The 257,960-nt window shown below is 41.3% G+C and overlaps 19 protein-coding genes and 1 long non-coding RNA gene across 36 annotated transcripts in view; 9 read left to right on the top strand and 11 right to left on the bottom strand.

Moving 5' to 3' along the window:
- Window positions 1-12,019, bottom strand: part of csgalnact1a (chondroitin sulfate N-acetylgalactosaminyltransferase 1a) — a 25,295-nt gene extending 13,276 nt beyond the window's left edge. Inside the window, exons 1-4 of one of the 2 annotated variants that reach the window (XM_076088068.1) lie at window positions 11,879-11,988; window positions 8,134-8,826; window positions 2,089-3,381; window positions 1-18 (exon numbers count right to left, since the gene is read on the bottom strand). The exon at window positions 1-18 is cut by the window's left edge and continues 199 nt beyond it. In XM_076088068.1, coding sequence (XP_075944183.1) covers window positions 1-18; window positions 2,089-2,905 — 835 coding nt within the window. In that variant the 5' untranslated portion in view covers window positions 2,906-3,381; window positions 8,134-8,826; window positions 11,879-11,988. Of the gene's footprint in view, window positions 19-2,088; window positions 3,382-8,133; window positions 8,827-11,878 lie in introns of both variants that reach the window. The other variant, XM_076088062.1, reaches the window with a different exon arrangement.
- Window positions 12,020-14,771: 2,752 nt separating this feature from the next.
- nxnl2 (nucleoredoxin like 2) lies at window positions 14,772-16,604 on the bottom strand. The gene is made up of 2 exons (XM_076088096.1): window positions 16,024-16,604; window positions 14,772-15,383 (listed from the first exon to the last, which is right to left on the bottom strand). Exons 1-2 carry the CDS (start codon window positions 16,323-16,325, stop codon window positions 15,215-15,217), a joined length of 471 nt encoding a protein of 156 aa, XP_075944211.1. The 5' UTR covers window positions 16,326-16,604; the 3' UTR covers window positions 14,772-15,214.
- Window positions 16,605-17,430: 826 nt separating this feature from the next.
- On the top strand, window positions 17,431-19,027 carry gng10 (guanine nucleotide binding protein (G protein), gamma 10). Its single transcript, XM_076088107.1, has 3 exons — window positions 17,431-17,599; window positions 18,692-18,819; window positions 18,909-19,027. Exons 1-2 carry the CDS (start codon window positions 17,519-17,521, stop codon window positions 18,815-18,817), a joined length of 207 nt encoding a protein of 68 aa, XP_075944222.1. The 5' UTR covers window positions 17,431-17,518; the 3' UTR covers window positions 18,818-18,819; window positions 18,909-19,027.
- Window positions 19,028-21,336: 2,309 nt separating this feature from the next.
- Window positions 21,337-25,797, top strand: btc (betacellulin, epidermal growth factor family member). The gene is made up of 5 exons (XM_076102299.1): window positions 21,337-21,376; window positions 22,181-22,288; window positions 24,101-24,221; window positions 24,398-24,544; window positions 25,650-25,797. The coding sequence occupies exons 1-5, from the start codon at window positions 21,337-21,339 to the stop codon at window positions 25,795-25,797; spliced, it is 564 nt and encodes a 187-aa protein (XP_075958414.1).
- A 3,678-nt stretch (window positions 25,798-29,475) lies between these two features.
- Window positions 29,476-30,696, top strand: rxfp3 (relaxin family peptide receptor 3). The gene has a single exon (XM_076102184.1). The coding sequence runs from the start codon at window positions 29,476-29,478 to the stop codon at window positions 30,694-30,696; it is 1,221 nt and encodes a 406-aa protein (XP_075958299.1).
- Window positions 30,697-34,602: 3,906 nt separating this feature from the next.
- On the bottom strand, window positions 34,603-47,267 carry slc45a2 (solute carrier family 45 member 2). The gene is made up of 7 exons (XM_076102067.1): window positions 46,805-47,267; window positions 44,669-44,845; window positions 40,422-40,789; window positions 38,587-38,730; window positions 37,262-37,385; window positions 36,400-36,605; window positions 34,603-34,824 (listed from the first exon to the last, which is right to left on the bottom strand). Exons 1-7 carry the CDS (start codon window positions 47,265-47,267, stop codon window positions 34,603-34,605), a joined length of 1,704 nt encoding a protein of 567 aa, XP_075958182.1.
- Window positions 47,268-52,551: 5,284 nt separating this feature from the next.
- amacr (alpha-methylacyl-CoA racemase) lies at window positions 52,552-58,250 on the bottom strand. Its single transcript, XM_076101940.1, has 6 exons — window positions 58,024-58,250; window positions 56,951-57,207; window positions 56,659-56,802; window positions 55,813-55,973; window positions 53,846-54,032; window positions 52,552-53,450 (listed from the first exon to the last, which is right to left on the bottom strand). Exons 2-6 carry the CDS (start codon window positions 57,195-57,197, stop codon window positions 53,041-53,043), a joined length of 1,149 nt encoding a protein of 382 aa, XP_075958055.1. The 5' UTR covers window positions 57,198-57,207; window positions 58,024-58,250; the 3' UTR covers window positions 52,552-53,040.
- Window positions 58,251-71,489: 13,239 nt separating this feature from the next.
- On the top strand, window positions 71,490-89,427 carry LOC142946595 (lysosome membrane protein 2-like). 2 transcript variants are annotated; one of them, XM_076088022.1, is made up of 13 exons: window positions 71,490-72,015; window positions 77,116-77,273; window positions 78,580-78,727; window positions 78,925-79,116; window positions 79,289-79,380; window positions 79,977-80,096; window positions 83,521-83,699; window positions 85,615-85,733; window positions 85,970-86,043; window positions 86,151-86,202; window positions 86,497-86,649; window positions 86,783-86,824; window positions 87,173-89,427. In XM_076088022.1, exons 1-13 carry the CDS (start codon window positions 71,893-71,895, stop codon window positions 87,281-87,283), a joined length of 1,563 nt encoding a protein of 520 aa, XP_075944137.1. In that variant the 5' UTR covers window positions 71,490-71,892; the 3' UTR covers window positions 87,284-89,427. The 2 variants fall into 2 exon arrangements, with proteins under 2 accessions (XP_075944137.1, XP_075944147.1); XM_076088032.1 differs by lacking the exon at window positions 86,783-86,824 and having other exon boundaries at window positions 71,496-72,015.
- On the top strand, window positions 72,027-76,766 carry LOC142946607 (uncharacterized). The gene is made up of 2 exons (XR_012953095.1): window positions 72,027-75,170; window positions 76,439-76,766. It is a non-coding gene; the product is annotated as an uncharacterized LOC142946607 (long non-coding RNA).
- A 565-nt stretch (window positions 89,428-89,992) lies between the features above and the next one.
- On the top strand, window positions 89,993-97,270 carry nup54 (nucleoporin 54). 3 transcript variants are annotated; one of them, XM_076087985.1, is made up of 15 exons: window positions 89,993-90,133; window positions 90,436-90,546; window positions 91,210-91,293; window positions 91,443-91,607; window positions 91,993-92,079; window positions 92,677-92,835; window positions 93,237-93,457; window positions 93,560-93,747; window positions 93,864-94,060; window positions 94,167-94,221; window positions 94,543-94,636; window positions 95,194-95,301; window positions 95,485-95,604; window positions 95,960-96,070; window positions 96,663-97,270. In XM_076087985.1, the coding sequence occupies exons 1-15, from the start codon at window positions 90,091-90,093 to the stop codon at window positions 96,789-96,791; spliced, it is 1,872 nt and encodes a 623-aa protein (XP_075944100.1). In that variant the 5' UTR covers window positions 89,993-90,090; the 3' UTR covers window positions 96,792-97,270. The 3 variants fall into 3 exon arrangements, with proteins under 3 accessions (XP_075944100.1, XP_075944084.1, XP_075944091.1); XM_076087969.1 differs by lacking the exon at window positions 91,443-91,607; XM_076087976.1 differs by lacking the exons at window positions 89,993-90,133; window positions 90,436-90,546; window positions 91,210-91,293; window positions 91,443-91,607; window positions 91,993-92,079 and adding an exon at window positions 92,086-92,235.
- A 1,453-nt stretch (window positions 97,271-98,723) lies between these two features.
- ppef2b (protein phosphatase with EF-hand domain 2b) lies at window positions 98,724-104,416 on the bottom strand. The gene is made up of 18 exons (XM_076088008.1): window positions 104,365-104,416; window positions 104,243-104,260; window positions 104,120-104,128; window positions 103,878-104,005; window positions 103,099-103,153; window positions 102,793-102,968; window positions 102,558-102,672; window positions 102,379-102,425; window positions 102,142-102,308; window positions 101,914-101,950; window positions 101,319-101,468; window positions 100,866-101,213; window positions 100,559-100,744; window positions 100,212-100,354; window positions 99,916-100,022; window positions 99,669-99,832; window positions 99,475-99,562; window positions 98,724-98,908 (listed from the first exon to the last, which is right to left on the bottom strand). Exons 1-18 carry the CDS (start codon window positions 104,414-104,416, stop codon window positions 98,724-98,726), a joined length of 2,175 nt encoding a protein of 724 aa, XP_075944123.1.
- Window positions 104,417-109,132: 4,716 nt separating this feature from the next.
- gsdf (gonadal somatic cell derived factor) lies at window positions 109,133-112,704 on the top strand. Its single transcript, XM_076087995.1, has 5 exons — window positions 109,133-109,409; window positions 109,983-110,140; window positions 110,261-110,353; window positions 110,435-110,565; window positions 111,215-112,704. Exons 1-5 carry the CDS (start codon window positions 109,288-109,290, stop codon window positions 111,356-111,358), a joined length of 648 nt encoding a protein of 215 aa, XP_075944110.1. The 5' UTR covers window positions 109,133-109,287; the 3' UTR covers window positions 111,359-112,704.
- A 6,451-nt stretch (window positions 112,705-119,155) lies between these two features.
- On the top strand, window positions 119,156-134,905 carry aff1 (AF4/FMR2 family, member 1). The gene is made up of 19 exons (XM_076090096.1): window positions 119,156-119,172; window positions 122,076-122,217; window positions 122,311-123,090; window positions 125,241-125,282; window positions 125,822-125,908; window positions 126,482-126,515; window positions 127,787-127,844; window positions 128,411-128,555; window positions 128,701-129,735; window positions 129,816-129,904; window positions 130,057-130,285; window positions 130,433-130,524; window positions 130,733-130,796; window positions 130,874-131,010; window positions 131,227-131,298; window positions 131,686-131,779; window positions 131,919-131,956; window positions 132,053-132,291; window positions 132,451-134,905. The coding sequence occupies exons 1-19, from the start codon at window positions 119,156-119,158 to the stop codon at window positions 132,573-132,575; spliced, it is 3,519 nt and encodes a 1,172-aa protein (XP_075946211.1). The 3' UTR covers window positions 132,576-134,905.
- Window positions 134,904-149,437, bottom strand: LOC142946559 (uncharacterized). Its single transcript, XM_076087955.1, has 48 exons — window positions 149,310-149,437; window positions 149,064-149,203; window positions 148,721-148,944; window positions 148,524-148,633; window positions 148,317-148,435; window positions 148,048-148,183; window positions 147,443-147,525; window positions 147,211-147,330; window positions 147,010-147,111; window positions 146,766-146,924; window positions 146,551-146,633; window positions 146,215-146,365; window positions 146,081-146,125; window positions 145,814-145,981; window positions 144,818-144,937; window positions 144,598-144,708; window positions 144,467-144,499; window positions 144,219-144,353; window positions 143,941-144,087; window positions 143,675-143,809; window positions 143,396-143,553; window positions 143,125-143,269; window positions 142,935-142,989; window positions 142,721-142,787; window positions 142,490-142,623; window positions 142,357-142,400; window positions 142,038-142,211; window positions 141,682-141,836; window positions 141,437-141,550; window positions 141,205-141,320; window positions 140,535-140,689; window positions 140,238-140,443; window positions 139,955-140,132; window positions 139,652-139,876; window positions 139,187-139,356; window positions 139,033-139,103; window positions 138,834-138,934; window positions 138,617-138,736; window positions 137,867-138,004; window positions 137,623-137,777; window positions 137,367-137,466; window positions 136,979-137,214; window positions 136,472-136,655; window positions 136,138-136,386; window positions 135,860-136,042; window positions 135,685-135,744; window positions 135,343-135,488; window positions 134,904-135,250 (listed from the first exon to the last, which is right to left on the bottom strand). The coding sequence occupies exons 1-48, from the start codon at window positions 149,435-149,437 to the stop codon at window positions 135,206-135,208; spliced, it is 6,333 nt and encodes a 2,110-aa protein (XP_075944070.1). The 3' UTR covers window positions 134,904-135,205.
- Window positions 149,438-150,735: 1,298 nt separating this feature from the next.
- Window positions 150,736-160,419, bottom strand: klhl8 (kelch-like family member 8). Of its 2 annotated transcripts, XM_076087940.1 has the most exons (13): window positions 160,367-160,419; window positions 158,193-158,412; window positions 157,822-157,883; window positions 157,400-157,565; window positions 156,957-157,277; window positions 156,516-156,702; window positions 156,058-156,201; window positions 155,763-155,874; window positions 155,491-155,659; window positions 155,239-155,398; window positions 154,509-154,710; window positions 154,233-154,378; window positions 150,736-150,976 (listed from the first exon to the last, which is right to left on the bottom strand). In XM_076087940.1, the coding sequence occupies exons 2-12, from the start codon at window positions 158,388-158,390 to the stop codon at window positions 154,255-154,257; spliced, it is 1,845 nt and encodes a 614-aa protein (XP_075944055.1). In that variant the 5' UTR covers window positions 158,391-158,412; window positions 160,367-160,419; the 3' UTR covers window positions 150,736-150,976; window positions 154,233-154,254. The 2 variants fall into 2 exon arrangements, with proteins under 2 accessions (XP_075944055.1, XP_075944046.1); XM_076087931.1 differs by lacking the exon at window positions 150,736-150,976 and having other exon boundaries at window positions 152,455-154,378.
- A 1,063-nt stretch (window positions 160,420-161,482) lies between these two features.
- Window positions 161,483-167,110, bottom strand: sdad1 (SDA1 domain containing 1). Its single transcript, XM_076087907.1, has 22 exons — window positions 166,890-167,110; window positions 166,698-166,802; window positions 166,413-166,511; window positions 166,198-166,308; window positions 165,505-165,576; window positions 165,303-165,403; window positions 165,157-165,214; window positions 164,990-165,064; window positions 164,777-164,878; window positions 164,617-164,686; window positions 164,414-164,517; window positions 164,161-164,218; window positions 164,019-164,077; window positions 163,860-163,936; window positions 163,605-163,702; window positions 163,416-163,492; window positions 163,182-163,311; window positions 162,955-163,046; window positions 162,620-162,810; window positions 162,411-162,495; window positions 161,770-161,931; window positions 161,483-161,674 (listed from the first exon to the last, which is right to left on the bottom strand). Exons 1-22 carry the CDS (start codon window positions 166,977-166,979, stop codon window positions 161,627-161,629), a joined length of 2,064 nt encoding a protein of 687 aa, XP_075944022.1. The 5' UTR covers window positions 166,980-167,110; the 3' UTR covers window positions 161,483-161,626.
- An 841-nt stretch (window positions 167,111-167,951) lies between these two features.
- Window positions 167,952-173,475, bottom strand: LOC142946545 (uncharacterized). Its single transcript, XM_076087920.1, has 3 exons — window positions 173,358-173,475; window positions 170,013-172,593; window positions 167,952-169,261 (listed from the first exon to the last, which is right to left on the bottom strand). The coding sequence occupies exons 1-2, from the start codon at window positions 173,473-173,475 to the stop codon at window positions 171,656-171,658; spliced, it is 1,056 nt and encodes a 351-aa protein (XP_075944035.1). The 3' UTR covers window positions 167,952-169,261; window positions 170,013-171,655.
- ptpn13 (protein tyrosine phosphatase non-receptor type 13) lies at window positions 173,087-212,136 on the bottom strand. Of its 4 annotated transcripts, none has more exons than XM_076087870.1 (49): window positions 211,754-212,136; window positions 207,404-207,523; window positions 204,724-204,890; window positions 203,655-203,720; window positions 202,056-202,241; window positions 201,701-201,788; window positions 198,458-199,084; window positions 193,621-193,713; window positions 193,231-193,330; window positions 191,924-192,140; window positions 191,160-191,234; window positions 190,865-191,036; window positions 190,301-190,451; window positions 190,044-190,182; window positions 188,888-189,040; window positions 188,356-188,538; window positions 188,100-188,262; window positions 186,810-187,242; window positions 186,016-186,122; window positions 185,114-185,164; window positions 184,429-184,518; window positions 184,225-184,332; window positions 183,969-184,100; window positions 183,356-183,849; window positions 182,811-182,942; window positions 181,814-181,907; window positions 181,625-181,710; window positions 181,182-181,350; window positions 180,698-180,912; window positions 180,481-180,579; window positions 179,999-180,381; window positions 179,752-179,911; window positions 179,511-179,666; window positions 179,142-179,313; window positions 178,809-179,019; window positions 178,602-178,687; window positions 178,450-178,511; window positions 178,086-178,241; window positions 177,684-177,849; window positions 177,439-177,528; window positions 177,184-177,290; window positions 177,032-177,087; window positions 176,851-176,948; window positions 176,485-176,633; window positions 176,295-176,385; window positions 175,861-176,198; window positions 175,569-175,784; window positions 175,403-175,465; window positions 173,087-175,297 (listed from the first exon to the last, which is right to left on the bottom strand). In XM_076087870.1, the coding sequence occupies exons 2-49, from the start codon at window positions 207,516-207,518 to the stop codon at window positions 175,220-175,222; spliced, it is 7,743 nt and encodes a 2,580-aa protein (XP_075943985.1). In that variant the 5' UTR covers window positions 207,519-207,523; window positions 211,754-212,136; the 3' UTR covers window positions 173,087-175,219. The 4 variants fall into 4 exon arrangements, with proteins under 4 accessions (XP_075943985.1, XP_075944000.1, XP_075943994.1 ...); XM_076087885.1 differs by having other exon boundaries at window positions 174,217-175,297; window positions 182,826-182,942; XM_076087879.1 differs by having other exon boundaries at window positions 174,217-175,297; window positions 190,865-191,033.
- Window positions 212,137-227,194: 15,058 nt separating this feature from the next.
- Window positions 227,195-244,454, top strand: mapk10 (mitogen-activated protein kinase 10). 9 transcript variants are annotated; one of them, XM_076087773.1, is made up of 13 exons: window positions 227,195-227,260; window positions 228,304-228,473; window positions 232,884-233,013; window positions 233,501-233,559; window positions 234,018-234,156; window positions 234,745-234,910; window positions 235,728-235,799; window positions 238,632-238,814; window positions 240,867-240,991; window positions 241,818-241,844; window positions 242,698-242,761; window positions 242,856-242,933; window positions 244,260-244,454. In XM_076087773.1, exons 1-13 carry the CDS (start codon window positions 227,195-227,197, stop codon window positions 244,400-244,402), a joined length of 1,422 nt encoding a protein of 473 aa, XP_075943888.1. In that variant the 3' UTR covers window positions 244,403-244,454. The 9 variants fall into 9 exon arrangements, with proteins under 9 accessions (XP_075943888.1, XP_075943906.1, XP_075943897.1 ...); XM_076087791.1 differs by lacking the exons at window positions 235,728-235,799; window positions 241,818-241,844 and adding an exon at window positions 237,573-237,644; XM_076087782.1 differs by lacking the exon at window positions 241,818-241,844.
- Window positions 244,455-249,227: 4,773 nt separating this feature from the next.
- Window positions 249,228-257,960, bottom strand: part of arhgap24 (Rho GTPase activating protein 24) — a 10,802-nt gene continuing 2,069 nt past the window's right edge. Inside the window, exons 2-7 of the mRNA XM_076087858.1 lie at window positions 256,466-256,673; window positions 254,014-254,146; window positions 252,945-253,018; window positions 252,725-252,846; window positions 251,446-252,631; window positions 249,228-251,278 (exon numbers count right to left, since the gene is read on the bottom strand). Of these exons, the coding sequence (XP_075943973.1) occupies window positions 251,014-251,278; window positions 251,446-252,631; window positions 252,725-252,846; window positions 252,945-253,018; window positions 254,014-254,146; window positions 256,466-256,673 (1,988 nt within the window). The 3' untranslated portion in view covers window positions 249,228-251,013. The remainder of the gene's footprint in view (window positions 251,279-251,445; window positions 252,632-252,724; window positions 252,847-252,944; window positions 253,019-254,013; window positions 254,147-256,465; window positions 256,674-257,960) is intronic.

The raw sequence follows: 257,960 nt of genomic DNA, 5'->3' as shown, positions 1-257,960 counted from the left end.
TCTCTGTGCGTGTGATACCTGATGGGTGAGAGACAGCGACACAAAACTTAAATAACATAAACATTAGTGCCAGTGACCGTTTTCAGTATATTCAGTGTATAAGCCTGTTTAAAAGAAAAAACATTATTCTATTTAGCGTGGTATCAATCTTCTCATCTAAATCCTGGCAACAATATTCAGAACTATTCCTTTAAATCTTGCAGCTGTAAACAAACAACTACTATAAATTGAACTTCTAGTAACTTTGAGAAAAAAAATACCATGTATAATAACATTAGCCTACATACCAAAATTAACTTTCAACGATATCACAACAGTGTCAACAGTGACTTGATCTTTGTTGCACATAGTGAGTTTTAAAGTCAGATTTTAGTTTCTGTGCCTGAAGTTTCTCTGACTCTTTCTTTATCGCAGTGATTTGGTTTTTCTTGTTTTTCCCAGGGTGCAGCTTTTATTTAAATCCCTTGAGAATTTCTGTGTTTATGCCATGGATCATGTTGTTCCCTGCTATTTTTTAACAGCTAATCTTAAAAGTAAGCATTCTTTAAGGGAACATCATTTTTAGCATGCCACAGGAGCCACTGTCCAAACTCTGCTGTTGTTTGGCAAAGAGCCATAACTGCACATACGTAACACACACACACACACACACACACACACACACACACACACACACACACACACACACACACACACACACACACACACACACACACACACACACACACACACACACACACACACACACACACACACACACACACACACACACACACACACACAGGGGGAGAGGGGCTATTCCGGTCATCCAGACCGATTTTGTTGTTGCAGGCCTTAAGTCAGCTTGTTCCTCCAGAGAGAAGTTGTTTTTTCAATTACTCTGCCATTAAAAGCATTATTACTTGAAAATGGACCTACTGAGGTCTGTGGGGTAAATAAGAAAAGTGAAATGAAAGGGAGACGTGAGACCTGAGAGAAAAGAGGAAGAAAACACAATACTGGAAGAGCTGGGATGACAGGAAAAGAGCAGACAGAAATAAAAAAAAAAAAAGTGAAAGCAAGTCAGAAAAAGAAGAAGTGAACAGAAAGATGTCTGTGGGCAACGACAGCAACTTTAATTAAAGCCTTCCTGTTAAATTAGCTAACTTCCTGTGATGAGACACGATAAGCAGTCATTTAGTAAATAGGCTGAGCAATTTAGACTAAATGCCTTCACTTCCTGTCTCTGTCCTTCCGTCTAACTGCACTTATTCTGTCCCTTTCTAAGGATAGAACTCAGTGGCTGGCAAGTTCATTTTGCATACCTCCTCTATTTGTGTTCAGTTTCAGCTCACTAGCTTGCCAATGCAGCCTTGAAGGCTCCCTGAAGATGCCTTTGTCAGTGCGGCCATCTAGACCACCTCGGGTTGGATAAATTCGCTGCTTGTTCAAGATCTGCGTAAAATCAATGTCGGAGTCCATTAAGGAGCATTAAGAGCAAAGAATAGGAGCAGGACCTAGCTATTTCATTAGAAGCTAGCTGCACCCTCCTGCTGTTCTGTGGAGGAATTGCGGAGGCTGTTTACAAATGTATCCACATCTATAAAAATCACTGTCACATAAACACACTTACATTAAGGACCACACACCAGCTGCATACAGTGACTTATGGCTCATTTCCTACAAGCCAGGTGCCCCTATTGATCACTTTAACCCCCCCCCCCACCACCACCACTCACACACTGAAGGTGGTGTCCTCAAAAAGAGCAGACACACACACACACGCACACACACTAAAATGCCCTGTTTGAAGAGATGCTCCACTTTGAATGAGGAGCATCTGAGTTAATTTCCTGAGGTTGGGATCAGAGCTGAGCAGAACAAATAAGGAGGATATCCTGGCTGTACTTGTACACAAACACACACATATTTCTGATCTTCCAGGGATTCATGTACGGAAGAAATAAAAGATCAAAGCAACCCAAGGTTGAAGAAGAAAGTTGAGTGTAGTGTTTGGATGTAGAAATGTGTTCAGGACGTTTATATAGGACTAATTTGTTTTAGAGGTCCATAAACATAACTTCCTGGAGACATCTGATGTGTTCTCACCTTCTACGAAGTCAGATGGTGTGTACACTTTGCTTGTTTGAGTGTTTTGTTCTGCGCTCCTGCTGTCTTGCTGGGATGACGGCGTGTTGAGGCTGTGCAGGGCCGTCTCCAGCACCTCCCCCAGGGCCTCTCTCTTGTCCTTCCTCACAGGCTTCTCCTCGGGGTGACGCGTCAGCCCCATCTCCAGCTGGTACACCCTCTGCAGGGTGAAACTCTCAAAGGGCACCACTGCGTACTCGCTGGGCAATCGAGTTCCAGCGGTCACTTCGGCCTTCGACAGCTGGCTCCGCAGGAAATCCTGGAGGTCTGCCTGCTGGCTCCTGGCTCCCTGAGAATCCCCGAGACCACCTCCCTGTGACCCAGCCCCAGCTTCCTGTCCCCCCGCTGGGCCCCCCGTGGCTCTCTTCAGGCTCTCCTGCACTCCTTTCAGCTGCTGGCTACGCTCCTGCAAAGCCTCCTTCAGCTGAGCTATCTGCTTCTTCAAGGAGGAGATGTGGAGGTGGTGCTGCTCCTCACGCTCTTGGAGGAGAACCTGATAAGATTGAACACCGGGGGGTCCACCGCTCTGAGCAGCCCCAGCTCGGGCTCCTCCTGTCCCAACGGCTCCCGCTCCAATCCCTGGCCCCGTGCCCCCCAGGCTGGGGTGGTTGGGTCCGGCACGGGGGAGAGCGTGGCTCAGCAGGGGGTCGTCAGAGTGCGGTGGACTGCAGGTCATCACATAGAGGAGCGACAGGGAGCAGCAGAGGAGCACCAGCACGCCTCCAACACGGCAGACCCAGGCTAGCAGGCCACGCCGCAACATCGCTGCATGTAGCATCAAAACTCACTCCTCTGTGTTAAACATACACACAAAGACATATCATGTAACCTCACACACTCCAGCCACGAAGATAAGAGTCCATTTGTGATTATGTTCCATCACCCAGTGACAAGGCCAGCTACTTATCAGTATGAGGTCATTTCATCTGAATTAGGTCATTGCCTCTCCACTGCCTGAGATCGTAACTTGTTTTGACATTGGCAAAGTCAGCGTATGAGAAAAAGCACTTTCTCCCTTTCCGTCGGTCCAATTAGCTCCATGGTCAGCTGGAAGACTCACATTGTTACATCATCTATCACTCACATGTGACTCATATGTGACTCATCTTTTTCGCTGACTCCCTAAGTCAGTCCATAACGTCCTCTTCGCGTCGGCCCCCAGATGAAGCGGCTATGACAGATGGAGCAAAAATGCTACGTTTCATGAGAAAGAAAATCCTCTGCGGTGAGCCGTGGTTTCCTCATGTCGTTTCCCTGGCAGAGAAAACAGAAAGAGAGAGAGGTTTGTCATTCTTTACATCTTGATCTCCAACAAACTCCATCACATCAACATTACTTGTGTCATTTAAAAGTCAGAAACACGCTGACATGTAACTTTAGGATGGCAAAAAAAAAGGGTTTAACTGCCTTCGCCAAATTAAGCATTCCTTCAGGACTGCAGCTCCTGGAAAACAATGTTGTCACCGATGTTTGAGAATATGAGGCAGCAGAGTGCAAGGGTGTGGGCTTAGAAGTGAACAGATGAGTGTTTGTTATTGTGAGTGTGTGTTCAGTGGATACAGAGGAAAGTAACTGGGACACATCTGTCTATCTATATATACCTACATACAGTATACAGCGGGTGACTTTATTATGCCACACAGCCAACTATTTATTAATTTATTTAACTTTTCATTCAACACAGCATCTCTTGAGATACATTATCTCTTCTTAAATGACACCCTTGCGTACTTAAAACCATTACACTCATCATGAAGCATGTTTGTGTGGTGTTTGAATGACTGCTAAGGCTACATCAGTGGTTCAGAAAGCGAATAAGTATTTCCAAAAAAGTCAAACTATTACTTTAAATATAAGACTACAGCCGGTTGCATGTTAGCATAGCTTATCATAAAGACTGGAAACAGGGGTGATCAGCGAGCCCGTCTCTGTCCGAAGATAAGAAAATACGCATTCACATCAAAATCTCACTATGACAAGTTTTGTTGCCTTTGGACAGAGCCGTGCTAGCTGCTTACCCCTGTTTTCAGTCTTTATGCTAAGCTAAGCAAACCATTGAGTGGCTCTATTTAGTGTGGAGACGAGTGGAATCAATCTCTTCATCTAACCCTCAGAAACCAAAAAATAATTCCCAAATGTTCTATTATTCCTTTAAGGGAATAAGAAAAAATAAATAAATAATATAATATTTCTGATTCACAGCATCATGTTTTTCTTTCTTTTGCTTTTGTCTTGCGAAATACTTCAGGCCTCTCTTCAGGCCTCTAAAAATCCTTGATCCCAGATGTAAAAAGAGTTGATGTTGCTTCATTTTAAGGGGTCCCAAGCCAAAGATCATTAACAAACCATAAATATAAGAAGGTAGACGCTGTCTTACACACCAGACCAGTACAGAAAAGGGGAGTTTCATTAAGTGTATTTGGATGTGTGAATGTGAGTCTGCATATACTGAGTATATTTTTGTGGGAAGGTGTTTCAGTGTTTGCGTTATAGTACATATCTGTAAATGTATCTGTGTGTATCAGAATGGCTCTCTCTTCACTCCCCACACAGTCAGCTCTTTGACAGGGCTGCCTGAAGCCGAGCCTAATGAAAGGATTAGTATGTGGAAGGAGTGAATACTGGACTGTGCTCTAACAGACGGCTGAATCAGGGAGGCAGGGCGTCTCTCCAGCAGGACCTTGGAAATGGACTTTGGAAATGTTTGAGCAGAGGGTGCTCGGGGGAAAAGTGGGTGAGCGAAAGCTGGAGAGCAAAATATGGCTACTGTGTGATGGAGGATCATCCTTTCAATTACAGGAAATTCTTTGTGATGTCATTATATGAGTCCTTAAATATGGCATCACATTAATGGTGTGGTGGCAGTTTAAACACTTTCTTTGGTTGGTTCACAAGCAGCTCGTTAGTTTTGTTTCCAAAATGGGAACATTAGAATAATTACATCACTTCTCCATCGATGACTTTGACTTTCCTGGTTTTATGACTTACTGTAACAAGCTACACTTTGGAACTGATGCCATGAACCACAAGCCATTCAAACTAATTAAAGCGTGCATTCAATTCTGACAATGTGAAGGTCATATTATCTTTTATTGGGCAACAAATGCACTACTTTGCATTTTTGACTAAAGTAAGCCTCAGTTAGGGGCAGGGCAACATGCTCATCTTCAAACAATTGCCAGTGAATATCACTTATAGCTATTCATTCTAAAACAACTAATGATAAAAGTAATTTAACACATTTTGTTAAAATCTCTTTTATGCCAAGACGTCTCTCACAACGAAAAATATAAATTTTACAATAAGCTATTCATATTATCAATTTATTTGTTGGTTATTTTCCGAAACGCCAAAAATTCACCCAAGGATTCAAAGAAAACATTTACATACAATAAAGAAATTTAGCAAATCCTCATATTTAAGAAATTAGAACAGGTGAATGCTTTGCTTCCTAAATGAATTAAAGCTACAGCCAATAGGTGATTATCTTAGCTTAGCATAAAGACTGGAAACCGAGGGGAAACAGCCAGCCTGGCTCTAGCTAAAGCTAAAACAAATCCACCAACCACCACCTAACGCTCACGAGTTAACACCTTATATGTGAGTTGTTCAGTGCATACAAAAACTGAGGCATAAAAACTGCTTCCAGTCTTTATGCTAAGCTAAGCTAACTGTCTGCTGGTTGTAGCTTCATATTTAGCGTACTGATATGCAAGAAAACGAATAAGGATATTCACCAAAATAACGAATAATTCCTTTAAATGATTAATGTTCTATTAAATATGCTGAAGTCACATCATGATACTGAAACAACAAAGATGCATATCTGCATTTGACAGCATTATATGTATTCCCTTGTGTTGTTGCTGAAACATTGCGTTACTTAATAGAAACAAACGCCAAATGCATCACAAACACAAAAGAAGTACAGATCCTCTGTGGCGAAGCAGTCACCCCCGTCGTAAAGGTACCAGAGAAAGATTCATCACTGAAAAAGCGGCTGGTGTGACTGAGATTCATGAGCAGAGAGTCACAGTCAAACCACTGAGTCTCACCGGGAATGAATGAGTGGATTCAGTGCGGGTTATTTGACTCCCCGTGGGGATCGGCATGGCAGCAGCATGGGAACACTGGCAGCTGAATAATCATGTTTGATTTCATTGGCGGTGCGCTGTCGAAACAGTCATTTCCTGCTTTGTGTTACCGTACTAGTGCTCATGCTTATCTTCTAAGTATTTACTGGAAGAACACGTGTTTATTATGTGATATTTCATGTACACATTGTGTAAAACTATTATACCATAAATGATTAAGAAATCCACAAAGAAATACGACGAGTCTTCTTATTACTGTGAAGCAGTTTTCCACTTTAGTCACAGTTTATCTGAACATTACATCATTTGAATGTGTAACTTTGCGGTTTGCACTTTAACACAGCATCCTGCCTGACTTCCCCCAACAATATATTATTACAATTTTACAGAATATTCTCAGGAGCAAATATCAACAGAAACAGAACTTGGAGCCAACTTGACATAAAAATCGAACAGTTCCCGTTATTTGAAGCTGTGACTTCCCTCTCGAACTTTGCACCACACGGTTTTCTGGTGTTTGTTTCAACCTAACTGTTTATGGTACATCCTCTATAAAAGATAAGAACTCTATTTACCAGAATCCTCTTTGCATAACAGAACTAATGAATCTACATGGCAACATAAATGCTGCCAGACTTGTTTACCAACAGACAAACAAGGCAGAGGATACATTCCCTCCACTTCCTGAGAGGACACAACTGATAAATGTGTTTGCCCTCCCCTATCACATATTTCATTATCTCAGCTGGAAATAGGAACAGAGATGCGGGGACGAGAGTGGAAGAGGGTCGGAGACAGAGAGATGAAACAAACGATCAGGCTGTCATAAAGAAAACGAGAGAGGCGAAAGAGAATGATTTAGTGTTTGGTGGCCGGAGATGTTTCCAAAACAGAGCTCTGCAGCACTTCCTCCCCTCCTGCTGCAAACTTCCAGTCCATGGGGCATTTGTGTGTGCATCAATTAGAGTGTCTCTATGTGTTATGTCCTTATCTGTTCCATTTGCAGAAGGAAATATTAACTCCTAACAACTGTTATATGTGCTTATCTTTGTGAAGATAAGGAGAAAGAGGCTGTGAGAAAAGAGGAACTGCAGAAGTTTGCAGTCGGAAAACAGAAAGACTTCTTCACACTTCAGTCACACTAGAGCAGCAGAAATCCCACTCAGGTGACAGATTATCAGTGTGTGTTTGTGCTCCTCTCTGTACTAGTCTACACGGGTGGACCTTTAAATGTCGGAGGCATTCGAGAAGCAACCTTGTGACCCTCTCATCATGACAAATGTAGCATCTCAGGCCTGCCGTTGGATTTAAAGAGCCCATTCTCTCTGTGCTCTGCTGCTATTCAATATATTCAGATATAAAGAATAATGTATGCACTCAGTCCAGTGTTCAGTAGATGTTCGTTTCAGAGGCAGACACACTTTGCAGATGCATTAATTGAGAGGATGCGAGTGTGTAAAAGTGTGTGTGTGTCTGTGCGTATGTGTCTATGAGTGTGACAGAGAAATTGCAGGAAAAAGAGAAAACAGACCACGAGACCACAAAGCGGCTATATCTGCTTTAAAGGATCTTATCAGTGTGTTTCCATATTGCAAAGTTGCTGACCTCATCCTCAAGACGTTTAAAAAAAAATATTGTCTTCCATTTTATCCCCATTCATTTCTGCAGGGGTATGACAATCTATTAGCAGACTCATGAAACTTTCTTTATTTGACTAATCCAATTACAGTGAACATCCACTCTGCATTAGCGTTTGCCAAAGTTAAATAATCTTTGCAAGGTTAATCAGTTTAAAGGGGCACTCCGTTGATTTGGTGTCACACTTGAGAGGGAAAAATACAAATAAGAATGCGGGATTAATAGTTGTGCATAGATCTAGCCAAGCCATTTCCACTGCAAACATCCTGCTCACCTGCTCGACCTCTGCACAGCTGACGGCTGTCACCAAATCCACCGAACCACCATCAGAGAACTAGCAGCGATGAAGGCCGACTGTCGCTCCACAGTCCCCCTTGTCTTGGCTAGCTAACGGCCCGACTACTGCATCACGTACGTTTTGCGCCTGCCTGAGAGGAAATAACTCTACCAGCAGGTGGCGGTCATATATTTTTCATTTAAAAAAGGGGTTACCGGAACATCTAGTACTGCTGATTTACAAGCCGTTGTTATGATACATGAAACAAAGCCGACCATTTTCACTTTTAAAAACGATAAATCTGCATTTTCTTTAAACTCACAGCGTCTCATCAAACACTCAAACATGCACACTTGTTTATATGAGAGTGCATGGATGCATTAAACAGCATCCTCTCCTCCCATACACATCCACTCTCTCTGAGTCTCTTCTCTTGTCACAAACAACCTGATAAACCACAGCACCGTGCATGTTGAAACTCCGCTCCATGCTGCCCGTCTCATGTCTCTCTACCCTGTCTCCTTACAGCCTCTGCTGGGTTGTGTGTTCGTTACAGGTCAAGGATGTTGAAGCGCGTATGTGTACGTTGGTCTCGGTGAATGTCGGGGGCTCCTTCTCAGACGGCTCTGTCTGAACCTGCCCTGCAGCTATCTCACTGTAAAAATGAGGAATGTCCTCGAGGGAAGAAAACTAGGAGAGGAGAGGAGAGGAGACGAGCGATTAATTAAGATACATACAAAAAAACAGGCTGGTGAGAGATATGCCCACAGACGACTTGGGGTAATTATTAAGTGGGTAGATCAGATACTTGGTGTGAGAGGAGAAAATGAAGTCAGTATAAAGTGAGCTTGTGGGAGGAGAACGAAGGAGAGAGGAGCGGAGAAAGGTTTCTTTGATGTGTCCTGTCCCCTCAGGTGATTCTCCCTATACCATTCATTAGGGGCCGCTTTCCCCGGAACCTTCCTGTCGACGTGCCATCTGGAGGGCCCTTAAAAGAATACCCACATTACACTCCTCTACTTCACTACAAGAGCCCTGTGTTAACATCCACTGCCCTCCTCCTCCTCCTCCTCCTCCTCCTCCTCCTCCTCCTCATCCCTTCTCCCTTTCTCTGCGTTGGTCCTTTAAGTGCTCCCATTTCTTCACGGTTACGTTAGATGGTATCAGATGAAACTTTAATGGGCCTCATGGGGAAAATGGGTCATTGCAACAGCAGCGAATGTAGATAGATAGATATATAGATAGAAAGATAGAAGACAGATACTACTTTCTGACATTTAATAGACAATTTATCAATAGTGAATATAATCTTTAGTGCTATTGCACATGTTCATTAACGTTAGATAAAGAGGATGGGGTTTGCCAGTCACCAACCAAATCACATTTAATTTCTGGTAGCAGTTAGAGAAAAGAGATGGATTTTAATATAAAAGTTATATGATAGTTGTTTATGTTCTGTGTTAGGGTGAAAATAATGAAAATATAATACTATATATCATGCGTTTAATCGCAGATGTATTGTGTATATGTTGGCCGATGAATACCAAGAAGAAGAGGATAGCGGAGCGGAGTATTCTCTTATCGAGAATATGAAAATGTGCTTTGTAAGCATTTCAAGACAGAAGTAGCATCTGTCAGTCATAAACAGTTACTCTGAATTGTATCCAAAATGAACACAAACATGAATTTTAGTGCCTGCAGGAGTCAAAAGAACAGATTGATCTCCTCCATAACACAATAACAGCCACAACCCCGCTCTCCAATGTGCTATATACGTCTGTGCCGAGGGTGGAAATTGTTGGGCACTCCCTCGTTCAGCAAAACACAATGAAAGACCACAATGCATTTCTGATAGGGGACAGCTCATCTCCGCGTAATTATGGTGCAATATAATAAATCTTAGTTTGTATAGTAAGACACTCCCTGTGCCACAAGCTTCACAGTTGCTGACACTGATTTTACAAGTGGAAATGTATAAAGAGCTGATAATAGAGATGGAGCAAACAAATTGAATCCATTGTGTTTACAAAATCGCTTCTGTTTTTCTCTGCCATTCACCTGCAACACACCATCGTAATTGCAATATTCTCGCCACTGGTGCAACATTATCCGACGGAAGTGTTTGGCAAATGAGTGGTGAAAGACGTTAACAAGTGCGAGCCGAGTTCAGCGAGGGCCAGAGCTCATTACTTCCCCCTTCTCCCTGGACAGTTAACCGCCACACAGACATTACTACCACGCTGAACTCAGGCAATTTCTCAACTGTGTTATGCTCTGAGCAGTTAAACAGGTTTTTTGTTTACGGGAATACTTGTGACTGAACCAGCTCCACCTCTGCTGTTAATAGTGTATACTGGCTTACGTGAGTGAAACTGACAGTCCGCTCCTGGAGGCAATAAACCCTTCGGTGTCGTTCATAAGCTCTCCATTCAATTTAATCGAATTTCATCAACCGGGATAATCTAACTGAGCAAGGGCAACTGTAATATCATCAGAGGTAATTTGTTCAATACGCTGCAGGGACGTTACATCAGCACCGTTAAAATGTCCAGCAGGATCCCTGTTATCTGATCTGTGAAACATGAGAGTACATGCAGTCTGCGCGGCAACACACACACACACACACACACACACACACACACACACACACACACTCCCAGACCCCCATAGACATGCACTAAACACACACACACACACACATGTAGGACACACATGTGTATCGAGCATCTAATAAAAGGGGGCAACTTCATCTTCCAGGCACAGGACGCACATAGATGTCATTGAGTATTACATTAATTTCCCAGTTGATCACTAATACAGGGTAAAGCATTATACAGTAATTTACCCTGATCATAACAGCATGTGTGCACTCCCCAGTCTTTCTCCTCTCTGCTTGCTAACAAACCTCAAATCCCACATAATCTCCAGTTTCATTCTTCCAATATGAGCAAAACAACTCTGCCAGCTTGCAAACCAAATATTTCAGGGTGCTAGGTGCCTGTTAGTGAATGTACTAAGCAGGATTAGAACCATTTTCCTGATAAAACCCCCAGCTAGTGTGCATGTGTTTGTGTGTGTGTGTTTGTGTGAGTGTGTGTGTGTGTGTGTGTCCGTGTGATGCAGAAAAGAAGCCTGCACTTTCACTGAGTGCATGTAATTTTATTATCTGGGTCTACCCACCAGAAATTATTGTGGGCGTTTTTTTTGTTTTTTGTTAATTCCTCCATGCGATTTTGCTTTGAAGTGACCTAAAACATGACTCACAGATGGATAACCTGGCTGGTAATCATATTTGCATATAAGGACGGTTTCATTTATATTAAATATGTCAGAACAACGTGTATAGGCTATCCACTCAATGGATGAATAAAACCTCTCTCAGTGAAAACAAGCATGCAACTGAAACACACTAAAAAAGTAAATTATAGGCCTATTCACATTTAGACAATTTGTTTGCTTTCATAGTCAAAGCGTGTGTATTTAGTGCATTATGGAAAACATACTTGATTTAATTTGGCTATGATTGATAACTGTTTTTTCATGATTAGTCATAAAAAGTAGCTGGATATGTGCTATAAATACAGCACACATAAAGTTAACATTGAGCAGGGTGAGCATGATGACTACAAACTAATCACACGCGAACTATTACGATGTTGTGATAATTATTATTATTTTATTTCCTCATGACTATCAGCGTTGCTTCATAGTGTTAACGTGCACTCTCACCCGGTCAACTTACCTCTTGTTCCAGCAGCCGTTGCTTCAGTTCATCCTGCGCGGAGGTTTTTGTCTTTGTCCCGGTGCGGTGGTCCCGTCAGGTCCTGCAGTCCTCCACCGGTCTACAGCCGACACATGCGGAGTGCGGGAGCGGGTGTGAGCGCTTGTACCGCCGAGTGTCGTGAAGCCCGCAGGAGAGAAGCAGACGATCACCGGAACATGAGTACTGCCTTCAAAATAAAATAAATCTACTGATACAATTCTGAAACACAGTTATTAAGTTAAGAGGCATACGCATCATCTTCAGTTGATGTCATTTATGTAAATTATTAATTGGCACAAAAATATAGCTTTTTAATTTTTGACAATATCCAATAATTGACAAAAAAAATGTATTGCATTTATCAAGAGTTATGGAAATTAGCCTAATAAGCCTGGAGGGTACCATGCGTTCCATTATGTGAGTGCATGACTTTCCACAGCTAATTTCAGATACAACTGGACTGATCAGTCTGATATTTTTAGTGCACTTTTATGATCGTGTGCTCAAGGACCTCTCGTGGTTGTGTGAACCACAATTTTGGAAAAACCTGTTTTATAGACCGACTATTTATTACTTTTAACCAGGGCCGAAAGCGATCAGCAACTGCTTCAAGCTGGGACATTTGATGAAAGGGAAAAAGTGCGAAAATTATAAAGTTTTATTACACCAAGTAAGGAAATAGTTCATGTTTAGTATGTGAAGTGGCTATTTGAACACATGTGTAACTTGTTTGTTGCCAATACTTAATTCACAGACGTAGAAATGTACAATACTGTGTTGTCCTAGAGATATTGGTTAGGGTTCAATTAGACCACAGATAAATCCAACTCCCTATCTTATGCTATACATATTTGGGATTTGGGAGGGATGGTGCTGCATAAAAAGTTGCCTGCTGTATTTATCCATGTTTTTCAACAGAACGAAATGTGGCATTTAGTGGATTTGAAACATGAAATCAGATCAAAATCGTGTTTAAAAGCAATTCTAATGAAGTAATAATAAAATAGGAAGAGTCATAAAGCTATTAAAAAACAATGTTAAGTATGTTATTTGAACTGTGATCTAGTGTTAGTCTTGTGATGAACTTGGACAGTTTAGATAAACCAGTCATCAATTGATCAACAAATATACATCTTATTTTGAAGGTTTACAGCGGAAGTTGTGTATGTTAACGTGGTGAACTTGATGGTAGCGCTCTCTCGGTGAAGGGTCCGCTGGTCCAACCAGCTCTCCTCCTCCCTCCGCCCCGCTCTCACATAAAGACAGCCTTGTTAGTTGATTCAAGACGCCGTTACAGCGGCAGGAAACACTGCTGCCTTTCATTTCTAAAGACAACAAGAAGTCCGACTGACTCCAATTCATGTGAAGTCGACAAAAAGATCCATCCTAATCTAAACTGAGAGGTTCTCTGTCAAAAGACAGGAAGCATAAAAAACAACACATTTCTTTGTTATTGTAGTCTCATACTAATATATCATCTAATTAAATTACATTATTACATCACACGGTGGCGGAGGAAGTAGTTACTTAGTTATTTTACGTATTAGGTAAAAGTTGCAATAGCTTAGCACAGTCAAAATACTCTATTAGAAGTAAAAGAACAACATTTGTATTCAAATACACTAAAAGTACCAAAAGGCCCATTTCAGAATAAGTAGGCCTATCATATTATTGGATTATAAGTGAAACATGAATGTGTTCATCACTTTAATGTTGAATTCCCCCTACAGGGACCAATAACGTCTTATCTTAATATAATTCATCTGTTGTTTACATTTTGTATTATCAATTTGAATCTGCACAGAAGTATAAAGTAGCATTAAATGGATATACTTAAGTAATACTTGAATAATAACTTGTGGCTGATGAGGGCAAACGGTCCTCAACACAGGTTAAATAGTGAAAAGTCTATTTATTCTCATATGTGACACAGCAGCAACCCCACATGGTCGACTATGGAACTGCAACGTCCACAAAAGTGCACCAGAGAAGTAACGACGCTAATTAGATCAATAGAGTTAAGTCGGTTATAGGTCGTCGTTAGCAAATTTGAGGCTTAATTTCCCACCAGCTCTCCTTCACTGTGAAGAGTTGCATCATTTCATTCAGGGATGGACTGTGAGGAAGTCCTCTGGGAGCTGTGATTGAGGGCGAGGCGTAAAACACACCTGAACCGACCCGAGGAGAAGCACTGTCTCCAGGCGAGGTGAATGCTGAACGAAGCCTCGGGGCGTCTACCCGGTGCAGCGCGCTGTTCTCTGAAGACTCGCAGCATTTGATATTACAAAGCAGACCTTTGCACGCTCATCATAATGGCATCATGCCTGTTGGATGTTTCATATACAAAGTGATAACAGCCTTGTCAGCGAGCACAAGAGAGGGGGGGGGGGGGGGGAGGGGGCAATTAGGACAGAGGATGTGGATGTGTCAGCGTGTTGGAAACAACGTCCCGCAGGCTTTCTGCTTCTTAACGAGGCAACTGGGAATCATTCGGTTTGTTCCTAAAACACGGGACGAACACAGATGTTAGAAGAGACGTGTGAGATAAAACAAATGACAAAAAATCTTATATATATATATATATATATATTTAGTAATAATAACCATCTAAACAACTCATATAAAATAAAACATACAAAAATACACAGGCAGCTCAAAGTAGAACTACAAGTCAAACCTTAAATGTACAAAAGCATGTTAAGATATTAATAAAGCAAGGTTTGCCCGCATGTTTCGTGAGTGCACAAGCTTATAAAGAACGTAGGAATAGATTTCTGAAGGAACTACAGTAGCTGGCTTGTATTATTCAAAGTAAACGCACAATTTCCATAAAGCAAATCTTTTTTCTTTTACATATGAACCATAGTGGATATGCCTGAGGTATGTCTTTAATGCATAGGATGTTTAAAGAAGGGTTTCCAACCTTTTTGAACCCTTAAAACTAATCCATATCTACTCGTAAACAACTCATTAAAGCAGGATTCATGAGCAATCCAACCACAGTTAGATTTTTCCTTCTCACATCGTTTCATTCAAAGGATTTTAAGAGTGCTTAAGAAGTCAATTATATTCAGTCTTTGATGGAAAAAAAGCAGAAAAATAGTGTTAAATCTGAATAAATAAACACATTTTGTGTAACAGAAATGTAATTTCCTCTTTCATATCTCTTAAATCATCTTCTGACCCTTCTTCTCCACATTGGGAACCACTGAGCCAACATGGGAATATCATATTTTGGTTTTTGTTCAGCTCTCTATCGTGGCTCCAGTAGCCCGTCGTGAAAAGAAGGTCTGACGTGTTCCTCGTCTCTGCTTTCTAACCCTTAAAGTTCTGGAAGATTTCTGCAGCGTCCAGCCAGGACCTGAAGCTGGCCAGGCCCCGGTCCCTGATCTGTTTGCGGCCCTTGTCTGTGATCACGTCGCCGTTCTCCTTCACGATCACCAGTTTGGGCACCGCTGTGATCGTGTAGCGCTGCTTCAACTCACTGAGGGAGAGACAAAGAAAATACTTTATTACAAACAAACACCTGGGACAACTGCAAACATCTCCTGCTTTGTGGACAAAATCATCTTGAGCGTCACACAAGAGTAAATAATACACAATAACATATCGCTGACAGGCCATTGTTGCCATCATAATGAGTACTTTTGTGTACTTTTAGCTGGTAACACGTTCACTAAGTAGGACTTTCATTGTGGTATTTCTACTTTTACTAAAGTAAATGATTCCTCAACCACTAAAAATGTGTAAATAACACCATATGAAAACAAAAACAGACGACATAGACTAAATGGAACACGGCACTTGAGACAAACAATATAAAATGAATAAAAATACTGTTTTTTTTTAGGTTCCATTGGTCTGGTTAAACAGACCAGTTAGTCTGTCCTGCTGTTGACCCTAATCCCTGACAGGGTGACCCTTGTAAGCATTTTAGATAAGCTGCAGCAGACTAATGAGCTGTTTAGGCAACACAGTGAAATCCTCAGAACAACATAAAGACAAACAAAGCAAAAGCAAGTGCAGCAAAGTGTGGTTTTTGACGTAAAACAAGAGAAGAGTCACGGGAACCATTCACGAACTTCAACTTTTGCGTTAACTTTGCGTCAGATTGTGAAACTCACTGCTTGTACTCGTCAGTCCAGGGCAGAGCCAGCCAGTCTCCGTGCATGTCGTGATAGTATTCAACCATGTCGTCGGTCGACTTGTCGGAGGAGACGAAAACAATCTCAAACTGAGCCGGAGGGTCGCTCTCTTCCACCAGTTCCGTGTAGAAATCGCACAGGATGGGTGTGAAGTCCCGACACGGCGGACACCATCCTGCAGAAAAGTAGATCCCCACCACTTTATTCCTCAGCGCCTCGTCGGGATCCACGAACTCCCCGTCTTTATTCACCAGTGTCCGCCCGGTGAATACCTCCACCATGTCTGCGACAGCCTCAGACACGCGTTAAATCAAAGAGTGTGACAGCTCTCTGTGTCGCTGTAGCTCATTCTTTCCTCGTTTCAACACCTCGGACGTTGGCTCTCCTACTTTCCTGTAATGCTTACCTTTAGGCACACGCTACTTACAGCCAATCCTGTTGTTAAATCACCTGCGGACCAATGAGGACACAAGCGGACCGTGTTGTAGTTCATTAGCCATGTGGGTCTCAGTAGGGGGGGAAGCTGCATTCAAACGCAGCTCGTATGCTAGTAATTTACAGTTCAGCTGCAGCACGACGTCTCGCAGCGCTTTCAGGCAGCCCAGACAAGCGCATGCGCAGAGCCAATGAACATACCTACTGCTGGAGGGACGTCAACCAAGATTTCACGTGATATCATCTGGAAGTGTTGCATGTTTTGGCTTTTTAAAAGCTGTATTACAAACACAAACTTTGTTTAAATATGTTACTAAGAACAAATGAAAGCATTTCCCGTTCTCATTGTCTCTGGTTAACGTTTAATCTTTATTTGAAACAATAAAAGCAACTTTTAAAAATGTATTTCAAACACATATCGGAGTCTTGATTGTGTTCCCAGCTAATAGTAACAGACAGGAAGGTTGTAGGATGTAACCTGAACCTCATTGCTGACTAGTGTGCTTGTAAGATTGCCATGTTTCATGTTTTGAGTTAGTATATTACCTATTCAATATTGAATAGGTTGTAATGTTTGAATAACCTAACTCCTAATGTGTAACTTAGACTATTTGTAAACATAGGTTAAAGCTCAATAACTTGACATGTACAACCTACAGTAAAGATATTGTTTATCAGGCTGAAGCTCAATCCTTTTGTTATTTTTGTTTAATTAAATTCTTGAAATTATTATCATTCTTAAACTGTATATTTCTTCAATGGGAAAACAGCAATGTAGAGCAAGTACACTACTATATACACTACAAGATGAATATGCCTAAATACTTAAAGTGTATCTGGATTTGGAGGCCATGTTTACTTCCACCTTTCCTTGTTTCTATACTGAAGTGGACTGAGGTCATTTGGAAAGAAACCCAGCCAGCCTTTCTCCTCCAGCGTTTCGCTGCCCATTAGTGCAGTCAGCTCCTGTGTTGAAAGACTGAAGGGGACTTTTTTTTCTTCAGGAATTCTTCTCTCCCGAAAAACAATTTCCTCCAACATGACCTCTAATTCCAATTTATCCAACATGCGACGGCTGGTCGAGCAACTGAAGCTCGAGGCCAGTGTGGAGAGAATCAAGGTAAAGATGGGAAAAGATTATAAATCTAAAGAACGGGAGGGTTAAAGGTTTAATGAGCTTTTCTTCATTTGTTTGACTTTGTTTTGTTTATGTGCTTGTATTAGATTCAACACATTACAGTCGCATTTTTTTGCTTTTGTTTTATAAAATGTATTCATTTATCAGCCACCAACTTGTCTTGTGACAGCACGGTCGTCCAACACTGTCTTAAACTATTTGTTTTTGTACTCTTATTCATTCCACACATGCACCTCATACTATGTTACCAATGAAACATTTCAAAATACACTTTCCATACACTTTGATACATTAGAATTGTGACAAATGTCAGATTAAGCTTTAGAAAACCATAAAATAACATCTTACAGAGCCTAAATATTTGTACGATGATGATGTCAAAACGTGTGTTTTGTATAAAGTAATTGTAAATAATCTTATTTTACTTATGTCGTCTGTATTGTAATGTGATGTTATGTTGCTCTCACTGTTGCTATGATTTCTTTGTTTTATTAATTGCTTACTTCACATGTTCTACAGACACTTGCTTTACTCCTTTTAGCTTTTATGTTCTGTTCAGCTGCCTTTTACACGTTTGTTTTATTGTTGTTTTAAATGATAATTCAACAACTGGCCAAATGTACAACATATGGAAAGCTTTTATAAGGGATTTTAAAGCCTTAATTAATAAATGTATTAATGGTTAATGAATAACTTACGAATGCTTTATAGATGATTTACAATCCTATGAAAACTTTTGTGGTTGGGGGGAAATCCTCCTCAAGCATCAATCGTGCTTTGTCTTTTCAGCTTCATTGGGGAGACCCCTCGTTAGTATACTATCGTTAATAAAAGGTTTTGTGTTTATCACGTTCTAATAAGCCTACAGCAAATTAACTACACAGCTAGTTAGAAATACAAAGCAAGTTTGATGCTGCAGCATCAAAACATTAGGAAACATGTTCTTAGCATAAAGCATTAGTAAATTATTCATTAGCCATTAAAAAAGCCATTAATTAACTATCAATCCTTTATACAGAAATATATCAGTAAGTGGTACCATATAAATCTATTTGTCCCTGATTGTTTCCCCAGGTGTCCCAGGCGGCTGCAGAGCTGCAGCAGTACTGTCTGCAGAACGCAGGCAAAGACGCTCTGCTGGTGGGAGTCCCCACAGGCAGCAACCCCTTCAGAGAGCCACGCTCCTGTGCTGTAGTGTGAAGGTCAGTTTACAGGATTTGTAGGTAACATATTTTTGGAATATGTCGGAATTTGAAATGGGGAATAAAAAGATTTGCACTTTTTTTTGCAGAGGAAGAGGATGTGGACACAACTGTGGCGTCTCACTCACAGAGGAAAAATAATTCCATTTTGTTTGTAACCATTTTTATTCATGTTTCATTTTAAGAAAATTATAGATAAGCTTTTACAAATTGTTTTTAAAATAAATGTCTTGTTTTGCTATAGCAATACAATTTGCTTTTTTTTTTACACATTAAATGGCATTACAGAAACTGCATCTTAGTCTTTATTTAGATAACTTTTGGGAGCTAATGCTGCACGAGTGTGTTCTACCTTTCATACAGTGGACAGTGGCAGAGTCTAAAAGCAATTATCTATGGATTTTACAAAGCGGATGTTTATAGCCGGGCTTTAAATCACGCCTTGGAATCTCTCGGTGGTGTAGCTTCCTGATGTTCAGTCTAAGTTAGGAGCACAGCGAGAGAGAGGAAACTGCGTCTTCCTGTTCAAAACTGCAAAGGCACTCAGCGGAGAGTCACACTTCACTTCACTCTGAAGGTCCAAATTTGAGAGAATTTGGACCTTATTTACAAGCTCAAGGCCATGATTATATATAAGACACGAATCACTAGAGTGTGGGAATAGGATATTATGAATCACGTTTTATTTATAGATATTTAGTCTTAATGTCTGTTAATATTCTTCATTTGCATATATTCTGTATAAAATTCAACATATATTTGTAGATGTTGACAATTGCCAAACACAAACATTTTCCATGAGCCTAAAAGAGGTCGAGCCAGTCATGAGACAGCTCTCTACTTTGTCATTTCCTTTTCCTCTCGGTACTCTTCTCGGACGAGTCTCAATAGTTTTCCTTAATGCCTCCTTTCCTAACAACCTTTGTTTAAACGTAGCCTACACACCACACTGACTGCATCACATGTTCCTGCTTTTTAAAAGTTCTCGCATGAGGATGAGCAGAAACAGAACAGGATGCAGAAAATTAACATTATCTGAGAAACCAGAGAGCAATCTTGAGCTTCACTTTTGCACATCAATTTTGTAAATTTGAACCCTGAATAACATGCAAAATGTTTGAAAGACAAAAGCGTTCCATACCTTCGCTGCACTAGATTCTGTTCTGGAGCTTTAAATACATGTTTAAAACTGCATTTTAACACATCAATTGATTCCTTCATAGAAAACTTGTTTTTCACTGCCTATCCTGTTGTTTCTCATGTTTTCTATTCCCCTAAATGAGTGACCTTTTTCTCATATCCACATTAAAATCATCGGAACGCCATGAGAGAGACTGGTTTAATCATAAACTTAGAAACCATAACTTAACACTGAGTACAATTTACTGTTCAAACTAGTTATTTAACTATTAAAGGAAAGTGTCAACTTATGCCATCTGCTGGTCACGCTTCATTTCTCCCAAAACAGCCCCAGCCAGTGGTGGAAGAAGTATTCAGATACTTTACTTCACTAAAAGAAGCAATACAATAATGTAGAAAACCCAATTACAAGTACTTTAACTATTACAAGTTAAAGAATCTTTATCACTGATTTATTGGGAGATCATTTCAAGTATTTTTATGCTATATTATATTAATGCCTAATATATAAGCTAATCATATGTTTTGTTTGTAAAAATCCAAATTTGTAAAAGTAATTAATAACTACAGCTGTAAAAAAAGCAGCGGAGTAAAAAGTACAATACTTCCTTCTGCAATGTAGTGAAGTATAAAGTAAAAGGGAATGGAAATACTCAAGTAAAGTACAAGTATTAGTTGTAACCATTTGAACTTTCACATTAAACTGTCTATCAGTTGACTCATACCCTGCAGGAATCAGTCTAGATCAAGAAGTCCAGATTTTGGACCAGCAAACTTTGAAAACAGTTCATATGCATGTGCACGTTCCCCCAGAAGACAGCACAATGGAAAATATAAATGGACCCTGAACTGCTCTGCTGTTAAACAGGCTGTTGTTCATTGTCAATGAGCTTTCCTGCCTCCCGCTTCATTCTTAAGAAAAGGAAAGCCATGGTATAAAGGTGCAGTTGTCCTTTGAAGAGGAAATAACCTGCATAGCTTCAATGGAGTCATATTCTCCTTTAAAGGTGTGGGCGGGGAGCAGAGTTGGGTTTCAGTGCCACCCCTTTTTTTGAATCCATTCCCACACATACACACACACACACACACACACACACACACACACACACGGTAGTGCAGTCCACTCACAGTCCAGACAGATACTTTGGGCTGTGTGTGTGCTCTGGTTATAGCCTCAAGCTTTCCTGGATGACTATGAGCCTAACTGCCATCAATGAAGGACCACAATACGAAACAGCACTGGGGAACTTCCACCGCTTGTCCACACCTTTTTCAAAGGTCATCGACCTCTGAGGAAGGATTAATCCAGCTTCATCTCTATTTGTCAATGACACTGAACTTTCATGTTCCGCACGAGCGCTTTTATCAAGTGAGGAGATGGCGAAGGTGTACAGACTCTATGCAGTGATAGTAACAGGTAAGATCGACTGTTCTTTCATCATGTTCACTTTCTCTACTTGTTGGTTGTAAACACAGGACTGGCAGACTGCCATTTACATATAATTGTTATTTTTAACGTGTGCCTCTAGTGATAATGTTCTTCTCAAGGGACATACGGCATTGTATGAGTTTTGATCTTATCTTGATCTTATTTTGACCTTTTCATCATCCATGTGTCTTCAAAGTAATGCAGCTTTAAATACAGTGCTCTTCCCATGAGCTATATTTGTACAGTAGACTTCAGTGTTGGTTAATGATTGAATGAATACACCAGCAATAATTTGCCTGTGATTAGTAGTCATTGCCAAAACAGTCGTCCCCAACGTGGAATTAAATATGACATTACAATATCCTCATATATGTATAGAGCTACCGAGTCTGTGGTAGACTTTATGTCTGCTCGAAGAGTGGCCAGGCCAGTTTATATGCTTTTTGTTTAGAGCAGTGAAAGTGTGTGCGTGTGTGAGAGAGTACGTGTGTGTGCGTGTCTGTGTGTGTGTCTGTGTGAGAGAGAGAGACAAAAGTGGGCGTGAACGAGAGAAATCTCCAACCCTAAAAGGCTGTCATCGTGACTCAGTAGCTATTCTTTAATAACTCTGATTGTGATCATGGGTTTCTCCCCGTCATCTCTTCTGTAAATCCTATTATTTATGTGCAATGTGATCACAAATTGGTTAAAATTTGTTTGCACAATTGTGCATGTGCATGTATTTGTTTGTTGTGATTGTGTAGCCTATGTGTGTGTGTGTGATCAGCTTTTTGTTTGTGTTTCTGGCTGCAGCTCTGGCCTTATGCAAATACTCCCTGGCAGAATGGAATGCCACCGACGAGTCTGCCAATCGAACTGAGTCCCTCTGTCATCATCATGGCAACGGAGACAATTGCACAGGTAGATATAGACAGGTGGAGAGGGGGAGGGGAGCAGGGCCGTGTCATAAATGATTGCTTTGAGGTTTTAAGGTGGATGTTTCATTGCAAGATGGGCAAAGCACAGATACACAAACACGCATTGAAACACTTAAAAGGGGGAAAAAGAAGAGTAGAGGAATAATTAAACTGTCTGTTAGCAAATTCTCCTCTGCAGAGGCACTGACTCTAAGTATTCATTCCAATTTCAACAAATTGGTCTTGTAATTCAGTTTTTTTGTCTTTGTTTGCCTTTTGGTAAAAACAATAAAATGTTTGTTACAAGTGAACAAATGATTTAGGAGCTGCTTCATCAAAACAACAATAATATAAAAAGGTTAGTTCAACATCTTGAGACATGTGCTTCCTTGCTTTCTTTAAGATTGATACCACTCGCATGTCTGTATGCTAAGTATGAACAGCGGGTTAACTTCACAATAAGACAACTCATCCCTCAATCCTCTTCGAAAGCCACAGCTTGTTATTTTTTGGAGTAGTATAGTTTTTGTAGAGATGAAACAAATTAAATATAACTGTCACGATCAGGCTTTGCCTTGTGTGTTCTGTGTCTTTGTTTAGCTTCAGCCTAACTCCCTTCACCTGCCGCTAATCAAGCACTCTACCTGTCAGCCACTCCCTCAGCACCAGTCCAACTCCCTTCACCTGTCCCTGATCAGTAATCAAGCTCTCCCTCATCAGCACTACTCTCCTCACCTGTTCAAGTCACCTTATAAACCCCTGTCTCTCAGTCACTCACTGCCAGGTCATTGTTTGTGTTGTACCCGCCTGTTTGTCTTGTCCTGCTCCCGGTTTCCCACGTCTGCCTGCCCTGCCTCGTCCTGCTGGATTTGCCCCCTCGTCTCTTGTCTCGTCGTTGGATTCCCTGTGTGTGTTCGTATTTCATTAAAACCCTTTATCTCACTGCATCTGGCTGTCTGCGCTTGAGTCCTCACCATGCCCTGTGACAATAATGTGTTAGTTTGTTATTTTAGGTGCTGGTGGACATTTTTATTTTTTAGGCTAGCTGTTCTCCCATTAAGAAAAGCTAAACTAACCAAGTTCTGCTGGCTTTAGCTTCATATTTAGCGAACGTCTCACCAAAACGCAAATAAACAAGTATTCCAAACTATTCCTGTGAACTTTGTAACTGGATATTTTCCTTTTCAACAATGAGGCCATGGCAGCAAGCCTCGTCTCCTGTTTCAGCAAACAACTGGAGCGCTCTCATTGATGAGAGCCCGAACAGCAGTATTCGTTTACAAGCTCGCAAAGATAGCGGCAGCTTGTAGCATAAGAAGAACTATGTGTAATGTCGGGGTCAGAAGTTCAGCATTATGGCCTATACTAGTAGCTGTGTTAGGGTGTGTTTTATGGAGCAAGTTAGAGAGGAGAGATAGACAGAGAGAATGGATATTGATGTGTAACTGTATCCCACCTCAGCATGTGTTTCACTTAGTGAGGAACTGTAATAATTGAGACACATGGTTAATGAGAATTTGACGACACTAGGCCTTTCCCGGCAATGATTCACCAGGACTTCTCTCAGGATCGTATTGCAAACGGTCTATTTATACCATCAAGCCATGCCAGAAGTGAGGGTGTGAAAAGAAGCAAGCTGACAGAACGCGACACACCTACAGAAATAGTTTGACATTTAAGCTTAACTATTCCTTTCACAAGTCATACTTTTTTAGTTGATTAGTTTATATGCAGATGATGGAATGTTGTTAGACTGAATTGTCTGAACACAATCATTCTGAAACTAATTGTAAATGTTGTGATTTCATTTCTCCAGCTGGCACAATAGATACAGAGCAGTGGACCGGCCACTTTTCAAAATGTCCCGAGGAGCTAACAACCTACTGCATCCACGGGGAGTGTCGTTACGTTGAAGAACAGAAGGCACCGTCATGCAGGTGAGAGACGTCTGCTGGAGATAATGGCGATCAAGAAAAGTGTAACTGTAACGGGAAAGAGAAATTGAAAGTCACTAGAGTTATAACAGAACAGATGAAAGAGGCAGTAGCGTTGTTTTATTGTCTGTTACATAAAATAAATTAAAGTATTTTTTTCCCCCCTTTATTTGTGTCAGGTGTCAGCAGGGTTACATTGGCTCAAGGTGTGAATATCTGGACCTAGACTGGCGGATAGGAGAGAAACGACAAATCATAATTGCCGGCATCATCGCAGGGCTCGTTTTCCTCATTCTCGTCATTGTATTCATCGCCTTTTGTTCACAGTAAGCTTTTGTGCTTTTGCGACAGAAAAAAAAAGTGATTTACTAATGTACACAATGTACTAAAAGGAATAGTTTGACATTTTTGGGAAATGTGCTTATTCGCTGTCTTGATGAGAGTTAGATGAGAAATATTAATACCGCACTCCTTCCTGTCAAAGATGTAGCCAGAGCCAGGAGGCGGTTATCTTAGCTTAGCATAAAGACTGGAAACGGAGGTAAACAGTTTGCCTGGCTATGTCCAAAGTTAATAAAAATCTACATACCAGCACCTCTAAAAACATAAAAACACAAGCCTCTCCTTAGTTTTTGTTTCTGAACAAAAAAAAAGCAATTTTTGGGCAAATGGGTCTAAATACTACAATAACGTTGAGCCTCGGCAAGTGTCGCCACTTAGAAGAGGCTAGTCAGAGGCTCGAATCAGCACGGTATCAAATTCAAAACGCCTTTCTTTGTTGAATTTGTGAACGAGACTATAGGTGTCATAGTTGGCAAATTCATCAAAAATTCACCCAGAATCCAAAAGTTAATTGATATAAACTGATTGTAAAATTGGTTTTCTTAATAACATAATCTTTGGCTTTCGTCCTTCGTTAGCAGCACACATCACATAATGTTAAGCTAGGTGACTGGATGTTTGTTGCCAAAATGCACATCGGAATTTGTAGTTAACCTTTCCCTCAAGATTTCAGGCTTCGACTTTTTATCAAAGAACAGATATTTGTTAGTCTTTTGTCAAATTATTATTCAATCAGGTTTTTATATTTTGGTTTTGTATGTTTTTATGTATTAAAAAAACTAGATGTAACATTCTAATTAGTGAGCTTTCGAGGTGCTAGCAGGTGAATTTTCTTACCTTTGAACAGAGCCGGGCTAGCTGTTTCCCCCTATTTTCAGTCTTAATGCTAAGCTAAGCTAACCAGCTGCTGGCTCCAGCTTTATATTTAGTGCACAGATATGAGAGTGGTATCAATCTTCTCATCTAACTCTCGGCAAGAAAGTGAATAAGCATATTTTCCAGTGTCTTTGACCTGTTCATTTAAAACAGAAGCATGATTATTGAACAGCTTTTGCCATTACTGCTGCGTATAAATGAGGTCTCTGTCAGTCGCAGGTGCAGATTGTGTTGGCGGAGGGGAAGACGGAGGGAAGAACCAAGGAACGGGACAGAGAAGCTCCCCATGATGGACACCGGCACGACACACACGACCTTAACAGCAGACTCCGCAGAGCCACCACATACCAACACTGTATGAGAAGTGTGCGCGACCACAAGTCTGGGAATTGTTTAGACAATGAGGGATTTTGTCCTTCATGTGACAGCTGCTGCCTTTTGTCTCACAGTGACAGCAGCGTGCCATAGGAGGTCCCTCCTATGTGCAGGACAGGACTGAATTCTGCACAATGGAGAAGGGACATTTGTGGATAAAGGCTGTGTTAGATCCAGCTGGAGAACAGGAGTCTGCACCCTCCTCTTAAATGGCAGCCATGTCTGGATATTTGATGAAGCTTCAGAACAAAAGAAGACAATAAACACAAGTTGGAGGCGAGTGTTGAGCTGGATGTTTTCTTCCCGATGCTGTGCAGCAACAGCCGCTTGTAGCTGCTGACTGCATAGCGTTCAATCAGTTGTTGCTATGTCGAAAAAAGCTGTGGCACCAGCTGGCAGCCGGCAATAACAGGTGATCAGATTATTCGTTTGCGTGGGAGACACTTCGACTGAAAAAAGAGAGGAATGGGACTGTGTAAGGACACTCCACTGTCGCATACATAGATCATTTAATGTATAGAAATGTGCAATATTACAAGTCCCAGCAGCTACAGAATACTGTTTCAGTATGCTGTATCTATGTGTGATGTTGTTTCTACTTAGTTTAACGCTAGTAAACTGGTAAACTATTGATCTACATCACAAACATCATTATTTATTCCTCTATCCACAACGCCTCCATGTGAACCCACACAGAATATTGTTACTCATCAACATTAGCAATGCAAGCAGAGCCTTCCGTGTACTACAAGGTTGCAGTTCTGGACTCCCGGGTTGGAAGAGGACAAGGAGAACTTGTGCTGGAGGCTTTTTTGAACTGTATATTTGGAGCCGAGCAGCCTCCGAGCTACAGCGGCAGAACAGCCGAGCCTGTGTGTGGAGGCTCAACTGAGGTGAAAGTGCTCCACTGTATGAGACACTTTCCAAACTGTCAGCCTTTCACAGGGTTGTTTTAACCGTGAATATGTACAGTATGTGTATCAATTGCATCTAAATGTAGAAGGAAGAGGGCAGAGTCAGTGAAGTCTGCTCCCGCTATCTATATGCCACCTATCAATAAATATGTTGACTGTATATGTGCGGGCCATTTAAATAATTTGTCCGGAAAAAGATCAACATAAAATAGTTAAACTCTAGTGCAATGAGACCCACATTACATAGTGTTTCTAACTCAAGGCTACGTGGCAATTTCTAAGAAACGTTACTCAGTCTGCAGACTGTTTTCATCTCATCACAGGCCCATGAGCTCAAGTTCAGAAGACCACCACAGACTCATACTTCGTCACACATAAACGTATCCATGAACTACTGACAACCTTGTTCTAGTGTCAAATTTTAAACTGCAGTATTTGCAAAGTTATAATTTAAACAAATGAGCAAGACATGCTGAGATTAAGTAACGATTAGGCTCCCTCTCACGTGATCATACTTTGGTTACAGTTGTTGTGTTGCTATGGTGCTGTACAACCAGCTAGTGTCGGAGGAGCCAACACATTCCAGTGTGAGGGTGTGAACATTATGCAGTATCGTCCTGTTACTTATTGTGACTGATTCCCTGTTGGTACAAGGGAATTATCTTCTATCTGACTTTGTCCTTGGTTCTAACACTCTTTCAAATGTATCTTATTCAATACGGGAAGATGTGAATGCATGAGACAATGGTTTCAGTGTTGGGTTAGCTGCATTTATATTTCCCGAGTCTCTTTCAAAAACCTCATTAAGTATTGTTTTGGTCGCTGCTGGAATTGAATCCTGGCTCTGTGTTTGTTTAGTGCTTCAACCTTATTTAATTTTACAGAAGCTAAGACCTGACTGATGTGTGCTTGGCTTCTGCGATAGTGAATTGCTTTGCCTCAAAATGCCTGAAAGAGTCAGCTCATTTCAAAATATTTGCCAAGGCAACAACGACACGAAGTATGAGGAGAATGGATTAAAATGCACCGAATACACTGAAAACACCTCGAAGAAGTTATATATCCTTTTTCTCACAACTGGGAAACAAAAGCCTACAGCTTTGTACTGAAGGACATCTATTCTCTGCTCTGTTTACAATACAGGTGTCAGGATCTTTGACCTAATTCCAGGTGGCCTGTGTGCCGGCTGTCTTCAAAAGAGTGACAGCTGAGGAATGCCGGAGTTTCTATACGAGGGGTGTGTCTGAAGGCTGATAAGAAAAACAGATACCAGCCAGACTGATGTAGATTTGGAGCTGAGACATAGTAAAAAAAAAAAATCTTTCATAAACTCACTGTGTGTGTATGGGCGCTGTATCAAATCAATACGTGAATATGTGTGCAGTTTTTGTAGTTTGCATGAGTAACACTGGAGGTCAGCAGAACACCTATCACAACTTTTAAAATGCTGAACACAGACAAAAACGTAACATAACACAATTATTATGAGTTATTTCTAATGTATGCTTAATACTATAAAATATTTTATTTTTTAATCCATTTATCTAACAACTATAGGTTCTAAATACTTTACTGATTAAAGGTTTCAGAAACCTAAAATGAGCACATCATTTATGACACAGTAAATCTGAGTTACTTAATTAAACTTTATTAATTCCATCTCAACCAGATATGACATTAAAACATCTGCTATTTTAATTGCATGCCAGGACTATAATTTACCATTATAAGTGCCAGAAGTAGCATGAAAATCGTCCTTATCAGATTCATGTGAACCAAATAAATGTTCTATTAAAGGGACATTTTAGTCATAGAGATGTCAAAGAGGTGCAAATATAATTTGAAAGGGAAAGTTAGATTACATCATAACGTTCAGATTTTCTGTCGTCCATCTTTACTCTCACACCAAACGAGGCGCGAATGATTCGCGCCGCGTTTGGTGTGAATGCACCATTAGGCTATTTGGCGTGGTGAGTTTGCTCCAAGCTATTTTAGCTTTTAATCTGATAAATAAACAATATAAACTCTCATGTCAATAAAGGAAATATTTTTAAACAGAAAAATTTAAACGTAAACCTTCTGAATTCAAGTTTCTCTTTTACACCACAAGACAGGCTTAAGTGCTTTGTTAACTTATGATAAAACAGACTTCAGTCTAACTAAATAGACACAAAATAAAACTCACCAAATATGTCTTCATGAGTATTTTTACTGTTCTTTTAGTCAGCAGCTCTGATTTGTTGAGAATAAATCCTTAGTTCACAGAGTAAGATGTGTTTTTTGTGTTAGTCAAACCTGTGAAACGTCTCTCTAAATACAGTAATTAGCTCTCCAACACATCCCAAAACTGGAAGAAATGGGGACTTTAACACAGAGTGTATGTCAAAATGGTCAAAGAAATGTTTTTCTCCTTGGTTACAATCTTGCTTGAGCGAGCAGAGATATTCTTTGCGGAGTGATGTGAAAACGCTCAATAATAATATGCGTGCGCAATGCCTGCACTGTCTACATGGCGCTCCTGCTTCACCCAGTCGCTTTCTCAAGGGTGGAGAGCTGATACGCGCATGAGAAAAATTGGTGAGCATTACTGATGAAAATCGTTGTCACCTGTCAGGGATACACAGCAGTTATTTTATTTCGATTCACAGAAAACCTGCACCTTTTTTCACCTTATTTGTATTAATAACCTGAAATCCACGAGGATTCGGAGGCATGCCTTTAGGAAACATCCTCGGGGATTAAAGTTAAAAATGTCAGGAGACACTAACTACGAAACCTCAGCAGGGATAGTCTATGCCGCAAACACCAATCTCAGTTGCATTTTCAACACGACCAACAGCTCAGACAGTGACTTCTTCCACCTGTCAGACTTCAACAAGACAGATTTGGTGGGAGATGGCGCCGCTGTTGTGAGGATTATAATCTCTGTCATTTACTCGCTGGTGTGCGCGCTGGGTTTGGTTGGAAACGTACTGGTTCTGTACCTGATGAAGTCCAAACATGTGTGGAAAAAATCCTCCATCAACCTTTTCGTAACTTGTTTGGCGCTGACGGACTTCCAGTTCGTGCTGACTCTGCCGTTCTGGGCGGTGGAAAACGTGCTGGACTTTACGTGGCTTTTCGGCAAGGCGATGTGCAAGATAGTCTCCTATGTGACGGCTATGAACATGTACGCCAGCGTGTTTTTCCTCACCGCTATGAGCGTGACGAGGTACTGGTCGCTCGCCTCTGCGCTCAAGGGCAGGCGGCGGCGGCCACACTGCTGCCCTGCGCGGTGCATCACCGTTTTCATCTGGATCGTCGCTGTCTCCGTCGCGCTGCCGCACGCGGTTTTCTCCACGACCGTGAGCGTTTCCAGTGAGGACTTGTGCCTTGTCAAATTCCCGGAAACCAACGGAAACGCGCAGTTTTGGCTGGGACTGTATCACTCTCAGAAAGTGCTGCTGGGTTTCGTGTTGCCGCTGGGCATCATCTCAGCCTGCTACCTGCTCCTTTTGCGCTCCATCACCTCCAAAAACATCAACAGCTCGAGCGCCAAGCGACGCGCGAAGGTCACCAAGTCTGTAACCATAGTGGTCTTATCCTTTTTCCTCTGCTGGCTGCCCAACCAGGCGCTGACAGCCTGGGGCATCCTCATTAAACTCAACGTGGTTCACTTCAGTTATGAATACTACACCACGCAGGTGTACGTGTTCCCCGTGTCCGTGTGCCTGGCGCACTCCAACAGCTGCCTGAACCCGATTCTGTACTGCCTGATGAGGCGGGAGTTCAGAAAAGCGCTGAAAAAACTTTTCTGGCAGATGACTTCGCCGACAATAAGGCCGATCACGGCCACCACAAAGCCAGCGATGGATGATCAAGGGCCAGTCCTGGTCCCCGTCAGCGCGCCCGAGGAGCCCGCTGTTGTGTTCTATCCTCCGGGGGCTGTTATGTACAATGACCGGCGAGATCTGCCTCAAAACAGCACGTAGGCCTGTAACTTAAAGTGCCACATCGACAATTATTTTTTTCGTCTTTGATTGTTATTTATGTGTTTATTGCTGCTCCAGGAAAGCCGGAGTTCAAGTTGGATCTGCGTCTAAAAAAGGCGAGAAAAGATCAGCAAATGTCATATATGACCACATCTCAGTTGTTCACATGCATTTTTTTCTGTTATTCACAATCAGAGAGACATTTATTTTGAGCTAAGAAGACAAACAGTATTTTGAATGTGCCAAGTCAGTCCAAAAATGTAAAAAATAAATAAATAATAACGTGCAAGTAAAGTGTATCTACAATATGTGAGACAGTTGCTGTCCCTTGTATTTGTTCAACACTCTTGTGGTTGTCAATGAGGATGAACAATGTCTGCACACAATGATGCACAGGTTTTAAATGTGGTGCAAAGGGAGAGCACTGGTATCTGATGAATTGGTGTGGAGAGAAAAAGTTGGACTGATGCATATAAATAGGGTATGAGTCATACATTTATATCAACATCTCTGCGTCTTGAGAGGTATAATATGTGGTCTCATTGCTGTGTCACGGGGTATGGTGGGGGACTCAAATGCAGACCAGACCAGAGTGAAGCAGGTATTTAATGAAATGTGAAAACAGAACAGAAAACGTGCAGGAACATAACAGGGAATCCACGGACGAGACAAGAGACGAGGGGGGAAATCCAGCAGGGAAAACCGGGAACAGGACCAGCCAAACGGGCGGGTATACATGAAAATGATCTGGCAGTGAGTGCGTGTGTGATTTATTTAGGATAAATAAACCAGAACAACTTCAGCATCAACTTATTATTTTTCCACTTCTTTTAAAGTAAGGACAGTCAGATATGGATGCCTGGTTGATTTGACCTTTACAGTCAGATATTACATGCACAGTTTGCTTCTGAAAGTTCAGTCATCCTGGATAGATGGAAGTTATTTTAATTGGGGCCCAGATTTAATAGAAAGGGCGGGATTCAATTAAGGTCTGGATTCAGTACAGTCTTATTTAAATAAATAATCGAATGAAACTAAGTTGGTTGGTTTCCCGCAACCATTTCTCCTGCTGCTGACTATGGTTTGTGTATGTGTGTGTGTGTGTGTGTGTGTGTGTGTGTGTGTGTGTGTGTGTGGGTGTATGTGTGTGTGCATATATCTGACAGCGATAAGACTGCAGGAGTCTGGCAAACCCACACATTACAATCAACATCCTGAGACAATTACCAAACTATTTTTCAATTAAGCAGCTAAGCAAAGGGTATCATTGCGTGTTCATACGCCCATGCAAATCTAGTGTAATTATAAGTATAATTGTCAAGTTGCATTGGTACATCAGAATGATTAAATCACGATCCCACACACGCAAATCAGTTTACTCTCACACAGTAAGCATTTCATCTGTTTGTAAAATCCCCTTTGAGGGGAAGAAAATTACATGAATCAAATATAATTTATATAATAATATCTAATATCTCAATTGATCTCCCAGGGAGCTGGAGAGCCTTTGATGTGTTTTGGATGTGTAGGAAAGTGTTTTTGTTGTGCACCACAAATTTTTTTTTCAATCAATTGTCTTTGATTACTTTCTTGAAAATTCTTTCTCCCTCATTGAAAAACGAGTGGCTCAGGAGATAGAGCAGGTTGTCTGTTCGATCCCCGGCCCCTCCTGTCCACATGTGGATGTCCTTGAGCAAGACAATGAACCCCAAGTTGCTCCCAATGGGCAGGCAAGCGACCTTGCATGGCAGTTCCACCATTAATGGTGTATGAATGAGAGGAAAATTGTTAAGCTTTTTAGTTTTGTCCAGTAAGGTAGAAACGCGCTTCATAAATACAGTCCATTTTCCATTTGAAAATAGATTTGAAAGTGCCTGAGACACAGCCATAACACCTAAAACCTGTGAAATGTTGGCAGAAATAATAATGGTGGCGTCAGATGCAGCACCTTTCTTCTGTCGATGTCGATGTATTATAATAAGTGGATAACAAGACAAGAAGAAGTATGAAAAGCTTCGACAACTGAGCCTCTTTACAAAGCCTGGGGGGTAGAAACAGAAATAATAAGGGAGGGAGAACTTGTTTTTAACCATGGTATATGGTAAATGGACTGTATTACAGCACTTTTCTAGGCTTCCTACCACTCAAAGCACTTTTACACAACATGTCACCCATACACACCCATTCATACACTAATGGCAGTGCTGCAAGGTGCCACCTGCCCATCAGGACTGTCAAAATGTCATACCCATTCATACACCGCAGGCACAGCCTACGGGAGCAATTTTGTGTCTTGCCCAAGGACACATCGGTATGGACTAGCGGAGCCAATGATCGAATTGCCGATCGTCTGATTGAAGGACGACCCACTCTACCAGACTGTGACTGTGCCACAGACGCCCCCAATTTGTCGCCCCCGAACCTAAAATCCAGTGAAAAAAGTGAAATAGCCGACAAACTAGCCAGACATGTTTTCAGACGTATAAAAGTGCTCTGCTTTGAATAATAATGGGTTTCTGATATGTTTTCCCTCGCAAAAAAAGTTTGACTACCTTGTTAGAAATCTTTAAAAAAATAAATCTCTTTCTACTTTATTGAAAAAGGAATATGCATAATATTATTATATACAATATGTTTCAATGCCAGTGTTGGAAGTACCCAGGTCCTTGATTTAAAGATGCTCAATATGGAATTTAGAGCAAGCAGCCTCCGGTAATGAAAAATGAAGCCAACACGCAATTGCCAAAAACTGCAGTTCTTCAAATGGGGACTTGAGGCTGGCTCCAAAAGTGAGTCACAACCCACAGACCTCCATGATAAAATGCTTAACTTTGAAACAAAAATAAACATGTCAACATCCCGGTGCAAAAAAATAGTTTGGTCTCTGCAGTTCGTTACAACTGTCAACGTATCCTCATTCAACGGTTTGTAGGATATCTTACAAAAAGTAACTCCTCATTTGTGCGTTTTCCTACGAAAGCCAGCTACTGCTCATTATTATTATTAGTCACGTTACTACTATTACCAATACTATTACTGCTTTTATTATCATTGTTCTACTATCACTGCTGCTGTTATTTTTAATAGTCGCAATTTTCCCGTCATTATTCTGCTTAATACTCTCATTATATGAATGATTTATGTCATAAGCATTGAATTGTGTTGTTCATTCTGTACACATTGCCCTGTGCCGATGTGAGGGTCCCAAGACAGAGGATGTCTTATGTGTACAGATTGTAAAGCCCTCTGTGGCAAATTTGGGATTTGTTTGAAATTTTGGGCTATACAAAATAAATTCAATTGAATCAGTCTTTTCAACATAAACGTCCGTCTTCACAGAATACAACTTATGCTCAGGCAACAACACTACTCAGTTAGGTTTAGGAAAAGATCGTCGTTTGCATTAACATAACTACGGAAGGGCTGTTACTGAAAACAGCTACGTGAGAAATTTTCAACTTTGACTTCCATTTCACATAAGGAACGGGAATATCCGGTGGGTTAGGGGTAGAAAAAAAGTCAAGGAAGGCATTAATCTTCTCATCTAACTCTCAGCAAGACAGCAAATAAGCGTGTGTTGTTTCTGTTTTTAGGTTTACTTTGTAACATCTGCCTCTTGGGACTACAGATGAAAAATAGCCTCTTGGCTAACTCTGGCACATTTACAGCAATGTTTTTATGAATGTGCACTGTCCCTTATCAAATAAACCAACAAATAAATATTAACTATCTGGCCTCCTGTGCCACAACATACTGGAAAAACACCCATTTCTGTGCCACCTCAAGGTGAAAACTGTCCCATTAGTCAAATTAATGGAATCACAAGAATCAAAGACATGTTGACGATATAATATAGAATCTGTATTTATTAAAACAATACCATTAAATACTTTTACATAAGCAGAATTAGTCCACATTTCTGATATAGAGGGCGATGAAGATGCAGCCGAACAGGGACACGGTCGAGGCCGAAAGCACCACCACGATTACACTTCCTGCCATGTTGACCAGAGCTCCTAGACCCGCACCGACAATGATCTGAGCCAGTTGGACCATGCAGGTGAGGGCGGCACAGTCCACCCCGGAGCCTCGCTGACTTACAATGCTTCCTCGCAGCTTCAGCTGTTCCTGAGGGAGGAGGAGGAGGGGGGGGGGAGAGGGCAATATTTGATGTCATTTCTGTATTAACAAAAATGCTCAGTGCAGAAAGCAATCAATGGGTAAAAAAGAATTAGCCCCGGGAAATACCAAGACCATCTCATATATGAGACCATCTCATATATATGATTTTTAGTATCTGTATTTTTTATGATGAATAAAGCTCTCCTCGGGCACCTCAGCCAAATGCTATTAAATTTCATCACCAGCTCCCCTGGTTCAACTTAATGAGGTATTGACTGAGCATGCCGGGACACATCAAAACAAACATAAATCGGTTTTTTTCTTCAAGCAATTGATTTTTTAATAAAAGCTACAGGGAAGATGTTGTATGTTATGATTTATTTTTATGAGTCTGTACTTGTTTGGATGTTAGTTGTCAGATATGATGTTCTGAATGGGAATAATTTGTAAACTCGTTCATTAAGCAGAATCAAAAGTTATGTTTTGTTTAATTATAGAGTCCGCTTTTATTGTTTATTGATACTAAGAGCATTTTCCTGGTGTAATAAAGTAACTTGAATTAAAGTGGCACTAAACCAATTTTACACCTGACGGTCATTCACAACTACTCAACTGAATAATGTCTTTTGCATGAGCTTTCAGAGTAATCTCAGTTTTGACTTGAGGTTCAACTGGAAGTGAGAATATTATCCTTTCTGTCTGGCCAACTTTATGGAATTAAAATACTAATAAATACATGCCACTCAGTAATTTCAATACATATCAAACCTAAAAATACTAAATGGGGGTTTCACACCCAAATAAGTTAGGATGCTAATTCGTTTTCAATGACTAACAATTATTTTCTGTTATCGATTAATCTGCAGATGGTTTTCTCGATTACTTATTTTGTCTATAAAATTGTGAAAAATGTCTGTTGACACTCATTCCTGGTGAACAGTTAAAAGAACTCAACTGCAAACTGAAGAAGGCTGAGCCGAAGGAAAAACATTCTGACATTCAAAACTGAATAAAAGGAACATCAACCATTGTCTGTGTCCCCAAAAAGAACAAAAGCCCTCTGCCTCCTCTCGCCCTGACTCATTGAAACAGACCAAACAGATCTACAGATGACGCCATTAACCTAAACCTCCACAGTGCCCAATCCCATCAGGACCAGAGTTACATATGTGAGAAAGCTGTTCATTATATTTCAGCATTCGACACCATTGTGCCATCTACGTTCATCATCAAGCTCAGAAACAGAGATCTCACAGAGAGATGGGACTCAATACCGCCCTCTGTGATTGGACCCTGAGCTTTCTGACAGACCGACCCCAGGCTGTGTGGATGAGCACCAGCAGGTCATCCACCCTGACTCTCGACACTTGAGCCCCTCAGGGCTGCTTGCTCATGTAATTGTAGTGCATCTGAAAAGTAAAGAACTTGAACTCAATCCTAACTGATTTGGGTGTGTGAAGCATTAAATGGCACACCCCCCCCCAGCTCTCTGTTTTTGTCTTTTGGTTGAGCACAATGTTTATTTTCCTCTACTCAAATGCATCTCAACCCTGAAAAACATTCCTTCTGTCAGCTTAGTACCTCTTCTTCCCGCTGGTACTCCGCTATCAGGTTGAATGGGATGGTGTAGAGCGTGCTGGACATGACTCCGAATACGGTGCAGAGGATGAGCGTGGCGATGGTGTTGGGGAAGAGGCCAATCAGGCTGGTGCCCATGCCGAATACAAAGTAGCCCACAAAGTATAATCCCTTCAGGCCGATGTACGGGAGGAGGAAACGCTGCACGTCTGAAAACACACAAACGTCATCAATGAGGAAAGTAGTTTTACTTGAGAATCACAGCAAACCCACATGAAGTTTGGACTAGGTGACAACTGCTTTGTCTTTTATGCCTCTTAAAGATGTTGATAAAAACATTATGAAACCCTCCACAGTGTGCATTAGATTTGCTAAAGTTGACTGGACATTTCATAGGACGGGCTACCTTTCGTTTCAGAGCTGCAATGTTAAGAGAAAACAACAAACACGTGAAATAAATTTCTCAGCACCCTGACTAAATAGAGCCAATTTCACACTCAGAGGCGCAGTGATGCCAGTGCTTTGTTATTTGGCTGAACTTTGCTTTGCATGAAGCACATTATTTCCCTCCCTTTCACACTTAATTGCTAATTTACAAGACTACTGCTACTACAGCACACCTACTTTGTGGATTTGAATGAAACATCAGCTGGGGAAACATGTGTGTTTCCTTTGTGCAACACACTACAGCCTGTAATCCCAAACAGAATATGAGGCGGTAATTACTCACTACTACCTGCTTCCCTGCACAACCTTGTTGAGTTGCTATTGCTATTCATGACATGGTCACACTAATGAATGCTGGCTGCTGTGAAATAAACACACACACACACACGCACACACACATAAGCTTTCAGGTACTTACAGGAGTAGAGAGCAGAGGACACAGCATTAATACACAGTCCCCAGCAGCCTACTTCTACACCTCTCTCATATGTGGCGTAGGCCGTGGAGTTATGGTCTGCATAAGGATTTCCATTGTACACAATCTGCAATACAAATAGAGAAATAATTTGACAATGAGCGTGTTAAAATGCAGTCGAAGCACACAGCTTCACTGATATAGATATCAAAATGTTGGCCACCCTCGTTCATTCGGGCTTTCATCTTTTCTTTCCTTTCAACAGTCAACAGGAAGCCACTGACTCCACATTTCTCATCCCGGATGATGAAGCCTGCAGTTTTAGATTACATGCTGGTGTATCGGGTGTTAATGAACCACGGCGGTGCGGCCTGGTGTGAGACGCATCCTTTGATCAGCCTACACGCGGTGAAACTGTGAAGAATTCATCTTTATTCCGCATGTCAACCCGGATGTTACACACAACAAGAGGCTACTCACCCTCCTTCACCCTCCGTCTGCCCCCCCTACACAAACAGGGATTAATGGAGCTTCAACGTAAAAACATATTGCAGCTTGTTTTTTTTCAACTCTGTTGTTAGTCTAACTTTGTCAGCTTGCCTCGTTTGACAGTGACTAATTGATGGATTGTTACTTTGATTAACGGTTTAGTCTATAAAATGTCAGAAATGAGTGGGAAAATCTGCAATTAAGGTGACGTCTTCAAATTGCAGATCCTGACAGTTTGAAAAAAACAAAACATATTCAGTATACAGTGATATAAAACAGATTAAAGAGAATGGAAGCTTTGAGAAGCTGGAGGCAGAGAATAATTGGCATTTCCGCCTTATATATGACTTAAATGATTAACGAATTAACAATACTGACATGTAACTTCATCTTACATAAGGCTTTGCTAGAAAAAAATGTTTTTTTAAAGTGTACAAATTATACTCGAGAGGAATAGTTTTACATTTTGAGAAAAAACACTTTGATGCTTATATGCTGCGAGTTTCATCACAAGACTGATATTACTCTCATTTGTAGGATGAATATGACGCTGTGGCCAAGTGATGCTAAGCTTTGCAAGCCTGAGAAATACTGTGCAAAAATCCTCAAAATCACAGCCCAAGGTAACATTTTGATTTGTCTTATTTTGTGGAGCCAACAGTTAAAAACCCAACAATATTCACTTCATATAAAATAGAAAAAAAGCATAAACTCCTCACATTTGAGAAGCTGGAACAAGCAAATATTTAGCATTTCTGTCAGAAAAATGACTCAAACAATGAATCGACAATAAGCCACACCTGAAAGGTGAACACATGTGTGGTATTCAAAATCATTACCTGTCCCATGAAGTCTGTGAAGAAGAGCATGTTGCAGAGGAAAGCCGTCCATCCCAGCAGGTGACTGACACACAGGTAGCGGTAGTGGTTTGGCATGTTCATGATAGTCTTCATCATCGACCTGAATGTCATCCTCTTCTGGGCCTGCACATACACACAAACGCCACAGACATCAGCTCCAACAGCAACAACACTGACAGGATTGGAACACAGATTTTCCTCTCGTAGCACTCATTACTCTCCCGGTATGTTATTAGTGGTACTTAAAGGGGTCAGCTCAAAAGCTTCAACAATGAAAACTGACGTCTGCTCCGTGAAGACTCTCATTAGAATGAATGAAGGGATTCAACATATAGATCACAAAGTGAGCACTTTGACTGTGCTCAAAGGCTGGAGACGATGAGACGAGATGATGAAAGACGAAAGGGCAGATGACAAAGTCAATACTATCAGTGTGAAGAGTACTTCAGAGGCATTAAATGAAGCATGATCTGATATGACATCGCAATCTTTCACATTTAAAACCATTCACAGCTAATCACTGTATAACCTCACTAATGTGCTTCATCAAACAAAAGGAAGACAAACACAATTAGAGCTAAGACACTATCAAGGCAAAAGCATGACATGTTAGAGAATATTAATCAAACATCTTTACGAGACTACTAAAGTTGGTTTTAAGAAGAAGGTGCTACAAATGATTCTGCTAGATCCTTCTTCTTTTCATTAAGACGCATCAAACAGAAGTCAACTCAGCTGGTAGGGTTTGACTAATTGATTGATGTTCAAAAAAGTTCCAAAAATAATTCATCAATACTCAATGCATAATGTAGGAAATTGTTTAAATTGGACATTTTATGTTGCACGGGACGTATTTACCAAACTGCATATCATCTCCACGAGGTTGTTTGAATATTTGCCCTGCAGATCATGATCATGGTCCTGTTAACCATTTGATCCTGATCCCCCTCGACAATATCGATTTATGAATATTCTTGTCAAGGATTGGCTGAGTGGTGGCGTGAGAACACACAGAGGCCTCAGTACGTTTTGTTTGTAGTTGAAACCAGACAAACAAGCAGGTCAGTCGCAGTTAACATCCATGTCTGTCCAAAATGTCATCACTTAATTATTTTATGTTATTAGACATCTGTGTGAAATCGTCATGATTAGCATATAATATCTTGAGTTATGACATTATACCTTGACCTTTGACCACCAAAATCAAATCACTTCTATCTTGATTTCAGGTGGACGTTTGTGCCAAATTTGAAGAAATTCCCTTCCGGCGTTCCTGAGATATAAGAATGGACCGTACGTACATACGGACAGACGGACGGACAACCCAGAAACATAATCGCTCCAGACACAGCTGCCTAAAAATGAAAAATCGAAACAAAAATAAATTAAAAAAATAAAAACTCAAAAAAACCTTGCTTTTAAACAGGAAGCTCCTCCTAACTACAAACGAAGCTAACTAAGAAACTCACTTCTATGTTAAACCAGGCATTCATCTTTATTGTCCTAACATAGAAATGTTAACAATATAAGCTGTATAGAGTGCTTTGAAAAGAATATCGTCGGTGAAGGCTCGGTACCATATGTGCTCATATCTAATAATATTGGCAACTGCACTTTCTTGTTAACAAAACATTTCACCACCACTTAGCTTTTTGATAGAAGTTGCATTAAGACTACATTACGAGTCCTTTTTCTCTAAACTGCTATATTAAAGTCTCCCTTTGACCATGAGCATGGATAAATTCAATTTGTATTCCAAATCATCTTACCACGTGTATCTACACGAGCATCCTCGGAGACTGTAGATCACATACCTCCTTGTTTGGCTGCTTGGCACTGGAGGTCACTGAGTTGGCCTCTCCGAGAGCAGAGAAGGACCGAGGCCTGAGGTCTGGGACGGACGCAGGGACTGGAGGTGAGACGGGCTCTTTAGCCAGCCCTCCGTAACCATTGCTGTGGGAGCCCAGTAGGCGGAGGGCACTGGAAGGTGAAGGGTCAGAGGCAAACAGGTCCTTGCCCAGAGGCTGCTCTGGAATACTGAAGAGGTGCACAGTGAGGAAGATGCCCCATGTGAATGCTGAGAAGAAGAAGATGACTTGGTACTCGGAGCCCAGCACCTGACCCAACACAGAGTGGCCCCAGTCCATAGCTCCAACCAGGTAGCCGAACGCACCGCCCAGACCTGGAATACACAGCGGCAAAGGTTAAAACACTGGAGGCAGAGTTTACTAAGGAATAAATAATGCACACCCTCAGATTTTGCAAGAACTCTTCCTTTCCAGCATAATTAAGTCTCTTTCAGAGAGTGAGTTTTTAGAGCTTTTTGTTGAAGACCAGCAGCCTGCTGAGGCTGCAAACGAGAGCGGTGAAATACTGTAGAAATGTGTATTATTAGAAAAGTCACCTGTCTTAACACTGTATGCTGACAAGAATCTATGTGATTATGTGTGCAGCAAAAATATTAGTGTTGAGCACCTCTTTAAAATGACACGGGTACTTAACCTGCTTGAATTATTTCAGTGTGTCTCTTACTTTTAGGTTTGATGATACAGTAGCTTAGGTTGTGCGTGCATAAAAACGAAAAGAAAATTGGTATCAGCTATTATGAGTCCTTCTCTGACTTTCAGCTTTGACTTTTGTCGTAGCTGTTGTTGAAATAGTACTATGCATTGAGAAAGGTAACACTTATATACTCAGATATCATATGTACAGTATATATACTGGACATACAGCACTGGAAAAACTGTAAAACAAAAGAATAAAGATAGTGTCAACCTTTCATTTTCACTGGTACACACACACACACACAAATGGAAAAATAAGTATCAAAAAGGAAAAGTGAACAAATGACATTGTGTATTGTCACACTGCTGCACAGTTAATGTAATTGCTGCACAATTAGGAAATGATCCCAGCTGACATGGAGGACATATCCACATTGAATAATGAACACCACATTTGTATGAAGGAGAAGATTGTCATAAATGATTACTGCAGAAAGACAAGGCTACAAACTGTAGACAATATGATTCAAATTCAATGTCCAGGCAGTGGATCGAGTGAATATCATTTTAGCATGTTTGCCACTAAGATGAAGGCTCACCAACTGCAGACGGCGTGTGCTCCGGTGTGGTGTTAAATATCATATCTCTCTCTGTGCCTTTCATGAACAACACAGCCTTCTCTCTTTACTAAAAATACGACATATAAATGATGAGAGCTTCAAGAAAGTTGAGCAGCAGAATGGACGGAAAACCCTCACTGAATCTGCACCACTTTATAGGTCAGTTGCCTGTACAGTATATGAGTGAACAGCCTGTTGGTTAGTATGCAACATGGATGATCTAAAAATATGAGTATGAAATTGTATAGCAGGAGCAGTTTTGTTGACAGATGCCTCTCTTAAATCATATGCTTACACAATTATATACACGCACACATGATTTGAGTCAATGACTTAAAAATAATGGTTAAATAACAAAGAATGTAGGTCTCCTGAGATCGAGGCTATTTCTCTGCATCATAAAAACTGGCAGGCAAAGTAATAACCACCTCGGTCACGCTTCATTTATGCCTAAAAGACTGGAACATTGTTGTTTGTGTGCTGCATCGATCACTCTTCTCTCATTCAAGATCCTTCTCCCTTTTCTTTCTCTGTCATCAACGTCACCTCAAGTCTGTATATTTCTGCCACTGCAGTAACTCGCATTGCAGCACAGTGCAGCAGAGCAAACAGAGACATGACAGGGGCTCAACTGTGGACGGTTTCAAAGATATACACAGAGAGAGTGAAAACGAGAGGGGACGAGATTTAATATGAGCAAGGCGCAATTTGATGTAAATAGGCTATGAGGTATAAATTAAACTGACGCGGGTTCACATGACACACGAGCAAATCGCTTTGCAGGGCATTGTGGGATTCCAGGCCACAATACAAAAACGAAAGGGCAGGTTGCTTATTTAGACTTGGTTTGCAAATGTGCAACTTACTACTGACTAGATTAGAAAGTCAGAGGATCACCAAAGTCACTGGTTTCATCCTCTGAGCACAAAGAATGTCTACACCAAATGTCAAGGCGATCCATTTGATAGTTGTTAATAGGTTTCAGTCTGAAGTGGTGAACCCATCGATCTGCCAACCGAACCGACAGACCAACATTGTCATTCACGGGCCCACACGGCTAGTGTGGCTAAAAATGAATTATGTGTTCATGTGTCCAGGTTTGTATACCTGTTGCTGTAGTAAATAAGCAAGCAAGTAAGTAAGTAAGGTACATGACTCACAGAGAAACACACAACAGCTCTCTCCCTCCTCAAACCTCACATACCAGAGGTGGCAGGGGCGTCTAAAGAGTCATGTGCCTGGCTTCTGTCTCTCTCAGCCCAGACCCATGACTGCAGCACATGACTAGCTCAGGGCTGGATTACTGCCTGACTAGCATGCTCACACCACCCGGTGCCTGCTGACAGTTGAACGCACCACTGACGCTGAAAACATCCTCTTGCCTTGCAGGGTATGAAGAATATTTTCTTGAACCTGTATGTTTTTTAGACTCGTTTGGAACATATTTCATAAGGTTATGGTGGTTTACAGAAGGGGTTTGAAAGTGAAATCATACCTAAATATGGCGTATCTTATTTACTACATACGTTAATAAAGCAAGCAATCTTCAGCTGTGTAACCCTAAGATACGCATTGTTAATAAATCACCCAAAATAAAGAGACAGCTATTGATTCGCTGTCCACGGGTCCTGCCAAACTCTCTGTGTGTGTTTATCCAGGATGTGATAAATGCAACTGCAGCCTTGTTTACCCTTCAGAGAACAAATAAATGGTATGCAAATTAAGTAAATCTCCAACTCCAGATGAGGAGTCAAAACAAATTGATGCTTTGGCTGACAACAGCCTACGTCCATTATACCGGCTGAGAACATCACATTTCTTTTCATAATACAACCCTGAACTTTGCAGAAATGTGCTCTGTAGTACAAGTGGTGAATCTGTTCATCCATTAAGCAAAATATTGTTGACTTGAAGGTGAAAAGCAGATGAAAACATGTCAGCATGTCTGTATCAAAGTGGCTGATGAACACACAATTCAAAGTTTAGGAAAGGTGGCAAACATCCATCTGAGATGTCACGCTCGGTTCTGAAACTCATCTTCCAAAACTCACATTACACAGAGAAAAGGGAGTTCTGCTTTAAATAGTGAGCCAAAGTTACACTGTAATTCCCTGAGAGACTTATTATAAAAGGAAGCATTTGGTTGCTTTTGGTAACACAGAGAGGGATTTTCCACATGGGGACATTGTACTGGTGAGATTTCAATGACGAATTAGTGAAACAATGAGCAAAATGTATCAAAACTACCAAAAACTTGCACAGAGGTGAGACCGGTGAGAGTGAAGCAAAACAGTAAATTTGTGGGCTGTAAAACCAACAAAATGAGCTAAAACACTCTAAAATGAACTCAGTAACAGGACTAATTATTTATATTTCTTGAACACACATTATTGGACACTCAAATAAAATGGCCACTGTGCCAGCCAGGAAACAGTCTGGCACATAACCCCCACGTGAAACAACAACTTGCCATTTTACACTTTGTAGAGATTAAACAAACAAGATACAACATCTTCATTAGTGAACTTCTGAGATGCTGGTGGATTTATTTACCTGTTTCCCCTCGTTTCCAGTCTTTATGCTAAGCTAAGCTGTCTCGATAACGAGCGTGGTATCAATGCCCTCATCTAACTCTGGGCAAGAAAGTCTTATTACACTTATGAAAAAACAAACATCCAAAGTCTTACTGAACATGCAGACCACTCTCAGACAGCGACATCGTTCATTGAAATGTTCATATCTCCTTCAGTATAGTGCCATCATGACTAACTCACATTCATGCCCATTCATTCAAAGCAAGTCCATCAAGATGCAAGTTGGAAACAGCCAAAGCGAGAAAAGATTTATGACAGAAATAAGCATAAAATTAAAAAAATGCATATTGAAGCAAGTGCGACAACAGTGTGTGTGTTTTCTGTGCTTGTCTGTGTTACACACCTGTGAGTAGAGCATGGTAGTGCAGACCTCTTTCCTTGTCTTGATGTGAACACACATCAAACAGGTAGGCCTTGATGGGCCCGTCGATGAAGTCTGCAGCGAAGTCAAACAGCACGACTCCGAACATCACCACCACTATGGCCCATATACTCCTCAATGACCTGTCGCTGACTAGTGCTGCAAAACAGAACAAAATAGTCACACATCGGGCACTGCAGTTAATGATGGAGCTGTCAAATTTGCATGTTTATTCTAGCAAGTATAGAGGATAAAGTTACAGGAGAAATAATTCAGCACACAGCACAATGAAAGGCACTTAGAGTTGGCAGAAAAAAGTGATATCTGACAATTTCACTTAGAAACCTGGCTATTATATCATGAAGGCCAGGGTTATTTTGTTCTCTTACAAAAGGAACAATGAGGCTAAAAATATATCATGCATACTTTCAACATAATGGAGTTGATTATTTTGTGATTTAAGGAAGAGATAATGAGTGTGTTTAGAACAAAAACAATATAAAAGTCTGTTAATAGATGTATACCATGGACAGCAATTTCATGGAGTTCATCAACAGATCATTACACTGAACTGACCTTTCTGTATGATACAAAAAGAGAAATTCGGCGAGGGCAGTTACAACAATGCAAATACGTATGTCACACGATTCCCGTGGCATTCACCACAACTCTGAGAAACATGGAAAGATAATCAGCTTATCCGGCACGCGTTGGATGAAAGACATACTTTACAGTCCGTGTGATGATTATAGCAAAGCCCGGAACGTTTTTAATAGAAACTCAATCAACAATCAGAGCATTCAACAAAGAAAGAAATTATTTCAAACAAGCTGATTTAGATTTTCTTTTGACCTGAGCCTCAGATTTGAAATAAGGATCCTCGACTCCGAGTTTAAATACACATTGTGTTGCTATTTCACCTGTTTAATTCCGCTGTTTCAGTATAACAGAGATCTCTCAAACTGGTGAACCAAACACTCCCTCAAACTTTACATGGTCACTATTTTTACAGTGTTTTGGATATTTCCTAAAATGTGGAGCAAATGTTTTGTAGCCTACAATTCATTGTCCTGTCCGATGAATACTCTCATCAACATCCAATCAAAAGGAATAATTGAGGTATTGAGGATGATTTATTTCAAGAACAATACAGCGGCACTGTGACTCTCAGCAGTGAATCTGTTCATGTGGCTGCAAAGGTCACGGATTCTTTTGGGAAGAGAACTTCTCGTGATGCTGCCTGCCGGATTCTCAGAAAAGAGGGTCGAGTTGTTTAAATGTTATCAGTTGTTTCCTACTTCAAAGCTAAATGTGCAGTGTGATTTTCCTCATCATCCGGCGATCAGCTCAGTCACACATTTTACTTCAGTCACAAGTTTAAAGTGTGAGCAGTCAATTCAGGCCCTTCTAGCTCAAACACATAAAATCAGGGGAGGTGAACCTATAGGTACTGAGCTGCCGGAATAAAAGTGGAATCTCATTCTTCATTTGCTCATCCTCAAGTTGTGCAAGGCACGGTTTGCCACAGTTACAAATTCTGTATAGAATCCACTATACCAATGGTAGTTTAGCTAGAGATTGACCCATATGCATGTGTTAAGGTCCTGCGACTAGACTGTTGGCCTAAAATATTTGAAACTGTGCAGGGTGCCCCCCCCTCTCACCACAGAAAAAAAAGTGTGACCATAAGAGACATCTGAGGACATTATGCCCACCAGTTAAATCTCTATTTTTTTCTTGATGGACGTGTCTCTTTTTAGAGAGAACATACTGCCAATTTGAAGCCTGAGCCGGTAAAATTCTAAGTGATAGTAAAAGTTATAACCATGTAACCAGTGTGAGGATAATCTAATTAGATCATAACACCTCATGTGTTTGCCTTGCATTCGTTGAGGTTTACAAGATAAATCAATTATTCTTCCAAGCAGAAGCAGAATAGAAGGAGATCAAGGCGATGTCAGAGTTCAACAGTATGCTCTACACTATTTCATGTTTCTTTGATGGTAAGAACTGGTTATTAATTCTCTTTTATTTCCTCTGAATCAAAGGCGTAGTCGGCACTCAAAGCATGAACTCACTTTCTGATATGACAAGAGTAAAACTACATCTCTTTCTCACCTGAGATGACAGCATCTCCGTTGAGGAACAGGGTGATTCCCAGCAGCATGAGGATGCCCAGGGCCAGGATGTAAGGTCTCCGCCTGCCCCACGACGAACGGCAGTAGTCGCTGGCCGAGCCGATGATGGGCTGCAGCAGAAAGCCCAGGATGGGGCTGATCAGCCACACCAAGCTATACAGGCTGCGGGGCAGGCCCACGCTCAGGAGTACAGGTGTAACGAATGCTGCCTCCACAGCGTAGCAGAATTCCCTTCCAAACATGACCATTGCATGGAGGATGAGGCGGCCTCGCGAGCGCCTGGGGGGCTCCACGGCTCCGAACACGGTGCTATCCCCACTGTCCATGTAGTTCTCTTTGGAGCCAGTGTAGTCTGTTGGGTACAGAGAAGTGCTGATGTGTTTGCCAGGCTCCGGGAGCCAAGGCTGGGGCCTCACAGACTGGTCCTCCGATAAAAGGGTCATGGTTGAGAGAAGGGAAGGAAGGTAGAAGGAGAAAGGGAGAATGATAAGAGGAGATTTCGGGGGAAAAGAGACAAAGAGTATGGTAGTGTCTCTCTCAGTCCGCCAGGTGATGGATAAATGGCCAAATGCCCAGTCCTTGCACTGGAGCTCAGCTTGAGCTAATCCTCCTCTCTACTGCATAGCTGACCAATGAGTCCAAGAGCCACACAGCTTTACTTTACATGTGAAGGTCTGCCTCCTGGTCCGAGCACAGCAGAGTGGCACTCATTGAACAACACGGGGAGAAGGGAGGAGAGAAAGAAGTGGGTGTATTTAGGGGATTACTAAATGTTTCAAGTACTGTAAAGACCCAGGGCAATTCATGTGAGTTTGTGTGAGGAATTGCATGTGAGCGTGTGTGTGTGTGTGTGTGTGTGGGTGTGTGTGTGTGTGTGTGTGTGGTAAAGAGGGTCCTTTATTCCGTTGTTTCAACAGTCACTAATGATCAGCCAGTGGTATTTATTTCTTGGCTACTCTTCTTTCAGTAGGGAGGCATTTGCCACCGGATCTAATTAATTAATTGATACATTTGAAAGCTTATTTAAAAAGTGATTTCCTGTATGTACAGTTTAACGCCAATGAAAAAAGATGATTAAAAATATGTTTAAAAAATAATTACTTAGGCCTACGGCAAAGGGAAAATTTGATGCGCTTTTTGTCGTTTTATTTAATGTCTTTGGATAACGCAGGTCTCTTCTGCTTTGGCATTTGCAGTTTCTGTTTCATCCACAATTAAATTAGAATCCAATTATTATTTTTTTTTTTTTAAAGCCATGCGAGTGGTGCGACTAAAAGGCTAAAAATGGACGGCCGGTCTGTCAATCCACCACTTTGGTCCACACTGACTAATCTCATCATCTATTGGATGGATTACCTAATGCTAATGAATTAAATTGAATTAAATTCTTTTGGAATCAGAGATGTGAGATCATACAAAGAAACAACTTGAAGCTGTAAAATATTCTTTCTTTGACTAACTATAAGAAATAGTTAAAGAGTTAAGTCCACAATATTCATTCATATTTAATTGTACAGCAGGTTCAATATCTCAAAGTCGATGTGCTATTCTGTGACTAACTTTCTGCTCTCAAGCTGAGCTGAAGCCATAAGGGTGACATGATGCTTTGACCTTAACTCAGAATTCAGGAAGACATTTTTGACATTCACTCTTCACCGTGAATTTCATCCTCGTCCAAACTGCTCGTTATCAAAGACGGATCCCTTGGGAGATCAGGTTACGGTCAGGTGTTAAATACCTTTCTTTCCAGTGTGGTGACCTATTTGTCTTGCAGTGGTCTGGTCCCACTCTGCTGAATGATCATTTTTCTGCACCAGTATACTTATTAAAACCACTGCATTAATCTTGTACAAATCAGTCCTCAGCAGTGTGACAGGACAGGCTGGAGTGAGGTGCCACTGGTCCAACTTGCAAAGTCTGATTGGCTGTCAACCATCATATGAGCTATAGAGGAATAACCACAATGCACAGACGTAGCGAAGGCAGACACAGAAAACACTCAAATAGGAAATGTACTTACAGTACATACTCCAGTGGTGTAGTAGGTACATTAACTAAATTGCTGTTATTCTACAATTGTGAGGTACATTTGATTACATTTGAGGTACTTCACTTTGATTTCATGCTTTATATTTCTACTACACTGCATTTCTATAGGAAATATTGTACTTTTTACTTCAATATATTTAAATGGTATATATGGTATATAAATTGGTGGAAAGACAAAGAGGTAGGACAAATATGGTCGATCTCATTAGAGATGCGCTCACATCTCCCAACCAAAGCTATAATGCCAGTAATTCAATTATAATCACAACACTATACTTGGCAACTAGAAACGTAATCGCTGGTTTATAGATTTACATGCCGACCAACGCCTCAACTGATATATACTTGCCAGCAATCATAGAAACTGATGAAAGCTGAGCCATTTCCCCTTGTTAATCAGCTAGTTTAAGTAAAATCACCAGCAAAATATAGAATATTACCAGCTTTAAGTAACATTTATATTCGTTTTACAGCACGGTATTGTGTTTTTTTGCACATAGAAAGAAAGAAAAGCAGCACCCTGGCATTTAGGTGAACAATTAATCGTTTCAATACTACAGACAACATACAGTAAATGCTGTAGAACCGCAACACTATTGCACAAATCTCCCGCGGACATATTCATGTGAAAATGTGTGTCTTTGACACAGCTGAGGAAGGATTCCTACCTGCCAGGAGAGGCATGTGATCTACAGGAACAGGCAATGGATGAGCCACTAATTGAAGAGTGTTTTAGGTTCTCTGCAGACTCTGCAGATCACACACCATCTCTCTCTCCATGGGGTTGGATTGTGAGGCTGCATTATCATGCCTTAATGAAGTGTTGTTTTGGAGAAAATAAACTAGCAACCTAAAAGCAACAATTAGACATTTTGGGGAAAAAAAGGCTTATTTACTTTCTTGCTGAGAGTTGGATGAGAATATCGACATCCCTCTCATATGAGAGTGGTATCACACTTCTCATCTACCTCTTGACAAGAAAGCGAATAAGTGTATTTCCTAAAATGTCAAACTTTAAAAGATGTCTCATTAAAGCTTTGGTAAAGTTTAGTCTGTTTAGCTTTGTTGTGCCTAAGAAGTCAAACTGAAGCACTGAAAGGCACATCGCTTAAACAGTGAATTACCTCCATAATTAGGGTGCATGGTCTAAAATAATAGTATGTTGAAAGCTCTTCAATATTAGAAAGCAGACGATCCAATTCTCCACTAACATGTCAGCTTATAAAGCAGCAGCTGCTTCTTGAAATTGTTAAAGGTTATCTCCACATCGGTGCTACAGGAGATCAATGCCTGAAAGACATCTTGACATTCTCCCTGTTAAATTAGGAAGTAGTTCAAGTAGTCCACTCATTCATCCTTCACATAATTTGTACCAGCTACAGTATTTCAAAAACCTCAGAAATGCACTCTAATAACCAACATGTCTTTTTGAAGCCACCACTACTCATTTTGAAATCTGGCTTCAGAGCTGAGCTCAATACCAAAACAACTAAAGATCAAAATTCACTTTAATGGGTTCAAAGTGTAATAATTGCTGTTTTTATCCAAACACAGAATAGCTTACAATACACATTATATGAAATAATACAACACAACTATACAGTATATGGTACATTAGAACAATATGATTACCGAGTTTCACTTAGTGAAGCGGTCCATACAAATGACACTGACCTTTCCACTCCAATATTAACATCCATATCAATTATTTTATAGCCACATCGCTTTGGTGCACATATCTCAACCACTATTAGATTTAATTTTGTATTCATGGTCCCTGGAGGGTGAATCGACTTTGGTGATCACATGACTTTTCCTCTTGCGCCACCATGAGGTTAATATTTGTGTTTTTGACGTGAAAAGTCATCTATTAGATTTACTGCTGTGAGACTTTATGGTCCCCTCAGGAGGGATTTTAATAACTTCGATGATCTCTAAACTTCTCATTTTGCTTCACCATTAGGTCAAATATTATTTGGTTCAATATATCTACTTGTGACTAATTGAAAAACGAGTGACACTCAGCTTCAGCTGTACTTTCAAGTAAGTTCAAATTAGCAAATGTTAGCATGCTAACACGCTAAACTAAGATGGTGAATGGGGTAAACGTCACACCTGCTCAACATTAGCATGCTGTCACTGTAAGAATGTTAGCATGCTGTCGATAGCATTTAGCTCAAAGCCGAGGTGCAGCCTCACAAAGCTGCTAGCATGGCTGCAGACTCTTGTTAACCTCAGTCCTGGAGAGGCTGTTAGAAGGTTTCCTGAGATTTTGTTTTGAAATGTTTTGAGTAACCATACCTCCAATATTTTTTAATAATATATACCTGTCATTGATGAGGCAGAGTTCCAATGGTTGGGGAAGAACTCTCTTTAAAATCGGTCTCTAAAAATGCACTGTGGAAAAGAGAAAAAGGAAAAATGTGAATTGCACTGTAATTAGAAAACTGGCTTGCCTAGATAACCATACATCTATCCTCCCCCAGAACCACTTGTACTGATGAAAGAGTACCATGAAATCACAAGGGCTACCACAGCACTTTAAGCTTATCAAGAGATGCTCCATGAGATCCCCAAGGACGACTACTGAAACTGGAGAGAGAAAGATGAGAGTAAAAGGAGAAGGTCATCTTTCAAGCAAATATGTACTGGTTTAAAATAACTGTTGGTGCAGTGCAGGCAGTGGTACATGTGCTAGATGATGTCCGGGCTGGGGGGGGATCAACCGGAGTTGATGCTTTTCTTCATATATAATAAAAAACTGAGTATCTTTCTGTTTCGGCTTGACGGTCTGATATGACAAGGCATTTGAGGTCTTTGGAAAATTATAACATGTATTTGACTATTTTAGTGAAATTTTGAAGACAAAATTATTAATTGATTAATTAAGAAAATGAATGTCAGATAATAAAAAAACAACCCGTTTGCTGCAGCCCTGGAGTACAGAGTTGTCTTTTACACTGAAATAAGAATAAAACATTGGGAAAGAAATGTAATGAAACTAAAGTGCCTTGTTAACACAGATTATGCAATCTAAGGATCCATTATCTAAATGATTCTCTATGCAGTAATTGTGTAATTTCCATAATGATTTTCAAAAGCATCACTTTGTACTCAAGTTCAACAATTACAATAATATGTGGTTACACTTTGCAGCTTAAGATCTTCAACTATTTTGATGTTTCCTCCGTGTGTTTGCAGAACAACTCTGCAAAATTCAGCTTACATATACAGTATATCAAACGGTGTTTGAAGCCAGCACTAATCTCACGCTATTTGCTTACAGACAGTTGCCCCGTGTTTGGCCTGGCACAGTGAGAGTCAGATGTTTGGAGTCATACCACAGAAATTCCTCACATACCTGTAGGTTTTATACTACAACATATGTGATATACATTCATAAAGTCAGAGTTGGAACTGTGTTAGATGGAGGGAAAAGCCGGTTAGCTTAGCTAAGCAAAAAGAACAGCCGTCATTTTCATATATCTTTTTTGAATTTATATATAATAATACTAATGTTTCATATACAGTATATCAGTAAGGTTTAGAGGTGCTGGTAGGCACTTTAATCTTGGGGCAGATGAGCCAGGCTAGCTTTTTCCTCCTGGTACCAGTCGTTTGCTAAGCTAAGCTCTTACTGGCACTAGTTTCATATTTAACAGACAGTAAAACATTGAGTCATCTCTCCTTCGCATCACATGCTCATAGTGGGACAACACTCACATTTCATGCATTTTATTGTGATTATTTTACAAAATTGTTATACAGCAGGTTTAGATTTACATGTACTTCCTGTGGCGATGGCTAATTTAGTATTTCAATTATCTTAACTTAAGTAAAGGTGTTCTGGAGATGTTGATTGACTTTGCACCCACCAGAAAAACATTTATAATAATAATATAGACATAGTATGTGCAATCACATATAAGCTTCAACATTGTCATTTACCTAACTTCCTGTGAATCGGGCAAACCAGCATTAAAATTACAATTTTCTTTTTAAATTTGCTGTGCGGTGGATCTAATTTATGCCGATATGAAGAGTGGTTCATATGTATTTAGGAAAGTATTTAAGAAACTTTAAAGTGTTAAATTTGAGACCTTAATTCGGTGTGGTCTAATTGTGTTTTTTATCCAAATCAATCACTGATATCAATCTCTAAAGTCTCTACAACTTTGCTTTGGCAGGATTACACTCTACGACCCCTGCTGTTAGCATCTGGTCTATGTCTGCTGATGTAAACCCATACTCATTTAGGACATCAACTGTGTGTTCTCCAATAACAGGGTCGGAGGCAAGGCAAGGCTCTGCAGGAGTCCGAGAGAGAACCGGGGCCGGCCGGGGGCTTTCCTCCCCGCTGGCGTCCTTCATGAAGGAAGCTCTTTCCTGGTTATGTGGGTGTGAGCTCACCTCGTCGAAAGACAACACAGGTGTAACACAGGCATCAGTCCCATCAAAAATCCTTGACCACTCTGCTTGACTTTTTGAAGCAAAACTCTCTATGAAGATCAGTCTCAGCTCTGGCCAATCAGTGAAGCTCATCTGAGGAGGTAACACTCCAGCATCCAACTCTAAACCTAGAGTGGGGAAACATACTTTTATAACCCAACAGAGAAACGTGTGTCAACAGCTAAATGATTGTTGTTCACCTTAAAGGTGACCGGTTCTTTTTCACCAATCATGATTGTTCTCCTAGAGCCACATCAGCAGAGAACTGCTATTGTTTCACATTAGTTTCTTTGACACATTTCTCTGATTTCACAGATCTGCTGCTTTCACACTTCTAGAGATTGGTGTTGTGAGGATAAGAGTGTTTCATTTAATTTCACACTGAGCCCTTCCCATGCCTTAGTTTCCCTTGAGGTTTAGCTGTTGTTCATGGCATGGCACATGTGTGATACTAGTGACCAATGCCATAGGGGCTCCTTTCATCTACAAAAATGCCTCCAATCTGGATTTGCTTACTACGAACCCTTAAGTAGCTGTGTGTAGAACTGCGGTTCTATGGCTCCCACAGCCATGTACTTTCCGTCTGCGGTCTTGTAGGTATCGTAGAAGGGCGCTCCGCTGTCCAACATGTTTTGTCCTCGAGGACGGTCCCACATACCGATGCTACGAGATTTCCATGCAAATGAACCTACATATGCGGCTCCTTCTACCTGAGGATGGTGAGGTACAGGAAGAGAAAACATAAGGTCAAAAGGGTCTACATCTCTTATCTCCAGTCATATGTACATTTTACAGAGACAGATACATGAATACAAAGCACCATGCCTTTGCTTAAAACAAGAGCTTACATGTTTCTGTTTAAGTAATTCATTGGCAAACTACCACCTGTATACAAGTTAGTATATATATATATACACACACACACACACACCTTTTTCATAGTGCAGCAGAAGCTGACTTAAGAAGATATCAGCAGCATATCTCTCCAGTATGCAGCCCCATTTCTCAAGAAGAAAATGCACAAAGCAGGTGAAATGCCATGCTACTGCAATTACTTGTCAAAACACTGCATAAAGGGTGAATATACTGACATTCACTGTATAAACCACCTGCTCCCTATTCTCGAAATCTGCATGTGGGTATAAGCTATTACTGCTGCTGAATGAATAACAAGAAAGCTATTCATCTCTAACTGAAATTGTTGAGATGGAATCAGTCACCTTCAAAAGTGACATGCTATGTGCTGATTGCAATCAATGCAGTCACAGCATGAATGAAGTGCTGCTTCTCAAAAGTAATTTTATAAGAGCAAACAATAACAGCATAATCAACAAAGGGGATTCACATACTTGAAGTAGTAACACAATGTCCACACACACACTTTTCTTTAACAGCTCAACTATCTTCTTCCAAATTGCTAAAAACAGCAGCCTGCTGCGGCTGAAAGCAACGCGATGAGAGTGGTGCGATTGTGCCAAAAGCGGTAAGTTGTCGGGCAGCTAAAGGGGAGCTATAGATAAGTTTTACTTTATGAAAGTAACACACAGCATCTCCTCAGTCCTACACGGTAGCAGTCAAACACTTCACTTCCATAAGCTAAAACATTTTTGCATCAAATAAAACAACAATCAAATACACTTTAGTGTGTTATACGCATCAAGCTGCATATTTTAGACTGTTCACGAGGATTTATGGAGTTGCAATATTCAAAACATTTTACAAATCCACCTCCTTAAGGAGTTCATTAGAGCTTGGTAACCTTCCTGCTTCATTACAGCCAGTGGATAAAAGGCACAGCAGGGTTCAGACACTTTGATGTGCTTTTCAAACAACTTCACTAAGGGCTGTCCCATTGATCACTTATCCCAATAAAAGTTAAACATGACACAAAAGTTTGCCACAATGTGGTGCATTCTGGTAGTGTACTGCACAGTAATACAGAATACCTCGGATAACTTTCCTGAGTTGTAAAGTCTTTCCTCCGATAAGCATCAACTGCTACCCGTTGTTTGACAAGTCTTCAACCTAGACTGCCTGGTTTGTATTAAATGTTCTCGGTTTTTGCTGGAGGCCTGTCGTCAATCTGACCGTCTACCTCCAACTGTGTCTGACTGCAGTTTGTGCAAAGCGTCTCTATTGTTATTGCTTGCGCTCGTTCTTTGCTGACAATAGAGAAAAATTATCAAACGTCTACCATATTTACTTATATTTCAGAAAATGAATGAATGTCAACAACACGTTCTGCAGAGCATTACATTTACATTACAGTCATTCAGCAGACGCTTTTATCCAAAGCGACTTACAATTCAGATTCATACACCGTAGACGCAGCTATGGGAGCAATTTTGGGGTTAAGTGTCTTGCTCAAGAACACATTGACATGCGACTAGCGGAGTCGGAGCCTCTGATTGAAGGACGGCCGGCCCTGCTCTCCACTTAGCCACAGTCGCCCCGAGCAGATGCGTTAACTACATCTGACTACATGCTTACCATGCTGGCGTCAATGACCTGTCCTTTCCCGGACTTTGTCCTCTCGAGCAGAGCGAGGGCGATCCCCAGAGCACAGCTAAGACCACCTCCTGCAAAGTCTGCTATCAGATTCAACGGAGCGTAGGGCTTCTCTCCACTCCGACCCAGCCGGGATAAAAGTCCTGTGACAGAAATGAGGAGACTAAAGCTTCACACAAAATGTGTTGCACAAGTGCACCTACCTCATATGCTAAGTATCTATTGGGTAGTACATGTATATATGTATGTATGTATGTATGTATGTATGAGTCATTTATATCAGTTTATCAACAGGTGGTATTTATTTGTTGTCTATGATTTCTTGCTGTGGACCTCCCATTGCATTGGAATAGTTATTTTTCCTTTCATATTTCCAAAGTCATACTAAGTGTTATCTAAAGCACACCTGGTTGGCAAATGAAATAATGGGAAAGAATACTATGTGAATAAGGTCTGTTGAGTTCGTCACGTGTCTGACATGATCTCGATGTCTATGTTTCGATGTCACCAACCATGCTGTACTGAAAGCAACTAGCACCGACCTTGGTTGTGTTGTCTTTCGTGTTTGTTTTAATTGATGGATTGAAACGGTTGACGTCACGCACACAGTCACAGCACTAAAGTAATTACAGACTGAAACTCCAAGTTTGCTCACTTCCAAGGTCATGAAAAGATAGAGACAGTGCAAAGAGATACACAATCGCCATCCTCAGAAAAAGATTATCTTCCTCTGACGGCTTTAAGAACACGCCAGTCCATCTGCAATATAAGGTGTAGAAACATCCAATTTAAAAGCATTAACAGTTGTGTGTACGTGTGTGTTATGACCTGAGAGGGCGATGTAGTTGATGTCATGGCCTGCTGCGGTGGCGTAAGATCCGCTCTGTCCGTACCCCGTCAACCGAGCGTAGATCAGCTGAGGATTCTCCTTTAACAGCTCCTGCGGACCGAGGCCCAGCTTCTCCATCACACCTGGTCGGAAACAAACCCCCCCAAAAAAGTGTTGTCTGTGTCTGCTCATGTCGTTTCTCATTCAGTGTGAACATTGTGGTGACGTCCTGGCTATAACACGCTTGAGGCCCCCCCTTTAAGGGTTGCATTTCAATAGTTGTGGTCTGACCTTTACGGTAGGGCTCAAGAACGACATCAGACTGGACACAGAGCTTCCTGAGCAAGGTTACACCCTCTGGCGTCTTCAGGTTGATGGCCACGGATCGTTTCCCCCGCCCTTGTGTATCTAAAGACATGCCGGTCTTGGTCCGGTCCACGCGGATCACCTTGGCTCCGAAGTCTGCCAGGATCATGCCGCAGAACGGTGCTGGAGCCAGGCCCGCCAGCTCAATAACTCTCACTCCAGCCAGAGCCATGATGAAAGGACTACAAGGAAGAGTATAAGTGAAAATCAATGCAACACTAACAGCAGAGGGAGTGAGGGGTGCTCACGTCGCATTCTGTGATCTCATTAGGAATTGCACAACTTACTGGTATTACTAATGTCAAGCAAATCTTTTACAAATCACATTGTGGCTGCAATAAAAAAAGGTGACGTCTTAATATCATCATTTAACATCTCAGCGTAAACTGAATGTGGATTAAGACATTTGAATACTGCAAACTAGATGTTTCCTAGACTAACTGATTAGTCGAAAATGAAAATAATGAATAACTGCAGCCGTACAGCAAACTGGTTAATAAGGACTGTGGATCACTTGGGCTTATTTTTCATTTTCTTTGGGAAGTTTAGACCAGTCTGCTCTAATACAGAAAACAAATGGTAACAAACTAGACAGGCCCCTGAGAGGTGTAATAAATCCACAGTACTTCCTGATTCATTCCTACATGCTGTCAATGACATTTAGACTTTAGACATTTAGACTTTAGACTCTGAAAGTCAAAGTACAAATGATCCGACATTTTCAAGGTAAATGCAGCCATACAGCAAGACCACCTGCAGTGCATTGTTTACTTATTTACCTATTTCCTTATTTAGAGTAAAATAAAACATTTCTATAAATAAGTGCAAGCCAAGTTTGTACCAAAAATTTACAGTAAAATACTTTGTGCAAACCGTTTTAACACCGGATTAATATCACTTTGCAAAAGTAGCTGCAGTATTTGTTAATCCGCATCACTATACAAATGTAACATTAGATCAAAATCACAAAATGTAACTTCTGCAGAAGTTCAGCCTACCTTTGCTTCCAAGTCGGTCACAGGTCACACAGCTGAACGCACCGCCGTGATGGTAAGTGTTGGAGATACCCAACAGCAGATCACCATGTGTGATACGGCTAATAATGATTAATCAGCAGCTTCAGAGTCCTACTTTTGTTGAGTTACAGTTCCACCGGGCAGTAGGGTTCGGCTGCCGGTGTGCGCTGGTTTTATATCTAAGCGAGCCCTGTTTACAAACTGCTTCCCTTTCCTGGTGACGTCGGCGCGTGGCTCAGCACTCAGCGCCACGATCGCAAGATTTCTGGGAAATGAAGTTGTTTTATTTCACTTGGATATAATTGTAACACTTTTAGCAGGAATTCTTATGTTTAAAACAAACAGATATATTGCATGAGCAGGCCCTTGTAGCTCCGTGAGGATGTGCTTCGATCATTGTAAAGTAAACCACATAAAGTACAAATTTACAAATCCATGCGCCCCCACACCCCCCCGCGGCCACCTCCTTATTAAAGCTGCAAATCTAGATCAGGGACAGACAGATAATCCATTATGCATATTAGCCAAACAGCTTGTGGGTTGCAGTGGCATATCTCAATTAGAAGTGTCTTCCAGCTGTGAGCTAGTCAGAGAGCCCACGCACACACACACACACACAATTTTATGTGATCAGAAATTATCTTCACTTAAGCTCCAAATGGCCTGTGACCAAAACCCTGTCGCCTCTCTCTCTCTCTCACACTCGGTATTTTCTAACTGTACAACATTTTAAATTAAATTTACAACATCATAAACAAGAAGTGGATACAATCATCAATTATTAAATGGAGGTAACACTGTCTTCATAGATGTTCAGTTACTTTGTTTTGAAAATGAAAGGAACTTTATTTCACTGATCAGCAACTAAACTGATTTTTTACAAGCAAATTCGTATTTCTAAATGGGAAATTTATTTGCCAGTAAAATGAAATGGATCAAGAAGAAGGGTTTCCATTTTACATGTACATGACAACATTTAAAATGTATAATTTAGAAAAAAACATTGTGAAAAAAAAGCAAAACAGGTTCAGTACAATGTGGATAAGACCTATTCTAAATGACTTTCCTCCAAAGTATTCTGACCGTTGCTCCACCAGGAAGCAAATCCTGCTGGAAAGGAGTGTGGATGGATGGAATTATTTCAATGTATTTCCTTTGAGTGCATCAGCAGATGCAAAAGAAATGAGCTTGACACTCGGAGGGCAACTGCCTCTTGAAATGCTGTTACTGCTGCAGAAATAACAGACAATTACCTCCAAGAAGCCCGTGGGTGTTACGGAAAAATTACATTCCTTTTTCTTCAAGAGTCGCTTTAGTGCAATTAAACGCTGTTTTCAATTAAATGGCTGCTCACTAACGTTGTTTCAAATCATGTGTTCAGGCTTGCTTTGATGCAGTTTGACTCATTCATTCATCTGTGAGAAAAGTATGTGTTTATGATTAATCATTTTAATTGCCATTGCATGACATTTCTCTTTTGTGTTAATCAAGCCACCTTTGTCAGTTCTCACATCAGACACATAACCTTTAACACTTATCTTGTGCTACATAAGTAAAGTTTGATTGAATGGTTGATTGATCTTTTCACTGGCTGCTGCACTCATGGTGTCAGTGTTGTTGTGATATATAGTAACTGCAGATGTCTCTGCTCATCAAATGCATTAAAAAAATATGAATGTGTCTTTTCCATGCACTGGTGAACTGATGATGAGAACAACTGATACGTTTCATATTGAAGTGCATATATCAGATAAAACTTTCATTTATTTTCTGCTATTATTGAAAAAAAGTGGGCTGAAGAAAAATGAATAAATACCACAACTGCTCTGCAAATACGTGCACAAAGAGGAAGCTTCTGAAAGTCACTTACCCACATTCAGCAACTATATCCTGCAGATAAATGATCTCTCAGGAGTCATCAGACCGTGCAAAACCTCTCACTCAAGTAATGCCGTCTGTATCATAACTAAGACCTAACTCGAACTAAGCTTCAACTGAGCACAACAAGACCACATCTGGATATTTATCATCATCTTTGATTCCCTTTCAGATGCCATCTTGTAAATTTATACCCATTTCCCCTTTTTAATGTTGCAAATATAGGAGGCTGATGATACACATAGGATACAACTTTGTCTTCGGAGGTGCCGTGCTATGGTTACGCAGAGAGAGCTCAATGATCCGCACAGTTCCTGGACAGTCAATATGTTGTTTTTGCTCTTGAATCATCTTAAATCAAGGGAAACAAGTAAAATTGGAACACTTGAAGTTGATATTGCATTGTCTTGCAATGCAATTATGCTGATGCTGCTGGGGAGGGACATAATCTCTTGTGATAAATCTGTCCTTGTGGGACTTGTTACGAAACCATTCCTCCTATGTAGTCTACAATGAAAGTCTACAGTGAAAGCAGTCTACAGTGAAAGCATTGTATTCTACAATGCTTTCACCTTAAACCTTAAACTTTAATAGTAAACTAGGGCTGAAAAATGATTTGCATCCACCTTCCACAAAATAGTAGAAGTGATTAATTATAGAAGATGAAACAAAAGTAATGTATCCACTGCTAGGGGCCAGAAGTGCCTTATCAACAAGCCAAAGCATGCAATTGTCCCACGGCCACAGAACCCAAGGGATCCTGAAAGCTCTGGGTATTGCATGCTGACTGGTTTATGCTAATTCGATTTAAATTTGTTTGGTTATATACACCACTAAAGCACAGCATCAACCGGCATTAGCCCCTGTTTTATTACCTGACCTGGAGACCCTGTTTTGAAGGGGGTCAGAATCTAGTTTTTAAGACCTTTATTATTTAATTTCTTTGCTTATATGTTGCATATTTCAAAATGACCACACAGCACATCAGGGCCCAAGCAGTATCCCATACAAACTGTACATATTGCAGTCAAGTAGGTGAGTGTGAGGCCGCAGGGAAAGGACCAAAATGCAGACAGTGCAGAGAAAAACAGATCATTGGTTTATTAAAAAAGTGAAGATACAAAAACTGGGTAGCAAGTCAAGGCATGATGTACTGAGGATCCAATACATGGAACGAGTTCAAATCCATGGAACTGGAGTAAGTGTAAAGTGTATGGGGATGGCGATGGGGGCCAAGGTTGCCTGGGGAACTGGACAGGCAACTTTGGACTGAGCCAAATAGGATGGACTTTGTAACAGTGAGATGGGGGGGGGGGGGGGGACAGCGGCAGCTCCGTTTCGCCCAAAGGACTTACTCAGAGATTAATCCAGCCGTACTAAGGAAGTTGCAATTCTTGGAAACGTTGAGATGAGAGAGCAAGCAGGGTCTCTCCAGTTATCTTTTTTCATTTGTTACACAACTACTTCTGTCACTTTTGATATGTACAACCAAGTGCACCATTACGAGTACCTTCCAGGAGTCTGAAAATGTGCTCCGTCATCCCTGTATTAAACAATTATCTTATCTCGCCACTATGGCAGTCTGCTTTTCATCCCTTCTTCAAATGTGGTTGTTCATAACAGCTGTTGAGAGCTGTCAAATTAACACCAGGTGTAGCTCAGTGTGTTGAGGCACATGAGAGAATAATTAACTAATCTGACGTCTTTATATTTTTTATTAAAAAGGAATTCATTAATTAATAGAGGAAAAAGAAATCCACATTTCTGAAAATGATATTGTCATATTGAATGAATTAAAAGTTAATTTGCCACACAGTTGGGTGCACGTAACAGGATTATGTCACTATTAGAGAGTTCATGGTGAAAGCAGCCTTGGATTTGAAAAACTGACTGGCAGATAGTCTAGTGAGAAGCAGCAATGACTAATAGCTACATATGTTTCTCCTGCACAAGTGGAGGTTGGGCCCCCTGACATCAGCTCACAAACAGCTCTGACACAATACATTTTCTCTGACAGCTCCAGTGACAGCAGCAGAAGCAGCACAGGCTAACAGGTTAGAGGCTTGCAAAATCAGAGTGAATGTAGCTAGAAAACACCCTTGTCAACCACCATCAGAGGCTGGAGGTTAGGTTCAGCTAATTAGATAGGTGGTGGACTAGAGCAGGGGTTCTTAACCTTTTTGACCTCGGGGCCCAACTTTTCAAGTACAAAGTGTCCCGGGGCCCATTCAAATATTAACACTATTAGTTTAACAAATTGATCTCACTCTTGGTTTGATTTGTAGTCAATAACTATATTGTTACCTGTTCAACTCCACCCCTATTTTGGAGCAAAACCGCCTAAAATGACATATCCAAATTAAAATGGCTGTAGCTTCTGAACCACTGTGACTATATGCATCAAAAGTGTCAGAAAACCTGTAGGTCATATAGAAACAGAGCAGTGGGCCTTTGGAGTCAGTAAAAATTGAAGATTTTTGTCTGCATAAAATAAAAAAGTATCTTTCAGTATAAATAACTGCCTGTGGCTGTATCTGTACAGGTAAATGACAGTATAGGGCTGTAACTACACTATCAGTGAACAACTGCCTCAAATTTGAAGAAGATTGGACAAAGTATGACCATTCTACAGTGTTTCTTCCATGAAGAGATCCAGGCGGAGCTCTAAAAGGATATTTGGAGACCCAAATGGACACATGGTAACCAAATGATATTCTGACACACTAAAGGTGTTTCTCCCTTTATATTTTGATATTATATTATTTTCCTTTTATTTTTAGCCTTTGCAAATTGCAAAAACTACATATATATGGTCGAAGGCGTGGTATGTAAGTAGCGGACTTACCGTGCGTAATGGCTGCGACTGAGCGCACGATCGATCATGAGGGTAGCTTAGTTACGCAAGGTTATACGTTGGTTGACGGCTTATAGAAGAGGAAGATTAAGGTTTGTACTTTAAGTACTAGCGTTTTCTGAAGCTACTAGCTCCATGGTAACATCCACTAGCACATTGTTGGGTCTGTAATGTGTCTTTTTACGTCGAAATGCTGCAAGATCCGACTTGCAGCGGTTATGGCGACTTTGGACAGTGTGTGTTTGGGCTCCTTTTGTGAAAAATACATAAGAAATGAAAGAAAATCGATGATTTCTTTGCAAAGATGAGGGTTTTGGGCATGCTGGGATACGAAACACGGCCATGTTTTGTGACGTAGATTGCGCAAGCAAGCCGTAGGAACGGAACGGAAGGGGAGGGGATCGAGGACGCCGGCGTCCTCGCGGAGTTGAACAGGCAAAACCCTTGTCAAATAAATGAGATGATACAATGTGATGATCACAAAGACATTTATTTATCATGTGTATGTAAACCTGCATACACAACAAGAAGCCCAACAGGCTTTCCCACGAGCGTTGGATGTTTCGTCGCTAGGTGTCGCTTTATTTTTGAAGGCTTCAGTGCTTCGTTTGATAGCATTAGCCCACATTCCACACACTGACAGTGTTAAGAAAGTCAGGATTGTACTTGCGCACACATTTAGACTTTTGGGGGGGGGGGGGGGGTATGGCACCACTGTCGTCTTCATTTTTTCTACCACTACAGTGGTTAAATCGTGTAATGTTTATGATTCATTAAATTATGTAACACTGCTGCCCTCTAGTGGTTAAATCGTGTAATGTTTATGATTCATTAAATGATTTAACACTGCTGCCCTCTAGTGGTTAAATCGTGTAATGTTTATGATTCATTAAATGATTTAACACTGCTGCCCTCTAGTGGTTAAATCGTGTAATGTTTATGACTCATTAAATGATTTAACACTGCTGCCCTCTAGTGGTTAAATCGTGTAATGTTTATGATTCATTAAATGATTTAACACTGCTGCCCTCTAGTGGTTAAATCGTGTAATGTTTATGATTCATTAAATGATTTAACACTGCTGCCCTCTAGTGGTTAAATCGTGTAATGTTTATGACTCATTAAATGATTTAACACTGCTGCCCTCTAGTGGTTAAATCGTGTAATGTTTATGATTCATTAAATGATTTAACACTGCTGCCCTCTAGTGGTTAAATCGTGTAATGTTTATGACTCATTAAATGATTTAACACTGCTGCCCTCTAGTGGTTAAATCGTGTACTGTTCATGATTCATTAAATGATTTAACACTGCTGCCCTCTAGTGGTTAAATCGTGTAATGTTTATTACTCATTAAATGATTTAACACTGCTGCCCTCTAGTGGTTAAATCGTGTAATGTTCATGATTCATTAAATGATTTAACACTGCTGCCCTCTAGTGGTTAAATCGTGTAATGTTTATGACTCATTAAATTATTTAACACTGCTGCCCTCTAGTGGTTAAATCGTGTAATGTTTATGACTCATTAAATGATTTAACACTGCTGCCCTCTAGTGGTTATATCGTGTAATGTTCATGATTCATTAAATGATTTAACACTGCTGCCCTCTAGTGGTTAAATCGTGTAATGTTCATGATTCATTAAATGATTTAACACTGCTGCCCTCTAGTGGTTAAATCGTGTAATGAGCCTCTGCCAGCTGTTAGCAGACTGTACCCAGCATGCAGTTCCGCGGTGAAATTTTATAAATGTACAATTATTAGTGTTACAAATTGTTTATGTGTCACAGACTGTTGTGTGCTGTTGTGTTTTTCTCTGTTAAAGAGCATTAGTTGTGGGTTGTTAATTGTTGTGTTATAAAGTTATGACCATGACTAGGGTTCCCTCTCAATACATATAAGACAACTAGCGCTGACCGCTGTGCATTAGCAGCAAAGAATACATTTAGCTGCCTGTTAAAAGCAGACAGCAGTTGTTTTGGCTATGCACCGGTATAATGGTGTGTGAAGAATTCATATCATACGGGAAATTAAAACTGGTATACTGCCCAGCCCTAGTCTTTATTATAGTTTGGACAATTTTGTACCAATATTTGACGGGCTGGATTAAAAAGCCCAACGGCCGTAGTTTGCCCGTCCGCAGAGCTCGAGTCTACAGTCGTGCAATGTCTACAGTGACTGTAGACATTTACGCGTCCTCATTGGTCAGTTTGACTGTGGACTACCAATTGGATCGGAGGAACCGACTGCAGACCACCAATTACAAGTGGACCTGCAAATCTTGACTACGTCACGTTAGAGTTGCGAATCTACCCACAGCGTTGACCTTGCAGTAATTCTGGTAAGACTGAAATATTTTTGTCTTTATAATTATTTTTACAAAACACTGTTTATACTGCACAATTGTTTTTTGGTCGTTTGGAAAAAAACGGACATAGTGCTAAGACTTCCTTCAACAGGTTAGGTGACTTCGCTGCTAGTTCACGGTTAGCAGCTCTCAATAACATCTCTTTGAAATTGTATTACTGTCAATATCTATTTTATCTTGTGTTATCTTGTCTTATTTTCAATATAATTGAAACAAGAAAACATAGATCCAATCCAATTCACATTATCCACATAAAGGCTTAAAATGTGCAAGAGAAACATTTCAAAGAAAAACCCACACACTTCAAATGTAGCTCATGTTACACGTTATTATAATATGTGGAATTGCAAAATATGAGGACATGAATGCCATTTAGAATACATTTGTAACGGGTGGTATGCGGTTTCCAAATGTCCTGACTGTTGCGGCAGAAAAGTTCCCATTTGTCACACTGCCAAATAGGACACTTTATCTTTAGCAGTTACCTGCTTGGATATGTGTTGAAATCAAATCTTGATGGCCTTGGCAAGAAGCCCAGGATGTATTCCAAAAAGTCTACTGTATTACATGAATCTGTCTCAATACCTGTAAAAAAAAAACACCCGAAAACAAAGGTGGCCAGATTTCCAACACGATATCACATATTTTGTGATGACATTTATTTAAATCTCAAGAATAAATTAGACATTTTGCAGATATATTCAGAGAATTTGAATGTAATTGTTACTGCAGAACCACATTTCTGGAAAAACATCATTATATTAAACTGAAGATGCATCACCATGGTAAACGTGGTTTAAATGGTACGAAATCGCTCTTGTTGCATTACGATGCAGGCAGTGAGACCTCAGGAAAATTGGCATTAAAGCTGTATTAAACTAAAATGTATATTTTGCCAATACCTGTTCATTACAAATAATATCAGTATGGTTCAGTAACATTATCATCAAGTCACAGCACAATATATTAAACATATAATCACCAAAGATTTGATATGATAAGTTAGTGGTAATTTATTGTTGTATACAGAAAGTCAAACTGTCAAGCCGTACCATACACAGAGCATTGTTATTAATGTTGTTGTTGCTCTGATTGCTATTTTTAGTAGTTATATTATTTAGAAGATGACAAGGGCGATACACTTTAGCTATTGTTTGGGGCAAACACAAAACAATTGGTCATCGATAAATAAAGAACAGTACCGGGAACATTTTTAATTGGAAATACAGACAGTGCGTAACAATGCAGCCAGATGTTTCCAATAACCTCTCGGGCCAAGTAGAGACAAAGGTCATCTGACACAACTCAGTCAATGAATATGGTGCAAAAAATAACCAAAAACTTATCCAGGTGTAACTTAATTCTGATGAACACAAGAGTAAAAGAAAATAATTATTAATATGTTTCCCCAATTTTTTTTTTACAAAACTGAATCTCCTTTAAGGGGTCACACAGTAGGCACTGGTGGGTGTGGTGTTCTGTTGTCCCCTTCAAATGTTTCCACTCCTATATCCTCAAACTGCGTGCAAAAACTTTCGGAAGTGAGATAGCATGCCGGGGCCAAGGACATGATACATCCTGTACAGTGGGCGATCAGTAGTGTCAAAGTTGAACTGAGGAGATGTGAGGAACAATGACATTTTAAGGAATAAGGCACAACTGCATATGACTTAGAGTTACATTATGAGGGCAAACAGCCCTGTGATGTTCATTGGGATTATTTTGCCCATTCAATCGATGCTGTTGTTCTCACTTCATAAACACTTCACGAAGGTCACATTTTAATACATCACTCTACTTGTCAGATTCTTGGACAGTACCTCGGAAATTACACCGGAGCAGTTCGTGTAACAGCGGTAAACAATGTTGAAATAAACTTTGAGAAGTCACCGCTCGCGGATACCACCTCTTTACAACACGATTCCTTCACGTTTTTACATCTTCCTTGGGAAATCGTTTCCCTGTCCTGTTCTGGGCTGATAATGATAGGAATTGGATGGATTTTTCCTGGAAGAGGCGTGAGACCACCTAGTCCACTTTGAAGACCGTGAAAGACTGATTTAAGATGTTTTGACTGTCACGCTGCAGACGTTCTCCCACAGTCGAAACAAAAGAAGGAGAACTCATAACGATGTGTGAAAGGGAGCAAATTCAGACAGCATCAGACCTCAAAAGTCAAGACTCAGCTTTAATCCTGTCATCAGTTGGACCATCAGTTGCATTCTGAAATGTCTCAACAAAGGCTAAAAATGTGTAAAGACAAATTTAGCTGCAAGTTGAAAACTGCGAGCGGTGTAGACTTTTGACAAGTGTTGAACCCCTAATGAAAATAAATCAATGAGCCATACATTGTCAACACAACAGTCGATGAATGTAACAAAGGGTAATAAAGTAACGAGTTACAATGAGAGAGAAATGGCTGCTTGCATATGATCAGTAACTTGATATTCAGTTGTAGACTGGATACATGCTAAGTGTACTCCTAAATTCTGGATACATCTTATCTAGGGGTGTTGTAACTAGCAGCATGTTACAAACATCTTTTCCTCCCCCATGAGTGAACCATCCGTCCCTCAACAGTGGCGCCCTGATCCTCAACTGTCCTGTGGGCTTAAATTAACAGGTTCAGCCCCGGAGAGAATCATCCCAAGTGTCTGTGAGTACTCAACTAAACCTGAAGTGAGACACAATAACAAGCCAGAGATCACACAAAAACGTTTGGGCACTTTGCATTATGGAAAACTGAAGCAAGATCCTTGTGTTTTTGAAAAGGTCAAAACACTTGTTGTATATAGGACAAGCCAACTTCACCTTTCTTCAGGGATCATAAAAGCCACAAGCCGAAACGCTTTGGTCAGACTTTCTCCATGCATCTTGAAAGTGGGTGAAATTGTGCTGGAAATTTTCACTCTGCTTCTACATTAAACCAGGGTTTTCAAACGTCAATAGGGCAAAAGCTACCGTGCAGGGGTTGATTATTTCACACTTCGTGTGCAGCAACTGGGCCGGAATATTTCTTCATGGTTTGCTACTGAACATATACCCGAGTGACCCTGAGTGAGGAAAATAGGGGCGGAGGAGTTCAAGGATATTAGAGAGATGTCAACTCACTCAGTGCCCTCTACCGTAAATCATTTCGATAAACTCCTAACTTGAGAGCCTATGAAGTGAGGTTAGTGTAGGAAAAAGGCAGCCAGAAGCCTATAGCAGGTGGATGCAAGTCCACAATTGAGAAAATAAATATTTAGCAGAACAACTAATGGGGTTCAGTGAGATTTTTTACTGTTGAATTATGTTTTTTTATTTTACATTTTTACATGCTTCAGCACATACGGCAAACAGATGACACACCATGCCTAATCAATAATCTGGGTAATTCTTTGCAGATTGTTTGTTTCTCTTAACCCTGTAGTGCTGCATTGCATTGATTTTCACAAATGCTTTTGAACTTGAGAGTTATTGGGATGCACATAACAGAAAAATACTGTTCCCTTGCATTATTTTCAAGTTAAAGTTCATTATCATGTTTCAACATGTAAGACATGGTGAACATTATCTCACTGTAATCAGACACCTTAATTCAAACAAAACTATTTATTTAACTCATTTCCGATGACTTCTGTCTGAGGTAAAACTGTATATATACATTATCTCTGTCATTGTTTCCTCAAACAATAGCAATTCAAAGGAGCAACATTCTATTGGAATTGAGTGCACTGATTTCATTTTCCTGTTATGTTTAACAAGAGCTTGATGTTGGGGGGGGGGGGGGGGTAGTGTGACACAATGGATATATTTCTTACAGCCTATTTATAGAACATGTGGACAGTAGATGAAAAGAGCTCTTGATTTGCTTCTTCAATAGGGTTGTTCTTTGAAGTTATAGTATTCTATGTCTGTGTTTACATTTGCACCTGTTTACTAGCTGCATTGTTTGCATTCTCTCACCTACTGTGGCTGTAAGACTAAACACCGCAAGGAAGTAGTACTAATACAGCTTATACAAAGGCATGTGCCCTTCAAGGCTGTATAAAGTGAATGGGTAAATGCTTCAAGGTGCCCTCAATTGGTCTTTTGGAACTGCTCAGGGGTAAAACAAACTAGGGTTGGCAGCCCTCAGGTTACTGTTACTGTATGACTGTGGGACAGGGTGTGCTCAGCAAATGTGTCTCCCAGATCAATAGAGGCCACATCAAACACCGCCTTTGTGTGGAGTCTTCAGTGCAACAGTACTGTCCATTTTCTCGATCTACAAAGATTTGCAATATATGCAAAGAAAGGCCATGAGTATAACAATGCTTTTGTTGTCGTGTGATCACTTATTGTAGTGATTCTTACAAGTACGGAATCAGATATTAATGGTCATTAAAGAATTAGTTCACATTCTTTCAATACTCTTTCTTTTAAACAGCTTTAGTCACTGTAATCATTCTGAATCTGCAGACCCTCTAAGCTTTATGACGTCTTATAGCAGCTGTTTAGCTGTGCGGCCCCCACCTTTTTCGCTCACTCTGACCACTCTCATAGCGTCGTTTTTGGCAGCAGCAGGCAGCTGCACTAAGGAGTTGGTAGAGACCAAAAACTGAGCTAAAAGAGAGTAAACATTGGACTTACATTCATCAAGTGGCCGCAAACTGTTTGCTAACAAGGTCATCATATCAACTTAAAAAGTATTGTCGTGTCCTCACGCTTTTATTCTGTACACCAGCAAATGCAGACGTTCCAAAGTGTTCTGACGAGTCATCAGTGTGAGCCTGTTATAGAGGCATGACTGTGGTCACAGTCTCGTGGTTCATAGTTTGAACTTTGAGTCCAGTGATGTGATAACTTCCTCTTCAAACTTAAAGCAACTAATCAAACCGTTGATGTTAGTGGAAGCCAAACTCACATTTAGGGACAGGATGACGGCACTTTCTATTATTAGTTTTGTGAACTCTTGACACATGACAAGAACAGGATTGCTTTATTTGACTGATTTAGTCTAGGTGTAATAAACTGGCAACTGAGTACATATTGTATTGTTTGTGAATTTATACCTTCTATTTCTTATATGTTTTAGTTTTTTTTTTGTATCATGTGTTCATGTTTAAAGTGTGTGTTTTGTTTTGCCTGGCTGCAAGAAAAAAAACATCATTGAGGACAACAAAGTTAAAGTTAAAGACGAACGCTGTCCAAGACGTGAATAACAGAATAAACAGAATACTATAATTCTAAAACATGTCAGAATGAGTGTTTTATTCCCTGTAAAAATGTAAAAACATACTTTCATCCTCAGAACTTTATGAAGCACGTGATTATCTCATGCTTGCATGTATTTTTTTTCTTGCTTTAAATGCATTGCTGTGAAAAAAGTAAGAATCTATAGAAATTGATAGAAAACATTGTAATTTAATTAAAAAACGTTTTCTGTTTTTTTCTGGGACCCCAGTTTGCAAACTCTAGAAGATTAAAGTTCATGACCTTGTTTGTATTCACGCCTTATTTTTGGTGCAGACCACTAACAGTCATTAGTTTACAGATTAATGAGATCACACCAGAGAACAGGCTTACAATTTAACTGCATTTATTGTCATTTATAATGTGCAAACTTTGAATAGAATTTAGCAGCAGACTAAACTTTAGGGTGTAATCTGCTGGTGTTTTTTTCTTTTTTATAACATCAGGTATTACAGATATGTCACGGTTGCTCATTGGAGTTCAGTGTATCTTGTCATGACTGGCATTTTTGAAACTGGTCAGTGATGGGCTGTTAGCACCCACCACTGTGTTGAAAGACTTTTACTGGGAAGATTTTAAGATTTTACCACTGTCTGACCGGCTGTAGTGGTGCGAACACCCAGAAGTGTTGAGTTTGTATCAAGTGGGGCTTTGCAGCATCGATTTCCGTCCGCAGCTCCTAACGATATCACTGAGTACGAGAGAGCGTGGGCAATGTGTTTACAGTATGGTTTAGGGGACACACCTGTAATGACTAGACTTACATCTGAAATTATTACTAGGTTAACTGTGAAAGTCTACATATGAGTAGTACAACTGTAAAACTGCTGCGTTATTTGGGTAGTTCTATGCCTACTTCATACTCAACTCTCATTTACAATATAGTATAACTGTAGTATTATAGTAACATAACGGTGTTTGGGCTCTGCACTAACAGAGTATTAAAGTTTGGAGCGCAAACCGCAAACACACGCCTCAAATAGTTTGTATTTGGTTCCGACGCTGCTGCCTGCTGCAGGCGGGGGCGCGTCTACGGCGCATGCACCCACGCGCGCACTCATCTCCACGGCTTGGCCACAAACGGCGACGACCAATCAGCGTTCTCCTCGCTCGGAGGGAGTGAGATCCTCTACAGTCCGCTACAAATACTGCGTGGCACAGTTTTAAAATTTTTATTGAGTGCGCCTTTTGGGTCGTCACTTTAGGCTGATTCAGATTACCTCGTGCTTGTCAAAGTGAGCCGCTTCATTATTAACTGCAAGTAAACAGACTTCCCCTCAGCTTTTTGTAACTTGGAAACTCGCGAGGACAATCGCAACATCTTCACAACCGTTACTTTGTTGCTCGTCGAGTATAACTCGAAAGCAGCGGGGAAAGTCACGGTTCGAGCTCTTGTATCCCAGCCTGTGCAGTCAAGGAAATCTTTCTATGAGTTGTGCATGAAAACTTGCGCAACGTAGCGGAAATCAACGTCTCCATCCACCCTAAAGAGTCACACGCAGCCTTCTGTGTGTTTGCTTGCACCTGCCAACATGACACGAAGATCCTGTGCGATTTATGCGGTCGGGATCATCTGCGCTTCCCTGCTGGCCGTTGGGGTTGGCTTATTTGTGGGTCAAGTTTTCCGCACGTTAATGCACAACCGCCTCAAAAAGGTAAACAAAAAAATACTTTCATCCTCAGAACTTTATGAAGCACGTGATTATTATCTCATGATTGCATGTATTTTTTTTTCTTGCTTTAAATGCATTGCTGTGAAAAAAGTAAGAGTCTATAGAAATTGATAGAAAACATTGTAATTTAATTAAAAACCGTTTTCTGTTTGCAAACTCGAGAAGATTAAAGTTCATGACCTTGTTTGTATTCACCCCTTATTTTTGGTGCAGACCACTAACAGTCATTAGTTTACAGATTAATGAGATCACACCAGAGAACAGGCTTACAATTTAACTGCATTTATTGTCATTTAAAATGTGCAAACTTTGACTATAATTTAGCAGCAGACTAAACGTTAGGGTGTAATCTGCTGGTGTTTTTTCTTTTTTATAACATCAGATATTACAGATATGCCACGGTTGCTCTTATCATTGGAGTTCAGTGCATGTTGTCATGACTGGCATTTTTGAAACTGGTCAGTGATGGGCTGTTTGTTGCCTCCCAGAAGGACTGGCTCTAATGAGCAGCTCAAACTCCTTGAGGCGGAGGAGGATGGGTTACTATGGGTTCAGTAGCCTCCGCAATGCAATCAGCACTTTATCTGCCCGACAGTTAGATTGTTAAGTTGCTTTTCCATTAGCACCCACCACTGTGTTGAAAGACTTTTACTGGGAAGATTTTCCCAGCAGATGTCCCACTCCTGTGTGCTTCTGCCTTCAATACTTGACATAATGACATGAGGTGGTTCAAAGGCAAATTCCACAGCTAAGAATAAGTAAGGGCTGAGTCGGTATGGCTTGTTCGTGTTATTGGTTGGTATTTATGTCACAAGAAAAAGCTGAGTCTGCTGCTGATAGCAAAATTAGCACATGTTAGAATTCAATCACGCTGGTTTGTGCACATAACACACTGGAGTAACCTCACTCAGGGAGATTCCTAGCATTCTTTTTTTACTTGAATTGAACTGCAGCTCTGTGGAACATCAGTGGCTGATGATAAAAAGTGTTTGGTACTTGTGTAGTCAAGATTGTTTACAGATGCTGAGGATAATGGAAAGGAAGAGTGTGAAGACATTGAAGGGAAGTTTTCTCAGTTCCTCAGGAGGAAGGGCGGTGGATGCGTCTTTATCGTGACCTTAACAACTGACGGGAAATGGATATTTAAACTCAAGTAAACTTCGGTATTCTCGTGCCCTTCACACTCAGCTCCACTCTGCAGTTTGAAGAGTTCTTAGCTGTTTTATCTTTAATCCCAGAGGTTGAGAAGTCAATGGACCACAAATACAAACACTGTTGTTATCTGTTGTAGTTCTGTTTGGTTGCATCAGTTGCAGGCTTTAAACTTTTCAGCTCATTTTTGTCGTACACACTTGGTTGGTGTACTGCCAGGGACCCAACGATGTGCAGTGTTGAATTTGGTGCAATTTGGCACATGTGACACATTCGATATTAATAAACTTTGAATAAACAAGCAAACAGCGCTCTGTTCAGCAGCAGGGCGGGGCTTCAGGTCTGAGTGGACTGAGTCAAGCATCTCATCTGCAGCGGGCCTTTTTCAGACCGCGGCTCATTAACTGCAGTTCACTTCTGCTACTGGATGGATATATAGCCTGCTAACGCTACATGTATGCTGGGGAAAGTTAACAACCAGACTTTTCTTCCCAGGAAGGAGCGGATAGCTTACAGGAACAGCGCCACTTAATTATTGTAAGTTTAGGTTCAAAGATTGTTAGTGAAATGTGTTAGTTCAAAGCATTCCCAGAAGGTTAACTTTACTTATACAACAGTGTAGACGTGAAGCCCACATTCATTGTTATCAGATGGCACACCTTAATCCTTATCTTCAGATTAAACCCGCTTCTCCATAACAGGTATCAAATGGCTTTTATCAGAGAGGCTTAGTGTTGACTTTTAGAGGTCATGGTACATAAACGTGAGGCTGTCTAACGCTGGGAGTCGGTCCTAATGCTGGAAACTGTAACATTTAAACTACATGACATTTTCCTTTACTTTAATAGAGGTTTCTAGGAAAAACGGCTGCAGGAAGTGGAGAAAAGACTCTAAATACTCAACAACAGGGAGTTAATCATCGGCTACAGATAAGATTGTGCAGGGATCATGTTTATTTTGTTCACGGATGTGCTCACATTTTTTCAACGGATAAATTAATGTCATAATTCAAGATGTTTATGCATCAAATTTAATTTCCTGTACTGTACAGTACTGTTGAAGCCAACAATAAAAGAATAAAACTAGACTTTGGTTGGAGTAATTGATAAAACAGACAATCACTGACCGTGAAGTCCTATTTAATAACAATCTTTACATGTTCAATATTTACTTTAAGGCTTGTCAGTTACTGATAAAATATACCATTTGCTCAAAGTCTTTAGTCTTATGGCAGTCTGGTGGGGCTCTACACGTGTTTATGCCAACTTAATATCTCTTAATGTAGTAGATTTGGTAGATTTATGAAGATGCTTTGATCCTGGGAAAACCCAAGTGCAATCTGCTGCCTCAGCACAAACACTGAATTAAAGCAAAGCTTTTCTTACCTAGTCTGGTGCCAATACTTGTCCAGAGTAGGTTTTAAGTTTGTGTGTAAGGATCTATTTCCCAACTTATAATACATGCTGGCTTTTGGCCCAGACTGACAACAGTTGACATCACAAAGCCACAGTAAACCGAACCATACATTTAGGAGTGCAATTTGTGGCCATTGCTGCAGAGGTCCTGGAATGGAATTCAAACTAGATAGCGTTGAACCTTTGAAGATGAGCACTGCAAAAGTGTTGGTCTTATTAGCCGTCTTATTCATTGTTACATTAGAGAATCAGGATACATTACCCAAGCATTGATTTGTAGTCTAAAGAGTATCAAACACTTGAACAGGCAGACATGTGAAAGATATACGTGTGGGTGTAACATACACTTAGTTATCTACTAGCTAGGCAGTTTGATTTATTTCAGCTGTATCAAGTTACCCCCTTACCCCAGTTGCACCAGTGTGAAGGATCTCATTCCACGCCCTCCCAGCAGCAGACTCTGTTTGTGTGCTAAGCCTTCTTTCACACTGCGAGGTTTATTGGGAAACCGACCGGGTTGGCAGCCCATTGGAGTCAAGCGGGGTCAGCGTGCAATGACCTGCTGATGAGGTAATGGTGAAAAATGACTCAACCCTGAATAGGACTTTGGTAATTTTACATAGACTAGACTAGACATAGCACCCAGCGGCCCCTTGCTGGTAGTCTGCTGGGTTTCCTTCAAAGTTTTAACTTTGACACAAACGTTTTTAACAATACAGATTATTTTTATGTATTCAATCGACCTCTGGAAGGTGAAATGTTCCACACAACATACAGATGATTTGGAGCTTCACCAACTGTCATTGATGTGTAATTTCTGTGATTTGTGGTAGACCACGGTATTGGTCAACGGAAATTTTGACATGACTGCAAAACAAAGGTCATCGAAAGCATTTGTAATCATGCTCGAGGGATAGTGTTTGCAAAATTCATGAAGGTCATGGCCAGCGGTTGTTAAGATACCCGACTCTGGACCAAAGCCCCACAAACGTTACAAATAACAACACTAAAGTCTAAAGCTATGCTAGCTGCTCTGCGAGTCTGTACTTACCGGGACAAACTGGAATTTTGACCAAATGATTTTGCTAGGTGAAAAGGGATGGGATCACCAAAGTCATTGTCCTCCAATTTAAAACTGAAAGGGCCTTGCTGTAGTGTGACCTTGATGGGTTGAGCAACAGCAGGGCTGGACTACAGTTCAGCTGGTAGAGCTTTGTTAGGTGGCGTGAGACAAACCCATTTAGAGTATGCAAACCTTGCTCACCACGGCTGGATGATTTAATGATTAGCTTCTCGCTGTGCCCAGTGTTAGTCATGTCTATGTACTTGCCTGCCTTGACATCAAAGCGCCAGCTGTATGTGTATTTGTGTCTTCACCTGCTGCATGTGTTTTCGAAGAGGGAGTGGTATAAGAGTCACGGGTAGTACTGAGAGTAGTACTGAGATAAGAGGCTTTCGCTGTTCCTGTTTTCCATACTGTATTTCGTGGAGCATGCTAGGAGGGTTACCATATTGATTGTCTGAAGCATGAAAGGACGACATAGAAAGACCTCGATCCCCTTCCTCAATCCAAGGTGACAGCTTTATTGTACTTGGCTACTCAGCTAAACTTTTGTCTCTGAACAAGTAGATGGGACCCCAAAGGAGAAGGGGGGGGGGCTCTGCTCCCCTGAAATAATGGGACTCGTTGGTGTGCTTTTGGGTACTGCTTTTAACTGTAACACAAAGCTGGCGTAATTAGGCCAAAGTGAGATTTCCTCTTGATGCGTTGTCAAAAGAAATACTAATCCCCTCGTCTCATTTCGTTCTTCTCTCACTCCCCGTGTTTTCCTCAAAAGATTCCTTACAGTGAAGCAGGTTATCCTCGTCCTCAGGCAACGATGTCTGCTGTGAGAAACACTCTGACGTACTGGGAAAAGAAACAGGAGAGTAAATAGTGTGTTCATGTCCTGCACCTCCAAGGCCACATAGGGCCCAGGCCTGAGGAATGCAGCTCAGATCATTAAGGTCGCAACAAGCGGGCATCCAGCTCTCCGCATCACATGACATGTCAGCGGCTCTCCCCGAGTGCCCGTCGTCATTGGCAACAGCTGACAATGGAGCCGAGGCAGGGTCTCCCTTAATTCCATTCATGTGTGTTGTTGCCTGACGCTCAGACAGCAAGCTCCCCCCCCCCCCCCCCCCCAATCCCCCGAACCATCCCCACGAACCCCCAAGGATGTTTTCGTTCTCTGGGTTGTTTTTACTACGGACAGAAATGGTACAGGAAAGTCCGAATACAAAACATGTGTTTGCTTCTGCAAAAAAAAATGTTTCCTCGTCCTGCATCAAAAGCATCATCAGTTGAAAAGCCACATGCAAATAACAACACTTCTGCTTTCAAAGAAAACTCATTGTCCAGCAGTAACATGTTCTATATTATAGTCGGTGTATAAGCTTTATTTTGAGACAGAAAATGTGTCTGAATTAATTATGTTCATACTCAAACTGAGATACATGCTTTTTGTCTCAACAGGAGATCGTTTTGGTTGAGGGCAGCCGTGTGTTTGCGTCATGGAAAAGCCCTCCCCCTCCAGTCTACATGGAGTATTTCTTCTTCAATGTGACCAATGTGGATGCATTCCTTGAAGGGTCCAAGCCAGAGGTCAAGCAGATTGGACCCTACACATACAGGTAGGCTGCCAGAACACATCAGTGCACCGGCTGCCACAGAGAAAGTCAAACCTGTCTCACATAAAACTTCAAAATATGACATATATCGACAAATGTGTTGTCATTGTTGTGTGTCTAACACCGGCCACCACACCACGCTCTGTTGTCAAATTTAACACTTCAAAGTTTCTCTAAGTGTTGAGTTACTTTTCAAAATCCACTTGAACCACTCTTCACATTAGCAATAATTACATCCACCGCACAGCACTTATTCAAAAAGAAAAAAAAACTTTTAAAAGTGGGTCACCTGTTACTTCTGTTATTTCCTTCTTCCAAAACACCAGGAGCGTATGCAAGGAGAGAGTCAATCAAAGAACATTATGACTAGTGTGTTCGCTGCATGCCAAATTAATAAAAGCACAAAAGGCCAAACTGCCAGCCTCCATATTACCGGTTGCTGATGAGCTATGTAGCATTTCAAAGGCTATTGTTTTTGGCACAGCACTCACTCCACATAAAATATGAATGGTCATGTGAAATCTTAGCACAGCCGCTGCAGAATGACTAACACTTAATATATTTTCTCCAATATATCTAGACCAAGACCACACATATAACATCTACTTAAACCAGACTGTGCTGCTGTTTATATTTATTGAGTTTATTGGCTTTGTGGGTTCATGTTTTCTGCCGTCTCCAAATTTGGACTTCATCAGCAGACTAGGCTTCTGCTGGTTCTGTCGAAATGTGCCTGTTATTTGCTCAACACTTATGTAAACTGAAAAAGGGACATCAGCTTCTCTGCTTCCTTTTTTATTTTTTTTGTCTGATACGGCACTCTTATTTTTATTGCATATTAAACGTAAAAAATAAATCCAGACCGGTTCATTTCATGGGCTGTCACCCTGTCACTATATCACCATAAAGATCAGACACTGGTATATTTACAGTACGTTGTTTCATGACCTGCCCAGTCCGTCATGTGAGTCCTGATAAGAAACTTTGGTGTAGATTTTGAATCACTTATTTGCATTACTAATGCAATCCTTAAATAAATACCAAGGTTCACCAAGGTTCACCAAAAAATGGCCACAGTGAAGATAATCTCCCCCTGCCATCTACGCTAATTCATATTTGACTTTCGAGGTTACCTAATTTCAAACGGATGTTGCGTTAAAAAGAAGAAGTTGTGTGATGAAATTCACATGTACTGCAATGCCTTTTTTAGTTCTTAACTGGTCTGAGATGCTAATTTGTGAACAATTCTGGAAAGCTTCATGAAAATATCAAACGCCTGATAATCTTGTATTTTGTTGTTATTGCACAGGGAGTACAGGTATAAGGACAATGTGAGCATGGGGGAAAATGACAAGATGGTGTCTGCATACAACTACAAGAGTTTTGTGTTCCTGAGAGAGAAGTCTGTGGGTGACCCAGCTGTGGATGTCATCAACACTGTCAACATCCCAGCTTGGGTGAGTCATGAACCAAAGGTCTTAGACAAGACAATTAAAGTGGGGGGAAAGTTGAGTGTGTGTTCTCTAACTGACTCCTGCACTTTGTTTATTGTTTCCTCACTCCCACCTCAATGCCGACCACCACCCTCTACCTCATCCTGCTTTCTTTGCCGTCTCTTTTCCACTCTGCCCCACTCGTCATGTCCTGTCTCTAGGCTGTAATGAACAAGTTGAAAGGGAGTTTCTGGAAGGCCCCCATGATGGCCGTCATGATGAACACCATCGGGGCCGGTCTCTTTGCCACTCACACTGTGGATGAATGGCTGTGGGGCTACGTAGATCCCCTGCTCGCCCGCATAGCTACCACCAATCCTGAAGTGGAGCCAGTCTTTGGGCTCATGTACAAGGCATGTACAGCTCTACAAATAATAAAAGCTGATGAACCTCAGCTAGATTTTGGAAGATCTATTAATTCGTTTTTGATTTATTACATTTTCATGAAATCCAGCCACTGTGAAAATTAGTATTTTCTTAAAACATGAACACATTTGTTTGACTTAAATCTTTGGATCTATTTAGAAAAATGGAAGTCACTCCGGGGAATTTGTCTACCACACTGGGAAGGAGAACTACATGGATTATGGCCGTGTCAAAACATGGAAAGGCGAAAGGTAGCCCTGTTGCAGACTCCCACAAACACACACTCCCCCTCTGTCTTCATCCACTGTAATGAAACCTCTTTTGGCAAACTTTGTATGTAAAAGGTTTGTCAAATCTACAGATTTTTGCCAATAATGTGGGAGTGTTTGTCTGGGCTGTTTCCCATATCACAGAGCACAGGACAGGCTATCGCGGTACTCTGAATGCTTTGATGACCTTTTTAGTGACCTTTCTTATCCCATTTTGTTGCCTCAGTCTGCAATCTGTAATTACGCTCCTTACTCCTGGGAAACCACTCTTTCCAACAGTGATTTTCAGATAAAAACATGTTTGTACTGTTATTAAGATGGAGATGATAATGGTGTTGACAATGAAAGTAGGCTTTTTGAAAACAGCATATCCACCCCAGAATATTAAAAATATTGTTTTTATGTTTAAAATCTGGAGTAGAACTTTGCAGGCAGGCAGCACACATGTCTATGTTAGCTCAGTGCTGAAAGAGATACCCCCTGTATATACATTATGCCCTTTTTAATTGCATAAATGTTCCCTGGATGCAATTTTGAAAATGAAATGCGCATGTTTGTGACAATATGTTGTTTTGCAGCCAGGTGACCTTCTGGAATTCTAACCAAAGCAACAGCATCAATGGATCAGATGGAAGTGCTTTCCATCCCCTGCTAAACAAGAAGGAACGCATATACATATTTACTCCAGACCTCTGCAGGTACAGTGCAGCATCACAGTTTCAGAAAGTTACAAAAATGAGCGGACACAGCCCCCCCACCCTAATCTGATGTTAGAAAGGCATTGGGGAAAGTCAATTCAGAAGCTATTTGACCATCCAACAAGCTAACCTTGCTGGACTATTGCGATGTCATTCATTTATACAAGAGCAAAGAACAGCACTGAAGACTATTCGCGATGGAAAATATGTTTTCGCTGCTCGCTCGACTGGCTTCAGTTAGTTTGATGACAGATGGTTCATCCACACACCAGCAAAGTATTTTTTGAAAGATCCTTCCCTTTTCCAATGACTGCTTCTCAGATGTTTCTGGTGTAGCAAACCATGCTGCTGGTCATGTAACCGACAATCAGCTTCCGAATAAGCATATTGGCAGCTTAAAGGAGCAGTGTGTAGGATTTGTGGCATCTAGCGGCGATGTTGCAGAAAAACACAAACTGAAAACTGCTCCGCTCACCTCTCGATTTCCAAGCATGTGGTAGAACTACGGTGGCCTTGAGGTAACGAAGAAACGCAAACGGCCCTCTCAAGAGGCAGTGTTTGATTTGTCCGTTCTAAGCTAGTGTAGAAACATGACAAGGAAGTGCCACTTGAAGTTGGCTCCAAAAGTGAGTCAATCAATTAAAATGGCCAACTTTTCAGCAGAAATAAATATGTTTACAGCCTGGTACAAAAAAAATGTTCATATAACTCACCCGTTTGAATTATATTATAGCTTAAAGTTGTACATAAATAAGGTGGGTGCCGCCTCGCTAGCTGTCCGCTCTGCTGCGTCGCCCTGGCCAGCCTAAGCTCCAGCGACGATCCAACTCTTTGCCCAGGAGTTAGGGTGTGTCGTCACTGCCAAGATGGCGGTACCTATAGGCGACGTCCATATTTTATATAGTCTAGGTCGGAGCAAGACGCAGGCTTTCATATCTGGTATGGAAAAATGTTCTCTGGCCTTGGATCCCATGGATTGCTGACATAACATCCTCTTACATCACTTACCAACAGCACCATAGGTACCAGCTGTTTAGTCACTTTAGGCTTTACTGCCTATGCTTGTGTCCTTTTTGAAAGACTATGGCAGTTTTCAGGAAACACTTTGTGGAAAGGCTTAAACATAGAGGAATGTTGGTCGGGAGTGTAATGGGTTTGCAAGTTGGGTGAGTGAGGAAGGGGAAGGAAAATCGTGGGAGTGAGGATGAAAAATCCTTAAAGCATTTTATGGTTGTTGACAAGTATTAAATTTGTGCTATTCTCAGCATTGGGAAATAACATTTGTTTCTGTTCTTGACCAGCTGGAACAAACAAGATTAGTTTTGATTTCCATGTAAAATGTGCTTTGTGCATCTTTCCAATTTTTCATCTTACTTCTCAGAAATGTCTGCAAGACATGTTCACTACTAATTCTTCTAAAGAACACATTTCAGAATCAGGATGCTATTGAAAGCTTGACGAATATTAAAATGCGAATTGCCTCTCAAGGTGACTAACCGATGAGAAGTTCTTTGAAGTTCTTAATTTCGCAAATGCTACGCCTTAATGCCTTCTCCACTGATGGAACTGTGCCACATATCTTGGTCACAAGAACTTTTAATTCAGAAAATAACTTTGAACTAAAAAAAACATGTCGCTTTAGTCATCCTCCCCTTTTGTTGAGTGTGGAAATAATCCGTCACATGGCTGTACCTTTGACTCTGATTGGATGTGTGTCAAAAAAAAACCTCTCCCTAATGTTTTGACTTTCACCTACTTACTCATTGCCTGGTAGCTTCATCGCGGCTCTCTGCACTATTGTGACTAAAGGGAAGGCTCCCTTCCTGTTTGCTATGCATTTCATTTGACTATAATTTGAAGAGGAAATGTTCCATTACGTGATATGTGGTAATCTTAGACACAGAAGGTTTGGCTCAAGTGTTAAACTGTAGGCGTAGATCAACACCACTTTGTCTGAAAACATGTGTTTAGTTAAATGACATCTGGGACTGATTTGAAGGATAAAAGAAGAACTAGAATTCCCATCTGTGGCCTGACGGGGTAGTGACCTTTTGGTCCAGTAACTGACAGCTTAGCCACAAAAAACTCAGGATTTTCATGAATTTCTAACAGGTGTCATTGTTCAAATACCAACTTGCCTTTTGCAATACGTTAATCTTTCCTCCAACTGTGGTCCTTCATTTAAAATTCTAATATTCACAAAACCAAAAAGAAGTAAAATAAAACAAAAGACACATTTTCAACCCCACGTAGCACCCTGGATATGCAAAAAATATCTAATACAATTTAAAATGATGACACAGGTTAGAAAAGTTAACATAAGTGAATGAGTTAATATAACTTTAAAAAAATGTTAGATTGAGTGAAAGTTGTAACATGCAGATTTCATCATTATTATTATACAAATTGTACATTTTTACTAAGTACAATCCCCCATCACTTTCCTTTCCATTCCCTTTCAACATTTTACGCCTATAATACATTCTCACGTCATCTCATCACATTTTGGCCCCCACACATTCAAGGGATTTAGATATAAAAGACCCCATATCTTAGCTACGTTTGTCTGAAATTAATCCACGCTGTAACAGCCTCTCATGCCCAGCAGTACAAGGCAGAGGCTTTCACAGTCCCGCTCTAGTGAGGAAACACGTAAGGCTTTTTACTTGGCTTCTCTCAGAAAGGTCAAGGGAAAGGTCTATCCAGTATTGTTGCACGATTGGTGGGCTGAGTAGCGAAGGGCCGCATCCTCCCGGCCAGTTGGCAGACAATGTATAGACTGCTTTGTTCACGCTGAGAATCGTCGGGATTCCCTTGAAAGAACAGAACTGCAGATACATAGAACAATGATGAACATGCTCAAAGTAACGCAATTCTCTTAGCAGCTGTAAAAACACAACAAACATTCAAATATAAGGAAAAATGTACGATTTGTCCACTCCTGGTTCAAAAAGAAGGTTAACGGCAGACAGGATTTCAGCAAAATGGTAAAGTCAATATACTGTATATCATTCAGCTTCCTTCTTGATATTGAAAATTATTTTAAAATTATTATTATTAAGAAGAGAGGATAATTACTTAGAATATTTATTTTGATTTATATATTCTGTGCAGCAAACACACTTTTGAATGGACTAATGGAATACTGTAATATTCCCTTTATATTCCTATAACATGAAAAGTGTTTCTTACAGTTGCACTTTTGAAAGAGTTTGATAGCAGTTTTGATTTTTTTCCAAGTGAGAATGCTAATATTCAGGCTGTAAACTCTTGTTGAAACAAATTGTGCACAAGTGGTACAGCAAAAATAGTGATGTTAAAAGTCTGATCAATAAAATGACAAGATGTTGGTAAACAGACATGAAAAGAAAGAACAGAGATTCTATTTCACAAAATCCTGCAATGTCCTTGCTTTACTCTGCAGGTCGATCCACATGGAGTTTGAGAAGGATGTCGAGGTGAAAGGAATCCCAGCGTACCGCTTCACACCACCACGCTCCGTTTTTGCCAGCAAAGAGGAGAACCCAGCCAACGAGGGTTTCTGCGTCACCCCAAAGGAGTGCCTGGGAACTGGCCTTCTTAAAGTCAGTCCCTGTCGCAAAGGTAAACGTCAGCTTGTGCAGCACATTTTCTCACCCACACTTTGCACTTTCACATGCCTCTCCTTTCAAAGCGCTACTTTCTGCGCCTCTATTCTCTTCCCTCCTGTTACACTCTGACATGGGCCTTTATAGTAAACACATACCCTTATTTTGAAAGGTAAGATCTTTGCTTTTTTGTCGCCCTGTTCTTTATGCTTTCTTCCCAGTCCACTTCCTTTTTTTAGTCAGTCGAGTCCTCCTTTTATTTTCCTTCCTTCTATCACCAGCATTAATACCCTCTAAGTGACCCATGTGACACAGCCCTCTCAACACCTCAGGCGCCATCTGACCATGACTGGCCCAGTAGCTGAAGGGTTGGTAAGCCCTGTCACCTGATGCTGGCCTTAAATATGAGTTGGTTTAGTGCCTCAGTGCCTGTGTTCACAGACTTAAATATGATCATTCCCTGTGATAGAACAATAAGAGTGTTTTAACATGGTTTGTACATTCAATAGCAGATTGATTGGATACAGTATGTATGTATACACGCAGTTGAACAAGAAAAAACAGGGCTGCCGTTCACATCAATGTTAAGCATGCACGATAAAAAAAAAATCGAGGGCACTTTGAGGTCATGGTACAAATTTAGCGCAGCCAGCAGCAGGTATTTAAGAGAGTGCGCAGGGGGTTGAATGAACACAGTGCGTAAGTGGCACTCATAAGTACACCAATACAAATATGTGTGTGTGTGGGCTACAATGACCTTGTGTGTTGTCACGGGAACAGCCTCTCAGGTGACTCCGGGTGTCTGATGTTTTTGCCAAACACAAGGACAGGAAAACTCTCACCCCTGCCCCACTTCAGCAGCACCTCTAACTGTGCAACCTTTTGACTTTGTTGTTGCTTTCCCGAGACACACACAGAACGACGTTGCACAGGTGGAACCTAACCAAAGGCCTGCACGACCGCACATTTCCTTATTTATGACCAAGGCCATATTGTATGAACGCGGGGTCTCCGGTTTACAATGTGAGGAAGGAACTCAGCAAGAGTAACATGAGTCTTGATCTGGATTTTAGATGCCGTCCTTAATTTGTTCTACAAGCGGGTCTTGTTCCATTTGCGTATCTATTGTTTGTTTTCTTTGGAAGATTGACCCTGAGTAACATGCTGCATGCTCCACGACCGAGGTCAGATCATATCGCATCACCTTCTCTTGAGGACTCTTCCCAGATGTTTATGATGCTTTGATTAGATCGTACATCAAACAGCAGGAAATGTGATATTTGATGAGAATGTTGTTGTTTACTATGCTGCTTCTTTGATCGTCCTCTCAACCTTTGTGTCAGGAATCATGAGAGGCTTTTATGTTACACCATCGTGTGGTTGTAAAAGACACATTATTTTTGAACAATAAGAGCACGTAATATGAACTACATACTTGTTTTACAGGTTTCCTTTATCAAATGTTCTCATCTGACATTAGATGTCCTTGCTGTACAAAAAAAAAAATATATAAAAATATATAACTCCTGTAAGATACACTGTTTTTATGTTGTATGGTCATTTTAATGTAGCCTGTGTGTTATGTGATGCTGTGTATGTTGACATAAAAATACTATCATTAATGAATTGGCCAACTTAATGAGTAAAAGCTTGTTATGGTGACATGTGGCAGCTCAAGACCCCGTTGTCATAATTATGTTTAAAGTCTCATTAAACCCTTATTAGAGATGGGGCAACATTGTCACAGAAGATGAGGCACACACTTTGTCATTATTGACATTTTCCACTTAATAAAGCGGCGAAAGGAGAACTAAAGGAGACTCATTTGTTTTAGAGTAGAGAGATATACATCTTTGATTGTTGCTTCGCTCAGCTTAATCTAGTCTTCCTTTTATTGTTTCTCACCTGAGTCCTCTGCTCTCCTCACGTAGGTGCTCCGGTGGTCGCCTCCTTTCCTCATTTTTACCTGGCAGACAACAAATACGTGGCGGCCATTGAGGGGATGTCCCCGAAAAGACAGCATCACCAAACGTTCCTGGACCTTAACCCGGTAAGCACCCAGGCCACAGCTCGTCAGCCTCCAATCCAGAATTGAAATATGTTGGAGCAAAACAGTTCGTTGAACTATGAAAGGAATGCCGTGCTCCATTTAGATGTACTGCTACACCACCTAGTGGCATATATGTAGTAGTACAGCAGAAGAACAACACCCCCGTACTACTCCTACTTGTCTGTTCTGGTGATATAATGCTTTACTTTACATTATTAACACTATATTTTGTGCAGACCACCGGAGTGATTGTACGTGCAAACAAGAGAGCACAGATAAACATCTTGCTCAGCAGACTCTCTGGATTCGCGTAAGCATCTGCATCCAAACACAAGCGACTATTCTATAGTACTGATGTATGTGTGTCTGTGCCGTATATATAATGGCTTCCCACTCTTCTCTTTTTGTTCACAACAGGAAAACTAGAACCCTGAATGAGACAGTCTTTCCCGTCATGTTCATCAATGAGGTAAGAAACAGTGAAGAAGTGCTGACACTTCCATTATGAGTCAGTGGATCATCATTAAGTTGTAATGTTATAAACAATGTAATTTATGTTTTTCCCGTGTTTCTTGATTCCAAAATGAATATGTAGCAAATTTAAAAAAAACAACTTTGTTTTATGTAAACATTTTAAAACAACACGAATCAGGGCTAAACCACGAGAAAGTATAAAATACTAGATGCTAAACCAGTCACTAGTAATACATAAATAAAGTTCCCTCTCCATAATGTATCTTTGATGTTGTCTTCTAATACGCAGAGTGTGGTGATTGATGATGTTTCTGCGGCGAGAGTACACAAGCTGCTGCTGATTGCCACGCTAGTGTCCCACTTCCCGCTCATTATTGTGGGACTGGGTGCCATCATGCTCCTAGTCTTAATCATCCTTCTTTTCCGAGCCCGCACACAGAAGGTATGACCACTCTTCTTACCTGGTTGTATTCTAACAGCTTACAATTTGCTTGCTTTGTCCCAATAAGTAATTGTCCCAATAAGTAATTGTGTTAATTTGTGTGCATTGTTTATCAATGTGTGTCTCTGTGCAGAACGAAGTTAAGCGCACTGTGTTTACCAAGCCTCTCTATGCTGTAAGTCTTTATGGTCATTCTGTTGCTTTGTTTGATATTCCATGTTGTGTTTGCTTTGTTCAATCTTGTGTCTTACTATATTAGTGCTTATTGTCCATAATGCATCTTTAATCTCATATGTTAGATGACTTTCAGCCCTCCTGAAATATATATCTGGCGCTGTACAGTAAACATATTGTTTGGTTTTAACACATTAACATAATTTAGTAATACTAAATGTCTATTTAAGTAATGTACAAATGACACTAGTAAATGTGAGATGACACGTTCAAGAACACCAAACCTTTCAAAGTAAGATGAGATGACTTTTTAAATATGTTTTCCTTTTTATCCTCAATCTCCCACTAGACCTCCAACGAAGAAGACACTTCTTACTCTCCAGTTAGTGACAAGGAAAAGGAAGATCCTCAAAATGGGACCTATATCTCTTTGACACCGAAAGGTGACCCACAGGCTTGAGGAGGGGGGGGGGGGCAGGTTAGAGGGGGGCTTTTTACATCGACAAGCCTCAGAACTTCAAATAGGGATTTAGGTTTTCAGGAGAGGGATGGGAAATAATCAATATCTCGTTTATGAATGGAAATCTTTAGGGGTGTGAGGTTTAGGAATTGAGGAGGGGAACATGTTTTTAATCAGTTTAGACTGTTTGGATTAATTTAGATTAATTTTAGCCATGGCCAACAACCTGAAGTCCAGTACAGTACACGCTGTATTCCCAGAAAATGATGACATTTGTTTGAAAATACTGTGTGTCAAGGGCTACGTTTTTCTGTTTGGTGAAGTCAGTTGCTGAAAGCTGTGGTCCTCTAATAAGCAGAGATGGAGACGTCACTTTGTGGTGGTCTTCAACAAACAAAGCACACCTTTTAAACCTCGGGTGTGGAATAAATTTGATTTTAGTGCTGTGGCCTCGCCTCATTCTCTCATACCAGGGTAATGAAGTCCATTAACTGTGAGTTTTTTATATATTATACGCCACTCTCAGGGGGCCTCTGCTTAAATACTATCAAACACTATTAAAGGAAGAGGAGCGAAGCCAAACATACGGCAAGCCTTCTCTTCGTGAAGACATTTAAATCAATTCAGTATTATTATGTGTCATTTGCATTTCATCCTAAACTAAATGTTATCAAAACATTTTCTTGGCTTGTTCTTGTATTCTACTCGTGCACTGTTTTTAGAGGGACATCTGTGGACGTCATTAGCACCGCACCATAGAAGCGGTCAAGAGTGTATTTTTGTATATATACAGTGCAAGGTGTGTTGAACTGTTTACATTCCTCTCAGTGTATGATGGGAATGAATATCAGACAAAACACTGAATATTTTAGATATTTAATTTTTTGTAAAATAAGAAGTCCTTCTCATTTGTTGTAAATGATGATGTAGAAAGGTTTGAATGCAAAGTTAGAGCTTCACACTTGTGTTCTCGTGCCATAATGAGCGACACCTTCATGAGCCTTTTAAAGCCGAGTATGACGGGATTTTGTGGTTGAAAAGATAATTCATACAGTACTGAATTTGTATGTTGACAGTATTTTTCCCTGTATAACTGCTTACATTAACTAACCACCCTTTTAAAATGCTTATTATCATTTCAAAATGTGCTTTTTTGATGCTATCGTTGAAGGCCTTAATAACATTGTTGGTGCTGAATATGAAAACCAACAAACCTTTTTTTTTCCCAATGTTTGTAAAAGACTTCATGTGTGGTGTTCAGCCATTGCAACGAACAACTCACGGAGGTTTAGTATGAAGAATTAGTAGAAGAAGAAGTCGTTGTGCCTTCAAAATAATCAATGTTACTGGAATTGTTTTGTCTTTTATAGTTTTCCCATATTTTGTGAAAATGACGCCTTGTCACACCAACACGTGCATATCATTATCTTCTAAATACCAAACAAAACTGAGCATGAAACTGCTAGACGTTTTCATAGTTTTGTCTTGCCGGTAGGGTCAAACTTTCTCACTCAAGGCTGGTGGAATTATCGGATTTCAGGTGCCATTTAATGTAATATTGTGAATGCTGCAGAATTACTTCATTTGAACTATGTTGAGCCCAGCTTTTATTACTGCTCTTATTCCTAGTTGTAACATTTTAAGGATGAATGAGTTACATGCACTGAAATAATCAGCAATAAATCGATCAGACAATAGCGGAGAAGCTGTAACAAGTGTAATTTCGAGATTTCTGCTTCCTCATTTGATTTTATTATTTGTGTTTGATTGACTTTAATGAGTCATGTACAATAAGAAAACCTAATGAAAATAGAAGAAATTCACGTAGAGTGCATAATGTAGTTTCATCGTAAATGGGTGAATGAATGGATAAAGATGCAAACAAAATTACAGTATTACACAATACTAGAATTGTGGTCAAAAAAGATGAATTATTGTGTTGCGTTGGTAAAACCAAAACACAGAAAGCACCATTTGGACTTTACACTGGGTTACTTTGTGCCGTGCTTTGATAACAGATTGTACTTTCTGAAATTATCGTTACTGCTATAACCACTTATTCTTTTAATTGTCAATTGTTTTGAAACACTGACTGTTACTACTGTTTTTACTGTGTACACAAAAATAAAAGTAGTTTCAGTAAATGTGTCTTTACTCCTTTTTGACAGTGTTTGGTTTGAAAAAAAGAAGACTGAGTCTGGATGTGTGGATTTGTAATGTTTGAGGAAAGATTACACAGATGTCTCCAGTATTGCCATAAACTTACATTGTGTTTTTCCATACAAATAAAGCATTGGGGCTGTGTGGTTAGGCTCTGTTCTTGGTTTTAGAGTAAAGTTTAAATCGTATTGGCATTTGTGAGCTGGCATTGTTTAAAACAGGATAAAATTCAAAAAGATTGGAAAAACACTATCGAAAACTCCAGCAAAGCCCTAAATCAGGTTTTTGCAAATATTACAGAAATATGAAGAACAATTGGGTCCAGAGCACTTAAAGATATCTATTATTTTCCTGTTGCTTTTAACACTCATAAATTGCCTTTTTCATTAATAAATATTTAATAAATAATATATTATTAATATTATGGTGCTATTTAGCTTCCACCCTAACATGACCCACCATTGTAGCTGCTTTTACAACTTTTTGCATGAGCTCCTCTCAGTATTTTGTCTGACCTCCGCATAAGTAGCGATCTCTCCTGCAGACTCCAGGTGGCGGTAATGTGCCGTTATGTTCGATGACAACTGCCGAGCCCCACAAAGAAGACGAAGAAGAAGAATAACTGCCTGCACCTGAAAACAGTCAACATGGCGTTCAGTTTTGGCGGCGCCACGAGTAACCCAGCGGCAAGTAAGGACATTTTAATTTAGTTTTGGAGTATTTTAATGAGACTAGAAATATGCTGCTTATATATTGTGACACTAGCGTTACTGTACGTGTATCTTGTAGCTAACGCTGTAGCCTTTGGCTAACGTTAGCTGTTGTGGCTAACGAATAACGTGAACGGCACTCCTCAAAGTTAGCTAACTTATCTTTACAGTCCTTATTGACAATCATGATCTTGCAGCTTGTTAAAAATCCATTGTAGCTGTACGTTGACGTTGCTGTCAGGACACCCAACACTCACAAGCACTCTCTATGTTCATGTGAAGGCACGTCCGGGTTTTCTTTCGGTTCATTTGGTGCCAAACCCACAGCATCAACAGCAGCGTTTGGCTTTGGCCCCGCAGCCACCACCACCACCGCAGCACCCGGATTCGGCAGTAAGTCCAGAGACGTGATCCTCACTAAAAGGGGGACTCGTCACCTTTGACCCTCAGTGATCACAGCTGCTCCACTGTGTTGTTGGTCAGTGTTATAGCAACAACTCTTGTTTGCTCCGTTTGGGACTGGTTGGGGTTTGGGCTAAGTTTAGGCTCAAGTTAAGATCAAAATACACTCAAATTGATGGGGGAGCAAGCATTGCATACTATATTAATACAGGATCTACAGCAGTAATGATGTACGGGTAGTAATATGTGTACAGTTATTTTGCACAGTGTTGGCATCATCATGGTCATCATATAATGGGTTACAGCAGTGGAGTAGCAATGGAATACATTTATATTTGTCTACATAATTGGGCATCACTGTAAAGCTTAACCAACCTGTTTTTGTACTAAAACAATTGCATATTGATGTAAGCCAAATATTGTTAAAATCAGATGTGTGTAAGCTTTATGAAACCATTGTGTTGTGTTTTTATAGGACATTTGTACATAGTTTGTGCAAACTAGAGTAGGTTCTGTTGTTGACTTTTTTCAATTCATTAAAAAAAAGGTTTTGCAGATAATTTGTGACTATTTTTAGGTATCCTTTGTTGTTGTATCCAAATCTAGGTGCCAGTTTAACTGCCCGTCTATTTTGTGTCTGCTTTTTCGTTGTAGCTCTCGCAGCCCCTGGTTTTGGGGCCGCCACCGCTGCTGCTGCCGCACCAGCCACAGGATTTAGTTTTGGCTCCACCAACACTGGTAAGATATTTTATGGTCAAAACAGTCTTGTCTCTCTTACGGTACATTTTTTTTTACAAGTAATAAGCCCAAACAAGACCTGACCATTTGTCATTTAACTCCTCCGTGTCATTCTCTCCTTCTCGCTGCCTGCCTCCGATTGGCTGCAGGATTTGGGGGGCTGGGAGCTGGAAACACCACGGCTGGTGGGTTTAGTTTTGGGGGGTTTGGTTTAAATGCCAACCCAGCAGCAGTCAGCTTTAATGTGGGGTGCTTTGGTACAGCAACCACCATTGGCACTGTTTTCAATTTTGGTAATAGCCTGGCTAGCACAGGTAGATGACCTTTGTGATTGATTAATCAGTACAGTCTGTGTCTGTAAACACACATTTTCATCCATTTTCACATCTATGTGGTGCAGTGATGTTTCGTCTGACATGTTGCTTTTTCTCATTAAGTGTCATTGTTGTTCCATTTGCATGAGGAGACAAAATGTTGAATTATACACTCATCTCATTTGATTCCTGTAGAAATGTACATTTTCACCTTCTCTGTTGAGAGCGATGCTAGATGGAAATAAAATTCAGTGTTTCTTTTTATTACCGTAAAAGCTCGGTCATGATCTTTGTCTTTTGCAATTAGTCAGTGATTTCATTCTGTATTTCTTTCCTTTCTTTCACCTCCTTTATTTCATTTGGCATGATTTGCTTTATTTTTCAGGCACGTTTGGAGGCTTTGGGGCGACTACAACAACCGCCGCTGCACCAGGGTCCACGTTTAGCTTTGCTGCTCCCGCTAACACCGCAGGTCAGCAGCGTTGCTCTTATCCAGAATGATGAACTTTCCTTCTTTTTGGGCCATTTGTGTGTATGTGCAGGACATAAAATATGCATGCACACATTCGGGTTTTTTTAAAAGAGGACGTCCAGCAGTCTCGCCCAACTGAGGCAACAGTCATCAATGGTGGGTTTTATCAGCTGTACTTGCATTATTATAATTTAAAAAAAGTTTCATCATTTTGGTAAATTACAAAACAAATATCTTGATTCTTCTGTGATGCAAGTGCTTTTTTTTTTTTACGAACGTGTAAATACCATAAACACCGTTTAATGTGTCGATGCACCGCTGTTTGTTGCATTAAAAATTAAACTATAAACTTGGGTTGAGTCCTGCAGGAAGCCTGATGTAGATCAAGGTTAATCATTTAGTATCATAATGTTGACTAGGTAAACTGATATTAGTTTGTTTGGTTTCAGTTTTCTAAACGTTTTACTAAAGCTGTGCTGTTACACTGCCCACAAATAGCTGCCATTAGGTTGCACAGTCACTCTACACTTTACTTGGCATTCAGTAGCATTCATGTACATATTTTCTCCCTGTGTTGGCACAATCTTCTGTTTTTAGGAGGCCTGTTTGGTAGCACGCAGAACAAAGGTTTTGGGTTCTCCTCTGGGCTTGGCGCTGGGACCGCTGCTGGGGCAACAGGATTTGGAACTGGATTAGGAACATCTGGCCTCAGTGGGTTTGGAGGCTTTAATATCCAGCAAAATCAGCAGCAGCCAGGTAAGAGACCCCGTATTTCCAAATAACAGTTTTAGTGTTTCCATGTGAAGATTAGAAAATGATGTCCCAAACAAGGCAGAACATTAAAGCTGATATTTGTAATTTGTTTTTAAACCTCCACAACTACTCTATCGACTGTGCTGTACACCTCTTATCGCTGCAGAGGGCGACAACAAGCAGAACGTTTTCAGCTTTAACATCATCATCATCAGTCCAATAGTGTGCAGCTGAAGCAGAAATATAAGACCGTGCAGTTAGAGTGTATTACATTGGAAACATTGTTAATGACTTTCCTCATATTATGAAAGAACAGCCATTAGGTCCGTAGTTTTCCCTCAGAAACGTGGACATAAAGAGAAAGACAGTCTGACGTGTCGTCTTCCTCTCCTCACACCTTCTAGGAAGCTTGTTCGGCCAGCAGGCCCAGCAGCAGGCTCAGCCCAGCCAGCTTTACCAGCAGGTCACTGCTCTGTCAGCTCCCACCTTGTTAGGCGATGAGCGGGACTCTATTTTAGCCAGATGGAACCAGTTGCAGGCTTACTGGGGCACTGGGAAGGGCTACTACAGCAACAACCACCAACCTGTTGACTTCACCCAGGAGAACCCATTCTGCAGGTTCAAGGTAACGGTGGATAGTTCATTAGAGTGCTTAGATGTGCTTGTTGGGTTCCTTTTTTGAATTTGAATATCAAATGGTAATCCTTTGTGTTTTTTTGTTTCCTAGGCGGTGGGCTACAGCTGCGTCCCAGTGAGTAAGGACGAGGATGGTTTCGTGGTCTTGCTTTTTAATAGAAAGGAAGCCGATGTGCGAGCTCAGCAGCAGCAACTGGTGGAGACCCTCCACAAGGTCCTGGGAAGCAACCAGACTCTCACCGTCAACGTGGACGGTGTCAAAGCCCTGCCCAATGACCAGTGAGTCAGTCAGGACCGCTACACCCATGACTCCCCAATTACTTTCAGACACTAGAATAGGTATTAAATTGATTACAAACGAATGTGGGGACTCGTTCCCGTCTTCTGTCTCTCAGGACCGAGGTGGTCATTTACGTGGTGGAGCGTTCTCCTAATGGCACCTCCAAGCGGATCCCCGCCACCACACTGTTCAGTTATCTGGAGCAGGCCAACATCAAGGTCCAGCTCACGCAGATCGGAGTGGCCATGTCTGTCGCACGCACGGAGCTGTCGCCAGCTCAGCTCAAACAGCTGCTGCAAAACGCACCTGCAGGTAAACGAGCGCCTGCATGCATGTTTGTTTCATCCGCTCGCTGAACTCCACAGATGGTTTTGGTGTGTGATTTCTACTTCTGAGAGTGTTGTCTCTTCTCACTCAGGAGTGGACCCCATCATTTGGGAGCAGGCTAAGGTGGACAACCCGGACCCGGAGAAGTAAGTTGGTTCAGAAAACATCTGTCAGACTTTCCATAAAGGGTGGTCTAGGAATAATGTGGGGGGGAGATCAGTTAAAGAGACTTGTAGATCCTTGAGATTCTCCAGCCGTAGCCATGTTTCATAAGTGGAACATGATATATGTAGTGTTTAAGTTAAGTGTAACACCCTTTACCACATGACTCATAAAGATGGCTCTGCTGGGTTCCTGATCAATGCCCATTATGCCACAGCTTTTATTGGCTTTTTGTTGCCCACAACAAAAATCTACATTTTAACTTAATTTGTTAGAGTCATTAAAGTGTTTTACTTTTCCTCCAGGTTAATACCAGTGCCCATGGTGGGTTTTAAGGAGCTTCTTCGCAGGCTCCAAATCCAGGAGCAGATGACCAAACAGCACCAGACCAGAGTGGATGTAAGTGAAAACAGTCCTGGTTCTCTAAACGACATGGGCACCGTGCCTTCTGATTATCAACGAAGGAATTTTGAAACGGATTTTGTGGCGTCAAGGACGGAGTACACAGATGTCCTATTCATGCTAGCCGCCAACAGGTTGTTTACAGCTGAAATTACTATTACAAATACAGCTGCGAGTGTCGATGTCAGGATTTAGGGATGTTTTTCAAATCAATTTGGTTTGTATATGAGACATATGTGTAGTTTACTCTTCAAATGTGCAGTCTAAGCATTTTCCTCTGTGGTTTATATTTGAGGATATTAATACCCTTCTAAGTTGGGTCTATCAAAAGCATTTGGCTAATATTACCATAAAATGCAACACCAAAAGTTTGTGAAATGATACATCAATTGTTTTATCTGATGTTGTTGAGCAAAACTTTTCAAGGAAGGGCAACAGGCCAGGGATTATTTTCAGCTTGATAGCTCTAAAAATATAACTTGAAATCAGAGGAGAAATAATATGTTTCCCTCCCTCCTCTTCTCACTCGCGTACACACACTTGTTGATTTGCAGATTATATCCGGTGACATCAGTGAACTCCAGAAGAACCAGGCGACCACAGTGGCCAAGATAGCCCAGTACAAGAGGAAGCTGATGGATCTCTCCCACAGGGTGCTGCAGGTAGCTGTCTTTGTTCGGTGATATTGTGTTGTGGGTGGAAGTGGCCTGCGATGAACACCATCGCCACATTTCGTAGAGGTTTGAATGAATGCCCTGGCACCGTCTGCGTCTTTTCCTGCTTTATCGTTTATGCCCCAGTGTTTCTCACATTTATCTCCTCCTACGTCCCTGTTTTCCTGCCAGGTGCTAATCAAACAGGAAATTCAGAGGAAAAGTGGCTATGCTATCCAAGTGGATGAGGAGCACCTCAGGGTGCAGCTGGACACCATTCACTCTGAACTCAATGCACCCACACAGTTCAAGGCAAGTGTGTCTAAATTGTAGCAGTCATGAATACAATGACTGCTCATTCTTTCATTCATATATCTTAATAGACTTGACATCAGGGTTACAAGGACTTTTTAAATTCCTTGTTGTGTTTCTCTCAGACCAGTTGGTAGTTTACTAATGGGTTTTTCAGTATTTATGGTATTATAGTTATTACTTAGGCTATTACCTATCTGGTGACATTGCACTCTTTGTTAAGTTAACAACCTGGTTTTTTTAAATTATCTGAATTTCTGACTCGATAACGTGAGCTGCCTAGAGATTACCGCCCCCAACCACCAGCTGAGACAAAGTTTCTATTTTACGGTATTTGTATCGTCTTTTCTTCCAGGGTCGTCTGAATGAATTAATGTCCCAAATCCGGATGCAGAATCACTTTGGAGCTGTAAGATCTGAAGAGCGCTACAGTGTTGATGCAGACATCCTCAGGGAAATCAAACAAGTGAGTCGGCACATTCACACAATGCCCTCTTATTGTAACATCTGTGTAACTCTTGTGCCAGACCTCTGAATGCAAACCAGTCATTCCCACAGACGGACATTCTGTTAGGGTCGCCAAATTATTTTTACAGAATTTCTTCCATTGTCTTTAATATCAGCAGTACACCTTTGAGCCACTCGAGGGAGACTATGAATGTTTGTATTGTTCTGATAAGTGTAGCCAACTTAAAACATTGAATCTGATATGAAAGTCTATCCTACATTCTGTTGGTTTTACTGATGAGAGGACAAAAAATGGTTTGAATGCATTTATGCGCTCCCATTTATGAACATGTTTATATGTTTACAATAACACATGGTTTACCTATTCAAGACGATATGAAGTGATGTGTAAATGCAAAAAATTGCTCTTCTCCCAATTCATAGATAACGCCTGTTGTAAATTAGTTCGCAATGGTTTTGACATTTTTAGAAAGTGTGGCTCCCAGAAAAGAAGTTTGGGAATGACCGCTCGAGACCACGACAAGTCTGTGAAAACATTTGTAAAGATTTTGTGCAATAACTGAAACACTCTCCTTATCTGCCGCTTTCAGCACTTGAAACAGCAGCAGGACGGTTTAAGTCATTTGATCAGCGTCATCAAAGATGACTTGGAAGACATCAAACTCATAGAGCACGGGCTGAGTGACAGTGGACACATGAGAGGAGGCCTCCTGAGCTGAGTCCACCCCACCAACACACACACACACACACACATGTTATGCTCTGACTCACAATTATCAATCCTCTGAAAAGTGAGCTGCCCATCACCTTCTCCTTTATGTCATGGTGTTGGATTCATCTTGAAGTAGTCTTTGCCTTTAGGTTTGATCGAAGGAGGGTGTCTGAATTTCTCTTGGTCACCATTCTGCCATTTCGATCAGGACCTTTGCCCCACTACCAACAAAATAAAGACTGCTTAATCTGTGCTTTCCGGACTGACACAAAGAGCTTAATGGAAAGACTCAACATCGTCTAATAATAGCTGGCTTCCCCTCTGTTAAAGCAGATTATGGAAATGAGACTATGATTGTGGCTGGCATGTAAGCAAACCATAGGGTTGAGTGTGTGCTGTGTTTGAATACATTGTAAATACATCTTTGTATTTCTTTTTTTATGCTGTTGTCAGAATGTTAATAAATTTCATTTAAATTGAAAACAAGTTGACTATATTACTTTCCTTGCAATCATACTGTAACAGTAGTCGCATTTTTTTTTTTTTTTTTCTGTCTGAACAATGCAACTTTTGTTGCCCGTCTATCTCCATTGTTTTGGTACTCTCACTCACGTCACCGGTGTTTACCTTCAGACGAGCCTTTTCCAACATCTCATCAAAGTAGGGCTTGAGTTGATAGGATTCATGTCCTGGATTCGGACTGATTGGCAGTCGAACGGATTAAGCAGCTTCCAAAAAGATTATGTCCCCTCGTGCAGTAGAGTCACCGATATCCCAAAGGTCTGAATTACTCAAAGTTTTTCAGAGCACAGGTAAAAGAAAAGGACGCTGCCAGGCAAAACGTAGGCAGATGAAATTATGTTGTATTCAAAGAAGCAAATACTGATGTAGACCACAAAATTAAAAATATCTCCAGTAATGGTAAAATACCTTATCATACCTCTTTACTTATTTTTCTATGGGAGCATTCTACAGTGCTGAGAAGCAGAAATCACTAATGGTTGAAAAAATGCTGAAAACTTTTCAGAATTAGTAGCTTTTGCTTGAACTTTTTTTTTTTTTTTGCTAGTGTTTTTAAACTCCTACATACACTTTGATGCAGGAGTTTTGGCTTTTACAGACTATTGAACGCACCACCATCCCTAATATTTTGACGACATTTCGTTGCATCACTACAATGACAATAAAAACCTCTTTATCTCTTATCTTTACTTCATTTTTTTTTTTTTTTTAGATGGTGCTGCATTTTCATTGATCAAATTCAGCCAAGCTCCATGATCTCTAGAATCTACAGAATCCCCGTGGATCAGTATATCCAAGTCCATAGTCCTGTCTTCACTCGCAGCATTTCGTACTAACTCTAGAGGTTTCTTTGTCTCAGTATAACACACTTTTCACTCTCTCTCCTAATGGCTAATGTAGCCTCAAGTGGAGCTGAGGTCTGGTTAGCTCTCTTTCTAACTCCACACCTCCAGATTTCTTTAATTTTCTAACTATTCTCCAGCCCCAACCAACACTGACTCAAGTTCCTTCTGGAGCTACAAAAGGTTTCATACAACTTACTTCTCCCCAAGATCTGTAAAACAGACGTTCATGTGTAAAACCAGCGGGGTTCCTTTAACTTCTTTAGGCCAAATATTGTCAACAATGCACTCAACATGAAAGGCAAAGACAACTTCATATGTGTTTGTTTGTTTATGCATACAGGTTGATCATTAAGTTATACATAGAAATCCTTAAGAAACATCATCTTAAATAAAGTTACATTTTAAAAGGTTAATGTAAGAGGTAGAAGAGATCTAGCTTGATCTGCACAGGTCAAATGGATGAGATACTACTCAACTCTTTTTCCCCACAGACATGTATTCAGGTGAACAAGTCTAGCCCAAACTGCTGTGGGTGTTCTCTATGCAGCAGGTACAGCTCTTAGTCCAGGCTCTCAGGTATGTGCAGAGATGTCCACCAGCCGGAAAGCCTCCATGAACTCGTTGATGTCGATGCTCCCGTCCTTGTTGAAGTCGATGCTCTGGGCCAGGTCTGCGATGGCCTCGTCGCTGATCTCTGTCTTAAGATGAGAGCTCAGCAGTTTCCAGGTCTGACGGAACTCCTCGAAAGAGATCAAACCTAGAAAGAAGCGGAGGAGGGAGGATGTTGTACACTTCCTAAATTTGTAGCATAGAAAATCTGTATTGTCTGCGTGCCATGCAGTTTGTTGAGTCACTTTCAGGTGAAAGATGTTTTTATTGCAGAATATGTTTTAACATTTACCATAACAACAAATGGGTGTATTACATATATTCCCACTTTTGTTGTAGATATTTGAGAGAAGCGTCTCAGGCTTTCCAACGGAAAGTGACAAGTCTACAGCCATGCTAGAGGCTCCCTGAGGCTGTGGTGATTTAAGTTTACGTCAATATGCTCACATGTTTACCACGTTCGCCTTTTTAGTTTGACATGTTCATGTCAATCCGTTGAGTAGATGTGGAAAGAATTCACTGACTAAACTTTGGCCCGCTGGTCAAGGGATGACCAGAGTCAGTAGGGTTTCATCCTCTGGGGAACACGAATGTCTGCACAAAATGTCATTGCAACCCATTATAGTTGAGATGTTTCAGTCAACAGCATGACTAAACAGGAGAGGAAATACATTGATGTAGTGTCTGGAATCCAGGTGAAAGCTTCCTACTGACCTGAGTTATCTGTGTCTATGATTCGGAAGATGGTTTCCAGGTTGGCGTGGTTTTTGTACATAGTCTCCAGGATGCTGTCATCTGAGATCTGAAAGGGACAAATCAATCAAGATTTTGTGACTCGTGTGTGTGTGTCAGAGATGGAAAAACAGGGTGAGAAAATGGACATTAGACACTGGTCTTACAAGGCTGACCTCCAGTTTGGGCTCAGTGATGGAGAGCTCCCTTATCCACAGCTGGTAGTCCACCATGCCACACTGGGTGCTGCTGACAAGCTGAGGGCGCAACACCCTCCAGGGCAGACCCAGATTTAGTACTCTCTCTGTGGCGCTGGCCCAGTGCCTTAGAGAGATCATCCCTGAGACACAGACAGAAATATACAGTCTGATACACTGACACAATACGCTTTTTGTTATAACATTCATCACTGCTGCTCAGTACCTTTGTTGTTAGGATCAAACTCCTGGAAGGCACTAATGAGATCGGACTTGTGTACAAACAGTTGTTCCCTCAGAGCTCGCAGAGCTGATCTCTCTGTCCACCCGACACTGACGAAGAACAGGTAGAGAAAAGTATTTTTTACTTCTGCTCTATAAATCTTTGAATCACTGGGAAATGTACTGATCATAATTTGTCTGTTTAACCACATTCTGCCATGTAAATCTGTTTAAATGTTATTGGGATGTTCGTTTTGTGTTTTGTGTTATTTTAAATTCTGTGCAGGCTCGTATTTGTACCTTTGTCTCAGGGTGAGCTCTCTGCATGTCCTGCTGGCCTGATACTGAATGAAGTGGGGAACCAGATCGGGTCCCATTCTGATGTAGGCTCCTCTGTTGCTGCCCACCTCGTAGTAGTTAGACGCTGAGAATATAGTCAGCACCTGAATGCAACAAGTTTGCTCAGACTCATTGATTACTAATTGCTGTCTGATTAAATCCTTAAATGAAACACCTACTTCTGTTCAGTCATTTTGCAAATTGTTTGCTCTATTTCTTTCCTGTTTTTCATCTCCTGTCATAAGCTAAAGGTGTCCAGAGTCCGTATTCCAACTTAAACTCTACGTCATGTGCAACTTTGTGCTCACCCTGCGGTTATGGCAGAACTCATAGCCGTCCTGTTTGCACTCATGTGAGCGGATGAGGAGTTGGAGGTTGTGTCTTCCCAGCACTTCCTCAGTGACGTCTGGCCCCCAGTAGCAGCCTCCGCCTCGCACCTCATTGGGAATGCAGCCATTTTGGGGCATCGGGTCACTCCACAACACATCCACTATCTGGGTGGCCCAATCAATCACAGTGAAATAGTTAGCGAAGTCAGGAAACATGAAAACGTGTGCATTATGGGGCATTTCTGCATGTACATACTCAATGTTCAACATCCTTCCTGTCACCTACTTGTGTCCACTCGTCCACATCTGTCTCTGTTGTTTCTCCAGACTCCGGGTCTACGTCAGACTTCTTCGGTTCTCCGTAGGACTGGTCGAACCCAGCCAGCCTGCGCCTCTTTTTCAGCTCCTCTTCCACCGACCAGTTGAGTTGACTGCTCACGGGCACGTTGTGGAGCGAACGGCGTGGGAGTTCGTGCCTGTGAGCCATCGCAGAGCCGTGGTAAGTCAGAGAACACACCCGACGCCGGCCTTCCACTGGTCCACCGGCCTCCCCGTTCCTGTTGTTCATTGTCTGAGTCTTACTCACATTGACTGCTTGATGGGTCGCCTTAGGAGGCCTGAGAGCCGACACATACTGAGCACATAAGATAAAATACACTTAATATGATGATCATGATGATATTTCTGGATTTGCAGGCCCAAATACACAGATTTTATTGATGCTGAATGCCTCTCTTACTTTGTGTCTGTCCATTCTGGCTATCACGTTGAGGTCTGTTGTTTCAGAGATCCCACCATGCACAATCAGCACCTTGTTATCAATCACTGTGGCCAGAGGCAGCCAGCTGAAAATCTTCTGGAGGAGCTTTAGGATTGTCTTGCCATGCACCTGCAGACCAAGTCAAGTTTATGGTGACTATACAGTTGGCTTGTTTTATCCATTTGGGCAATTTTCAGCCATGACACGGTCGGTCCAGACTAAAATATCTCAACAACTATTGGATGGACTGCCATGGGAATTGTAGAGACATTCATGTTCCCCAGATGATGAATCCTACTGACTCTGGTGATCCCCTAACTTTTTTAGTACCACCATGAGGTTCACATCAGTGATTTTTGACTTGCCTACCCTGCCTATGGCACTCAGACTAAAGCCCATTTGTATTTCCTTTTTTAAGTAATATTTTAAATGCAGAACTTGTAATGGAGTATTTTATATATTGAGCTACTTTTTCTTAAGTAAAGGATTGGAATACTTCTTCCATCACTGAGTTAAAATTTGGCTGAGAGCACTATATTAATTAGGTTAAAGCAAAATACACAAGAGAACCCACCCTATATTTTCCCAAAACTTCTTTAGTGAAACCATATCTGGAAAAAACACACACAAGGAACAAATAGATTAGTGTACACATCAGCTGTAGGTTAAATATAAGCGGAATACCAGTTGCATAAAGCCATATACAGTATGAGCATATTGTGATTAACTGCAAAAACATAAATACTAAGGAAACAGGTAGCACAAGCCACTAATTTGAGTTTAAGAAGACTGACTAGCTTACCTCAGGTTAACAATGTGGTCCTCGTGGTTTCCTCTGTTTAGATGGACATCATTGGGATAGACCAGCAGGAACCCAAACAGGATGAGCAGGATTTCAATGGAGTTTTTACCGCGATCCACAAAGTCTCCATTGAAGACATACGGCTTCTCGGAGGACGGCAAACCATTCTGGACGGAAGAAGTTGTTAAATAAAATGAACATACCTGTCTGACAATATGATTTTCATGTTTTGAATACCTTATAGAATATTAACAGCAGGTCCTCAAGGTGCCCATGTAAATCTCCTGTGAAAAAGGATACATAATGTATTAATATTGTGTGCGAGTGCTCCCTGAATGTTTCAAAGGCAATAAAGAAGAACGTGAGACGAAAAAATCGGAGCAAAATGCGTCCAGGAAAGGCCTGCTGTTGCGTACCACATATGGTTATCTGCTTGGTGTGGCAGGAAGAGATGTAGTTGATGTTTGGAAGAATTTTTAGAAGTCTCCAAGTTTCTCCAAGAAGCTGCAGAACATATCGAGCATGAAGCTGCTACTGGGGAAAAAAACAAGTATGAATCCACTGACCGCTGAGGAAAAAGGACATCATTAGGTACTTCTGTTTGCTTTTGAGTATCTGCCTTAAGTGAACTTTATGTGCCTGTGTACTTACTTGTTTGTGCTTGAAGGCCTCCACCAGCTTTGACACCCCACAGAAGGTCAGGGGGAAGATCAGATGGGGGCCGATGTAGCTATCGCTTACTTCAATGCTCTTGTAGCAAAAATATCTCTCCCACTCTGTGTCTCGACAGATTTCATTTTTACGAAAGATGTGCGATATTAGGTTTCCTATGTTGGAGGAAGAGATGGAAAGTGTGGGACGTGGATCAGTGTGGTAAAAGAAAGTACGTTTTTTCAGCAGAGAGTAGGCCGGTTGAGCTCAGCTTAGCTCACTGTCAGTAGTAAGAGTCGGTCTTACTTTCACTGCTGGCTGGGGTGAAGTGGTCCATCAAGAAGCCAAAAAAATTGTAGAGCTGCAGGAAGGATAAATAGAATTTGAAAATGAGTAAAGTGTCAAAGAAAAGATGAATGACTGTGAATATGCCAGTAGCTCTCTGCTTTGATGTTCACTATAATTTTCTGAAGTTTTAGGAAGTCATTTTCTCATAAGCTTTAAACACAAAGTACAGCTGAGGGTGATTAGAATGTGATTAGTTTTGCTGATATTTGGTCATAAACCAAAGTATTGGACAAACGGAAATTTTTACCCAATGATGGTGCTGGATGAGAAGTTAAGGGAACACCAAATGTATTCATCCTCTGGGTACCATGAATGTCTGTTTCAAACATCACAGCATCCATATCGTAGTGAATGAGAGATTTTTATGAAATCCAAAAATATCAACCGAGTGTATGTGTATATATAGATATATATATATAGATATATAGGAAAAGTCACAGGATTGCCATTGTGATTAAGATTCATACCATAGAGACCATGAATATCTGAAACAAATTTCATGGCAATCCATCTGGTACCTATATTTCACTCTGAACCAAAAATGTCAGCCTCATGGTAGCGCTAGAGGGAAAATCAGGGGATTACCAAAGTCAGTAGGCTTCATCCTCTGGGGACCGTGAATATCTGTTCTAAACTTCATGGCAATACCTCCAACAGTTGTTGAGATATTTCTCACTGACCGACAGACTGACATTGCCAATCGTTGTGTCCCTGTATTCAAAACTGTGCAAGCTCACCTTGATCTGGTCTTGCTCTCCTGCATATTCAATAGACTGAAAGATATTCCACGTGCACCTGCGTCTCATCTCCAGCCGGGCAACATACTGACGGTACCAGCGCTGGATCAACAGAGCTGCTCTGATTGCTTAAGGTTAAGAGAGGAGAAGGAGGCACTTGGCCATAACCATGATGAGGTAACCTTTCTCTTTTACTACCAATACATTCATTCACTATGTCAGAGCTGGACTGGATGACTCACCGGTGGCAGCTTCACCGAGTGCATAGAAATTAAGGAGAGAAAGTTAGCAAACGCTGCTAATTGAGACTTTTTGAACAGATACCGTGAAGTATAAAGACGTGTTGGAATAAAACAAATATTTACCCGGAACTGAGATGGCCACTAAAAATTGAAAAAGAGCAATGACACTGACATTAAATGAATGCAGTACGAAGGAACATCTCGTTGAAAAACATGAACAAGAATGATTCAGATGAAGGCCACACCTCTGTCACATTTCTTCAGCTGTAGTTCAGATTTTCCCATAACACATCCCATGACCCTTTGCTTGTTTTCACTGTCAAGACAGAAATACTTTCATGAGTGAGTCTGAGATATCTGACCTTGTGTTTGACAACCTGGGAATAATGCAATAAAATACCAGTATAACACATTTTCTATTATTTCAAATATTTATATATTTATACATTTTTGTTAAAATATCAACAGCATAAACAAATTAAATAATTTGGAGAAATAATTCTCATTACCTATAATTACTGGATGTTTTACAACACAATTGCGAACATATGGATAGAATACCCACTTCAGCATTTAATGTCTAAAGGGCCTATTAAAAGTAGGTGTTAGCAAACCTATTGAAAAACAAAACAATCAACAGCCAAACAAAAATAAAGAACTGGATATGCCCAAAGGAACCTTACCTGGCCTTGTTCCCTTTATTTCATCACTTCCCCTCACTTCTTCTGCGCCTTTAAGGAAAACGTGTACTTTCTTTCTACAAACTGGCCAGCCACGCTGTTACAATTTGGAGAAAAAGCAGAAATGAAGCATGCGTTATAACTTCGACTTTTCCATTTCCCGGGCACAGCAGCACAGGTCCCCGTGGCTGTAATGCTGTAATTGGATGTCGCCTCTGTACAGCTACACACTCTCATCCATCACAAACATACACTGAACAAAGGCTTGTGAGCATCAGAGCCAAGTGAGTAGGACAAGCCCAGTGATCACTTAAACAAAACAAGATGCAAGCGGATTAGGATTAAACCTTACTACGGCTGGCATCTACGCTGAATAGACGGATGAAGGCTCTGATAAAGGGCAGCATCGGTTTTGAAAGGAGGTTGTGTTGGCCTCGGCTCAAGACCTGTGTCATCGTTGTGACTCATATGACAACAATATCGTCATTATTATTTCCATTAACGGTTAATTGACCACTGGCTAGTCTGGACCTGTCTATTCTCTGTAAACAAAGACGTATTTCTTAATCAACTAACATGATAACTAAGAAATTATATTATTACAGAAATACAGATAGGGGACATATATATGGAAACATCATAAGCCATCTACTGCATGAACATTTCATCCTAGTTTTGGAAGATTGGGATCTTCTGATAATGTATAAATTGATTTTCACCAACACCCACATATTTGTGTTGCTTCACAGCAACAATTTGCCATATGGGTATAAAACACCAAGACAAATCTGATATTTGCAGAACAAGTATTAGGTGAAGCCAAACAGTATATGCATTAAAAAGGTTGTACACAGAACATAAATATTGTTATGTAATAACTCAGGATTTTTGCAGCCGATGGCAGCTGTGGACGCAGGCGTTATGTTTTCCGGTTTCGGGTTGTAGCTGCACAGCTACGCAGCGAGCTAAATACATTTCCAACTAAGGTGGAAGAATGCGAATTGCCTTTGGAGATTTTACTGGAAACTTTGAAAACAGTATTGGACAACAAATTAAACATTAGCTATTACAAATCAGAAAATTATTACACTCCAGAGTTAGGCCGAAGCTGTTGTAAAATGAACCTTGGATTGCATTACAATGTTTCAGTATGTCTTCTATTTATGTGCAGTCATACATTTTGAAATATATCTCTATCGTAATATTTCCCACAAGTGAATTTCTGTTTTTCTTCTCTGTCTCGCTACATTAAATCCTGCTACATTTAAAAAATAGAAAAGGTCTTTTGTGTGTTGAAACATCTTTCAGGAATTTCCTTTGAGTTGTATGCTTGTGGAACATCTGCATCTTGCATCCTCCACAGTCCTTCGTCTGTTTATAAAAGGCTCCTTGTGATTCCGGCCAGGAGCAGCTGTCAATGGTGTGATTCCCAGCGGCACAACAACAAGGAAGCGGCGGTGGGAGACGTCTGATACTCAAGGACTCTGCTCATTCATGCATGGTTATAGGATGTTAAGAGCTGCAGTATCCCACAGTGACCTCAGGTGCGCGTGTGTGTGTGTGTGTGTGTGTGTGTGTGTGTATGTGTGTGTGTGTGTGTGTGTGTGTGTGTGTGTGTGTGTGTGAGTGAGTGTGTGTACATACATACATATTTAGTGCAAGTAAAGATATAAGAGAAATATAAAAATAACGTTCATAACATTTAAGAAAAAAAAGGGGTTGTGGTGAAAAGTTTGTATTCTACATGCACTGAAGATACAAGTGCACATAAGCAAATAGATTTCTTTGTGAAATTACAGTTCTGTAGGTAACCACCTTCATATACAGTATACTCAAACACAACTATCTACCTGTGTATATTCTCACATACACCCATAGATAATGTACACACCATTTTTATCTGAGGTCAATGTCCAACTTCTCTCAGTGTTTAAAACTATTTATGTGTTTTTCAATAGTTTTTGGACAACAATGGAGGTCTTTGGTACAGAGGAAAAGGAAATACCAGCTAATGCTTGTTAGCAGAATTATTTAATTCTTGGTTTTGGTCTTTTGCTGGGATTTGTTTGGCTAGATGGGTATTTGTTTGTGCATGTTTTAACAACAGTACTGACATTCTGCTGCCTCATGGTTTGCCATGTATGAACATTTTCCAGCACTGAGAAGTTGAGACCTGAGAATAATTTAAGACCTGAGATCTTCACTGTGTTGTTGAGGCCTGTAGAACATATTTGTGTTATGATGCCCTGATAGATTGTTACCAAGTAGTGCTTTAGGGTTAAGAAGATTTCCATGAAGACAGAAGAGGTCATAACAAGTCATATCTGACACCGTTTCCACTTTATTTCTCTCCATTAAAGTTATCCCTTCGAACAAATAATGCAACACTATCAGTTCTTGATAGGTATTGGCCGATTAATCGTTGTGCAAACTATCGTTATAATATTATATTTAAAATCCACTGGTGGTCGACCCCTAGTATTCATATCCTTTAAGTAAAAGTAGCAAAACCCCACGGTGAAATTACTCCATTACAAGTAAAAGTCCTGCATTCAAACTAACTACAAAAGTATCATCAACAAAATGCACTTTAAGTATCAAAGGTAAAAGTACTCAAACAGAAAACTGACTGATATTTTGTCATATACTATACAAGCAGCATGCAAGTATCTCAGCATTGTACTTAAATACAGGACTTGAGTAAGTTACTTAGTTTCTTACCACCACTGTGAGCTGAGAAGGAAATATCACGTACAGTACACTTGCATGCAGTTTTCTGTAGATCTGCATCTCAGATATATGCAAAAGAAAACATTGCCACGTCTGGTACCAGCTTTTACCAAGACTTCCTGTGGCACTGATGATGAATTATGATTTGATATAACCTGCAGCAGATAAACTGTTCATTTTGGTCTACATGGGAAAGTTTGCTGTGACCCAGTTTAGGCCTCAGCGAGGAGTCGGACTCTGAGAAGAGGACAGCTACCATTCCTTGCATGCCTCTGAATCGCTGGCTCACAAAATTGTCAATGCTGCCAAGCAACCCTGGCCTCTCGGATATCAGCAGCACCTGCAGCACCCATTATTGCTTTGTGTTACATTTCTTTCCCTCCAGACCAGATCCCATCCTTGAATGACAACTGCAGGGGAATGATATTGTTATTATGTTTATCAGCGGAGATCTCTGCCTTTCATGCCCAGCCAGTCGTCTCTGGAACTATTGTTATAAATATTGTTTCAGGTGCTTTGGTAGCTCGTGCCCTCTCTGAATGTGGGTTCGGTACTAAAAGCAACAGCCTGCCAGTGGATCACTCATTACAAACTACTGCTGTGCAACCAAATATTGTTCTATTAAGTGTCCAAAAATAAAAAATAAATGAATGAATCTGGAATGAATCTGGGGACCATGTAGTATTTTTATTTGATGGAAGAGTGTGACACACAAGCTATTTAGCTCAATATAAACTTTATTATTAAGGTCCATTAAAGAGCTGGAACAAGCTGATGCAGAATGTACACACAGTTTTCACTTTATTAGGTACACGTGTACTGACCAATGCAATAGAAAACATCAGTTCCAATCATAAAGTTGACTTTTATGATGCTTACAATATTCAGCTTTTGTTGACACCGCCATAAAAGTGTTAATTAAATTATGTTTTTAGCATTGAGTTCATAATTAGCACTATATTCTGTGTTTTTTCTGAATATTTTATTCTGCCCCACCTCATGTGTGTAAAAAGAGAGGACAAAAAATAGAAACACCTCTTAATATATAAAGTATTAGCTCAGTAATAAACATAATTCAATCTGCCAACAACAATGTTGACAAAACTGAACATTATGAGCTTCGTAACGATATGTTATGGCAGGGCTGTTGAATTTCATTGGAGTGTATCGATGTACCTAATAAAGTGGTAACTAAGCGGATATGATACTGGTAGTGTGATATAATATCATTTGAACAACCGTTGAGCTACTTGAGTGACATCATGAGGGGGATTTGTATCATAGAAAGGAAGGGATTCTGTAAACATGTTGATAAGTTTGGTTGGGTGAAATTAAAGCACACGTATGATTCATCTGTTGATCTCATGTTAGGTGAGTCCTGAGTTTCACCACTGTTGCAACTAATCACTTGAAACTGAAAAGATATGCATGACATGTGGAAATGTGATATGCCTATGTACCTATGTCTATTCGTCTCTCCTTCTGTCTCTCTCTCTCTCTTGGATCATCCTCCTTGCACTCTTTCACACACAACCGTGGACAAGACAACAATGTTAAATATCCCAAGGTCAAGCTGGGGTACAAGAAGATAAAAACCCAGGTTCCCAGGCCTTGACAAACAATAGCTAGAGCATCCCTGTCTGGTCACTCCTATCTCCCCCTCCAACCAGAAGCACAGAACCAACCACAGCCTTAGACCGACGCAAGTCTGGCTCCGAAAGCAGTTGATCTATAGATTGACCGTCCAGCTCATGCACTATGTCCTTTACGTTTGTTTTCACGACGATGCTTCTGGGCTCTTCAGTGGTGATTGCATTTGTCTTGCAGCCATCCAAGGAAGAACCTGCAGCCGCTGCTAACTCTCCTGTTTCCCATCACAGGTCAGTATCAAACTTTGTTTACCAATCTTCTTTTGTTAGCAGTGACGTGTCTTTGTATGCAGGGAATATCTGAAAACCGTTTTCCTCAAAAGTGTGCAAAGAATTATAAAAAATGGCAGAGAGATTATTATATTTTAAGATATCCTCAGCATCGGATCACATATCACGAGATGTATTCCTGCTTAGGCCTTTTTTAACATGAATTACAGGGATATTTTAGATTCTTGGTAGGATTCAAAGTCACTGTGGCCATTTTGTTTTCTAAAAATGTGTAGAGATCTAACACACTGTTCTGTTTAAGTTTCAGCAGTGTAATCAATTACTCTTCAACACAACATGTCTCTCTCTTGGCTGAGCTAAATGCCTCTAAAGTGCTTTCACAGTTCATTGAGTGAGAGAGCATGTCTGGCATGAGCAGCTACTAAAAAAAAACACTTTTCAGGATTAGATTGGAGTGTTAACAATCCTTTTTTTGGAATGTCCAGGATTTTCTTTTATTTCTGTGTGTTTCCGTATAATATATTTTTAATAGTATGCATAATGTAAATAACCTGAGTGACATATGATGTTCAGGTGCCAGGGTGGGTCATTGCAGTCCATCAGGGAGGGTCTCCTCGGGGCTCTCAACTTGCAGGCTGAGCCACAGCTGTATGCTGGTGGGCTGGACGGTGTCCGAGAGCAATGGAGAGCCACCTTCAGCACCATCCCTCACAGAGCCAAGGACACAGCAAGTAAGTGGAACCCAAAATTAAAATACTGTAGACCCCACATTGTTTCCAGTCTGTTTAATTCTTAGTGGCCTTGAGTCACATACAGCAAAAAAAAGTGTCTTTTTTTCCATGTCCTTCCAGTTCCAGCGGCCTCTGGCAACTCTGTGTCACCTAATGTTGGAAACGGTACGAGCCTGAAGTGCTGTTCCATGGCCTCTGAGATCTTCATGAAAGGTATGCAACAATGTGCGAGCATGCATATTGACATGAAGAAATATAGTAATGTACTGTAATATCTATTCTTGTGTTTGCAAGATCTGGGATGGGACAACTGGGTTATCCATCCTGCCAGCCTTACCATTGTTCAGTGTGCACTCTGCAACCCCGAAGTAACCAGTGTGCAATGTCCATCGCCCCAAGCCAATGTCCAGGATGCTGACTCACAGGTATAATTCTCTAAGACATTTGAATAGTGAAGTGATTGTCTGCAAACACCAATACGCTTCTATTGTACTGATTTACATTTACATACATTGATACTTTTATTGTTCTTTCCTCCTTCTCCTACAACGAAAGTTCAGTAGTTGAGTCTATGTACTTAGTTACTGTCCACCACTGTGCCTGAGTTTCAGTGTGTTGCAACTATAAATAGCACATAGCTTTACCCTGTGTGTGTTTGGGAGGTGAAACCGCTGCCAATAGATTAGTCTGTTTTCTCCTTCTGCCAATACAAATGTGCCAAATACAAGCTAAGACACTCCCCAAAGTTGGTCAATCAGAAATGAATGCAGTCGCAGATATGTGTGCGAGTTCTAGCATAACTAATTTGAAAGGCCACTTCTGTTCTTTTGTTTTTACTTTTTGTTTATCTCATTGACATTGGATAAAATTATTTCTGTTATGAATCTACACTTTTTCTTACATAACTGTGTGTGCACAGTAATGAACTTCCACTATAGCATGTTTCAAATCTTTATTTTCTATATCAGTATGAATGCATATTACACTAGACGAAAAAAAGAAATGCATTCAAGTCATTCTTTTGTTCAAACTTTATTACCACGCTTTACTCCTCCTCTCTTTGTTCCTCTTCAGGTGCCATGTTGTGTGCCCATCTCCCAGGAAATGGTGCCTGTCCTCTACGTGGATGAATTCAGCACCCTTGTCATTTCCTCCGTGCAGCTGACCCGCAGCTGCGGTTGTGATCCGGGCAACCTCCAGCCGCCCAGCACAGAGTAAAGTTTGTTTTATAGTACTGAGTATGTGAGCCACCTGGCGACCAAGCAAACACATAAAATACAGAAAATGTAGATAATACATCACATGCAGACATATCTTCTCTCGCTATACTTATCTCAGATCCTTCATTTCAACACAGAGCGTGGGAACCAAGGTAAAGTCTCTCTATGAACTCAGTTTTGCATTCCTGTTTCTCCATTCTAACCAGAATGTGCCAGCACAGACCTGTTTAGCCAGCCGGACATAAAACTGATCAATTATAATTTTAGTGGTCTATGCTATTAATTAACAGTGGACCAACAATTAGATTTTGATGGATTTTATACATGCATTTCTGTAGATAAATAGTATTAAGACAAAGTGTTTCTCTTGCACCAAGAGCTGTAAGTGAAGTGCATCTGACTAACTAGCACTTCCTAGTAAGTGCTAGTTTATCTTTAAATAAATCTCATGACTACAGAGTGCTATTTAAAGCTACTAACTGTTGCTGAGTGTTCCCTTTCAAAAATGTGAGACTGTGCAGAGCCAAATCCTTGCACAGGCTGGATGTCTCCTCTTTCATCTGTGAAACAACTATTTCCTCTTATGGGTAAGAAGTCAATTCAATCCCAAAAGGGAAAAAGGGAAACTGAGTTCAAATATAAAAATAGTTTTCCTTAATGTGTAAATTAGGTTTATGCTTCCCATGACAAACATGTTTTGCAGGGAGAGTAATAGGAGAAGTTTGTGTTATCCAGCTAAACTCACTGCACCTAAAACTTTGTATCAATCAAAAACATCTGTGCTGTGCTTTTCCATGAACAGCCATTGGCCGTGCCCTATTTACATGTATTACATGGTAGAAAAGATGCTGCCCTGCAAACCTCAAAAAACTGTAACTGTAAAAAGGAAAAAGTCATTGTACTTTTTCTTGACATACTTAAAATATTACATTTTGTGTTTTGCTGTGATGTGTTGTTACTTTGGCCAGAAAAGTAATTTAGTTGAAGATCAAAGCCTGGCTGACAATATACTAACATTTTATTTACATAATATGTGCTTTTTATATGCATGTGTAGCAGCAGAGTTCTTATTTCCTATTCCCATTTCCTTATAGGTCTCTTTGACCATTTCTCATAATTAGTTTGTCATTTTGTTATATGACCCACTCACATGACTCAAGTTACCTCACCATTCACTTTTTCAAGATTTTTTTCACAAATATACTACAACCTAGAGTGACCAGAGTGATATATTACCTCAACTCAATCAATACATTCAATGTTTTATTGTGCTTATGACATTGCTAATATTTTGTATCAATTTCCTGATTTTTTTTGCTCACAAATGATTTGAATAAAGATGATTAAAATCAACAGTTTTTTGCTCTCACTTGTTTTCCCTGGCAACATTTATAATGTACTATGATTCTTGAATACTATTTTGTGAAAGCCGTTTCTTATGCCGGCCTTTCAGGAAGTCATGCCTGCAAGACATGTCTAGTCTAGAGGGAGGAAAATAGCAGAGGAAGAAATTTTGGCACTGTGTTCCAGGAAATTGGACGCCAGTCAGGGGAAGAGCAACATATTGCGCACTTCTGAGCAGACTTCCCCGTTTTCAGTTGCTGTGCATGTGTTTGTTTTCAGGGCTGTTATAAATCTTTTCTTTGCTGCAGTGGAACCTTAACTTATGATTGTCAAGTTGTGTGAGCAAGATATTGATCCTGGACTACGGTTAAGCAATTACTCCACAAGAGGACGGCAAGATCTGGGCCAATAGCTCAACATTGCCAGCAATTTGATGTTTTACTGACACTGGACAGAATGTCAAGATATTTCAATGCGTGGGTGTCTTTTGGAATACTGTACCCCTTTCTGCTGGCTGTAGGGGCAGTTGAATGTTCAGAGAAGGAAGCGTTGCTCAAACCGATGTCTGACAAGGTGTCGGCAATACAACTAACGAGCTGTTTGATGGAGTGCACTAGGATGACTTACATCAAGAAATTGCAACTTCAGGACAATCATAATATAAGGCTTCAAGATTCTACGGAAGGTAAGGAGCCTTTTCAGCTCTAGGATGGTTCACCCTTTGTTAAAAAATGAAATACTGAATGTTAAGAAATTACCAGTGACAGTCTTATGTCCTCCAATACTGTTTCATGTTGCACATAAAATCTGCTGTGTATAGGCCTTCATGGATTCATTTATCTTCTTAGGAGACCTCGAGGAATACTGTTGGTCTGCGGAGCTCAAGTGCACCATTGGAGAGAGGTTTCAGCTTGCCTACGTGGTGTTGCCTGTGGATTTAACTGCAGTTGGCCATGAGCAGCTAGAAGTCAAAGCCACTGTCCCTACTTCCACCACACTGCTGGCACACGACAACCCCATCACGGTTGCAGACAACTGTGGCCTCAGATACGACGTCACGCCGCACTTCAGCACAGAGAGGGTGGGGACGTCGTTCTGCATACAGGTGGTCTCCCTGGATGATGTCCTTGGGGACAGAATTCTCAGATGTCCTCCCTTTCTGGTCACCTTGTGGCAGAGAAAACCAGATCAGCCCAACCAAGAAGGCCAATAAAAGCTCGGTGATGGAAGAAGTGCTCAGATCTTTTACCTCAGTAAAAGTGCTAATCCCATCATGAACAAATACTCGGTCCTGCGTGTTCCGTAAGTAAAATAATCAGGAACATTGGAAAATATTAAAGGCAGGGTGGGTAATCTTGAGAAACTAGCAAGAGTACGCTGGAGTTAAAAAATGAATGTAGCTTTCAGCACTTACTCCAAAAGCTGCTAAATCTAATGAGAAAGTCGTCAAGTGAGTCCCTTCAGGCCTCCCTCCAAAGCCACTTACCCAAAATGATCATTATGAATGTGAACAACAAACAAGGCTATTGTTAGTACTCTCAGTTGTCAAGATAGCGGCTTGTGGAAGATGAGTAATGAGTACACAGGCTGAATATGTGCAGGAAGGCCGGTAGGTGGACAGGCAGGTATCCCAATCATAGCATTATGATAATTTCAACAAAAATATCACAAATGTTTTTGAAGATTATTACCAACAACCTTTCAAGGTCAAAGTTCTCAATGCAACAAAGGTTCCCCAGTCACTGTTATGTTATTATACGTCGTATATTTGTATTATAATTACTCGTGCATTAATGTGTAAGCAGCATTTTACTGTTGAATTTGTTTGATTTTTAACAATTGTATATAAGACTGGCACTATTGATTATTTTCATTATGGATGATTTTCTCAATTAATCGACTGATTAATTTTAAAACTTAAGGAAATTCTGAGAAATGCTGTCACAAGTTCTCAGAGCCCAAAGTGACACCTTCAACAGTCCAAACCTTTTAAGTTATTAAAATTAGTCAAAAGGAAATGCAGCCACATGACTTAAACCATCATTGTTGCCAATTGATCATTTCGGATCTGTACCAAAGCATCATATTTTAATAAATCTGCAAATGTTTTTTATTCAAAACTCTTAAGTTTGTAAAGTAGCAAGTAACTATAGCTGCCAAATAATTGTAGTGGAGTAATAAGTACAATATTTCCCTCTGCATTTAGTGCAGTAGAAGTAAAAAGTACAAAATGGAAATACTCAAGTAAAGTATAAGTACCTCAAATACAGGCCTAAGTACAGTAGTTACAGTAAATGCATTTAGTATACATTCCATTGTATAATCCCTAAGCATCACTGACATCCGTATTTGCTTGTTTAACGTGATGGGTTGTTACCATACTTAAAACGTCATCTGTATGAGTGAATCTTGCTTGTATTATAACCATAATCTGTTAACATATTTCTACTTTTTTTTTATACATGTACCAATCTAGCAACTGTCTTTTAGAGTTGAACTTTCCTCTTTAAGTTCTTCTGTGTGATAGATTCCTGTTGACAAAAGACGTTTTCATTGACTTTATTCACTTGTCGCAATTGTTGATTAGATTATATATCCGTGTTGATATTGATTCTCCATGGATATTGATACTACTCTCTATGGATTTCCAATCATTAACATACCAAGTTAAGTGCTTGCAGGATATTGTGAAAATTATACCATATATATATCCTTTCTTTGTCAACATTAGTTATCTCATTATATGGTTTTCGGTTTTATAAAGATTTGTTAGAATCAGAATAAATGATCTGTCTTTAGGTTTGATTTATGTGACTTTAAACATTTTGTTTATTGTTTTAGTTGTGAAGGTATATGATGGCATTTGATCATATAGATGCGGGTCTCTTAACGTTTATGAATTAAGCTTTGTTAAGCCATTTATTTAAAAAATCAGAATTACCTTTATTGGCCAAGTATGCATGCCCAAATGAGGAATTTAACTTTTGTTTTTTGTGTCTCTCTTAATGTGCACAGAAATAGAAATAACAGCTATAGTAGGGACAGGGGAAAACAAAGCTGGTTAGATAACTATCAAGAATAGACAGGACTGTTATGTACACAACTAATGAAAATATAGATGTAAATATTAATAATATTCAAAAATATAACAAGCACCAATGACTAATAATAAAATAAGAAATAAAATGTCTATATACAAGTCAAGTGCTCTGTAAGTTGAAAACAATCCAAAAAAAGTGCAAAGAAATAAATATTGAATGGATATATATACTGAATGATTATGTACAGTATGCACATGAAAAGATGTCTATATATTGCATATTGTGTTGGATTTATATTGAAAGTGACAGATGATGTGTCAATACTCAAAAAATATTGTGCATCGTAAACTGTAAAATTACGATCTACAACGTCAGCACTGGATATTTCATTGTTAGAAGATTATTGATGGCGTATGTTAAGTGTTTATCAGAGTGATGGCTAAATCTGCACGACATCATCAGTGCTCTGCTGGTTTCAAAGACAACCAGAGTGATGCAAAAGTTCTCTGTTAAATGAAGGATGTAAATATGAGATGTCAATGGCTGTATGTGTTAATGACATTATTATTAAAAACATATTTTTCCCTTTTTCAGTCACATGTTTATTGTGCTTATGTTTTTGACTATTGAGAAACATGCAATGATATTATAGTGACCTTAAGTAGAACAGCAACCTACTATTGCAAACCCAATTCCTATTACAAATAATAGAAAACAGAACAAGTATACACTTACACATTCTAAACAAATTAGTTTGGACTAATTATGCTGGGATTTTTTGAGAAATACTACTATATTTGGAATATTACTCATATATATAGTACTATATGGGCGGTGTGCATCTTGTATGTGTTTGTCTCTATACACAGTGTGTACTATTTCAGTATTTGCTGCTTCGGTTGTCATAAAATGCACATACATTTATCAAAGACGAATTTCACCTGCTCTTGGCTGTGCTTTGGCTGTCTGTTCTACTCACAAGAAACAATGTAGTGCCACCCACTGGTTATCATTTAAACTAACAAAAGGCATCAGACTGCAGTCCTGCACACCTTCCAGCCTCTGGATGGCAGGCTTATCACACAGCAGTGTTGTGTGTTTCTGTGCCTGGCATGCAAAAAGCAAAGTGGAAACAGCTGAAACATCTAAGATCTTTGTGTTCATCTGAGACACTTAACACAAACGAAATGCTGTGTGTCATTGACCAATCTCTGCTCTCAATCAATTCCTTAAATGTACTAAATTGAATCCCCACATTTTGCAGCTTCTTTGACAGTACATTAAGTAAGTGTATGCTATATATACTGCACTAAATACTGTGTTCAATATCTAAATTCACAAATTGCAAATTGTTTTGAGAAAGTCACCAAAGTAATGCTCCTTTTAATCCTCTTTTAGTATTGAATAGTTATATTGTCTCCTATTATGCATTTCATGATCTTTAGGCCCCAATCTTTGTCTATATAATATAAAAGTCTAATGGTCAGCTCGTTCAGCAGTCCCGAGCCTCCAGTTAGGTCTAAATGAAGTAAGATGATGTCGGTGTGCTCTGCAGGCAGATAGCCAGTAGCATAACATAACTACCCAGGGTGAGTATCCAATAACAGACCTTTCTGCACAGCCTGTACCGCATGCCTGCATTAAATCATACACGTGCCGGTGTCCATGCTCCAAAAGCAGCAGAAAACAGGCTGCTTGATTCTTTTGTGATGCACTTCCTTAGCATGTTCATCTTACATGTTTAGTTGAAATGTATTAAATGATTTGTGTGTCTGTTTTTTTTTTTCCAGCTGCAGGCCAAGCTCTAAAACCTACAGGACAAATACAACCACTGCCAGTTTTGGGCTCTGTGTCATCAAATCTGAACTCATGCACCAAAACTATAGCACCAAGGTGACATAGTGAGTCAGACTTTATGATCTACTTCAGGATTTCTGGGCAGGAGAGTGAACCGTTGCTCGCTCTAGAGGTCCTTCTTTTTAACTGTAAACAAGGTAAGGACCAATCATTCAAAATGGTGTGACACTTTCTTTATTTCTAAAATAAATCATTGTATTGGATATTGTGTGTACTTGATGTTGTTTGTGTTTGGCCAATTGTTAAATGTAAAAGTGTTTTGTGCTGTATCCACAATCAATTTTGTCACTTAAATATTCACCATTCCTGTCTAAATTTGATTCATAATTAAATGGCACACAAACTAAGAGCAGACTATTTCCATATTAGTACATAGTAGTTATTTTAGTCACATGCTGCATCTTAATGTTACCATTTACCATTAAAAGACAAGTAACCACTGTGCTTTTCAAAGCAGGGCATGCGGGACAGGATATTGCCCTTCCTACAGTCATGAAAAATATGAATCCAAATAGTCTACAAAATGAGATTTTAAAAAGCCCCAAAATAAATTGAAAGGTGATTCTGTCAGGTATCATAATGGACTACCAGCCAAAATGTGCTTTAATAAATAAAGGTACTAATTCTGTCAGGTAGGAATTCAAAACAGAAAACCAAACATTTCTGAAAACAAAGCAGCTCATTTCATTAAGGTTTAATAGCTTTTTAATGAACCTACTTTTTTTGAGTCTGTGGTCTATTGACAGTATGTGTGACAGCCTGTCTGAACCATGATTACAAATATTATATCTCATCTCTGCTAGTCTAATGCATTAAAACAAATTGTTTGTATTTATGAATTCCCAGCTTGTATTGTATTCTGTACAAAGCTTGATCTATCTATCCTTCTTTGATTCAGCTGAGAAATCAATTTATTTTTCTGTAGCTGTCAACAGCCACTTGGAATAAAGATAATTTGCAAACACGGGCTTTAAACCCCGTCTTTTAAAACTTTAAATGAAGACACATACACAGCAGTCTGTTGTACAAACACATCTAATGACAGATGACTGTACCATGTCTGGCACGCAGGGGTAGCAGTGTAAAGTTTGGGCAAACTGTCGTGATGAGGAAAAAGCAGTGCGTAAAACAGCTGTTAATGGACTCATTTTTTATATTTACTTTGTATTGACTCGTATAATAGCAACACAGCTGCTTTAGAGATATGTTCTGACAAGCTTGTACTGCATTGAGTGTATAAAACTGAGCTTGGTCCCCGGATGGTTGAATAGAGTAGAACAATCCAGCAGGCAGAGAGAGAGAGAGAGAGAGAGAGAGAGAGAGAGAGAGAGAGAGAGAGAGAGAGAGAGAGACAGAGACATAGAGAGAGAGTGAGTGGACAACCCAAACACGGACGGGTTAGCAGACAACTATCAAACAACGACAGCCTGACAGCCATTTAATCAACTATTTACTCAGCGGTTTGAGAAAAAAAATGTGACCGAGTGAGAAGACCACCTTGCGGAGGACTGTCGGAAGCGCATGACAACTTCGGTTGTTGTGAGAGGGGCACCATGGCATATCAGTCGAGGTAGGCAGAAAAACACCCGCAGCTAGCTGCTAGCAGCTGGGCGCTAGCTCCACAGCCTGACCGGGGGTGACTACCGACAATTACCTCCACACGGCCACTCGCCACAAGTTAAAGTTTTAATTTGAAACTCTGTGAAAGTGTCAGAAAGGAAGGTGGTCCGGTAGCTGTCTGTCATTAACGTCAAAACTGACATGCGGTATTTTTTTTAGCTTTGATAAGCAGTTCGAGGAAGGAGGTGGAATCAGCTGGAAAAGAGGAGGCTGGTGTGATTTTCACCAGCTGGTTTAAAGGGGCTGCTGTGTTTATACAATCTGTTCTATGCGAGTTAACGTTTAGCTACGCGTACACGCTATGGAGACGTGGGTTTCTGCAAAGCCGTCGTGTTTTTGACTGACTTGGATTTTGGGTAATAAGTTGGACAACGAGAGAAAACTGGTGCTGACTCTTCTCTGTGCTAATGTGCTTTCACTGTGTAATCATCCTAAACATATAGAGAAGGAATCAGAAGTCAGCCACTCTGTAACACGAGGATCTGAGCAGAGGATATATGTATATATATATATATACTGTATATTAAACTTTTAGGCACAATAAAGCTCCACGTGATTATTATTTACTAATATAATAATGTCCTGCAGGCTGTTAAAGTAATGGCAGCTTCAGATTCATTTAAAATGCATGAAAAGCAGGAAAGTAGATCTTTTGCAGACTAATTCAAAAGTGAGTGTTAAAGTTTTAAAGGCAAATAAATGTAGAAAACAGCTTTAGATAGTTGCTTTGGGTTGTTCAAGAGCAGAGTGAAATGCAGATTTTAGTACCTGCATTTAAACGACGACTGTCTGGTATTACCAGTATTATGTGCATTTATACCAATATGTGATGAAACAAATTTCCTTCCAACTGAAAATGGAAAGTATGCACTTGGAAGCAATATTGTGCAACAAGTTTGTGCTGCTTGTCATCAGTTTTTGGAAAGTAGAGCATCATCAACACAGCTCATGAATGAAACACTCCACGGTGCTGGAGCGGTACTCGGTATCGGCTAATATTTTAGATAAAATGTCAAGAAATCGTGAAAAGAAAAGTCCATCGCGTGTTTATAAAAAGGCCATCTTCAAATAACTTGTTTTATCCAACGGTCAGTCAAAAAAGAGAGAAATCAAATCCTCACATTTTAGAAGCTTCAAGCTGAGTAAGCTTGACAAAAATGTTGATGATGATGATTGGTAATTTTAAGGAACAGTGCACCCCAATATCAAAAATATGTATGTTTTGTCTTACCTGTAATGTTATTTATCAATCTAGATTGTTTTCGGAGATATCGTCCGTAGAGGTGTCGGCCTTAAAAAGTCAAACCAATGTCTCTAACCTGAAATCAGGACCCGGTTGTTGTGAGACTTGCATGCATGCAGAGGGCCGATTCCTATTTTAGGGTTATTCAAAAGATAGTTTGGTTGACTGAAGTCACATTGTGATTGGGGTTACTTTTTGCTTTTGTATGGGTGTGCACGCTCTGATATGAGTCCCCAGATTTTGTGCTTTTGCAAAGTTATTTTTTCCCTGAAGGAGTTTCTGTATAACACAGTGTACTACTTTGATACTTTGTCTCTCAGGGTTTGTTGACATTTCTGCTTCTCTGCTGTTCGGGTTTGGCTGGACGGGTTGTCTTCTCACCCTTTTTTTATTCTCCAGTTCAGGTTTCTGGCGTTTATCATCTATGATTGGTGAATCCGTACACTTAAAGCTCTCCCATTCACTTTGGTGGAAGGCTACAAACAGAGGACACAGGGTACAGCAATTTGTTTTAAAGACGGGATCATTGCCCACCAAACTGCCAAAATAGTTGGTATTGGTCCAAATGGGTTAATGTTAAGCTTGCCTGTTAAATATTTGAGTAATTATTAAATGATTAGAGGTTGACCCGATAATAAGAATAGAACATAATTTCCAGCCTCATCAATAACCCAACCCCTGGTATCGCTAAACTGTTTCTAAACATTTCTGTAAGTGTTGTGTGCTTGTCATCAACATGTACAATCAACAACGTGTATGTTTCATGTTTGTTCAGAAGACTAGTGTGTAATCTAATACATGCACGGTGTGCTGCTGTACCCCTGGATAGTGCAGTGGCTGGGCAGTAACAGGCTGGTATAGTTTGGCCAGTCTCTGCTCCATTAATGAGTAAGTGCTCATCTGTTTGGCTTCGTCCCAAATCTGTGCCGCTCCACTTGTTGCCATGGAAGCATCCCTATTGGGCTTGCTGTCAGTGAGGATGAGCAACACTGTATTTTGGGAAGTAATGTGAATAAAGTGTTCAGTTCACACTAGTGTGTATATATACAGGTTTAAACGGGGCCTGATCCCGTGGGGGCCTGGGGCTGCTGTTCCACATCCACAATGCAGTTTCTACTATATTGAGGGAGCTATATTTGTTGTTGGCATCCTATCTGGACTGTTAATATCCATATGAAGTCTGCGTGGGCTGCATGTAATCTTTAGGGGCTTGAGAGAACAGATGTGAATGTTGTGGTGAATCCTCTCATGGCGTCTGTGAGTCTAATTACACTTTTCGGTTGATAAGATGGGCACCGTCTTCTCCCATTAGACCCTGCTGCTCTGCCCCCCTGGGTAGACAAACCTGTGAGAAGATGCCATAAATTTGCAGTCTCTAAATTTGTATCATCGAGGATCAGTCGCATTCATTGTTCTGGGGTTTAATAGTATATATATCTAACACGCATATGAAATACAGAGCTGTTTACAAAGAGCAGGCTGTTGTGAGGAATGGAGCATGTCACCAGTTTTAATATTTAAGGCAGCTACTACATCCTTTAACAGGGTAACTAGTCACATTTAGTGTCGCAGTTCGAATGATGTGCTTGTAAATGCAATGCTGACTTCAGATCTGCCTTTCTTTGTAATGTTCGATACAGTGCAGACAGGAACCTCCTTCGCCTCCGTGCATGGAAACAGAGGAACCAAGAAACAAGCCAAGCCAAAGAAGCCAACACTGAGAATGTGCCACTCTTTGGGGTACCATACAAGGTAAAGGCCCACATATCATGAGTTAAATCCTCTAATGAAACAATTAAAAGAATGTTTCATAAAATGTAGGGTTCACCTCTTCTTTTTTTGCAGACAAACAAAGGGGACGAGCTTTCCAATCGAATCCAGAGGATGCTCGGCAGTTATGAAGATGTGAATAATCCATATCCCTTTGCTATGGAGGCTTTACCCATTCCTACTTGTTTAACCTTCTTACAGTCAGATCAGGGTCTGCCCAACACTGATAAACCAGCCAAGCCTCCATTCCACAATCAAATCCATTACACGTCCTCCCAAAGTCAGAAAGCCCCATCTAGCAACAGTTACTCCTCTCAGCCCACGAGGACGTCCGCTGCCTCTTCTTCCCCTAACCACCACGGACATTCATCCACTTTCTCAAATGCTCCTCTGAACCACAGTCAGCTCAGCCTCTCGGCACATCAACAACAGAGGAGCGAGGCCCACTCCGATCTCAAGGAGTGTGTCGGCCTTTCCCACGAAATGTCTTCTCAGTCTCCCGACGCTAAGCCGCTACCCTTCCCACATTCCAGTGACCACGATAACAAGGACACTAAAGACATGGATGCGTCCACTTTTAACCTAAAACAGTCCCCCAGCGATACGTCTCTGCTCCAAGCAAACAAGGGTAACGCGCTACCTTCCCAGACCTTCCCTTCCCTCCTGTCGTCAAAGCAGCCCAGCGTAGTCATGACCCAGAAGCCGACGGCGTACGTGCGGCCCATGGACGGTCAGGACCAGGTGGTCAGCGAGTCACCGGAGCTGAAGTCTTCACCGGAGCCATATGTACCTATACCGGAGCTAATCAACAAATCTGATCCGGGCAAAACCAAGATGCTGCCACAATTTCTGGAGGTGAGTATATTGCATATGTATATTTACGCTTTGTTTTATGTACGGATCAAACAAACAAGATATATTGGGTTGATTAGTGAGCTTTAAAGGTGCTGGTAGGTGGATATCCAGTCTTTATGCTAAGCTAAACTTGGCTTTAATTTGGTTTTCAGCATTCTGATTGGACTTAATGTAACTCAGTCCAACATTTTGGGAAACACACTTATTTGTTGAACACTAGAGCACTGTTAAATTGTAGGATCTAAAGTACAGTAGTGTGTAGATACTGTAGTATATGATTTGAATCCTGCTTTTTGAATACAAATCAGTATATTCTGCCCGTAAGATATAAATGTCTCGAGATGTGTACCACTGAATCTATTGTTTGGTGCTTCCAGGGACTTTCGGGGGAGGTGACAGGACAACGGAAGTCCTACTCATTAATTCCCAGCACTATTGTTTGGGCTATGAATTTATTGTGGAACTAGAGGACGGTGTGTTCTCTGAAACCGCTCCGAGAGTATTAACCTGACTGTTCAGGTGTTTAAAAAGGTCTTGGACTTGCTTTGTTTGGGAGAATCTGGCTGAACTCCAGTTCAACTCTATTCATAAACACACACACACACGCTTGCACCTGCAGCATGCAACACCTTCCCCTTACCATCCTGCAGCAGTAACAGCAGTGATGAATATGCTGCTATTATCACTGCTGGGAGTAATCCAGTGCAAGATTTCTAGGCAGCTACTTATTCTCCAACACTCTGGAGTTAAGTTCCACATCTGCAATAAGCCATGTATGAGACATGTTTGGATCTACAATATAATCAGTTTGAGAGGTAGAAGACATGAAGAAGAAATGCAGTTACAGTGTGTTAGGGTTAGGGTACGGGTCAATACAAAGGGGTCAGAGAGCAGACATGCTTGTGCACACACAGCAAAAAACTGTTGATCAGGAATCTAAACTACAGCTGAACTGGTGTAACAAAAGTAAACCTGTTGAGTGAGCCGTGACTCTCCAGCCCTCTGCCTTGTGATGGTCCTGAAGTGCTAAAATGCAACACTAGAGAAAACACAATGCCATTTAAAAAAAAAAAAAACACACGTTAGAGACAATGATCTGCACTATTAGTAGTTCCTGTTAATTATAATGCTGCGTGGCAGTTTTGAGCATGCTGTCTCATGTCATACTGCGTAGCATGGTAGATGTGGCAAGCAACCTGTGGTTGGTTTGTGTGTGTATGTGACCTCAGCTGCCTTCTGATAACTTCACCCCTGGGCTCAGCGGCAGAACAATAAATGAGCTTTGTCACCAACTTACATAACTGCTCCGGGGGCCCGCTCATTCTAGCCTTATCTCAAACACTGTCCATTCAGAAGGAATGACTGAAGGACGGGCCTGAAAACAATCACAAATGCAGCCTGTTGACCCCTTTCATCCACACGCACTATTTCTCTGATGTTGAGGTTGGCCCACGTTGCTGCCTGATACGGGGTGTTGCGTCACTCATCTAGCGATTCACACTTAAAGTTAGCTGTGGTGTAGTGTAGGACTGCATTATATTTACTGATGCTTGTAATGTTTTGTCTCCTCCCCCATAAAGCAGAATGTTCATTCATAGGGTGCAGGATTTTTAAGTTGGTCTACGCTATAAGTGTGTTTTCATCTTTAGTTTGGTGTTCTGTGGAAGATTTAAAAGGCATCAAACAAACCAAAAATAAAGCGGAATACGATAAACATTGTTGTATTTCCTTTATGTATGCATTTACTTTGTCATTAAATGGAAAGACGTATGTTTAAAAGGACAATTAATTCGCTTTTTGTATGTAATAACTGAATTAATGTTTGTTTTTTACGTTCATTTTTTTAATGCAACAATAAAGAAAATGACTAATGTCACTGCTTTAGTATGAGGGAGTCTCTGCTGCTCTCTGCTGGGCTCTGTGCCTCTCTTCACCGCATGCAACAAGGAATGAACAATTCGAGATGAAAATGGGAGTTAGGATAAAAACAGATGTGAAGGGGATTTTAGTTATTTTTAACTTTGACCTGTGAAATAATAATAAATGGATTGCTCTGTAAAATTGTAGCCCTCAACAAATCTTTATACGTTTGTTCTTCAGGTTATAATTGAATAACTATCTTTTTTTTTTTATTCCTTTCCTTTCTTCAGACGAGGTCAAATGAAGTTCTGTGTGTCAAAGACATCTTGAGGGTGAGTCCAGATGTAAATGCAATGCACGGGGAAATTTTACTTCTGCATAATTTATTAATTTTACACAAAATATAAAAAGTCTTGAACTAGATTACCTTTTAGAATGTTATAAATGTCTAGAACCACTCTTTTAGCACACGTGTATTGTAAGTGCTTTATTACAAAGAGTAGATGTTCACACTGCTGTAGTTTGCTTTGCATTTGAATTTGGAAAATTATGAAAGAATCTTCTAAGGAAATAAATAGTTTTGTATTAATCTTCTTGACTTAATTTAACCAGTTCACGCTTGCTGCTCTTTCTTTTCCTGCGCCTCCTTTACAATATTTACAACCTTTTTACAATGCGAGGTTCTCACTTGGCTTCTTGTATTCAAGTTGCAAAGAGAGAAACTATCATGTGCTGTCACTAAATCTGAAATAGATGGGATGAGTACACCTGCATGCATTGTTTTTATTTAATATAGAGTGACACCTGTTTTGTAATTGTGCCAAGTCTGCAGGTTCCTGGCACATCACACTCTTTTTAATCCCCTCCACAGGAAATGACCCACTCGTGGCCCCCTCTCCTGACAGCTATACAGACACCGAGCACAGAGGAGCCCTCCAAGTCCCTGTTCCAAGCCAGGGTAAAGTCCAACTTGATTTGTTTGCTCACCGCCGCTGCTGCCGTGTGTATATATAGGAGGAGGGGTCTTGGTCGCAGTAATCCTGCATCCTTGCTTGCGTTACCATCTCAGATGAAGCACACTGTGATTGAAGAATCCTTGTGATGCACTAAAAAGTACTCCTAACGTCTAGTCTAAGCTGTAACCTCTTCAGTGAAAACATCTGTCTCTGATTTATTCCTGTGGTGGATGGATAATGAGCTTCCACATGAGGTAGAATTGTCAGCTACACAGGAAATGGACTCATGGCTGAACTGTGGATATTGATTTCCCCCACCGTTAAATCAAATTTTATAATTTGCACATGCTATCTTCATAATGTCAGATTAACAAGTCGCCATGCAATTTGATGAGGATCTTCATGTTGAGACTGGATAAACCCTTTTGAGTTTAGAATCACACCACTCTCGGGTCAATTGTTTCATCTCCTCACTAGTTATCAGTTTAGTTTAAATGTAGATGCAAATGTACAACTCTAAATCAAACACATGTGTGACCCAGGTAAAAGCTTGCTTGTGTTTTGTGTCTTCACAGGAAGCGGAGCTTGTCTCTTCATGTCCAGGACAAAGTGAGTAATGAGGGAATATAGCAGAGCACAATCCAGGCACACAACAAAGATGAACATGATATATAGAAATGATGTTACTCTATCAGGGAAAATGAACACTTGAGTGCAAACGGTTGGAGTCTTTCGATCTGTCGTCATAAAGCATCTGCAGCACAGCCTGTTGATAAAATTGGAGGTTTGATCATCATTGGTGGAAGGCGGTGTGGCGTAAATATTCTCCTCTCTTCGCTTTTTAATATCCATAGAGTTAATAGTCTCGCTGATCGTCTCTCAGACTTGTGTTTTCTTCAGAGCAATGTTTTTACGGCAACATGTACAACCATTGAGCCCTATTCTGTGAACTGGCCACAAAATACCAGAGGAGAGAAACCACCCTGCAATTTTATCTCAAATAAACCTCTGCTTAGAGTAAGAAGCAATCCTACAGAAGAGAGGAAGTTAGTTTTTTTTCATCACTCGCTGGTATTCCTCCATCACTTCTGCTCATTCCTTTCTCCCTTGTGTTATCTCATCTATCCTTTGACTTTTAAGTGCTTCTGGCTTTAGAACATCTGTCGGCACTACCGTTGGTAGTCGCCTGGCTGTTGAAGCACCTGCCAGAAAAATTAATTTACAAAAGGGTGCAGTATTTTACCAACACTAAATAAATACTTGTATAGTGCAATCCAATACAAAAACACCCGTTTGTATTGGCCATCATAAATGCAAATTTACAGCAACATGTGTTTGAGACAGGATTAAGAAGCCAGATTCAGACAGTTGTTCAGTCAGTCAGATATTAAACTTTCATTCCCAGTTCATATTCATTTCATATCACATGATAATGTCTGTTTGACCAGCTGTTATCTCACCAATATTTACACAGTATTTGGCCTTTATATGCGTGACAAAAGCAGTGGGTCTGTTGTGTGTTCTATTTAAAATTACATTGAGCAAGAGAAACCGTTTTCGTGCAACAGATGTGGAATTTAGGAAGTTCTGGAGTTTGGGGAAATGCTAGCAAAACAATTTAGGAACAGGTTACTGTGTTATATACGTAGTATGATGATCAAAGATCTACTTGACATGAATGATGCAAGTTTGAATTCAGGACTTTATTAAGAGAAGCAGCGGTGATATAATCGTTGCTTCTGGAGGTGAAGCTGGAAATCAAACGTATTGGTTTCCTTTTTACAAAAACAATGCATTAGATTGTTTGATGAAAGAGATGTAAGTACTGTATGTAAGAACATACGTTAATTGTTTTGTTAAACTAATGTCCTCTCTTTTAGAAAACTGTGAGTCCTCTCCTGCAGATCCATCCCAGCTCGTCCAGCAGAGCCCCTCAGCGTGAGTCATTTGGCTTTTCTTTTGTGACACACAGCAGATATGTAAGTTGACACCCCGAGGAACATTGTTTGCAGGCTGTTTTCAACTATCCATTCAAACGGATAACAAATATTGTCATTAGGATCAATTACTCTGAAGCTGATTTTCTCAATTGTTTTGTGTATAGAACATAATAAAGAAATGCCTGTTATCATTTTCCACAGCCCGAGATGATGTATTCAAATAACTTGTTTTATCTGACCAACAGACTAAAATGTAAATATATTAATGTTCTTATCATTAATAAAAAGGAAATCTACACATTTGAGAAAAATGACAAAAACGATCAGTAGCTTCATTTTGAATTAATCAACTTATCGATTACTTGTTGTAGCTCTAATTTTCAGAGAAAAAATTATTTACAGAATTAATGAATTGCAAGTAAAAAAAAACAAATTTCTTCCTCAAACATTCCAAATGCGCTGTTTACCAGCACAGCCTGGTCACGTGCACCACTGTGTTTATTTCATTGTCACTATCGCACTTCTATGTGATGTTATTGTGGTGTTTTTGTGTGTTTGCTGCAGTTCATTTAAAGCTGCACATTCCAGAGGGGTAGAGTCCGCCAGCTCCAGCGATTCCGAGAGTAGCTCAAGATCAGAGTCGGAGAGTGAAGGCGCCATCGAGGAGCCGCCTCAACTCCCCGTGAGCAGCTCCAACATCAAAACCGAGGTAACTTGCTGCTTGTCCTTTATTGTACATATCGTTCATATTGAATAAAGGACACATGACATGCTTTCTCTGCTCCTTCTCATTTTCTAAAATCACAATGTTTGTGACTTTCTTATGTTTTTTTTTTTTTTTTTGTTTTGTTCAGCCTGATGCTCCTGCAGTGGCCCATGGTGATTGGCAGTTGGGGAACTGGATTCGGTCCAGCCAGCAGAACTCCGGCCCTGAGAGTCAAAGCAGTGCACATGCCTCTGAGAGCCCCGCTCACAAACAGCCACCGCCCACTCAAAGCTCCAAACTCTCACTCAGTGTAGAGGTCGTCGACCCCACCAGGGAGTCCAAACCTCAGCTTTCAACCCACCAGAGAGAGTTCACTGATAGACTTGCAAAGCTCCAGCAGCACAGCGAAATCCCTCAGGACAACTATAACCATCAAAGTAGCCAAAAATCCCCCGTCGTTGATTTGAACAGCTGTAGCAGTTCCAGGAAACCTTCACTCAACAAACGCTCCTCAATACCAGAGAAGGCACGTTGCCCAGATCGCACTGAGGCAGCTATCGGTGTGAAGTGTGAGGAAGTTGTCGCCACGCAAGACAAAGACCCCTGTTTCACAGATAGACCCAAGGTAAAGACGAAAACAGGACGTAGCAAGAAAAGCAAGGGTAACGGTGACACTAAAAGAGACAGTAAAAGGACTTCTAAACGCACGTCACTTGACAAACGGAAGGCTGGAGAAGAGCCTGATGTCGCAGTGGTCCTGTGTGGTCATTGTCCATCATGTGGTGTGCAATATCCTGTCCCCTGCTCCTGCCCCACCCAAAGTCCTGCTCAGCCTGACCAGCTGTTGCCAGCTCGACTACTCAGAATCAGTAGTAGCAAACAAAAGTCTGAGACCATCTGCCAGAGGGGGACCAAGATTCCTCACAAAACAACCCACAAGAACTCAGGGAAGACTGGACAGATAGCCAAGAGTTCTCGGGAGCCCCACAGGCCTTCTAGACACCTGCTGGTGAAGATTGATCTAAGACTGCTCTCAAGAGTCCCCCCGACCCCGGGAAACCACCAGGACATACCCAGCATTGCAAAGAGATCAGCACTGGTCATAGAGCAAGATGGAGGGGGCAGGGATGCTTCTACTACACACAAACTCGCCAAAACCAGCACAAAGAGTATATCTCAAAATGTGAGATATAGAGGCCTGCTCTAGTTGGCGTACATGTACAATATATTTATTATAATAATGTGTGATTTGTTGTCTTCTAGGTCGAGGTAGACAATGCAACTCTTCCCAGGAAGAAACAGAGGCTGGAAAACAAGAATACCTCATCAAATCATGCTTCTGTCAAACTGGAGTAGGTCCCCTAAATCAGAGGACTCCCGTACTTTTTTGTGTTTTTTTCTTTTTTTTACCAGGGATAACATCAACATTTTTAAAATTACATTTTTTTTTTTTTTTTTGAGAGTGTGTCAGATCTCAAAAGCTCTCCAATGTTGTCACTTGCAGACGTTCCTGCAATTCAAAAGATGACAGAGAGCGAAAGAAGGCAAAGAAAAACCCTGTTCCTTTGCAGCAGCCTCTGACACCCAAAGACCCTGCTAAAGGCCCAAAGGTGCACAAACGCAGCTCTGGGGAAACCCAGGAGTCCAGTAAGGAGGCTGTGAAGAGCAAAGACTCGAGCACAAAGCACAAGAAGAGCAGTGGAAAGCACACAGTACACCCACACCTTGGAAAGGTAACAGGATACAAGCACCTAGCTCACGTATGCATGTTAGTGCATCGCTTCTTTTCCTGAGACGAGCTTCGGCTTACTAATGAATTGGTACATGAAAAGGTAAACTATTCAAATTGTAACCAAACGTCTGCATTGTAATCCTAACAGAAGCCACCAAAGAGCAACCTCGACATCTTGTCCTCTTCACAGCCCCCCAGGAAAGCTTTGAGCAGCAGGCCCTTGTTCAGATTAGAGGAAAGGTAAAATCCTATCTGCCTCGCTGCTAAGTTGTTCTAAAATAAAGTTTTTCATTTGTTATGTCCCCAAAAACGCTGTCTGTGTCTGGATTTGTATTGTGTCACACAACAGAGACAGTTGAGAGATCTTACCCACAGACATTGGTGGTGTTATAAATTGTTAGTTGTACATTGTTGTTAGTCCTCTAATAAATGATGTGTTCACCTGTAGGCAGTACCCAGTGAAGCATTACATAAAAGAGGCCAAAAAACTGAAGCACAAAGCCGATGCAGAGGTAGGTTCTCCCTTTGTTTGCTTTTAGTTCATTGACTAAAATGACTGCAGTAATTAATTTTTGCTCTCTCTCTGTAGTCAGATAAGCTCAGTAAAGCTTTCAATTACTTGGATGCGGCCATGTACTTCGTTGAAAGTGGCATTGCCATGGAAAAAGATCCACACATTTCAATGTCTTCCTACACTATGTTTGCAGAGACAGTGGAACTGCTCAAGTACGAACCCGCTTTTATCATTATCATCTGCACTAGTAGTTTTTTGTAGTTTTATTAGTTTGCATATTTGTAAGTGTGCAGGATAGGCTCTTCCACCCTGTCATAGTCACAGACATTGAATTTTTGTATCCAAGTTAAATTTCAATGAACGTTTTGGCTCCTTAACTGAATTTGATTCATGCATTAGTTTTACCGCCACATTCTCCACTCTCACAGGTTTGTACTGAAACTTAAAAATTCAGTGGACGCCTCTGCTTCACCCTCAGAAAAGGACTTTTTATCTTTGTGGTAAGAGGTAGACCATACTTCATGTGCTGTGTCTCCACAAACCAGTGTCTCATGAGATTACATGTATGTGCTATGTCGATAGAAGTCATGTAAGAAATAGTTATTGTATATTACGTAGAAAAATATGAAAGTCAAAGTATAGTATGTCGAAAAATGCAATAAAAAATTAGTGTAGTATGTAAAAAGCCATTAAAATATTTTACTATAGCATGTCGTAAAGAAAAGTCAGTACAGAATGTTTTAAAAATTCATAGTATATTAGTCATAAAAAATGAAATAGTCATAGTACTTTGATTTTAAAGTCATACAAAATAGTCTGTTCTTTGTTTTGTCTCATGAATCATGTGAACTATGAATAACTGAATAACATTTCATTGTGTCTTGTAGTCTGAAGTGCCAGTCTCTGCTGCAGATGGCCATGTTTCGCCACAAACAAAAAACTGCAATCAAGTATTCAAAGACGCTCACAGACCACTTCAGTGTAAGTATTCATGTGCTGCCATCGCTCCTTATTGCCACTGTAATTATTTTGCAATTATTTAGGTAATTCCAACATTTGATCTAGTAGTTGTAAAGAGAACCAATTTGTGTTTTGCTAATTAAATGTGGACCTCTTTCAGAACTCAACAACCCCCGATCCATCTGTAGTAACATTAAAGTAAGTCACTGCAGTTACATTCATTCACTGTTTGGGCATATTGCACAGAGCTGTCTTTGTTGTAAAAAGTCTATCTCTTTCCACGTATCTTTTTAGAGTGACAGACACACCGTCCTACACCCCCAACATGCCGTCTCCAGCCAACACCTCCACCAGCTCAGGTCCCGGCTCCAACCACAGTGTCAGCGGGTTGGTTGTGGACCCTGTCGGCAGCTCTGTGGTCATTCCCCAGGCCATCGGACGAGTGGCATTCAGCTACGTCAACATCACTATGTTATTCTTGAGCGCTCATGACATCTGGGAGCAGGCGGAGGAGCTGGCACAAAGAGGCAGCGGTAAGCTTAGACTCTAAACCTAGATTAACATTAGATAAGGAGTCTCCCAGACTAGATGACATGGGACCAGAGGGGGGGGGGAATTTTGATAATAATGGTAATGTTTGGACGTCCATTGTTTTGATGTATGATGCTTTGCATATTTCTCCTATGTTTCAGGTATGCTGACAGAGCTGGACACACTTATGGGCCCATTGAGCCTTGCGTCAAGTATGAGCTCTGTGGTCGGTTATACGAGACAGGGCGTCCACTGGCTGAGGCTGGACAGCCAAAAGGTGAAGTGACCATCAACCTGCTCCCGTCACTGAATACCTGCGAACCCTTCAGGCCGCCTCGCTGTACCTTTACTTCACCTCTGTGTGTTATGCTCCCATACCGACCTGGACTGTCCCTCAGGCTTGTGCCAGTTTTCTCTACTTCACATGAACTCATCTCATCGAGAAAAAAAAAGAAAAAGATAGACAAGGAAGTCCTCTGATGTGATGTGTGTTCTTGATACCACGCTGAACATTGCACTTATTTATTGTTTCCCCTCACGTCCACTTCGGTGTCTCTCACTTTCTCTCTTGCACTTTTATGAACATAGGTTTCATCTGCTGTAATCTACATCTTTCATGTCTTGTTAGTCAGTTATTGTGTTGGAATCATTTAGTGAATCACGTCTCTATATTCAGGAGTGACGCGCATGAAATATAACCAAAAGTGCCATTTGGTGGCACTATAATTCTCCCCTGCCTTATCATGTGGTTGTGTTGCTAGTTCTGACACACATTTGATTTATTAAGTAATACTACAAGGCACCGTACTCGTTGTTCAAATGGATCATGATTTTTATTTAATTTCTCTTAAAAGAGAGATTAAATTTCCCTGTGCAGTCTGAAAGATCTGTTTGATTTGGATTCAGGGATTTTGTATTTTTTTTAAAGTTTATTTCTCCGACAAATCACGAGGAGTCATTTATTAAAACATTTGTACTGGTGACGCGGTCTAATGTTTACTTTGTAGGAAGTAAAGATAAGTCAAATATGGGGATATTGTTGCAAAAGGGCCAGATAACAATATCAAATCAGTTTTTGTGCAATAAAAAACCCCCGCTGTACTGTTACCGAGACGTTTGCCCTCCCAGAACTACATACACGTCGGTTGAATTATGAATATCGTAACAAAGATAAATCTGGACATGATTAATGAGGCAAAGTAAGACACTTCTGGTGATTTCGGAGGAGACTGGCCTGTCAGGTTCAGTCTTTGATGAATGATGAAATCATTGTGTAAACTGTAGAATCTGTCAAATTTTAAGGCATTACCATTTCTTCGTGATCATCTTGACTCTCGTCTGTGTCGTAACGACTGATGATTGGAAACACCTGAGAGCTGAGGGACTCGAGTCTCTGATGTCACATGGTTTTGTTGATGTGACGGTTGAAGCTCAGGGTCAGAAGTGATTCGGGCTGTCGTCAGACCAAAGAAGATTATATTTTATTCTTGTCATCCTGTTAAAAAAATGTGCACTTGTGCCCTCCATCTAATGAGTTATACAAGCATCAAAGTTCAGTAAACATCTTAAATACTTGCAAGAACAAAAAAAAGGTGGGGGGGGCATTTTACAACCCTGACTTTCCTTGAGTGTAGAGGTGGATGTAGTCGTTGACATTGGCCGCGTTAGTCAGTTTGAGTTACCTTTTTAAAGTATAGTGGGACCAGCACAGTCTTTCAACAGATATGAAACTACAGCAGTGTTCCCTTTGTTTTGTTTTTGCACCAGGAAGCTGCTTTCCTCTGTTTCTCCACACTTTCGTTGAGTTGCATTGTTTACTAAATCTGTGCGAGTAGAATAAAAGGCCAAACAATCGCTTACTAAAGAATGCACTTTTGAGTATTTGTAGTTCACTTCAGAGCATTACTGGACAAAAGAACACCGTGTTCCAAAGACCGGCAGGGCTGTGCTCGTCTTCTCTCTTGTTCGGTGTAACTTTGATTGGAAGCAATAACGCATGGGTTTTGTTGGTTGTAGTTTTTATTTTTAGTGAGGCGTTGATGTAGTTATTACAGTTTCACAGGGGATACAAAGATAATTGGTATGAAATAATGTGGGAAAAGAAACATTGCTTTAGATTAGCGTGTTGAAATGAGTACCATTGGGTGTGAAATGTTTCGCTTGTTAATTCAGTCTGTGTCATTACACCATAAAAGGGCTAAACCAGGATCACAAAAGTGTTCCTGACTTTATTTTGTCACATAAATGATAAAGTGATATTTTTTTCAAGGAGCGAGTACACCGACGCCACGGCATTTGGGAATACTTATGTACCCATCATCATCGGGCATCTAAAGAAATGATCTTTAAAGTTTCCTAAAATGTTGACACTACACACAAGGTCATTTTGACATTCATAAATAGTGCGACTTCAACTGTTTCTTGTCTTTTGCAACTTGTGGCTTTATTTCCATCATCCTCGATCGTTTGTTCGTCATTTCTGAATTACTCTGCAAGTTTACACTTCTTGACAAATACTTGTTCAGAAACATCTTTGAAGGATGCTTTTTTCCTTTTGTGAAATATGTAAAGAATTTGTGTTGCAGTGTACAGAGATGAATAAACACTGGAAATAAATGTTTTGTTGTCAATTTATTGTTTTTTTTACTCTTGTTTTTCTCAAAGGAAACAAGAATTACACAATTTAGTGGTAAAGGTCAGTAAATAACATGAACAGTGAATTACATATACAAATTTTCTAAACTGTTGCACTAGAACAAAAGATTAATACATCTTATTTGTATTGGTGCATAACAATACATACTGTACAATAGAGTTGAATCTTAAAGCACTCTGGAGACTTCATTATCACTGATTTATTTAAAAAAAAAAAAAAAGTAAATTTACTGTACAAAACTTGAATGACTTATTCAATGTTTATGTGTCTGATTCTCCTGCGAAATTGGGGTTGCTGAAAGCAGGCTGCAACAGAAGAATGACACAACTTAGCATTTACACTCCCCATGAAAACGTGTTCACACACACAACCATAACAAGCTGATCAATACACTCACCACATCGACGGGAGTGGTTGTTCTTGTTGGCAGACTCGGGACGCTCAGTTTGTATCCCCGGACACTGAAGACGTAGAACAGCAGTCCAGCTATCAAGCTGAAAATCACAATGGCTGCAATGACGGCACCGGCGATCACCCCTCCATCTGTACAAACAAATATGACATCTGTGTCAGCAGGGATGTTAACACACAGTTTTTCATGTTGATCGTCTCTAAAGCTACCCAACATCCAAATACGTCATCGGTTGCACATCTACGTTTATTTGAAAACCAGCTGCATACACGGGCAGAGAAAAGTAGATGGTGAAGAACATCGTATCTGGCACTTTGTCCCACTTACTGCTCACATCTGGACCATCAGTGGGGAAAATTGGGTCACCGCCATCATCTGTCGTATAGTCTGAAAAATCAGGTTTCACACAAGAGCTTTAAAAACCAAAATGAAAGCTGCAGAAATGAGCCTGCAGTACTATATTCCAACCAAATGTAAAAATAATAATAAAACAAATCCTTACACTGGCGGTGGCGGCATGCAAAGCCTCTCTTCTGCAGGCAGTTGTTGTCATTCCAGCGTCCGTCCTGGTACATCTCCACACAGTTCTCCTCGGCCACGTCCCCGGGGTGAAAGGCTTCATTGGGCTCACCGGGAGCCCAGTTGAGGAAGCCCAAAGACGTGGCATCTGTCCAGCCCCAGCCAACTACAGAACCATACATATACAGTTCCACCATTAAAAGCAGTCCTTGGAAAAGAAACCATTCGTATCATTGTTTCTTTGTCCATTTCTACACTCACAGTTGCGGTCCCTGGTGAGCCCGATCCATATGTGGTGGTATTTGGTGTAGTTCATGTTCCTGATGAACTCCACCTCCGCTCTGCTGTGGATGGACACCAGACTTGCCTTGACCGTCTGGCAGTAGTGTAGGGCGTCCGGCCAAGAGAAACCCTGCTGACCGTTGTACACGTAGTAACAGAAGCGGCCGTAGGGAATCCAGAACGGCAGACACTTCCCATCACCAGGGGCGGGAGTCGGCGGCGGTTGCTCTGAGAGACAAATGATGCGACACCGTCAACACTTTACGTTGTGTACCTTAAATGAAGAAAAGTCTGTTCACTTTGTGTTACAAACCTGAGGAGATCTTGCAGACGTAGGGTTTAGCTTGGTCACACTTGGTGTCGTTCCAGGTCCCGTGGAACGCACGTGAGGCGTGCATGCTAACGCAGCCCTCATCCTTGATGTTGCTGGGCTCTCCTGGTCCCCACTGAGTGAAAAAAACTGGCCAGCCATCTGTCCATGAGTAGGCGCCATCTTCCTGCGTTACAAGATGACATAAGCTTGGGTTCAATGATTAAAGAGTCAGTTTACGAAAAAAAAAACAGATATTTTCCCACCAAACTAAATGCTTCCCCTCTAAACTTTTTGACACGCTTATAAATCAATAAATGTAACGCCCGATTAAGTCAGATCATCCTTCTGTACTTTTACTTAAGGAGGATTTGAATGCAGGACTTTCACATGTGATTAAGTATTGTTACTAACAGTTGGTGGGTTGTTTGGTCTGACCTCACACTTGATAGGTCAGATAGATCTGAAACCAACTTAAATGTCTTTTTAGTTTGTCCTCCCTAACAGCACCTTGCGCCTGAGTCCGATCCAGGCGTCAGCTTTGCCCTGCAGGACCACTCCAGCGACGAAGGCCTGGTCATAGCTCATGTCGATGCTGGCCAGGTCGCCTCCCTGCTGCTCACAGGCCGCCTGGGCCGCGTCCCACGTCGCCGGCTCCTCCACCAGCTTGTAGCAGTTCCGGTACCAGGAGATGTAGCCCTCCTGACAGGGGCTCTTGGTTGGGGGTGGAGGGTCGATGCTGCTTGCTGATGTGGAAGCAGATGAAGTAATGTCTATAAGTAAGGCCTGAACAGGGATTTAGCTGCAATATGTCTGAGATGTTTCCTGTAATTTCTGAGACTAAAAGGAAACGAATGGTATTTGAGCAAAATGACAAACAATTGGAATTTTAACTGACATTTCTTCCTGGAGCAGACAAAGCTCTGATCCTTATGACAGCCGTCATCGTTCCACCTGCCACTCATCAGGGGTCCGTGAGCCATCGCCACACAGTGTTCCTGTTGAGGATGAGAAGAGAGCTTAAAGCCATCGAACTAGAAACTTGAGCTTTTAAAGCACAATGTGTAGGTTTTAGTCCTGCCTGTTTGAGAGTAAAAAAGGTTCACATTATTATCATTATGAATAACTCTGTAGTGTCGGTAAAGTATCCTCACTGCTCCTCCTGCATTGTTGGGCTCCTTGTCGTTCCAGTTGGTGTACAGCACAGGGCTGACCCCGTCACTCCAGGCGTACTGATTCTCTAGCAAGAGATCCGACAGGCCGATCCACGTGGGAAGCTCCAGGTCCCTCAGGTAACTAGAGACAAAGTCTGGAGGAGAGGAGAGAATCAAAATATAGACAGTGGTCTTTTTGGCCTGAGGCCACTGGACTGTTAACTTCTTAACTTCTTCTTCTTACCATTCTCGTACTGGTTATCAATAACTGCCAGCTCTCCTCCTTGGTCTTTGCACCAGCTCCGGGCATAAGTCCAGTTCGCTTTAATGTCATCTTTCTTCCCTTTGAACATGAAGCACTTGTTGTTGAAACGCATCCAACCTGCAGGAGAAGGAAGATTAATAGGTTATATCATAGTTCAAAGATAATTAAAGGTTGTATTAACAGTTACAGCTTGATTGGTGCATGTCAAATAAAGTACTTTTAATGCAATAATATTACATAATGTATAATAAGCAATGGGTAAGAAAGGACAGGAAGCTCCAAACAAACCCCCCCATTTTGATGTGTCTTGCTCTCTGGACGGGACTTCAATCCCAGGAATTAAATACCTGATGAATCAAGGCACTGAACCACATTGATGCAATAACAAAAACAGTCAAATAAAAATCATAATGTAGAATTTTCATAATTTCATAAAATTTTCATAGTCTGTCAGAGTGCAAAAATTGCATATTTTCATACTATAGTATGTCCATAAAGTTAGTGTATTATGTTGAAAAATGACAGCATAGCATGTCGTAAAAAAAAAAATACATAAAAAGTAATATAATATGTCATAAAACGTCATTAAAAAATGTGATTAAAAGTCATGACTGCACTTTGAGTGCCTATGCTCTAAAATACAACATACATATTTATCTACATATATCGTGCATGTTTTAATAAATAAAGAACACATATAATTTAGTATGTTTTAAGAGTGTGTGTTACCTGCAGGGCAGTGGCCCTCCCAGGGCTGTGTGGGTGGAGGAGGAGTGTGGATATCTCCAGGGGACTTCTTACAGACGTAACCTGCTCCGGCCCGACCACAATTGGCATCATTCCATCCACCTTAAACAGCCAGAGTTCATCGTGAATGTCACCAACAGGAGTCCGATCAGTGAACAGTTCAGCGCGATAAATCAACAGATGGATGGAAGCTCAATACCTTGATGTCTGTTCATCTGAACACACTGCTCCTCCCCATTGGCGTTGTTGGGCTCACCCGGACCCCAGTGAGTGTATGTCACAGGGGAGAAGTCCACCCACCTGTGTAGGTAAAACAGAGACACCTTGAACTTAATATTCCACTTAAATGTGAGTGCTGTGATGTTGTCCTAGCACCAACCACTTAAAAATACACATACATGTACTGTCCACTTGCAATGCCAAACATTGCCATTCCAATCCAAGCTGCAGCAACCTCGCCCGTCCCCACCTGGAAGAGCAGTACAACGTGACTCAATCATAATTCACTGGAACATATTACAACACATTCTGCTGAAGAGAAACAGACAGTACCATGGTGTTGACGTATGCCTGCTCGTCTCTGGTGTGGATGGAGACGAGTGAGGCCTTTTCCTGGTAGCAGCGGTGCATAGCGGTGTGGAAGTCCACTATGTCGGTGTCGTTGTAGTAGTAGCAGATGTTGTTGTTCTTCCTCCAGCCGGGGTTCGTACCACAATCAGGAGCTGAGGGGTTGAGATATGAAAAAACAAACATGAAGATGATCTGCTCATTATTTATATTTGAAAAAAAAAGCCTATCACATATGAGGTATTCCCTAAAAACCAGACACACAGTAGCCTTTATTTAACCTGGTAGACCCACTGATATTAAGCATCTCTTTCAAGAGAAATATTGCCAGACATGCTGTATCAAAGGTTTCACACTTATCAAGCATTCAAGTGGAAGACTCAAATAAACACTAGGGAAACAGAAACTTGTTCGTGCAGGTAGGATAGGTGCATTGTGGGAACAGTTTACCTGGGAGTGGAGGTGGGGGCACTGGGGGCAGGACGGGGTTCTTTCCTTTAGCAATCATGCATATCCAGTCCTGGTGAGCGTCACAGTTGAGATCATTCCACCACGCGTGGGTCCCGTTGGTGTTGCTCACCATCTCTACACATTCCTCGCGGCCCTCGTGGTTGTTGGGCTCCCCGGGACCCCAGTTGGTGTGCGAGAGAGGTGTGCCATCGCTCCAAGAATAGCCTACGGGAATGGAAATGATCGTGAGGTCCCAATTATCTTCCACCAGGGTCCACTCTATGAATCGCACATTATACTCACCTCCTTCTGTAGGGTTGTGCTTGAGGCCGATCCACTTGCTGGTGCCTTTGCTGTATAGAGCTAGGAACTCTTCCTCCTCCTGGTTGTGGATGCTGACCAGATCAGCTCTTCTGGTGACACAGTCCTCGTGTGCTGCTCCCCAGCTTTTCTTCATGGACCAGTCCACATTGTGGAAGAGCTGTAATAAATCATCCAATAAATCAGTACTTGAAAATTGACCACCAGTCTAATGACCCCCGCGGCGAATCATGGTTTTAGCTGTTTAATCTGCTTCCTTGTTTACCCGGTAACAGTTTCTGAAGTGAGGCAGAGCTGTCCACCCAGTAACACAGCCCTGTGCAGGCGGAGGAGTCGGGGCCTTGGTGGGCGGGGTGATGTCGGGCCTGAATTTCTCACAGACGAAGGCGTGTTCCTCTAAGCACTGCTTGTCATCCCAGAAACCACCGATCACACCCGTTGTCATAGCCACACAAGTACCATCCCCGTTATCTGGAGAGGAAAAGGACAAGTTGTGTTTTGCAATGCGTCTCTACTGTATCATCCTGTCCAGCTGATGTAAGGGGGAGCGTTAGGTCTGTACCTGGCTGGTCTCTGTCCCAGTGAGTGAAGGTGAGGGGTGAGCCGTTGTCCCAGATGTAGTCGACCCCTCCACTAGAGCCTCCTCGAGCACGCAGGCCAGTCCACCACAAACCGGTCTTTCCCGACAGTGTCACTGTAAAATGTGCCTGCTCATAACTGCAGGGCAGACGACAGAGAGACGATTGAATCAAAACCTCTAGCCAACCAGGTCGTTGCATTATGAAGACAGAAGATGCTAAATCTGCCGCCATTATTAATTCATCTGGTCTTTCTTTCCAAGCTACACAGTTCAGATATTTGGCAAAAGAATATTGTCCTGAGAGAACCTGAAGAGCAACATCACAATAACATTAAATTCACACACACACACACACACACACACACACACACACACACACACACACACACACACACACACACACACACACACACACACACACACACACACACACACACACACACACACACACACACACACACGAAGGGTGAGGGCAAGGGTTAAATCAATACAACTGGGCCCCTACAAATAATGTGTCCTACTTTTCTGAACAGCAATAACATAACATAAAATCAAAAGATGAACAATATACATCATTGCACACAATAGATTTAAAAGTAAAGAGTTTTTCCTTTAGAGGATAATAAAGGAGGGGAGATAGGTTGTCACTCACACGTCTCCGAGGTGCAGCAAGAAGCCGTCCTGCTCTTTACAGAAATCCTTAGCGTCCGACCAGCTCCTGGTGCTCTCCTCCATCCAGTAGCAGGAGTAGCCGTATGCATCCCAGCCCTGACACATATCACAGTCTCGTTACACAACATAGACTGTTGCTCTCGTTCAACAAGCATCATAACTTCAAAAAAAAGAACTGAAGAAATAAAGCGTATGGTTAGAGTGTGTCCTACCTGAGGGCATCCGTACACAGTGGGTTTCACAGAGGGCACTGGATAATGATCTTTGGGCATTTTGCACATGTAGGTATTGAGCTCGGTGCAGGACACGTCGTTCCATCGTCCAGTCTGAAACAGATATGAAATGAACAATGAAAAAATGAATAAGGATACACTTTGGTCGAATTTTGGCTTTGTATTTGAAGTATAAAATGTGTGATACTGGTGTGTGTGTGAGACTATTTTTCCATCCTTCTCACCTGGTGTAACATCTCAACACAGTCTTCAGCGAAGCCATCGTGGTTGTTGGGCTCCCCTGGAGCCCAGTAAGTGAAGGTCACTATGTGCTCGTCAGACCAGGTGAACATACCAGACACAAACAGGTCATTCAGACCAGTCCACACGTCAGTGGTGGCTGTAAAAGACAACCCGGAAAAGAAAAATCAATTCGCTTTCTTTTTTCTTTTCTCTCTCTGGGCAGCCTACCAAAGGCCGCAAGCTGACTGTGTCAAAATGAAATCAATACCCGTAAATGTTTTATGTGGGAATGGATAAGAGATCACTTTTTTTTTTATCATTAAACTAGCTTTCACCACCTATTTTCCAAGATACATACCCATGTACAGGTAGCTTTCCAGCCAGCTCTGCTCCATCATCGAGAGGATGGATACGAGTTCAGCACCCAGAGTCCTGCAAGTGTCCTGGGCATCATGCCACGTCTTTTTGTCTCCAAAAGGTTTGTAGCAGAACTCTCCAAACTCATACCAGTCAGGCCCTGAACACCTCAGCTCTGTAGCACAGAAGTTAGAATCAGTGCAATCAACCATGGATTGAATAATACACAAAAACACACACAGTGTTTACTTTTTCCTTTATAAAACAGTGTCTGCTCAGAGGAAAGAGAATTAAGGGATTGTCAATGCATCTCAACTCACCCCCATCTGCAAAAGTGTAAGACACAGCATAGTTTCCATCATATCTGTAGGAAAATAATCGTGTTGTTGAATTTGCCTCCCAGGACTGCACCGCACAAAGAATAAGGACTTGGTTTGAAACTCGGCTACTTACTGAAATGAGGTGATGCCGTTCCTGGTGGAGCCGGGATAGAAGTCCTGTCCCGCCACTTTCAACAAAGTACAGTCTCCTCCAACGTCATTTAATATCACTCCAGCATGGATAGCTGCAGCACAGATGTTCGAGTCCTGTTAGAGGAGACAGAGCAGAGATAGAAGTATATATTTATACTTCCTCAACAGTTTAGAGAACTTGTGCTACAGATATGACAAAACACTCACATACCCCACGATATACTGACGTGCCGTACACTCTGTGATAAGCATTGGCACAATGTGATGGACAATGGACACTGAAAGACACATGAGAATCAGTTGGTTCTGTGTGTATGACGAATGGAAATATCACAAAACATTATGTTATCCCACAGAATACAAATGCGACATATAATATGCAGAACATCACTCTGTTTAAAAATGTTATTGCAGGTTTCACTCACGTCATTTTATCGTTGGCAAAGTTGAAGTTGGGTTCATTGCCGCATGTGATAGCATCTGTTAAAACCGCAATTTTGGAATTATTGACCATCAGTGTTTATTTGTGACGATATCACAGTAGATCGATGATAAAACATATTTTTGGGGGAATTTGGATGTAGACTTGTAACACTAGTAAAGTGGTTTTCTTACAGTCCGGTGTGCATCCTAACACGTCCAAGCGAAGGCCTGCCTGACCACTGAACTCCACTGGGAGGATGCGGACGTACTGAGTTGACACGGGTGTCCCCAGCAGCTGAGTTACAGGACTGTTTCTGTCTGTTGAGCCTTGGAAAAACTGGAAATGATGGAAATAAAAAATAACTACCTGTTCCCCGTCTTCACAGTTTGCGTTTGAACCGGGAAGTCTCTGGACTTCTCTGTCATGTTCAAGTTTGTCAGGTGGCCGTCTGTGTTTACTCACCTGCCCGTCAGCAGTGTAGTCAGTCCAGCTCGTTCCGTCCATACTGTGCTGGATCTTGTATTTGGTTAGCCAGTATTCGTTTTGAGGACAACCCTGGATTACTATTCCTGTTACTTTTCTGGTCTGGCCAAGGTTTACCTGGATCCAGCTTGAGGTTGCTGGAGGAAAGTACATTAGATATAGTATGAGACTAATCAAATAGAGATGAAACCCAGTCTTCACCTTTAACCATCTATTCAAATATGATTTCATACGTGTGACCGCTGGGTTGGTACGTACGGATTCCTGAAGGCATCCAGCAGGAATTTCCATTCAAACGGGCTTTGTTGGGAGTGAAGGCACCAATGGAGGAAGAAGCGGAGAGCTGAGTGTCCGTGATATTCCTGTCCTCGACTCCCAGGCCGTGCAGACACACTGCGAGCAGCCAAAACGTTAACACTCAGCTGCGATTGTAACAAAATCAGGGGAATATTTTTGACACTCCAGGAGACATGGAGGTTGGATTTTAAACTACTTTAATGAATCAAAGAAAAGGAAACGCCCACCTTTTTGTTCACAGCTGTAGACGATCTCAAGGTACTTGGAGATTGTGGGACAGGGGTCCACTTCCGTATGGGCGTACGCAAAGCAGTAGGGATGGTTGTCACACAGCTTTCTATAGCGAGGAAGGATACCTTCCACAGTGCAGCTTCCTACAGAACACACATTACCTTTTGGTTAAACATAGATCAATGTTTACTTTTCAATTTGATATGATTTACAGAAAACAACCAGTCAGAAAGCATCTATACACATTGACAGGCTATTGCGCAGCAGCCCCCACCTTCTGATCCACCCAAGTGTGGACAGACGGTATCACTCTTTCGTCCGTAGAAAGCCGACTGGATGTTAATTACACTTTCGGGCGGACAGTGAAGGACAGCAGAGGAGTCCTGGCACACCAGCGCCGTCATGAAACCTGCAGCAGGAAGAATTCAAAGTTTTTGCATGATGACAAATTCATTGCTGTTTTACATGTTATTTGCTGATCAAAGCGTATTTTTTTGTTGACTGATCCAGAGGTATTGTTACCATCATGAGGTGGAGGAGGCTCAGGTGTGTTTCCTGAAAGGAAATGTGAGTACAGTGTTACAGACATCTATCAACACCCTAAATATCTGTTTGCAAGTGTCAACAACAACAATTAAAGCAACATATCTCACCTTTCCGTTTGCAGACGTATCCTCTTTTGTTCAGACAGTTGTCGTCATTCCAGTAGCCGTTGTTAATTAGTATAGACAGGCAGTCTTCACCGTTATAGTTGTCTGGGTTACCTGTGAAGAAAGGGAATTCAGTTGTCTTTTTTTTTTTTGCAAGACAATAATCCTCATACGTTTTGTTTCGTACAGAAATTGAGCAGAATGTATTTGGCTTCAAATTAACCTGCATTCCAGCGAATGTATCTGAAAGGAGCACCATCTGTCCACTCCCAACCGCCCTCAGTGACGGAGTCATGACCGCCCATCCACAGAGAGATACCTGTGGGACTCAACTGGATCACACCTGAGAGAAAACCACAACAAAAACTAATTAGGGTGAGTCAAGCTTAGTAATAGATCCAACTAAAGTTTCTTTCTACCAGAAAAGGTTTGGTGTGGAAGACGTTTTAAAGCCTGTTTCACCTCCTGGGTGTGGTCAGAAGTGGGCTTTATTGCACCTGTAACCACAACCAACAGTGATGTCACTGTGTCCTGAGTACACCTGTACATCACTGCAGCAAAGTGAGAGGTTAAACCACTGTAGATCAGTGGAAAGAAGATTGTCAGCAGGTTTTAAGTTACTGTTTAAAGGCACTATGAGTAGAATTTGTCTTTTGTCGTCTTGTTAATTCAGCCATGCTTTAATGCTACACAGGTTACAGAAAATGAGTCAAGCAGCGGGCGGGTGGGCAAGCGGCAGCACTCGGTCTCACTATTCATAGAAACCATGAGAAAGATTTCAAAGATGCTGCAGTCAGACAAAAATGCAACAAGCAGTGACTTTAAAGCAACAACAAAATTAAAAATATTTAAAGTTTAAATTGGGTTATTGCTAGAATGTTAAACTCAACAGTATATATTATACTTTAGGTATCTAGAGTACAACAGATTATTGGGGGTCACTGCATTAAGTACAAATATTTGGGGAAATAAAAATAGCTAGCACATAACTAGTACAAGGAGCATGGCGTAATATAGTCCTTCAACATACTTACGTGGTATATTCAAGTCTACTGTTATGCATCCAATACTCAATGAATTTTGGGACAAACACAAAAACTTGAAATGAATAAGCAGGACTAAGGCAACAATAATAGAAATAAATTAAATTGGGATAAAAAAAAGAAGAAAAAGAGAAATCCCATGTCAGAATATTGGAGTAAAGATGTAAAAGTCATACCTTGTATGAAGGCCTGTTCGAAGGGATCGGTGATACTGATGAGGTCTCCTCCCTGGTTCACACAGTCGGCTCGAGCCTCTGCCCACGGCCTCATCGACAGGTAGTTAAACAGGTAGCAGTAGTCGTTAAAGGGGTCAGACATCCAAGAGCCGCATTTCTCATTCCACCCTGTGACGAACACAACAGTACACATATGCACATGTCAAGATAAACACATCAGTTTCAGAGCATGCGGAAGTGCACTGATCAGTGGAGTATCAAGTGAACCTGGTCCAGATGTCGGGGGCTGGGGAGGAGGTCCTTGTCCTTTGGCTACGGAGAGACAAGACATACAAGAACTATAAAATACAGTCTGTTTACAACACAAGAGACACTTAAATAAAAGGCACAGTGCATCACACCTTTTTTGCAGATATAATCCCTTGTGGAGGTGCAGAAATCATCATTGAGTTTCCCAGGGTGCTCAGGGTGAGACATCCCTCTGAGGTGCGCACAGTCCTCGTCGCCCTCCCAGTTGTCTGGCTGGCTGGGCGCCCATGGGAGGGGGGGGTCCTGAGATCCAAAGAAAAGAAACCCCAGTCATGATGAAACAGTCAGGACACACAAAGCTCCTCACAAGAAGGATCCCATGATTTCCAAATGCTGGGGATCATGATTATTTCATTTCTTAGGGTCTAAATGATATCATATTACAGTGACGTGCTTCACACAATATGTTCATGGGTTTTGTCACTTACTGAAGGAGTTCCATCCGTGTATACAAAGTGGTTTTCAACATTGATATCATTCAAACCCACCCAGGACTCCCCTGGCATGTGAGCTGAAGATAAAAGACAAGAACATATCAAGCTCATTTTAATTTCAAACAACATATTTCTATTCACAGCGTTCATATCATTTCTTGATGTTATATTTCAGGATTATGGGATGAACTGCTTTCTTAGCTGCTCACCAGTTAAGAAACTGAGCTCTGCCTCTGAGTGGAAGCTGGCAAGGTGACCCTGCTCTCCGCTACAGTGAGCCTCGGCGTCATGCCAGTTTTTCACCGACTCACTCTGAAAATGATAGCAGAAGTCCCCGTACAACAAATACCCAGGGTCACAGTGGGAATCTGAAACAAAAAAAACATGCAACAGTTATCAACATATCTTCAGCTAGACGGTATGTGAAGAGAGGAAACATGACGTCTGACTAACCGGGAGCTGAAGTAGGTTTGATGTTCTGTCCACCTGTCATCTCACAAATGTAACCCAGGCTCTTGAAGCAGTTGGTTGTTTCCCATTTTCCTTCATATTTTCCTGGAAGAGAGAATAAACTGATGTTGGTCCGGCAATGCCAGCCTCAGCTGAAAACGTGTCAAATGTATTTAGGGCTAGAGTGGAGAGTGCTAATTCTACCTGTGTAGATTTGTCCACAGTCCCAGGTGCCGGCAGTGTTTTTGGGCCAACCAGGACCATAGTTGGAAAAGGTTATCGCTGTTTTATCCACCCATTTGAAATCCCCGTCCTGGTCCTTATCTGGTGACATCACAAACAAATGAAAAGGGCAAATTCACAAATCACGTTTATCGCAAAGACAACAAGAGAGTTTTACAAATAGCACCATGAGATTTATTTGTGTGTACAGTACCTGATAAACCGATCCAGATGTCAGGAATGTCCACTTGGTGAAAGTCTGGAAGTTTTCCGTTTATGAAGAACTGTTCCTCTTCACTGCACACGAGGAACAAGGAACGGGACACAAAAGACAGACAGGGTAAGATTTCTACTGTTCTCCCGATCAGCTACTCAGCTTTTTTGTCTTTTTTTTAGCCCGTTGTTTTGGTTTCCTGCCCACAGCAGGCAGCTGTTTTAAATGAAAAAGCTCTGATAAACCTTCTGTACGCTGCCTACTCAGCAACAAACGGCCAACAAAGTTTGTTGGTGAACTTAGTCGAGCATTTAGCAACTTAAGAGACAGATATTTCTCTCAGGAAAACAGAGCTAAGACAGTGAATACTGGACATTTATCTCATTGTTTTGTGTCTGCTTGATGTGTTAATAGGCAACTGGCTAAAACTTCATACGGCAATAATATGTCAACGTTGAGTTGTCAGCTTGTTTCTTCTTTAACAGCACTTTATGTGTGTTACACAGAGTCGCCTTTACGTCTTAAGAATGCAACTTTTCATTTTGTAAGAGGAAGATTGTGCTATTTCTTCTTTTAAAAGTTACATAGTTTTGCTTCTCTCCTACCTGTTTATAATCAGCAGGTGGGCCCCTATATCAGAGCACTTGGTGAGGGCCTCGTGCCAGGTGGTCAACAGATTGACATTACTGACCGGCCAGTAACAACTGCCAGCGAAGCTCAGCCAGCCAGCAGGGCAGATGGCTGGAGGCGAGTGTCAGAGGAAGAACAGGATAATGTTAGCGGTAAAAGCAAAGCATCTTTATTGAATTATTGCACTTTCATAAAGAAATGAAGAGACATCATCTTTGCATATTTCCAAAACAATCCAGCTTACTGTTCAGTGGTCGTTTACACATGTAAGGACGCTCATATCTGCACACATGGGATTTCCATTTCCCAAATTCGCCTGATGAATCTTTGACGATTGCAGAACATGCGCCGGCCTGTGTATCGCTGTTGGAGAACTTGTGTTTAAACCTTTGATTGCACAAATAAATACTTTATAATATTTAAATGACACCCTAACAATATGATATCTTACCCCGTCGGTTCACCGTCAGCCCAGTTTCTGTAAGTCCCCAGAGGGAGAGCATCAGACCAGGTGTACACATCACTTCCTGCTTCAACTTGACAGGAAATCTTGTTGCATTTCTGGAGGAAGAAAGCTCATCTTCACACGGTTGTACTTAATATTCATAGACAATTTTACACAATAAAAAAACACTATGTTCCTCTCACCAGTGTGGAAAGCCCAATCCAGAGGTCAATCCATGATGCGTCCATTGTTCCTGTGACAAACTGCTCCTCTTCTGCTGAGATAATGGACGCCAGGTCTCCTCCTTCCTGCACACAGTCATGTCTCGCTGCCGCCCAGTTCTTCCTGGTATCTGCTTTCAGCTTGTAGCAGTTGGAAATGAACTGTCTCCAGCCGTTTGCTAAGTCACACTGTGGGCCAGGATTTGCTAAAGAGCAGAAAAGAGAAGATGTGTTAGCCCCTCATGATCCAGTATCTGATCTGAGCAAACTTCTTATTGAGGTAAACTTTACATGAAAATAATTAAAAAATATATTGTGGACTTACGGTTGTTGTGCTTGCAGATATATCTCCTCTCAACGGCGCAGTTCTCGTCATTCCACTGTCCAAAGTTTGATCCTATCACCTGACCACAGTCCTCCCCGGGTTCATCGCCCCAGTTATCAGGCTGGCCTGCCATCCAGTATCTGAAACAGGAGAGAGATCATTTGGATGTGGACATTTTAAGTGGTTTTTTTCATTTACATATTAAAGAACTGAAAGCTTTTTCTACACTGGAACAGAATTACATACGCTATGTATTCTATGAAAGGGCTCCCATCACTCCACTCGTAGACTCCCTCTGAGACTTTGTCATTCAGGCCTATCCAGTAGATCCTTTCGCCAATCTGTGTCCTTACCCACAACTGGAAAGGACACATACAAATGAATTAACCCGGTGCGTGAAATGTTTCATCAAATTTTGTTTCCCGGTGGCCTCGTCGTGTGCGTGTCGTCTCACCCTCTCTTGAATGTCCAGAATGCTCATCAGGTTGGAGTTCTGCTCCAAACAAAAGGCATTTGCCTCCAGCCATGACTTTGAATCAGTTGAAAAGAAGTAACATTTATTCTCATACTCCCTCCAGCCTTGCTGACACTGGCTCTGGGCTGTAAACGCAGCAATACAACATGCTGTTAGTGTGCACATATTTCTTGAAAAACATGATATATTGAATAAAAACCACAAATATGAGAGGCAGCACATCAAAAATACTACTCTACTCACATACTACCACCACAATTCTCAATGAGACACTAAGATTAAAGTGTAATGGTCAATTTAAAACAAATTAAAATGTAAATACTGTGATTACTTTTCATGTTTAATAAGTAAAAAGGTTGATGTGAAATGTCACAAGCTGGTGAATCATTTGAATGGCCATCAATCATAAAAGTCCCATGACAGATCCACAGTCCAGCCATGTCGCTCCACTCTCACACAAATCTTTTTGGATAATGTTTGACTTTAACAACTTCAGCAGGACGCTATAGAATCACATGATTTGCACGCATCTGGAATGAGTTGAAAGACCACAAGATGCAAAGTTGAACCTCCTCACAATTGACTCTCCATCTGAAAACAACGTGCTGCCAATCAGTGATGCTTAAGAAAAACCAAACATCAGTGCCTTAAGGACTAAACTAGAACACTCATCCGCTTGGATGGACCACTGATACGAATGCTTCAGAACACTGAATATATTATGGTCTGCAATTTAAATAATCTAAGACAATTGGTAGTAAAGGAAACAAGTGTCTAGAGAGCTTTTCTTCACGTTTAGTAGTTAATCTTATTCAAAATGACAGAAAGTAAATTGTTAAACAACAAAGAACTAATAAGCACTACGGTTGAGAAGTCTCACGTATAATCTATTGTTTATTTGTTGTAAATGGTATTTGTATGCCAAAACAAATTTTCATGTAGGAGCTGCACGCACGCACTTTCAAAATAATTTCTTGAAATAAACAGCACAAAGCACAAGTCATTAAATCGATGTCGCCAACAGCTGCCTCACAACATATTAAAAGCACAACTTTCAGGTAATATTTCATGTTTTTTTCTTTGTTGACACACTTTGTTTTTATTTTGTCTTTCCTTTATATCTTTATTCCAAAACTAAAACCGGTGCTCTCAGGTTCATATCTTGACAAATGAAATGAAGAAGAGACTTACCACAAGCAAGAAGAGCAGCGAAGCTGAGCAGCTGCAGGAACATTCTTTGTGTTCCGTCCATTTTCACTTTTCTATGTTCACCCCTCAAGCTGCATTTCTACGCATCCCTAACAGCTTTACGTTTTTCTCCAAACTCTCCTGAACCTTTGCAGGAGTGTGCAAGATGTGCTCTAGCTGCCAGTCATCAGACCTCTGAGCATCATCTCTCTGGTTCACCTCTTTTCAGCATCCAGCCAGGGTCCAAAGACTGAAAGCAGTAAAACACAGATGACAGACATTTGATCTCTTGACTCATTTTCTACTTTACAATCTGCTGCAGTTTGCCACCAAACACAATTTCATATCACCAAAATTAGCAATTCATAATAACAAACATGAATTTGACAATAGAAAATGGAGGTTAAAAAACAACAATTATTTTCACAGGCATGTCATTTTTTTGCAAAATGCATTTTAATGTAAAACACCTCGAGTCAATAGACTGAATGTGTTTTATAAAAACAATTGACTTATGTAACCAAGAGATTAAAAGGAGGACATTTTGTGTGCGACTCCAACCTCTCCTTTAAGTTGAAAGTTTTAAAAAAACAAACCAGTTCAATGTTGCAAATGTGTGATTCACTAGAAGCCACATGTCTGTAGAGGCTGCTGAGATGTTTCCACATTCTATGATATTCACTCATCTGAACTACAGTTTAACAAGCTGGTCACAGGCCAACAACGGTGGGCTGAAACCACTCGAGGCTCCATCCAAACGCACTCAATGCACTAGATAAAATAAATAATCAAAGCACTTCCATCAATGCACAATTAATTAATTTTGGGGGGGGGGGGGGGGGGGGGGAATTGGGACGATCTAACAGAATATGTTAAATTGTGGTTCAAGAGGGTGTAGTAAAACACTTATAGATCTTTCAGTAACCAAATATAAAATACATATGTATATATGTCACTACTGCTTTTAACAACTGTGTCCTTTTCTAACCTTTACCTGCACTCCCTGTTTCTGTTTTGATGTATTTAAGGAAGTCTATTTTTTTAACACCTTCGCCGGCGACAACAGATGAAAAATAGCCTTTCGGCTAATTCTGGCATTTTGTTTCTACCATGTGTTTTGGTTGATTTGCACTGTGCCTTCTCTCAAATAAATAAAATAATAATTGTTGAAAATGGTAGAACTTCTGTGAGCTCAAGGCCCAAAGAAGTCATATCACACAGTACAAAACAACAATAATACAAACACACAATTAGTTTCTTCAACATAAACTATCAGGGGGTGTAAAGAAGTTGTGCAACAGAAGCTTCAGGCGTCTATAAAAACCTTAAAGACGTGTTGATTATAGTTTAGTGTGCACATCACATTTGACACACAAAGTCCAGAAGACGGTGCACAACAACCGCCCCATAAACGTTATACTGCCAAACCTCTGCCTCACACGGTTACTTTTTAACTAGGTTTGACAAGAGGTTACAAAACAATAAACGCAAATTTGATATTAAATTCTCATTAACGCGTTTTATTGCTCAGCAGACTCATCAGAATCTCCTGAAGTATCGGAGAAGTATACTCTTTAGTTTAGACCTGATGTGCACGTTGATGGAGACTTTTCACAAGTGAGAGAATTACAACAAACTTGATAGCTGAAGGGCTTGTCTCCGAAGGAGAGTCGGTCCTGACGGAGACTAAATTTGTTACCGAAAAAAAAAAGAAGAGAAATCCCACCATTAAACTTTACACATAACTTTATTGTTACCAATTTATACCAATACCAGGTAAACAAAAACACAAGATGGAAGCAGTCAGGAGGAGAAAGAACAACAAAGTACAGTCAAATTTACAAAAGACTTAGAAAAGACGTTTCTGGCTCATTGGCTAACAAAGTTTTTTTTTTCGGGTTTTGGAGTAAAAATGATGTACCAGGTTAATAATATGCACCAAAATTATGATTGCCAGTACACAAACTGTCCAATAATATGTTTATTTCTATTATAACCATATATAGCATTTCAGTATTAAAGTCATCACTCTGTCAACCTATTTCCTATTAGGAGAAGAACACTTGCCAGAAATTCTTAAATTTTTCATAGAAATGGCAGAAATCGGCAGGTGTGTTAAATAAACATATTTTAACTCATAACGTAAAATTCTCCATTTAGGACAAAAATATACTCAGACTTCACATCTATTCTAGGAAAATAGTGCACAGCAATGGATTAGACAGTGTAGTAAAGGATAATACCAAAGATACACCTATTTTATTGTCCAAAATATCCATATATTAAAATATATAAACGCAACCATCTGCGGAGACAAACCTCAGCTGCATCTCATACACATCCAAAAGCACTCCAATTAGGATTTCTGACAGTCCAGCTATCGTCAAACACAAATCTTCAAATTGAATATCTGTCCCCGTCAGTTTGAACATATCTCTGTACAACACAACTGAAAAAGACCTTGAGCGGTGCACCGTATTGCTCTGATCAGTCCTCGACTCTCAGGTATAAAGTCATCAAACCGTCCTCTACTCTGAGGCCACTCAGGATTCAGCGGGCGTTGAACCAGATGTGCATCTACTGCTTCCTAGAGCGGCTGACTCTCTCTTTTTTTTTTTTTCGTTTGGCACTTGCAGCAGTTCAATTCCTTGAACCCGTCACGTCCTACCCAGTGAATGACTTGTCCCAATTAACCTTGAATGATTGTTCAAACACAATTACAGGCAAATTCCAGCTAAAGCTGCTGCAATATGATCCAGCTTACAGCAGCTGGAACTGCTGATAGAATAATCCTGAAACGCACCTTTTAAAAAGTCTTAACTGCTCGAACAGATGTTCTCACGTATCGTGGCAAAAGATCACAGGAATCCTAGAAACGTATTTGACATCTTAACATTGGATTTCAGATTGACTGATGAAAATGTTAACGTTTTAACTGCATACGCTGCACTACAAAGAATGTGTTTAATTCTAGTGATTTTTCACATCTCTGTGGAAAAGAAGTGCAGAGCCAACAAGTAGACCAGAGAAGAGACCTTTGAAATGCTCTCATACTGGCCTACTGTACGGTCCACATTCATAATGCGCCGTTGACCAAAACTCACCTCTCGTTCCCGAGACGTTAGTATCAAATACTAAAAGGCTCAGCTATGATGTTGCCTTACAAAAAAGGCAAAACTATGTCAAGGCAGTCAAACAAAAGAAAAATACAGTACAAAGAACAGACGTCACTGATTGCAAAGAAACACCAGCAGGAGTCAAGAGAAATGTCTCGAACGTGTGTCGTCGTGTCAGAGAAGACTTCAGATGTGTCCATTGTGCACTTCAAGTCAGCAGAACCTCGCTACCATTACTCGATCACTGTGTGCAAACCGCATATCAGCCACAAACTGACTGAGGCTGATGTTCAGACAGTGACCAAATCCCTCCGTCGCTGTGTGTGCTTTTGTGTGTGTGTGTGTGCTCGTGCAGTGATCGGACCGGACGGTGACTTGGCAGTCAGTCACCTGGGAACAAGTGGAGCGGCGGTCACATGCAGTTGGCCACGTTGCTGGAGCCCTGGCCGACGTCTCTGATTTGGCTGACGTGAGACGAGCAGACGGCGACTCCGGCTCCGGCCCGGCAGTGAGACACCGAACCCACCAGCTCCCATCTGAACAGCAAACAAAAAGCACGACGAAATAATAATGAGACGACATTCTAACAGTCCTAAACAATACAGCGGATCTTAAATTATTGGACACACTGACTTGATGAACAGTCTTCATTCATCGCCTCCTCACCTGTTCATCCGAGGCTCAAAAGCTTCCACTGTGTTCAGGTAGATGTTCCCGTTGTGACCCCCGACTGCGAACACTCTCCCCATTACAGTGGCCACCCCGACTCCCCCGCGCGGGGTGGTGAGCTCAGACACGTACTCCCAGCGGTGCATTCGAGGGTCAAAGCGCTCCACGGAGCTCAGGGGTGAATTGTCATCAAAGCCGCCTTCAGGAAAAATGAGAGAGAGGATTATAAAAAAACAAAAAATAAAAAAAATCACAAGAAATGTATCTCGGCTGAAGGGTGATACAGGAAACTGGCATGTATGATTTTACTACAATAGCCCAGGTGTTAACCGCTAACACTCTGAGGATGATTCTGTTGTTGCTGATGGAGCAGACTGAAGAGAAGAGGATTTCATGTATCTATACTGAGCCACAGCTACTGACCTGGCAAAACGCCCCGTTTTAATGAACCTTGAATGACTCTTCAAATTCCAGTGGTACAATAAAAACCTCACGCTGTTAATCAGTTACCAGATGGCTTTACAAAACATGAACTTTCACCTTTCCTGATTCACACATTTGTGTATAAAGTCGTAGGGTGCGTGTGTGGGAGGCATGTGACCCGGGTTGTCAAAATGAGTAATTCCAGTCACAGACAAAATACATCTTGCCTACATCAGTATCTGGTACCAACAGTACCTGGCAACCCATGTGATCCAATCTGAAGAGATGAATGTATTCCTCTCACCCACTACATAGAGGCAGCCGTTGAGCTTGCTGACTCCATTCCCAGCCCGTCGCTGGCCCATCTCGCTGATCTCCGTCCACTTGTTGAGGTGCGGGTTAAACCGCTCCACACTGGACAGGGACGCCACGCCATCGTTGCCTCCCACTGCGTACATGAAACTCTGGCAAAGAAGCGGGTATAAAAGCTGTAAAGTCCAGAATAGATATCATATAAAATCAGTCACAACTGATGGGCCTTCGTTTGAAGTCTTACCCCCAACGCAACGGACCCCACTCCTCCTCTGGGAGTGTTCATCGGAGCCACGGCGCTCCAGCAGTCACTTTCGATGTCGTAGCGCTCAACATCGTTGAAGCAGGAGTTGTCATCCAGACCTCCGATGGCGTAGATGGGACCACCAAGAGCGGCCAGGGCTATGCCCCTCCTGAGAAACACACATCATGTCCGTTTACTAAGACAACAGGAAATAACTACATCTAAATTTAAAGACAATATGATTGATTGAGCATATTGTAGTGTCTGTGTACCTCTTGGTGTTCATGGAGGCTTTCATCATCCACTTGTTGGTGAGGGGGTCAAACATCTCCATGTTGCCCAAGTGTTCGCTACCGTCATGGCCACCAACAGCATAAACCTTGCCTAAAGAAAAGCAACATCAAACAGATATGAACGAGAGTCTTTATGATCATGTGACCTGACCAGGAAATATTATTGTATTTGTATAAAACGTATATATTATATAAACTGAGTTGCAACTTCAACTTTCTATGCCGCCTCTTTCACTTTCTGGAGTTAATTATATAAACCAGTAACCCGTCTTACCTCCTACAGATATTACTCCCACGTGACGCCGTCTGCTGTTCATTTCAGGACCAAAGAACCAGCTGTTCTTAGTGATGGAGTAACACTCGATGCTGCGAAACGGGTCACCAGAACCCCCCCGGCCACCCACACAGAACAAAACCCCTGAGGGAAAATGGTCGGAGAGAACAAAGCGTTGGCTTTCATACTTTAAGCACAAAGAACCTCAGAATAAACACATTTTATGGAAAAATATACAAAGAAAATACGACAACCTTTCTGTAAATGAGAAGTTTTTTACATTATTGTAAATCTAATTAAGTTAAGACTAAGCCTGTAGCTGTTACAACACATTAACACTAAGAAAAGCATTTGGTTTCATGCATGTAGCTGTGTGTTTCTGGGGTGCTAAAAAAAAAGTGCAAATGCCATAAAATCTGTTGTTACATGTTTTTAAAGCCAAACCATATAAGTACTACCTGCAGTGTGTTTCCGGGGTATGGTACGAACTGAATACTCAAAGTCCAGCACCACCTTGTTGCTGAGGTGCAGGTGGTAGTTCCTGGCTTCGTCCATCAGGTCGCGACAACTCAGGTTACCTTTAACCATCTCGTCCTTCGCCACCGTTCCAGTCAGGAACTCTACCGGGAGCAGGGGGAGGCGCACCTGAAGGAGAGACCAGACATTGTATTGTGGTTGTAAACGTGATTATGTAAAGCTGTGAACGCATATGTAACACACATGTAACACACATTTTACACAGTGATGTAGCTTTACCTTCAGGCTATCAGTAAACTAGGTGGTAAAGTCTAGAGGTACTTCCAAACACAACAAACTTTTGAATTCAGGAAGATGCAGCACTAATGTACGTAAGCTAACCCACACACCCTGCGGTACCTTTAAGCTGTGAACTCTCTAACCTGAGACATGATCTGGTCCAGCCAGGCCTCATGGTGCTGTGGGTTTGCCTTCAGCCATTTCACCGCTGCATTGTACACCTGTGTCTCTGAATGGATGTTGAGCTCGCCGGAGGACAACAATGTGCGCAAGTGCTGGGGAGACACGGAAGTAAAGTCCTCACAGTCCACCACCTCAGTGAAGTGTTCGCAGGCATAGCGGTCGGCCATGTCCATCAGGTCCACGCGATTGTGGCTCTCAGCGAAGGTGCGTACCGCCAGGCAGTTGGTGGGGTGAAAGTGGGCCTTCATGTACTCACAACAGGCTCTCGCTACCAGCTCCACCTGATAAGATTCAAGCAGTAATGAAGTAAATAAAGAAGTGAATTGCTTAAAAAGGTTAAGCATTATCACGCTTAACCTTTCAATGGAGAACCCTTTATGTAAGATAACGTGCATTTCTTTACCTGAAGGATGCAGGCAGCATAAAGCAGGGGCTGGACATTGTCCACAGTTAACGTGAGCTTGGAGGAGTAGGCAAAATGCACCAGGTCCTGGATGGCATCGCCATCAAAGTCCTTGATCTCGATCAGTTCCTGCTTGGCCTCGGACATCTCTGAGAGGAACATGGCCCTGAGGAAGAAATAGCCACATAGACAACAAGTGTGTTAATGCTGTACCTGATGACGATCCATTAGGGCTGTCACAAGCATTACATTTTAGTTTATAAAAAGAAAATTGTCTTTTTTTTGGTCAGAATCGCTGACTTGAATCATTGTGCAGATTGAATGTCCACTAGTAAGAAAAAACTCTCGGCCCGTGCTGTAGTGAAGAATGCAGTTATAGGCCAAGTAAAAAAAAATAAAATAAAACATAAAATGTAACATACCTGAAGTAAGGGATAACACAAGCCAGCACTAGCTTGTGGCATGGTATCATCCTACTGCCAACCTACAAAAAGAGACATGTTTAAAAAAAAAAACAGGAAACAAGACCCACCTGTATACAGCATTAATAATCTCACCGTTTATTAATCTCCACAGTACGACTGTGATTACAGCAGCTATTTAGGGATTCAAAGTAAAACAAAAAACAACAACACTCAACTTAAATTTAGATTAATTACGCTCACATCTATAAAATATTCTTTGTGAAATCACAACCTTTCACCTGATTATACGGAAAACAAAGATCAGCTAAAATATAAACAGAAGACGAACAAATCTCGCTCTTCCCTCGAGTCCTCACCGAGTGACCCACCTTCAGCGTGACGTCGCAGAGCTCTCCTACTTCATAGAAATGCCTGAGGGAGTTGTGGAAGTCCTTCCAAGCCTCGTGAGCCTCAAAGACAAAGGACCCGTCGGGCTCACAATCTGCTTTCGATGTCCTGGTCACAGGCCGCTTGTCCTTGGGCTTCAGCTGCTTGGCGTGGTCTTGCACCATATCCCCTGGTGCCATAGCTGGCTACAGGTAACAACACCTAGAAGAGAGACGAGGGTTTGACAGAAAGAATCACTCAATCAATGATTCAATCAGTAGAATTGAGAGGAAATAATCAGCAACAACTATTAAATTCATCATGTCATTCCCTGGTTTGAGCACCTCAGCTGTAAAGATTTGTATCTTTGTTGATTTGATATTGATGGGTATTGTCGCCCATCCCGAGCAATAAGCAGGCCAGATTTTCACCACCATTGACTGTGCCATGCAAGAATAACTTGCAATTTAAATGAAACCCCAACTCAGTGCAAATAACATTCTACAGGCTTCAATGGAGGAAACAAAAAGGGACATTAGTGGTGGAGGACACTGCTTGCCAGCTGAACAAGTTTGGTCAGTAATCCCCCCACCCTTTCAGCGTCACTTCCCCTTTACTCATTTAGCAGAGACCGGAGAGACATAACAGGACCGGCACATTCCTCCGAGCTAACGTGACACACCATGCAGAGAATACTGTGCAATCAAAAACCCATACAAATTCCTACCTATTGCTGAATCAGATGAAAAATGTCCACAGTGTTTATGTCACAGAAATACTGAGAGCAGACAGCCAGAGTCCAAAGCTCCACCCACACCTTACAGATGATGTACTGTCTCTCCTTTAAGCTTTATGTCTCTGAAGCTGAATAGACTCAGTGTATCGCCCCTCATCACTAGTCCTCTCAGCTATACCAGCAGAAACATCTAGAGATCAAAGGCTCTCTCTCTCTCTCGCTCTCTCTCTCCCCACTTCTGTTCTACTACACTTGTGGGTATGCTTCATCTTTGAAAACCACATGTGGGGGACTTTGAATTGAGGGAATATTGCAAAGGCAGATTCGGGAACACTTTCATGGCCTTAAGATGATAACATCGTCTGTTGTATAATTTATGAGGAGCGAGAGAGTCAATAATTTAACGACAGATGTATCGCACAACTCAACTCCACTGAGTACAAAACGGGAAAAACAGTATGTGCCGACAGCAACCTCTTTTTATATTCATACCTGTTTTTTATGCATCTGCCATCTGCATACAGAAGGGACCACATTTGGTAGAAAGGTACACAAGAGGCGAATGTTTAGAGGCACACAGGAACTACACTATGCTGTGTTTCCTTGGGTTGGCCTTCGATCAGAGTATTGTGAAAGGAATAACCCAACTAATATGCTCTCTTCCTGCACACTTGATCACTATACTTCCCTCACCACCTTTTAGGAGATTGAGGTTGAGATCAGCTTGTGATAAAGAGTGATCCATGTCAAGGACTACTTGCTATGCAGTCAGCTGGAAAAATAGTTTAAAGCATTTTAAAGACCTTCAGATCACATAAACAGTTCCGTTTATGCAGTCTGAAAGTAGTGCAACTTTAGTCCTCACTAACTTTAGTCCTACACATGCCCAACATGTACAATAAGGTGACACATATATATGTCATCAAGATGTTTTAACAGCTACTCGAGGGCATAATAGAATATGGAGATAGGGAAGGATAAGACAGCAGCTATAACGATACTGCTAATATCACATAATTTACAACAAGCTAGTTAGCGTTAGCTGTTAAATGTAAACGTTAGCTAGCATCTATTCTACAGATGCCATTAACGTTAAAAGTATTTGCACGTGTCAATGTTTTGGTGTACGATACAAATAAATACTTGTATTTATCACAGCCAGATAAGTGCGTAATATCGGGCACAACTGTGGAGAAAAGTTGAGATAGAATGTAAAACATGAAACACAATCACACGTCAACAGTGTGTTACGAGATTAACGCTAATAGATCACTAGCTTGTTTGCTAACAGCAACTAGCAAGCAGAGTAGCATCCGAGAGCTAACATTAGCTGGCAGGGAAAGACACTGATTTAGTTATGGCGGAAATACGAAATGTATAAATGCAACAAATAACATTGAATAATCGCTGCGTTAAGTTAAACATATTTAATTTAGATACCTCATGTCGTAGGGAGAATTAAGATGCCGGTTTCATTGAGCGGAATGTTTGGCATTGGCACGTTTGTTGTGATTCCAGGTGCCTCATGGGTATTGTAGTTTTAAGGCATTACCTGACCAATAGCTGAAAGAACAAGATTAAATGCTTTCTAGAAGCTCATAATGCCGGTGAAAATCGGCCAGTTTTAATTAAGATGGTCTCGTCTTTTGTTTCTGAAGCTGATCAGTGAAACATCGAAGTGTAACACATTTTTCAATAAACTTCACACAGAGGGCATGCGGTAATGCTTAGAGGGCTCTATGTTATTTATTTCCCGAAAGCAATAACTATTGATAAACAATGTCGAAGTTGATATAAATAGTGTCACATTGTTTAGTTATTTCTCTTATTTTGTCTTCTGCCTTCCTGTAGAAGTGTTCCAGTAAATTACACTGACCTGTTAAAAATAAGGCACTAGACTAGCGTAATGTTCAAAATAGGGAAATGTTAGACTGTAATTACAGTTGTTATAAAACTATATTGGCCAATCAAATCTTGGCTAAAATTATACATTAACACCGTCAGATCCTGATTTGAGTTACATTTACTGTCAGTGCAGTGTTTGCATATTTCAGCTGTAAACACATATTGAAAACAGGTCATTAATGTGGACAGATGTTATACTCTAATATGAAAAAAAACATCCTCAAAACATAATTTGTGGGGTCCACACCCATAGACATAAAATATATAGTCCTGAAAAATCACAATTTGCTTGAAACCGTCATCGCAGCAGTGTTAAAACAGTTAACAAAAAGGTATGTTTTCTATTAATACTTTTCTTTTAATGGGATCAGACTAAAACGAAGACTTGGCACAAAAAATGCGCAGTTCAAGGTTAAAGATTTACAGATAACTAGGGGTGTGTTCTCAGATAAATGGTGATACTTTGTTTATTTAACTATCTAACTCTAAGGGGTAAAACTGTCCAAAAAGAACACCCAGAACATTTTACTTTAAATTACTGAAATACATAATTTTATTGGAATTCAAACTGCGATCAGTGGGAGGCCAATGGAAGTAAGAGCAGCCAAACATTACAATGAGACCTACACCCACACAGAAACCTTCACACAATAATTATCCAAAAATGTTTTATTTCAAAGCAGAGTAAATGTATGCAGTTCACCAGCAAGCTACTTGAAGGATGTACAATATTATTTGACACTGTCAGCATCGGATGGCCACCACGAAGCAAATATAACATTATGTCCGCGTGTCCTACTTGTACTGCTTCTTCTTTTTCAGGAGCGCATCCCGTAGAGCAATCTGGACGAGGAAATCAAAAATATTTCCAGTTCAAATGCCACTTATATTAAAAACACAGTCAAATACAGCAGCTATTTCTGACAGGTGAGACCTACCTGTTTGTCTCTGAAGGAGCGTTTTCCTTTTGTTCTGACATTCTGACTGTGTCTCATCATCATGAAGTTCTTCGTCTTCCTCTTCTCCCTGTTGCTGGTGCCGGCGTGTGGGTTCAGCTTGGTATGCTTCTTGACAAAATCCTTCCGGTCGGGCCGTCCCGCCTTGAAAAATCAAAAACACATCGTTAGAGCTGAAATGGCTAGTTGATCAATAAATTGCTTGATCGACAGAAAATTACTCCAAAAAATATACATTTGCTGGTTTTCTTAGTGTTCAGTAATAGTAAAACTATAGTTGTTCCGTTTTTCTTTGTTTTGACATTTTATAGACCAAACGATTCATCAAGAACATAATCAGCAGGCTAATAGTTACAAAAGTCGCACATCTGGAAAATACATATTCCAGGCTGCACAAAAGAACATTTTAAAGACAGAAAAAAATAGATTCCTCACGCTAGATAATGCTCCCATGAACATATATTCAATTACCACCTGTGACTTTCGAGGGTCAAGCTCTTCTTTAGAGGCATTATCTAGTGTGCAGATTCTATTTTTCAGAGTCCACAGTGTTTTAGCATCCATGAGTAACTCCCTATCGGAATAGTTCAAATCACCCTACAGGTATAGTATTAGAGTTTTACCATTGCTGTTGCCAGGCGCGTTTCCTTGTCTGCCTTTGGTTTCTTATGCAGTTTCTCAATGTTCCTCAAAGTCAGCACCTCCCCTCTGAAGGATTTGGGAAAAAAAACAAGCAAAAACCTCAGTATGATCTTCTATGTTTACCCACACACACATCAATTTAATCTCTGTAAATGATGCTTTAAGCTCTTTGTTGAAATAGCTTTCTAACCTGTTGTCCTCCTCTTCTTCGAGGTCCACATTTGTCCTCTTCTGGCCTTTGCCTGGTGCACCGTTGACCTCCTTAGCCAGCTGGACCAGACGGATCTTCTTGAAGTCATCTTGAGTGAGGAGCCTGCTGCCGCTGACCGCCGCTGCTTTGGCTTTCCTTTCCTCGACTGGCATATTCTGAAGCTTCTCCGCCTTACACACACACAACTCTTATATTAAAACCAAGATGCCAAACAAAATGAACCATCAGCTTGTAAAGCCCTCTGAGGCAAATTTGTGATTTTGGGCTATACAAAATAAAATTGAATTGAATAAACTATCCAGTTATATTCTCACCATTTCTCCTGTTTCTTCATCCGCCGAGTGGTGAACATCCACCCACTCCCCATCTTCATCATCACCACTCATACTGGCGCTCTCCCAGCCATCTGTTGTACAATATGAAAAATGCGCCAAATATTGATCATCTCTATACACACATGGACACACTGGATTATGACCAGTTCAGCCCCTGTAATCAAATCCTATAAATTCAATAAGAAGAAGAAAAAAAAGCTGCTCACCTCCGCCTTCCTCTCCCTCTTTGTTCCCCTCCTCCACCTCCAGGACTTCAGCTCCAGGAATGTAATCTTTAGCCTCCAGCTCTCCGTAGTCTTTGATCTTGGCCTCTGTCGATGCTTCTGTGGGTCTCCCCTGGACAACAAATGGCACAATTATTTACATTTGTTGAATGCAAAAACAAAAAAGGGTTATTTTTAAAGTGGTTGTTGTGTTTTTCAGTAAAAGTCTCGGCTCACCCTGTCCCTCTTGTGCAGCATCTGTGGATTAAGACTCCTGAAGAGCTGGATCAGTCCTCTGGCAGACATCATCACATCTGAACGCAAATACAGACAGAATCACATGTTTTGTGAGTGAATATACATGCACAACTCCTTAGTGCATTCAGATTTGTGGTTTAAGTACAAAGGCTAGAAAAACAGACTGACTCTTGTCTTTGTGGATCTTGTACTGAGCCAGGTCCTGCAGCAAGTCCTCAGTGATGGCGAGCGGACAGCGGGCCGTCACTTCTTTGATGGCGTTGATGCTTGATACAAAAAGGTGTTGAATTTAAGGTAAAGTTAGCTTTGGCATGGGAGCTACATTTAAAAAAAAATATGGAATTTGTATTTCTGGTTTGAACATTTTAATCTACGCAAACGTTTGATAACTGAAACCAGAAAGTAGACACGGCTGCTACTCACCCCACAGTCATGACCTCCCCAGAGTTTCTCTCCGTCACAAAGTTGTTGGCGATGGTCATGATTACGGGTTCGATGATCTGCACAAGTGGGAACGTGTGAGAAGGTTTATACAGGAATCCTTACGTTACATCCTCACAGAATAGATGGATCTTCATGTACCTCTGGTGGGACGAGTTGATGGGAAGCCTGGGCCACACACAGTAGAATCTTTGTCACCTCTGGAAAGGCAACAGTTTGTTAAAAACATCTCGTCAACAGAGGTCAAAACACTTTCATTCACTTAATTGGGAGTTATTTTTACCTCTTTGGTGGGGCTGTAGAAACCTCTGAATAAAGGCATAATAGTTGAAGAGGAAGAGCTGGAAAAGAACAGTATTATGCTTTTGTTATTATTCCCATAACTCGGGCAGTCAGAACGGCTTGCAAATGCTGGCAAAGCTTCTCCTGCACATTATTCATGTAAATTCTGCCAATATTTACGAGGGCCAGTTCTACAGCAAGTCATCTGCCACCAAGGAGTGCACAAACTAGCTGATGAGAGCCACGCCACTCACCTCGTGGATTCCAACCAGTCTGGATATGAACTCCATCATCATGATCTTCACCTCAAAGCGCTCTTTAGAGGCTTCCAACTGCTTCAAGAGTTTCTCAGAGAAATCTTTGTAAAAACAGATGTTTCATGTAAATTGTTGCATAAAAAAACCCCTGAACAAATTCTTTGTGCTGCAGATGTTGTGGAGAAGACCGATGAGTCTACCTTGCGGATCATGAATGAGGTGAATAGCAGAGAAATTGAACACTTCCACCTTCTTCTTTTTCTTGTGTTTCTGCACAATAGAGTCAAAACAACGAACGTTATTCATTTGAACACAAGTGACACAATACGAGTCATGACTTAGTAGTTACAAGAGCGGTACCTTGAGGACTTTCATCGCCTTTTCCATCTTCTTCTTGTTTTTGGAGGTTTTCTTGCCAGTGGAGTATCTCACCTTCACGTCTCGGACTGATGGTCCCTCCGCCTGCAAGACAAGACTGATTCTAAACAAAACACATATCTTAAATATGCACTAAACAAAAATGACATTCTGGAATGAGAAAAGGTATAATTTGTACATATTTTTGGTACTTGCCTCTGAGTCTGAATCATCTGAATTTTTCTCATCCTCATCTTTGCCCAGAAAGAATTTAAGACCGGCAACAACGATCTAAACAGGAAGAGAGGCAGGTGAGAATGCGCAGGGCTGCCACTTGTGCAATATAATGAGCAAAGCATTGCTTTCATTGGGAGCAAACATACCTTTGTAACCTTGGAGAAGCACGCTGTAGTTATGACATTAACTGTTTTGGTATCATTCCTGCGACACAAACAAAAAAAGATAATCAGCCTAAAGAAGCAAAAAATAAGAATGTGTAAAGTGAGTTCAGTGTACAAACAAACCCCACCATATGTTTCTCTTGTAAAGCTCCACCATTACGTCTAAAGAGATCTTTGCTGCCAGGGGGTTATTGTCTCTCAGCATGGTGTACATGAAGTTCTGTAACGTCTGAAACACACAACAGTATCACATCATCACACAGACAGGGAGCGGTGACTATTCAAAGCTGCTGTAGTCAAACATGAAAACGTGCAAGTGTGTGTACTTACTGTGTTAACTTTGTTGTTTTTGTGCTTGGCATTGATGTTTTTGATGTCTGCCACAATGTGTGTGTACAGTGTCTGCGGGGAGAGAGAAGCAAATGTTTACTTCTGAAAGGGGAAGAGGGAAACATTAAAAGAGCACAAGTCAACAATTAAACATATGAATACAGAAGAAAAGCCAGTCCGTCTGTCAGTTATAGATTCATTGCTATACGAGGAAATCAGACATGGTAAGCATAAATACAAGTTGTCAACAAATTCACCTTCTACTCTTCTAATTAGAAACTATAAGAGCAGACTCTATGAATGTGCGTCTACAATTTCATGGAAACAATTTAATAATAGGGCTGCAACTAACAGTTATTTTCAATATCAATTATTCCGCTGATTATATTCTAGATTTATCAATTAATTGTTGGGTCTTTAAAATGTCTATCTCCGTTTCTCAAAGTCAAAGGTGATGTCTTTAAAAGTTTTTGTTTCGTCATCCAAAAACCCAAAGATATTCAGTTTAATATCTCCATATACTGCATTTTCTGCCATTTTTGCATTAAAAATGACTTGCCGATTAATCAAATATCTAAAAAGTTGGCGTTTCTTTTTCTGTCGATCGATTAGACGCCTCATCGTTGCAGTGCTACATGACTACACGGACAGAGAATACATGTTGGAGGGCTGAGTGCAGTGCAGAGCTCCAACCTTTCTGAGAAGTTTGTCGTGACATCGCAGCAGCTCAAAGAAGAGCTCCAGGAGGCCGGTGGGGTCGATCAGATTTTTGTTCCTCAAAAGAATCAGCGCTTTGCAGAAAGTCTGACAAAGACAGGAAACAAACAAAAACATGTCAACACCAACAGACATGCCATTTGCATGAATATCAACAAACTCATAGCATGGACAGTAACTTATAGTCTCACCATTCTTAGGTCTGACTCTATCATTGTGTGGTGACTCATTAATAACCCAGACAGCTCTTGTGGATAGGTGGACAGCTGCTGCGGGTAGCATTGGCCAACCTGAAGGACAAGAATAACTTTAATTACACAACCTAAAGAAGATACTACACAATATAGCAGTGCTGGAATGCAACCAAGTACATTTACTCATTTAATACTTCCACTCTCAGAGGCAAACATCCAACCACAAAACTCCACCATATTTATGTGGCAGCTCACTATTGGATACAAGCTTAAACACGGTACCTGGGCGAGAAACATGACAAGCTCTGCCAGCTCCTTGTTCGGCTTGTCAGGCTGCAGTTTGAAGATCTGCATATTGGACTGGTAGTGTCGGTACTGCTGCTGAAACTGTGGAAAGCACAACAACATAGCGATGAATCACTGAAGAAAGTCTGCTAGCTAACAACGTTAGCGCGTTTGGCTAACAACACTTACCTCATCTACGTATGACTGTGGATCTCTTTTTATAAGATTCTGCAGCTGTGGCAAATTGTTCGGCAGCTTGTTGTTGTTTCGACCGGACATGTTTGAAGAGGGGTCTTTGCCAGTAAGTAGAGAGAAAACTAAGAAAAGCAGCGGTTTACAGGGCAAGCGTGGCCAATGTGTAGGCTGCCATTTAATTGCAGTGGCGAACGTTACTTCCGGTCATAACTCGTCACTTCCGCTTTTATTAAAGAGTGACTTTGTTGACCATATTGTTGATATTTACTTATGCGCTGCTGTTCTTGGACGTTTAAATGATTTTAAATGCATAATGATGTGCTGAGAGCATTCTGTCTAAAGCTGAACATGAGATTAAATTGCCACCTGCAGCGGATAAACCTTTCTTGTAAAAGCATGCCGGTACCTCTGGTGCCACCTTCAGGACAAAATTCACTTTATTTTTGCAGAGTGGTATCCAAAAATAGCAAAGTTTTGTTTTCTCAATTTTTTACCCTTCCTATGTTTTTTGTGTTTAATGATCATCACATCTTTACCGCCAGCATGGCCTTTTAGTTGTATGTGTGGAGAAAGCACAAACCCAACTCAATGCTTAATTACCCAATGAAATACTTATTATTATTCCTGAAGTGTTTACAATCCGTATGCATGTATATTGTTGGGATTTATCTGTGCGTGCAATAGGTGTTTCAATAAAAAAAAAAAGTGTATGTGTATGAACTCTGCAACTAACTACGGTAAAGAAAATGAAGTTAGAGCTCCACACCAACTGAAAGAAAAGGGCATGAAGGTGTTGTTTTGAGGGAGCATGAGAAGTTTACTTCTGGTGTATGTCCCCTCGGCTTGGAGATGAATATAACGCATTACAGTCCAAGCTGAATGAAAGATACATTACAATAATGGGCAAGGTTTAGTGCACATCTGCAATTCTAAAATAATCAGAATGACATGTTAATACCTTTGGGATGTGTAAATCAACTCTTTCAATGTCACGTTAAAACATGCCTTCACAGTCGTTTCATTTCCATTTTAAGAATGAAGAGATGTGCAACAATGTTTGATACAGTACATTTTACTGCAAATGAGTAAGAAAAGTAAAAAACAGTCACGTCGTATTCAAAACAAGCTGATGACATTACACGATGCGAGTGGTTATGTATTGTTCTCCATCTTCCAAGTTGTCAGAGTTTTAAAAAATGTAAATAAATATAATAAAAAGAATGTAAATATAAAACATGCAAAAACTATTCACACAAATTCCCCAACTCCCTACATGTTTTTTTCCCCCAAAACATTTTTCAACCATCAGAGATTAATACTGCACCATTTCTTTGGACGGTTCTTGACAACCAAGTAGATTAAGTCCACTCATGTTGATCACATGCTCAATTACTGCGAGTCATGGACAACATCGTACCTTAAATTGACAAGAGCGGAACATATTCTCAGAATCTTGTTGATTTGAGGAGCCATGCGATTCGAAACAACATGTGATAATATTTTGTAAACCTTGAAATGTTGGATTGCTCTAGCAACGTGGGTAGTGGATGACACATAATGCTTATTTCTGGAGGAATATCCATGTTGTGTCATGAACACATCTCCAGGTTTTAACTTGTCTAAAAGTCCCGAGTCCAAGGCTATGCTTTTGTCACTGTTGTGCACCTCATAAGCGCCAGAGATGAACATGATGAGTCCACATGGGGCGACAGCAACCACGTATTTCACCGTGTCATAATAGTGGATGTGCGGTTCAGCTCCTGACTCACGGTTTGGGGTTTTTTGCACATAGCACTGACAGAACTGTAAAACACACATTGTGTTAGGATAGTACTTCCTAAATGCTTGGGGCATGGTTGCTTCAATGGTTTCTTTGGGAAGCCACGGAATTAGAGGTTGCAGAACTTTCTCCAGTTCGTCGATCCAAAACGAGACGATCTTGCTAGCCATGCTCTCTGATACGCGAAACTGTTCGGCCAGCTTAGCAATCTGACAGTTGGTCTTTAACATCATAAGCGTCAGGAGAACTTGATTCCGCAGAGACATTGGAAATTCATTGCTAGTGTTTCCTTCCAGTGATGACACAAGGATGTTAAATACATCCAGGGCGATACCGATGTAGTGCAAAGCATTATGGTCATTATCAATAAACGAATTTCCAACGTCATCATATTGAGTCGTCTTATATTGAGTCATCCTATATTGAGTCGTCTTATATTGCACATCTTGCCTACTGCCCGTCTTGCAATAATCATGATCACGTTGTGTGGGTTCCACTGAACGTGCATGAACCGAATGGCGCTGTGTGTCACGGGGATTTGCAGAACTTGAGTTGCCGGCGTGGCTCGAGACAGTCGAAGTGAAGTCTGACAAAGACACAAAAGTATGATTAGAGTTAGGAGCGTAAACACTGTAGACGGATACTGTACGTCTGAATAACTCCCATGTGTATAGATGGAGGCTGACTAAACACACTGTTATTGTGCCCCTTGTATAATCATTTGAGACTTACATTGATTGTTAGACATTCAGTCTAAAACCGCATAATGTACGGTTTTCAAATTACAGTATACAATATAATATTCAATATGTATGGATGGGTATTGCCAGGATTTTATTGATACCAATGTCGATACTGATACTTATCAACACTTCTGTTGATACTACTTCGCATCATTTCGTGCGAAAAAAATAAAGACATTAAAAGACTCAATAATCTTATTTTTTCTGCAATTGCTACAAATGTCTGTTGGTGATGTAATTGAGTTTAAAGGCTGTGATCATCTCTCTACATTTGAACATATTAACCATAAGCAACACACAATTAAAGCAGCACACATAACTACAGACATGTTTTTTTTCTTATTTTAAACATACATTACATTTAGATGCATTTACATATAAAGGAGCACACATATCGTCAGTAAAGTGAGCCCACACTTTGGGAAGTTACGCCCCGTCAGCCATGACGAGAGAGGCCGAACAACAAGAAGACACCGAGGCGAACACACTAGAAAACAGTCCACCAGGGAATGCGGAGGCACCGTAAATATCAACATTTACATCAGACATTTAAAAAAATAGATAAAGGAGTCAAGTTACAATAAACTAACTTACCATTCACTGAAAAGTGAACTTCCATGGGGTCCGCCATTCCTCAGAGAAAGTCAACAAACCCAGCAGCCGCCGTTTGTAATCTTCTTCTTTGAGGTTTATTGGCGACGAATTGGTGCATTACCGCCACCAGCTGGTGTGTTGATCAGGAAGACTAGTACTTAGATTAGTACTTAAGTTGTAGCTTTTCCTCCTCATCATCTTCAGTGGTTTTGCTAGTCAGCAAGGCTGGAAAAGCTGAATTAGGTTAATGTGTCTATAAATAAAGTGAGGAAAGTGATGCCAACCTAAGTACGCTCTTTACAAAAGACAATATTTGAATCTTTTTTTTTTTTTTGAATAAAACTTTCCTCCACATTACACTTAAAATGTAGGCAGTTTAATTATCAGATTATCAAAATTTAACATTTTTTCTTTCCGTATTTCAATGTCACCAGAACTGAAGTCATTTTATTTGGACCACAGCATTTGACCAACATTATATCTTCTCATCTTGGCCCTTTGACCTCTTCTGTTTAACCATTCAATTCAGGATTTAAGTATGACAAACAAATCAACGAGGTAGGTAAATCATACTTAGTATTTAATAAGAATGAACCAAATGTCTCTTTATTTTTCGACTGTCATTATTTAGTGCTTCATGAACTACACATCAGGGTCCAGAGAACTGGTTTTAGGATTATCATATGTTTCTAACCCTCTTATTTACTCCCTTGTTTGTTCCTCTTTTAATCCTGGAAGAGGCTTTCTCACTTTCATTGCTCTCCTCCTCACAACCTTTTGCATGTCTGCAGCCGGACACCAGAGACAGAGAGGCTGCTGGACAGACCAGGCGCTATGAGCAGAGTCTGTTTCCTGTGGCTCCGTGGATGTTTTAGGGGCCAGTGTGATGTTGCTGCCCGGTCCACTCCTCGCTGGTCAGCTGCTATGTTAAGAATGTTGGATGTGCATGCGAGGTTATATACAGTAAATTTGTGATGTATGTATATTGTTGGGATTTTTCTGTGCGTGCAATAGGTGTTTCAATAAAAAAAAGTGTGTGTGTATGAACTCTGCAACTAACTACGGTAAAGAAAATGAAGTCAGAGCTCCACACCAACTGAAAGAAAAGGGCATGAAGGTGTTGTTTTGAGGGAGCATGAGAAGTTTACTTCTGGTGTATGTCCCCTCGGCTTGGAGATGAATATAATGCATTACAGTCCAAGCTGAATGAAAGATATGTAAATCAACTCTTTCAATGTCACGTTAAAACATGCCTTCACAGTCGTTTCATTTCCGTTTTAAGAATGAAGAGATGTGCAACGATGTTTGATACAGTACATTTTACTGCAAACGAGTAAGAAAAGTAAAAAACAGTCACGTCATATTCAAAACAAGCTGATGACATTACACGATGCGAGTGGTTATGTATTGTTCTCCATCTTCCAAGTTGTTAGAGTTTTAAAAAATGTAAATAAATATAATAAAAACAATGTAATGTAAATATAAAAAATGCAAAAACTATTCACACAAATTCCCCAACTCCCTACATGTTTTTTTCCCCCCAAAACATTTTTCAACCATCAGAGATTAATACTGCACCATTTCTTTGGACGGTTCTTGACAACCAAGTAGATTAAGTCCACTCATGTTGATCACATGCTCAATTACTGCGAGTCATGGACGACATCGTACCTTAAATTGACAAGAGCGGAACATATTCTCAGAATCTTGTTGATTTGAGGAGCCATGCGATTCGAAACAACGTGTGATAATATTTTGTAAACCTTCAAATGTTGGATTGCTTTAATAACGTGGGTAGTGGATGACACATTTCTGGAGCAATATCCATGTTGTGTCATGAACACATCTCCGGCTTTTAACTTGTCGAAAAGTCCCGAGTTCAAGGCTATGCTTTTGTCACTGCTGTGCACCTCATAAGCGCCAGAGATGAACATGATGAGTCCACATGGGGCGACAGCAACCAAAAATTTCACCGCGTCATAATAGTGGACGTGCGGTTCCCGTCTTGACTCATGGTTTGGGGGTTTTTGCACATAGCTCTGACAGAACTGTAAAACACACGTTGTGTTAGGATAGTACTTCCTAAATGCTTGGGGCATGGTTGCTTCAATGGTTTCTTTGGGAAGCCACGGAATTAGAGGTTGCAGAACTTTCTCCAGTTCGTCGATCCAAAACGAGACGATCTTGCTAGCCATGCTCTCCGATACGCGAAACTGTTCGGCCAGCTTAGCAATGTCACGGTTGGTCTTTAACATCATAAGCGTCAGGAGAACTTGATCCCGCAGAGACATTGGAAATGTATTGCTTGTGTTTCCTTCCAGTGATGACACAAGGATGTTAAATACATCCAGGGCGATACCGATGAAGTACAAAGCCTTGTGGTCATTATCAATAAACGGGTATCCAACGTCATCATATTGAGTCATCTTATATTGCACATCTTGCCTACTGCCCGTCTTGCAATAATCATGATCACGTTGTGTGGGTTCCACTGAACGTGCATGAACCGAATGGCGCTGTGTGTCACGGGGATTTGCAGAACTTGAGTTGCCGGCGTGGCTCGAGACAGTCGAAGTGAAGTCTGACAAAGACACAAAAGTATGATTAGAGTTAGGAGCGTAAACACTGTAGACGGATACTGTACGTCTGAATGACTCCCATGTGTATAGATGGAGGCTGACTAAACACACTGTTATTGTGCCCCTTGTATAATCATTTGAGACTTACATTGATTGTTAGACTTACCTAGATCTATAATTACATTCAGTCTAAGACCGCATAACGTTCGGCTCCAAATTACAGTATACAATATAATATGCAATATGTATGGATGGGCATTGCCAGGATTTTATTGATACCAATGTCGATACTGATACTTATCAACACTTCTTTTTATAGCACTCTCCATAATTTCGTGCAAAAAAAATAAAGACATTAAAAGACTCAATAATCTTATTTTTTTTTGCAATTGCTACAAATGTCTGTTGGTGATGTAAGTGAGTTTAAAGGCTGTGATCATCTCTCTACATTTGAACATATTAACCATAAGCAACACACAATTTAAACAGCACACATAAACACAGACATGTCTTTATTTTTTAAACATACATTACATTTAGATGCATTTACATATAAAGGAGCACACATATCGTCAGTAAAGTGAGCCCACACTTTGGGAAGTTACGCCCCGTCAGCCATGACGAGAGAGGCCGAACAACAAGACACCGAGGCGAACACACTAGAAAACAGTCCACCAGGGAATGCGGAGGCACCGTGAATATCAACATTTACATCAGACATTTAAAAAAATAGATAAAGGAGTCAAGTTACAATAAACTAACTTACCATTCACTGAAAAGTGAACTTCCATGGGGTCCGCCATTCCTAAGAAAAAGTCAACAAACCCAGCAGCCACTAGTTGTGATCTTCTTCTTTGAGGTTTATTGGCGACGAATTGGTGCATTACCGCCACCAGCTGGTGTGTTGATCAGGAAGTCTAGTACTTAGATTATTTACATCGGTTAAAGGGCAAGTTTCTGCAATATAATAAAACATGTTCCACTGTTTCTTCTTCTCTCAAGCATTCACTTTCCTATTTCGTCCTCCAGACCCTGTACTTATTTTAAAACCATACATCTTCCTTTACTTTCCTTGTTCTTTTACTTCTGACACATAGTTTTTGATTTGTCCCCTAATCACCACTTCAGCTTCTGACCTACTATTATTTAAATTGGGACACACCTGTCATCTTCAAGCCCATGTTGCTTCTTCATCTGCCTTTTCATTCCCATCAATTCCAACGTGGGCAGCAACCCACACAAACCTAACAATGTCAACGTTATCATAGAAGCTAATGGATAGAAGTGTTGAGACATAATAGACATTTTACAGTGACATGAATACAAAGGAGTGTAAAACAGACTTTATCAAGACGGGGAAACTGTCCACTAAAACTGAAGATGTTTAAAATGTCTAAGGCTCACCATTTGTGTGAGCAAACTTTGAACTTCAGTTTACAGAACATTTTCTAATTAATCAAACCAGGACGTTTAGTAGGTGTCTTTGGTTTTACAACTTCATAACTCCCCCTATCTCAAGGAGGTATTTACTAAATTCTTCTTCCAGGATTATTTTACATGATGGTAAAAGACAACCCATTAGTGCAGCATATATATCCATCAGATAGCTCAGGGGTGTGTAGTCATTCATTCAGGACAATCATGTTTAATGACTACATACATGTGAAAGACACAGTAACATGAACACCTGTAAAATATGAATTCCAATCCAACAGCCAGGCAGAAGAATACAATATGGAGGTTCAAATGTTCAATCTTTGTAGAGACTGTCAGCTCATCATCACAAACTATAGCTCCAAATATGAGAAGTTAACACTTCTCTGTCAGCCTCAGCAAAAGCTAAACATTATAGGCTTCATTGATGCATTTCTGTGCAGTATATGTACGTGTTTATGTTGTGTAATTGTCAAGTCATCATCCCTTATACAGGTGCACAAGTTGTAGCTTTTCTTCCTCATCATCTTCAGTGGTTTTGCTAGTCAGCAAGGCTGGAAAAGCTGAATTAGGTTAATGTGTCTATAAATAAAGTGAGGAAAGTGATGCCAACCTAAGTACGCTCTTTACAAAAGACAATATTTGAATCTTTTTTTTTTTTTTTGAATAAAACTTTCCTCCACATTACACTTAAAATGTAGGCAGTTTAATTTTCAGGAGATGAATATGTACACTTTTAATTCCTCAGGCAGTAAGCAATTACTGTATAATAGATTTACAAAGCAAATACTGACATAGTATTCTGTCAAGGCATGTTCCAGCATCAACATAGGATTCAAAATACACAAGTACAATTTTGTTCCAGATAAAATATGAAATCATTGATCAATTTCATAATTATTAAAAAAAATCCAAGAATCTGGGGAAAAATATTAGTGTTCTCTTGTAGGTGACAATAAGAAATACAATCAGCAGTTCTCATAAATGCATTGAAAAGGAGTAGCAGCCAAAGAGAGAGAGAGAGAGAACTCAAAAAGCAAACATAAAAATATAGACTTCTTTAAAGGATGTACTCTCAAGGAACTGGATATTTTAAGGCATTTTTAAAAACATGTGTAATTTGGCAATTTCTGCCTGTGTCAACTCTCCTCCATTTTTGTTTGAAACAGTCACCCAGCCTCTACACGATGGCTACTATCCAGAGATGTTTTCCTCTGCTTGGAGGCATCGGAGGACATAGAGGATCACTTGATAGCAGAAAACATATTGCTCCTGTAAAAAAAAAGAAAAAAGAAGGGAAAATGAACCAAAGAGATGTCGAATCAGAACATGTAAGAATTAAGCTACTTGATTCTTAAATCAAACATTAAAACTCACCTCTGTCTGGATCATTCCCTGTCTCTGAAGTCTCATGTTCCGTACCACATCTGAAAGATCAAACTACAGAAAGCGTTCATTAGATTGGGATCATGCTGAACACAGAAGAGACAATAAAAAAAAAAAAGAAGCTTCCTCATAAACAAGATAAAGATCGTCTGCTTACGTCTGCATCTTTACTGATGAGACCCAGAACCACGTCTATACAGATGAGGGTTCCCGATCGACCGATGCCCGCACTGCAGTGTGAGACTATTGGCCCCGATCGATGGACGTGCCTCATGTAGGAGATAAACGTGAGCAGCTGCTCGGGTTGTGAGGGCGTCCCGTGGTCCGGCCATCCCGTGTAGTTAAGGTGAGTTACGTGCTGTATTTCATTGGTCTGAGGGAGGAGAAACTCTCAAGTTAACGTGTCGGTTCACAGTGTAGGAACGTTTTAAATTTGTAAACAAACCAACCTGGACATCTTTGACCTCGATGAGTCGGATGACAAAGTTGTCGAGAAACTGGTCCTTGATCAGCGTGATCTGTAACCTTTCGTCCACCATCTCTGCGGTCCGCGGTGTGTCTGGCCAGTACCGCTGACATTTCACTTTCCCTCCCTCTACTTCCTGGGTCATCATGGCGATCACATTAGACTTCTGCTCCCAGACCATTTGCCAAAAGTCCCCCAGAGTTGTGGGTAAGGGACCCTGACATGCGATGTACATATAGTTCTCATCCTTCACGGACATATTGATGAAGTTGGCATTGATGTAGCCCCCGTCTTTGCCCAGCACAACTCGAGTTGTGTCAACTAGAAGAGATTTGTACAAACAAAAATATTGTGTCATATTATATCCAACATTTTAAGTGTCTAAATTTATCAAAAAACATTTGCGACTTTTCTTACAAGGAACAATGTTCTTGTAGCGGTTCTTCTTCTTGTTTTCCTTCGTCTGACCTATCAAACAGTCGTCCAGCGGCTGGAGGTTCTGAAGATTCTGCCAGGAAGGAAAACAGAAAAAGATGTTCATAAAAAAAATAAAATCGAATGAATTGTAATTCATTCACATGCATTTAAATTCAAAGTAGATTCTTACATCAAACTCCTGCAGCGGGACCTTCTGCTCCAGGAGTCCCCTCATCATGCGGACCACAGTGTTGAGCTTCTGTCCTGTGTACTGGCCATCAGGGATCACTTTGACGAGGGGCAAAGAGGTCAGCTCATCCTCTGTGATGATTGGCCCGTCTGGAGGGGGGCAGAGACAGTTGAAGCAGAATTAGGAACATAATTCAAAATTACAAAACTAATGGCACAAACAACTTTTTGTCAGCGAAGACAAATCTGAAATTACTTCCTCTTTATTATAGACTCCATTCTGACAACCCCAATTAGAAATTGCCGCATCACCTGTAACTTTAACTCACATCTTACACTCAAATTTAAAATCCAAAGTCGCTCTTACTATCTCTTGATTTGGAGTTCATGTTCTCAATTGGCAGGTCATCACTTCCCCATGTGATTTCATCTTCCTCTGGCTGTCCAGCACCCATTTGCAGATAGCTGTTGATTCGAAAACATAACCAGTGAGATGTTTATTAATATATTCACAGTCCCAAGTGCAAACCCGAAAAGCAAAATCTTACTTTTCATTCCTCGGATCGTCAACGTTCTCCTCTTGCCATTCCACTTTCCTGGAACTCTATTTTGAAAGAATTAAAGAATATATATATATATAATAAACTGAAGCTGCATATAACTTCAATGTTTCATCAAGTTGGATGGATTCGATTTGTACCTCGGGGGAGTCTTCAGGTAAAGAAGAGCCATCACAGTCTGTGTCCTCTGAAAGCTCTGCGCTCTGCTCCGTCTCTCTTCTGTGTCCTCGAGGATCATCTTCATAGTCTTTGAAACAAGAGAATGAAGTCGAGTTTGTGAAGTTAACAATTTTATTATTTCATATACAAGTTAATTTATTTTTGTTCAAATCAAACAACATTTAACATGGTTCTACGGAGATTTTCAGTCCACTTTGTACCCTGTATGTTGTTACCTATTGGTGGAATGGGAGGACCGCCGCCAGGTTTCAGCTCATCATGGAGAGAAAACAGCTTCGTCTTTGCTCCATTGTCCTCACTCAGATCTGAAAGCAACATGAAGGAGAGATTGCAGAGAGAAAAGGTCAGATTATTAAAAATACAATAGAATTCCATCTTCGTAAATGATTTAAGAGACGAAATCACACAAAACCTTTCTAAAACACGTAGAGATTCCATGCTTTTGCGTCTCTGCTTGTACCTGTGTTTCCATTGCACTTGTCAGAGTTGATGGGCAGATAGGCCAGGTATGTGCTTGGGTTCTGGTCTGGCGGTCTGGACACTATAAGATGCACCAGGCCTTTAGCTTTACGGATGGTGGTGACAGCTTTGGTGTGGGACACACCTGTCATTAGTTCCTCATTCACCTGCAAAGAAAAATCACAATCTTTGATACGCGAAGAAAAACTATGTTTAGCAGATTAAACGTTTTGCAGTATTTGTTATTTTGTTTGCGTGAAGTTCATAGTGTGGGCAGAGGTCAGCTGTTAAATGCATTTGGCGGAAAGTTAAACAGTAAATGAACAATATGCATTCAATCTTGTTGAACAAAAGAACATTAATCAATACGAATTCTGAGCAGCAGATGTCAAATATAACTCACTTTCAGCAGCCTGTCTCCCACTTGCAGTTTGCCCGAGGACTCTGCTATTCCTCCCGGTGTGATGGACTTGATAAAGATCCCCCTTTCCCCTCCAATCACAGAGAAACCCAGACCTCCTGACTGCAGCTTCTCCAGATCCAGATGTATGATCTCCTCCTACATATTCAACAAATACATGTGTAATCATACTTTAATCCGGGATGAAAACTTTAGTAGACAACTGTTTGGTAGTGAAGTCGCTATTGAGGCAAAGCTTGATGGCAAAAGTCACACTATTCACAATATTATTGTGATAAGAATTGTCTCTTAATTCAGATACAAAGCACAACATGGAATTAAGAGTAAAATGTGTTTCTAAACTTACCTCTAAAGGACAAAGTGCTGCTGGACTCTCTGTATCTCTTAGATCTTCTCCTTTAAGAAACCCTTAAACAGAAAGCAAAGTTGCAATTAGATGTAAAATAATAGACACACTCAGCATTTGTTTTCGTTTCTTTTTACAGATCTGAAATGTACCATTCATGCTGGAGGAAACCTTGGGGCTAACATTGTTGTTCAGAAAAGAGACACTTTTCTGCCCGGTAGAAACAGGCTGTCCATCCCTTTGAGGAAAAAAAAAAAATGTATGAAATAACTTGTTGTAATGCCATTCAGATCAATGACTTACAGACTCCGCATGTAAAATTCCACACAGGCTACACACGTCATTGTTTTCTAGACTACCTCGTGGCTTTGAGTGTGAGGTCGTCGAGGGACAGGTCCATCAGTCTGGTGCTCTCACTGAGAGTCAAGTACTGCGTGGGAGCCCCGTTGATGTAGTGGATTAGATCAAGTGGTCTCAGGCTGCCCTCCTCAAAGGCCATTGAACCGGGAACAATGTCTTTCACAAACAAGACGTCATATACACTGTCACAGCCACCATCCAGTACCAAACCTGGCGACAGAACAAGATGTGAAACAATCAAGACTTGACTTGACGTACTTATTTTAGGATGCAGCTTCTGGGAACCTATGAAAAGTGCCAGACATGTTTTTTTCATGAGGGCCGTTTCTTACCCAGTGGCTCTTGACTGCCCTTGAAGCCAATGTCAGGCAGCAGGTGGGCTTCTATGGGGGGCTTGGGAGCCTCCAGAACCCTCCCTACCACCAAGTCAACCACACGAGGGGCCGTGCGCACAAGATTGACCACCTCGGTGTGGCCCATATTGCTCACATCCGTGTTGTTCACCTGGAGATAGAAAAATAAACGACTCGTACTTTATGGATTTAAAGGAATCGATCGACAATTTGGGAGACACGCCCTTTTGCTTGACACTTTTTTTGTTTGAAACCACAGTCTTTTTGTTTACTTTGATGCACCAACAACATAGGCTGAAACATATTGTAAACTGTGACCAGTTTAAGGGAATAAGGGTGAATTTGTACCGTAATCATCCGGTCCCCGGGCCTCAGAGTTCCATCTCCTTTGGCTGGATCCTGGACGATGTCATGGATGTAACATCCATGATCATTACCTTTAGTGAGGGTGAAGCCCAGGCTGCCCTTGTCTGACTTCACCAAGGAGACCTTTAGCTCTACCTCCTAACAACAGAGATGCATCTCAATTAGAGAAATTCCCCTACATTTAAAAAATTTAGATCCACATTTTTCATTCCTCACTCCTTACCGGGCCAAAGTCCTCCATGTCCTGTCCATTGCCGGACATGGTGAGGTTTAACGGCAGAGGCAGTGGAGGAGGCAGGGGATCTGGGCTTGGGGCAGTGAGGGAGGACACCATATGCAGGGGGGACGGCTCCAGATTAGCCGTCACGGGGGACGGAGGACACCTGCACAGACAACAAAGACACAATTATGAAATATCAGAGAATACAATGAATGTGGATATGACCATTATTTAAACATTCTTCAAGTACCTCTTGCTGAGGTCCGAACTCGCCATCGACAGGTTTGGGGAGTAGAAGCCTGAGTTGATGGTGTCGTCCAGTTGACCAGCGCTGTCGTAGCGTTCCAGCCCCAGGTTGCTGCTGGGGGTGTGGTAGACACTCCGCTCCCAAGTTTGCCTGCTGTGGTCCACGGGGCCGGTGCTGAAGGCTTCCTCCACCTCCTCATCCCCGTCAGTGCTGTCGCTGTAGCTGTTGTGTCGGCCGGGGGTTTTGACCAGCAGCCTCTCCAGGGCGTCCTCCACGAGGCCCTGACTCCTCTTGCCTTGTGAAGCCGGAGGAGATATTGCCCTGCCGAAGCTCAGGCTAGACTCTGCCTGGGTCACCAGCTCCTTTCGGAGGGATGACATGGGTGTCTGGGAAGAAATCAGTTTCAATTGAGTTACCAGTTACTGGTACTTGAAATGTCCACACCGCAGTTGGAAGACAAAAAGGAGCATTATTTACTGACTCACCAAAGCTGAAGTGTCCATTTCAGGTAGGACATGATATTCAGGTCTACAGAGGAGCAGAGTCACCTCCTGTCCTGTTCCTCGCAAGGCTGATATCACCTCCTATGTGAAGGAATGAGAGGACAGACCAGACCAGATCCAAATAAATTGTGGTATTAAAATAGTTTATACCATTTATAAGAACCTGTGGCCGCAGCGACTGCAGAGATATCCTACTTACATGTTGCGAGAGTCCTTTGAGGGGGGTCTGATTGACCCGCATGATGACGTCGCCCACCTTGATGCGACCGCTCTCTGCAGCTGGTTGGCCAGGAAACAGCTTTTTAACCCGCACCATGCTGGAGCCGGGGGGTTCGTCAGGGATGTTGTCCCCACGACTGAAACTGAAGCCCAGACCTGATGTGTTCTTCAGCAGGCACACATCAAACACATTATCTGTGGGAACGAAGACATGCAGATTCTATTTATTTGTTGTGTCCAGGCCAGGGTGTACTCGATCTCTCGGCCAACAAAGCCCCTCTGACCCTGCACAGGATAGGAATGTATAGACGGTGGAGGGACGAAGTAATTTGAAATGAAATACACACTTAGCAGTCTGAGTTACACAAATCAAGTGGGTATCTTTCAAAATTACAGTATTAATGGTACCTAATTTACAATTGTGTTACTAATCAACAAGGAAACACTATCTGTGGCCGCCTCACCTCGTGTAACAAAGCTGTACTCGGGTTTTTCTTTGACCTCAAGTGGCTGCTCTTTGTTCTTGGTCTGGTCTTGGCCGCTGGCTGCAGTTAGTCGCGTGCACTGAGGCGTGAGGGGAGCATGGACACTGTCTGCAGGCGGGTGACCCTTCTCCAGCAACAAGTGCACCATCTGAGGGAGAAAGTTATTTACTTGGGGAGCGACTGTGGATAAGTGGAGAACAGGGCCGTCCTTCGGTCGGTCGTTCGATCCCCGGCTCCGCTAGTCGCGTGTCGATGTGTCCTTGAGCAAGACCGAAAGATTGCTCCCATAGCTGTGCCTACTGTGTATGAATGTGAATTGTAAATCACTTTGGATAAAAGCATCTGCTAAATGACTGGAATGTACTTAGTGTTAGCGGCCAGCTGGGCAGCAATTAAACCGCTTGTCAAATGTCATCCCTCACCTGCCCAGTATCTCGGAGAGCTTCTACTGCTTGCTGGTGAGTGGCTCCCTCCAGACTATTTCCATTGACAGCCACCACACGATCACCTGAGCACAGGTGACAGACACGAAGAGAGTCCAAATATATAAATCTTCAGGTCATAATTCTATTTGACGTCATCATCTGAAACATGGCCGTTTAGGCCGTCACCTTTCTGTATCCTTCCGTCGAGCTCAGCAGCTCCTTTGGGTATGACGGCTTTGACGTAGATGCCTCCATGTCGAACAGTCGTGTTGACTCCTCCCTAACAAATGAACACACCTCTTAGTCTAATCAGCCAAAGAGAAAATAGGTAATTATGTATTTTTGGGGGTGATGGGAGGGTGGAGGTTCTTTTTCATTTTAGGTGTTATTGCTAAAATGATAAATGCCAGGTGTGGCCATTTGTTTAGAAATGCCATCAGCTGACTATCCCGTCTGTGTCGGTGGATTCTTCAATAGTTCATCCTTGGAATAACTTTGGAATGACATTACTTTCCAAAAGTGCCACAGCAAAGCACAGCCTACAAAATAATAATGTAATGTCCACTAAATAAACGAAGTTAGACAAAGCCTTTATCATATCACAATTCTGAATTAGTTTAAAAATGAAAAAAATCCTCCACTGTGATGTTATTGACAAAATTATTGAGATGTTAAATCCTAATAATCAAAGAATGTAAAGTTCTATTCCGTGTCCATTTGGTTATGAATGAGTCTTGATGATGGGTTTATTGTTGAGGTGAAGCTCATGGTTAATTTCATACACACTCAATCAGTTATTACAGCAACCCTGGTCACATGACACACACAATCACATGATTTGTTATCGAGTGTTATCGTCAATCAATAAAGGAGCAGCAACAAACGTGTAGGAAGCCAAAAGAGAGCTCACTAACCAGTCCTGTTTAAAATGTTCATGGTCCTTACTGTGAAGGTATCAGAGTGACTTTATTAAAAAAAAAAAATAAATAAATAAAAATCCTTATTGATCAAAAAAAGAAGGCAGCATGCAAAAAGAATTAGGTGGACAATATTTCCACAGGAGCTTCCAGAGCCGACAACATACAGCGTTAAGAAAGCAGACCCCAACCAAGCAAAACATGTAAACACAGAGAGACAACAGGATGAGAGGGAAAGGGGCAAAACAATAAGAGAGGGTGAAAACCTTGCCGAACAGTACCGTGACACTTATGCCCAGGCTGCTGTCGTTTTTAGACAGCTCAACGTCAAATAGTTCTCCGGGACAGAGACTATTGACCCCTGGGGCATTAGCATTTACATTTTCCATGATGTATTCCTGCAAACAGAGAACAGGGTATTAAGTTGAATTATCACAAGCTGGAACATGCAGAGAGAAAAAGGGATCAAGGCGGAGTGAGGAAGCTGAACTGAGCAGATATTACATTCAGGGAGTGACATGCAGTGAACAGGTAACAAAGTGCCTTGCATTGACATTGTACATGTAATGCTAGGCAAAGGTTATATACACACACAACAGGTTTGTTGTTCCAAGCATCTGAAAGGTAAAGCGTGATGCTTGTTTGTGGAAGAACGTATCCTGTTCCTTTAAGAAAAGTTGATTTTAATTTGCTCCACGAAGACAAAAAAACACAACCTTTTGTGAGTTTTGATTCGTAGATCTCTTGAGTAGACAACTACTCTGTGGGACGATGTATAAAACCAATGAATTCATAAACACAAAGGCCGCACCTCTTTCACTTTGAGTTTCTCTTGACTACTGGAATAAGTCTCCTCATCCATGTCCGAATCGCCCCAGTCAGAGTGCTCGGAAACTTTAGGAGCTTCTGACACTTTAGCTTTTCTAGTTTTGGGTGGCAGAGCCGGTGGCGCAGGATCCAAACCCATGTTAGGCTCTGGTCTATGATGTTGGGCAACGGTTGCGACGGTTACAGCTGTGGCAGCGGCTGTAGCTCGTTGTAGGCACTGGTGGACTCCATTAGCAGGGGGTGGGCTGATTTTAGCAACGCTGCTCGTCCTGGAGTCCTGCGAACTGAGGCTGGGGTGCTGGTGGACTAGGGAGGAGGTGGATGGCGGTGTGCCGGCGCCATGGAGTGGAGGGCTGGGGCTTCCTGCTCCCACCTGCTCCTCTGTCGAGGTATCAAAGTCTAGTTCTCGTCTCTGGCCAGAGTTTAGTGCCTTTAATGCAGACTTGGCTTGATAGGGAACATAGCCTGGAGAAGATTCTGTCAAAAAAAGGAAGACAAACAGTCTGCAAGCGTGGACGAAAGAGAAAACACTGGTACTGCACTCTGGACATGACGACAACGAGATGTGACCAAAACAAAAAAAAAGATCATTTTACCTTTGTAGAGGCTTTCTTTGGGCTGCAACACCACCAGAGTGACATCATCAGGAGCATTTTGGAGGATGTCAATCGTGGTGGCGTGAGAGAGCCCTTCAAGGTTCACATCATTCACTGATATCAGCCGGTCACCTGCATCAACATTACAACTGTGACACACATGCTAGCACTGCTGACTATCATCACAGCGGACACCAAAACAAACATCATGATCTTGCCATACGAGAGGAAGAGCGGAAGCAAATCACCGGCCTACCAGGTTTGAGGCAGCCGTTGACGTCAGCAGGACCCCGAGGTGTAATGGAGCTAATGATGGTGCCAAGGTCCATCCGACCAGAGTTCTCCCCTCCAACAACCTGGAACCCTAGAGAACACACACACACAAGATGTAAACACATAAACACACAATCAAACACAAAACATCTCAGGAATACTTGAGTTGTTGCATATGGACCCTTACCCAGGCCATATTTCACATCTTTCTTCAGGTTTACAGTTGTGATCTCTCTCTCTAGAGACGGTAAGGCAATGAGCTTTTTCTTGAGTGAATCTGTGCGGCACAAGGACAAATTACATTTGTTATATTTACCAGAATATACAGTTAATACATTAGCGCCGTTATTTCTGATTGGTATCATTGTAATTCTGGTAAATTAATTTAACAGCAGGCCATTCTGAGAGGATTAGTATATCTACACTGCAAATATTAATCAGCTCAGGCAGGCATACAGTGTTGCTGAAGGACAACTACTTTAGCACTGCTGGCTAATGGGCCTGAAAAGGCGGGTTAAGCTCGGATGAAAGGGAAGGTCACGAGTTCAGTGCCAAGCATGAAGCTATTAAGTGGTGGGACCGGGGCCAGTTCCACAGGCAGGAGGCACTGAGAGGACCGAGACTCAATTCTGCATTATATAATTGTGATTTAGAACACAAGTTTTTTTTTTTTTTTTTTTTTGTATATCCGTACTTGGCTGTGCCATGGTTCAACAGATTGACCCCTAACCCCAGGGGATTCAGAACGTTACAAAATGAGTGACGGTAGAGAGCGGTGGGATGTTTTCTGCATTTTGAGATTATAAAGTATACAAAGCGTGGACATCCAGTGTCTATGTATCTGGGGAAGGGAAAGATATTTTGATACACACCGTTAATAGAGGCTGGGGATGAAGGCCCAGAGGAACTGTGCATACTGACACCTGGGAACAGAAACACAAGAGATCAGCGAGGCTGGGCTTTGGTTTTGTACATTATACAGAACAACGTAAACTTCTGGTCTGCCTCTCTGCCCATTTACAGACAGTAATACAGCAAATATTCACAAAAACATGTATTGTCATCAATTAATAATCAACACATGCACAAGCCCCCTGCATGATCAGACCATTTCATGAGAATATTATACTACGTGAAGTAAAAAAAAAAAAAAAAAAAAAAAAAGTCGTTATTTTGTCGTCAGTCTGCTCCTGTAATGCAATGAGGAATCATTTTAATATTTTGCCTTTGTGCTGGAACTGGCACACTGAAACAGTCTTACCAGGGAAACTATATTAATCTAATATAGTTAGATGAGCATTGATGCCAGTAAACTAAAAGGGATTTTAACACTAATAATTCAATGTTCCCTATGTTGGAACTCAGCTACTGCACAGCAGGTAACACTATACCAAACATGCAAAGTATTGAATGTGAACTGTGCCGCCTGTTTTTCCTTCTTACTGTTGACTTGCCACAGACCTCAAATTACACACTGCAGTTTTGTTTTAGATCCAACTGCTCGCCTTCAGAATACACGTTCGTCATAATTAGTTGCTTTCCCAAAGTTCATAAGATTGATCTTAAAAAGGCCTATGTAAAGGTGTATGTGGCATTTGATGTCGCCTGAATTCTTTTATTATCTCACGGAGAGCTGGAGCCGCACAGAACTACTATCTTAACCGCTGGAGAAATATATTAATCATTGTGATGAATTATCAGATTAATCACAGCGAGTGTGGAATTAAGATTACATTGATTTATACAAGCACAGATGTACATTTCAGATCCTTACCGACTACATATGCTTGGCCAGTCTCCTCCGTGGAAGAAGAGTCAGATTCTTTTTTGGACGTGCCGAGACTCCAGGTTGGGCTGCTGTGGGTCACCGAGCCAAAAGACCTGAGGAGGAGAGAGGGTAAGTGGTAAATAATTTAGCCTGAGGAGGAATCAGGAGAACGAAAAGGAGTTTAAAAAAACAACAAAATTAAAAACAACTGTGTAACGTCACATATGTCATCTGTAAAACCGACACGAGAGGGAGCAACTGACAGAAAACAGGGTTGTTCCTGATTTATAATAGGAACACACACTGGTAAGAACAATCTCACAGACACAAGGGTGCATGTGCATGTGCGCACACACACACACACACACACACACACACACACACACACACACACACACACACACACACAGAGACCCCCAGAGGTTTAATTAGAGGCTTGAGGTAGAGCTGTCTGTGTCTCTGTGGTGTTAGGCAGAGCTTTAATCCCAGTAACAAGTCCTCACTTAGAAACCTTAGCCTGTGCTGAAGTGAGCTTGGAGGCTCTGGCACTGTAGACTTTACAGAGGGCCAACTAATAAACACAAGATCCCATTTCCTTAACAGGGCATGAAATATGATTTAAAGGGAAAATGAAAAAGGCATAAAAAAGCAGAACATATTCTAGTTCTCGCAAAGTTTGATGAATGGTAAAGTAATGAAATACCAAAGAAATAGTCAGCATTTCCAACATCCACTAAGACTTTCTCTCACATACTAGTGTGTTTTGGCTTTTGCTTAACATTTCACGTATTTCAACTCACTTGTCCTGTTGGTGCAAGAGGGAGTCTGTGTCTGAGCTGGCTCGCTGGTGTTGCTGGAAGTGAGGGGCCACTTGGCTGGGTGGTGCCTGACTCATCCTCATGTGCGGCTGTCCACGATATGACTCTGCTGGCCGGAGCTCTGGAGACTCTGGCATCTGGTCGAGGTTGTGGTGGGAGCGGCTCATTATCCGCGGATTGGAAGTGGTTGAGGCCACTGGATTGAAACCCGGAAAGTGAAGCTCATCTTGGACCAATATCGGGCCAGACGGTGCCTTGTGGAGGGCCACCTCTGAGTAGGAGATCCTCTTGAGGTGGTCTGGGTTGGAGCGTGTCGATAAGCTGAGGGCCAGGCTGCCCGAGCTGACCGTCCTCCCCACTGTGTCTCCACTCCGAGGGTCAAGGGAATACTGCAAACTGCTCAAGGGGCTGTTCTCTGGTTACCAGAAAAGACATGCAAAACAGAAAAGAATCGAAAAAGATAAAGCAGGGAAATCCCCAACAAGCAAAAGTGTTGATCTGTGACATCTACTCAGCAGTCTGAAGTAATTATTGTCAAGACTGAAAAAGCGGGTACTATCCTCGGCACCATTATGTTTTTTCTCTCTCGAGTTATCCATCTCAATCATCAGAACTAATGGAATGGTCAGTCTTCTTGGCGGTCAACTTATTAACGTAGTTATGACTTTATGTCTACAATTTGGTGGGAGTATTGGAGCGTGATGAAGGCAAAGCTGTTCTGATGTTCAGCCAAATCAAACTAATCTAACAAACCAAGGTACCATGAAAAAGATAAAGCAACTGTAAAAATTGCCCACACGTTTGATTCACTTATTGCCCACTTAGAATAGATAAAACAATAGATACAATAGACAGGTTAGATGATGCACATGAGCAACGACAAAAAGTACATTGATATCAGTTGAAAGCAGCGGAGCTTATTCAGGTAGAATAACTACTTGTATGTGAAGTCATTGAAACAAAATTAAATCTTAACAGAAGGAAATGAGCAGGCACCAGCTATTATCTGGAGAGCTTATGTGGAATGGCTGACACATGAAACTGCAGCTAGAAACAGTGTAGTTTAGCGTTGACATCAGGGGGTTTGCCCTTTTCTGGACACATGATACGACACTTTTGGGCCTAATGTGTGAAAGCATCTCTGCGACATATGAACCTTCCTCTCAGTGACAATATGTAACTTCTTACTGGCCAAAAACTCCCCTCCGTCTAAGCCCGAGACTGTGTTATGTGACCACTGCACACTTGTGTGGATGCTCACTTGTCTCCTACCTAGGTCTTGAAGCTCCTGGTTGCTCTGGCGGGCCTTCATCTGGAGGTGGAACTTGTGCTGATCAGAGCAGAGCTGTAGCAGATACTGACAGGTCTTATTGCTGTCCGTCTGAAACAGGTGCTTAATCTCATCTGATGTGTTCTGGAGGCAAATCTTCTTTTTCTTCAGGGTGACAAGGTAAACATTTCAGTGAAATTCAGGACCAACTAGAGAGAATACACAGTTTTATTTTTGATAATAAAGACGAATACATACTACAAAGGAAATCTTTTTCGTCTCCCTCCAGGGGAACCTTAGCACCGGGGTACGATTTCCGTTCAGCACCTCAAAGATGAGCACTCCCTTGGAATAGACACCCAGCATGATGCCCGTCTGGGAGCGCTTCTCAGGAAGCACCCGATGGAAGTGGACACCGTACTCTGTCAGCCTCTGGCTCACCTTTAAGACAACCAATAGAGAGTCAGAGGGTGAACGTGTTTTGAGGCAGATTAAAATTGAGTTCTGGAGCTTCTCATGCAGACAAAAGGTCTTTCGTTGGGTCAGTGATCCAATACGAGTGCACAGATGTTTATCCGACTACATACAATATGATGATATTATTCATTTTGGTTCACTTTTGTTTGCTGTCAAACATAAACTCTCTATAAACTTTCTCCTGGAACACCTGGTATTTTGTGCATACAAAATGTTCACTTGTTTGTCACAAACACTTTGTGTCGCAATAACTGAAGATATCTTGGTTCATCTTTCAGAAACCGTGATTACGATACACTCTGGTCTTGCTGACCTTGAGAAACTCAAACTCTGCATCAGAGTCAGATGCTCCATAGTAGTTGCTGTGAAGTCTGGGCAGCTCCTCCTTGATGGTCGTCTGGTCCACTTTATCCAGGACCGACACCGGGACGTAGTGCTCCAGTCTGAAGTAGGTCTTCCCATGGAGCTGAGGAACAGAGATTAACAGCATTATTTTTCAATTTGTCATTTCATGAAGTTTAAAAAGGTTGTACTGATGTCCCTCGAGGACACAAATGCCTGCTTCTAAAACAAATGCAGTAAAATTATATCAATATTATTTTCCACTTTCACAGAATATAATCTTTAACCAACTTCCTTCCTGATCATAATTACCAAATATTACGTTTCTGAATGCTTGGGGACTTTTTTTCACAGTCTTAGATATGTCAATAATCTGGAACGTAATGATCTTTTTTTTTTTATTGCATCAAACACTGCAGTGCTCCATAATACAGCAGAAACAACCCTAGAATGCATTTACACCAAAAGGCAAACATGTGAAATGGTTGAATTTGTTGGAAAATTGTAAAAAAAAACTACAACTTTGAAGCCAGGGCTCTAGATTGATTGCCTGATATGATAGAAAGCATGATGTTATGCTGTAATGGCTGTGGGATCACACATTGTGGGTTTCAATGGGGTCATGTTTGTCCTTAAGGGCCGGAGTGTCTGTATTTTGGCTGCACAGTCGAGAAAAATTTGGAGAGACAACTTGAACCCTTGCCAAAACCTAAGCCTGCATTAACAACCACAATGATTGGAAATGTCCAAATGAAAAAGCCAAAAAAGCCCCTAGTGATGCAGTTAATGTGACCAATGGTCAACTTCATAATTTTTTGTTTGTTTAACATTTTACAAAAGAGATCTTTACCTCTATATTCAGCAATACTAATATTTAAAACAACAAAAACCTCTATGTGTATAACAAAAATGAGCATCATCTGAAAATCTTCACATGCAATCTACATTGTCTGAAAGACATTTGTAAATGCTTCATTGATGCCTAATATCAATAAAAAATAAAAAAAAATAAAAAAAAATACTTGATATGACATATATATATTGATATAAATATATGACGATTACACAATTTAAAAAATTCAGTTTACACCAGTAGTTCAGGTGTTGTTAGCTGACTGATTCAGTACCTCAGGTTGGTAGTCACTAAATTCAGCCTGCAGTGCCAGTGAAGCCAACATCACGGCATTTTCTGTGTCACAGCGCATCCTCTCCTCCAAGATATCCTTCCTCAGCTGCAAGTAGTACTGATGTTTGGTCATAGCGTGCCTGTTATACACAGGCAAATACAGACATGTTTGGATATGTTAAACGTGATATGCTACCACATGGGTCCATTGTTCTGTAACAATGAAACTCGTGTCACTTTACAAAAAGATATACTCACTGTATGAGGTTGACGTCATCAATGAAGAACTTGATGCGTAAGAAAAGATTAAAAGGCACATCGGATTTCTTCTTCTTAGGATCCTCCTTCCATCCCTCTGGGGCCACTTTGGACAGTTTGGCATCAGGCTCAACGAAGAAGAACTCATCATCTGTGTGTGTGATTATTGAGAGCGGAGAGAGGAAATTAATCAGCAACGTCAACATTTTGCATCTTCACGGAGACATCAGGGGTAGAAAATGTATTTACATGGAAATATTGTGAAACTAATCAAACACCATTTCATGTTATTGAGATGTGCTCTCACAGTTTTATACTTTGCATTTAAGAGGGGGGACATATAATAAATAATATGCAATTTCAAAAGGTCTTCCATGAGCAACACTAGATTCCTGGAATGTTTTCTTAAGGGAGAAAGAAGGTTTTAATGGTCAACGTGGATCAGTAACGGAGCAAACATTGGTTAACTAATAACAACCATAGCACGGTAACTACATAACCACACATAGACGACTGATGCCCTACGTATGCATACATGTAACTCCAACCACAGACATGCATTACCTCTGAGGTAGGCTAGGCCGAAGAGATGGTGCTCCACCAGCCCGATGTGGGCAACCACCATATCAAGAACGTCTTTACAAACTGCCTTGATTTCACAGCTCAGCTCCAGCTTTTGGCCATTCAGCAGCACCACACCCACCTTCCGCTGCACTTCCTCCACCTTGCCACGCTTCTTGTGGGCAGAAAAAAAAAAGAAGGAAGGATTAGAGGACTGCAAATGAGATACAAAGCAGTTTCTGTGGCAACATCATGGATACGATGGCTTAAAAAGGTGGCATTAAATGTACATCCTCACCATTATTGAAGAGGGAACGGATAAGGCAACACAGGGATCACTGGCCATCTTCACAAACTCAGGCCCATGGAAGTTCTGTCATTGGTGTCAAGATACAAAGTAATTGTTATTGAGGGAACATATATTTACAGAATGTTAAAAGACCATTTTCACCCTGGACCTTCTTTTCAATAACATCCCTTTGCTATTATGACATCCGATTGTTCAATGTGCTGACTTGTCATTGCTGAATTACGATACAAAACCATCTGTGACACACACCCACACACATAACCAAACACAAAGACTCACACTGCAGGTTCAAGCTTGTTTTTAATAGCTACACTAATTATGAATCATGTGTCGATGATAAACAGTATTTGAGGTTAACTGCGAACATCAGCAGATTTGTTGCCATGTTTACCATTTGTACACATTTAGTTATTTATAGTAGGTGAGATAAATCCAACCGGTTTTTTCACTCAGGCAATTTGCATATAGAAAACATTCACTGATAGACAAACAAGCTTCAAGCGATGGATAGTCAGAACTTGAACTCGGGAGTTCCCATTGTTGAAATGTCTTTTAACTCATTTCAGGAGTTGGCTGTCATGTGTGCTTGTTTATATGTGGTCTACATCTCTATAGTATTTGCACGTAAACTAAATTAATGTTCGGAAAGGAGAATAACTGAAGTGATCCTCAAGGTTGACATAATAAATAATAAACACAGATTATCATTTAAAGCATATCCTGGAGTCTGTTACGCCACAAAGAGCACAAACCTTGGGTTTGCGAAGTGGTACAAAAGAGGCGACGAGGGGATCTCGAAGGTCGAGCATGGAGGTGCGAGGTGGGGCCAGGGGGTCGTCTGTGGGGTACAGGTTGACCCTGGACAGCCTGTTGGCCAGGTGGGCCTGGAGCCGCTGCACCTCCTCCTCCTGTCTCTGGAGGAGCAGCTCTGCTCCAACCAGGCCTTCATCCGCCGCCCCCTCATACAGCCTGCGGGGAGAAGAGAAGAGGAGGGTTGGTGTCGGAGCAGATATTGCCAGAAAGCTGAAACAAGACTGTCGCCTAATGTACGATTTTTATTTACTTCTTCTTTTGCTTTCTCCCTAAAATAAATACATGAAAATAGCAACATGATGTCATTCAATGTGTTGACACACACAGAAGGACACCAAATACTAGCTGCTATGTCTTCTTTTAGTGTTTGGGGAAAACAAGTGCTCTGTTCAGTGGGACACAGTGGTCTTTCTGTTAGCGGGCATAGCAACAGCAGGCAGCGGTTTTCCTGTAATGCCAGAGATTAGAGAGCTGGAGATGGCTGATTGTGGATGTCACATTAGATGACCTCACTACAGAAGCATGGGGATAGAGGCTAGTTAGAGGACCGAACGCGACAGCTTCATCATCGCTGGCTTCCCCTGTTCTGTGGAGTGAACAAACGTAAACGTACACAAACACATTTGATTCAAGACATACACACTCCTATGCAGTGGGGCAGATGGAAAAATTCACATTCATTTTTCATGTAAAGTTCAAACACAGCAATTCAACACTTGAATTTGCTAAATGAAACTGGCTTGCAAATGACTTCATATTGGAGAGGCAGAATGAGGATGAATAGGATAAGAGATGCTGATCGCGTCTGTAACATCCACTAAGGGGTAGATTTCCATATGCATCAATTAAAGGGACAGTTCACCCCCCCCAAATCAAAAATACATGTTTAGCCTCTTACCTGTAGTGCTATTTATCAATTTAGATAGTTTTGGTGAGTTGCCCTGTTTTGGCCGCAGAGTTGTCTGCCGACTCGACTTGTGGTGTTCAAAGCAGTTACTATAGTTCCTGCATGAAACGGCTCACAACAAAGTGAAATGTCTTGAGTAGCCGAGACGGAACGCCCCCCCCCCCCCCGATTGCCACCAGGCATTTCCCATGCTGACCACAGGTAAAAGGAAAAACCTTTTTGATTTTGGGGTGAACTGTCCATTTAACTGGTAGTTGTAAGTTGGCTGCTTAAGGGAGTAAACGCAACACTAATACCTTGTTTGTTAAACTGCCTCCTGTATGGAAATGTGTGTGTTACCTGTGCCTGTGTGTGTTGTGGCTCGTCAGCGACAGGGCATCGTGTTCAGAGGAAAGTGCCAGCTGGGAGCCAAACCTCCTCACGTCGCCTGGTTTCTTAGCTGGAAGAGAAATTGCAGTATTAGCTGTGTACGCATACATGTACAAATATATATATACACAAAAGGAGTACAGGATGTCTGTTGTTCTGGGTTTAAATTGTGTACAAAATACCACCATTGCATGATGGTACTAACATATACTGAGTCAAGTACTGCTCTGTCTCTGAAATATTATAAAACCAAAAGCACATCTGAAACCACATGGTAACATTAGGAAAACTGCCTGTGTACAGTAACTACTATTTTTAATATATACATGTTTATATTTCCTTTAATTATATATATTTTACCTTGTCTGTAGTCTAGATCAGAGGAGGTCACTGAGGGGCTTTCACTGGATGAACTGTAATCACTGTGGTACCTCTGTTGGTTGTGAACGGGGTCTGAGGGAAGAGAAAGACCATCAGCTCATCTTTAAAAAAAAATAATACAACATGAATCAGGCACCAACATAAGAGGATATCTGTCAGATGATGATATGGATCAAACAAACTTCATGCACATGGTAGACAACTTAAAAATGGTTATATGGACTTGTTTTCTGTTTGTGACGGATGTTAAATTGAAATTATTTTTCGCAACAAAGAATTTGCATCACTTTTTACAAGACGTAGACAGCAGGTGTACTAACAATTGACGGTTTTCTTTTAACAGAACTCCCTCCAAATCCTACTGAGACTGATGGCAACCCTGAACCAGTAGACTGAGACACACAAAGCAGGCATTAGTCATGCTGTTGGTAAACACTCCTTATGAAAGGCATACGTAACAACACTGAAAAGCATCTTCTGCACAAGTGCATCCATGCATACCTCCTGTCAGCTCACAGAGCTTCTTTTTTTTTGTTGAGGGCGTAATCTTTTGTCTTGCTTGACTGGCTGAACCAAAGCAAGTACAGACCAGCTCACCACAATGATTTACTTTTCTCTGAGCAATGCTTGATCAGTGGTAAAGCAGGAAAACACCACAAAAAATGTTAAAAACAGGATCCTAATCTACTGTGTCATGTGTTTCTCTGCCTGTAGAGCAGAGAACTTGAAAGTCCTGCTCTACAGTATCAGCGACTTAGCATGAACGAATGGCATTCCCCTGTCACTGCTCAGGCATTTTAGTTCAGAAGAGTTTCACAGTAAAACATCTCTTTGTGACGATGCGTGCCTTAAATAAACTCCAGAAGTACACAGCGTTGTGACCCAGAAAAGAAAAGGAGTGGTCAAAATAGAGTTCCATCTTCCGCTGGTTAGTGAGTCATGAGAGAACATCTGCATTAAAGAGGAGAACTGTGTCTTCTACAGCAATTCACCTTCTTAGATTCAACAATTGAAGTCCCAAAACTTAACAATTTGCACCCACATTGCCACATATATAAATGCACAGATACCCACATATACGTGCACAGATCGTAAACAAAAACTGCACTGCACCTGAACGCAGCGAGAGGAAAGAGAGACGAAGAGCGTCACAGCTAATTAGAGAGATGAACAGAGATAGCTTGACGATGATGTGAATATTGAGCGAGTGAGCGAGGAGGCAGAGCGGTTAGATAAGGGTTAGGAGCTACTCCTCAATGATTGCAAGCATGCATACATAAATTCCCAAAAGGACAATGACAGAAAGTAAAGAAGAGGAGGATGCTCTCTCAGCTCTATCGTGTCTTTCTCTCCATGTAAGGAGTCCTACACATTCTTAACGGGAAGAGCATAATTTCCTGGGAAGAGTTAATGCAACCTGCATTTATCTCCTTACTTCTCTGTACTTCCTTCACCTTATCCTCTCATTTCCTCTCCCACATCCCCGTTCCTCTTTCCCCCTCTCGGTGATTCCTTGCAGAACAGACACTTCAGCGTGGTATGAGTACACAAACAGCTTCTATAGGCTGTGGCCTTTTGGGGCCTTCAAGCTGAGAAGAGACACAAACTCAGACGGGGAGGTTTATTCAAAGTCTGGAGGTCCCGCAGAGAAAGACAGCACTTCCTTTAAAAGCATAGAGTAAAATGGATAATAGCTGACAGAAAGCCTCAAGTTTGCCCCAGCCAAGTTGTCATGACTCAGAAGCAAAACACAGAAAAACTGAAATTTCAAGTGCATATAGTATAAAAAAAAAAAAAAAAGCCAACCCAATGGAAAGTATGTCTATTCATAACATTTCTGCTCATGAACCTTGTTTTAGACATTATGCATAATGTGAAGAGGAAATGAGTCAGGCAGTTGATTCAAATAGATCATAAATAAAGCTAATGTTCAAAAGTTTTGTTTTTATAAACGCCTTAAAAACACTATACTTTTTCCTGCTGCAACACTTTGTTGTGGTTTGGTTTGTTTTCGCTGAACGCCTCCCCTTCCCCCGAGGCAGACTTGTTCTGTATTATTGTCCAAGTTGGACCCACTCCGGTCCAAAGCCACATGACCCGCCGCCAAGTGCCGGAAAAGTCCAATAATGTTTGGAATTCCCTCATTCGCTACGCATGACTTCAATTACGCCCTCTAGGTCGGTAAGGGACGTTTTCTACCGATATAAACACCTTGGCACCAAAAGGAGGGGGTGAGACATATGGGACCAGGTATAAACATGCCCATGCACACAGGCATGCACACACACACAATGTTTAGTTATGTTTATGTAATACACATTCAGTTGAACACACACACGCACGGACGGGCAGAGGACCAGTGTGTAACTGGAGGAAACCTGAGAGCACTGACCACTGCTGCGCCATCACTTTCCTGCAGAAAAGAACAGAAAAGAGTAAGAGCAAGAGAAAGGAAAAGGAGGTCTCTGCCAAATAACGGATCCACAAGGCCCTGCAAACGGTCTGCGCTCAATTAGGCCCCATTCATACTGTAGAGAAATAGCTCTGGGATGGAATACAAAAACATTTTGTCTCAGTCTTCAGTCGACCTCAGTCAATTTTGATGGGAGTTAACATTCCTTTGCATCGGCATGGTGTCTCACATGAAACCATGATTTAATATCAATTAGAAGCTATTGATACACAGATAATCCTCACACACACCGTGTGAAGCGGGACAATAGACGGGGGCTACTCTGCTCATCTCTTCACACCGTCATGTGAAATAGAAAATGCCAAGTGCCTCTGATTACAATCAGCAAAGAGCAAAGGGGAGGGAAGGAAAGGAAGGCAGGACTTGCTGAGGCGAAGAATGCTGTTGGTCGGTGGCTCGGTCAGCATTAAAAATAGCTGCCAGAAAAGCAGGGAGGCCGGAGGTTTGGGGGAGCTAGAGAGTGGGGAGTACGGGAAACCAGCCGGAGGAGGAGGAGGAGAGAGAAGAAGAGGTAGAAGACAGTGGTTTATTATATGAAACCATTCATCCCACACGCTCCTCCACTACCCCAGATGGCCAGCAGACATACAGCCACTTGTGACTGTGCATTAAACTCGCCTGCCGACGGAGACTTTACTAAGAATTCAATAAGCTCCCAAGGGAAACGTAAAGCTCTTGGGGCTGACTGTTGAGGTGTTAAACAATTGCGTTGTGTGTGCTCGGTCCAAGCATGTGATTTTAACGAAGATTGTTTTATTTGAGTGTGTAAATACCTTGCAACGTATGTGTGCTTATGTCTGCGTTTTTGAAGTCATATGTTCGGGGAAAAAAGAGAGAGAGAAAGGGACTTGGCTATATAGCATGTGTGACAGCTAGCAGCGGGCTAGAATTAAGCTGACCTGTAATTACAATCAGTCATTTGGAAACCTCTGTACCACTGACTCATACGTTCTGTCCAAACACTGCTTCACAGCCACCACCAACGATACCTCGCCGGAGCCAGCACCCTGCTCTCCTCCCACATGGTAGTTACAGATGGATGCACAACCCGTAACTAAGTCCGGGTGTCTGTCTGCTCACGTCATCCCCAGCACTGTCACATTTCCTCCAGCTGATGGCTGTCTCCCTGCAGACTTTCGCCCAAGCTGCTGTAACCGCGTTTCATTGCCTAATTAATTCATTTTACCACCCGGGCTGACATTTCCTATACATCTGAATGACACAGCTGGGACCTTGAATGACTGTTTTATGAAGATTTTATTCTTTTGTCTCAAAAGCAGACTGAAGCGGAGAACTTCAGTGCGGTTTTCCCCTTTCCAATTGCGGGCCACATCACACATAACGTCCATGTAGCTTCATTAAATGTTGAAGTCGTGTTCTGACAACGTACCGGCACAAGCTCCAACCCGTCACCAAAATCCCATTATCCTGCAATACGTATGACTTATGCTGATTGTTGACCGTAATCTGTGTCGCAATGAGAAAAAACAAAAAGGCAAAGATGAAAGATCAGAATGAAACCAAGGCTGCAAAAAGGCTGAGTGTGGTTTGTAGATTTTAACACTAAAAGAAAAACAATGAGGATTATTCTTTTGTTAAAAAGGACAAAAGGAAGTTCATCCACAATATGGCATGTGCACAGTAAGAGTCAGGTTATGCGAGGAAAGAACTAGTTCATACTACGTGTTGTCTGGCAAAATGTGACGATGGCGGTTCTGAACGGCCACGGTCGAGGAAGGGATGTAAAGATGGTCGTCATAGAGAGAGGGGGGGGGGGGGGATCAGGGAGACTCGATATTGTTTCAATAGGCGGGAAACAGAACACATTTTCTTCAGCTACTCCTGGAAGGCCTCCGTGGTTTGCACTCAGTCTTACCCGTGAAAAAAAGAGTTAGTTCTGTTGATAGACATGTTCAAACCTCGACTAGTTTCTCACCCCCGCACACCTGGCCAGTCACAGCGTGAAGGGGGCGGGAATCTCAGATGGTCGATTTCGGAAAGATACAGAAGTCGTTGGACCAAAAAAGCCCCCCCCCCCCCCACCCCAAATTCAGACGTCGGTTTCCGAAGGTTTGCAAACCATCCGGCAAGCGCATCTGATGAAGCATACTGGCGCCCTAAGAAGCACGTCCTACGTAAGCAAAACTATAAACCAGTTTGATTTATATACTTGTGGCATGAGACTTGCTTTGTAGTTTTCACACAGGATCTTTCAAACATAAACACATTAAAGTATACATTCAACCCGGAGGACTGGAATAGAAACCTAAGAGCACATTTATCTCAGTGCTGGGACTGAAGGCTCCTCTTTACTGCACTTTTATGTTAAGAAAGTAGACTCACCATCCACTGCAAGCCGTAGCACCTGAAGCTTCCGCTGTCTCTCCTTTATCCTGTCATAGGCGTCGGTGAGGCCCGAGCCCACCGTCACGGCCGAGTGGTGATGAGGCTTCTTGCTATTCAGCCCACCAAACTCAGAGAAGTGAGAATCCCTGGACGTCCACAAGGGCGATTTGCGCCTGCCTATGGAGTGGGTACTTATGGCAGTGCTGCCCCTCCGTGCGTCCTCCAAGGCCCCAAAACGAAGAGCCTCTGGGTCAATGCAAGCCAAGTCCACGGAGGAAGCCCAGTACTTCCTTGCCCGACTAGGGCCCAAGTCCACACCGTGGAAGGGTAAAGATCTCCGGTCCAGTTCCACGGGCCGGCCCTTTTGCTGGGGGTGAAGGGGGTGCAGATAGGGATAGGAGTGCTGGTGTTGGAGTGACGGGGGTCTGGGGTAGAATTCTGTGGGGGATTCAGAGTCGGGTTGATAGTCAGCCGGGGAATACTGTAGGACCGCCCCCTCATCCCCCTTCATCAGCTCCTGGATTGGTAGAGAGCCCATGGAACGGCTGAGGCCTCGATTAAGTGACGTCGGCTCCTGACTCCTGGCTTTGTAGCGCTCCAGAACCCTGGGGGCGGCACTCCTCCCTGAGAACCGGAGAGAACCAACATTTTATTGAACTACGAGCAGAAGCTCACACTGATAAAACTCAAGTGTTGAGGCAGTGTCGGCTCGACATGGAACGATGAGGGTTAAATGGTTTGAGTGCCACAGAATACTTTGTGAATGTTGACAAAGAAGAAAATCACAACTGAATTCACCGTCAGCAGTGCAGCAGTTTACAAGCGCTGTGAATGTTGAGGAATCAAAGATGTGTACACACTCTTATTGCATAAGCCTGCAGAGTTACAGAAGCCACATGGCTTGTTTGACCTGCTCTCCATGTTGTTGGAATGAAACTGAGCATCATGAAACGTCATGACGTTGCATTTTACTTGGGAGACTTTTGCATAAAACGATGCCAAAAAACCCACAGCACTCAACATCAGCAGAAGTGGAAGTTTGCCAGCAGCAGATTAACTACATGTTGGAAAGGCAGCAGGCACGGATTCAGAAACCTGCAGGTCTGTGCTGGAAACAAACGCTGGAACAATTTAGAAACAATTGAATGCAATGAAACCTAGAATGGCACTCGCCACTTGAAGAGCAGAGACAATGGTGCATTCACACACTCCTTGGATAGCTCCATTTCCAGTTGTGAAGACGTGTGTGTGTGTGTGTGTGTGTGTGTGTGTGTGTGTGTGTGTGTGTGTATTTTAAGATTAGGCAATACGCTACAGTAAATGAATAATTGGGTAGGCATACAACATGTTCCCACTCAGTCATAACTAGAGATGTAGTATTATTATACAATACTGTATGTTATGATTGACAACCCTGACATAGTGCTGGTTAGAGGAATGTGATGGATGGTTTGAAATAGTGTGTTGGAACCAGGTGACTTATTACAGGAACTTACTTCCTTCTTAAACTAACCTTACATTCTAACTTCAATGATTTTAATCTGACCCCAATTGAATTTCCCATGGTTATTGGCTGAATTCGATGGCATTTAATTAGAATAAGTAGCAGTAATGGGAAGTTTCTGTTATACAGCACTAGGGGTGGAAATGTAGCAGTGATTGATAGCAAATCAAACTAATTAATTAGTAAAGTAAACCAACAAAAACACAAAGAATAGCATATAAAGAAAGATGGCGTGCTGCTCTTGACTTTGAGGGGTACCAACTATTTCTGCATATCGTCTGTTCTGTTCAGTAGCTGAGTCGAGCATACGGCGCCACAATAATGATCAATTTCTGGCACAGCCGTCCAGCCCGTCTATCACCGTGTCTTTCTTAAAACTGAATAATGAATGTTGCCGTCTTTGACTGTCCATAAATTCTAAGTTTGCCTTTCCAGACAAGCTGAACATAAACTACTGTGACGGTTCTTCTTTTAAAAGAGAAAGGAGAGAAACAGAAGGCAAACATGTGCATCAGCAGCAGCAAAAACAAGAGGCAGAGATGCAGAAATGAGCTGCACAGAAGGAGACGTCAAGTCCTGTAAAAACCCTGCATGCGGTGGTTTAATCTACAAAGCATATGCTTGATCTTAACGGGGAACGACATCAAAGACGGACAGGCTGTCTTCCAGGAAGTCAGGGAAGCACACAAGGCTGAGCAAAAAAAACAAAACAGGATGTCTTATATCTCAATGAAGTCAATTGTTACCACAAGTTTTTCAGCAAATACTAGTACAGCAATAGCAATGATGTGACGACATTGACTATCCCAAATATAAAAGAGAATTCCCCTGAACTGAATTCCCCTGGCAGCCAGTTGAACTTGGAACTGCTGGCATACGGGCGGAGAGCTGCTCCTTGAGAAGAAAGGCTCTTAAGAACGGAGTAATACTCTTTGCATGTACTTTCCCTAGGGCTGGCTGGTGCTCTACCAGGGAAACAAAGCGCTGATACAAACAGCAGACCAGCAGCTTCACTGGTGACTCCAAAATATGCTTCTGTAATCGATGCCATGCCGTGCTTACATAATCGGGACGGCTGCCATGTTTGTGCTGCGCTCCCCTTTCCATGGCCTGGACAAATGCCGGACTTCTCTCAGAAACCACTGGGAAGACTTGCTCATATTTTCCTGAATTAAATCCGATTCGAGGTTGCAGCGTTGTTGTTCCCCGTCCACTTTCGATTCTTTTCCACAAAGTGAGGGTGCGAGTGATGAACAGCATGGCAACCGGAGACGGCATTTTACATCCAATTCTCTCCACATAAAAGTACATTTGCAAACGACGTCCAACACAAACAGTATCCTCGACTACACTCAGTCAGAACCTCAGTTTATCATGAGAAGGAAGGAACATAAATGCTCTCTTGACCCAATTATACATACTATTCTCATCATCTCAACGATCTAATGCAGCATCTGGTGTCCTTGATGCAGACTTTGTCAAATGAAGAATACGCAGAACTTAGATAAACAAAAACAAGACGTGTTTTTGAAGACTAATATAAACCAGACCCTTTTATCATGAAGCGCTGGCATCCAAGAAATCTGAATCACTGCGTAAATATAGAACTCTTTCTACACCACAGAAATGTTCCATGGACAACACACCGAGCACATACAACTCTGTGTTCAATGTATGTGTGTGTGTGTGTGTGTGTGGGAGTGTGTGTGTGTGTGTGTAAGTGCAGCTCATCTTACCTGAGGGCAAGCCCTTGCCCCTCAGCCTCTCCCGAATCTCCTTACTCCGCTCCGGAAGAGACTCCCTGTCAGTCAGCAGACCGTCCAGCTGAGAGAAAGATGGCGACGAATGGAAGTAAGAGAGAAAGAAAAACAAAGAGCGAGTGTGAAGAAGAAAAGCAGAGCAAGGAGGGGGGGGGAACAGAAGTTAGAGGGTCATTCCCTCTGAGTCATCCATCCTGAAATCATGTTCTATCAGCACAAGCCCCATTATCTCTTAACTTTCACTTTACTAGGATACAGCTTAAAGTGTGAGCCAATAAAAACATAGTCGGGAATGTTGTATTTGACCCACATCAAATAAAAAACTGCTTACCTGGGACAGGCTGCCCAGTACCAACCGGACCAGTTTTCTGATATAGGAGAAGGGAGGGTCACAGCTGGAGTTTCTTATGTGTTTGCTGCTGATGTCCAGCACCGTGCGCAGCGACATTCGACTCACTGTAACATCATCACACATGTTGAGGAGCAGGCTGTTTAGGTGTTCCCCCAACTTCATAGGCTGCACAGCAAACAGAAGGAAGGCCGTTAACACACAGACGGGGGGGCAGTATGCACGATAAAGTGACGAGCTGTACTTGCGTCCCTGAATCTGATATCTGTGTTATCGTGTTGACTTCCATTATGTCCAGATAAGGAAGCAAACCGTGCCAACATGGCACAAGCCCATCACCTACTTTAAAAGTCCATCTACTACAGGCTGTTTTAGATTAAAACGCCTAAGCTGTGCTCACTCAAAGTGACGTTAAATACAAAAACGTGGTAGAAGTTGCTATTTTAGTGTCAGTGCATACTTTTTTATTTTAATCAGTATCACCAAGATATAATACTTTTTTTAACTGTCAGATTTTTACTCTGAAATACTAAATACTACATTAGTTTTATTTGTAGAGTGTTTTGAATCAATACATGTCAATGCAAACAATTCAATAAGATTATCTGTATTCTCCTCACAATGATGCCATTTTTGTGTACATTATGTAAAGAAAGCAACAGGTACAGAGATTGTACTGGAAGTGGGTGTTGGGCCATTAAGTGTCTATTATGACACTTTATTTGCATGCATCAGAAACAATCACATGCTTCATTTGGCCCAATGTTTGTTTACAAACTTCACAGCTGCCATAAGCACTACTATAGCACCTCCTTCACAGAATGCAGCCTGAGCCTCCCGGTGAGGCGGATCGGATTGGTAAGCTCGAGTGTGAGTCACGCCGTCTCTAACCTGTGGGCGGGGCTTTCTCACAAAATGTGAGCGCTGTGTTTTACACCTGGCTGAGATATGAACTCGCTGTGAGCCAGATCATATCCAGAAGTCTTGGCAGATGCGAACACATTCCAGAGTGTATTTACGGCTCGCACCTTTTCCGATCCACACGAGGTATCCAGATACGGATCTCATTCTGAAAGGTTCAACTAACAAATATAATGTCGGCTTTCAGTGGGGTTATGAGAAATGATTGAACTGTTGATCTGACATTGAATTAACAGTACCAAGAATTATTAGAATTTGTATTTTGTGACACACGAGATTCCCGCATGGGCACCGTCGACAATTTTTGAGTAACTTGGTGGAAAAATCGCCGTAGCAGAAGATACTTTTAAGATTTGTTTAAGATATATTTTTACCTTACTTTGGTTGTGGCTGTTCCAGAAATCAACAATCTCAACTCTTAATGTTTTTGCCAAGTGTGCTAGTTAAACGACTGATGTCACATGAGCATGAATGTCATCACTTTTTTGTTTTATTACTTAATGCTAATGTGCTAGCATCTTGTTCCCTAGTGTCTGTCCGGTTGGTTCAGCACTGTTTGACAAATGATTGAAGTTGAATTAAATGAGCCTTGATTAACAAGTGTAAACATGCTCCTATACTATTTCCATTTGGAAGCACGTATCCTTGTTAATGACTCACCTGACTTTGGGGGATCTCGTAGTCTGCTCCCCAGAACAGGGTCATCCCCAGAGAGTACATGTGCATCTGTGAAGAAAATATCATAGAAGTTTCATAAACAGATTTTCTACTTCCTTTAATCTTGGTCTCTCAAGAAAACAAACGTTTAATGTAAACAAGAGCGTAAAGCAAGAAAGATTAGGAATATAGAGGTTTTGATTCAGTCAGATTATACTAAGCACTGAACATTATTAATGTAAGTCTGCCTGTGTGGAAGATAGACTCAAGCTGGAGTGTAACAAAAGCTGAATTCATTCTTATTTTGGAAAGGGAAAAGACGGGGGCTTTCAGCCGAAATCAAAAACATTTTTCCATTTTCCTCTCCTTATTACTCTTCACTCAGCTCGGGAGAGAAATGACTTCCCCTGAATGTTGGGCTTGGTAGAGGAAAGAATAATTCAGGGATTGCCAAAGAATGCAACACAGCCATGAAGGTCTTTCAGGAAGAGAGCTCGAGAGCAAACTTAAAGACACAGTCTCACTCTCAAAACAAATGTGGAAATTAAAAAGCCACCCATTAAAAAGCAACACCACAAATGTTGAATGTTGATAAAGTGAAAAGGAAACTCATGGCACTTGCAGCTGACTTCTATTCACCCCCACAGTCTCTGATAATGAGAGAAGCAGATTAGATTTTCAACACTGAAATAACTCCGCTGGGGAGACGGGACCAGGATGGAAAACTAACTCAGCACAAAAGTGTGTTGAGGTCTGCGGGGCCGTGCCAGAGACGGGAATCCGGTCATGCAAGATCTCAGCTCTACCAGAGAGGGAGAGTCGGATAAAGGGGGGGTGGGGTTCTGTGCGTGTGTAAAAGAAGCCGTGCATTGTGGGACATATGGTCGATTACGACTTCAGGTTCTGAATTTTACGAGTTGTTGTGTTATTCAAGTGTTGTTGTGACTGGGCAGTTAGGTTTTTAATAAGAGCACATCCTTGCCTGATCAAACTCACATCAGCGACGCATTAGAGGTTGTAGACTAAACAATTCATATGGATGTCACCCGATGGGCTGTGTAAATATTTATACCTTCTCTATGTCAGAGACGGAAGTCAACGAGGCCCCTCCCAGGACCTCTGGGGCCGTGAAGGCTCTCAAATCCTGCTGGGTGACATACTCATCCGTGAATGAGATGTTGCCGGAGGGCATGAGCAGGAGGGACCAGGGCGAGATGATGAAACCCATGGCTGAAGGGTCTGGAGAGGGGAACAGACAATTCAGACACTTAAGATGCATTGAGGAACAAAAACAAACAAGCGACATTTTTAGGACTTCAAATATTTAAATACCCAGCCATTGTGTCTCTCACTCACACACACACACACACACACACACCGAATGCAGCAACTGTAGACACATCCAACCACAGTGGATGTTTCTCGCTACGTTTTCGGCGTTCATGGAAACTCAAGATGATTGAAGTAAACAAAAACACATGTTGATTTCTTAAGTCTGTGAGAAAATAACTGTTGAGGCAGAGAAGCAGAAAAGGAATGGCTACACAGCGTAATTCTCTTTTCCTACAGAAGCCGCAGCCTGCACCATGGTTAGAGAAGGTTTTAAAAATACACAAAGGAATGTTTGAGCAGCGCTGCAAAATTCTTTTCTTTCGACTCCGAGAGAGAGACGAACAGAGGAACTGGATTTGAGGCACCCAAATATCTGCTTTCAAATGCTGGAATTCACTAAGTAAATAGAGGTTTCCTGTTTAAAACTCGTGTGACCATTTGAAGAGCTTACTCAAAAAGTAGACTGGGTTACTAGGTGGATCCAACACAAAGCGCTTTTTTTGCTCCGGAGAAGCAATAATAGAGCTGAAGCATGAAGTGCATGGCTCAGTTCTGGGCTCATTTTGTTTCTTGATGGAAGAACGCACTAATCAAAAGATTCAATAAACTGCAGACAGAAGCAGAAAGGATGGAAGCTGACTGTTCTAATAGAAACTAAAAGATTCAAAAACATGACTTCGTATTGCAGCATTTTATCCCTTAACAATGTTGCCTGTCTGTCTGATAAGCTGCTATCTGAGCTATTAGGGGCAGAGGATAACTCTGAACAATTATACTAAGAGGCTGCCCTCTAAAAAAGGTACTGTACGGTGAAGCGTACCATGCATTCAATGCCACAGCAGACACGCCATTATATCCGAGATATTCTACAGGCAAAAGAACGAGGAGCTACTCCTGTAACAAATCAAGAAACATTCACACATTTCCTGTTCAAACAAATCATTCTTATACAAACACAAGGAACTAACCCCTACTGTTTACATACAGGGGAAAAAAATGTTTTAGTGTTTGATAATGTGAGTGTATTCACAATGTCTGAAGCGTGTCTGAAGTCATGTCACGGTTTGCCAAGTCAATTAAACGTTGGCCCACTTCATGCATTAGGAAACCGCCTGATGTTCACTTTAACTGCAGAAACAAACTACATCTAAAAGTACGGCATTCACCGCAAACACCAGCATATCTGAGAAATAATCGAACACATTTAAGTTGAAGCGGTTGCCGTTATTAATCCCCCTCCTGTGGTTAACATACTTCTTTACATAGCGCAGTGACTCTATAATAGCTGGTTCCAACATCTGCTCTTCAAATTTTTTGCTTCACTCAGCAATCTAAAACTGAACACGTGAGAGAGGCCACGATTTACCCAGTATACACAACTGTTTACACAACTGCACTCTGTTGGTAACATAAAAGAAGGATGCCTTAACAATCGCAATCTCTGCAGCACAATGCCATCTAAATAGTATTGTTAAGATAATCCATACGTATCCAGCCTCGCATTCTGTCCTTAACTTTATCTCAGAAGCTTTGATAACTGCAGAGGATTTGCGAAAACAATCTCTTGCTGTAAATGTGACCTCGGCATAAGAGGCATATTTTACGCTGATGAGATGGAACTCCTACAATGTGCCGGGATTGTCTGCAAGGAAAAGTGGAGGCCAAGCTGCTTCATGCACACTGCTACATCTTGATTACTGCTTCGTGGAAATTCACGGACCAATGCGAAACACTTCAGATGATTTATTGCCAACACAGTCAGGTGTATTGGAATTTCGTGTGAGACGAGGCACCACCCAAACTTTTTTTAGCAACAAAAAGAGGACACCGCAGTGTTGCTGAATGACGTCCTCCCCAGTGTCCCCAGAGCTAAACCTCCTTTAGCCACCCGCTGCTGGAGTTTACTTTAGCTACAAAGACACTCCTGAATCTGGCAGCCGTATCTCTCTTTGGCTTCAAGGACAATCACAACACTTTTAGGCACAAGTGACTCACGGAAACGATTGCGACACAAGAAACTAAACTGCACAGTAAACCAGTATCAACACAGTCATGCTGACAACTAAATGCACTGATTGAATGTTGTGATTTGATTGATAGCAATTTTTGAGTGTGACTGAAATCCATAATTCACTTTTGATTCATGCAGTGATGTGATGGATGGCAATCACTCCCATCAATTTGTTAATACAAAATAGCACCTGCAATTCATGGGATCTGGACACCAGAAGATTTTTACTCAGCCGATTTATTTAAAAAAATAAAAAAAGGTAGTGTCGACAGATTTAGAGAGTAGGCTGTTCAATAAAAGAACAGAAAGGACGTGAGAAAACACACAAGACGAATGATTGTGAACTCTGTTTTGTGTACAATAGATCCTAGAGAAACATCTGTGCACACTTGATTCCACGTATTCATACCTTTGTGGAAGAGTTCTTGGAGGCTCTCAGCGCTCTGGCTGAGCACTGCCCAGACCTCCTCCTCCTGGAGCGGACCTCCTCGAACCTCCAGGGCTTCTGCCAGAGACACATGCATCTTCCCTGTGTGAGAGGAGAAAGAGGACAGCTGACTTATACCAGAACAATGATCACACACAGACAATAAGCTTTAAACCATAAGGGCTATCATGCTTTCTCTATATGATAGGAGCCTCTGCACATCACATCTCAAATATAACTCGGGTTTTTAATTCAGTTGAGACTTTTAATACTTACACGAGCCTGATCCTGAAAGGATCCGCTCCCTACTTGCCCAGACTGGCCCGACAGTGTAAGATTAAAGCGTAGCACATTATTCATATCACTACAATAACTCGAAGCACTGAAGCACTTAACATCAACATTCTTCTCCCTCTCATGTCCTCGGGCAAACTCCCACGTCTTCTAAACGTACGCCGTCTTATCGTCCTCTGCAACCGAGGACGCAACGCAAGCACATGATGCATGCATGCAATGACACGCACGCACGCAGCGTTTTGTTTAGAATATGCAAACATATCGTCACACAATAATAGCTACAGGACTTCCCATGGATTCAGATTGCACGCAAGCCACAACACGTCGTACCTACGGGCGAAACTTTGATCTCATGCGACCCGCAGACAGTCTGTCTTCCATGACTCGTTTAAAAGTGAGACAGAGACTGTGCAATAAAGAATAATGTGGAAACTATGAATTAAAAATAGAATTCTGGGCAATGCAAAGTTTTCACAGAGGACAACTAAACAAGAATGAGGATATACAGAATTGTATAAGCTTATAAGTAACTCGTATAATAAGTAACTGTGCCACTTCCCTTGAGAAGAAGGTTAACATGCTTTAACCTCTTCACAACGAGAGAGCTGCGTTTTCTGAATAAGACGACTCAAACTCAGACTGATTGAGCTAATATAGAGATTAACGATCATCTGTAGTGTCGACTATAATCTACAATCTGTCGAGCGCAAAAAAAGGTTTTATTCACCCTTTGTTGTGGTTTCACGGCCTAACCAGATTCTGCCGACGCAGCTTACGTCCTAAATGTCTTAATACTTAACCACAAAATGTGACACTGACAGACAGTCACGGTACAATATAACAGAAAACAAATCCATAATTATCAACTTGGACAGATTTTCTGATGTTTTCAACTTGTTGAATGTCTATTTTTCACTTGTTTCCCACAAATTAGAGCAAACCCACACTGTACACAGCACAGGCTATATTAGGACTAGCTAGACAACAGCTTTCAAAAACAGATTTTATAGATCACAACACAAAACCACAGCAGATGAAAACACACGACATGAGGCATAATTCCTACGCAAGATCAACCATACATAACACATGTTTGGGATGGTTACCAAAGTACAACACCATATTTCATCAACGTTCATTTTCTATAGTCCCAAAAAAACAACACATTTTTCTAAAGTATTGCCAAAACACAAAGCGCGGCAGTTGGCATTTGGCTGCTAACTGCACTTTACCTGTGGGCTAGGACTACACCTGTCGTCTCCACAGACCATGTTTTTGATATTTTACAGAAGTTAAAAACTTGATATCCGATCGATCCAATAGCTGCTGAGATATTTCAATCCGCACTGAAGTGGTGGACTGACCGACAGAGATGAACATTGCAAGCTTGGCTCAAAAGGGCCAAGTTGATTAGGAGCTAAATTTGAGCAGATCACTCATCCATAAACTCTGAACATAAAACTGGGTCAGCAGCCTCATTAGTGTTGGGCTTCACATCTGACAGCAATATGCCGGAACAACGTCCTTTCTGTGTATCCGAGTTGGGAGAGGAGAGTTAATGAGTAAGCATGTCGCAGGCCTGGATGTTTAGAAATGCAGGAATGCAGGTTAACCCTTCTAGTCAATGGGAGGCGTGAAGTCTGAGGCGCGCTGGGTTACTTACCCATCTTGCTCATTACCCATGAGAATGGGGAGAGCGGGCGCTGTGAAGACCGATTGTTTCGCAGCCCTTGTTATTTCAACAGAGACCTACAGTGGAATGTGTTTTATCCGCGCTGCTGAGGCTGCTGCGCAGGCCAGCTCCTCTCGCATTGGACTACGGTCCTGCTCGTTTATTGAGGGGGGGCTTAGGAGGCAGCGGCCCCAAAACAGCGAGAGCAGACAGCCCTCACCACTTCAGCGCGCCTCATTCTCTTTTTTCAGACAGTGGGGATGTTTGTTCCCAGGTATTCCCACACTAAAGCTAGAGAGAAAACCTCTAAACAAGGCTTAGTCTGCTACTGCTGCTGCTGTTAAGTGTTTGAAAGGCTTGGCCACAGTCACAAGGATTTTTTTTTTTAAAGAAAATAATCCTGGAAACGTGATAGTGCTCTTTGCTCCACACTTAGGTGAAGCTTTTCCTTTCCTCCCACCTTCCTGTCTGTGACACGGCTACAACCCACGAAATGGATTTGAAAACAATCCCCTGAAAAATTGCAGTTGAGCGGAGTAACCCGTACCAAAGAAAAGGTACAAATAATTTCATCCCTCTATATTTGCCAGGAACAAAAAAGATCATAAACAATATGTACGTCTTTCTCTTTAAAACTCTTCTTTGATCCTAAATCTTCAGGTGCGTCACTCTCGAGGCAACGGCCCATAAAAACGCCAGATTCCACTTCTGTTTCCAAAAGCATAACTCGTAACATAAGATACGAGAAGGAATTTGTTCATATCCTCCAAACATCAGAACTGTGGCCTCAGCTGGCAAACACATTTGGAACAGAAGCCAACGAGAAGAGGTCATCTTCGCCAGCATTGAGGTGAAAATCGTCCTGAAGTCATACATGCCAGGAAAATTCAACAACAAACTCTGAGTGAACCTCTTATTCCCAGAATCATACTGCATTATGCAGCCTGCGAGCACACCATTCAAATTCAAAACATACACCGGGTCTGGGAAGACCTGGAACACAATATCTTCTGACCCGACGATGTAAGGACTGATGTTTTCAAAATGCGTACGGCAAACCAAAACCAGATGCTATCTGCTATCAAAGTGATAAACTGAAGGCATATAAAGTTGATGTTCGGTTTATGTATTCTTCCTTACTGCAAGACTGTAAAAGGAGGAGAGAGGTTGTGGTTGCACAAGTGTCTTCTGAAGAAAACTGTAGTGTTAATTAAACAGAAGCAGTGACTCACCTAAATAAAAAGGGGAGAACCGGATGGTTTGTTTTTATTAATCATAACCCTCTTACAATTTAGTCAATAAGCCTACATGCTTCCCCAGATTATTTTACAAACAGGGCGCTGATGGACACCGTGGCCATTACAGCCCTGAACCCGGTACCTTCCAGTTATGGACTGGTTTCCCTAACTAACCAATAAGCCACCCTGGATGTTGGCGTTTTGTTTTTCAGCTCAGCTCAGCCCAGCCAGGGTCAGGAGCAGTCAGAGAGAAAGCCATGACTATTCCATGATCACCAGCCCAGCTCTGGGCCTATACGGCCCTCACATCTCATTTTGGTCTCGACCTCATCCGCTCCATTTCCGTTAATCACAGGGTTGCTATGAGTACCGTGACATGCAGAGCATGGTTTTGCAAAACCTCACTCCACACCCCCCCTCATCCAACACACAGACACACACACACACACACACACAAACCCAACCCACTGACTATTTTCCCCCATTTGTTTCCTATGATGATGCTCACACCATCTCCATCATAACCACTTAAGATGGGCTCTTGCTCCCCACCTTCCTCTTTAGGCTTTAATGGCACATTCTTCATGACCTTTGGCTTTCAGCTAACTTTACTACTTTTCTATGGTAATGAAGGGGGAGGGGGTACAAACTGCCTTCCTACAGCCCCCATAAAACCTTCAGTCTGCACTATAATCATGCCTCTTTGGTAAACTTAGACACGTTGACCCCTTATTTTTAAAATGACTCAAATAAGTGCTGGTGGCGGTTAGCTAGCCAGACACCCTGGTATTTATGTCCCTCCCAAACCTAAAATACACTCACTGGTGTGGTCAGAGATGCCCAATGTCAGCCATCAGGAGGGGCAGCATTGTTGTGACATTAACACAAAATGTAGCAAAATGTATCAATGCAGCTCGAGTCTTACTAAAGACCAACAAACAGACTGTAAACTAGCATTACAGAAGCCAGCTAACCGCATTACCGAGATTTATTAGATACAAGAAGCATCGGCGTTTGAGCCTCGCCACAACTGACTCGGCTCGTCGTTTGTCCCGCGGACATATTAACGTCACGTCAAAGTTAGCGAACTTTTTGGTACACCACGTTTTAAGTGCTTAAACTTACCGGTCGAGTAGAGCTACAAAAATCACTTGAAAGTGGAAGTGTTCGTACTCCGACGAGGCTATGAGTGCGCACACAAACGGGAGCAGAGGCCATCCCATCCACAAAGCAACATCTTGGATAGTAGTTTACTAAGCGGCGGCGGCGAGGCAGGCGAGCAACAGGTCTCCACCGCGCATTCAGCTATAAACATCCACTACAATGGCACTTTTTTGTTATCCGAGCCGCCGCTGTACAAAAAAAAAATATACAAGTATCTTCTTTAAAAATTGCTCAGAAGTCGTGTTGGATGGACGCAGCGCAGCATTGAGCTCCCTTCAAGTCTCCATAACTGCTGAGGAGCGCAATAACTCCTCCTTTAGCGGAGCTAGCGTGGGCTGACTCGGAGTAACGAGACACCTTACTGCGGCTGCTGATTGGCTCTCTGCTAAGGGGACTGTCATTTAACTGTTTCTATAGAAACAACACACACAACTGGGAGTAAAATGTGCAGAGGGGTTGGATCCAGGTTTGCTAAATGATTTATATATAGTTGTCCAACTTTTGTTTTGACAACAAACCCCAACACATTTGCGCATATAAACTAAAATCTGTTAAATGCATTATCGCAAATACAGAACAATAGGTCAAAGAGGGAACTGAGGTGCAGGTGTGGGTGTATATGTGTTTCTCTGGGTCTATTTTACTTTGAAATAATACACCAATGAGACTAATATGAATACAAAAGATGAAAATCATTCCCTATATTCCGAGCAGTAAATACTCATTGATCAGTTTGTGTATCATGTGATGTTTCCTTCATCCCCTGGGATCAAACAAGCTGACACTTTGCAAACTCACAAAAAATCAAGCTTGGCCCATATCTCAGTATTTCCCACAACATCAAAGATGTTTGAGCGTCATCTATGCAGTCAGGAAGCAATTCACCGTTCAGTACTTCCTTCCTAGTGCACTTCAAAGCTGACTCATTTACGCTCTGCCTTGTGCCATCTAGTGGCTGTTAGTCATCATCACATGCTGCCTTATATAAATGGTGACTGTGTTGAAAGTGTTATTATGGTTCTCTGTTCAATCTAAATCTGTTTCTTGATTGCATTGAGGACATGTTAGTAACTTGCTTTATCTTATTGCATCAGTTCAAGATGATGCAACAAAGCAACTCGCATAGGTGTACTGTGCTGTGGCTTTAATCAGAGACTGTGCTCATCATTTGGTCTGATCTCAGAGAGTACACCAAAAATACTAATCCTTCAGAGTCAGATTGATACCGAAAATCAACTTAATCTCTCGTTGATCATTTTTTAGAATACTGTAGAAAGTTTGGGTAGTTCCAAAATATATCGGTGTGTCCCCAACCAAGGCATAACACCCTCAAACACATCAGAAGTTTACAGTATATGTATCCCTCTATCCACACCTTAAAACTGCACATTTAGCATTTTATTTCGAGTGTCTAGCCCTTTTGTCCTCATGTGAGGCAGATTATTTTTGACTCACTTAATGTAACCTAAGCAAACAAGATTTGTTTTCGAACTATAATGAAGCATATGGATTATCCCGCCATGGACCCTAATGTACAGGTGTGCTATATGGCCCCAGCACTGTGCCACGGGAACCCATTCTTCATTGTAAATTTACATTTGCATCGCCGGGAACTTAACATGTCAGCCCATCTCATCTAATGAACAAGTTGCGACTGTTAATCATCACCATGTTGTTTTTGACTTTCATCAAATGGGATTGGCTAAAATCATTTTTGCTTCGTAACATCATAACTATCAAGACAGGCGAAAAGTCTCAAATACCAAAACCCAGGCATTTAGTTATCCTGTCTGGTGTGGAATGAACATTCCTATAGAGACCTTAAATAACTTTGGCTTTAGGCAAGACTTTTTAGAGATGTGCAGTACGGACAGTGATAGTGTGTGACTGGCATTCCACTGCACTATTAATACAGAGTGAATGGTAAAAATGTAGTGAATGTTCTTTCCTGGATAACGGGACTGGAATGGAATGACAAGGCTTTTGTTTTTTAAACTTCCTCCTCATCTCCAGGTCATGGCATTTCCAAGGAAAGGAGGAGAAGAACAAATTGAGTAATTGAGTAATTTTAGGTCTTAACCCTGGTATGTGAGCTGAACTGATTTTCACCAGGGAACACTTGGGGAACCTGTGCCATAGTGCATGTGGTGATTTACTACGAAAGTGTCTAATGTTTGAGGTACTGGCTTATTTCTTTCACTTCTGGCCAGCTTTGCAACTTATTAGTGTCCAATAAACTGCTATCAAAGAGATCTGTATCATTTTACTCAACAGCTTCTAATCTCTGTTCATTACCGGAAGCAAAGAGGCCACGGTCTGGATAAGGGATGTCTCATATAAGGGCAACCGAGAGGTTCTGAATGTGGGATTTCTTCTTCCTTCTATTTCTGTCAGTTCTGTCCTTAATACCTCCTCATCAGTGCTGGTCTGAACCTCGAGGGTGATTTGCACTGCCTTGAAAGAGGGGCTTTACTTATTCTGACAGTCTTTGAAATGTGGGGCACCTGGTAGATTGAAGGCATGTGGTTTGCTGACTGGAGAGTTTTGCCTTTGGGTCCAGCTGGAGAGCATTAAAAACTTTCCTGGAGCTTTTGATATTAGTTCCTTGGTCTTCGTAGAGTTAAAATAAAAACTTGCCACATCTGGCAACTAAGTGTCAGAGAGCCATCAGAGATGATTTGTAAAAATGTGTGTAGCTCTGGTTGTCATGCATGGAAAGGTTTTTCCCCACTTGTATCCCAAATCAGTCTAGCCTAGAACTAAAAGCTCATTTTGATGTATCGTATCTTATTCAATCAGGCTTCTGCACTTGAGACATCATCCCACACTGATGAGTCAGTGTTGCTGAATTTAACTCAGAGGCATGTTAGGTGAGCAGACTTTACTGGTCACTGTTTAATCAGTTGTTCAAGTGGCTTATCTTACTGGAGAATGAGTCCACAGGGTATTGGAACAAGGCAGGAACCGAACTGAAAGTTAAACTATCTTCAAAGCCACCAGAGACACCTTTAAAGCTGCTACTTGGAACTTAAATTTTGTCTTGATTTTGGCAGTCCTTGTGGACAAAAGTGGTAGTGTTTGTGAGCACCAAAGTCCCTTTCGAAAACTTCTCTTTTCACCGCAGCAGGGTCTGACAGTATGCACAGAGCAGTCCTGGTCCTGGTTCTTCCGTGCCTCCCTTCCCTCCAGCGAAACGAGCAATACAGGGTCTTCAGCAGCAGTGGTGTTGGCTCCTATCGGATACCAGAAGAGCAGCGAGGCGAAGCTCTGCTCCTGGCCGGAGGAGGAGACGCTTATGCCAGGCGAAGAGCTCTTGACACTCCTCCTCGACTGCAGGTTGAAGGTGGCAGTGAAGACGATTCTGGGTCTGTCCGCGGTGGGCTGGTTGCTGCCGGAGGCCCCATTGGAGTTTGAGCTGAAGGAGTTGGCAGTGAACAATGATTTTGTCTGATTTACTATATAGAAAAAGCCAATCTTCTTGATGATGGTCTCGTTTACTTATGTAGGTCATATAGAGGCATCAGCATTAAATTGAGATTAAATTGTACACTTAAAGCGACACTTTTTTAAGTGTCGTTGGCTGCTGCGCCCATCCACAGCAGTACATTGCTTTGCTCCTGTGTTGGTACTCCTGTCTGTTTCTTCAAAGTGGGCGCGTGTGACCGTCCTCTACTGTCGGAAATACACTGACTGTGAATAAGTACTATCCCCATTGATCAACTTAGTCTGGCTGTGATAGCTCTGTGGTTCTGGCAAACATAGTCTTGTTGTGCAACAACAAACTGGTTTCTTCAAGTTATTTCCCTCTTGATATTGGACTAGGTGTGGATCCTTGCTTCTAACCATCAGCTTGAAGAAGAGACAGGTGCACCCAGTCTAATGATGGATTTTAGATGCATCATGCTCTAAGTCACATTCATCTCATTTGTGTTTGGGCATGAACCTGGAAAATCTTCAGACTTTTAATCAAGATTATGCATTGCAACCAACCTCGCTGACGAGCTGGCATTCATGACATTCATTCACTGGGTAAGTTATTTAAGCAAATTTGTTACAGCAATGGTGCTAGACTCAAACACAGACAGACTGCAGCCTGAGGAGCATATAAGCTTGAATTTCATAGAAGACATATTTCAATTACCTCTCAAGGCTGTAGAGGTCAATAATGTTATGAGTTTTATTAATCTTCTTATTAAACTGAGGTCAGAACATATCTCATAGTCGGCGGCCAGACAACCTTATAGCCTGACTTTAGCATTTTAATTCCACCTCAATTTGAGCCCTCTTCAGGCTAATATCTTCCATGTTTAATCAGTGTATTGTTATAGTATCCACCTGTACAGACCAACAAAGTCAGCATCATTTAGCGAGGTAAACACCCAGATATTTTTTCCAGGAAGTCGTGGGGGATGAAAACACAGCTAAAACATTTGTCAGGTTCCTCTTCTTGAAGTGGCCAAAACTCTGTTAACACAGCTTTAAAACTGAGATTGCAGCTTTAAAAATCTATTTCGAAATGATTTTTTACATTCAGTATGGGCTGCCAGGTGGACACCACGGCTTTGTTGACCCATGCAGATGTGACCCGAGGCTCATTGGCATTAGCATGCTGCTGCTAATCTGGACACAATTACAGATAGGAGGAATGATTTGATTACTTATCTTCTGAGCACTTCAGCCATTGGTTTATAAAAATATAAAATGATGAAGAGGAATCATAGCAATGTGCCAGGAGGTAATGGGAAATATAATAAGAAATAAATACATATCATAAGACATAAGGTTCAGAAAGACTACCAACATTAATAATACTTTTGTTTTGAATTGCAGACACAATACAAACAAATAGCACGTCTCTAAATAGCAATAAGAGTTCTATAGATATTAAAAACTAAATACAACAATATAAGAAATCAAAGACATGACATTCAAAAGCAAATATGTGCAGAAGTATAGTTTTAGAAGTTTTTATGTTCATTTTGTGGTGCTTGTTGCTGTATGCATAGACTTTCAGCCTCCATGTGATCTCTTCCTCTCTCGCCCTCTCTCTGTGCTCGGGCTTTGACGTCAGACGTGCTCCTGCTCGGTTGCTATGGCAACAAATTTCCCTATACCCCCCCCTTTCCTCTTCCCTCCCTCTCTCGTTGGTCCACAATGGTACAGCCAGCATCTTGCAGCACAATGGTTGCAAGGTGGTGAGCCGAGGGTGAGTGATTCAGCATCAGCGAACTTCTGCTTTTTTTCCCTTTTCCTCATCGTCTTTTTGTCAGCCTTCAGCAATGATCACCGCAATGTTTCTCGTCGGGATGTTTTGAAAAAGGACCGTCACCGGACTGGGATCGTCATCAGCTGGCACGGAATGGTAAGGCCGGGTGGGTTCGTTTAACGTGCGATGCGATGCTTGCAGCCCGGCTGCCTGGAGGGTGGAGTGATGATGAATATTGATCTGAAGGGAAGGTTAATGAAGTCCACTCGCGATGCCTCGGTGGAAAAAAAAAAGAAGAAAAAAATAAATAAAAAATCAAGCCCATCTTGACGTATTCAACACAGCGGATATTGTTTTGTAACAACTAGTAGCACTGTGCGGGTATTTCATTATGGCGTTAGTCTTGACCTGACAATATGTTGTCCATCCGCTCTCCATCTCCATCCTTACAGGCATCCTTCAACAGCACAGAGCTTAACACATCACTTAATAGGCTGATAAATAGGCTACTTCTCTTCCTTATTTAACATTCTGACTTTAGTATATATATATACTACATGCACCATTTCTGTGAGCCATCTCTACATATTCTGACTAATCTTATGGGGCGAATAACAACTTGTGTGAGGCTCGTTTTGCATGCATTTTTGATTAGAAATGCAGGGGTGGTGCAAATGGATGATGCTCTTCAAAACACAAGGCTTACATGAGCCTCATACTGTAGGCCTACATGCAGAGTTTGTCCCTCCTCCCCCTCACATGTCAGCTGCGCACCTTGTGCATTATGCAGACCACCGCTACTTCACCAGGGATGTGGGACCAGCCTCAGACCCATCAGAAGTGCTAGAAAAGCAGATTCTCAGACAGACAGTCTCATTGTATGGCGATTTATTGATTAACGTAGGTATTTTGTTTTTCCTCAGCCGTGGTTTTGATACCGATGCTGTAAGTGTTTGTGGTACATATTAAGGGAAGTGATTTATGGAGGCTTTGTCATTAAAACTGAACTCATAATGCAGAGGGGATGGGATGTTATTGACCCTGATGTGGCTTAAATGCTGTCCAGGACACATTGGATTAAAAGAGATGCATCCACAGACGAAGGCAATTTTTCAAAATTTGTTTTGGACATTCTTCTGCAGCCTTGCTTATTATGCTGATTGAAGTACAGAGAGGTGTCAGGAACTCACCGGTTATTTGTGAGCACAAACAAAATGCTGCATCTGTTATTTGGCTTGTATTTTTTAAATTTCCCATTCTTCCACGTACTTGTTTTGGTGCATGCCCACAGTCATGGACTAATAACTGGTGTTTTGCCGCGCCGTCAGTGAGTCAGTGAAGGTTTATAAAGGAGTCACAACAAACTCCCCACGTACAGTAAAAAAAAAGAGAGAGGTTTTAGCGCTGTGACCTTGGCTGCTGAATTATTCAGGAGCAGGCTCCCATGCTGGTGAGAGTGCTGCAGGGAACACGCTTAACAATTAAACAAAGCTTCTTCTTTTTTTTTTACGAGTGTTTCTGCAGTGGCTGAAGGGAGTGATATAATAGATAAAAAGGTCCAACTTACTTCTCTTCATCCTCATCATCAGCCCGTGGCGGATCATGTGGCTGGAATAGTTCTTCGGTATTTATGTGGAATTGCTGGAGTAACTTCAGTTTATAAATCAATCTGTATTATTTGCGGCAGTAGCGACTGCAGGTCTACACCAAATGATGTTCACTGATATTGATTTTTAGGTAGGCTGCTTGTTTATCCAATGGAGAATCGTCAATGGAAATAGCCAACAGCAGACTAATGTTATCTTGCACTAGACGATGCATTTTAATTCCATTTTGTTTCGCAGACTTAGGAGCATCAGTATACTAATCCTTAGTTACGTAACGAAATAAGGCAATGTATTAAGATGAGATAATGGTGGGATTGTAGGCACGATTAACCAGCAAAGGAAGGAATTAGGCAACAATTAATTATTCTATTAATTATCAATTAATCTTCCCATTATTTCCCTGATTAATTGATCATTTGTTTGGTCTGTTCATGTCATGAATTCGTGAAAAATGTCTTGATTTGTCCAACAAACAATCCAAAACCCAAATATATACAGTTTACAATGGTAAACAGATAAAAACAGTAAACCCTAAGAAGCTGATATAAGGAATGTTTTTACTTAACAATTAATTGATTATTGGAATAGTTGCCAATTAATCTTTGGACGATTTCAGCTCTAAAAGGAATTAGATTTTATGAGAAAATTATAGGAAATAAATGTATTGAAAATGTATCGAGGCAAATGGGTTAACTAGAGTGATGAACACAATAGAAATAAATGGTCGATAGGATTTGAATAAATTCTGGTCTTGTGGCACTAAAAACATTCATAACGGCATGACTGTATTCAGAAGAGAGGAGCATAACCACACAAATAAAAAAATACATAATTAAGTACTTGTCCAGTTCAGGATAGCTAATATGAAGGTTTACAGGCTGAATGTGAGAAGTTCAGGACTTTCTCAGAACAATTCTTGCTGACCATCAATTACTTAAATGTCCTCATCAGTCTTTTGGGAGCCATTCTGACACGGTTTTCATGAATATATGGAAGGTCAAAGCCTTAATTTAAAGAGGATGGATTACTGAGGAGTGCGGGTATAGCTTATCATCACCCAATGACCCCGGCTGAGTATTGTTCCCTGTGTATTACTGTGGTTTTAATAATCCATCCCTCCATGTTGTAATGGTCCGAATAGCCAAACAAGGAGGGAAAATAGAAGATAGACAACTTTGTTTAGAAAGAGATTGCATGAGAGAAATAAATGTGTGTTACCGTAAGGAGATATCTTTATGAAGGAAAAATAACATCTTAAGCATGACTGCATGTGAGCAGGAGTGTGTTTCTCTTCATCACTGATGTAGTGCGTGGTTCATGTAAGTAAGCGAACATTAATATGTTTAACAAAAGAAACAGCGACACAGAATTATACGCTTTAATGCAATTTAGTTTTATTTACCTCGCCTGGTGCTTCTTAATGCTTTTATGATCATAACTGTTGGCATTGAATCACTGGAATGGACGAATAATGTTTGGATTATATTAAGATTTGAACCGAAAGCCTCGGTGTGGGAAACTCTTTTCGTGATATTACTTATTTTTATCAATACAATTCAATTCTTGCTGCATGAAAGTTGATTCCTCCAAGCTGCAGTATTGCTCACCAACAAACAGAAAAAAAAACGTGCCTGCAGAGTGAGATGCACAGTTACATAATTGGATTTTGATCGAACGGAATATGCACTTTTTATTTGCTTTTGCAGAAAGCTGAGTGCAAGACTTTAAGCCCGTGTTAGATTCAATCCCAATCCCCTTGCAGCACATCTGTAAAGAGACTTAAGAGTCACTAAGGGTCGGACATTGTAACAATTCAGAGGATTTTAGAGAGGGCATTAATTCCAGACTAAATACAATGCTTAAAAACCTGCCTTATATCCCCAAACCTTCTCTCAATGCATTCCCATTAAAGATTGGTGTTGGCAGCTGAAGCTACAGGCTAAATGTAGAAATCCAGTTTGTTATTTGGATGCACAAATGAATGATTTGTACTGTAATCAAGTGCAAGGTGTGGTAAACTCTGTTGAGCGAATGGACCTTTGCAGCAGTGATCTATTTTAGAAAGCATTATCGTCTGTAACCATGGCATCAGGATAGTTCTGTGATCATGTCAAATAAAAATATTTCTCCCATGTTGTGTGCTACAGATGAATATCCAGGAGGTTGTTTTACAGAAAGCACAGTTGTTTCTATAATTTGCTCCAGTCTTCTTCATAGGTTCTGTACGAACAGTTAAGATGAATGTATCGGCACCTGCCAAAGCTGTACATGTTAACTAACATGCGGCTTGTCAGAAAACTGCAGCATAAGCAGATTTTCAGCTAACATATCTGTTGTTTACTTCAAGTGAATTGCAGGATGTGAGTGAGACGACAGACGAGAGCACAGACAGAGAGGATAAGTGTATTTCATCTGTAAAGAAACGAAATCAATACGATGTCGGTGAACATTCGGATTCTCAAAGCCTGTAGCTGAGCTGGGAGAGTCGGTGCTGTCTTGTTTTCCTGGCTGTATCTGCAGTTTGAAGTGCCTCCCTTCCCCTCCCCTGAGCCCAAATGTGAGGCCGTACTGCGTTTGGCTCGGGCTGCACAGTGAAGGCAAGGCAAGGCTGCATACTGCAGGAGAGGCTGCTGAACCAAGCACTCACAATGAAGCTCCGAGGGAGGGGGAGGGGAGACGGTTGCAGCGAGGCTGGGAGCCTGGGAGCCGGAATGGTGGGAGCGAGGGAGGGACAAAAGAGAGGCAGGAAAAGGGAGAACGCAGGCTCTCATCAGAGTTGAGGATGGAGGGAAGAATGAAGACATGGATGGAGGACGTTGTCACAAAATGTGAATAAGGCCCGAGCGCATGACGGAGGGAAGAAGAAGAGTGGTGAGAGGAGAGGAAACAAAGATGGATACGGCAGGAAACAATAACACTACTGTTACAGGCACATGGTGTTTTATCAGTAGCCCTCTGGTGCTACAGCGGTCAATCAAACTATTTAATGCAGACATAAAACATTGTCTATAACTCAGTATAAATCCTATGTGACTCAAACCATGACACGTCTCTCTGTAGATATGATACTGAGCCAGCAACAGTCTGTGAAATGCAAGCAGATTGGATGACAGTGGATGCACCACATTGTTCATTTACATTTTATATTTAGTGTTTATATATTTGTATATAACATTGTTACCGCACATGATATTCCTTTTTTTCATCACTCCATGTAAAATGTCAAGATTGTCTTGAATTTTTTACATACTTCACCACCAATGTGTCGTTGAAATGTATTTCTAGTCAAATGCTCCTTTCAGTCAAGAGACATCTTCAGTAGTTATTGGCATGACATGTCCCCTGGCTGCCCTTCTCCAACAAGTAATGAAATGGACTCATGTCACATGGGAAATACCTCATATCCTGTCCTTCAATAATAGTGTCTAGGTTTTTAACTCCACCAAGAAAATCTATAAATCAGATGAGTGAGTGAAAAAAACCCTCACCTTTCATGTCAGATATTATGAATAGATTGGATAATAAACATTACAGTTTGCAAGAATCCATTCAACATGTTAGTCTTATTTGTGTCTGATGTCACAGTGTGTCCGCTGGTGACTTTGTTGGCATATGGAATAGTAAAATCTTTATATGGGTGGGTTGCATTTTATTGAAGTGTCTGTTGCTTCTGATGAGGATGTGGTTCAGTTTCATCACCAACAAACATGTTTTTACTGCAAATATTTTAATCAACACAGAAATGTCATTGGTGTAACTATTAATATTTATGTTAGCTCCATTATATGCAGGCAAAGTATACCCATAATATACTCAGTGATATGTCTTTCTGGAGCACTAAAATGTCATTGATAACACCTGTGCTTAACCTGCTATAAGTCAAAATGTCTGCCGTGAAAAGGGGTCGTAGCAGGCCCCCTTGTCTCTGGCACAACTAAATGGAATGCAGCCATTGTAATGTTATTAGTTACACTTGTGTTTGACAAGATAGAAATGTCCTGTGTCTAATTACAAGCACGTTCACCTTTGCCCGATGATTTCCTTTGGCCTCGTTTGATAATACTGCGTTCATGCTGCCCGTGATTAAGAGCTCAGTGGGTGAAACCATTTATGTCGGCCTCAGATGCAGCGATATTGGGGAATTTCTGACACCAACGATATCTCCCACTTGGCGTAAGGAACTACAAAATTGTCATTATACCCCTGGTAACATGGCTGCAAGGCCACTATTGCTGGTGGCTACTAATTAAATAAATTAAAATCCAATATTAACAATAATAGAATCAATTCAGCTACGCTAATAGGTGATTTAAACTAGTAAGTAAGACAACAAAAGTAGCTGATTTAAACTATTCATCTGGTGGGAAAAAAACATTTGGGGAGCTATTGCATTAGCTCATAACAGTTTGATGACATTGGACACCATCATCACATTTTCTAACAGTAGTGGCTCTCAATCCTGGTCCTTCAGCCGTCCAATCAGAGGCTGATATGCACCTTGGTTGCCAGGTGCATATCAGTGTGCAGTAAACTCAGGTGAAACAGAGAACTGAACGTGTGCCACGGTAGATCGTGCTGGGATTAAGAGCTACTGCTGCACGACGGGACCCAGTATATAGAGTGATCATTGGTTTGCCTGAGGCACTCTTGTTCCCATGAGGGCGGGTGTAACAGAATGTTCAGCATCCAAAAACCAAGGACCAGCCACAACTGCAGAGCACACACACACACACACATGCACACATACACCAGCACAATTCAGCATCAGCAAGGCCATGCAGCACTGGAGATTAATGGTGTGCTGTATCAGTAATGAGCATTACACCATTCCAGATAATTAAAAACCTCCTCTCTTGTCTTTCTCTTTTTCAATTTTCAGTTGGGTTGTCTCATCAGTTTAACAGACCCGGCCTTTTGTAATTGTGCAATACATTTGTGTCTGAATGTGTTTGTGAGCGACAGAGACTACGATGAGTACTGTGGGACGGGTTTTAAGTTTGTGGTCACAGGCTGGTAAATTTAAAATGCACCATCAGACAGTCAATTCCACAGGAAGGGAAATCAGCACATTCTGAAAAATATATACTGCAACGTTTTCAAAACTTCAGTACATCCCACAGATGACTGTTGCTTTATAAACTCTGATGCAACACTAAGCAACACTCCTGAGCAAGTATACAGGAGGGAAAACCTTTAAGGAAGATTAATTGTTGCTCAGATCATGCAAAAGCTATTTAATACCTTTTACAGGATATCTCAGGAACGCCTGGAGGAAGTTTATTCAACTTTGGCACAAACTTCAACTTAGACTTAAGGATGTTCTGAATAGATTTTGGTGGTCAAAGGTCACAGTAACATCACAAAACCTGTTTTTGGCCATAACACAAGAATTAATACGGCAATCTTGACAATTTTACAAAAATTATGAAGTGATGACATTTTGGACAGACATGGATGTAAACTGACAACTAGAATGGTTGGCGGAGGCATACAACTGCAAGGCGGTAATTCTAGTTTTTTGTTTTTTTTTGGCTGTGGAACCAAGTATCAAAAAGCACAGAGTTGAAGACTTGGCTGTTTTTTGGTAAATTAAAGGAAAATATTTTATCAAAAAAACAAACCGCTACGGTTTCTAATCGTTGCAAAACAAACAATGTAGTAGCACTGACAAGACCGGTGCAGGTTGTAAATACAGCTTTCATTAAAACACAGCTTTCATTAATTGTAAGTGTGTCATTCATTTCAAGTTAAAGTCTGTCTTTCCCCGCCCCTGATGCTAACTGATCCTCACCACTAAAGACTTTACTCAGTCTTTGACAATCAGCCACAGTCTTAACGTCAGGACTACAGAAGTCCACTTGCACAGCTGAAAGGGGGTTAAAAACATAACAAACCCTACATCCTCATATCTTGTAGATTTTGTTAAGTATATTAGAAATTAATGTGAATTATGATTAATTCTAGTCGGTTAGAATATGTTTTAATATGTCTTCAACTCTCTTGTAGAAAAGGGGAACTCAGCCTCTCTATTACTTGGCATTGGCTTGTACCGAGGAGACGTATTGTAGTCAGAATGATATATGAGCATTTTAAAGAATGGCGCTGAGTCTAGTGTTAGCTGCAAGCAGAGCAGCATTTCAACAACGATGACCACTATCAGCAGAATCTGGTCAGAGGGTTGAACAAGCTAACACAGAATCTGTTGTCGGCTTCACAAAGGGAGTAAATAGCCATAGCGTGCTTTGATTTGTGATTTCCGTCGCAGCTTCACGATTAAACGTTCTCGATAATTACAATTTTTCTTTTTCATGACATGGCAATCAGTCGCTTCTTCACTCATTATTGTTAAGCTTTGTAAACAGCTCCAAAAGCAAATTGTTTATGGTCTTCATCCAGTTAAGATGCTGCATGGTTTTATGGTTCTGCTCATTTATTTTTATTTTTATGACTGTAACGCTAACTAGCGAGCTACGTACGTTCAGCCTAATATCCTGGTGATGATCTGGGAGCTGTTTAAAGTATTACAATGTTTACTGCTGGACGGCAAACATTTTAGCCTTGTGAGAGGTTTAGTGTGTTATGTACACAGATGGCATATAGACGTAGCTAGCAAGGTGGTGGGGGGGGTATTCAGTGTTGACCAGTTAGATTAATAGCAAATATTGCGCTAGTGGCGGCAGAGATGTTTGTCATGTCAAACATACAGCTGTGATGTGAAATTACAACAGTGGATAGAGGGATTGCAACTGATGTGTGGACGCGCAAAAATCACATCTTTAAAGCCTCTTTCCTCATAACTGTACCCTTCTGTATCATTTCTCTCTCGTGTCTCCTGCTCACGTTTTTATTCTGTTCTTTTTCCCACTTTACTCTCATTTCAGTCGGTGTATGATTATTATAGTTCTTCTGGTAATACACTCTTTAAATTGCTCGACATACGGCTCACACAGAAGCACACCCAGTGGCAAAATGCAGCAATGTCAGCCATCACTGTACTTTGACACTGCAAAGGTAAAAAGTAAATGGTCTGACTAAATAGGCCAAACCAGAAATCTCACGCCTTTGTGTCCCACATCTCTTTTTTAATGCCACCCTCCTCCCTTTGGATTTAAGCAGAGACACTAAAGCCTTGACATTATTAGAGGACCGGTGGAGCTAAGTGATACATTTGGGTCCAGAAAGTTCTAAATTCACCTCCTGAGAGCAAAATTGCAAAACCACATCCTTTCAACTGCTATTCTAGATTCTGGGAACATTTGTCGCTGTTTTATGACCACACGACCACTCTCGCTATAGGCCAGCAAAAATGGCTTTACTACTATTTTTATGAACATCACATATCAATTTATTCAGACATGATCATCAGCACATTGAGGGCTTCATTACCTGGAAAACCCTTGAAGCAGAGTCATTGCGGGTGATTGCTGCAGGATATCTTGCTCCTGCCTAACGTTGGTGCCACAGTCGTTCAGCGCTTCCTTTCCTCTTTATTCCTCCCTCACACTCGTTTGAACTGATCACCCAACAAAAAAGCTAAGCATAAAACTGAAAATTTACATTTAAACCAAATTGACCCATTAGCTGCTCCTTCACAGTGACAGCCTCCCAGCTTTGCCAAAACTTACTACACTACTTTATACAAATGCAACGCCTGATGGTTCATTCTTTTTAAAAGTTAGCTTCTTGTGTGATAGCGGTATTAAATGTAACCCTGTGAAACCGCTTTATAAGGTTGAAGAGGCTAATGAGTTTAGATTGTTGATATTTTTATATGTATTTGCGGTGCTAAGATTGAAATCTCTCACTAATGTATGGGGTCGCACGACTCATAAGTCACAGACTTCATTACTTTGAATAATCAATAGACACGCAGCACATGTATGCATTCTTTCAAAGGGATGCAGCTGTCAGTTGTTTTGAAGGAGTAGCTCTACATTTTTTTAAAATAAGCTCATGAGAAGATCGAGACCACTCTTATGGTTGTATGCTAATCACGAAGGTACAGCCAGCTTAGTTTAGCAGTGAGACAGTAACAAGAAAAGGAAGAAAAAGAATATGGAGAGTAATGACAGAGTACACTTGTTGGCCAGGACGTCATCTTGTTTTTCACTCCTCGATAGCACCAGCCATATTCAGGTCACACCAGCTTCTTGAAACACAAAGACATTGGGTCGAGGTAGCCGTGCTATGTTGTGCTCTGATGAAGAATCGATTATATTGGGTCTATTCCAGTGGAGTGGGTAGTGGCGACATGTTGGTTTTCTCACTTTTATTGAGAATGATGGGGACAGAGTAGAGAGAACACAACAGCAAATTCAATCCCTGACCAGAAAAGATGGAAGTACATGAACCCAAACAGCTATTCCATCACTGTGCACATGTTAATAAAACTTCTCTACTGTATGTTTTATGCAGCGTAGCAAGTGATTCAGGTTAAATCCAGATGTTACTGCATGTACCACTATACTCTGTAGAGTACAGTTATTATGTTTATACATATTTATATACGTGATAAATTGCTGTTCCTGTTAATGATGTCTACATGAAACTTGACTCTGGCTCTCTTCTGTTTGTGTCTTGCAGGTATTTATGAGCAGACATTTCTTATATAACTGCAGCCAACCAATCCTGGATGTGAAGATAGCTTTTTGTCAGGTGTGTGTTCCTTACAGGTAAAAAAGGTACATTGACTTCCATTTCCCCTTCATTGACCTATATGTTGTAATATTTGTTGTGTTTCTCCGTGTCAAAAGTGAGTGTTGATAATTAGTTTAATGCACTAACACTGAGATCCTAACTAAAGACAAAACGGTGCTGAAGCTTAATCGCCCGTCTCCTATTGAGTTGTGACAGTGTATAAACAAAACTCCCGTAGGGATGTGATTTCTTTAACTGTTCAGTCTATAGCACAAGTCTGTGTGTGAGAGGACCGCGTGGTTTTCTACAGGCTATTCCGCTGTAGCTCAAACTATTAAGGCGCTTTGCATGGGATGTCTGCATTACACCTGCATGTGTTAGCTTTATGTGCAATAGCCACTATAGCTGGCTGTACAGTAAAGGCCTGCAGTCCAATGTGTTGTAATAATCGGATCATAGCTTCGAAATGACTTGCCAGCCATGGTGAATTTAAACGTATTACATCACGTATATTCATTTTTCATGGCGTTTGTGGGAAGTTATTCAAACTTGTGCCCCTCAGTGATGCACGGTGGCGCAGCTTTGTTTGGTGTGTGAGCCGCGTTGTAATTACCCCGTCTGTAATTAGCTGGTATTTCTGTTGTGGCACCGTTTGTTCGACTGCACTGCCCAAGTAATTATAGCCTGATTATTATTGTGTGCACATTCATAAAAGAATAATGTAATTTGTGCAGTGAATACAGTAAAGACATTAGTGACAGAGTTTAGATGTCTGCATGGAAACAGTGTAAACTCAACTGTACCGTATGTCCCGTCCTGTTGTTACTACCTCTCCAGTTTTACCTGTTATCCCCTGACACACACTTTGTTGTTGTAACTCTTTTATTCATGGTTGATTGATTGACAATAATAAACTGTACAACATGAATTTTATCTTTTACTGTTATTGTGTAAATTCATGATTCCCTTCCAGATGTTTTATTACTTGCCAGGTAAGTAAACGCACACATTTTCTTCAGCATCACTAACATAATCTCTCTTGTTGCTTTTGCTTCATGCAGGGTTTTGGAAAACAAGTGGATGTGTCATATATCGCCAAACATTACAACATGAGTAAAAGCAAAGTGGACAACCAGTTCTACAGCGTGGAAGTGGGAGACTCCACTTTCACAGTTTTAAAACGTTACCAGAATTTAAAGCCCATTGGCTCTGGAGCTCAGGGAATTGTCTGGTAAGTGCTCAACAGCGCGTCTCTTTTATGTCCTGTTTTACATCATATCACGCTATTTGATTTGTTTTTTATGTAATATTTAATGTGTGATTATCTCATCTAGCTGTTAGTTGTTTTTCTAATTATCTTGTAGTTTATTGCTGTGGGAGATTATTAATGGGAGGAGAACACCTGCTTATCGTTTTTCACCGTTTTGTTTGTGAGGGGCTGCAAACGTAATTTTAGAAAATTGTATAAAGTTTGATGATTCATTTGGCAATTGGAAAGACATGATTTCAGTTCTCCTGAAACCCTGACGTGCCTCCATTATGCCTGACAATCATAACATCTGAAAACACAGCATGCAGCCATGTGACTCATCTTTGAAGAAATGTTGTGATGTGCAAAGTGAAAGAGAATGAATCAGCTCACCGTAAAGCTTGTGCATTTAGAAATGTTTCATTTCTTTGAAGGATCTTTTTTTTTTTTCATACTTTGGGTTTTAATTCTGTATTTGCAAACAGATAGAGGTTCCTTTAAGAGGGCAAATACATGAGAATAATTTCAGTTTTTCTGATGAAGATGAACAGGAATATTTTAGATTGTGATCAGGCACAAAACAATTGTATTCAAAACTATCATCAATTATAACTGTACATATAATTGTGATTAACTTGTTAGAAAGCACTGTTTAGGCTTCAGCTAAGCCACAAAGTAATGAAGTAGTAATGTTTCTTTCCAAAAAAGGAATTCAGGAAAATGACGTCAATCCGGTGGTAAAAAAATCAATAGAATCTTTTCATGTCTTGATCGTTTTGATGAATTCTAATTGCAACTGATTGACTGACCTGATGGACCTTTTTGAAGCCAAGCCCCCAACTGAGAAGCGCACCTGTTTCTTCTCATGAACTTATAAATAGGCTTGTGATATTTATTTTACGGTCGAATTCAGAAGGTCAGAGGGGTAAATAATAAATAAGGCGACAAGAGAATTAAAAAATGATTTCAGCAAAGAAAGTGTCAAAAATATCAGCAGTGTTTAAAAGAAAAAGTCAGAAAAAAGTTGCAAATATTGTATAAAGAAAAATAAGCATCACAATCACTATCAGGATGAGCATTCTGGCAAGATTTAATCATAAATGTGTGGTGCAGGTTGTTTATGATATTTGGATTCACTATAGGCTCATATCCGCTCCAGTGCTATGAGCTGATGACTTACTGTATCTGTTCTTACAGAATATGGATGTGTGGACTGTAAAGGCCTAACAAGATGGGCACTTACGTGAATCCTTAATCCGGATTGCAGAGAGAGCTCATATTCATTGTAATTCATCTCACGCCTGCCCTGTCAGAATGCAGCGGTGCCGCTGTCAAGGCTCCACTTAAAGGAATGCATCTTACAGTCAAATGACCAAATAGATCTATAAGTTATATTTATGTTAATGCGGTGTCACTGTGGTGATATAGCTGCCTCAGAACCTTCCTGGGATGAGCCAAGTTGACATGTTTTGTATCTACGTTTCTTATAGAGTGTTTAAAGAATCACTGGCTCTCAACACTCCAAACCCCCTTGCCCTCCATTTGCCCTCTTTCATTGTCCTTCCTTTGCTTCCCATGCCCTCAACCCTTCTCTCCTTCCGCTGCAAAGCAATTTTGTGCATTTGCAAAGGAACTTGGGCAGGCTGGAGCTGCTAATGCTGGGATTGTGCCCATTTGAGGGATATGGATGGCAGGGAGACAGTGCAAATCTAATTTAACCTGCTCTGCTGTGTGCTGCTTGGCTCTGCCTATACAGCTGTCATCTGGTGTCATCTGGTGTCATCTGGTGACGGTATTACCACGACCAAACCACATGAAACCCCAAAGACAGATGTAATATTCTACTGATTATAGAGATCAAACGGGACACACTATGGAAATAGTCTCATTTAAATGTAAACCAGCACATCAGCAACGTACCATGAGACCGTGACATATATTCATGTTGGAAGAATTATTGTGACATAATGTGATGATCAAATTAGTAGAGTGATGTGCTTACTGTGCATTATTATCAGCATAATCCCCAATTGGATGACATCATTTCGTCTAACATCTGTCTGATTTTGCACAGACAGTTGATTTTTTTTCCACCTGCAGTTATTGAATTTATCCTTTATTTAACCAGAAGTCCCATTGAGATGCAATATCGCTTCTGCCAAGGAATCCTGTTAGCAGCAAGTAAAAAGTTTGCTACAAATATAATACAAGTACAAACCGGACTTTCACCTACAGGACTCAGAGGCTAAAATGACTACAAACACAACCGATTCAAAAATATTTTCAAACGATGTGCATGGCGCCTTGATGGCGGCCTTTTCTCGTCCAGGCACTGCTGTGCTTTTCACTGGAAACAAACATAAATCTACACAAAGAGGCAAAATTCCAAATGTTCTCAGAGGTGGGGTTTGTGTTCAGTCAGCAGAGAACTCACTTTGCTGTAATGACCTGCAAAATGGGTTGAGCCACTATGTGGATAAAAGAAACCATGAACTTATAACCAACACCACCCCCTCTATTTCACTGCATTGCACTATTGTTGTTTATAATAAAGCACTATCAATAATGTTCATCACATTATTATAATCATGTTAACGGACATTTCGTACTAATGATTAGAAACGGGAGAAGTCAGCGTTCATGGTATTAAAGGAATAGTTCAACATTCTGGGAAGTGTGCTTTCTTGCTGAAAGTTACATGAGAAGATCGATGCCGCTTTCATGTCTGCACATGAAGCTACTGCCAGGAGCCGTATCATTTCAAGAGAGGGGAAAGATTTCAAGTTATGTTTACCTTGCAGTCAGTCAGGAATTCATTGCCACTTTTAAAGACGGTGCCAGAGTTATAACATACGTGCGCTCACCACAGCTTGTGTATAAATCACAATATGCAAACAAGCAGGGAGTTACCCAACAGATTATCAACAGCAAGTACAGTAAGTGTGCATTCTGCCTTTGTTATGCAATCAGACAATTCTTGCCCCTGTAAAGGCTGAGCACATGATAATGAGGGAACACTTGTATCACTGGCGCAGCTCGGACTCACTCTGCCAATGTTGTCGCCCACAAACATCCCAATCTGTGCAAATCTCTGCCCTTCTGACTTGTATGCTCGGTCAGGAGGAGCTTTCAGAAGCATCTTAGGAGGGATGAAGGCTTTAAGTAGTTTAGCTGGTCATGACATCATCTTTCACTCAGCCTGAAAAGTGATGACAGGCTCAAATCCCCATTGGATCAATGCTTTTATGAAGGCTCCACTGTTTCCATGGTCACACACTATCCCTGGCCTGCAGTCTCCAGAAACATGACGAACCACAGTTGTATCCCACCCACCCAGCCATCCGCAAACCCACACACAGTGTCTTATGATTAAGGCTGCAGGAAGCCTACCCACAGCATTGAAACTCAATTTGTAGCATCTTTTAGGGAGAATTTATCAGAAAGGGCGCAGTCTAAGATATAGCTGAGAAATATAGCTGAGAATGCGATGTGCATCTTGATGGCGGCCGTTTCTCGTCTAGGCACTGCTGTGCTTTTTATTGGAAACAAACATAAATCTACACAAAGAGGCAAAATTCCAAAGGTTCTTCAGAGGTGGGGTTTGTGTTCCGTCAGCAGATAACTCACTTTGCTGTAATGACCTGCAAAATGGGTTGAGCCACTATGTGGATAAAATAAATAATGAATCTATAACTAACAATATCCCCTCTATTTCACTGCATTGCACTATTTATTGTTGTATATATAATACAGCAACATCAATAATGTTCATCACATTATAATCAAGTATAATCATATTAACGGACATTTCATATAATGATTGGAAATGGGAGAAGTCAACATGTATGGTAGGCTGTAGCGTCTGAATGTGGAATTAAAGGAACAGTTCAACATTCTGGGAAGTGTGCTCTCTTGCTGAAAGTTAGATGAGAAGATCAATGCCGCTTTCATGTCTGCACATGAATATGAAGCTGCTGCCAGGAGCTGCATTCACGGCTGCCATGTGGCTCCTCCCACTGATAGCCTTGTAGTCGTATGATGTAAACACCCTAAATTAGTTACTTGTGCTAAAATTGAGATGAATCTTAATTAATTTCTTTAATTGCTGAAAAAATGCTTTTGCTATATTCTTCTTAACAGCCCCATTAATTAAATTTGATTTGAATGTTTCTTTGTTGCTGACAACATCATACCTCTAAAGAAAAAAAAGTTTTCCAGATAAAATTCAAAACATCTATTTTCATGTGTCTTTGTTTTCTTGGAGATGAGAAAAATAATCATTTTGTTTTTGTGACCAATGACATTCAGGGTGGATCGTCACAGCATCTTGCGAAGTGATTCATCCAGCCATAAATAATAATGGAAAAATTGTTTGTTTTTTTTATTCTACAGTGCTGGCTATGATGCTGTCCTGGACAGAAATGTAGCCATCAAGAAGCTGAGCAGACCCTTCCAGAACCAGACCCATGCCAAGAGGGCATACCGGGAGTTGGTGCTCATGAAATGTGTCAATCACAAAAATGTAAGTGATTCAGCTGAGGGGTAACAGGGAATAGGAAAGAATGCAGGGATAATGAAAATGTATCCATTGTCAGAATGAAGCACAGTTTCAAGCTATACCCCAGTCGGTGTCTATTTTTGGTTCTCAATAAATCCCTCCGCTACAAAACTGAGACGAGCGACTGCGACGTTGTGACTGTGCTAAATTCGATGCCTCCAGAAATGTACCGAACTGGCAGAAGAGTGAAACAGAGAGCACTTCAAGGCATGAATGTAATCTCCAGTGCCACATGTTTGACCTCTTTCCTTCTTCTCCGTCTCTTTTTCCTCTCCTTCACGTTTATCCCCGCTCTTTTGTTACAACTCACTTCTGTCTCTTATTCAGCGGCGTCCTTCACGATGGTCATCATGCCAACTCGTATCCCCGTCCATTACTGCCACTCAGATTTGTGTGTATATTTACTGTCACTGCTATGTGTTGATCCTCTCCGTGCTCTTCTCTCTTTCAGATCATCAGTTTATTAAATGTCTTCACACCACAGAAATCATTAGAGGACTTCCAGGATGTGTGAGTATAGTAAAACCTTTCTACGCATAATTACATTTCCATGAAAAATATAAATTTAGCTCATGTACCAGGCAAAAAAGGCTACTTGTTTTCATTTAAATGATATCCCAAATGAACAAAAGGGGACTGATTTAACTATGTATTATGTGCGTGGTACTCCTTCGCACCTGCAGTTGTGAGAACACAACCACTGGACTGTATTCAGTGAAAGTACTGTAGGTGTAATCCGAGCGGAGGTATCCTGTTCACGTTTAGAGGATATCTCATGCAGGTACATAGTAATGCAGAGGGATTCATGTGTCTTTGTGGCACTTTTTCTGCCCAAAACGGTAGGAATGCACAGTTTATGACTTTCACGGAGCGCTATTATTGTAAAATATTTTATTGAACATTTCATCCAATAACTCATCAAACACTCAACTGATAAGTCTGTCACCCATTCATAAATATGTTCTCAGGTACCTAGTGATGGAGCTGATGGATGCCAACTTGTGCCAGGTGATTCAGATGGAGCTTGACCACGAGAGAATGTCCTACCTGCTCTACCAGATGTTGTGTGGTATCAAACATCTGCACTCAGCCGGCATTATTCACAGGGTATGAAAGCAAAACCCCACAGTTTTCTTGTGTAACTACTGAATATGGTTTGGGTTGTGTGTTTTTTCGGGGACAGTAATTTGTAGTCAAACATCAGTAGCCATACAATTTGTCACCTTGTTTATTGGCAATCAAAGGCAAAGAGGAAACATGGGTTTTAATCCCTGGTGCTTCGGTCTTCACTGGGTGTCCCAGCAAACACATCTGGCAGGGTTCACAGGGTGGGAAGCCTGTGAGGGATCATGTCTATGTCAATGCAACAGGAGATTTAACTGGTTTACCAAAGCATCTACACAAGGGGAACGATGTCAACAGTTGTTAAGCAGACACATTGCCAAAGTGCACAGGGTGAAGGCAATTCCAGATTGGGAGAAAAAGTAATCATTACTATAAAAAAATAAATAAAGCTGAGTACTACCAAATCATTGCCTCCAGTTTCACTATGTACCATTTCAGACATTTTATTCGTCAATGTTAATTTACATGCTAAATAAGTAACATACCAGAGATCATTGGAACTTGTCAACAGAAAAGAGTGTTTGTGACCAAAATATACAGTTTCTCACACCAGTCTTTTCCCATCTCCAGGACCTCAAACCAAGCAATATAGTGGTGAAGTCAGACTGCACCCTGAAGATCCTGGACTTTGGTCTGGCCAGGACCGCAGGCACCAGCTTCATGATGACTCCTTATGTGGTGACTAGATACTACAGAGCCCCGGAGGTTATCCTAGGCATGGGGTACAAAGAGAACGGTGAGAATGCATCATAATTAAGTCTGGTTTCATCAAATTTAGACATATTTAAAGCAGAATAACACTGGAGTGATTATATTGTTTGCTGTCTTTGTTAATGCACACAAGTCTGACATTCACTTTGCCACAGTCAGTCAAAACAACTTTGGGAGCCAACATCTACCTGTACTCAACACCTTTGAAGCAGTTGTGTTATAAAGTCATTTTAAGTGGCGAATTACATTATAGCAGCAGTATGTCCATGTGAGCTGTATGTAACTTATTTTTAAACCAGCGACTTACCTGCAGTAGAACAAAGAGCCGGAGCTTCTTGTAGAAAATATATATAATTGTTTGACTTTTCATGAGCATTAATGATCAGTAAAAGTGTGACCTATTAATGATCCCAATTATCTGTGAAACTTACAAACACATCTGGTGGAGTCTTTGCAAACGAGCTGAAGTTAATTGAAGTGTTGGCGGTATGAGTCACTGATTAGAATCCCCCAGAACATCAGACCTGTGATTGAATGCCAGCCTAAGCGATGACTCATTAGCCATATTCCTCCCACGTAGAAGCCTGTAGTCTCCAAGGCTTTTGAATTGCCTGCTGCTAGTTAGTCCTCTGCTTCTGCTCATCTTCTGCCCTCTGTCTGTATCTATTTCATTCAAGTTTATCTCTGTGTCACACGCGTCTCACTAATTAATTCCCCCTCACTGAATGACAGCTAATCACCGTTGCCTCTCCCAGAAAGCTTGATGTGTCTAACACTAACCGTTGCCTTCCTCTCTTTTCTTTTGCTCCCTCTTCGTCTTTCTGTCACCTCTGTGCGTGCAGTGGATTTATGGTCGGTGGGGTGCATTATGGGAGAAATGGTGCGCCACAAAATCCTCTTCCCTGGGCGGGACTGTATCCTTGTTATCTGATGGTAACACTATTTTTGTTCATGGGTTTGTGTCTGCTGTTATATAATGCGGAATGAATTAAAAAATCAATCATTCTTTGTTTTAAATACGACCAGCCATGGTAGGTTTCAAGTGTCTGACTCAAGATGGATTACTGCCTTTTGAAACACTCTTAGAGTCAAGTGCTTGGAGCGTTTGGAATAATTAAATATAGTAGCTACGGGCGTGTCGTCCTTTATTCCTGGAAATAATGTAAATGTTGAATTCATACAGTAATAACCATAACTTACTTTCGTATCTCGGTCAAATTTTGCTTTAGTTCCATAATTTTCCATTTCTTAGTCACATTTACTTTGAAGAATATTCTGTACCTGGCCTGATGTTCTCTGTGTGTAACTGAGGTGAACTAAACCACACTCACATCTGGCTGTCTTTGTAACACATGTCCCCTTTTAACGCTTTTAAATCAACCTGCAATAACATCATAAAATAAGCCTCGTACGCTCTTGTTCTCAAGTCAGTATATTTGGATCTTAAACTTGACTCAGTCTCATATTTTGGCAAGAGGGAGTCTTCTCTCTAGTGTGCCATTTGGAGAGTTTTTGTGAGGGCTACCTGGTGTGTTCCCCTGCAGTGAGTGGGCTGTAATCTCCAAGATGACGTTCAGATTTGGATAAATAGTCCCCGATGCTGAGTTTGTGCACATGTAGGGGACGTACATCTTGCCATCTGAGGGTGCCCAAATATGTGAGTCAGTTATTAAGAACTCAGTGAATTAATCATTTTTGAGCTCACTATCTTTCCCCCTCTGTCTCTGCTCTCGCAACGACCTGAAGTTCTTATCACCCAACACTCCTTCCTGTCTTACTGTAGATCAATGAACTGTAGTCATGCACAGTTTTGTTAATCTTCTGCTTATAGATCAGTTCCTGGACTGGTACCCTGTCCTTGCTAATCTTAATTTACTTCATAGACTTTCCGACCTGAAGTATTGACCCGGCTGAAGTTATCTGCTCCTTCCTGAGTGTCTGTCAAATGAAGACATAGAAGAGCAGTCTGTCTGCACGGGCCGCAGCACAGTGAGCCTCAGGGTGGCTGTGTGTTCGATGGCCATTTAGTACAACAGCGTGTTAAATAAGTGGCTATGGAGTGATGGGAAGGACACTGAAGTTGTATTTTGGGTTTGGCTGACGCGTAGTTACTGGTAAGATGCCCAGCTAAGAGATGGCTTGCAATGCATATTCTCATGTTGCAGAAGTAGCAACATGTTGCTTAATTTTAGGAATGCATTACTCATATTTGTTATTACTTTATAAAGTGCCAAGCCACAGTGTCTTCAGCTTCAGTATTGTGGTGTATTTCCGAGTGACACGGCGTATGTGAAATAGAATTAGTAATGAATAAGAGGGATTTAAATTGAATTCCACACATTTGATTGGATCGCTCAAAGGTTGGCCTCCGCACTCAACTCACTCACCCACTTTGTGGGGGGGTGAAATGTATAAATCAGAGCTGTAATGTAAGCAGAAATGTAAAGAGACCATGAAGGTAGTGACTCATGGGACATATTGGGACCCTACTCTTTCCCCCTTGACTCATAGATCTGAGGTCCGCAGTATAAAATTATTTTTGGACACATTTTTAGCAAGTAATGAATGAGGGATACAAGAGGAAAACTTGTATTTGTATGTACTTATACGTAAGTCATTGAGGAGAGAGAAGAGTGATTTATAATGCGAGTGTGTATGTGTGCATGTGCCTGTGTGTTTGACCCCAGTGGACATGTGGTCAGTCGGCTGCATCTTTGGAGAGGTGATAAGAGGGACAGTGCTGTTCCCTGGGACTGACCGTATCCTTCCGACCTTCCGCCCTTCTCTCACTCTGTCTCACATGTAAACCTGAATATCGAAGAAACTCCACAGCATTTTCTAGAGGGCAAGTTAAGTTACGTTCTGGTGCATAATGATTCCAGACATGAATACCTCCGAACACAGTGGCGTGTCACGCTTTTTTGCACTGACACCTCCTCGCTGTCTGAGTGAAACCATCTTAGCCATGGATAAGAACCTTAGTGGATGAGAAAAGAATTGCCTCTCTGAACCGTGGGTGGATCATAGCCAATGTGCAACGGAGACAAAAAGGAGGTGGAAGTGTGCAGCGTTCCAGCAAGATGAAGTAACGGGGATCTCTGGTGGCCCTGGCAGCTAACTGCCTCTGGCAACCACTGTGAGAACACGGGGAGGGGGAGGGGGGGGGGGGGGGGGGGTCATTTGCAGTGTGTGGAGGGAAGCATTAGTTGCCAACAAGGAGGGGAATCACAAGCTGACACACCACATAACCATGCATACACAAAAACACAACCACGTGCTTCATGTCTCTTGTTAATTATAAACTTGCTTGTATTCTCGCCAGGGGGGTCATTGGCAGGGCTGTTCTTTTATGACCCAATGAGTATACAGTAGGTATTTCATCTATTTTAAGCAGATAATAAACGAATGTGTTGCATGGAAGAAGAGATCACTGGAGAGCTATTCGATTCCCAAGAAAATAATTCTCCAAACAAAACTGTGTTTTTGGAGGAAAGTGAAGGTAATAGAAGGGAACGGAATTGGATGCATACGGAGGTGTATAATTCTCTTCACTTATTAAGACAAACTTCAATCTTTTGTCATTTACCATGGATGCATGTTTTGGGGTAAACCAAAAAGATAACCATGTTTGTCCTGAATATATAAACAACAGTATTGTGGTCGAGTAATACCTGAGTGGACACTGAGGCATACAGGATGCTGTACATCCCATGTGTGTTTCCCTTAACCCGGACCTACCACACCAGATATCGACCAGTGGAACAAGGTGATTGAGCAGCTGGGCACACCCCTACCAGAGTTCATGAAGAAGCTTCAGCCCACAGTGAGGAACTACGTCGAGAACCGGCCAAAGTACGCAGGTCTCACCTTTCCCAAGCTCTTCCCCGACTGCCTTTTCCCTGCTGACTCTGAGCACAACAAACTCAAAGGTGAGAACTTGAACTGCCTGAATGGACTGTATCTTAACCATTTATATATATTTGCATGTGCTGTGGTGGGATTCTGTAATGTAGAGCTCTGCAGAATTTCAGGGAGGATCTCACAAAATAGGTAATAACCTACGTCTTAATATCACTCATAGGATTTTTTACGATAAACATCTTTGTTAACTACAGAAGCCCTGAAACATAAGGTGTAAAAATACATTTTATCTCCCATATGGGACATAATAACCTTTACACACACAATAATTATGTGAGAGATGAAGTTGTGTTGTGGCAGGTAAAATCTAAAAATATGTATTTACAACTTACACCACGCAGGGGTACTCGGGAGGCCTGTTAAAATCACAACGCCTGCTTTAAATCATAACATAAATATGATGTCTGCCCATTAAATGTTTGAATAAATTACTAGTTTCGGAGCGGTCTTGACTACCTCTACTTCATAGCACTTCATAGCACCTGTAAACACTTTGACAGGAAAGTACTGTTGCATTGTCACACCAGAAAATGTCTACATTCTTACATGATAGATGCCACCAACAGATTCATTTATCAGATCGGTTTGGGGTTAAATGTTTCAACAACTATTGGATGGATTGCCATGAAATTTGTAAGATACCTCCAAGTCCCCCTCAGGATTAATTATAATAACTACGGGGATATCTTCATTTTTCACTTAGCCCATCTGTTCACCAGGTCAAAATTTCAATACTTTGTTTTATGATCAAAAACCTGCAAAATGAATATACATATATATATTGTATTGGGCCTCCATATTAAATGAACCCCATTCTGTGGCTCTCTGTGAATTCAATCTATTCTCATGCAGAGCGTTAACCAAGACATCGTTTATTTTTTCTGTCTCAGTTGAGAAGAGCTCAGTTAAAAAGTTAAAAAGTGGAAATTCCTTCCATTGAGATATAGCAAAATATGCCTTTTCTGTTGCCCCGCTCTTACATCAAAGCTCCTGTCTGGTAAAGTTCTCATGAATCACTTTTGTATTCTAGCTGCTCCCCGCTGGAGTGACAGTGTTAAAGGGAATGCAGAGAGAGAGTGTAGGAGGGTTGTGAGGCCGAGTGGAACTGCTGCTGTTTTGTACGTTTTGCAGGTAGGAACTGACACAGACATCCTTTGGGGCTTTGGTTATTTTGAACTGTATGAGGAAGAGACAGACTGACAGTACTCGGGGATAGAGAGAGGGAAGATGTATGGAATAAGGAAAGGTGGAAGGAGAGCCGTAGAGGAGTCGTTTTACAGATTTACCATCCGTTTGTTATTGACGTGCTGAGGAGAACTGCAGCGGTTGCGCCCGGCTCATCTGTCTTTCTGTTCGGGTTCTCCAGTCCTTTGCTGACGTAGAGCTATTTATAATGGGGTCAGTGTGTGTAGGAGAGAGATGGTGTGTGGTTCAAGGGTTCTCAATTTCAGATCGGTCCAAGAAGGCTTGAGCGACTGCCCGTGCTGGTGGCATTCTTGTATGTTGAGAAGCCAAATGTGTATCAGAAAATACTGTGCATTCGGCATACTGATGCCCTTATAAAACTATATTTAGAAAGACACCAGTGGGAGCAAGTGATTTCTTAGACTCCATACATGACTTTTTCATGATTATCAGCCTGTAACGAGTAGCACAAAATACATTTTGCATTAATCAACAGTAGATATGTATATGGGACAAGCCAGAATCTTGAATTTCAGTGAGTCCCAGAACATACATACTCTGCAGTAAATACTCTTTTCCAAAGCTCTCACTCTGTGAAAACTGTGGGTTTATTTGCTAACCCCCATGTGATTGAGGCTTTGTGAGACTCCGGTTCCCTTTGACAAGCTGCAGTTGTTTATTATTCTCTTTAATCCCTGACATTCTCTCTCTCTCTCTCTCTCTCTCTCTCTCTCTCTCTCTCTCTCTCTCTCTCTCTCTTCCTCCCTTTCTGCCTTATTGTGTTCCAATTTGCTTTTGGCATATTATTAGCATAGAGGAATATTTTCTTGCCTCGTTATCAAAACCACATGTTTTTTTGTTTCTTCAAACCACAGCTAGCCAGGCCAGAGACCTGCTGTCTAAGATGCTGATCATCGATCCCGCTAAACGGATATCGGTGGACGATGCCTTGCAGCACCCCTACATCAATGTGTGGTACGATCCAGCCGAGGTGGAGGCGGTAAGTAGGCCTTTGGCAGAGCAGTATATTGATCACCATCCTAAACTCAATCCTCTCCTCTCTGTCTTTGATTGGTCAGCACTGTTTCATTTGTATTTGCATTGGCGAACATTCCATTATTATCTGTTTTTAATTAAAAGCAATTATAACAATTTACAACACTAATATTGAAGTTTAAACTACAGTCTGTTCTGGATCAGTGTTAATTGCTGCATCAGTGCGTTTTTGATTGTGTTTAAACATTTCGGTTCACATCTCATTTTCTTTTTCCTCTCACTCACGGTTTTAATTTTTATACATGAACTTGAATAGTTTTTTTCTGTTCAGTAAATAACCATCGATTTTTACGACTCGTACGATAAAGACGGCTCATTTAAGCTGCTATTTGTAAAAGAGCGACGTAGTGTTCAGCTTTGTAATGTAAGAGCGGTGGTGTTTCTGGTTTAGGTCCAATTTCTTCATCAGCGCCTCATTAGTATGAGGTGACAGTGAGATTGGGAAAATAAAAAAGCCATCTGCAGCACGATACAGTTGCACAGACACCACTTCTACTTGCAGCAATTAACTAATGAGTGCATGACCAGCTGATGCATTTCAGTGTTAAACACCCTGTTGGTTAAAAAAGTAGCTTTTGTAAAGACGCCACGTGACACACCTTCATCTTTAGAGGATTTCATGACTGTGCACTTGTCTAAGTTGTTTAGTTGTTGATGGTTTTCAATGATGACATTGTTGTTAGAGTTGATGTATGATATAGCTGTGAATGGCATTTCAACACTTTTTCTGCTCTTTTCCCTTTCTCTAATGTCATCTCATGCTGATGAAGGCCAGAGATCTCATCCAAATATCCATGGTAAATAACAACCGCCCGACATCAGAGAAAATAATCCAATGGGACTAAAGACTACATATTTGGTTCAGCACTGTCAATCTTTAATCATGATTAAAAAAGAATGATAATAAACATGTTTAGAGAAATACAAACTGCATATTTTTGATAGATCTTTATGAGGAGAACCTCTTTACTTCTGTCTCGCTTTAGCTGCTGAATGCAGACATGTAACCGTCCCTGCAAGGTCATGTCAGAGTTTATGGGTGGTCCTGTCGCTTGCAGTGAGATCCCGGTGCCAGAGTCTGGGGCAGGATCACAAGGGTTGACTGACAGCATATGTGTGTCCTGTTAGATAAAATGACAACCCTCTGGGGGAAGGACATATGCACTTAAGCTGGACAACCCACCAGCTTTCCTCTTATCTCCCTGTCTGTCAGAGAGATAAGAGGAGTTCAATGCAGATTCTTTTCTGTAATATTTTTATAAATGTGACAAACAATGTAGGCCTATTGGTATTTATGTAAATCACCATTTTGTGTGATGTATAAAGCACAGGCTGTTTTATTTTTCATCATTTACATGATTTATTTCCTTCGTGTGCCTGCTTTAAACCCCAGCATGTCTTTGTGTGCACACAGTACACGTTAAAGTGACAAATTAATAGCAGGATGTGTTCCTCTTGTTCAGGATTTGTTTTTCATTCCCATCTTTGTATTTATTTGTCAACAATTCCACTTTGCTAAATCTGATGCATCATTATGTAAACTTGTATTTGTATTTGTATGGATATTCCACCTGGAAATATCAGCCATATGCATATAAATGTCCTGTTAACTAAACCGTTACTAAGATCTTTATACTCTCTCCCGTTTAGCCTCCACCTCAGATCTACGACAAGGCGCTGGATGAAAGAGAACACTCCATTGATGAATGGAAAGGTGAGAATTACTTATTTAATTAAACCATAAACAGATTTATCAAACACTTTATATGTTTTAATAACTCCCTCTCCTTTATTTTGCTCCTCGGCAGAACTCATTTACAAAGAGGTGATGAACTTTGAGGAGAGAACGAAGAATGGCGTAGTGAAGGGACAGCCTTCACCTTCAGGTACTCTCAGTGCATAACCCTAATCGCTCTGTAAGTGAATTTACTATAACCTTACTGGAGTTACTTGTAAATAGAGAAACCCATCGTGTTGTTGTGTCTCTGTCTTTTGCATCTCCTGTTTTAAAGTTAAATGTTGTTCAGTGTTTGTGCCGAGTGTATTTGTTAAATGGTATTATTGTTTGACAGCTAATCAGTAATTGGAAAGAATGCCTCTTAACATATTTGATTGCAGACGCTGTGTGTGTGCACTTTAATTAGTGTGTTTGTGTAAATGTATAACATGTCATGACTTAAGATTTGGGTCCTTTGGGGTCCATCACAGGACATTTCAGTCCTCAGCTGCAGCTGACATTTTATACTGTTCTGTTGTCTGCTAAGGACCTCCAAGCACAGTAAGTGCCGTTCTCATAGTTTGCCACATGGGGGCGGTGTGGAGTCATGTTAGAACATTGACCAGGCCACTCAAACGTCACTGTGAAAATAGCTTATTGTTGGGTAAAAACAGCAGACATTCTTCATTAAAGACTGTCCAGTAAGATCGACAAAGCCCTCAGGCCTAATTAGTGGTGACACCACAAAAGTTATAATCTCCCATCACAAGCTGTCGGCAGAGTGTCTCCCAAGAATAGTCTTCATTCATTTATGATTTACAAGCTTCATTAATCTTATACTCAAGTCATCTTTAAGACTAAGATTTTAATTTGTGCTGCACCCGCATGGTGACTTTTAACAGATATTTCTGATGTGTTTAATGTAAGTAAGCTTACAAGTGAAGTGACAGCTGTAATTAATGCCGGCCATTAATCCTGCTTTGTTCTCCGTTTTATTTTGGGTCAGCTGAAGTACCCACCGGCCTCCATTAAGCAATTACCTCCCACAGGGAACAGACACAAACAGCAGATTTACCAGATTTGTCCTCTGTAGAGGACTGTCTGTATTAACAATTTCCTCAGGTTGGCTTCACACGTATGTTCTCATCCTTTTTAATCAGGCTTTTATTTTATTTCTATTACATGCCAGTATAAGATAAAATCTTGACAATGGTCTGTACTGAAACTATCCAGCAGCTACTTGTTGGCATGTAAAACAAGCCCACCCTTGTGATCACCCTTTGACGATGTTTCCTGTGACAACCATTGGACCCAAACCTTACTTACCCCTGTTTCATTATAGACACACTGTGATTGTGGTGTCCCGCAGGTGTCGTTCATGTTGTTCTCTGTGTGCACTTCTCACGCTTCTCTTCTAGTTGTATTTCTGCATGCTGTCTTTGCCAGGACTCTTTTACGTTGTAACCCCTTGCTGCTGTTGCTTCCCTTAGCACAGGTGCAGCCGTGAACAGCAGCGAGAGCCTCCCTCCCTCCTCCTCCATAAACGACATCTCCTCCATGTCCACCGACCAGACCCTGGCCTCAGACACCGACAGCAGCCTGGAGACCTCCGCAGGACCCCTGGGGTGTTGCAGGTGACTAGCCGCCTGCCTGCGAAACCCCATGTTCTTCCGAAGGTGAAGAACCCAACCGAGATGACCCGACTGCAAATACACACACAGACAGACACACACACACACACACAAAAAAAGAGTAAAGATCAAAATGAATATATTAAGAACAAAAACACGAGTCATGGAAACACAGAAATGATGAAATCTAAAGTCTGTGCATTGTCATTCAAAAACATCAGTGGTATTTAAACTGAAGTAAATGAGATATATGTTAATGATCCTCTAGTTGCTTTGCTTATATTACCCCACATATCTTGTATATGGCATCCAAACGAAACGACCAAATGCTTCGACTTGCGTCTCCTATAAAGTGCATACCGGCTGGCTGCTGGTCTCCCAATTCCTTACAAAAGCATTTATGCTCCAATCATCGTGGCAAGGTGGGCTGCCAAGGTGGGCTGCCATTTTGCTCATCACTACTGTACAATACGTTCTCCCTCTGCCCTTTCCCTATCAAACCCCTTATGTAATGACACTGCTGTATTTTAACCTCTAGGCTGTGTCTCAGACGCCCTCATAACCACCCAACACAACCCCCAATGTAAGGTTGCCTGATTCGTGTGTTTGTATGTGGTTATTCTGCAGGGATATGTAGTCGCTCTCACCCAGAGCGGCGCTTCCTGCGCTACTTGTAAATAATGTAATTCTGTACAGCTGAAGGGCACACAGAGTGGGACTGATGGCCAGTACACTGGGAGGTTTTTTTTTCTGACTAGCGCACCTTGCCACATCACCGCTTTCCACCTCAGTTGCCCCCTGCCTATTGCTGTAGTCCTGCATGATTAGATTAAACTCAATGCTAATCTCACTGTATGCTAAAATGAGTCTGTATACAGACTTTTGTTTATATACGATGTAAACTAACTGAACTCCAGACATTGGGGGTGGGGGGGGGGGTCTGGTCACAGGATAGGACGAGTGAGTGTGTGTGTGTGTGTGTGTGTGTGTGTGTGTGTGTGTGTGTGTGTGTGTGTGTGTGTGTGTGAGTGTGTTAACCACAGGCAAGCCATTGAGACATTAGTAAATGTCAGGGCTGAGTTCGGGACTTAAAGGGTCAGTACATTCTGAAATAAATGATTTTGATTGTGCTCAGACTTCATGAAGTTACCCTTAAGGGGTTTAGGAAGTCTGATTTGTGTGTAATGTCCCTTTTATTTCTCCTGGCAGTGTATGATCGGTCCCTCCGCAGCGCCACGCTGGCCCACAGCCCCGCATGTCATTGTGTACCATTAACCCCTCATAGGCACAGGTGGTTGGTCTGTTTCGCTGTGGTGTTGCCCACAAGGAGACCATTCTTATTTATTTGATTGTCTGAAACATGGAAGGCTTTTAGAAAAGGGATACAAATGATACAGTGGGAAGTTTAAAGGCGGGCGATGAGTAGCAATGTATCATTTTCTTCTCAAGAAAACCCATGTACATCCTTTCACTACACAACGCACAAAAACTAAAATGTTTTTGTCAATAAAACTGGATAGAGGCAACCCAACAGTTATGTTGACTACATTATTTCTTAGCTAGAAGAGCTTATTTATTGAATTATTTATTTTAATGGATGGAACCTGAATATGGCAAGTGCCTTTTGGAATGAAGCATTGCAAGTGCAGAAATTATATTATTTTGGGTATTTTTTCCTATGCTTCTTCTTTTTCTGCCTTAAAACTATCCGAATCCCCAATCCACCAATGTTGGTGGAAACATAAAAAAACCCACTGTTTAGCCAGATGTTGGCGCTTTAACTTTAAGGTCTAGCCAGTGACGGCGACTTTTTGTGGTGTGAAATCAAACTGCTTTCTTCAGATTGTAAGGCTATAAAGATACCTGTGCTAGTTTTTACACAACATGAAAGGTTTTCTGCCATTTAGCATATTGATTTAATCAAATTTCTCCTCAAACTGAATCTCCATAAAATAATGTCATCAGATTTTCTCAAACTGGGACCCGAGCACACAAACACTTACAGTTACAGCCCACCACTGTAGGTCACATCCAACATTTTGATATTTCACCCAGAGCCAAAAAGACCATCTAAAGTCCATCCCATTCAAAACATGAGATCCACTGCTCACAACAACAACAGTTTTAGCTACAGTTGTGAGTATGCAACAGTTGATTTAATTGAAGGTGTTCCAACAGCTACTAAAGCTTTTCTTTTCTTTTCATGCTTTAGATACAAAACACTCAAACTAGAAGTAGGTGATCCACAGTATAACTTGTCTACTACGTGCATGTCTTATTTATTCTGAGTTAAATAGTTCACATTATCTTGGTTTCCACAGCCATATTCCATGTTCTCACGCAGGGTTGTGTGGGTTTATGGGCAAAGAACCATTAACAGATGTTGGGTTAAAATAAAAACACATTTTACAAGCAAAGGAATGATTTCTGTTGTAATAATTCTTCCATCAGATGGAAAGACTTTCTATAAACTGTGAGCTGTATTTGTTTTTGGAGATATCTCTCCGCTTTATGCATAGTTAGATCAGAGTTTCCGTCACCACTTGACAATCAGGCAACTGACAACATACAAAGATAAGATTTTACACTATCCCTTCATGAAACAAACATCTGCTTGTTTCCAGCACGTCAAAACACTATTTACATTACTTTCTCTTTCCTGTTTATGGGAACTGCATGACTCAAATGTCCGCTATTTAAGAATGACGGTTCAATGTCATGACATTGTTAAAACATCCTAGAGGTGTGATAACAGCACTGTTTAGTTGGACGTCTACTGTTATTTGACAGTCTAACTGTATCTCTGGTTCAGATGCTACAGCACAGTGGTTTACTTTCTGCATGGAGTCTACCTAAAGCACCTCGTCGCTGTACATGCGATGTCTCAGATTGATATTAATAACTTCTAATAGCTACTTTGTTAACACTCTTCCTGCCCGTGGCTTGTGTGCAGTGAAACACACACCGACTCGCAGTACCTTAGCAGAGCTAAGAGGGTGACTGAGGGCGGCGCCTTCAGAATAAGCTACGGCTGGCTTGGCGCTCTGTTCAGGGTCTGGCCAGGGCAATCTTTACAGGGTGCAACTTTGAAATTTCTTTGTGTTTTTGAAAATGTTCAGATGAATCTCTCACAAAAAAGGGGTCTAAGTGTTTTGAGTCGACTCCTAGACCACAGATACGGTACCACGATACTGTTGCAGATATTACTACAGGGCATTCATATCCATCCCAACTACATTCTTCTTTTCGAGTCCAAATACTGAAACCTTTTTTGCTCTGAATGTGATCTTTTTATAAGACGTCCCTCCAGACAATTCTGTTGTAATAAAAAGGTGCTTTTGATCCTGTGTAACGCGCCTGAAGTAGAGATGATTCTAACAGCTGGGTCGTCAGCACTGAATGTAGAAATGAATTGTTTCACTCACTTCACTGCTGCCCTGCAGTGTGTGTGTATGTGTGATTTCAAATTAACCAGCATTCAACACAAACTGTCTGTAAGGTTGAATTGGAAGATGTGATCTATAGACGGATTATTTAACAGTTCATGTTTTCACATTTTTTCTTTCAACACAAGATTTTGTGGGATCGCTTATAAGAATGTTGATGGAGAGTCGGTACAGTCGTGTGTTTGGAAGTAGTTCATGTGTGTATTCACGTTCAGTCACATCAACCTTAGAATTTAGAAATGTGTCAACTACTAATCCTGCTCCTATTTGTTTTGTCACAAGGGATTTAAAGTTATCTCTTGTAGATTCAGGATTCAAATTGTCATGTCCGTCAGCCATTTATTTGTAATCTGAAGATGGCTGACGTCTCATTCAGCCATAATATTAATGCCGATATCACAAGTTAGGATGCATCTTGTACTCAGCTGTGCCAACATAAAATCTTTGGACTCAGTACTTGTGACCCCCAGTTTATTGATTTTCACCTCTTTCTTTCAAGTCATATTGTATATAACAACAATCCAACAATGCAATAAAAACTTTATTGCACTCAGACAGGGAGGCAAGCTACTGCAAGGGTCGGGCGATGCTGAAATGTTTAGAGTCTTTAAATGTGGAACTCTACAGTAATGAAACCCTGTATAGCTCATCTGAATCAGGTGATGTTGTTCTTCAATTCTTTTACAATTACCTTCTCTCTTCTTTATTTTACTCCGTGCTGTTTTTAATGAATCATTCTTTTGACATTGTCAGGTTGAAAAAAAGAAGAAAATAAATTATATCTGTTTCACGCTGATCTCAAAGCTTCAGGCTATAGCGTTTCAAATAAAGTCAAAACAAATGCAAAAGAAAAAGAAAAAAAAATACTGAAAGCTGTTACTGTAAACACGACATTTTAAAGGAACTGTGTATGTAAAAATAGTATATGTATGTGATTGAAAATAAAAACAAAATCTTTGATCTTGGACTACAGTGTACTTGTTTATTGATATATATGTGTTTGTTTCTGGCCTTCTTCTACATAGGAACCATACGTCCATACTGTCACAGTGACAATAAGTCCCGCCTACACAGACTCTAATTCAGGTCCAGGCTGATTTAAAGGCTGGCATCTATGAGCAACTTCTCAGGCAGAATGTGTATAAACATGTTGCCTGGTGGTGCAGCATGAAAGCAAGTGCAGTGAACTTTCCTATTTAATGTTCATGATGGAGGAGTGCAACATAACAGAGATGGATAGATTTGTTTACTATTACATATTTCCATATATGTTTCATACTATACCTTCTCTGGTTGGGGTTGGCAATTATGGTCGGTGTTGAAAGACACTCAAAAAGGAAATAACAAAGGGAGACTCAAATAAAAATGCTTTTTTTATTCATAATTAGTTATTTTGCGTATCAAGTATCATGTCATGAAAATATTCCACTACCCCAGTCCTCCTCTCCCTCCTGTGCTGTGTCCATAATCTGCTCTTTTGTGTTGAACTCACAGAACTAGGTGCCGCTGTCAGCTCGGCTTAAGCCTATTATTTCCCGGTGGAGGGTGCAAAATGAGAAGCGCAGGCTCGCTCCCCCTCCCTCCTTCAGTTGTTCAGGCACTTTCCCCCCCTCCCCTTCATGTGCACATTCCAGATGTCCTGCATTGACCAGCAGCAGGTTTAAATGGGACCTGGTCTTCAGAGGAAGAGTAGCCAGCAGCAGCTTCTTTTGAGAGACATCCAGCTCAGGTCTGTACTCAGATGTTTTGTACCCATCAGCAAATCCACACTGCGTGTGTGCATTTGGCTTAAAGCTACATAAATACACTCATAAAGACTTCAACAATATGCAGTCACGTTACAGACATTCACTTATTGTACACCGGCCCGCACGGACTCAAGCACCATCATGCACACAATGCTTGCTACTGAATTTAGCCACCGGGCTTTTTAAAGTCCTCAATGTTGACACACTTGATGCTGTAATTCACTTTCTTCAGTTATGACCCACAAACACAACTCTGAGTTGGTACTTTGTTGCTGCAGCTTGATGCAATTGATAAATTGTCAGAAGACGACAGGAGACTATTTTTAAAACTTCAATCTCGTATGCTCAGAGGTAGAACGAGAAGTGTAATTCCCAAGAGCATTCGAAGAAAGACAGCAGCTACTCATCTGTTAATAATAGGGAGAGGGACAATTTGTCGACTGAAGTTCTGAATAATTTTATCTGGGATTTGTGCCAATGACCCATCGTGCAAGTCTTCAAATTTATCGTTACGAGCTACAAAACATTCCTAAATCCGTATCAACTCAATACGTGCCATACCCATCTGCATATGCGTCACACCACAGTGCGGACTAGCAAGTAGTGTCTACGATTATCTATAAAATATTTACATTACAGGCTCTTTTTTTGGTCATGGGGTAAATTAAACAGCACAGAAGCACAGAAGCACATACACAGTAATATTATCCAATTTAAAATGGTAAGCACATTGACCGACAGAACATTCAGTACCACCTTGCTGAGACTTAACGAACATGTAAGTGCAAGGAGAAATCTTAATATAAAATATCGCACATTGATAACTTTGCTTAAATACCAGATAAACATTTAAGTATTACTTTCATTTCTTTTTACATACATATGACTGTGTTGTTTTCTGCATTGTTTCACTCTATGTACATGAGACAGATACAGAATTACATAGAACAATAAGATGTTTTTGGTTAGATTTTTAGAAGTGAATTATGACAGGGAGGCGTTTTGCATGGTCTTTATGCATTTTCAGGTTGTTTTTTGCTGAACACAACCTTTCTCAACATTTCCCTTCTATATGGCTCCAGGAGCGAAAGTAAAATAACGATAGCACCGTGTATCATCACAGACCATGGTGTACTGTGATTACCGCCACGGTTTCTGAGTTAGAGAGTGTCTGTGAGCTGTTTAAATAATGCAGTATTTACAGATAGTCAGTCTGGCATCACTCCAGGTGATGTCTACATTTATACAGGTGTCTTGCCTTAGACCTACACCTCCTATTTCTTAAATAAAAACATGCCATCAACCACTGCAATGCAACTTTCCGACTTTTCCCTCAACAACCAAATCCTGTTTGGAGCACTCGTAGCGTTCACGTCTTATAGTAAACCATTTCCAGTCTTGGCTAGCATTTCCCCGCCCTCCCTTCACTGTATCCAGATGGTGTTGTTACGATCTGGCCGGCGGGGGTCGGTGGCTGGGGAGTTGCCAGTCGCAGTAAGGTCACTGAACGTGGAGAAAAACTGCTCCATCTCTTTCTGCAGCATCTGATTTCGCCGCTCAGCGTCGTCCTTGGCGCGCTCGGCGTTGCGCAGCTTGATCTCCGCCATGGTGTACTTCTTCCTCTCCTGGTCCATCTCTTCGTGGAGGCCCACCATCTCCGTCTCCAGCTCCAGGTTACGCTGCTCCAAGCTGCAGAGGAGGTCAGCACAGGGTTAGGGAAAAGAGACAGAGACATTTGGGATATACGCCTATTTGATTCATGACTGTGCACTAAATAAGAAGCGAGAGCCGGCAGCCATGTTCATTTATCTTTAGCAATTTCCTTCTAATGTCATCGAAAATACACTATTTCTCACCTCTTTATCCTGGCCTCGTACTCCGTCTTCTGCTTGTGCATCTCCTGTTTAAGACTGGCCACTAAACTGTGCAAAGCACTGTGACCACCGGGTCCATTACCAACAGTGTAACCATCACTATTATTACTACTGCTGCTGGTCCCCTGACTGCTCCTCCCTGCTCCACCTCCACTTCCTTCCCTGTTGCTGTTTCTGCCCTCCCCCTCGCCTCCTCCATCGGACTGGGGACGCTCATTTTCCTGTGCTGGTCCATCCAGGTCTTCATAGTGGCCTCCATAGAAGTCCTGCTCAGGGCAGGTAGTAGTGGAGGAGCGACAAGAAGTGGAGTTGTCGGGAAGAGAGATTTCACAGGAGGAGGTGGACCAGGTGGCGCTGTCTACGCTCTGCTTGTCCTCATGGCTGCTGTTCAGACACACGTTGGTGATGTGGTTCTGCTGATGCAGGTTTTGATGGTTTAACTGGACGTTGTCATAAGTGGACAGACGGTTCTGGTTGGATGTTTGATCCCCATGGGGGCAGTCGCGCTTTTTGTTGGTCTCGCGCAACGTCACGCAGCCGTTTGGTACCCAGAGACCGTTGCGGCCGTTCACACCCCCTGTGACCACGTCAGTGCTGGAGATGCCCATGCGCACAACTCCAGTCCCGTTCCCTCCGGAGCTGCTTCCACTCGTCACGCCGCTGGTGCCCATTCTCGTGCCGGAGCCTTTGAGGGTCCCAGTACGACGCACCGGCAAACTCCCACCACCAGTCAAAGTCGGGCTCTTTTCTTGACTGGGGTCTGAAGAGGGCGAGGAGCTGAAGGAGCCGTTTGTGACAATCCCGCTGCCTTTACTGAAAGCCGGGTTCTTTTTAACGGTCAGCGGTGGACTGCGGGTGATGTCGAAGCGTCCTATGACACCGTTACGAGGGCTCGCTGATCGCGGGGAGCCACCGTTGTCCACCTGCTGGCGGTGCGAGGGAGACTCGGGTGCTTCCCAAACACACTGTCGCACCACCTGCGTGTTGTTGTTCTCGGCATTTTGAGACACCGTGGTGTTGGCGGAGGTAGAGGTGGTGGCTTGCCGCCGTTGCAGCTCGATGTTGTTGTTGGCAAGCTCAAGGGCCGTGGGGCTGTCTTCATCCAGAGGGAAAAGCACGTCGTGGCGGCCGATCAACACGGCCATGAGCTGCTGGACCACAACAGTGCCTGACAAGATGAGACCACACGTTACTTTAAAAATGTTCATTCAATTACGGTTAAAACAAAATGTCAAGACACTCGACCAGCAAGAAAACATACCTTCCATAATAGTGACTGGATCCTCAACCTTCGGCCTCAGGATATTCGGCCCAAAGACTGTGGCCAAGTTTTGGACGCTCATTTTATTCACTCCTGAATATGACTGGACTTCATCTAGAAATCTGGCAAACAAAAAAAAAAAAAAAAAAAAAATCAACTTTTCACTGTTTAGTAATGATCAAAATTAGAAATATCACCTACATTAACAATCTATTAATACCTGCAGATGTACTTGAGAAGGTTGTAGTTCACTGGAGGTAGACTTTCCACAAGCTGTCTCAACTCCTTCACACCCTGCAGATGAAGCAGATACTTTTTAGTCAAAATGTATTGAAATACTACAAGTTCTGGTGAATCATGAGCAATTTACAGCACATCAAATACAACAATAACACCCACAGCCCAAATAACAATCAGTGAAAAAGAGAGGGGAAAAAATCTGATCAAGGATCTGTTATTAAAACTGAAAGAGCATCAATGTTTCTCTCAACGATTCATCATGCTCATTCATCTTTTTAAAGAAAGCAATGATTTGTTTTTTTTAAAGGAACAAATACAACAAAAGATTCATCATCTGTCATCTAAAAAGTACTAATTATTCCCATCACTCTCTGAGGTAGGTGTTCAAAGGGATGATTATTCTTTAAGCTGAGGAAATGTGTTTTTGTCTTTATGACAAGATTTTATTACTACAGGGATTCATGACTCATTGTTTTTTTACAAAATACAAAAAAAATAGTCAAATAAAAAGAGTATTAAACAAAATGAGGATTTATATAGTTTTAATTAAAGTGAATCTGAAGTGATCTCGCAATTTTTTAAGGAATATTGGGAATTTAGCTTACTGTGTTCCTCCTTTAATGAGGTTTAAAAGGCAGAGCGGCACTTATCTACGCTTGAGATGTTTAAACTTAAATACAAAAACACACCCAATCACATGGATACACAAAGTCACAAACAAGAGCTCTGAGTGAAAATGAAAGAAAGACGTTGACACTGTGAGGAAGCCAAAGACTTGTCCCCCTGCTGTGAAGCGTTATCTTTATGGTTTGGAGGAAATCCTATTTACATGTTAGAAGTCAAGACGGGCACAACAAAGTCATTCTGTACGGAAACAGCAGAGCAGAGGATGGATGACCGCGCAGCGAGAGACCAGCTTTAATGCCACAGAGCAGGACTTTGGATGATTTACGAGAGAGCATTTCAGTGCTCACTTCGGTTGCTATGAAGTATATAAAGTAAGTATAAAGGTATAGGAAAGGAGAAAGTCATCAAGTGGCCTTTCTTACCATTTCATCATCTTTGCTGAGGAGCTTGGTGCAGGCCAGAAAGTCGTCATACTTGTGGAAGGGCACGACAGGCTCCGGCAGCTCTCTGAGATACAGCTTCAGTAGAGAGGCTACTGTATGCACATCTGTGTTACTGCACGGGGAACAAAAAAGACAGAAATGGGGTTGAGGTTATTCATTATTATGGGTACGTGGCATTGAGGCAAACACAAATCATCATCAGCAAGGACAAATAATGTAAATTAAAAAAAAAGAGCACTTTCACGATCGGAACATGATCAAGTGTAGAAGTTAAAAGGAATATTTTGACATTTTGGGAGATATGCTTATTCATGATTTGGCATCGGAAAGAAGAATCACACCACTCTTATCTGGTTGTGAAATATGGCTGGCTGGGAGCCTAATCAAAATGCCCCAAAAACCTAGGATTTCAGATGAGATATTTGGGCTCACTGAAGAACCTTATGTGGGAGAATCATCCATTTTAGCAAACAGGTCATAAGCAACAAGGCAGACAGGTAACAAGGAAAGCAACAGAGGGAACAACAACAACACTGGGGCGGGTTTCGATGATCTGCCAAAAGGCAAGAGGATTTCCACTTCAGGCTCAGAGACACTAATGAGCCAACTGGAAAGGCAGGAGGTTACAAGGGAATACAGCCAGGTCAGGAGCAGTTAGCAAAAATAAAATCAGACATGTGTAGAGACAGAGGAGGGTGTAGTTGTTGTGTAGGTAGGTGGCGTGTCTCAGTACAGCCACCTACAGACCTCATAGTGTGGAGCCAGATTGTAAGTCCAATTTAGTTGCATGCTGATTTCTAAGATGGTAGAGTTTGTCCTGATCACATAACACAGGGGATTTCTGATTAGACCTCTGCTCAGGATTAAGTTGTGTGGAGCCATGCCACTAACAAGAATGATTTGTATAAATTGTCCCCAAACGGTTGGTCATACCAGCATTTAAAGCTGTTATTACGTAACCAAATCTATTCCTATTATTGGCACGAACAATGGATTTTGCATCCGAGGGCAAAGTACATTTGAAGTTACATTTTGCTTTGACACAGGAATTCAAACTGTTGATTAAATAATATAGCAAACTATCTTGACAGCATTTACTTTTGAGGAAAAATGGAGGAAGCTATCACAACTTCTTAGCTAGCTATTTGTCACCACCCATTTGTATGTAACCCCAGAATAAACTGTCACAGGAACATATTTTTGGACAGTTATGAGACAGGAGTCAATGGTACAAATATATGTCCGACAGTTAGCAAGCTCAGAGCTTTTGTCCTCTTAGATAACAATCCTGACACATTTTCTTTGTTCTGCTGGCACAGTGCAGAGAACACGGGCAGCGCTACATGTCCCTGGCTGTTAGCTCACCAACTATCCCTTAAATGATCATGCTTCTAGTACTGCCTATTATGTGAAGACGCATGCATGACTGAGCTTTTCCACTGTCTGGTGTGACAGGGCATAAACAAGAGAGAGAGACATCTCAATCAAACGCCATCGTCACGCACCCACACAGCCTGAGAGGTCTAATCAAGCAAGTGAAAACACCTGTGGGGGTGGACAAAGGGTGTGCTAGCAAAAATGTGTTTCAGTGCCTGCATTTGCTAAATATTTGTTCCAATGCTGATGCGTTTGGCTACATAAATGTTGGACTGACTAAAAAGACTAAAAAGCTGGATTTAAATTTGATTGACTTTTAATGTTGATATGTTATAAAAGGCAAAAAAACGACCCCCTTTCCAAACAGCAACATTTTGACTTATCATGGCAGGAAAAGCGCATGTGGAAATAATAATAAACCGACTGATCTGGTTCAGGTGTCTCTGTGAGTCAGCAAACACAACAGCAGCAGCCCGAGAACTACCATTAAACCCACCGGCTTACGACATCAAAGCGTCAGACATTAGATCACTGTTTGGTACTGCTGTGTTTTACAATGCTGCACTGAAGAGGTACAATGGGGATGGGAAGGAGCACAGCAGCACAATAACTTGTGACAGTCATAAAAAAGAAAAAGTCCCTTTTCTCCAATTTACCAGCCGCCCTCAGTGCAGTAAAGGCAACACATCCATAACTATCTTCCAGTCAGCCACAACACAGGTATTGTTTCAAAAATGAGTGTAGACGGATTAAACTGTCATGTTAAATATTGATAACTTCGAAGTGGTCACCACAAACAGTCTCACAGAGGACAGACAGAAAATGCATGACATTCAAATGAAACAGTCATCCTTCTTTCCATGATATATCTTTATGGTTTTACAATATATATATGTAGAACATATTTATTATGACTTGGTCATCTGTGTTTGTTATGCTTGTATAAATTGGGAGATGTGCAGAACTTCACCAGACTACAGTCTGGACATATGAACTTCACATTAAAATGCACTTAGATCCGAGCAGCCGGTCGTTACGCTTATGGTTTCCTTACCAATCAAAAGAAGGTTTCTCTCCACAGTCAAAGGCATCCTGCAGCTCTTTGACCAGGTTGGCCTGTCCGGGCAGCCTGAATAGGCCCTCCTCCCTGAGGCCCCACTGCCGGATGAAATCCACACACTGCTCTACCAGCATAGGGGCCAACTTGTTCCCAAACCGGCGCTCATACCGCACAGTTTCCTCCAACTTCTGACCGAAGATGCCTGAAACACAAGACATGATGGTGCGACATTGATAAATGGCAATGCTTCAAAAATATCGGTGTTGTGTTGTTTTGTTTTCACCCCATATTTGAACATTTATTCATTATGACCAACCTGTTATATTGTATTTATAATATATAAACCCAGATATATACAATATGTTTCTCTCTTTACAGCTAAATCATTTAGGGCATGATTTTAAAATGACAAAAATGATAATTTAACCTTTGAAATAAATACTATTTTATATCCTGCACAATTTAACTTTCTCTCCCAAGGAGAAAAGAGCATTTTTCAAAGAATTTGAAAAACCAATAACCTTGCATCTGCAGCTTAAGGCACATCAAAGAGAGCAGTTCAATTGATTGAAAAAAATAATAATTCTGATAAGGCTGGCTAGACAGTCCAAGCAAAAAATATGTAGACCCACAAAGCTTTAGTCTGATGATCAAATCTCTAACTTCCCGCTGAGTACCTCTCGCCTTTTGTCTGAGGGAGTAGCCATAAAAAAAAAAGAAAAAAGAAAGAAAGACTGATTTCCATTTGCAGCCGTCTCATGTGGATGCAACACAAGAGGGGATTAAGGCAGCCTTCCTGAGAGATTTGGATCTGCATACTTTTCCGGTCTCCAGAGACAGACAGAGGCTACTCACACACATGCACACACGTGGTACGACAAAGTTGGACTGAGCTTACCGGGATGCACGTGCTTTTGACAGCATTTGACACAGCAAGAAGCAGCTTCAAACCAACTGGTGTTGATGTGAAATAGTTTAAATCACTGGGTTTGTAAAGGTGTATTGGTACATCGCATGAATTCAGATTGCAGCTTTTCTAGTAAACTAATGCAAATGCCTCAATGCAATTATCATGAGACGCAAGTTGATTTTTCGCCAATTAATATTATGGTATGTTGTCACACTCACCCCTCTTGAAACTGACACAGCTTGTAAGCTTCCGGAAGATTTTTTTCCACTTCAATCTTTGCAGCAACACAAATAAGACAAAACTTTAAACGGTGTCAAATTCCAAAGAAATATTTGAAGCTGTGTATCCATTTCCCAAATCTTGGTTCAGAGTGAAATACAAATAAGTCAAGCTCCACCAGAGCAAAGAAAGATGAATATCCTCACGTATCGAAAAGAGCATCAGAGAACAAAGAGAGAAAAAGTGACTGGATGAAAATGAGGTCATCCCTCCAGACCTTCTGCTCATGAGTCTGGGAATGGTTTCCCTGTATCACATGTAACTGTGTGTGTGTGTGAAGCGATTATGAACAGTGTGCAT

Source organism: Anarhichas minor, unplaced genomic scaffold (genome assembly GCF_050575085.1).
Source record: "Anarhichas minor isolate MPS153535 unplaced genomic scaffold, ASM5057508v1 ptg000002l, whole genome shotgun sequence".
In the NCBI taxonomy this organism is placed as follows: domain Eukaryota; kingdom Metazoa; phylum Chordata; class Actinopteri; order Perciformes; family Anarhichadidae; genus Anarhichas; species Anarhichas minor.
This window is presented reverse-complemented; position numbering and strand designations above follow the sequence as displayed.

Bases quoted from the DNA above. Each gene is read 5' to 3' on its own strand.
- LOC142946559 (XM_076087955.1), bottom strand. From the start codon at position 149,437: ATGTGTCCTTTCCAGTTGTGGGTAAGGACACAGATTGGCGAAAGGATC. The intron at 147,112-147,210 runs GTAGAATTAGCA...TCTCTCTTCCAG, and splicing joins CTGTGGACAAATCTACACAG to GAAAATATGAAGGAAAATGG. The intron at 140,444-140,534 runs GTACAGACCTAA...TTTCCTCTCCAG, and splicing joins CTGGGACAGAGACCAGCCAG to ATAACGGGGATGGTACTTGT.
- btc (XM_076102299.1), top strand. From the start codon at position 21,337: ATGGCGAAGGTGTACAGACTCTATGCAGTGATAGTAACAG. The intron at 21,377-22,180 runs GTAAGATCGACT...TTCTGGCTGCAG, and splicing joins CTATGCAGTGATAGTAACAG to CTCTGGCCTTATGCAAATAC. The intron at 24,545-25,649 runs GTAAGCTTTTGT...GGTCTCTGTCAG, and splicing joins TTCATCGCCTTTTGTTCACA to TCGCAGGTGCAGATTGTGTT.
- slc45a2 (XM_076102067.1), bottom strand. From the start codon at position 47,267: ATGACCCTTTTATCGGAGGACCAGTCTGTGAGGCCCCAGCCTTGGCTC. The intron at 44,846-46,804 runs GTGAGAAAGAGA...TCTGTTTTGCAG, and splicing joins CGGAGATGCTGTCATCTCAG to CACTAGTCAGCGACAGGTCA. The intron at 37,386-38,586 runs GTAATGATTTTG...TTTGTATTGCAG, and splicing joins TCACAGACTTCATGGGACAG to ATTGTGTACAATGGAAATCC.
- amacr (XM_076101940.1), bottom strand. From the start codon at position 57,197: ATGGCTCTGGCTGGAGTGAGAGTTATTGAGCTGGCGGGCCTGGCTCCA. The intron at 54,033-55,812 runs GTAAGCATGTAG...CACCATCCTCAG, and splicing joins AGGTCATTGACGCCAGCATG to GTAGAAGGAGCCGCATATGT. The intron at 53,451-53,845 runs GTTCGTAGTAAG...TCCCCACTCTAG, and splicing joins CTACACACAGCTACTTAAGG to GTTTAGAGTTGGATGCTGGA.
- mapk10 (XM_076087773.1), top strand. From the start codon at position 227,195: ATGAGCAGACATTTCTTATATAACTGCAGCCAACCAATCCTGGATGTG. The intron at 227,261-228,303 runs GTGTGTGTTCCT...TGCTTCATGCAG, and splicing joins TGAAGATAGCTTTTTGTCAG to GGTTTTGGAAAACAAGTGGA. The intron at 233,014-233,500 runs GTAAGTGATTCA...TCTCTCTTTCAG, and splicing joins AATGTGTCAATCACAAAAAT to ATCATCAGTTTATTAAATGT.
- LOC142946545 (XM_076087920.1), bottom strand. From the start codon at position 173,475: ATGCACCAATTCGTCGCCAATAAACCTCAAAGAAGAAGATCACAACTA. The intron at 172,594-173,357 runs GTAAGTTAGTTT...TGTCTTTGTCAG, and splicing joins AGTTCACTTTTCAGTGAATG to ACTTCACTTCGACTGTCTCG.
- sdad1 (XM_076087907.1), bottom strand. From the start codon at position 166,979: ATGTCCGGTCGAAACAACAACAAGCTGCCGAACAATTTGCCACAGCTG. The intron at 166,512-166,697 runs GTACCGTGTTTA...CTTGTCCTTCAG, and splicing joins TTGTCATGTTTCTCGCCCAG to GTTGGCCAATGCTACCCGCA. The intron at 165,577-166,197 runs GTTGGAGCTCTG...CTCTCCCCGCAG, and splicing joins ACGACAAACTTCTCAGAAAG to ACACTGTACACACACATTGT.
- nup54 (XM_076087985.1), top strand. From the start codon at position 90,091: ATGGCGTTCAGTTTTGGCGGCGCCACGAGTAACCCAGCGGCAA. The intron at 93,458-93,559 runs GTAACGGTGGAT...TTTGTTTCCTAG, and splicing joins ACCCATTCTGCAGGTTCAAG to GCGGTGGGCTACAGCTGCGT. The intron at 95,302-95,484 runs GTAGCTGTCTTT...TTTTCCTGCCAG, and splicing joins TCTCCCACAGGGTGCTGCAG to GTGCTAATCAAACAGGAAAT.
- aff1 (XM_076090096.1), top strand. The intron at 129,736-129,815 runs GTGAGATATAGA...GTTGTCTTCTAG, and splicing joins CAAAGAGTATATCTCAAAAT to GTCGAGGTAGACAATGCAAC. The intron at 131,957-132,052 runs GTAAGTCACTGC...GTATCTTTTTAG, and splicing joins CCATCTGTAGTAACATTAAA to AGTGACAGACACACCGTCCT.
- gng10 (XM_076088107.1), top strand. From the start codon at position 17,519: ATGACCTCTAATTCCAATTTATCCAACATGCGACGGCTGGTCGAGCAA. The intron at 17,600-18,691 runs GTAAAGATGGGA...TTGTTTCCCCAG, and splicing joins CCAGTGTGGAGAGAATCAAG to GTGTCCCAGGCGGCTGCAGA.
- klhl8 (XM_076087940.1), bottom strand. From the start codon at position 158,390: ATGGCACCAGGGGATATGGTGCAAGACCACGCCAAGCAGCTGAAGCCC. The intron at 155,660-155,762 runs GTACACAGACAC...TGTGTTTCTCAG, and splicing joins GCCTCCATGAACACCAAGAG to GAGGGGCATAGCCCTGGCCG. The intron at 154,379-154,508 runs GTGAGGAGGCGA...TTTGCTGTTCAG, and splicing joins TTTGAGCCTCGGATGAACAG to ATGGGAGCTGGTGGGTTCGG.
- gsdf (XM_076087995.1), top strand. From the start codon at position 109,288: ATGTCCTTTACGTTTGTTTTCACGACGATGCTTCTGGGCTCTTCAGTG. The intron at 109,410-109,982 runs GTCAGTATCAAA...TATGATGTTCAG, and splicing joins TCTCCTGTTTCCCATCACAG to GTGCCAGGGTGGGTCATTGC. The intron at 110,566-111,214 runs GTATAATTCTCT...GTTCCTCTTCAG, and splicing joins TCCAGGATGCTGACTCACAG to GTGCCATGTTGTGTGCCCAT.
- ptpn13 (XM_076087870.1), bottom strand. From the start codon at position 207,518: ATGCATGTGTCTCTGGCAGAAGCCCTGGAGGTTCGAGGAGGTCCGCTC. The intron at 185,165-186,015 runs GTAAGGATCTGA...TTCTGTTCCCAG, and splicing joins TGGCCAAGCATATGTAGTCG to GTGTCAGTATGCACAGTTCC. The intron at 178,688-178,808 runs GTAGTCTAGAAA...TTTTCCTCAAAG, and splicing joins CTCACACTCAAAGCCACGAG to GGATGGACAGCCTGTTTCTA.
- ppef2b (XM_076088008.1), bottom strand. From the start codon at position 104,416: ATGGGATGTGTTATGGGAAAATCTGAACTACAGCTGAAGAAATGTGAC. The intron at 101,214-101,318 runs GTAAGAGAGGCA...TTATGTGCTCAG, and splicing joins CCAGAATGGACAGACACAAA to TATGTGTCGGCTCTCAGGCC. The intron at 100,355-100,558 runs GTGAGCACAAAG...TGTTGCATTCAG, and splicing joins AGTTCTGCCATAACCGCAGG to GTGCTGACTATATTCTCAGC.
- rxfp3 (XM_076102184.1), top strand. From the start codon at position 29,476: ATGTCAGGAGACACTAACTACGAAACCTCAGCAGGGATAGTCTATGCC.
- LOC142946595 (XM_076088022.1), top strand. From the start codon at position 71,893: ATGACACGAAGATCCTGTGCGATTTATGCGGTCGGGATCATCTGCGCT. The intron at 80,097-83,520 runs GTACAGTGCAGC...TTTACTCTGCAG, and splicing joins TTTACTCCAGACCTCTGCAG to GTCGATCCACATGGAGTTTG. The intron at 86,203-86,496 runs GTAAGAAACAGT...TCTAATACGCAG, and splicing joins CCGTCATGTTCATCAATGAG to AGTGTGGTGATTGATGATGT.
- nxnl2 (XM_076088096.1), bottom strand. From the start codon at position 16,325: ATGGTGGAGGTATTCACCGGGCGGACACTGGTGAATAAAGACGGGGAG. The intron at 15,384-16,023 runs GTGAGTTTCACA...TCTCTCCCTCAG, and splicing joins TGGACTGACGAGTACAAGCA to TGAGTTGAAGCAGCGCTACA.